General features: G+C 48.3%; 2 protein-coding genes across 11 annotated transcripts; both read right to left on the bottom strand.

Annotated features, from left to right (window-relative positions):
• Positions 1-18,683: 18,683 nt before the first annotated feature.
• WSCD2 (WSC domain containing 2) lies at positions 18,684-146,609 on the bottom strand. Of its 10 annotated transcripts, XM_043438185.1 has the most exons (11): positions 130,134-130,327; positions 75,675-75,886; positions 73,744-73,831; positions 71,444-72,376; positions 58,295-58,409; positions 53,643-53,827; positions 38,567-38,688; positions 35,023-35,197; positions 30,031-30,195; positions 27,537-27,737; positions 18,684-20,692 (listed from the first exon to the last, which is right to left on the bottom strand). In XM_043438185.1, exons 4-11 carry the CDS (start codon positions 71,820-71,822, stop codon positions 20,340-20,342), a joined length of 1,695 nt encoding a protein of 564 aa, XP_043294120.1. In that variant the 5' UTR covers positions 71,823-72,376; positions 73,744-73,831; positions 75,675-75,886; positions 130,134-130,327; the 3' UTR covers positions 18,684-20,339. The 10 variants fall into 10 exon arrangements, with proteins under 10 accessions (XP_043294120.1, XP_043294131.1, XP_043294113.1 ...); XM_043438196.1 differs by lacking the exons at positions 73,744-73,831; positions 75,675-75,886 and adding an exon at positions 129,993-130,048; XM_043438178.1 differs by lacking the exon at positions 73,744-73,831.
• A 36,490-nt stretch (positions 146,610-183,099) lies between these two features.
• On the bottom strand, positions 183,100-183,942 carry LOC122421989 (NADH dehydrogenase [ubiquinone] flavoprotein 2, mitochondrial-like). Its single transcript, XM_043438164.1, has one exon. It carries the CDS (start codon positions 183,904-183,906, stop codon positions 183,157-183,159), a length of 750 nt encoding a protein of 249 aa, XP_043294099.1. The 5' UTR covers positions 183,907-183,942; the 3' UTR covers positions 183,100-183,156.
• Between the last annotated feature and the right edge of the window lie 67,870 nt (positions 183,943-251,812).

The raw sequence follows: 251,812 nt of genomic DNA, 5'->3' as shown, positions 1-251,812 counted from the left end.
AGTGGGGAGGTGCTGGAGAGGGTGCTGCAGGAGGAGGAAATTGCAGTGATGTGGGAGGGAGCAGGGTGCCTTTGGAGGATTGAAACTCGGGTGGGGGATGCAGCCCAGTGAGTACATGAGCATCGGCCAGGTAGGACGGAGAGGAGGCAGGGCCAGACTGTGGGATGGGGAAGGGGAAGCCATGTGTAAAGGGGTGACTCAGATCTATTAAAAGGATGTCTGGGACCTCCCTGGGGGTCCGGTAGTTAAGACCTGGTGCTTCCAATGCAGGGGCGCGGGTTCTGTCCCTGGTGTGGGAACTAAGATCCCAATTGCCACATAATGCAGCAAAAAAAAAAAAAAAAGATGAGAGGAGGCCTGATGCCCAGGGCTGTTCTGGAGGACTAGTTAGAGAGGGGCGGGAGGGGAAGCCAGAGGCTGCTAGGGCATCCAGGTGAATGCCCTGGTGTTTGGACTGTGGGAGCCAAGGTGGAGCCTGAGAGACGCCGACTACTCCAGAGATAGTTAAAAGCTACCCAAGCTTTCTCGGGGGAGCGGTTAGTGGGAAACCAACCCAGAGCTCATTTCAGCTGCATAGAGGCCTTGGTGTGTTGCTTTATTGACGGAAATTAATTGTAAATATTATTCAAATTTGCCTCCCAATGCACAATTATATTTCTCAGGGGAGCGCTCTGAGCATATAATAAGGCCCTATAAATAATACATATATTAACCTAAGAGGAACGAAAGCATATTAATGTAGCAATTGTGGGTAGTGGCTGCGGGGAATTTAACAGACTAGATGCCAAGTGCTTGAACTTGGGGTTTCACCTCGGAAGTCACCTAGAATCCTCCAGGCACCCACCAAGCACTTTCCTCTCATCATTTCACTGAATCCTTAACAGAGATCTTTGTGGTAAGGGCCATTTCTATATCCATCTACAGATGAGGAAATTGAGGTTCAGAGAGGTGAAGTGACTTGCCCAGTGTCACTCAGCTAGTAAGTGATAGAGCTAGAATTCAAACCCCAGTCTCTTTGACCCTAAAGCAACTTGTAAATATAAATTGTCCTCTGAAGAGACTCCTCCCTGGAGAAGGACGGTAAGCATGTGCTCCTTCTCCAGTGTCAGATTTTGGGGAGATGAGAGTGAGGAATCTGAGCGGTTGCTTTTTCATTTGGTGGAAGAAAATGTTGTCAGGGTGGACTTGCCACTTCCTCCTGACCCTGAGAATCTTAGGGTTGTTGAGTTTGCAGGAAACTCGGCTTTATCAGGTTCATCCCTTCCCATCCCCCCATTTTGCAGATGATGAAACTGAGGCTTCTTTGTAATAAGACTGGAGACTTCCTGGCTTACCCACTGCTGAGAGATGAGAAATGCATGGAAATGATTACATGAGTCACTTTTAAATCACCATCTTTCTAGAGACCTGGGCCTTCACCAAGCCGCCCTCTTCACTTCCTGGTCTGTTGACAAGGGCTTTGGTGCTGCTCTGCCCTGAAGGACCCCTGCCTAGGATCTGGGAGTCACTTGGAGTTTCCAGTGAGTCTTCCTTCCTGGGGAGGTAGGAGATCTTGGAAAAACCTGGTACAGAGCAGAGACGTGCTATGCTTGAAGCATAAACTGTACCCTTCAGAATTGTCCTGGGTGTAGGTGAGAGGGCTTCCCAGGTGGCGCTAGTGGTAAAGAACCTGCCTGCCAATGCAGGAGACATAAGAGACGCAAGTTCGATCCCTGGGTTGGGAAGATCCCACAGGAAGGCATGGAAACCCACTCTCAGCACTCTTGCCTGGAGAATCCCATGGACAGAGGAGCCTGGCGGGCTACAGTCCACGAGGTCACAAAGAGTCAAACATGACTGAAGTGACTGAGCACACAGGCAGGTAGGTGAGAGATGCTCTCTTTCTTGATCCAGGTGGTGGTTCCATGGTTGTCTTCATATGGAAAACCCGTTAATCTGTACATGTAAGATTAACGCACTTCACAAGTGCACTGCACTGCATTAATTATCTCAATTAAAAGTTTTTAAAAATAAAAAATTCATGGCACCTGCAGAAATGACTTCCCACTTGCATTAGCACCCTGGGCAGACCCAGGTCTGGGGGCTTCCTTCTGATTCAAGGGAGCAACTCAGAGAGGGGTGGTTCTGAAGGGGTCCATCTGAAGAGGCAGCATCTCAGGAAGGACTGAGCCCTTCCCACTCTGCCCTCGGACTCAAAGGGCCTTTGATGGTTAAGACCCAGGATCACATGGGCTCGGGAGTCAGACTGCCTGGGCTGGAACCCCAGCTCCACCATTACATCAGCTAAGGTTAGGACTAGGGTTAAGGCTTTCTGACTGTGAGCAAGCTATTCAACATCTCCAGAGCCTCAGTTTTCTCTCCTGTACAATGGGTATAGTAAGGACCTGCAGCTCACGGGGTTGCCATGGAGACTAAAGGAGATGTGAAATTTAAGCATTCAGCAGGTGCTGGGCTCACACGCACTGCCCTCTTTTAGTAGACATGCATGTATCCCATCACTGGTCTCCCTATTTCCAGCCTTGCCCCCTGACAACTCACTCTCCATGAAGCAGCTAGAGTGAGCATCCATCCGGTACAGAGTACAGCAATCCAGAACTTTCACTGTGACTTACAAGGCTCTAGAGGACTGACATCACCTCTTCCATCTTTATCTCATGATGCTCCCCGGCCAGGCATTCTCTCTGTCTCCCCAGAACCACACGACATCAACAGCGGCAACAGCACTAACACATCTGAGCCCGTTCCCCGCTCAGGACTTCGAGTTTGCTGCTCTCGGGCCCCTGTTTGCATGACCGGCTCCTCCACTTCCTCCAGCTCTCAGTACGTGTCACCTAGTGTCACCTCCCAAGACCGGCCCTTCCCGACCCCTCCCCCACTTAAGGGAGCCTTCCCCTCCCCACTCACGGTCCAGCAGATCTCCCGTTTCTTTTTCACCATAGTACTTCCTGTCATCTGGAATAATTTGATTTATTTCTTTGTTTAGTTGCCTTAAGACTGTCTGTCCAGGGACTACCTCTTGCCCACCTGTGTACCTCCAGCACCCAGAAGTGCTTCGTACAGAAAAAGTTCTCACCGTATTATGTTGAATGAATGAGAAAAAAAAAAAAAATAACCATCGGCTGATGTTGTTTTTGTCATCATTATCATCTAATTCATTATGATGAATTAATCTAAATTTAATTCATCATCTAAATCGTGATTACATCATTTCCAAAGTATTTTCACATTTTTTTTCTCATCCTGATGGAAATTGGAAAGGGTAGGACTATCCCCCATTTCACAGACATGGAAACTGAGGCCCCAGGTAACATAGTTCGGAAGTGCAGTAGCCACAGTTCTTTTCCTTGTGCCTTTAGGAGTGGTCACAGTGAAGGAGGGAGGCTACTGTTAAGTGCGTCTACTACCCCTGGCCTTTTTGCTTCCCCTTTGTCTGATTAATTGCAGCCTGAAAATAAAGGATCCAGATGCCTCCCTCCTCCTCCTTCCCCTCCTTCTATTGTTTTATAGTTCTTTTCCGGTCCTGGACTCGGTTAAGGGTTTGGCTGGTGTGACCGTGGCCACAAACTTCCTGTGTTTATCCTGCCACTCAGAAATTGTGGATGGAGCGGTCAGCTGGGCTCCAGGTCTGTGTTGGGCATTGGGCGATGCTACAGCAGAAAGCACAGCGGCATGATTAGTCCCCGGCGCCCGAGGATCCCTGGAGTCCAGACGCCTAGCTTTGGGAGAGATGGATTCCAGATGATTTTTTCTCAGGCTTCCATCATACAGATGTGTGACATCTATGGAACAAACGTCCAGATAATCGAAGGAGTTTCCGGCTGACTCCCAGAGGCTGGTGCCACAGGGCAGGGACTCACTCCCGGAGGTGGGAAAGGGGGCCCTTGGCCGTGGCTGCTGGCTAGTGACAGCCTAGGAGCCCTGGTTCATGACAGGCAGTTTACGATGGTCAGGCCCCAGTGCTTTACTGGGGAGAACTGACTCACGATGGAATTTTAGGCAATTCCACATCCATCATCCCATGCAATCCTCATCAGAAGCCTGAAGCGTAAAAGCAGCTTAACTTTGGAGATGAAGAAGTTGAAACTCAAAGAGGTCAACTTTCCCAGAACCACAGGGTACTTATTGCCATCTGGAATAATTTTATTTATTTCTGTGTTTAACTGTCTTAAGGCTGTTCCCTGCCTGAGTGGTGAGCTCCATCAGGCCACAAATTGTGCTCATCTTGCTTACCTCCAGCACCCAGAGCAGTGCCTAGCACAGAAGAAGTGCTCATGATATTTAGTGGAATGAATGAAGAAATAAGCTTATGTTGATCATCGTCGTCAGTGAGTTTTATGACAACAATTATTACAATTCACCAGTTTCAATTTTATTTTACCTTTTTTTCTATATTGATTACATTGTTCAGCTGCATTGATTTTTATTGAGCGTCTCCACTGTGCTGGGCTTTGGAGATGTGAGAGCAGTCACTCTCTTCACTCTCCTGAATCTTACAACATGTTAGCATGGAGAAGGCTAGAGCTTGAACCCACATATGTACAGCTTGCTTTTTCATTAGGTAGGCTGTTTCTTGTGTTCAACAAAGGAGTGCTTTGTTGCTCAGTCATGTCTGGCTCTTTGCGACCCCATGGACTGTAGCCCACCAGGCTCCTCTTTCCATGGGGATTCTCCAGGCAAGAATACTGGAGTGGGTTGCCTTGCCCTCCTCCAGGGTATCTTCCCAACCCAGGGATCAAACCCAGGTCTCCCCGACTGAAGGCAGATTCTTTACCAACTGAGCCAGCAGGGAAGCCCCAGTAAAGGAGGGATGAAGAAATTAGTACAAAAGGGAGAGAAAGGCTTTCTGTTGTAAAGCTGTGACCCTCTCAGGGGTTAGAGAGAGAAGGCTCATGTCTTGGCTGGGGTTGCTGACCTGGGATTGATTCTGGGGGCCAGGATGCAGCTGTCAGTGACTGCTCCCCCATCTCTGACTCTTAAAAATGGGGGAGTGATCTGATCCAATATTCCTTCCCACCCTTGAAAGAGCAGCTGGGAGGTGGCACTGCTCAGCCCAAACGAGAAGTGTGCTAAAAGTGGAATTTCAGGAACCCTGAAGGTTGATGGAACAAGAAAGTGGGTATAGAGGTCCCCTGCTGCATTTGGGGTATCCCAAATGGGGGTTCCACACTCCCCTAGCAGGCTCACCGTTGGGGCGATGGGTTTTCAGCTTGTTGGAGTCTTAAATGTCACCCCTTTCTGGTTCCTAGATTTCCCACTTGTGTCGCTTATAAACCTCCTCCTGGTCCCCTGGCCACAGCATCTTCAAGGATGCAGATAGTTCTACGGAAATGGTTTGCTCAGACTTAACATGTCAAAGCTGACAAGGCCCAGGTGGTCAGTCAAGTTGAGTCGGTTCGCTGCATGCCTGATGGGAAATAAGTCCCACAGTTCATTGGAGGGGGGCTAGGGCAAGAACCCAGATGCCCCCACTCCCAGCTCCTCTGTTCTCTGCTCTTCAACGGGGGTATACATCCCCTTCAATGGCTCTGTCTTTCTTTCTCTAACATTTTCGCTCAGACATATCATTCTGTGTCAACCACATATTGCTCCTTAGGGCATTAATTGCTGAGTTGATTGTGTAGCAGACCTAATAGAAGAGCCACAATTTATTTAGCCAAGTCCTATTGAGAGACCTGTAGATTGTTTCCTCTTTACAAGTGTCCTTGTTGCCATTGTTTTTGTAACTCCCTGATGGGTTCTCCCCAGAGAAGCTAAGTACAGCCTAGCTTCTAAAGCCTGACCCTCAAGCCCAGGGAAGCCTACAGATCTGGCTGATCTGAGCCTTCTGCACACCAGTACCCTGCTTCGGGTCCCTGCCCCACCCCTTCCCTTGAGGGAGAGGGAAGCACTCTTTAAGGCTTTAGAAAGAGGTCACCCAGCTCAGGAAAACGAGGCGGGTACAGCGGGCAGTGTTCACACACACAGCCTTTGGAATCAGGCCAGGTTGACTGGGCAAATAACTTTTCCTCTCTGAAACTTGGTTTCCCCATCCCTAAGCCTGGGAGAGTAGGAAACACGTCTTGTAGGGTTGCATGAGGATTCAATAGAATCATCTGTGTCAAGAGCTTATCAGAGCATCTGGAAAATATTACACATCCCTAAAGTTGCTAGCTCTCGCTGTTGTAATGTTTTATTCCTTTTTTTTTTTTTTCCCTTTTACTGGAACAACAAGACTGCAACTTGCTTTGTTATCTCTGGGGGCCGTGCCTAATCCAAGCTATTGTTTCAGGAGGCTGCACAAATCTGCTTAAATTATGTATTGGGGTTGCACATTGAATGCTTGCTGCAATTTGAGTGTGTGAAGAAAATGTAATTGCTTTGTCTGTAGCTGATCTGGTCTTCCTTACCGACTTCCATTCCCACTTCTCCCACCCCCCCAGCACCGGCAGAAAACAAAACGAAAGAACAATTAAGCTTTACCCACGCTGTGGTTTTGGTGTGTCCCTCACACTCATGTGTTGAACTCCTGACCTCCAGTACTTTCAAATGTGACCCGCTTTGGGAACAGAGCTTTCTCAGAGGTGAGAAAGTTAAAATCAGGTCATCGGGGTGGGTCTTGATCCAGTTTGACTGGTGTCCTTATAGAAAGGGGAAGTTTGAACACAGACACATACAGAGAAAAGACAACATGGAGAGACACAGGGGGAAACGGCCACGTGCAAGCCAAGGAGAGAGGTGTGGGGTAGACCCTCCTGTCCGGGCTCTCGGCAGGAAACAGCCCCGCTGACACCTTGATCCTGGACTTCCAGCCCCCAGAATTGTGAGACAATGTTTTTTGATGTTTAAGCTGCCCGGTCTGTGGTACTTTGTTACAGAGGCTCTAGCAAATTAATCTAACTCTGTTTTGACATTTTAGTCCAAACGATCTTCATACAGGCTCCGGAGGCTAAGTGTCCTCTTGCTTGCCTCCAGGGTTCGTTTCAGACATGTGCAGGGTGGGGCTTGGTCTGATGGTCCCAGGGGGTCATGGGGGAGTCTGGAGTTCCTGAGGGCTCTGCCGCAGTGCATGTGAAGGAATGTCTCCACTCTCCCTGGTCCTGCACGTGTGAGTGTAAGACCAAGGAACAAGGGTCTTGCTCTGGGCTTGGCTGATCAGTTGCCCGCCCTGGCTCCCCTGAAAATAAACCCCGGCACCCCTTCTCTGCCCTCCTCCCAGCTGGGACTGAGATGAAGCATCCTAGCTGGTGAGAAGGTCACTGCCCCTGCTCCATATCCACAGCGCATGAGAACCTAGGGCGTTGAGAAAGCCAGCGAGACCAGGCTGTGATCTGGAGGCGACCCCCTGTCCTCTGTCCTGGGGCAAAGCTGCAAGGAGGACGCTAGCCAGTACCGGGGCAGTCCTCTCTCCCGCACGCCCCCCCACCCCCTTTCTTCTGCCTCCTGGTTCTATCCTTCTCCTCTCCCTGTTCTCTATTCTCCTATTATCCAGTGGTAAGCCTCAGAGTCCTTGCAGGAAGGGGGTCTACTCCTTGCCCTGGTAGAATCCAAGAGCTGGGCTTTCTTTTGTGCTAAAACGAGAGAATAAAGGGAGGTGGGAAATCCTCCCTCAAGACAGCAGCCCGCCTTTAGTCCAGAGCCCGGCTGCAAATCACATTGCACACATCAGAGCAGATATCACATCATTCTTCCTCTTATGTAACTGGTCCAACTCTCCTCCCATGTGCACAGACTCCTGGGGCCGACTGGACAAAGATCTTGCATTTGCAGCACTAATTAAAAAAGCTCTTTCATCATTTGCAGAAGAGCCATCTACTACCAACACTTCACCCCCCGCCCCCCGCCCCGCCCCGCCCCGCCCCGCCCCTCACCACACAGCATGGCATGCAGAATCTTAATTCCCCCACCAGGGATCGAACCCGTGCCCTGGAAGTCCTGCAGTGGCAGTGTGGAGTCCTAACCACTAGACTGCCAGGGAATTCCCCCTTCTTGACTTTATCTGCCGCTCCCAACAGGGTTTGGGTCTTAAGAATCGGGATGAAAAAGTCGTAATGATCACTATTAAGATCATGACTAACAACCTTCAACAGTTAATGACAATTATTCTACATTTCACATTTGAAGGATGTGTGCAGGCTCAGAAGGGCAAAGTCTCTTGCCCAAGATGACTGGGCTGGGAAGAGGATGTAGTGATTGGGAGCTGACCCCCCTTCCCCCCTACCCTGGTCTAACTTCCAGCTGTTTATCCTTGTACTATGAGGACTGCATCCTTGCAGCCCAGGAGGCTTTGGCATTGCTGTAATCAATGCACAGTTGTACATGACGTTTCTGCCCACTTAGGTGGAATTGCTTCCCAGATTTCTGAGACCTGGGAATCAGCCAGGGACAGGGCTGGAAAAGCTCTGTGGAGAGGACGGTGCTTCGTGAGGTCACCTAGGACTCCTAATGCATCTGTAACAGGATTAACGCTGCCTGGAACCCTGGGCGTCTGCTCCCCCTTCCTGCGCTGTGTCCCCTGGGTCTGAGGGCTGCCAGGAATTAGAAACCCAGCCTGGATCTTTGGAGACCACAAGAACAGATGCTCAAGACACCCCCCGCCCCCAGTGTCCCGTGTGCAGTGCTGTTTGCAGACAGTCATTCTGCCTTAAACGGGGCTTTCATCTGCCCGAACTCGCTGCACCCTAAACCTTTACTGGGATGGGGTGACGAGCCCTGCTTTTAATGAGGAGAAACTAGATGCTCAGAGAGGTTAAGACATGTATTCAATCAACACAGCTAAGCAATGGCGGCGCCAAGAGGCTGGGACACAGAGGCTGCCAAGCTCTTGTGCTTGGCAACAAAATTTTTTTTTTTTTAACCATTTTAAAAGTCTTTACTGAATTGATTACAATGCTGTTTCTGTTTTGGTTTTTTGGCCACGAGGCATGTGGGATCTTTGCTTCCCGACCAGGGATCGAACCCTCATCCCCTGCATTATTAGGCGAAGTCTTACCCATCGGACCACCAGGGAAGTTCCCACAGCCTCAAACTTGATGACCCTGGACACCAAGTGCCCTCTACACTTTATGCCTCAGTGTTTTGGGCTTTTCTTTCATGTGCAAAGTGGAGAGGCAGCGCGGTTCTGAAACGAAGTGCTAAATCAGAAGGCAAGAGGCTCATGCTGGAGTCCTACCGCTGTCACGGTCTTTGTGTAACTTTGACAGTCATGCTCCCTTTCTGGGTCTCAGCCTTCCTTTCTGAAAACACAAGGAAGGGGAAGGAGGTGGGTTTTGACAAGAGTGCACTTATCAGAAGTCAGCATATAACAAGCACCTACTATGTACCAGTTACTTAAGACACATATCACTTCATCGACTCCTCCCCAAACCCAGGGAGGCTAGCGTGCCTGTACACATTTTCTGCTCTGCACGTGTGCTCGGAGTCCGACTCTTTGCAACCCCATGGACTGTAGCCCACCAGGCCCCTCTGTCCATGGAATTTCCCCAAGAATATTGGAGTGGGTTGCCATTTCCTACTCCAGGGGGTCTCCCTGACTCAGTGATAGAACTCGAATCTTTGGGGTCTCCTGCATTGGTAGGTGGGTTCTTTATCACTAGCACCACCTGGTTAGGGATGTGTAAACTCAGGGTCTGTGTGTTTCCAGAGCCTTGCTCCTGGCCAGACAACCTGGAAGGACCCTTTAAGCTCTGACATTCCAAGATTCCAGGGAGAGGGCTTAGACAGATCAGGACACAAATTCTGCCTTTGTCACTTCCCAGTTGAGGGACATTCTGGACAACGTATTTCACCTCTCTGAGCCTCAGTTCCTTCATCTACAAAATGGGTCAACTGTGTCCACCCCGTGGACTTACTGAGATAACTGGATAGGGACGTTTGTCGTGCTGCAGTCCATGAGGTTGTGAACAGATGGACACGACTTAGCAACTGAACATACACACACACACATAATTAAATGATACAGTACACAAAAGTCCACCCTCCAGCACATGGTAGGTGGTGGATCTTTTGGCCCTTTTCCTACCCACACTCATGGAATGCTGGAGAGGCGTCTAAGTGGGGATGTTGGAAGGTCTCTTCTCTCCCCAGCAAAAATCCTTTCCCTCCCTCCTTCCCTTCTGTTCTGCTCTACCACACTCAAGTTCCAACAGCTGTGCTTAATTGGATTTAACTTAATAGTTTTATTGATGACTTTTGGTTCAGGGGGACGAAGAGGCCTCTGGGTAATTTGCACATTTTTAACAAACCCAATAAAGAGCTGATAAGCATAAACAAGTCCGTTTTAATTGGATTAAGGAGAGGCTTGGCTTGGGGACTGCAAACCTCAGAGGAGGTGGAGAAAAAGAGGGCTCTTGGAGATTTCAGATTTTCTGCTTCCTTGGACCTCCAAAGCACTCTGCACAAGGCGCTGGTTTCTTTCTGATCAACAGCATTCTGGAGTACACGTGTCCATGTCTTACTTGGCAAATGGGATGGCAGCATCTTTTCCCCCGCCTTCCTTCCCCACCTGTTGTCACTCTCCATGTGACAAGTGGTTCAGCCCTCTGGGCCTTTGTTCTTAGATCTGCCGAAGTTCAAGTCCTGGCCCTGACTCTTGCTTGCGTCTCTTGAACAATTAAGTGATCCCCTAAGCCTCCACTTGCTCATCTGTGAAAGGAGCTCATGGTGTTTTCTAAACCGTAGGGTTAGTGTGAGAATCACATGCTGGGAAGTTGCCTGCTTCTGAACAGGTCCAGCAAAATGGCGGCCACTCATAGCAGGGGGAAGGACCGCAGTCCTTGTTCTTTCGGGGGCTCACATGTCTGTGAGTCAGATGTTCTCACACTTTTTGTCCGAAGCAACCCCAGCTGATGGAGCAGGGGCGTGTTCTGTCGTGTGGATACTCTCACAAAACCTAAATATTCGAACAACTAAGCTCTCATACCAGCTTCCCCGGTGGCACAGCAGTAAAGAATCTGCCTGCCAATGCAGGAGATGTAAGAGGCACAGGCTGGACCCCTGGCTTGGGAAGATTCCCCTGGAGGAGGAGACGGCAACACACTCCAATATTCTTGCCTGGAGAATTCCATGGACAAGAGAAGCCTGGAGGACTTCAGGCCATGAGGTTGAAAAGAGTCAGATATGACTGAGCTCAAGCCCTAAAAACTCTCATATACTCCTGGAGGGAGTACATAATGATGTTGACTCTTTGGAAAAGTCTGGCAGTTTCTCTTATTAAACAGCTGTGTGTCTTGTGACCTGGCAGCAATTCCACTCCTAGGTATCTGGTCAAGAGATTGAGAATGTTATATTCACACAAAGACCCACATGTGAACATTTGTAGTACTGAATTGGCCAAAAAGCTCATTTAGGCTTTCTGTAACATCATATGGAAAAAAACCTGAGTGAACTTTTTGGCCAACCAAATAGCTTTATTGATAATAACCAAAAACTGGAAAGAAGTCAAATTGCTATCAGTTGGTGAATAGGTTAAAAAAAAAGAGAGATGTGGTATGTCCATACAATGGAGTACTACTCAGCAGTGAAAAGGAATGAACTATTTATATATGCAACAACCAGGATAAATCTCAAAAGTCTTACATTAGCTAAAAGAACAAGATGTATATGATTCCATTTACATGAAATTCTGGGAAAATTATGATAGAAAAAAGACTGGTGGTTGCTAGAGGCTATGGTGGTGGAGGAAAGGAATCAACTACAAAAGGCATCAAAGAATTTGGGGGGGAAATGATAATGTTCCAGGGCCTCCCAGGTGGCTCAGGAGACGCAGAAGATGCAGCTTCCATCCCTGGATCAGAAAGATCCCCTGGGGGAGGGCATGGCAACCCACTCTAGGACTCTTGCCTAGAGAATCCCATGGACAGAGGAGCCTGGCGGGCTACAGTCCCCAGGGTCACAAAGAGTCAGCCACGACTGACGTGCCTGAGCACACACACACCATATTGTTCCGTAGCAACGTGGTGATGGTGGTGATATGCCTGTATGTGGCGACAGTTAAAATCCATCATATGGTATAAGTGAAACGGGCAAATTTTGTTATATGCGAAATATACTTCAATAAAGCTGATCAAAAACCAAAACATTGAGTTTTCCACAGTGGAGGAAATACTGACATGGACAACAATAATAATTAAATCCCCTACAGTGGGTCAGGCACTCCATATACACAGGTCTCATTTTCTAGATCAGAAAACCGATGCTCAGGAGCACAGACCTTCATTTCTAAGGCCACCCTCCTGGGGAGTGGCAGAGCTCAGACTTGAACCCGGGAAGGTGAAGGTACTTCATGCCGGTTCCGAGACCCATGAGCTGGCCACCCTGTGGCTTGGGAATCTGGACATTTGCTTGGGAAAGATGCAGTCTTAACACCTGAGGGGCTCCTGGTTTCTCTTTGGGGATTAGCTAACCATTATCAAATCCATGCATCTAATGAGGTAGAAAGCAACCTCTGATAACAATAATTAGTACCAAAGCACTATCCTTCAACATTAGCGTGCTTTGAAGGCATGTTTAGTAATTAAACACTTCCCACAGCCCTACAAGGCAAGAGAAGGGAAAATGGCTGGCTTTCAAGGACAACAACCCGAGAAAGAGGGTGTGAATTTCCCTGGGCTGAGCTCCTGCCAGCCACCATCAGGACCCCATGGCCTTAGTCCATTTAGCCCATCAACACACAAAGAAAGGGCGTGTGGAGGATAACTGTTCTCAGAGCGGTAGGTTTGACATCAGGGAACATAGGGGTGAAACATGGTTTGGGGCCAGGCTCCTCCCTCTCCAGGCCTTGTTCCCCAGTGGGCTGGCTTGTATGATTCTAAGTTGTCCCGTCCCAGGGATGACTGGATCCTCAGGGGATCGCCCAGGGCAGCGATCCTGGTTTTACGGAGGGGGAGACTGGGAAGTCCAAGATCAAGGTGTCGGCAGGTTTGGTGGGACCTGTTGAGAACACAGTTCCTGGTCTGCCCTCACAGAGAAAGAGACCTACTGCCTCTTCCTTTCATAACGACACACAGTCCCACGGACAGAGGAGCCTGCAGGCTACAGTCCGAGCGTGCGTGCGTGCGTGCGTGCGTGCTCAGCCGCTTCAGTCGTGTCTGACTGTTTGTGATCACATGGACTCTTTGTGATCACCTGCCAGGCTCTCTGTCCATGGGATTTTCCTGGCAAGAATACTGGAGTGGGTTGCCATTTCCTTCTCCAGGTCATAGTGATGATAATAAAGATAATACCTTGGGGCTTTCCACGCCCCCCCCCCCATCCCCACAGTGTTTAGAGTACTGGGCCCAGTACTTATAGTCCATGATCATTTCCATTTTAGAGGTGAGGAAACTAAAGCTCGGAGATGTTTGGCAACTGGTCCCAAGTCACACAGCTGAGTTCAAACATAAGTCAGTTTAGTGTGATGCTGAAGGAACTCCCCACTCATTTCACTGAATGGGTCAATGAATGAGCAGAGCCCCTTTTATTGTATTACACCAGGGTCTGACAGCATTGGCACTATTGGATATTCTAGGTCAGATCATTCTTGGCTGTGGAGGTTGTTCCATGTTTTGCAGGATTTTGAGCTACGACCTTGGCTTCCACCCCCTAGGTGCAAGTAGCACCTCCCCCTCCCCAGACTGTGGAAACCAAGGACATCTCCAAATATTGCTAGATATCCCTAAGGGAAGATCCCTCCTGACTGAGAACCACTGTATTAGAGACTGGGATTTCACATCTGGTTTTGATTGAAGATAGGGTTCTGCTGCCCTAATTTGGAAGCCACTGGATTAGATGGTTTATTTATATCCTAGTTTAGGTCTCAAAGAGGCTAAATGTTCCTTGAAACTCTTTGCAAAACTCTGCCTGCGTGGGTGGATGTGCGGCTCACCTTTTCCTGGGGAGACAGTTCATGGCCTCCATGAGACTGATGAGTCCATCTGAAACCCCCTTCCCAGTCTGAGGAGTGGACCTGTGAGGTCCTAAGCTCCTCTTTGTTCTTTCTTCTGCCCACCCCACCCCCTCCGCCCACCAAACTTTGCTCCTCCATCGTGGAAGGATCTCAAAGCCATTTCTTCTCCTCCGGCACAGTCTGTCCTGAAGAAGAAGCTGTCTCCCTGCCTCTATTGGCTGAGAGGAATGGCAGGAAGAGAGTGGGGTGGACTTTACAGAGAACCACTGAGCTGTGGAGTAAGAGATTATTGCTTGGCAGTTGCCATGGGAACCCATAAACCACCTTGTCGCTAAGAAGCCAGAGTTGCTGGAGCATCAGCTCCCAGCCTTGTCTCTACCTCCTCTTTACCCCGTGGGTCCTTGGCCCCAGAAAGGCCAGTCCTTTGCCCAATTTGTTTTCATTCCTCATCTCCCACTGCAGCAATCTTCTCTGTGTTGACTTGCTAGGATCACCCTGACCTTCTGGGCTCTTGGATTGTTTCTCCTCACTGGGATACAGCATCGCGGCTAAACATATGGATTCCGGAGCTAGACTGCCTGAATTCAAAGCCCAGATCCAATCATTTCCCAGTTGTGTGACACTGGGCAAAGTACTTAACCTCTCTGAACCCCAGTTTCCCTCACTATAAAGTGGGGAGACTGTGTCCCTGACTCCCAGAGTTCTGGTGATGACTCAATGACGTTATACATATGAAGCTCCTAGCACAGTGCTCAGCATATAATTAGTACTCTGGGCTTCCCTGGTGGCTCAGTGATAATCCACCTGCCAATGTAAGAGATGTAAGTGTGATCCCTGGGTCAGGAAGATTCCCTGGAGAAGGAAATGGCAACCTATTCCAGTATTCTTGCCTGGGAAATCTCTTGGATAGAGGAGCCTGGCGGGCTACAGTCCATGGGGTTGCAAGAGAGTCAGACACAGCATAGCGTCTAAACAACAAAAAATATTAGCTACTATCATCACTGTGAGTGGTTTCTCATCCCCCTGTCTTCCGGGCCATTGTTTGGGCAGTGGCGGGGGTGGGGGTTCTTCTAGCTACTCACCCCAAAGTCTGTGATGACTGAGAGGCTGGTGGATGGTGTTAAATGTAACTGACATATCCATTCCTCCACTGGGTCAACATTTGCTCATCACCTAGTCTGGGCCAGGAAGTGCGTGGAAATCCAGAGGTAGAGTCAAGGTTCCTGCCCTAACAGAGCTCATGCCCTGAGGTCTGAGACTCATGCACCAGATTACTGAAGAGATCACAACAATGGCCATGTCCGGAGTTGTGATCAGTCAGGTTAGAGGAGGAGCTGGGATCAGGGGAGGCTGCCTGGAGGAGGAGGAGCCTGAGTTGCGTCTTAAGGAGGCTTTCCAGATAGAGGGGGACAGCACAAATCAAGGCATGGAAAAGACCAGAAGTACCACACGTGTGCCTCTGTGCCTTGGGCACTGGTGTGCTGGTAAACACCTAACAACTGGCTCTCGAAACAAAACCAAAAAGACCCTCACCCACCTGTAGTAGTGGCCAATTTCCATGGTGTAAATATTCTCACCATGGCCAATTTCAAGCTACCGATGTGATGTCACTGCATGTGAGTTTGAGACGCACACAATGGGCTTTTGAGAGCCAGTGTGAGTGGGCTGCACCACACCATCGGCTTTAGGGGCTCAGGCTGTGGGTGAGAGAACAGAAAATCAATTCCGTGTTACTGGAGAGAAAATTCAGGGCAGCTAAGGGCCTGCTCTGGCTGATGACTTGTGGTTTTTCTCTGAAGATCCTTTAACAGTCCTTGATTCACTCATTCAGAAAATCACCAAGCACTTCCATTGCACTTGTTGTGTGCCGGGCACTGTGCTGGTTTTGGGGTCATGCCTTGAGGTCAGTGGTTAAGGCCCTGCCCTCCACTGTAGGGGGCTTGAGTTCAATCCTTGATTGGGGAATTAAGATCCTGCATGTCACACTGCACGGTCAAAAAACAAAACAAAACAAAACAAAAAACAACTACTAAAGTGGCACATAGATCAGGGCCAGGAATTATCAACAAGACAACTGTAAATACAATTTTTCCTCCCAGTAAGCCCAACAGATCCTCTCATCCATACCTGGACTCTTATGTTTTGGGAAATTTGATCCTTATCCCATGTCTAGGATAAGGCATGGGCATTCCACGTTTTGGAAGCCCAGGGAACTCTATGGGTCGGGTGCTTAATGCAGGTATCAGAATAGAATCCGACCCCTAAATTGCCTCCCCCTCCCTCCCATCTCCCATTTTTCTAGGACACACACACACACACACTTGTCTCCACTAAGATCAACCCCCTCTCTCACATATGGCAGATGGTTCACTCCCCATAATTGTTTAGCAAAAGACTCCAGAACACACAAAAATCATTTTGTTGCCACACGTTCCGTCCTATAATGACTGTTCGTTTCAATTAGCTGTCAGAGACCAGAAATAGAGACGCATGGTCCTGCTCAGATATATCACCACCGTGGTTTGAAAGTGGATTTAAGGCAGCCTGGATGTGGGGGTGTGGATGGAGGGGATAAATATGCCATCATTTCTTCACTCCTTGATGTTCTGCGAGTTTGTTCTCATTTCCATGTCCCCCCCTGCCACCCTTGCCTGCTGGCAGATTGCAGACTGTAAATTTGAGGGGAAATAGTAAATGTGCAAACATGATAAATAAACATGTTGCTTTTGTGGGGACGGATATTATTATCATCCAGATTTATAGCTCTCCACGCCTGCACGCTTTATTGCATTTGGGGAAAAAATGGAGCGAGGTGTTGATGTTACATTGATCAACTTTCTGCCTTTCACCCCCGTCACCCTCTCTGACTCATTTAAATAGCAGCCTAGACTGGGGACACAGTCTGTGTCCCTGGGAGTGGATGTGTCTTGACAGGTGTTTTCTTTGGGGACAGTTATTTATAGCTGCAAAAGCTATCACCCTGTAGGGGGCTTCTGTTTCCTCCCTCCCCCTTTTCTTGTTTCTCTAAAATCGAACGTCTATTTTGTTTTCCCAGTAGGAAACATTGCCTGATCGATGATTTAAATCTCTCTTCCTGTTTTCTCTTTTCTCTCTCTTCCTGTCTCTTCCTCTCTGTCTCTTTATATTCTACCCCCTTCTGCCTTCCATCCTTGGGACAGGCTCTGGGTCCTTCCCAGGTTCCAATCCAAGAGTCACCACCAACTTTTGTGCCACAAGATCCAATGATGTGCCATCCCTGAACCTCTCAACCCACCCTCGGGGCTGTGCTTTTTCTCCCAGGCTCCTTGTTGCCAGTTTATAGGGCGAATTGCCTGAGATATTTCTGTGTCTGTTTCCACCTCCCTTCCCCCAATGTCACCCCAACTAGATGGTGAACTCTCGGGGACAAGGAGCTTACCATTCCCCCCTCTCCCACCCGCTCCTCTACCCTATGTTCTCCACCTCAAAAGCCCTCCTTCTAAAGATGCTCAGACAGAGTCTTGGTGTCCCTTTGCCTGTCCGCCCCCCCCGCCATGCATCCAGTCTGTCCCCAAGTCCTGTGGACTGCTTCCCTAGCTGTGTCCACTCTGCCTCTGACCCCACAGTCCCTCCACCTCTCATATTTTTGAATGTCCCTAAAGTGCTTATCTCTGACCACTGTCCCCTCTCAAGGGGATCCATACAGCCGTGTCTTTACTGACTTCCTCATCTCCAGGCTTGTCCCCCACCCTCTCGGTACTTACTGTCATAGCTAAGGGACGGGGCAGTGGAACGCGTGCCTGCAGATTCTGTTGCTAAGGAAACCACTTCCTTGGTTACCGGGCCGGGTAGCATTTGTCTCACTGTGTCTGGATCCCAATGAGTCGCCCCCACTCTCCAGGAAGATGAGGGGGAGGAGGGAGGAGAGGACAACAGAGGTGGAGAGGGAGAGAGAGAGCGAGCAAGAGACAGGCAAAGACAGAGACAGAGATAGAGAGAGACATGGAGAGACACATGGACAAAGAGAAGCAGAAATCAAGAAAGAGAGAACGCAGTCAGTGAGATTGGTTCAGGGATGGGGGCGGGGAGGAAGAGACAGAGAGGAGAAAGACGAGAAAGAAAAGAGGTTTAATGTGCATCTCGAGGAAATAAAAGAGACCACAAAGAGAGAAATTGAGAGCAGGAGGCAAGTGTAATAAGGAAAAACGGTGAGGGGGGTAGGGATGAAGAGAAACACCAGTGCAAGAGAGACGGGGGAAGGAAGGAAAGGAGCTGGTTCCTGAAGGACCTTGCCCCTGGCAACCCCTCCGCCTCCCCATCCTTTCCTCCTGCCCACGCTGTCTACCAGGGATGTTTGTAGCAGCCTCAGGGATCCTGGAGAAATCAGGAGGCAATCCCCGCTGTCAGCAGATGCAGGCCCTGATGCTTCTCCTTGGGTCCCGGAGTCACAACGCACTGGGGGAGACAGCGGGATGGGAGTCTGGGGGTCCCGGCTTGTAGGCCAGGCATGTCCCAGGCCCTGGGGACCGCTGGACCACCGATCTCTCCTTCCTCCTCGAGGGCCGGGGTTTGGAGGAGGGGCACACAGACACACCAGACATGGGGCGGTCATCACACCAGCTGGGGGGGGGTGAGTGCAGTGTCCCCACACAGAAGGGCGGCTGAACACGGAGGCAGAGACAGTTCTGCACACCAAGACACACAGTTCTTCACAGGCAGTTAGAGCCGCACAGACACAAAAGCAATGATGCACCCAGAACATTCCTGTCTCACACACACACACACACACAGCAGAAAAACATCCCCTGTGTAACCTTGCCTTACACGACACTCCATCACGTGGTAGAATTATCAACAAAACTTGCTTTTAATGATGGTGTTGACCTGAGGAGTCTTCAGACAGAGGCTGGTGGCCTGAAGAGACCACCGGCAAAGAAGTGGCCCAGGTCTTGGACCCAGAGTCTCCCAGAGAGAGAGCTGACCTCTTAGAGGGTGGGGAGGCCAAGCCCTCTGATGCTTTGAGAAAGAAGACTAGAAATTTGCCTGGGGGAAAGAAACATGGTACAAAATACATTCAGAGCCCCCTGGCTGGGCCCTGGGGCGGCCCAAATCCTAAAGATGAGGGGCTCAGGGACAAGGACAACAGGTCCGATCCCCCAGCCCTTCTCTTTGCGTGGCTGGGTTCCAAGGGGGTGGAATGTATGAGTCATATTCCTCTTAGAAAAATATATCTCTTTACACTCGCCTTCTCCGTAGTCTCTTGGCTATTTGGGAATGAGCATTTACCTGCACCCCAAGGCTTCAGAGGGGGCCACTTGGGGGGGGTTGTTCCAGACAGAACAGCGAAAGAGCTGTGACCTATGGCTTTTGCATCTACATGGTGGGGTGGGGGGTGCAGGTGCGCACGTGTGGGCCAGATGTGGAACCACGGGTACCCAAGGGGTGAGGGGAGAGAGGGAATCCTGGAACTTGATGCTTTCTAAGACAGATAATCAGCCACTGAGTCCTTTGGATGGACGTCTCAGCATTGAAAGAACTGTGTCTGTACGCATATGAGGAACCATCCCATTCACCCCTTTCCTTAAAGGGCCCCCCCCCTGGACTATGACCAAAGCGGGGGTCGCTGGTCTGGGAAGGTTGTGGGCATCTCTTTCGGTCATGGGTCCACCTGATTTGGTGCACACTTGTTCTCCCTCCTGGACAGGGGAGGACCCGCTTGTAGGGGTCGGAAGGGCAGTGTCAGATCAATGCGTGGGACCCCATGGTGGAGAGAGATGTCACCCCTGGAAACGGGTCACCTCCTGGATACAGCGGGGGAGGAAAGGGCAGAATCCCAGGTCCCGAAGTGGACACTCCACGTGGGGGCTCGGGATGCCAGCGACCCCACCCCGTGGCCCCAGTTAACCTACCCTGAGCACCACGGCCTCTCTGACCCACTCAGAATGTCAGAAACCTAAGGCCACGGAGAAACCTCCCAGCAATCTTCCTGCAGACAGAAGCAGCCCGGATAAACTGTCAGCGGAACTTCCTGGGTGGGGAAGGGACGGGGCGGCTATCAGCGCTCAGCCCAGCGCGGGGTTGAGTCTGGGGCCACTCTGTTCTACGCGTTCCCTTTAGCTCTTGCGCCAGGGTCCTCCACACCCGCGGTGGGGAACCCTGATCTCCGGGACACCCAGGAGCCCTCCTTCCCACAGGTGCGGGGGGCAGGGACACGGGAGGCAGAGCAGGGTCCAGGCGGCAGGAACTCCCCAAACCGGCAGCCCCTCATCTCCAAGGGCGGGGGGCGGGGGTGGTTGCGAGTCGGTGGGAGGTGCCTGCACTATCTCTTCCCTTGAGCCTCCTTCGTCATGCAGGAAACTCATCGGAGGCCAACGCTAGGCCAAGGGGATGGTCCCTACACGGGAGAGCGGACTGGCAGGTGGGGCTCCCCAGGGGGCCCGGAGCGCCCGGGGCCTGCTCGGTCTGGACGGCCCGCCCCCTGTCCCGGTCTGATCGTCCATCATCTGGGGTAGTAGTCGTCGGGCACGCCAGTGAGGTTCCTCCCTCGGAGCGCCGCGTCCACCGTCTTGATGTAGGCAGAGATGGTCCTCTGCATGTCCGCCGTGTAGGGGTTGTACTCCAGCTTGCGGAGCCCCGAGCGCTTGAAGTTGCCGTCCTTCTGGCTCTCCACGCAAAGCAGCCGGTCCTCCCTGACGGCCACACCCAGCAGGCCCACCATGCGGCCCAGCTGCACGAAGAGGTCGCGCTTCAGGTCCTCGAAGTGCACCACCAGCACCTTCTTGCCGAACCGGAGCCAGTCCAGCGTGTGCGTGGCCCACCACGGGGCGTAGTTCCTCACGAACTCCGGCCACTCTGCGTGGACAGAGAGGGGAGGCGTGGTCGGCCACTTGCGCGCTGCAGGCTGCGCCCCCGAGTCGGCCAGACTCGCCCCCCGCCTCCCGCCTCCCGCCTGCTGCTTCTGCCTGGGACAGTCTTGGTCCTTCCTGCTCTTTGCGGAGACCCAAGACACCTGTCTCGTGCTTACTCCACCCAGGCACAGGCTTATATATAAATCTTTGCTACTCTATTTTTATATTTTAACAGGCAAGCCTGCTCAGTCGCTCAGTTGTGTCCGACTCTTTTTGCGACCCTGTGGACTGTAGCCCACCAGGCTCTTCTGTCCCCGAGATTTCCAAGGCAAGAAGACTGCAGTGGGTTGCCATTTCCTTCTCCAGGGAATCTTCCCTACCCAGGGATTGAACCTGCATCTCTTGCATCGGCAGGCACATTCTTTACCACTGAGCCACCTGGGAATCCCGTATTTTAACATGCAGTGATCTTAATATATAATGAGATAAATATATTAATATAGCTATTGATTCACATATTCCTCACAACAACCCTGTGAGGCAGGCATCCTCATTATCTTCGTTTAACAGGAGGAACTGAGGCACAGAGAGGTTAGGGAACTCGCTCAAGGTCACACAGCAAAAAACTGGCTGAGCCGGGATTTGAAACCAAGTAGTCTGGCTTCAAAGTCTGGGCTTTTATCTACCAAGTTACCCCATGTAGGAATAGAAATCCTGTGTAGTAACAATTCTTCTCATGGGATAGTAACAGGGCCTTTGTATAGAGAGCTGGAAAAAGCATACAAACTTTTTAGCATGGCTCCCCGCACCCTGCAGATGCTCAGTAAACGTTGGCTATCATTACCACTGTGATTATTCTGTTCTCAGATGAGATGTCATCTTCCCTGACTCCCCAGGCTCAGGCAGGTGCCTCCTCTGTGCTGAGGGCATGATTTAAGGCGGATTATTTACAGCATCAACCCTAAATATTCATTGGAAGGACTGGTGCAGAGGCTGAAGCTCCAATACTTTGGCCACCTGATACGAAGAGTGACTCATTGGAAAAGACCCTGATGCTGGGAAAGATTGAGGGCAGGAGGAGAAGGGGGCGACAGAGGATGAGATGCTTGGATGGCATCACTGACTCAAAGGGCATGAGTTTGAGCAAACTCAGGGAGACAGTGAAGGACAGGCAAGCCTGGTGGGCTGCAGTCCATGGGTTCACAGAGTCAGACACAACTTAGTGACTGAACAACAACAAATTTATATTGTCATCTTGACACCTTTCTATTCGACTCTTTCTCTCTTTGCTCTTTATTGAAGCATCACACACTGTTCCTCTGTGCTGTTCATTTCCTTGCCATGGAAAAAGCACAGGATGGTTGTCACCAAAAGTGGGAACGTTTGTTTGGGATCTCCTGGCTCCAAAGAGAGGCTACAACAGAATGTAGGAAATTCCCTGGAGAAGACCTCAAAGAGCCAGCCAGCCAGCCCCTGGGGCTGCTGAAACTCTGATCAAGGGGAACCTAAGAGGGGGGTCATGAAAGATGCTGGGAACAGAGAAGGTGATTTGCAGCCTCAATTCTAAGCCCCAGCTGGATAGTAGTCACAGGACTGGTCCTCAGGAACCCAGAAAGGAACCCTCAGGAATCCATGACTTCTCACAGGGGCAGTGCCACCCTGCACCTCCCAGAGGAATCTCTTTATTGAATGAGAGCCCGCAAGTTTCCCAAGCTGGGCTGGGGAGCCCAGCTGGTCCTTCATAACTAAATTCTCACCCCTGTTGGATGATGGACACCCTTTATCTCATTTAATCATAGTGACTACCCAGAAAGGAAAAGACTACTGTTCATTTGTCACCAGTGAGGAAACGGAGGCTCAGAGAGGTGAAGTAATTTGCCCAAGGTCACACAGCTGGGAAGCACCATCCAGACCAGGCCTGCCTGATTCCAGGCCCCCATCTTTCCCAGGAACCGGCAGCCTCACCCCCAACTCCCTCCCACTGCCTTACACCCAGCAGGGGCTTAATAAATGGTTGTTGAACTAAATTGAAATTCCCAGCAGCCAAGTGGCGATGTGATTAAGGGCTCCTCTTTCTTTGCAGAGCACATCAGAATCCGTGGCGAGGCTCCTGCTCCCCCAGCACCTCCCTGGAACACCATGGCTGCTTGGAAAATATTTATGCTGATGACAGAGGTATTTTTTTTAGCCTTCAAATAGATTATTTACAATGTATCTAGCTAATTGGGCCCTTACTGTTATAATGGGTTAAAACCAGATGTATCTGTGTGATTAGGAAAAAATCTAGCATGTGTATAGTCTGCTTTCCTTATTTTGCGGAAGCATTTCCCCACTCCTGAGTCATCTCACAGCATCCCTGGGGATTCAGGACAACTGCTGCTCCCATGGCTGAAGCCCAGGTGGATGGGGATGACGATCAGTCACTCAGTAACTCACATATCTGGACTTCCAGGCTTGCGACCATCTCAAGAGGTCCCTGGAGAGTGGTCCTTAGGAAAAGGAAGGGTCTATCTGCATGATGGTCTGGGTCCCCCAGGGGATGGCTCTGGCTTTGGATGCAGGTGGGAGGGAGATGATATGGCATCTTTGTGGATTCCAAACCTCCCTGGGGTGGGAATGTACATTGCTTGAACACCTACTGTGAGCCGGGGGGCTGTGCCAGGCACTTTGCAGGCACTGTCTCAGGCAGTGCACACACGAAGCCTGGAGAGGAGGAATTCCCAGCTCCTTTTTACGCACGAGAACAAAGGAGGCTCAGAGACATGAAGCCACCTGCCCGAGGCCACACAGTGGGCGTCCGTGGCAGGATTTGAACTTGCATCTATCCCAGACTGAGCCTGGCTCCTGCCCTCCGGGCAAACCCTTTAAGAGCACCTGACTTGCCCATCTCCAGCATTCTTCTTGCCCCAGATCCTAGTCTACGATTGCTTTACCTCACCTTCAGGTATCGTCTAAGATCCGGGGTCTGTTCACAGATGACTTCCGAGTCAGATTGCCAGATTCAAAACCCAGCCCCTCTTTATATTGGCTGTGTGACCTTGGGATGCCAAGCACTGTCCTTGAGCCTCAGTTTACCCATCTTCACAATGGAAGCCTTGCTAAAACCTTCCCGCTCTACAAGCAGAACTGGAATAGGGCTTGCAGACCCTGCCACCAGGCCTGAGACACAGGAAGTGCTGGATAAATGTTGGCTACAATTATTGTTATCTTTCTGGCCGTATAGCATGGCATGTGGAATCCTAGATTCCCTGACCAGGGATCAGACTCAACCCCCCTGCAGTGAAAGTGTGAAGCCTTAACCACTGGACTGCCAGGGAAGTCCCATGGCTACAGTATTCCTGATGTTGGTACCCGACATCTCTGAGATGCCCCACGTGGCCCGTCCTTTGTGGGCAGCAGATATTTGCTCCCTCCATACCGCTTCCTACAGCAGAGATGCCTCACTTGAAGCTCCTGAATGACTTCAGGAAAGAAGAACAAAAATGAAAAACAAAAGCCCTCAATTAGCTCAGGATTCCCGGTAATTGATGGCTGCCTTCAAATTGGGTAATAAAGGCACGCTACGCCATGGCCCACCGGCAATGAGTACCGGTTCTGCCGGAACTGCTCCCCACGTGGGCCTGGCAGGACACGGGCTGACCACTCTCTGCTTCATCTTGTCGACGGGAGGAACCGGGGCCTGATTAATAGCTTAACTGTATTTAATTCCCCATGGAATCATTAAACACGGTCTCTGTTTCATTAAACAGATCCAGGACAATTCACCTTGTGTAATCATATCACATAAAACTTTGCTTTGGACTCACTCCAGGGAGATCGTAAAATTAACGTTATGGAACCAAAAGCTGGGGGTGGGTGGGTGGGGGGGTGACAGGAACCTCGACCCAGCTGTAACTGGGAGGGGGACACGGGCAGGGTGGGGTGGACACGCTCAGCAGGTGGCTGACCTCTGCTCTTAGGTGGGAGTGACCCTCACATTCTAGGCTGATGGCATCCTGAGGCAACGATTCTCAAACTCTAAAGTGGCCGTGAAGCTTCTGGAAGGAATCCCGTGGAAATGCGAGTTCTGATCCAGGAAGCCTGAGGTGGAATCTGAAAATCTGTGTTCCTAATTCCCAAGTGATACTGACGCTGATGGAGCAAGGACCCTAAAGCAAGGGTCTCAAACTCAAGTGCCTCCAGGGGTCAGATGTTAATGAAAATGGGAGGACTGTGAGGAGGGGGCCCTTTGGGGGAGGTTCTCAGGCAGAGCAACGTGAAGGCCTGGGTGCGGTCTGGAAGGAAGCACCATCCCAGACTAGAGCGGGGGCCCCAGGCCCGCAGTGCGAGATGTGTGTCCCCACACTTCCCATCCCCTGCAGTCTTTGGGTTCAGCCTCTCCTGATGTCTCCCTTATCTTTGGTTTTAAAGCTCCCAGTCATCTTGCATAGGGAAGAAGAGGCAAGGTGGCTCCTGGGAATTAGGAAATTGCCTGAACCTGAGAGGAGGGGTTATGCCAAAAGAGCGGAACCTTTGAATGCACCAGGTCAGAGATACCCCAGGGTAAGACAGGGCCTGGCAGCTAATGCCTGGGTTTGAATCTCAGCTCAGTCAACTCCTGGCGCCTGAGACACATGACTCGCTCCCTTCCTGGGACGGTTTTCTGCTACCAGTGGTGGTGGTGGCCCTTCTTACCTCCCCAGGGAATCAGAAGACTCAAATGAGGTAATGACTGCTAAGTGCCTGGTCACATGTGAGCTTCCCAAGTGAGTCCCCTGCTTTTTATTTGGAGCAGTCGGCTTCCCTGGTGGCTCAGATGGTAAAGAATCTGCCTGCAATGCAGGAAACCCAGGTTCGATCCCTGGGTCAGGGAGATCCCCTGGAGAAGGGAATGGCAACCTACTCTAGTGTTCTTGCCTGGAGAATTCCACAGACAGAGGAGCCTAGCGGGCTACAGTCCATGGGGTTGCAAAAGAGTCGGACAAGACTGAGCAACTAATTCTTTCACGTTCAGGATTACTGGGAGGTGGAGAGCTGAGTCTAGTTTTGCCATCATGTGCCTGAGTGACCCTGGCAGGCCCCTGTCTCTCTTTGGGCCTCATCTTCCCCATTAACAGAGAATGAATCAATTCGCCTGCCTGCAGACTGCTTTAAAAAATACCCGTGTCCAGGCTCCACCCCTGTAGCGGTCCAGTGTGCGGCCTGAGCACGGGGATTTTCCCACGCTCCTCCTGGGATTCAGATGTGCTGGCAGGGATGAGGACCCTTGGATACAGTGACCTCCTGGGTCCTTTCCCGCTCGACAGAGCATCTGCTGTTGGAGCAGGATCCTGCCGTTGGCGCCTGCAGGCTTCTCAGCCTGGCCACAAATAATGTTCATTTTTGATTGTTCTGCAAATAAATAATTCAGAGACCTCTTCACCCCCTGGGAACAAATGTCACCCACTGAGGGAGGGGGTCGGCAGGGGAAAGGATAGACAAACCCCCTGGGCAAACTGGGAAGCCAGGGCACACACAGTTGGTCAGGCAGGCCCAAGGGTTTTCATCGATGACATCAGTGCTGGGTGTGATTGGCTGCGTTAATGTCATCCTGGCTGCTCTGGTTTTCTCTGGAGAGGGGCTGGAATGTGGAGCAGCTGTCAGGGGGCGGGGGGCATGGGGAAGGTTTGGAGGGAGTGGGAAACACGCTCAGGGCTAGAGGCTGCAGCAGCCTGGTTCCTCGAGGCTGAATGAGGCGAGGAGGGCTCACGTTTACAGAGCACCTACTTGGCATCAGGGGCTCTGCGTAGGAGGATTTGGAGCCATGGGCGTTCTGATCAATTCATTATTGTAGCTCAGTGGTCCCTGGGTTCAAATCCCTGCTCCACCACTTCCGGGAACAGCGCCTTCAACCTCCCTGAACTTAGGTCGCCCCATCCACAGCACAGGGTTAACTGTGGGGGTTTACAAACACTCACGGAGGTGGCTGTCATTACAGTAATGGAGACATGGGTGATGACTGATACGGGGGTTTGAGGGGTTTTGACTTTGGAGTTCTCCCCCACTACGGTGGGGCCGCCGCTCTGCACCGAGACATTCTCCCATTCTGGAATCTACTGAGCACCAGAGGTGAACACCAAACTCAGGTCGTCTTAATGAAGTTCGGCGCTTGGAGACTGACGGTGTGACTTCCCAGCTGTGACCTAGGGCAAGTCACTTAACCTCTCCGAGTCTCTGCTGGGAGGGTTTACTGGAATGATGCTCATAGGAGCTCACAGATGACCTCATGGCCACTCTGCCACTGACCTGGGTTCAGGTCTCTTGATTCCCAGGAAAGGGTCTGGAACCTGCTTTGAATCAGTGTGGGAAAAAATGAAAGTCGCTCAGTCATGTCCGACTCTTTGCAACCTCATGGACTGGGGCCTCCCAGGCTCCTCTGTCTGAGGGATTCTCCAGGCAAGACTATTGGAGCGGGTTACCATTCCCTTCTCCAATAGATCCCATTATCAATTACATGAGGGCCTATTGACTGCTTCTAAAGGGTTGACTTCTTGAGTTTTATTACCTCCACTTTATAAAGTGGACAATCCAAGCTCATGGAGGCGGAGGAGCTTTTCCTGGAAGTGGTGGAGTTGGAATTTAAACTCAGGAAGTCTTGCTCCAGAGCCCAACCCCTAACCACTGTGTCATGATAGCAGCCTGGCTCACAGAGGGTGATGCTCGTGGGCTGGGTGTCATGTGGGACGCATATGTTCTCAGCTCTAAGTGGGACCTGGAACCTCACACACACACCCTCAAGGGTGCCCTCCTGGATCCCTGGCAGGAGCCAGCTCTGGCCCCTCGCACTGCCCTCGGCTCCCCGGGGCCCAGCCCCCACTCCGAAGTGGTACCTTTGCCCTTCCAGTGGGCGTGGGCAGCGAAGCCGATGTGTCCGCCGTACTTGCGGTTGAACTCTGCCATGAGGGCCTTGTAGGGGTTGCGGATGAGCAGGATGGCCGCGTCGAAGGCCTCGATCTCCTTCTGGCCGCTCTCGTGTGTCTTGATGCAGATGGTCCTCCCGCTGCGCCAGTGATCCCGCTCACCTTTGAACCCTTCCCGCAGCCGAGGAGGGGGCCGGGGGACACAGGAGTGAGCTGGGGGAGATAGGAGGCCTGCCCCACCCTGCCCCGGGCCACCCCCGGGATCCTCAGACGTTCACTCATCCACTCATTCAGTCACTTGCATGTTTATTGAGCACCTACTATGTGCCAGGCACTGCGCAGGGAGCTGGGGAGGAAATGACTTGCAAAAACACCCGTGGGTCACAGTTTTTGAAAGCCAGACAATTCGAACAGTGACATGAATGTAAAGTCACTGCCCTGGTTAGGACTGCAGGAGAGGAGTAGTCACGCCCAGGTGCTGTGATGGGGGGCCTGACGTGATGTGCCTGAGGGTTCCCCTTAGGGCAAAGTCCGCATTTCCACCCCACTGATGCTGGGAATGGCCTCATGGCTTGCTTTGGCCAGTGGACTGGGGGCGGAACCGGGTCTCACCAATGTCTCAGGACCCAGCATGTTTCTGTTCACTTGTGTGTGTTTTGGGGGCGTACCGGGTGGCTCAGTGGTAAAGAATCCCCCTGCCAAGGCAGGAGATGCAAGAGACACAGGTTCCATCCCTGGGTCGGGAAGATTCCCCGTAGAAAGAAACGACAACCCGCTGCAGTATCTCGCCTGGAGAATTCCATGGACAGAGGAGCCTGCAGGGCTACAGTCCACGGGGTCGCAGAAGTCAGACAACGACCAAGCATGCTGCACACAGCACGCACGTGTGTTTCTGCTGTCACTGTGAGAAGGGCATGCCCTGGAAAGCTGTTGGTCCCAGAGGGTGAGAGACCCACGGAATAGACATGGGTCCAACCTGCAGTCTGGAGCTGAGCGGCCCAGCCAGCCTGGGCAAGATCACTGACCCAGTCAGGCAGCATCCAGAAAGGCTTCCCAAGGCAGGAAGGTACTTAGGCTGAGAACTGAAGGATGAGGAAGAGTTTATCATCCCAGGTGAGAAGAGCCAGTGCAAAGGTCCTGTGGTGGATGGGAAGAAATGTGTCTCACATGAGCAATTGGTACAGGACAGCAGAGGACGAGAGGGGAGCATGAGGCCAGAGAGGGTTGTGGGGGTTGTGATGACGAGTTAAGTTTGTGCTGAATTGCTTCAGCCATGTCCAACTCTTTGCAACCCCATAGACTGTAGCCCTAACCCGCCAGGCTCCTCTGTCCGTGGGATTCTCCAGGCAAGACTACTGGGGTGAGTTGCCATGCCCTCCTCCAGGGGATCTTCTCAACTCAGGGGTTGGACCTGCTTCTCTTCTGTCTCCTGCACTGGCAGGAAGGTTCTTTACCACCAGCACCACCGCTAGACCAGAAAGACTACACGGTCCTTGGAAGGATTAAAGCAAAAGGAAGGAGGGGCCTGCTCAGGTTTTTGTTTCAAAAGCTGAGGAACTGAAAGAAGTTCTGGGTAGCTGGTGGTTGCTTCTAGAGCACCGACTCTGTGCCGGACACTGCTCTAAGTCCTTTACATGTCAGGGACAGCTTGATCCTGTCAATAATCCTTTGAGGGTTTTATTTGATTGATGAGGAAATTGAGTCCCAAAGACATGAAATAACTTGTCCAAGTTACAGAGCTAGCGAGAGGCAGAGCTAAGGTTCAAACCCAAGCCACAATGCCACCCAAGACTGTGCACTTCACCACTTCGGCCTCTCATGCCCGTGAGAGCCAGGGCATTTGGGTGGTCTCTTCAAAGCCAATTAGAATGCTAATGTACTAGGCTTTCAAGATGCTAGCTGTGTTTCCAACTCAGTGAGTGACTTGGGACATCCTGTTGCCTTTTGGGCCTCAGTTTCCCGCATGAGGTGCCCAGCATGCAGTAAGAGCTCAAGAAATGACTTAAATGGAGGGAAGGTCCCAGACACATAGTAGGTGCTTGATAAACGGATGCAGGTGAGATACCAATGACATGATACTCAGGAAATGTTCGTGGGATGTAAAGCGAAGGGAGGGTACTAAGCATGTGAAAGTGTCAGTCGCTCAGTCGTGTCCGACTCTTTGCGACCCCGTGGACTATAGCCCGCCAGGCTCCTTTGTCCATGGGATTCTCCAGGCAAGAACACTGGAGTGGGTAGCCATTCCCTTCTCCAGGGGATCTCCCTGACCCAAGGATCGATCCTGGGTCTCCAGCATTGCAGGCAGATTCTTTACCATCTGAACCATCAGGGAAGCTCACTAAGCACATAGTAGGTCTCAATCAACAGGCCCGGGAGAGCTGAGCAGCACACAGTAGGTGCTCAGGAAGGGGTACTCCCACGTCCTTCCAGGGGGTCCGGTCCCCATTCCCCTGTGCCTCCTCACCTTTGTTGTACAGAGAACCATCGAAGTAGTAGCTGCCAGTGTAGAAGCCTGTGGCCAGCTCGATGAGGTGGCGAGCCCACGTGTTGCCGGCTCCCGGGAAGCTGGCCAGAGCAATGAGCTGCTTGGACTTGGCTGGGAGGAACCGTCTGTCCATGCAGCGGTTGTCTGCAGAGGGCAGGGCACAACAGGGGTCAGGGTCAGGGGTCGATCAGAAGGAGCCTGGCCGGAAGGGACTAGGGTGTGAGTCTCAACCCTGCCGCTTCCCAGCTGTGAGAGCTGGTGCTTCCCGAGCCTGCCGTCTCCTTATCTGGAAATGGGAACAGGGTTATGAGATAATATATGAGAGAAGGATGCACACACGGTAGGGATTCAATAAGAGCCAGCCAGGAGGAACGAGCCTTCTCTCCAACCTCAGTTTCTCAGCTGAACAGTGAGGCTCTCTCTTATCACCCCCACGCTTTCCTCCAGGGTAAAACCCACAAATGGCGGCCATCGGCATGGGGCCCAGGCCAAGGTTTTCATCTGGACCTCCAAGCTCTGTGCGGCCTGGCCCTTGCATCCTGCTAGGCTCATGCCACCCCACCCCGCTCTCCCTTCCAACCTCCGCACCTGCCAGCACCGGGCCCATCTGCGCTCTGCTCCTGCCTGGGCAGTGTCAGGGGCTCTGGTCCCTCAGCCACGACCGTCAGAGCTGATGGAAAGTGTTATGTCTCGGCATCTCCCTCTGCAACCCCTCCTGAAGCTAAGAGGTCACAGTGGTGATTTTTTTTTTTCTCTCTACACGCACAGGTGATGGCCCAGCAAAGGAGATTTGGCAGTGGAAAAGGAAGAGGAAAGAATCCTGGATTTTTGGTCTTACCACTGCTTCTTCAGTCTGCACCGATGACCTCAGTCCTCACCATGAAGTCACGGCAGGCAAGCCTCCCTCCCTCCCCTGCCCTGGCTCTCCTGCCCCTTGAGCCCCAAGACTGCTCTCTCACCCTCTCTCCTCCCTTATGCCCCCACTTTCTGGGAAGAAGGGAGTGACCCCTGCTCTAGTGTCTCTGTTCCATCTCCTTTCTCCCCCCGCCAGCTCATAACTCCATCTATTTCCCCTATGTCTTCTCTCTCTCCCTCTCTTAGCTGACTTAATTATTAGCATTCAAACACGAACAAATAACTCCATCATTAAAAATAAAAGTCCCCCTCCAGTAAGCACTCTCTCTTTGCACCCCCGTGGCTCCCCGCGTGGCCCAAACATAAAGAATCTGCCTGCAACGCGGGACACCTGGATTCTACCCCTGGGATGGGGAAGATCCCCTGGAGGAGGGCATGGCAACCCACTCCAGTGTTCTTGCCTGGAGAATCCCATGGACAGAGGAGCCTGGTGGGCTACAGACCATGGGGTCTCAAAGAGTTGGACACGACTGGGCGACTAACACTTTCACTCCATACCCCATTCAGTCTCACTTTTGGCAGAGTTGTCCACACCCCTATCCCTTTTCCTCCTTCAACCATTTCCCAGAGCTCCTCCAGGCTCTGCCTGCTCACTGCACGGAATCAGCTTCTGCTAAAGTCACCAGTGACCACCCAGCATTCAATCCAGCCTCCCCTCACTTTGTTAACTTGGCAGCATCTGCTAACCCCCATCATCCTGCCCTTAGAATCCTTCCAAGATGGTACCCTGGTCTTTTCTGTTCTGTATTAGCTGCCATTATCAAAGTCTCACCATGAGCCACACTGCTTTCTCAAAAGAGCCCTTCAAGGGGAAAGGCTGAAGTCCTAAACTTAAATTCCAATTCTGCCACCTCCTTGCTGGGTAGGTAACCTTGGAAAATTGATGGATCTGAATAAACCTCAGTTTTCTCACCTGTAACATGGGACGCTGATAATGATGACATCCTGGGGTTCTCAGGAAGGTCAGAAGAGAGAACGGGTATTAAGTGTGAACACAGGGCTCACACACTGTGAGCTCTTAGTAATGATGCTACTAGCCAGAGACCAGCTCTCTTCCCCTGCCATGCACATTTAATCTGTTTGTTCAGAGGAGAGCAGACTTTGGGAAAACAAACAAACGGAAAAACATCTTTATCAAGCCAAGCAGGTGTCTGGGAATAGTTTTCATGGGAACACACTGCAGAAAAGGAGCTTAGATTCAAAACTTTCTGGAGCGTGGTTATGTTTTATAATTTTGACAGGGGTGTGGATTTGATAGGACCCAGTTGGCATTAAACAGTACACTCAAAATTTGTGCATTTTGCTCTATGTAAATGTTACTTTGAAAAACCATAAGCAAATATTGAATTACAATTAGTGATATGAGGACTGAAATGTAATCATGTTGCAACTACTTTGAAATGCATCCAGGAAGAAAAATTGAGGGATGGAGAAATGAAGAGATGCATGAGAAAGTAAACAGACCATAACACTGAGAAATGTAAAATCTGTAGGATAAGTCTAGCATGTTCACTGTGTAACTCATCCCATTTTTTTCTGGAGGTTTGACTTTTTTTTCATAATAAAATGTTGGGAGAAAGAACCAGGTCCCTCAATTTCCCCTGAAAACAGAATTCTCCATTTAACTACTGTCTGGGAGGCAAAATAAAGGTGCTTATTTTCAGCATTAAAAAGGAAGTTTATTTGGTTCTTAAGCTCCACAAATCAAAGCAGATGCTGGAGGCAGTGTAGTACATAGTTGGAATCAGACAGACCTGGCTTCAGTCCAGGATGATCATGGCCTAGTTGTGCGATGTTGAACAAGGCCTTTTACCTCCCCGAGCCTCAGTTTCCTCACTTCTAAAGTGGGGCTAACAAACCTTACAGGATCAGATGGACAATGCGCGGGAAGTATACACAGTATATGTTGAGAAGCTGAGATTAGGAGTGCAGGCCCAGGACCCAGATTGCCTCGGTCTGAATCCCAGCTCCGCTCTGTCCTAGCTGCATGACTCTGACCGAGCTATTCAGCCTCTCTTTGCGAGTTGCCATGTTTGTAAAATGGTTAATAATTGCAGTACCTATGTCATTGGACTGTTGTGAGGATTAGATGAGTTAATTCAGTCTAAAGAGCTCAGATAGTACCTGGCACACAGTAGGTGCTCAATAAATGGCAGTCATCGTGGACCATGCTCTTGGTGGCCTCATGAACCACGTGATTGTCAAGCCTCCCCAGGGTGGGGGGCCTGCAAGTGCAACATGGGAAACTGGAGAGCAGTCGTGGCCTGGTGATGAGCAAACCCATCAATCAGGGGCTACTGAATAGGCTCCGGTGTCCCGTTCGCATCAGAGCTGCTCTTGGTCGTGGGATAATTAAGCTGAGCGTGACCCTTCCCCCAACCTGTAGCTACACAGTTCTGCACAGACAAACCAACACTTCCTGGAAACTAACAAACACTCATCCTTCCTCACTGGAGTGTAAATAAAGCCAGAGGCCACCCTGGCTAAACACATTCCTGCTCACTGAGCTCTGAGCGGGACTCAGCTGCCAGGGAGGAAGCCGCAGTTGGCCACCACTACCCCACATCAGGCCACACAGGGGCGGGCTACTGGTGGGGCTGCCACTAGGTCTTACAGACCTCTGTGCAAATCAGATAAAGGTGCCCTCCGCTTCCCCTGAGCAGAGGCACGGTCGTCCAGGGGCACAGCACAAGAGGCAGAGCACGGGCTGGCTCTCAAGCGTCACTTTTCCTTCAGGTTGTGCCTGTGCACTGCTCAATCTGCCCAACCACACATAGGCTAGGGTCCTGGGAGAGGAAGAGGAAGTCTAGCCCAGGGGTGTTTTGTTAGTTCTCCAGGCTTCAGAGGGTGTGGGGAGTGTCCTTCACACTGTGGTCAGCGGTTTCTAGCATGGCCTTTGGAGTTAGAAACCTGAAAGCAAACCATTTCTGCAGATGTGTGATTACGGCCAGTTCATCTGTAAAATGGGGATGATACTGCCCTGATCATAGGCTTACTGTGGGCTTTCTATGATTAAATGAGATGAGGCTTGGCACAGGACTGGCACATATAGGGGGAGAGTGTTTTCAGAAGTTGGAGTACTCCTTCACAGGTTTTCTTTGGGCTGAGCATCCCAGCAAGTTACCTTTCCATGTGCCACCCACCCTTCATCATGCCTCCAGCAGGAGAAAAGATTTTCATCTAGAAATTTTGTAAACCCCATGATCTCAGGCAAGTCTGGTTCTGAGTCTCAGTGTCTCTACCTGTAAAGTAGGCATAATGACTGTTCCCGACTCATAGGAAAGCTGAGGGGAATCAATAAGAAAATGCACACCAAGGACTCAACACTGAGTCTGGAACAAGGAAAGTCCCTAAGTGCCATCACCACCACCACCAACACCATCATCATCACCATCATCACCATCACCATCACCACCATCATCCCCCATCACCATCATCCCCCATCCCCATCATCCCCATCCCCATCATCATCACAGTCTGGTACCCCCAAGAGATGGAAGAAGAGATAAACATCAAGTGTGGGTTCCACTGGCAAAGGGAGACAGATGAAAGTAGAAAGGATGAGTAAGATGGAGAAAGAGAACAAAAAGTTATACATTTGCAGACTCCTAGAACTGGAAGGCCAGCAATCTACAGCTTCATTTTACACATGGAGAAATTGAGGCCCAGAAAGGAGAAATGACTTGCCCAGGATCATGTGAGTGATCTGGTTGGAGGTCTGTGTTGAAGACCCAAGTTTCCCACTTCCAGCTCAGATGTCTTCTCGCTCAATCTCTCTACCCCCTTTACAGGAAGAGGCACCAAGGGGGTCCTCAGTGTGAGGGCTGGAGAGGAAGGTCTCCAGAACCATCCCCCTTGCCGAGGGCGCTCCCCAGGCTGCCCCTCCAGGATCTCTAAGCCTGAAGCCTGGCCACGCCCGCTAGCCCTGCCCTCTGCCCTCTGTCCCCTAGCCTGTACGATTCTCTTGCTGACCGGCTGGCTGGAGCACCTCTGGGTGGGAGGCAGCCGCTGGGAGAGCTTCTGGGGGCCTGCTGTGTGGGGCAGGGGCGGGCTTACCTTGGACCTGCGTCTGGTACACGATGAAGTAGCTGGGGGTCCCGCAGCTCTCGAACTCCTCCGCACTGCACTTCTGGGCACAGAGCTGCTCGTCCTCTCTCTCATGGAGGGGAAACCGTGTGGTGGGGAAGCCACAGTGGCAGGCGGTGCCCGCGAGGGCTGCCAGCGGGTACTCCTGGGGATGACGTGAGAGAGGAAGGGAAGAAAGTCACTGACTCCCCAGGCAGCCTGGACTCCGGATGCAAACAGGATTTGCGTTCCAACCACCACCTTCTCCATCACTCTCCCCAACTCGAGGGTCCCCAAGCTTCACTGGGAAGATTCTGTCTTGTCTGTCTCCCTCCTGTACTGTTATATTTTCTAGCTTTCTTGAGCTATAACTGACAGATAAAAATTGCATTTATTTAAGGTGTATGACTTGATGTTTTGATATATGCCTACATTGTGAAATAATCCCCACAACGAAGCTAATTAACACACCCGTCACCTCACATAGATTTACTTTTTGCCTTCCCAGCTGGTGAGAGTGGTAAAGAATCCTTCTGCCAACGCAGAAGCAGACGTGGGTTCGATCCCTGGGTTGGGAAGGTCCCCTAAAGGAGGAAATGGCAACCTGCTCCAATATTCTCACCTGAAAAAATCCCATGGACAGAGGAGCCTGGAGGGCTACAGTCCACAGGGTCGCGAAGAGTCGGACATGACTGAACATGTGTGCATGAGCATGCACAGGCACTATTTATTTGCTTCCTTTTGAGACACAAATTTCAAGTCACCCTTTGAGACTCAGATTTCAAGGGGAACTTTTTTTTTATCACCCCCAAAAGTAGTACTGGTTGAGAAGTAGCATTTTCATACCTTTTCATACTGTAGACCCTAATACAAAACCTAAACAAAACCATGTGATTAAATTCTAACTAGGTACTCTGCCTGCCAAGAACTCGAACCTGGGGTCAACTCCATTTTTCCTGCAAAAGGGAGATTAGTGTAGTGGAGAGAGGTGTTAAAGCCACTGCAGCACTGAGAAGTCACTTTCTCCTGGAGGACCTGAAAGAAAACTGAAAAAGGAAAAATTTTCTCATGGCCATGCATTACACCCCAGTCAATCCTCTGGGTCTGGCCATGGTATGAAGCCCATGCTTTGGGAAAAGCTGTCTGAAACTGTTCTTTTAAGCCAAAGAGGATGTCGTTACCCATGTGTAACCACTGTCTTTGCTGGGAGTTGTGGTTCAGTTGCTAAGTCGTGTCCGACCCTTGGTGAGAGGCTACTAATTGCTTTAATTGCTCTTTGGAAGAGCTAAGTGGGAGCAGGCTGGACCTGAGATTTAGAGGGCAACAGATTGTCCTTGGTCCAATTTGCTCAGACCCATGGAGCCGAATTCTCCCTGGTCCAGGAATAATCTGCTCACAAACCAAGGTCACACCTCTGGGGCTGGATCTGGTGAGCTTGGCCGTGGTAGGTTTGGTTTCTTTCTCAGATACTGAATCTGAGCTACAGCACCTAGCCTAAGATCAGAGAGATGCTGCTGGGAGGCAGGTGGCTGAGCCTGGGCCATGACGGAGGCTGTTTTCTAGCCTGTGACACATACTGAAGCCTCCTCTGACCCGCTAAGTCTCAGACCCGCCACCACTTGGCACAAGCGGCTTTGGACCCCTGTCCACCTAATCCCCTCCAGTTTTCTCTTGTGGCCCCTCTAAGGAGATTAGGGGGAAATAGAAGAGGGAGGCTTGCAGCAGGGCCTTCCTGTGCCCCACACACCCCACAACCTGCCCACACCTTCCCTTCCCTCCAGTTCTGTGTACAGAGGACACTTTCCACACTGGTTTGCCCTGTGACCTCACCATCTCCTGTTCGTCCCTCACCTCCAGCTGATCTGTAGTTCCCCTCGGGCCCTCAGGACAGATGGGTGTCCACCTGGAGGGGAGGCCATGGGAGGGGGATTCCTGCCCAAGAGAGAAAGCTGGACCAAAAGATGGTCAAACCTTCTTTAATCTTATGAACAGCACCCCTGACCTTCCAGGATGCCTCCAGGGAGCAGAGCAAGCACTCAGGAAATGCTTGGTGACCTGAAGTTACCTGGCTGCCCTTGAACGGCTCCTGGACCTTGAAGAGTTCCTGCAAGCCTCTCTCTGGGGGTCTCTGACTGCGTGCGTGCTAAGTCGTTTCAGTCGTGTCTGACTCTTTGTGACCCTATGGACCATAGCCCGCCAGGCTCCTCTGTTCATGGGATTCTCCAGGCAAGAATACTGGAGTGGGTTGCCAAGCCCTCCTCCAGGGGATCTTCCCAACTCAAGGACTGAACCTGTATCTCTCATGTCTCCTGCATTGGCAGGTGGGTTCTTTACCACTAGCGCACCTAGGAAGCCCATGGAGTCTCCAGGGGAGCTCAGAAGTCAAGACCATAGATTGGGTATCAGAACCCATTCTGCCACTTGCTTATGCTGTGAGCTTGGGAAGTGACTTCTGATCTGTCTGAGTCTTGGTTTTATCATCTGTGAAATGGGGATGAAAATTCCCAGTTCCTAGCCTTGTTGTGGGAGGTAAACTGTGTGACCCATGGGACAGAGGGGTGCATGGAGGGGCTCAGTAAGTGCGGTCTCTACGATGTTGCTGCCTCTTGATCTTTCTGAAAGGTGCTTCATGAATGAGGAGCCTTAATGAAAGAAACAGCCAAGCAGGATGACTCAGAACAGGTGGGAGCATTCAGGAGTTGGGGTGTGGGCTGAGCACCCAGGAGGAGCCACAAAGCGGCCCCCAGCCAATGCCAGCATCACTGAAGATAAAGACCACATCTTGTTGAATTTGCACTCCCAGCATTGAGCACAAGGGCCTGGCACAAAGGAGGTTCTCATCAAATATTAGCCGAGAGGATGAATGAAATGGGTAACCACTTTCTGGTAGTGGGGAACGGGGGTTTCTCCTGTGGACCCTCGTATAATTAGCTCACCTTGAATGAAGGAGGGAGCTTCTCAGATATCACTGGATGCCAGTGATGAGCTTAGCTCCGTGCTGGGTATCAAGAGTGGTCACAAAATGTTTCAGGCATAGCCTCTACTCTTGTGGAGTTCCCTGTCTGATTTGGGAAGAAGGATAAACAGTCGGCCATCCATCGGGGATCTTAGGCTGAGAAAGGACCATCCAATGGGACCATCCAGTCCAACTGCTGTCCAGTACCCGAAGTTCTGGATGCCACGCCTGCCCTGCCTGTTTGCATACCTCCGGCGATGGGGAACTCACTCTTGTCCAAAGTGGGATTGTCCTGGGCTTTACCTGGCAATCCTGGACGCCTGCTTCTAGGCCCAGTTCACACGTCACCCTCACTCCTGAGCAGTCCTCACTGATAGAACAGACACACTTCCTTGGAGGGGAAGAAATGGACCCTGCATAGCTCCCAGCCTTTGGATCCAAGTTCCCCTCCTGCGTCACACGTCACAGTCACAACCTTCCTCAGAGCTGCCGGGTGGCTGCTCCCCCAGCCAAGCCTCTCGCTTCTCCAGCTGGCCGGCACCGCCCTCCCCGGAATTCCGTGCGCGGAAGCAGGCTCACCTTCTCCGTGCAGAGGTCCACACACTTGTCCACGGACATGTTGGGCATGGCGGCCGTCACGGGCAAGGCCAGGGAGAGGTTGGCGGGCCTGCGGAAGCAGCCTCGGAAGACCGCACTTCCGTCTGGAGAGCCAAGGGGAAAAGGAGCAGTCAGGTACAGGCTGGGAGAACCACCTTCTGAAGGAAGCACTGATGAACTGACGCCCAGCGGAGGCAAGGACACGTGGTGGAGATTCGTGAGCTAGAAAATTCCAAGAATGTCCTCAACCCTAGCATCTCTGTCCACAACCCGGGTTGCTGAGATGTTCTTGCTGGGCCATACAATCCCCTTTTCTTTGCCACCATTCCTACATCTCACTTTCGCATCCTTGGTGGTGGCAACTTAGATGCCATGGAGGATTTCCGTGATCTCAGGAGAGGGTTAGGCATTTGAGATGGAGGGAAGCCAAAGGGTCCAGGGGTCTCCTGCTCCTTTTTCCAGCACCGGGGTGCTTCACCCCCTCATCTGGGCTTTAGGGGAGACACTCAGCACCTCAAGAGCGTCTGCCCCATGCAGTGCTACAAGAGGCTGATTTACTGGAGAGATTCCCTTTAATTCCCTAATCTGGAAGCATCCCAGCTACACAGTAGAATATTTGGAGGCCATTGCTACCTCTTTAATGAAAGTCATCCTCAAAACAATACTCAGCTGTTATGTTCAGCTGGGTTTTACCTGAAGCACATCCTGAGACAGTGTTTTATTGAGAGCTTGCTCTCAGGAGAATGGTAGGAGGGAAGCGGGCAGAGGAAGAGAGGAGCTAAGTAAGCATGTGACCTTGCTGGGTACCACCTTCAGCCTGGAGGGTAAGAGGAATCACAGGGTTGGTTCCACTTTAAGGAAAAGGGTCTGACCTTGGCCTTGTCTGCCCACCCCTCCTCAATGTCTGTCATTTGGGAAGCTGTTGGGTCAAGGATCATTTTTCAGGCAAGGGGACAGATGTGAGCCACTGGTGGTAAAGAGGATTTGGGTGGGTACCTTTTGCATCCACTACAGATGTACATAAAGATTTATCAGTAAGAATGCTCATTGCAGAAACGATTTAAATTAACACATGAAAGGTTGAAAACAACCTCAGTGTCCAACAATGAAGTGTTGGACAAATAATGTATGGAATGATGACACAGTGGGATTCTATGCCCCATACAAAATAATGAGGTTAAAGGCTACTTTATAGAGAGTTTCATCTCTCTAAAGATGTATTCAAGATAGGATGCCAAATAAAAACTGAAAAGATGACACTCCACCTATTATAAAATGTCAATTGTGTACACAAATTACCTCTCAATATAAATCCTAGAGGGTTATCTCTGAATGCTAGGTGTGATGGTTAAGTTTTGTGTCAACTTGTGAGGGTATGGCACCCAGTTGTTTGGTCAGACACTGTTCTAGGTGTTGTTGAGAAAGTTTTTCAGAGATGGATTAATATCTATAGTTAGCTGACTTTAAGGACACTTTCCCTCTGAAATGTGGGTGAGCTGCATCCAGTCAGTTGAAAGAATGAGAGAGAGAGAGAAAAAAAAGAGGTCTTCCAAAAGAAGTAATTCAGCTTCTGGATGTCAGGCCTGCCAACCTCCACAATTTCATGAACCACTTCCTTAAGCCAATCTCTTAATTTATACATTTCCACATATCCTGCTGGTTCTGTTTCTCTGGAGAACTCTGACTGACAGGATTGGATTATAGACAATTTTTATTTTCACCTCTTTTTCTGTGAACCTCTTTCCCAACCTTTTGACAGTGCACATTTATTTTTTAATATAATAAAGACAAATTTTAGCAATTAAAAGTGGCCCCTGTCAAATTTATCTAAAGGCTTATGGATGCCCATTTTAAATTGGGTTCCATGGTTCTCAAATTTGAATACACTTTTCTAGAAGCACAGCTTTCACAGAAAACAAAGGACACTGTGGACGAGTGAACCAAAGCCAGGAGCATACAGTAGGAGCCAGTTAGTGAGTGTCTGCTGTGTGCAGGTGACTACGATGTGTCATCCACCCTTCCGGGAACTTTGCAAATGCCATCTCATCTTACCTTCCTGAGACCTCTGCAGGGTCCATAGCAAACTCTTATGTCACAAATGAGAGAGACAGGACTTAGAAAGGGAGGTTGTATGACAGTGTTGAAGACCCACTGTCAGCAAAAACATGCTGAGGATTATCTCAGAAACATGATGCTAACCCTTGGGGCAAGTGAAGCAAGCTGCAAAAATCGAACATCTCCCTCTATGTCTGTATCTGGGTCTATCTACTGGTAAGCAACCCCCTCACCAACACCAACCCCCGCCTTTTTTTTTTTTTTTTAGCATACCTATATTTAAGTGCAGAGAAAAAGATATGAAATTACTCCTTGGGCAGAAGGATGGTGGAGGAGGGGGAGGGAGTCTAGGAATGAAAATTTTAAATCTCAGCTGTCAAAGGCACCCTAGTGATTATCCCTACCACCTGGCACCCTGGAGCCTGAAGTTGTTCATGGTGGAGGGAAATCTAGCAAGCTGAGACGACATCTGGAATTGGGTTAAATGACTATTATCTGGAGTATGCTTCAGACTCCTGCTATCCAGCGCCATCTCCTCCACTTCCCCACCTCTCACTCCGGGCGGGGAGAAGCGGTGGTGGTGGGTGTTGTGGTCCGGGCCTCAGTTTCTCCACATATAAATGATAAGGAGGAGGTTAGACTATGCAGATTCTCTTCTGTACAGGATGGCCCTCCACCCTCCAAATGAAGAATCGTCACACCCCCAAAAGCCACTGGTGTCCGTGGTGTCCCATCCCATGGCCCGGGGTGCACAGAGGTGAAGCCCCATTACATCGGGCACCCCAAGGAAGTTTTAATGACGCTCAGAGAATGTGCCATACAAGACAAGGACGGGCGGGAGAGTCAGGTGTTTGAGCGAAAGTGAAAGTGAAAGTCCATGGGATTCTCCAGGCCAGAATACTGGAGTGGGTAGCCTTTCCCTTCTCCAGGGGATCTTCCCAACCTAGGGATCAAACCCAGGTCTCCCGCGTTGCGGGCAGATTCTTCACCAGCTGAGCCACAAGGGAAGCCGGTTTGAGCTGAAGGTTTACAGCAATGAGATGGGAGGCCAGAAGTGGTGTGCGCAAACCTTCATTTAACCAAACAACTCAGCTGGATGCCAGCTCAGGTGTCAGGACAAAGAGATGCTGACCTTGTTCTCAGAAATAAGGGGGCTCCCCTTCTCTGTTTAGACTCTACTAGTGTTTATTGAGCCTCCACAGATGCCAGGCTCCTGGCTGGGTGCTTTGGATCCATTGAATCTTCGCAGTAGCCACGAGCAGTAGCTGCTATGGCTGGTTCAAGGAGGCACTCTGGCTTCCAGGATCACAAAATTGCTAAGGACAGAGTGAAATCAAAGCCAGATTGCTCAGTCTCCCAGTTCTATGCTTCTTCCAATAATAATAACACTACTGTGATGGTTAGATGCTTATGCTTGCTCTCAGTCATATCTGACTCTTTTGTGACCTCATGGACTGTAGCCCACCAGGCTCCTCTGTCCATGGAATCTTCCAGGCAAGAAGACTGCAGTGGGTTGCCATTTCTTCCTCCAGGGGATCTTCCTGGCCCAGGGATTGAACTTGCATTTCCTGGGTCTCCTGCATTGGAAGGTAGATTCTTTACCCTTGTGCCACCTGGGAAGCCCCTTTAGATAGTTATAGTCACACCAACACGCTATTAGCTGGGAACTAGGCTGAATATGGAAAAGGCAATGGCAACCCACTCCAGTACTCTTGCCTGGAAAATCCCAGGGACGGCGGAGCCTGGTGGGCTGCCGTCTATGGGGTCGCACAGAGTCGGACACGACTGAATCGACTTAGCAGCAGCAGCGGCAGCAGCAGGCTGAATACACATGGCCTCGTTGAACACTTGCATCGCCCTGGTGGTATAAGGAGCCCCATTTTTAAGACAGGGAAACTCAAGTCTCAGAGGACTGAAACAAATTGATACAAGTCACCCAGATTATGAGGCAGAGCTAAGACTGGCATCTAAGTCTGAGATCTTTCCACTTTTGATGGTCTTATCAAATACTCTTCATGTACCAGGCACTGTGTAAACACTTGATACACTTTATCCTCGTAATGACAAAGCAGGTCTCACTCTCCCCATTAAACAGAAGGGGAAACAGGCTCAGAGGGGCAAGTGATTCCCTAAGGCCACACAGCTGACACGTGTCTGGATACCAGTCTGGGAACATCTGAACTCTGAGTCCCTACACCCTGAGCTCTCCCTCTCTAAGAAACCAGCCCCAGACCCTGTTTGAGCATTTCCAAAACACTGTGACGTATATTCACTCCCCTTTGACCACTAACCATTCACAAAGTCAAGGCTGTCACTCTGGGGTCTCTTGACGTTGGAGTTTGATTCTTTGTGAAAAGTAAAAGTGTTGTTGTTCAGTCGTGTCCGACTCTTTGCTACCCCATGGACTGTAGCCCATCAGGCTCCTCTGTCCATGGGATTCTCCAGGCAAGAATACTGGAGTAGGTAGCCATTCCCTTCTCTAGGGGATCTTCCTGACCTAGGGATCAAACTCAGGTCTTCTGCATTTCAGGCAGATTCTTTACCATCTGAGCCCCCAAGGAAGAGGCAGGCAAAAGTCTGTGAATCTATCTCCTTAGAGGAAGTGGAATTCCTACCTGGCATCTCCCAGGTGGTCCTTGCCTGCCTTCCTGGATGCAGGGAGGCCAGACTGCAAGCTGGGAAGAAGGAAGACTCTGTAAGCCCAGCACAGCTCAGACAGGTCTCCCTTTGACATTTAAGCATCTGCTAATGAGTCCCTGAACCTCCCAGCTTAGAAAGCAGAGCTGAACTGAATGCCCTGAATACCAAGTGAGGTGAGGTTTTCCGAGGCCTTAAAGGGCCAGGGAGGGATCAGCAGCTGCTGTGCGGGTCTCTCTGGCCAAGGTGTCCACTGGGGTGGGGGTGGGGAGGCGCACAGTTTTGGGAGGTTAGTTCTAGGAGCTGTTAGCTTGCCGGATGTGGGGTGTTCCTACAGTCCGGCCCATTCTGCTTTTAGAGGGAAACCATGTGGATTCACAGAGAACCTTGTGATGTCCTTTGGGAAGGCTAGAATACCAGGGGTCTGGGGAACACTTTGGAGGGCACTTCTCTCTGCAGGTTGCTCTCCATTATGGCTTGGTGATCAGAACACTGAGACTGTGCGAGGTGGCCAAGATGCTGAATCGTCCTTCTAGCCTCATTTCTTCCACCTGTATAATGGTAGATGGCTTCCCTGGTAGATCAAATGGTAAAGAATCGGCCTAGAATGTAGGAGACCCATGTTTGATTCCTGGGTTGGGAAGATCCCCTGGGAAAGGGAATGGCTACCCGCTCCAGTATTCTTGCCTGGAGAATCCATGGATAGAGGAGCCTGGCAGGCTACAGTCCATGGGGTCATGACGAGTTGGACACAACTGAGTGACTAACACATTCAGAACGGGTCACTGGTTCTCCCTACCGCTGGCACGAGGCTCTCTTGTCTCATATCTGAAAACACAAGAGAAGTGGCCAGCCTGGATTCCTTAAATTTCCTAACACTCTCTGATGATACAAAGAATTTTGGACTTCCACAGCACTAGGTGGATGCCTTCCTGTTTGCAAAAGGTCTCTCATGCCCAGCAGAAAGGGTACTGGTTTTAAATTCAGACACACCTGGGTCAGTACCTTACTTAGCTGTGTGTCCTTGGCCTGAGCCTTGGTTTCCTCGTCTGTGCTCAGGGATCATTATCTCTCCTGCACAGTTGGGATGGAAGTTGATACAGTGGCATCTACAGGGCCTGAGACCTACCAGGATTAAGTCAATGTCTCTTCCTGCTCCTTCTCCATCACTTGATCATGATTAAAAGGTGGCCAGACCCTACATAGGAGACACTATCAGTGCCCCATTAATACACTCCTGGCACTCACCGTCCCAGTACAGGCTGCCAGTGATGTCCAGTGACGTCACACACCTAGGGTGTGTGAAGGACGGACTACCCTTCCAGGGAGTTAATCTCCCTGGGAGCCACCCTCAGCTGATGATGGGTGAACTTTGGAGGATATTTATTTGGAGGATGCAGTATTTAACTGCAGCTTCCTGCCCCTCTGATGGGACATCTTTGAAGAACTCTCTCCACTGCCTTCCCAACAGGATTAAGCTTCCTCAGTAGTGACCTGCTTCATAAAGGGTCTGTGTTGACTCCTTCCCTTCCCTGTCTTATGTCTTCACTCCCCTGGAGGTCCATTGTGGGGTCATCGTTCAAATAAACCGAAGCTCACAGCCTTGTCTCGGGGAATCCAACTTAAAGTATTTTGGATCTTTGTGCATTCTTAATTCCCAAGGGGAATCCTGCAGGAAGTTCAGAGCTGCTGCTCTTCACAGCCTGTAATCTGTGAGATTGGCGCCCCCTGGAGTTGTGCAGTACAGTTCCTGGACAGTAGCAGCAACCCTGAGTAATGTCTTCCTAATGAGCAACCCTTGCTGAAGTAAAGCAACAAAGGAAAATGATAACAGCTGTTAGCTGTATGTCATTGATGCCAAGTATGTTACATGTGTGTGTGTGTGTGTATTGCTCAGTCATGTCCGACTGTTTGCAACCCCACGGACTGTAGCCCACCAGGCTCCTCTGTCCATGAGATTCTACAGGCAAGAATACTGGAGTGCGTAGTTCTTCCCTTCTCCGGGGAATCTTCCTGATGCAGGGATTGAACCGAGGTCTCCTGCATCGCAGGCAGATTCCTTACCGTCCGAGCCACCAGGGAAGCGCCAATGTTGCTCATGTTACCTCAGTTAATCCTCCAAACAACCTACGCAGTAGATGATGCTATTATCCTGTTTTGCAGCTGGAGACCCTGAGACGTAACAAGATTTGATGGGTATTACAGCTCACACGGCTAGTGGGGCACAGGGTTGGGATCTGGCTCCAGTCTTACTTGACGTCACATCCTAGGTTCCCACCTCTCTGCTATTCTGCAGGAAGCCTATCAAATTCCAACCTGATTGGGCTCCAGAGACCCCATGCCAGCCACCTGAATTTCCCAGAAACCCTCTCAGGCTCCACAGGAGGGGTCCAAGGATCACAAAAGCCTGTGCCCCACATTCTGATAATGTCAGCTCTTCATTGTCAGGCCAGCTGGGATGGTGCGTGACCTCGGCAGCTTGGGGTTTTTTTACTAGCAAGAGGCGAGCAGAGCAACTGTTCATCAGCTCTCTTGACTGGGGACAGTGCAAGTCTCTCTGAAGTCCATCATCTCTTTGTTCTGGGGCTTCACAAAAATGAGGGAAATGCCACCAGGCATCAGCTTAAAGGCAGACGAGGAAGAGTTCTTCTTGGTTTGAAAGAGGCCACCACCCCCCAGGGTAATTAGGCCAAGCTCTACTGCATTAAAGATGCTGGTGAGGAGGAAAGGCAGTGAGCTGGGAGCTGTAAATGGCTACCTATAATCAGAGGGAGACTGAATTACACAAAGAACCTAACTGTCCGAAGAGAATTCAAAACCAGCTATTTTTAGGCATCACCAAAGGCTCCTGTGAGCTGTTGGAAATTCAAATAACTTGAGCTGGGTGCTGCTCGGAGTGAATTGAGGAGTTTTTATTTTAGGAAGGAAGGTGCATCACCACTACTCCAAACAGGCACTGTGCTTTCTCGATTTCATCTCACATGGCCGGCATAGCAAGCAATCTTTACGGTTGGAACTGTCCCCATTTTACAGATGAGGCACTTGGGGCTCAGAGAGAATGAGTGGCATGGTCAAAGTCAAAATAGCAAGTCAGTGAAAGAGCTGGGATAGAAACAATGTGTGCCTGATCTTGAAACCTACGTCCAGAGTCTTCTGTGGTGGTCCAGTGGCTAAGACACCATGTTTCCAATTCAGGGGGCCCAAGTTCAATCCCTGGTCGGGGAACTAGATCCCACATGCTGCAGCTAAGACCTGGCACAGCCAAGTAGATAAATGCAAAAAACCCCATGTCCATTGCTCCCATCGCCTTCCTGGAGTTTGGTTTCAGGAGGAGTGTAAACTACACTTCCCCCACCACACAGAAGGAGAACAATTTTCTAGCTATCATGCCTTGACTGTAGATGGCAGAACTCATGAAGACCCATCTGAATTATAAAATTCAGGGATCCCCGGCATATATCAAGGGAAAGGAGAGGCCCCCAGGCCTGGCAAAGAAGGAGCTAGACATGGTCCCTCCCTCCATCCAGTGTGACTTTCCATGGTCATCTGAGGCTACATGGAGAAGTAGTTAAAAAGAGTATAGTGAGCATAAAGGACATGCATTGCACCAAATTTCCCTTCTAACATTTAAGAGAAAAAAATTGCTAGAACTAAGCTGGAGAGGCAGTGGAGAAAAGGGAACCCTCTTACACCGTTGGTGGGAATGCAAACTAGTACAGCCACTATGGAGAACAGTGTGGAGATTCCTTAAAAAACTGGAAACAGAACTGCCATATGACCCAGCAATCCCACTCCTGGGCATACACACCGAGGAAACCAGATCTGAAAGAGATACGTGTACCCCAATGTTCATCGCAGCACTGTTTATAATAGCCAGGACATGGAAGCAACCTAGATGCCCATCAGCAGACGAATGGATAAGGAGGCTGTGGTACATATATACTATGGAATATTACTCAGCCATTAAAAAGAATTCATTTGAATCAGTTCTAATGAGATGGATAAAACTGGAGCCCATTATACAGAGTGAAGTAAGCCAGAAAGATAAAGACCAATACAGTATACTAACACATATATATGGAATTTAAAAAGATGGTAACGATAACCCTACATGCAAAACAGAAAAAGAGACACAGATGTACAGAACAGACTTTTGGACTCTGTGGGAGAAGGCGAGGGTGGGATGTTCAGAGAGAACAGCATTGAAACAAGTATACTATCAAGGGTGAAATAGACCACCAGCCCAGGTTGGATGCATGAGATGGGTGCTCAGGGCTGGTGCACTGGGAAGACCCAGAGGGATGGGATGGAGAGGGAGGCGGGAAGGGGGAGAGGGATGGGAATACATGTAAACCCATGGCTGATTCATGTCAATGTATGGCAAAGACCACTATAATATTGTAAAGTAATTAGCCTCCAACAAATAAAAATAAATGGAAAAAAAAAATAAAAAGAACACAATAAAAAAATTGCTAGAACTAAGAACAGTACACAAGAACAGTATACAATTTACACTATGTAAATTGCAAACCATAAGTCAAGATCTATTTTTTCGGTGATAACATAAGCTTCACAGAGCTTTCCTCGTGGCTCAGTGGTAAAGAATCCGCCTGCAATGCAGGAGCCGTAGGAGATGTGGGTTTGATCCCTGGGTCAGAAAGATTCCCTGGAGGAGGGCATGGCAACCCATTCCAGTGTTCTTGCCTGGAGAATTCCATGAACAGAGGGCTCTGGCGGGCTACAGTCCATGGAGCCGCAAAGAGTTGGACATGATTGAAAGACTAAGCACCCAGGCGTGAGACTCTTATTACACCAGGTGATCTTAACAGTGTGTGTGTCTGCGTGTGGTGGGGGGGGGGGGAGGGGAGGAGAGCAAGAGACAGAGACAACAGAGACAGGACAATGTTCATATTACCCAGCCACTCTGAACATTAACCAAAAGCAGGTCTGGCTAATAGTGGCTGATGACATAAACAGTCCAATTCTTGTTATCTAGCTCAGCATCATTCACCAGAATGTTCTAGTGGCTGCAGCTTTCCCTCTAAATACACATCACTTTAAGGTCATCTCTTCTTATGGTCAAAGCCGCCATCCAAATAATGTAAGTACCGGCATAAAGAGAATCCGTAGTCACAAAGAGTCGGATGTGACTGAAGCAACTTAGCATGCACACACAATGTAAGCTTCATAATACTTTCATCAAAGATAGAAAAAAAAAATAGGGAAAAGGGCTGAGTCCTGGGAGAGGCTGGTCTGCAGTCATGGGGGTTTTGTTGTTATTTAGTCAGTAAATTGTGTTTGAATCTTTTGTGACCCTGTGGACTGTAGCCCGCCAGGCTCCTCTGTTCATGAGATTCCCCAGGCAAGTATGCTGGAGGGGGTTGCCATTTCCTTCTCCAGGGGATCTTCCCTACCCAGGGATCAAGCCTGCATTGGCAGGTCTCCTGTATTGGCAGGTGGATTCTTTACCACTGAGCCACCATAAAGCCCATGGGGGTCTTAGGCAGCACCGAAGGATGGTCAGCACCATGGACAGCCACCCATGGGCCCCACATATAAATGCGTTCTGTGATTCTAGTGAACCTTGCAAAGCAAATCTTGCAAGAATCTTTCAGGCAAATGGAATTTCTTGCAACATCCTATAAAGTCATAATATTCTCAAATCGCCAGCAGGTCTCTGCCCCTGGGAGGACAAGCCGCACTTGCTGACACATTTAGCAAACCTCTGTGAAAAATGTAATCCAACCAAGAAGGAAGTCCATTCTTGGTCCTTTTGTAACAAGGGCAAAGAGTCCCCGTGCCCAAAAGTCTGTGTCAAGGAAGAATAGCAGGGTTCCTGCAGACATTTGCTCTGCCAACCTTTTAATGCTCTCGCTACTGTAGGAGCATTCCATCACCTCGGAGACATGGAGGCTGGCTCCCCACATGAGGCTGGCTCCCCACACAAGGCCGACACCCCATGCAAGGCCAACACCCCACCAGAGGGGTGCTCAGGAGGCAGTAAGCCTCCTTTGGATCTTCAAAATCGTTAAGAGTTCTGTGCCACTGCCCAGGGAAACACAATTAAGACACAGTGTTAATACAAACTAATGACTGCAAATGGAATCTGGTTTCCACCACACCTGTTTCCTGAAGCGTTTGCTCATTGCCCTGCCTAAAGCAATGCATGTCATGTCACGTGCTGGTGGAAGGCCTCCCTTCCTAACCTATTTGTGCATAAATCAGATCTCAGGAATGGGAAACCGAGCCTGTCACTGAGCCATAGCGAAGACCCTGGATATTCTGTGCTGTGTAGAGACAGGATGCAGGGCAGAAGCAGAGATTAGGGGTCAGGGGAGAAAGGAGGTAGATCAGGCTGAGGAGCGCTCCCAAGGCAGAGGCAACGGGGTCCAGAATCCAACACAAGAGGTCAGGGTGTTTGTAGCGCTATATCACATTAGCACCCAAACTAGGAGTCAGAGAGCTGGGTTCCAGCCTAAGTTCAGTCCCTAACAAGCACTGTGGCCTTGAAAACATCAGGCCTGCCCATTGTCCACTAAAATTAACTCTTGGCTTTTGCACACTCTGTTCCTTCTGCCCTGATTTCTCCCCCACCCTTTGGCAATGTGTCTCGAGTCTGAATATCCTCCTCTTTCACACCAGGCAAAATCCTGTGCATCTTTCAAGGCCCTAACCAGTCAGCCTTCTTCTGTGGAGCCACCCCCAGGGCTGTTCAATCTGACCACTTGTGCTTTTTAGGCCTCAGTTTCTAAAGCTGCAAAATGGAACATCAGCAAGGAAGGTGCTTCTAATGGGTCATTCAAAAATAACCTTTGCTGATCCTGGATTTTTGCTCTCAGCTGGATATGTGACTCTTCCTTTCACCTGGAAATCTTAGAATGAGATTCGGCTCAAATGTTGCTTTCTTGGCTCCTATATATACGTCACCACCGCCTCACCCACTTGAGCAGACCCCACTGGTCTTGGGTCTGCCCGTCCACTGGACGGTGACCTCCTTGAGAGCAGGGACTATGCTTGGTTCCTTGCCCATTCTCCTCTCCAAGCCTAAGCCACAGAGGAGCTCACCAAAGGTTTTGGTTCAACGAACAATCCTCATGCTCTCTCCCAATACCGTGTTGCCAACCGGGAGCCCACGAGGAATTCCAACTTGACCAGCCATCTGTCTCCTTATCCAAGCCACCTCCATGCTCATCTCAGACACAGTAGCAAGGTTAGCTAGGTTAGCACATTATCAAGGTCATTAGCTCTGAGGTTAGCAAGGCTTAGATTCCCTTCTGTAGTCTCCCAATGGAGGCGCCCAAGCTTCCAACCTTGCACAGCAACCATTCAGAACAACTGGGGTGGACTTAGACTCAAGGACTCCTCTCTTGGTAGAAATGAATGGGTTCCCCATCTTGAATGTAAATACAAAGACTACTTTCTCAGATGGAACAGAGTCTCACAGCGGAGGTGGGCAAGCCGAGGGGCACAGCAGCATCCCAGCAGCCTCAGGGGTCTCTCACCAGCAACCATCCAGGCAGCCTCCCCACTGCTACCAGGGCAAAACACACCCAACTGTAAGAGAATCTCATGGTCTGTGTGTGTTGAGGCTTTTACATTTCAGGTAATGGAAACAAAAAATCTCTGATGGTCCATGAGACTGCTATTGATTGGGCTTCTTAAGTGGCTCAGTGGTTAGAGGAATCCGCCTGCCAAGGCAGGAGATGCAGAAACGTTGGACTCGATCTCTGGGTTGGGAAGATCCCCTGGAGGAGGAAATGGCAACCCACTCCAGTATTCTTGCCTGGAGAATTCCATGGACAGAGGAGCCTGGCGGGCTACAGCCCATGGGGTTACAAAGAGTCAGACATGACCGAGAGACTAAGCACCCATGCGTGAGACTGCTGTTACACAAGGTGATCTTAACAGTGTGTGTGTCTGCGTGTGTGTGGGTGGTGGGGGGCAGGGTGGGGAGAGCAAGAGACAGAGATAGAGAGACAGGACAGTGTTCTTATTACCCAGCCACTCTGAACATTAACCAGAAGGTCTGGCTGAGAGCGGCTGCTGACATACACAGCCCAATTCTTGTTATCTAGCTCAGCATCACTCACCAGAATGTTCCAGTGGCTGCAGCTTTCCCTCTAAATGCACATCACTTTAAGGTCATCTCTTCTTATGGTCAAAGTCGCCATCCAAATGATGTAAATACTGGCATAAAGAGAATCAGTAGTGGATTCCCCTGGCGGTCCAGTGGTAAAGAATCCACCTGCCAATGTAGGGGGCATGGGTTCGATCCTTGGCCTGCGGGAAGATTCCACACGCCACAGAGCAACTAAGCCCGTGTGTCACAATGCCTGAGCTCTCCTTCTGGAGCCTACGCGCCACCACTACTGAGGCTGTGCACCCTAGAATCTGTGCTCCGAAACAAGAGTGGCCATGGCAGTGAGAAATCCATGCACTGCAATGGAGGGTAGCTGCCACTCACCGCAACTGGAGAAAATCCGCATGTGGCAAGGAAGACCCAGCACAGCCAAAAATAAATAACTAAATAAAGTGAAAGAAATCAGTATTGGGGATGATAAATCTGCCATCAAATCAAAACCTCACTACCCTAACAGTCAAACCAAAAACTCGCTGTGCAGACATTATCCAGCCTGGATTTCACACACCCTCCGTGTCCTCTGCCAGCCAGGCCCTCAGACCTGGGTGAACTGAGGCAACGATGGAGAGGGAGATGGTACCTCCGTTTCTAGAAATCAGCTGCTTTGCAAATTGGCGGCTCACTTGACCTTGCTGCAAGGCAAAGTGTGCACAGAGCTTCAAAAACATGGGGCTTGGAAAACAGGACACATTATCGAGCAAACCAGCAATGAATTTTTATCAACAATGACATTCACACGAAGAGGCCTTTTGCTGCGTGCACACAGGTGTTAAGGTTCTGCCAAGTCCACCAGAGTGCGCAGGCCTACATTCTGGGCGGACCTTGTCAGCTCCACTGAGGTCTAAGACCTTATTATTCAAGGTATGGTCCATGGACCAGCAGCCTACCATCACCTAGGACCTCCTTGGAAATGCAGAATCTCACCTGCTGAATCAGAGTCTGCATTTTAACAAGATCTCCCTGGGATTCCCCGGCACCTTCAAATTTGAGATTTGTAGTTCTGGATTCCTATTCCCGAGGCAGGACCTCATCAGAAGAGTACCCAGGACAAACCTCAGCCCTCTGTCTTTCGTCAAGGTCATTAGCTCTGCTTACAGGTCTGAACATCAGCTCTGAGGTCACAAGACTGTGTGACCTTGGGCAGGCTTACTTAAATTCATTAAGCCCCAGTTTCCTCACTGTAAAATGGAGATGATTAACCATGGCAACTGCCTGAAAAGTCTGTAGGGAAGGGAAACAAAATCAGGCTTGCAATGGACTTAGCACAGCCGATGCTTGAGAAACAAACATTAACCGCTACTAAACAGCCAAAGAAGGAACAGTGGGACAATATCCACAGCGGAGGGGGTGGCTACTGTCCTCACCTAATCACACCCTTCCCTCCCTCAGTCTGAAAACTGGAGAGTTTTTCTAATACAACCAAAACATTGCAAGTGACGGATAAACTGTCTCTGCATGCATGCGTGCTAAGTCGCTTCGGTTGTGTCCAACTCTTTGTGACCCCGTGGACTATAGCCCGCCAGGCTCCTCTGTCCACGGGATTCTCCAGGCAAGAACACTGGAGTGGGTTGCCATGCCCTCCTCCAGGGGATCTTCCCGACCCAGGGATTGAACCCTTGCCTCTTACATTTCCTGCACTGGCAGGCCGGTTCTTTACCACTAGTGCCATCTGGAAATTGTCTCTGTGGGAGCATTAAAGGCATAAGCTATGGGACTTCCCTGGTGGTCCAGTGGTTAACTCCACGCTTCAGTACAGACGGCCTGGGTTCAATCCCCAATCAGGGAATGAAAATCCCACGTGCTACATGGCACGGCAAAAAGAGAAAAATTAACAGATAAGCTCTGGAGTTGGCTTAAATCTTCTGCTGCTTGGGTGACACCAAGCCTCAGTCTCCTCATCCGTAAAGTGGGAGTGGGTGAATAACTGCGGTTTCAAGGGTCGTGGCGAGGATCAGGTGTGCTCTTCCAAAGAAGGCACTTCGGAAACGATGGAGCGTTTGCTGTTGTTACTGTCATCGTCACCATCGTTAGGGACAACCTGCTTTCAGCCAATCAGGAAGGACAGGCCAGGTCAGGCTCTCAGTGTCTGCTGAGGGGGAAGAGGGGTTCGGCTGGCGGCGAGGCTGGGGCAGGGTGGTGGCAGCCTGGGAGGGCGCCCGAGGGCTCAGGAGGGGTGGGGGGCGCAGGTGGGCGAGGGGCGGGGAGGGGAGGGGCTGACTCACGTACACCTGCGGGCGGACTCTTGGGCCAGCTGCAGCCGGTAGACGGACAGGCGGTTGGCTCCCCCGCACACGCTGCCCCGCTCGCCCTTGCAGTCCATGTCACACTCTGCCTCGCTCACGTTTGCCGCCTGGATCTTGTGGCCGCAGTAGCACTCGGCGCCGAACTCCAGCCCAGCGTACAGGTAGCCCCTGGGGGAGGCTGCTGTCAGGCCGGGGTGCCTGCCACCACGGAGACCCCCGAGGAGGGCAGGGCGTCAAGGCCAGTGAGGAGGCCCCAGGCAATGGGTCGGCTCTGGGGACTAGGAGGTCCCGGAGGGAGACGGGGATACAGATGCTGAAGGTGGGATGACAGAGAGACTCCCAGTGGGGAGAGAGGAGACCTCAGGGGACAGGAGACCCATCCACAGTGGAGAGTGGGTAGACAAGAGGCTTCAGGAGATGGGGAGACCCTAAGGAAAGGAGGAAACTGGGGTGGAGGGGGGAAAACGAGGAAGGCTGTGGGGTCAGGGAGACCTAAGGAGATCTGGGGGACAGGGATGCTCCAAGGGACATCAAGATCGAGACTAAGGAGACCCTGAGAAGGTCGTGGAGGCTGAGGAGTCTGGAATTCTTGCAGGTGCAATGGGCAAGAAGCCAAGAAGGATTACAGGGAGGTCCTGGAGGGGGGCAGGCAGGGAGACCACTGGCGTCCATCCCTGCCTGAGGTCTCACACCCCCTCTACACTTTGCCACACAGACACGCCACGTCACAGTCACACCCACCCACATATACCTTCAGCACCCTTGACACGCACCACACCCTTCCTGTGGTCCCTCTGTCCTCCCTACTCTCCTGTCTTCCCTGTCCATAGCCAGGAGCCAATCACAGAGTCCAGCCCCTTTATTCCAGCAACACCACCCAGGGATGGTACCTCTAGTTCCCCTGAGAGAAGTCTGGCCCAGGAGAAGGGGCAGGGGACTCTCACATCTCTCTGGAAAACCAAGGTCACATATCCAGCCAAGTGAAAAAAACTCCTTTCCTTAAAACAAAAAAGAAAGCCAGGCACTGCAAGATTTTCTTTTCTTTTCTTTTTTTTCACAGCTATGGAATCATTTCCTAAAAAGGACTCTTGGTAAGGATCCGTCTGTAAACAGATGAAAAGATAATTGCTTGTTCTGGCTCCAGGGGTGGGTATGAAGTGGTGGGGGGCGGGGAGGGGAGTAGGACAACTCCTGCTCAGCCCTCTTGCCCACTGTATTTTCTGAGGCACTTTCCCAAATTGAGAAAGGTTCCTGGGGGAGGGGGGCAGCCTGCAAAATACTGGTCCTGCAAGATGGTACTTATCAGAGGTGTCATTTCATGACTTCTGGGGGCTAGTTGGAGACACAGATCCACCCAGATTCACGTCTCCGAACACCCCAACTACTCGGGGTGGCGTGCAATCACAGGGTCACCTGGGCAGATGCAATTGTTGTTCAGTTGCTCAGTCGTGTCTGACTCTCTGCAATCCCATGGACTGCAGCACGCCAGGCTTGCCTGTCCTTCACTGTCTCCTGGAGTTTGCTCAAACTCATGTCCATTGAGTCAGTGATGCCATCCAGCCATCTCATCCTCTATCATCCCCTTCTCCTCCTGCCCTCAATCTTTCCCAGCATCAGGGTCTTTTCCAATGATTCAGCTCTTCACATCAGATGGCCAAACAATTGGAGCTTCAGCATTAGTCCTCCCAATAAATACTCAGGGTTGATTTCCTTTAGGACTGCCTGGTTTGACCTCCTTGCAGACGCAGTTCAGTTCAGTTGAGTCACTCAGTTGTGTCCAACTCTTTGCGATCCCATGGACTACAACACGCCAGGCTTCCCTGTCCTTCACCAACTCCTGGAGCTTGCTCAAATTCATGTCCATTGAGTCAATGATGCCATCCAACCGTCTCATCCTCTGTCATCCCCGTCTCCTCCCGCCTTCAATCTTTCCCAGAATCAGGGTCTTTTCCAATGAGTCAGCTCTTCGCATCAGGTGGCCAAAGTATTGGAACTACAGCTTCAGCATCAGTCCTTTCCATGAATATTCAGGACTGATTTCCTTTAGGATAGACTGGCTGGATCTCCTTGCAGTCCAAGGGACTTTCTAGAGTCTTCTCCAACACCACAGTTCAAAAGCATCAATTCTTCGGCACTCAGCTTTCTTTATAGTCCAACTCTCACATCCATATATGACTCCTGGAAAAACCATAGCTTTGACGAAATGGACCTTTGTTGTCAAATAATGTCTCTGCTTTTTAATATGCTGTCTAAGTTGGTCATAGCTTTTCTTCCGAGGAGCAAGTGTCTTTTAATTTCATGGCTGCAGTCACCATCTGCAGTGATTTTGGAGCCCCCCAGAAAAATTGCAGATGCAGTAGGAGCAGCTTAAACTATCTGGGCATCTTGGGGCTGGGTCAGCCTCCTTCCACCTCTCTGTCTCTCCGAAGCCTTGGTTCTCAGGTGTCCCTGGGGCCCGTCACATATAACTGGACCCACTGATGGAAGGACCACTACCGGACAGCAGGAGCTCTTAAAGTTTCCCAGCTGGATGTGAAATTCAGAGCAGCAGTGCTCCAACCGCGGTCCAGGGACCAGCAGCAGGTGGTATCATCTGGGAACTTGTTAAAAATTCTTGGACTCCACCTCAAACCCAACAAATCGAAAATTGGGGTGGGGTGGGGCCCAGCAATTTGTTTTGAAAGATCCCAAGTGAGCTTCCCTGATAGCTCAGTTGGTAAAGAATCCACCTGCAATGCAGGAGACCCCGGTTCGATTCAACGGTCAGGAAGATCCCCTGGAGAAGGGATCGGCTACCCACTCCAGTATTCTTGGACTTCCCTTGTGGCTCAGCTGGTAAAGAACCTGCCTGCAACGTGGGAGACCTGGGTGCGATCCCTGGGTTGGGAGGATCCCCTGGACAAGGGAAAGGCTACCCACTCCAGTATTCTGGCCTAGAGAATCCCACGGACTATATAGTCCATGGGGTCACAAATGTTGGACATCACAGCAACTTTCACATCCCAGTTGATGCTGACGTGCGTGTCCTGGAGCTCACAGCTTGGATGCAGAGACAAGCACGTAACTAGAAAAGGGCTGCACAGTGAGATGAGGGTGACACGGAATAAATCACAGATGGTGGAAATACAGGAGGCGCCCAACATGCCTGGGGTGTCAGGAGAGACTTCTCAGGAGGTGACAGCCAAGATTGAGCTTCAGAAGATGAGTCAGATCAACTTGCGTAGTTCAGTTTGGTTCCGCATGCGCTTGTTGGCTGCCCACATGTGCTTCCAGAGAGAGCCAGAGGTGTGTCAGCCAAGGCCCTGCCCCCAAGGGGCTCCCCAGCTAGTCGGGGAGACAGAAGCATCAGCAGCCTTGGGCCACAGAATAGCAAGAGCTTACATGTGCTGTCTGCCAGGTGCTGTTCTCAAACATTTGCTTTGCAAGTACTAACTCTTCAGCCCCCACAAGACCCCTCTGAGGGCATGGCCCCTGCGATTTACCTCTGTCTCCCCACAGTCCAATAGATAAATTAATCAATCAATATCCTAGAGAGCTGGGAGTCTCTCCTAAGCTGGAGGTGGTCCTGAGTTCAGGATTGATGGTGGACTGTTCTGGAAGCTGATTATAAAGCAGACAGTGTTTCCTAATCAGGGAGAGAAGGAAGGGTCCCTTGGCCCCCCACTTGCCCATTTCCACTCCAGCCACACAGCTGAGCTCTTTCAGAGCTCATGACCTTCAGAGGCAGCAGGCTTGAGTCTGAAGGTCAGCATGTTGGAGGCCTCCCGCAAACCACCATGGGTCAGGGACCCAGGGCACGGGGGAGGAGCAGGTCCGCTCACTGCTCCGTGCCTCCCGGGCAGAGTGCTGGTTCCCAGGCCTGGCCCCAGGGTCCCCACTCGCCAGTCCTCTGGGGCCTGTCTACTCTTGAAAAGTCAGCTCCCTCCCCTTAGGGCCTGTTCTCATTGAGAACATCATTTTCTCCTTAGATTGGAAAACATTGCCTGGACAGGTGAGTGTTTCTCCGTGGGACAGGAACGAATAGTTTCTGGGCTGGGCAAGCACTAAATATCCCTGATTGCAGGCTCCCACCTCAGCTTTCCCACAGGCATCTCACAAGCCTCATGCTCACAGACTCACACTTGCCTGCACGTAAACATCTACTTGTGCTTTCCCCACAATTCTGGACCCTTGCCAACGTATCCACAGAGACCTGGCACTCACAGCCAATATTATTTAAAGGCAATTCGGTGTTGGCATTAAGCTCACAAACATGTCACCCTGCAGAGTGTACACTGTAAACTCACACCTAGGCACAGCCTCACACAACTGCACAATCACAGATTCCAACAGACCAACTCCCTACTCTTGATCTCCAGCGTCCATGAGACAGGCTCCTCTGTCCATGGGATTTTTCAGGCAAGAGAATGTGCACACGCATGCACTCACACAGTCACACACTCACACACACACTCACACACACACACTCACACACACACACACTCACACACACACACACCCTTGCATCACCTTCCCTTACAGTGATATGTCCATCCTTCCTCATGCCCTCCCATGGGAAAACGAAAGACCACCGCAGGTAGGAAGCTGCGAAGGAAGGGGTCTGGATGCAGGGAGCCTGGGACGCTGGGGCCCTACCGTTCTGCACAGTTGTCCTGGCAACGGAAGACGGTCATCTTTTTGTAGTCGAAAAAGGACACGCCTCGGAGGGCCCGGCTCTGGGTGTCATCCAGGTAGCAGCCGATGTACTTAGCTTTGGGAAGATGAGAAAAGTCAGATCTGGGGTGGTGGGGGAGGGGGACAGAGCTGAAAGAGTTTCAGAAGTGACGAGTCCACCTCTGGCTATGACCTCTTGGTCCCAATTCCTTCCTCTGAGCAGTCAAGTGGAAACAAGAGAGACTGACACTCGTGTGCATTGGCAGAGCTTGGTCCACGGGGCAGTGCAGTCCCGTGGGTAAGGCTGTGGGCCCTGGAGGTCAACAGAGGGGAGGAAGCGACCTTCCATAGCCAGGGGTAAGGTCACACCCCTGGGCTCTACTGATGACGACTGGGCACCCAGCAACCCAAGCTCACCCCACTCCCTAAGCACCAAGACTCTTATTAAGACAGCTCTGAAGAGTTTGATAAGTTGACAGCCTGCTGTCATTTCTGCAAGATGACTTAAGGTTTTATTTATTTTTTCTTGGAAGGAACACTGGACTTGGACATCTTAAGATCCAAGTCACCATCTCACTTGGTGACATTCCAGTGCATTTAGGCCAGTTAATCTCTCTGAGGCCCAGTTTCCTTCATTGTGGGGATGAAAATATCAGCCCAGTGAGGTTAAAATGGACTTATTTGTATAAACATTTCTTCCACAGGGTCTTGCATATAATAGGCACAAACTTAAGGTGAGCTGAATAAGAAATGAGCCATTCACAGTGCTGTTTAAGTTCTTCACAGTTTTCCCACTTTGTGGGCCAAGGTAAATGCTTTCATCCAGAAGGAATTTTTTTTTTTTTAAGATTCTGTTTGATGTGGATCATTTTTAAAGTCTTTATTGAATTTGTTACAACATGGCTTCTGTTTTATGTTTTGGATTTTTGGCCGTGAGACACGTGGGATCTTAGCTTCTCCACCAGGGATTGAGTTCACACCCGCTGCATTGGAAGGTGAAGTCTTAACCACTGGACCACCAGGGGAGACCCCAAAAGGAAAATTTTAAACTATGTGAAACAACCATCCAATGATATACCATTCACTTAGTTTTCTTAGATTAGTACATGTGTTCCTATACTTGTTGGTAAATAGTACATGAAGATGGTACTTTACAGTTTATCAAGTCTTTTCCCATGTGTTCTTACAATCATTATTAACTTGGACATGCACTTTACTAAGTGCCTTACACATACTGTCTCAGTGAATCCTTAGAATGAGCCTGTAAGGGAAGTATTAATATTCCCAGTCAATGTATCAGAGGAAACTGAGGCCCAGAGAGGCTGAGTCACCTGCCCAAGGACACACAGCTTATACCGGTGGGGCTGGGTTTGGACACAAGCAATCTGGCTGCAGAGCCCATGTTCTGAACTACTGCACTGCTTGTTTCTCTTTGCTTTTTTTTTTAAAGATTTTTTCCCCTGCTGTGGACCATTTTAAAGTCTTTATTGAATTTGTGACAATACTGTTTCTGTTTTATGTTTTGGTTTCTGACTGGGAGGCATGTGGGATTTTACAGCTCCTGTCCCCGACTAGGGATCAAACCTGCGTCTCTCGCACTTGAAGGCAAAGTCTTAACCACCCCCAGGGAAGTCCCTCTTGTTTCCCTTTGGATCCGGGGACCTTTGCAATGACCCAGGTGCAGTGGCTCTTGGCATGCTGAAACTCTGTTCTTAGATGATTGAACAGGGGCCCAGAAAGGTGAAGTGAGCTGTCCCAGACCTGGAACTAATTGATGGAAGAATAAAGATTTAAATTTAGGTCTATGGGACCCCAAACCAGTGCTCTTGCATTTGGGAGTCACTGGAGGTGAGCCTGAGGACCCAGCCAGCCCTTGGAATTAAACGGCCCTCCTGGAGAATGATTGAGGAAAATGCTACATGCCACCTGATCTCGTTCAGGCCTAGGCTGCTGTCGATTTAAACTGTGGGCTCCTCGCCCCCCCACTCGTGGTGGAGAACAGGGTCTAGCAGAGGATACCGGCTTGTTAAGGAGCAATTGTGTCCCCTCAATGCCGCCCTGCGAAGTGCAGAATTTGTCAGCCTCGCTGGAGATGTGTCTCAACCCTGATCACCTTGAATTTCTTTCATAAGACAGAGGTGATTTGGTCGACTAAGAACAGTCCATCTTTAAAAGAAACATCGCCTCCCTGGAGCAGGGACATCAGATGGTGACAGCTCTGGGAAAGCCGGCATCTTGTCACTGCGCTTGTTCAACAGAGGATGACTCTCCTGTGTCACAGCAGGAAACATGGCCCGGGGAGGGGTGTGTGTGTGTGTGTGTGTGGCCCGGGGAGGGGTGTGTGTGTGTGTGTGTGTGTGTGTGTGTGTGCATGGCCCGGGGAGGGGTGTGTGTGTGTGTGAGTGAGACATTTACATCTGGGCGGGGAGAGAGAACTTCCATGGGCCATTGTTGGCAAGTAACCTTAGTTCAGTAGTTCACTAGAGGACAGAGTGTCTAAGGACGGGCAGGAGGAGAAAAAAAAAAAAAAAAGGAGGAAGGAGAGGAAGGGAAAGGGAAGGTGGGGAACGGTTGTTTATTTTGGCAGAATGAGGTCACTGTCATCAGATCAAAAGCTGTGTGTGTGAGACAGGGAGAATATGCATTGAGTACCTTCTATGTGCCATGCCTCATTTAAAAAAATTCAGTCCTCACACCCTTCTTATTAACCCATCTTATAGATGAAGAGACTGATCCTAATGACTGTTGTATCTGTCTGTCTTAGAAGTAAATCTTTGTATTTGGCCTACGGTATATGCTTTCTGACTGGTCCCCACTCATGTTACTCCATCTTACTTGTTTCTAAGTAGAATTCGAAACTATGCAATCTGCCTGTGTGCCCAGCGCTTGGAAGCATCTCCAAATCTTAAAATTTAAGCCCAGATCTGTCCTCCAGCCGTTGTATGTTTGGGGAGGCTTCGCTTCTATGTGGCCCACAGGCTTCGGGATCACAAGGTACCACACTGGGTCCTGACAGAGAGGAGTGCTCATGACCCAGAAATGCTGGGCTTGGAGCTGGATGTACTATGACCATGGGTGGCCTCGCCAGAGGGTGAGGGTAGGTGCCTTCGACTATAGGGGGGGATTGTGGATTGTGTTAGATGAGAGTTTTATAATCAGATTAATAGGAGTGTGAGCACATGTACACACACGTCCACTGTAGGGTAAGTGGGTGGACTGTCATGGTACTCTTTGCGCCTTCAAAGCAGCCTACCCTCGTATTTTTCTGTGCATGCTCAGTCACGTCCCACTCTTTGCAACCCCCATGGCTCCTCTGTCCATGGGATTTTCCAGGCAAGACTACTGGAGTGGGTTGCCATTTCCTTGTCCAGGGGACCTTCCTGAGCCAGAGATCGAACCTGCGCCTCCTTCATTGGCAGGCGGATTTGTTCCACTAGTGCCACCTGGGAAGCCCTTACCAGCTCTGATCTTGGGGAGACACTGACCCTGGAAGAGCCAGTCATATTGTACCTGCCACCAGCCAGTGCTTGATGGCTCCGGGGAAGGACACGTGACCTACTCTTTGGATTCTCATAGATTAAAGCTGGGAGAAAGAGATTCGTCTCCCTTGGGTTGTGACACTGGTATTCTTTAAGTCCAGAGCTACCAACAGCCAAGACCCCTGGCACAAAGTCAGTCTGTGCAGGAGAATCAAGCTAAGTCAGAAGCAAGCAGAGATGAGAGTTAGGAAGAGAATGGCACAATTCATTCATTTGACAACCTAGCCCCTTTGGTAGTTTGGTGACAAGACACACTACATTTTCTTCTTTGGCTTAAGCTGATTAAGGTGGGTTTTTTGGTCCCTGCCATCAAAGGAGCACTGACTAATATGCTGACTGCCAAGCTAAGCTGCCTGAGTCCACCCAGCTGGGAGAGTCTAGACTGTGTCCCTGTAGAAAGGTCTTGTGTACCACACTTAGTCTTGGCTTGGGAGGAAGGCTTCTCCATCCCACCAGAGAGACCTTCCTGGAGGGATGATGGGAGATGGAGGGTCTTCTGGAAGAGGAGTTAATACCTGACCGTAGGTCCATCTGCCCCAAAGCCTGGGCTTTTAAATGCTGCACCACCCCTTCCCTAAGCCTCCCACCAGGCCAGGCATCAGGTTGAGATGACCCACACAACAGCCGCTCAAAGGCTTATTGTGGGAACAGATGAACCTCCTTTTCTTCCTCTGTCCACGGGAGGGAAAAAGAGACTCAGGGTCCCCTTCTCTGATGCTCTGGAGAAGCGTGGGCATGCTATATACTGTGACCTGATGGATGCGCTGAGCTCTTTGGGTCAGGAAACGGATACTGAATCTGTTTCCTCCTTGCCCTGGGCCAGGAAGGGCTGGTGACTCCTTCCCTCCTGACCCTTCAGTTCGGGCTGTGGCCAGCACAACCGGCAACCCTCTCGCTGGAGCTCTATCACCCAGTTAGCGATAAGCTCGTGGGGGGGTGGGGGGGTGGGCTACCATCCAACCCACTTCCGATTTTCCTCAAGTTCTGCTGTACTGGCAGAATCTCCCGAAGACGAGGGGGAGGTCGGGTATGTAAAACAGGGACAAAATTCACAGGCCACTCGAGGGTGAATTAATGGCTGAGTTCATACAATCTATCAGCTCATCGGAGCAGCCATCTGAATATCGCTGAAACGGCAAAGTCCCGTCCCAGCCTGGCTATTTATCTCAGGCGCAGAAACCGGCGAGGGGTGAGCCCAGGAGAGCACAAGCATCTGGAAAAGAGCTCTCCTGACTGTTTTTTCCCCTTTTCCTTTCCTTTTTTTCCCTCTTTTGCTTCAATTAATCTTCCTTTTGAAGCAACTTTGCTCTCTTCAATAAAGGTAATTTGTTAAGAGGATAGCTAAACATGTGCTAATTTGTATTTCTCTTATTTATTGTTTGTGAGTAGATTTGCAGACAGGAGATATTACAGTGTCCTCAAGGGCCGGTTTCGGAGCCTACCAGATCTGGGTTTTAATCCTGACACTGTAGGTAGCCTGGGCAGTATTACTCAAGGTCCTGCCTGAAAAGTGGAAATAAAACATAAGGGAGTGGGATTTCCGTGGTGGTCCAGGGGTTAAGAATTCTCCTTGCAGTGCAGGGGACACAAGTTCAATCTCTGGTTGGGGAAATAAGATCCCGCGTGCCTCGGAGAGACCAAGTTCTTGCTTGCTGCAACCACTGAGCCCATGCCATAACTAGAGAGTCCGTGTGCCGTGACCAAAGATCCCACATGATGTAATGAAGATCCCGCGTGCCACAGCAAGACCAGACACAGTCAAATAAATGAAATAAAAATTGAAGGGAAAAAAAAAACAACATGAGGGTGTTTTGGGTTGAACTGTGCCCCTCATAAAAAAAGATCAGTTGAAGTCCTAAGCCCAGTACCTCGGAATGTGACCTTCTTTGGAAATAGGGTCACTTCTGATGTAATTAATTATCAGGTGATACTGGAGTAGGTGGGTCCCCATCCAACATGACTGGTGTCCTTATAAGAAAGCGGCAAGCAGCTCTCTGAAGTCCCAGAGACACAAGGAGAGGACCGTGTGAAAATAGAGGCAACAGCTGATGTTTTACAGCTGCAAGGAAGGCCAAGGGCTCCTGCTGATGCCGGAAGCTGGGGGAAAGGCTTGCAAGAGATCCCCTCTTAGGGGCTTTGACAGCCTGTCTTGATGTTGGACTTTTAGCCTCCTGAACTGCAAGGCAATACACCTCTATTGTTTCAAGCCACTCAGTTCATGGTACTTTGCTATAGCAGCCCTTGAACACCAATATGGGGGTATTTTAAAAAAATATTTATTTATTTGACTGCTCTGGGTCTTTAGTTGCAGCACATGAGACTTTTTCTTTTTTTTTTTGGAAAGACATTTATTTATTTATTTTTGGCTGTGATCGGTCTTCGTTGTTGGGCGGGCTTTCTTTCTAGTTGCAGTACTCGGGCTTTGCATCGTGGTAGCTTCTCTTGTTGGGACGCATGGTCTCCAGGCTGCTTGGGCTTCCGTAGTTGTGGCTCCCGAGCTCTAGATCACAGGCTCAGTAGCTGTGGCACACAGCCTTAGTTGCGCCATGGCATGTGGGGTCTTCCCGGACCAGGGATTGACCCCATGTCTCCTGCATTGGCAGGCAAATTCTTTACCACTGAGCCACCAGGGAAGCCCATCTTTAAGTTGAGGCAGGTTAATTCTTAGTTGCAGCAGGATCTAGTTCTCCCACCAGGGATCAGACCTGGCCCCTTGCATTGGGAGCATAGAGTTTTAGCCACTGGACCACTAGGGAAGTCCCTACAGGGGTATTTTTTAAATTGACTGTAAGAAAAAAAATTGACTGTAAAATCGATCTCTTATCAATCTTATAAGAGATTGGGAAAAGAGAAAGGGTTATTTTCCTGCTGGGGATTCTTCACTATCTTGGAAAGTTGTCCTTCAGGAGGATCACTCCAGTGCTTCTGGGCTTCCTTGTGCAGGAAATTCCATCCCTGGAATTCCTGCTCATATCTAGGCTCCCTTGGGGTAGAAGGGATGCATTTTTCAGTTTGGTCAGGGCCCAAGGATCCTACAGGCTCAGCTCAACTGTCTCCTCCCCCAGGAAGGCATGATAGAGCCCCATGACCCAACTGGATCCTTCCCTTGGGATCCCAGAGTCCCCTGGTTTATCCCACCTTAACACTTCACTAAACAACTTTCCAAGAATTGAGCATTATTTTTTCAGATTATGAAGAATTTAGGCCCACTGTGGAAGGGTTTTTAATAAAATGGAAAAGTGCTAAAGTGGGGGAAAGGACGACCTGATGCTATATATGTACACCATTCTATTGTTTAGGAGTCACCTACTCAACCGTGTGAGATGGTGACGCACGGGGAAGCCTCGAGCACTGCAGTCCATAAAATTGCCAAGAGTCAGACACGACTCAGTGACTGAACAACAGTTCCTTAGAAATAAACCCCTAAGGGAGGAAACAGGACGACAAAGGCGGAACCCAACAGCGTTGATTGTGACTGTTGGATGGGGGGACTCTGGGCTATTTTAACTTTTATCTCTTTTTGCTACGTGTTCTAATTTTTCTACAATAAGCATGTGTGACTTTGATAATCAAGAAAAAAGTTATATGTTAAAATATAATTCACCTTTTTACTCATCTTTCTTTTCCCCGGTGGGTGTGACTATTCTTCAGACCAAAAAAAAAAGGAAAGTGTGCTTGAATCATTCTTGCATCTCCACCTCCCAGCACAGGGCCAGGCAAACAGACATGCAATAAATACAGAATGAATGAGTGAATGAATGGAGTTGGGATTCTATTAAGAGTCGGACATGACTGAGTGACTGAATAACGAACAACATAGCTCAGTGGTTAAGAATAAGAGCTTTGGGGGCTTCCCCGGTGGCTCTGGATCTTTTTTAAGCAACAGTGAGAACTGGACATAGAACAACAGACTGGTTGCAAATCGGGAAAGGAGTACGTCAAGGCTGTACATTGTCACTGTGTTTATTTAACTTATATGCAGAATACATCATGCAAAATGCCAGGCTGGATGAAGCACAAGCTGGAATCAAGATTGCCAGGAGAAATATCAATAATCTCAAATATGCAGATGACGCCACACTTATGGCAGAAAGCAAAGGAGAACTGAAGAGCCTCTGATGAAAGTGAAAGAGGAGAGTGAAAAGTTGGCTTAAAGCTCAACATTCAGAAAACTAAGATCATGGCATCTGGTCCCATCACTTCATGGGAAACAGATGGGGAAACAATGGAAACAGTGAGAGACTTTATTTTTGGGGGCTCCAAAATCACTGTAGATGGTGACTACAGCCACTAAATTAAAAGATGTTTGCTCCTTGGAAGAAAAGCTATGACCAACCTAGACAGCATATTAAAAAAGTAGAGACATTACTTTGCCAACAAAGGTCCATCTAGTTTTTCCAGTGGTCATGTATGGATGTGAGAGTTGGACTGTAAAGAAAGCTGAGTGCCAAAGAATTGATGCTTTTGAACTCTGGTGTTAGAAAAGACTCTTGAGAGTCCCTTGGACTGCAAAGAGATCCAACCGGTCCATCCTAAAGGAAATTAGCCCTGAATATTCTTTGGAAGGGCTGATGCTGAAGATGAAACTCCAATACTTTGGCCATCTGATGCAAAGAGCTGACTCATTGGAAAAGACCCTGATGGTGGGAAAGATTGAAGGCAGGAGAAGGGGACAACAGAGGATGAGATGGTTGGAAGTCATCATCGATTCTATGGACATGAGTTTGAGTAAACTCCAGGAGTTGGTGATGGACAGGGAGGCCTGGCGTGCTGCAGTCCATGGGGTTGCAAAGGGTCGAACATGACTGAGCGACTGAACTGAACTGAACTCGTGGCTCAGTGGTAAAGAATCCACCTGCCAATGCAGGAGTCACGGTTTGACCCCTGCTCCGGGAAGACCCCACATGCCTCAGAGCAGCTAAGTCTGCACACCACAAAGCCCGCACCGTTGAAGCCTGCTCATCCTAGAGCCTGTGCTCTGCAACAAGAAGCCACTGCAATGAGAAGCCCATGCACCCTTACTAGAGAGTAGCTCCCGCTAGCTGCAACTAGAGAAAAGCCCATGCAGCAACAAAGACCCAGCACAACCAAAAACAAATAAAATTATTTTTTTAAAAAAAGAAGAAGAGCTTTGGATATAAACAAGAGTCGGGTTGGAGTCTGCTCTGCCAGTTGGCAGCTGTGTGACATGGGACAAGTCCTTTAACCTCTCTGAGCCTCCATTTCTTCATCTATGAAAAAGAGTTTAATACTTCCTACAGATGTGAGGCTGAGTATGAGCACAGTCTGACCCAGAACTGACTCTCCATAACCTGCATAGATCACATCTTCTGCTGGAGGAGGTGGGGAGTGGGAGCCCTGCGGTCGCTTCCAAAAATGCTGACTAAATCTCCCGTGTCCTTCTTCATGCCCAGCCCAACACCCTCTGTAAGCTGGGGTGGGGGAAACAGAAACAGCACAGACTTTGCAATCAAACTGGAGTCGGCTCCTGGTTGTGCTCCTGACAACGGGGTCACCTAAGGCAAGTCACAGCACCTCTGTTCTCTCCTACAGAATTACAATATTAATAATAATAGCCGGCACGCACGAAGTGCTTACTGGTTTCCAGGGTCTGTGCCAAACACCGTCTGTGCACTGAAAACTGAGACGATGTAGCGCGGAGGGTTCAAGTGTAAGATCCAAACCTCCTGGGTTCAAATGTTGATTTATCTTCTCCTCCTGCTGGTTAACCTCGGGCAGGTTACCTAACCTCTCTGTGCCTCTGTTTCCTCCCTGGAAGGGGGAGTTAATGACAGTGTCTACTTAGCTGGGCTGCCAAGAAGACTATGGGATGTAACAGCTGCAAAGTGTGCTGCAAGAGTGCCTGGCATTTAGAGAGCATGCCATCGATTTATCTTATATAGTCCTCACAACAGACATCTGATGTTAAGTACCTTTTACCTCCCAAAGGAAACTGAGGTGACCTGCCCAGAGCTGCGCAAGCCACCGCAGAACTGGGATTTGAACCCTCATGTGGCTGCTCAGAGCACAGGATCTCGAAAGCCTAGCAAGGTGACTGGCACGTTGCAGGTGGCAGCTCCACCCAGGAAGTCAGACTTCCTGCCCAGCCCCAGCCCAGCCAGGAAGCAGCTCCATCCTCCCCTCCTGCCCGTGATGAGCTCCAAATCCTTTACAGCTTAAGTCTTGCATCGCTGCATCAAGCAGAGCCCTTGCCAACTTCAGATAAAAACCAAATGTGTTTAGCATCAGGTCAAGGAAGCGTCTCGTTTTTATTAGCGCTAATCTAATATGTTGTCTTTCCTTGCTGAACTCTGAATAAGTTAATCAAGGACAGTCTGAATTTGTGTTTTCTTAATAAGACTGCCTGATTTCAAAGCTGCCTGCTGAGAGATCTGTGCTCCAGGCTTCTTTCTTATTTTCTCTTCCTTCTCTCTATTTTATAAAATATCTAAGATTTCCAGAAGCAAGGGGTGGGGTAGCATAGTGGACAAGAAGGCTCACAAACTTTGGAATTAAATGAACCTTGCTTCAAACCTCAGGTTTTCTATTCACCACCTGGTTAACCTGGGGTAAGTGACTTCTGAGTTTTAAATTTTCCCATTTGCAAAATAAGATAATAATAGTCTTTAGCTTGTTGAGTTGTTGTGATAATTACATAAGGCAATGACGGTCTAGCCTATAATAACCATTCAATATATATTTAGCTACTATTTCTACTACTATTAATACTAGTGGCAGCAACTATTAAGTGACCTATTAATAGAAACCAAGAGATCTGATAAGCATTTTACATATATCATTTCATTCAAATAACATATGAAAAGCAAATAGAACAGTGGCTGGCATGAAGTAGGTGCTCAAGAAATGGTAATAATTACTTGTAACAGTGGCAGTGGAATTTCACTCTCATAATAAATGGGGGTGGGTGTTTCTATTTTGTTGGATGTATCAGTTGTACCATTATGGAATCATATTCTATCAGAGGACCTCAACGAACACAGGAAATTACCATTCATGTAAGGGCCATGACAGGGAGTACAGAGAAGGAACATTTGATCAAGCCTAGAGGGGGTCAGGACAATTTTCTGGAGGTGAGCTAAGCTGAGGCCTGGAGGAAGAGTGGGGCTAACCCTGTGGAGACACCCCAGGCAGTAGGCTGGTCATGCCTTCATTTGTCCATTCAGTGACTCAGTTACACAACCAGCGGGTACTGAGCACCAGCTGTGTTTCTGGTGCTGTCCGAGGTGCTGACAGAATGAAGCAGTCGGGACAGGTACCATCTCTGCCTTCATGGAGCTGACAGTCTAGTAGTAGAGACAGACTATGAGGAAGCAAGGTGTTTCCCTGGTGGTCCAGTGGTGAAGAATCCACCTTGCAATGCCAGGGACACCGGTTCAATCCCTGGTCCAGGAAGATCTCACACGCTGTGGGGCAACTAAGCCTGTGTACCACAACTACTGAGTCTGCCTGCTGCAACTACTGAAGCCTGCATGCCTGGAGCCTGTGTTCCACAACAAGAGAAGCCACTGCAATGAGAAGCCTGTGCACTGCAGCTAGAGACTAGCCCCTGCTTTTCACAACTAGAGAAAGCCCACGCAGCAACCAAGACCAAGGGCAGCCAAAAATAAAATAAGTAAATAAAATTTCAAAAATTAAAAAATTAAGGAAGCAAATAAAAGCAAGATAATTTCAGATGGTAATAAGTACTGTGACAAAAATAGAATCGGGAAATGTGGTCCTGACCAGGCATAAAATGGGGCTACTTTAGGGCATTCCAGGAAGACCTCTAAGGGATGGCACGGTTTGACTGGAGACCTGATGGAAGGGAGGAAGGGAGCCGTGCAACGATATGGGGAAGAGCATCCCAGATGGAAGGGACTAACTATAAAAAGATCCTGAGGTAGGATCAGGATTGGTGTGTTTCATGAGTAGCAAGGAGCAAAGTGGAGAGAGACGTGTGGTGAAGTGGGTGGGAAGTGTTACATGTTAATATTACAACATGTAACACCAAGTGTTACAACATGGTGGGCCATGCTGGGGGCTCTGGAATTTATCCTAAGTTTGATGGGGCTTGCAAAGTAGCAGGAGTTTGGAGTGGCTGGGGTGAGATGAAGCTTGGTGATTGGAGAAGGTGGCGAGGGAATTTCTCCATCAAGGTAGCAACTCACACCTCAGCTATGCCTACAATATGGGGTCCCTGACCCAGGTGGATCCACAAGACCTTCTTGATCACCCCTAAGACTCTACTCTGTGCAGGCATCATGTCATAATCATGTCTCATCAAACTCTCGGAGAAGCCTGGCAGGAAGGAGGCCATTGTTCCCATTTTACAGATGATAAAACTGAGGCATGAAAAGGTCAAGACACTTGCTTGGACTGCGTGACTGGTTGGAGTGGAGTTGGACTATGAATCCAAGTCCCTTAAGCCATTCTGCTACTTCTCACCTTCTCCTTCACTGCCCTGTGAATTTTTTAAGGAAGTGGAATTCTAGGACATTCCTGAGGATAAGATGATGGGGTCTTCTGGATGGCTCCTGAGCCAGAAGCAGGTTGGGACTGAAGCAGGGAAATATGCTGCCCAGGATAAGTCCCCTCCAATAGCCCTGCTTCCTTCCACGGTGGGAGAAGGGTTTTTTCACAAGTTGAATCACAGCGGAAGTGTGACATGTGGCAGGGAACACAAGGGCTGTGGAGGTTTTCCTTCTGTCCTGATTGGTGGTAGATCCTCCCAAACCATCTGGCTGCGATTCTGGAAATGTCCATTCATGTTAATCTCATGAATTGCAGGAGATATGGGGTCCTCCACAGAATGCTGCCCCGATGAGGGGACATCAGTCGACCCTGGGAAGTAGTCATAGAGCCAGCATCCAGGCCAGAACTCGTCACTGACCAGCTATGTGGCCTTGGGGAAAGTTTTCACTTCTCCAAGCCTGTTTCCATGTGTGTTAACTGGGCATAGGATCACATTCCTTAAGTCCATGGAGTGTAGTGAAAATCAAGTGAGATGATGTACTTAGGAAGAAAAGCCCACTTTGACTGTGACAGGCTAAGAAAATGCAATGAAACGAAGTCCCCTAAGTGCCCTCACCAAGGGATCCAGCTAAGTGGATGGAGAGGCAGACTGCAGGGAACAGAAGCTCTGCCACTAGCTAACTGTGTGACCTTAGGCTCCCGGGGCCTCAGTTTCCTCATCTTTAAAATGGGAATAATAGCACCTATCACATGGAGTTGTGGCTGTAATTTGATGCCTGTCAAGTGCTTGGAAAAGTACCTGGCCCTTAGTAAATGCTCAGTAGATGCTCGGGGTTTTGATTTTCAGGTGTATGTAACAAGGGCTATAAAGGGCTGCATGGGAGGGTCAGATGTTGAACTCTGACAGATTCAGGGTTCAGCTCTAAGCGTGGATGTTTATAAGCTGTGTGACCCTAGGCAAGCTACCTAATGCCTCTGAGCTGTGAAACCTCCTGCATATATAATGGCTGGCTCCTATGAAACACTGAACCCTAGCAGCTGTTACTATACTATTATTAATATCATCACTCCCTTCCCTCGTCCTCAGCCGCCCTCCAGCCCAGAGGCTCACCCCTCTTACCTCGCTCCTCCTCCTTCTCTCGGACGACCCTCCCCTTGAGGGCCCGGCTCCAGGCTCCCCCGTAGTCCCCCAGCTTGGCTCTCTCATTCCCGTCCTTGCCCTTGAACCAGGGTCCGTACCTGCGGGCGATGCTTGAGACTTCACCTGTGTCCCGGAAGCCTCTGCCCAGATTTAAGTCACCCAGGAAGGTCAGCTCAGCGCCCTCCGCTGGGGCCCCCGCAGCGGGGTTGGCCTGGTTCTGGGAGACGGCAGGCTGACCCACAAAACCAGAGTGAAGGAAGACAAGGCTCCCAGCCGTCAGGTAGAGCACCAGGAAGGTAAAGAAGCGTACGGGTTTCCTGCGGAAGTACCGCTGGAATTTGAACCAGAGCTTGGCCATAGTGGGATCATTCCGGACTGGATCGCTGGGGCTCAGCTGGGGGTTGGGGGTGTGGTCCAGAGAGAGAATGGACGGGGGCTTTGTTTCTCAAGCTTCCCTTAGGGATGGAGCCCCGGGGGGTCTTCAGTCTTAATCCAGCTGTGAAGGTGACTGCCAAGTCCAGGGCAGGAGGGCAGGTCCAAAGCTTGGCTGATGCCAAGAGAAGAGAGGACAGGGTTCACCAATCCTCCTGAGGTCAAGGTGAGCTTCTTTGGGCCATGAAAGGGGTTCTGAGGCTCGGGGCACTCAGGAGTTGGTCCCATTTTCCTACATATTGTTCTCTGCCTCAGAATTCCCAAAGAACTTGGAAAATAGCAATCAGAGGAGGATTTTGTGAGGGTTCACAGGCAGCTGGAGTTCGCTTGCCCCTTCTCAGATGCTCAGGCCTATGGGAGCTGGATTAATTCACCGCGGGCCTCTTCCCCGGTTGGGGACCAAGCTCGGCCTGCCCCCCTGGTGGAAACAGAAGCGGGCACGCTTTCATCTGGTGAAGCATTAGGGCTCAGGGCTGCCACCTGCAAAAGAGCACAGGTACAGACATAAGAAACCTCCTGGCAGAGGCCAGAACGTGAAGCTTTCTTGCACATTCTCAAGGGAGGGGGAAATGCAGAGTCCAGAGAGGGAGGAAACCAGTGGCCCAAAGAACCCAGCAGTGCTGGGTGAAAGCGACTCCTACTGGGCCTCGTCTCGGGACAAGCTGTGTCTTGGACAGACTCAGGTTGTTAAGCCCCATTGCTCAGAACTCAGTCATGTTTGACTCTTTGCGACCCTTTGGACTGTAGCCCACCAGGCTCCTCTGTCCATGGGATCTTTCATGCACAAATACTGGAGTGGGTTCACATTCCCTTCTCCAAGGGATCTTCTCAACCCAGGGATCGGACCTGCAGCTCTTGCATCTCCTGCATTGCAGGCGGATTCTTTACTGCTGAGCCCTGGGGGAAGCCCTTCTTAAGCCCAATAGTCTGCATATTTGTCAAATATACGCTGATTCATGGGGGTGACTTTAAGTCCAAATGTACTTCCTAGGTCTTTGCCAGCCTGTCTGCTGGACCTGGCTGATACTGAACTAGATCAAATTTGTTCATTTTTTCCCCCCGAAACACATATTTATAGAAGACCTACTGTGTAGCAGACATTGTCCTGCATGCATGCTAAGTCGCTTCAGTCTGTCCGACTCTTTGGGATCCCATGTAGACTGTAGCCCGCCAGGCTCCTCTGTCCATGGGATTTTTCAGGCAGGAATACTGGAGTGGGTTGCCATGCCCTCCTCCAGGCTCTGTTCTAGGTGCTGGAAATAAAGCTGTGAACCCAAGAGACACAGTTCCTTCTCTCACCAGGATCACGTTGTGATGGAAGAGTTCAAATCCAGAGCCCCTCTCTTCTATCCAAGGAAGAAAAGGAGAAGGAAGGAAAGCAGAATTGTTTAGCAATATACGCATTCACTCAGTATTTATTTTATGGCGTGTATGGCACGCCCTGCTCTGTACTGAGCCTTCTATGTGTATTAATTACTCTTCCCCGTGTTCCCATGGGAAGTGCCTATTTCCCATTTTACAAATGAGGAAACTGAGGACACACAGCTGGTGAGTGGTGGAGGTGGGATTGGAACCTAAGATGGTCCGAACACAAAAGCACAGCTCCAAACCCCCGGCTTTTTGACTCTTTCTCCCACACGGTCTGGGCATCACTTGGGAGTTCCAAGACAGCCCCCGAAGCAACAGCCCATCTCCACCTGCTCCCAGTGACCAGTGGCAGCTCGTTCTATGAGGGCCCCTCAGAGTGTGGTCTGAGGAGCATCTGATTCAGCATCCCTTGGGAGCCTGGCTACCCATGAAGATCCTAATCTCTCCAACTGGAATTTCTGGGTGAGGAGGAAACCTACAGGTGTAAACAGCTGCTCCCAGGTGGTGGCCATGAACACAAAGGTTTGACAACCATGGTTTTTTCTGTAAACACTCAGGATCAGCAGTCTGGAAGAAAATAGACTGTAAATTAGAAAATGGAAAAAAACAAACTCCATTTGGCTTATGTAGTTTCATATCACCACCAGCAGGGGGCCTCATGACAATCTTGGCCACTGCAAAGGATTCAATTGTCATCCAATGGGTGATTTGAATGGTGACAGTCCCTACCGATCCAGACAACAGCAGGAGAGTTTAACTGTGGTTCAAGGTAGAGTCCAGTGTTCCTCCATATGCCATCCTATTCATTCAAGAAATAAGTACTGAGCACCTACACGCACTAGCTATCGTTGTAAGCACTTGGAACTAGTCAATGAACAAGACAGCCCTAAATGCACGCTCTTGTGGGGTCAAACTCTCTGTTCATCCATCCATCATTCTTTAATCTATTCAGCAGTCCACCTACCCATCCATCCATCCATTAAGTCACAATCTATTCACCCATCCATCATTCTTTCTTTAATCTATCCATCAATTCCCCTACCCCTCCAACTATTCATCATTAATCTATTCATTAATCCATCCACCCATCCATCCATCACCCATTCATTCATCTATCTATTCATCTGAATTGTAGCAGCCCACTCATTCATCCAGCTCTCCACCCACCCACTTATCCACCCATTCCTCCATTCATTTAGCAACATGTGTTATTGGCCTACCGTACGTGTGCTTGGAATGCAGAAATAAATAATTTGAAAAAAAGTAATTTGGAGTTGCTGCTTTCAAAGAATTCAGAGTTTACTGAGGGAGAGAGCAATTTAAACAATCACTACATTAAATCACTATACTAGAGAGACAATGATAAATCCAATAGTAGATGTATATATAAGATATAGAACACCAATTAATATTAACAGCTAATGTTTATCGAGCATGTATTATATGCCAGATACTGCTCTACAAACATAACACTCTGATTTAATCCTCATATCAATCCAACGAGGCAGATCTAGATCCATTTCAAAGAGGAGAGCAATGAGGCACAGGACGATAAAGTAACTTGTCCAGGGCCACACAGCTGGTAAGTGGCAGCTGGCTTGTGAGCCCAGGCTCATCTGACTTCACAGCTTGTGTTCCTAACCACGCATCTATTCCAGTCTTGTATTCCTCTGAGAATATGGCAAAAAAAACTACAGGCATATGCCCAGAGAAGAGCGCTTGCACAAAAGTTCCTAGATGTTGGCTTACAATGTCAAGGGGTTTCTGCATCCTGGGGTAAGAAGCCCCAGAATGTGGGAGCCCCAAGAAGAGAGGGTCTGAAGCTGCCCTGAGGGGAATCAGAGAGGGCTTCCCTCGGGAAGGGCTCTTTAAGCTGGAAGGTCTTGCAGGAGGAGTCGGCTTTCTGGGTGACGAAACAGCAGAAGGACACTGTAGGGAGGAGGAACAGCACATACTCAGGACAGGGCACGGGGGTGGAGGAAGCCGAGGAGCTTAGTGAGTGAAGTGAAGTTGCTCAGTCGTGTCTGGCTCTGTGACCCCAAGGACTATATATAGCCCACCAGGCTCCTCCGTCCATGGGATTCTCCAGGCAGGAGTACTGGAATGGGTTGCCATTTCCTTCTCCAGGGGATCTTCCCCACCCAGGGATCGAACCCGGGTCTCCCGCATTGCAGGCAGATGCTTTACCCTCTAAGCCACTAGAGGAGCTTAGGGCATGATAGGAAGGCAGTGAAGCGGTGGGTTGGGGTCAGACCCTGGGGAGCCTTGAATGCCAAGTTCAGAAGTCTGGACTATGCTCTAACTGAAGTTTCATGGTCACACTGACACTTTGGAAAAACCAGCCTCTTATCAGCTTAAAAACCTCCAGGCAGTGATGGGTGTCCCCTGGTATTCCACATGAATCACTCACATGGCAGAGATTTCCGCAGCTGGGCCAGGATGAAGAAAGACCAGCAGCCCTCATGGGAATAGGCGGTGGGGGGACACCAGCCCTTCCAGAGGCATGCAGGCAAGAGCATGGACTCTGCAGGCAGACGGACCTGGGCTCAAATCCCGCCTCTTCCATCCACCACCTGTGTGACTGGGGCAAGACACTTCTTCTCAGCGACTGAGGCTCCTGACCTGTGAAGTGGATATAAGAAGCTTGACACTCCCCCCAAAATATATTGCTTGGAGGATTGCCTTTAAAACTGCAGGAAGACACAGGGGCTCAGCTTGGGGCTCTGTGGTGACCTCGATGGGTGGGATGGGCGTGTAGGGTGGGTGGGAAGTCCAAGAGGGCGGGGATATGTGTACACATAGCTGATTCACTTCATAGTATACTAGAAAACCAACACAGCATTGTAAAGCAACTATACCCCAACTTAAAAGAAAAATTGTACTACGTGCGTCTGGCACATAGCAGAAAAGCCCACAGCCCCTGCCCATCCCGTGAGCACACATGAGCTGCCTTCAGAGCCCCTTGCCAACAGCAAGGAACACATCTGCTGTGGGTATGGAGACAGCAAAGATTTCCGCTGTTGTGCTCCCTGTGGCTCTGTCTCTCTGAGGATATTTCTGGGTTTAGTTCCTTTTTGTTGTTCCCTTCCCGTTCTTTTATATTTCAACACATCTTTTCTCTAAGTGGGTGCCAAATGGGTTTCAAGAGGATAATGAGCTCATTAGAAGCTGGCAGGGAACGGAGAGAGACTGAGGCAGTGGTGATGTCAGACGTGAGGTTGGGGGAGATGGGGGTGCGGATTATAAGGAAGGGGGCTCCTCCTGCGGAAGGTGGATGCTGACTCGAGTCGCCCACACCAAACTGCCAGTGCTGGGAGGGGGAGGAGGTCACCTGTAAGAAGAACGCCCTGGAATCCGAGCCCCTTGTAAGCGGGACCCTGTCTGTGCTCTCACTATGTCAGTCCCATCCTCTGGCACACGGTAAGTCCCCAGGGAACACTGGTGCAGAAAATAGGGAGAAGAATCAGAGGACTCAAACCTCCACCACGGTCCCTGCCGTGTGCCAAATCCCCGAGCGACAGCCGAAGGGAGTCGTAAACGCAGGGCTCCCTGCAGCAGCATCTTGCGTTTCTCAGCTTTGGGTGGTCCTGGGGTGCAGGGGCCCCTGCTGAGCCAATCCCACTTCCCCCAGGGAAACTTCTGTCTCTCCTGTCCATCCATCATCCTTCCTCTCCCTTCTCTCTCTTCTTTCCAAGTCTCTCTGGATCTCTCTTTGTCTGTGTCTCTCCAGACAGAACTGGGGAACTGAACTAACTGCCACTGGCTGAACGCCTACCAAAGACCGAACACTGCGTTTGAAGGTTTTACAAACCTCTCACCAACTCCTCCCTCCCCGGCAACCTACAAAGTAGGTGTGAAGCTACGGACTCCGTAGCTTATGTACGTCCCACCCTGGGCCAGGGGCATGCCTTGGCCTCCAGCTGCCCCTTCTCCTCTGTTTCCAGTTGTTCATTACAAGCTGGAAGCCAGAATCTCATTAACAAGACTCGACAGGTGTCTTCACCTCTCTGAGCTGCTGTTTTCTCAGCAAAGCGGGTAGGCCCTAGAAGTCTCCCTCGCAGGGTTTTGGGGAGGACTTGATGAGATCACCCACAGGGGCAGAGATGGCGTTCCCTAAGAGCTGACCGTCACTGCTTCATCCCTTTGCATTTCACAAAAGACCCGCTCTGAGCATCGGTTTCCCCATCTGCTGAAAGTGGCACAAAGCCACTATCCTGCCTCCCTCCCTGGGCTGGCGTGAGTTGCCGTGAAAGGGAGGCCGAGAGGCCCCCTTTGCAGGAATGACAGCGCTTGGTTACCGCAGTTCGTGTTTCCAGTCTGAGCCCCAGAGTGTCTAAACACAGCCTATTTTTAGCACCAGAATGAACTTCGGGTTCTGAGCTGCCAAGAATATGATGGGCAGGGCAGAGCTGCCCTGAGGGAAGGGAAAACAGGAGGTACAGTCTGTCCCGTGGCTCCCTCCCTGGGTGGGGCGTCACGCTTCCCCCTCCAGATCCTGGGGGGCAGGTATGTCTGGCTGGAAGCCCCTAAGGCTGGGCAGGGGCCTGGTTCTCTTTCCACAGCTCTCTGAACTTGACCTCAGGGCACAAGCCCAGACACCAGCTGATTCCCTGACCATCTAAACTTGTCAAGAAAAAGATGCTGAGAAATCAGGTTTGTGAAAGTTCAACTTCTTCACTGTTCTGGGTAGGAGATCCCCCTGGAGACTCCAAGAAACTGGGAGCCCAGGTCAGTGGTTACCTTTTGGTCTTGGCTGAATAGTAACAATATCAGAAACCACTGGCATTTGCTAATACCAAATACACAGGAATTCCAGCTGAGTGAGCTATTTCAAATCCTAAAATATGATGCTGTGAAAGTGTTGCACTCAATATACCAGCAAATTTGGAAAACTCAACAGGACTGGAAAAGGTCAGTTTTCATTCCAATTCCTAAGAAAGGCAATGCCAAAGAATGATCAAACTACTGCACAACTGCACTCATCTCACACGCTAGTAAAGTGATTGCTCAAAACTCTCCAAGCCAGGCTTCAGCAATACGTGAACCATGAACTTCCAGATGTTCAAGCTGGTTTTAGAAAAGGCAGAGGAACCAGAGATCAAATTGCCAGCATCTGCTGGATCATCAAAAAAGTAAGAGCGTTCCAGGAAAATCATATACATCTGCTTTACTGACTATGCCAAAGCCTTTGACTGTGTGGACAACAACAAACTGGAAAATTCTGGAAGAGGTGGGAATACCAGATCACCTGACCTGCCTCTTAAGAAATCTGTATGCAGGTCAGGAAGCAACAGTTAGAACTGGACAAGGAACAACAGACTGGTTCCAAATAGGAAAAGGAGTATGTCAAGGCTGTATATTGTCACCCTGCTTATTTAACTTATATGCAGAGTACATCATGAGAAACGCTGGGCTGGAGGAAGCACAAGCTGGAATCAAGATTGCCGGGAGAAATATCAATAATCTCAGATAAGCAAATGGTACAACCCTTATGGCAGAAATCGAAGAACTAAAGAGCCTCTTGATGAAAGTGAAAGAGGGGAGTGGAAAAGTTGACTACTATAGCCCAACACTCAGAAAACTAAGATCATGGGATCTGGTCCCATCACTTCATGGCAAATAGATGGGGAAACAGTGGAAACAGTGAGAGACTTTATATTTTTGGGCTCCAGAATCACTGCAGATTGTGACTGCAGCCACGAAATTAAAAGATGCTTACTGCTTGGAAGGAAAGTTATGACCAACCTAGACAGCATATTAAAAAGCAAAGACATTACTTTGCAACAAGGTCCATCTAGCCAAGGCTATGGTTTTTCCAATAGTCATGTACGGATGTGAGAGTTGGACTATAAAGAAAGCTGAGCGCAGAAGAATTGATGCTTTTGAATTGTGGTGTTAGAGAAGACTCTTGAGAGTCCCTTGGACTGCAAGGAGGTCCAACCAGTCCATCCTAAAGGAGATCAGTCCTGGGTGTTCATTGGAAGGACTGATGCTGAAGCTGAAACTCCAATACTTTGGCCACCTGATGCGAAGAGCTGACTCATTGAAAAAGACCCTGATGCTGGAAAAGATGGAAGGCAGGAGGAGAAGGGGACAACAGAGGATGAGATGGTTGGATGGCATCACTGACCCAATGGACATGAGTTTGAGTAAACTCTGGGAGTTGGTGATGGACAGAGAGGCCTGGTGTGCTGCAGTCCACGGGGCTGCAAAGAGTCGGACACGACCGAGCGACTGAACTGAACGGAAATGAAATACCCAGGCACTGTGTTAAGCATCTTATTGCCGTTGCACCATTCGACCCTCCCTAGAACGGTTTGGAGGTGGTTATTAACCCCTGTATACCTCAGTTTCCCTGTCTGTAAAATGGGGGAAATAACAGTACTTATCTCATAGCACTGGTGTAAGGACTAAATATTAAATTGAATCAATATGTGCAAGTGTCAGTGTTACCTCTTACTATGACTTACAGAGAATATATGTGGTTTTGCTTCTCAGTGCTCCTCTTTCCTGTTCCAAGGATCTCATTTTCCTTCACAGGGCTTCCTCATCATCAGGTCTCAGCTCACATGGCTTGGGCAGAACAGAATCTCCTCCTTAGTTGCTGCAAACACTATTATCTCTGTTTCCTGATACATGTGTCCAAGATAACATAGGGTGTGTATATACTAGGAGTGCAACTGCTGGGTCCTACTGTGAGAGCATCTTATGACTATCCCAGGAAATGATGATCTGTTCTCGAAAATGGCTGTAGCGACAATCCCCCACCACCACCTTCCCCAGTAACGTATGATGAGCATGCCTATGGCTACAAATCCCATCAACACTTAATGCTGTCACCCTCTTGTTTCTGCCAGTCTGGTAAATCTGTACTAGAGGAGGTCTGTGCCCTACCTACAGAACTGACTTCCAAATGCAATTTGGAAGCAGACTCAATCGATGACGGATGGGAGTCAGTGTATAAAAGCCCAGCTCCCTCACCCCACTGATGGAATAACTCCGGCTGTTTTGTACTGGCTCCCTGAGTTTCCCCAGCCTCAGCTGCCCTCAGTGGTAGCTGACTGAGAAGACCACCTTGTGTTGGCATTTTTTCCTTCCCTGTTTTTCTTCCCCACTCGGGGTGTGGCTCAGCTGGTAAAGAATCCACTTGCAATTTGGGAGACCTGGGTTCGATCCCTGGGTTGGGAAGATCCCCTGGAGAAGGGAAAGGCTACCCACTCCAGTGTTCTGGCCTGGAGAATTTCATGGACTGTATAGTCCATGGGGTCGCAAAGAGTCAGACACGACTGAGCAACTTTCACCAGGGAAGGAAAAGGATTAGCGTGCTCTTCACCTAAATAAACTACTTACCCATGGTATCCATTACTCGGAATATATCCTGACTTATTCAATCTTTTCCTTATCATTAGATGTGTAAAATATTTCATTTTCCTTCCTTGTACATAAATAGTGCTGTGCTACACCTCCTGAATGTAGATCTTCACCCAGATTCCTGGAAAGCAATACATGACCTCTCATGAATGTGAAGTGTGGGCACGATTACACCCATCTTACAGATGAGCAAGCTAAGGCTCACAGATTAAGTAACTTGTCCATGCATATGGCTAGCAAGAAGTGGGGCATGAATTCAAGTGCAGAACTTAGTCTCAATGTCAGGATGTAACGGCACGCATGCAGCAAACCACCAGGAGAGCAAGCCCTCTTTCTCACACATTGCATCTCTCAGTTGAACTCCAGCCTCAAAGGAAGGATCCTTCCTGAGCTTGGAGACATCCATCAGAAACTTCTTCTCCAGCTAGATGGACCCCAGACTCCTTTAATCAAAGTTCCTCTCATCCTTCCTGCTCCTGGACTACTCACTGGGCCGGTAAAAATAGTCTGAGAAATAACCATTATAAATCCCAGGCTTGTGGCTTTCACTCACAGTCTTCAGGAATGGGGAGTTTTACTCACCCAACTAACCCTGGGGAGGAATTTTACACCCTCACCTGGTGTGTGGACCCCCACTCTGGGACACACTCTCCTCTCTCACGGGTGTGCTAGAGTGTAAGCCCACAGTGCCCAGGATGGGCGTGCTGTATTCTTTTCTCCAGTTTCTGGCCACTGTGTGAAGCTGCAATGTGCACTTCTGTATATACAGATTTACTTCCTGGGTCCAAAAGTGGGGTTGCTTTCATCCAAGATTCCGCATATTTGAGCATGTGCACGCAGGTTGCGCTGCGGGATCACCCACCTCCCAGGAAGAGTCTCCAGAACCCCAACTCCCCACTCCCTCAGTTTCCAGGACAGAGACTCAGCCACCACCGCCCAGAGCTCACAGCTCACCATCAATGTCCCCTTTCATTCATCTTTCCCAAAACTCAAGAAAATAAATGAGAAGGCAAAGTGCCATTAGCTTAATGGCCTTTAACACCCAGCCATCTGCCATGATGTAATTAAATAAAAAAATCAGAGGGAACATATGGTGCCCGTTATAAATAAATATTAAAATTTTGTTTCCCCGGCTAATGACTCCGGCGTCTCTTGCTCCACAGGCGAACTTTATGGCCATCGTCGCTTGTGACAGGGAATCGGGCTGAGCCATAGTGAGAAACGTGTGGAATGGTGTCAGATCTGGGCTAAGATCTAGTTGTCAGAAGTTTCTGGCTTGAAACTGTCTCAGCCACAGGGTGGCTGTGTGACCTCAACAAGTGGTGTGAGACTCAGTTTCCTCATCTGTAAAATAGGAGCAATCCACCCTGCCTCATTGGGAGAGCATAAGGGTGACAGAAGCTAATGAGTTTAAAATACATAGCAGGGCTTCCCCGGTGGTCCAGGAGTTGAGAATCTGCATTGAAATGCAGGGGACGCTGGTTCGATCCTGGTCCAGGAAGGGCCCACGTGCTGTGATACAACTAAGCCTGTGAGCCACAACTACTGAGCCGGCCCTCTAGACCCAGAGAGCTGAAACTGCTGAAGCCTGTGTGCCCTAGAGCCTGTGCTCCGCAAACAAAAGAAGCCACTGCCATGAGAAGCCTGCATACCGCAGCTAGAGAGTAGCCCCTACCCTCCCCACTCGCCACAGCTAGAGAAAGGCTGCACGCAGCATCGAAGACCCGGCACAACCAAAAATAAATAAAAAAATAAAATACATAGCACATGTATGTGTGTATGCATACATACATGTGCTAATATTTATTGAGCACCTACTACGTCACAGAGTCGGACACGACTTAGCACACAGGCACGCACGCATGTGCAAGGCACTGTTCTACGTATCAGCTTGTTTAATCCTTCCAGCAATCCTATATGAAAGCTCTCATGCATTAGCCTCATTTTGCAGATGAGAAAACTGAGGTTCAGTGTTAAAAGGAAATGAGCTATCAAGCCATGAAAAGACATGAAGAAAACATCAATGTATATTCCTAAGTGGAAGAAGCCAATCTGAAAAGGCTACACACTGTGTGATTCCAACTATCAATATATGACATTCTAGAAAAGCAGAACTATGGAGACAGCAAAAAGATCAGTGGTCGCCAGGGGTTAGGAGGGGATGGATGCATAGGTGAACTGATAATTTTTAGGGTGAGGATGCTCTTCTATATGATGCTACAATGGTAAGTGTTAGTAAGTAAATGTTAGTTGCTCAGTCGTGTCCAACTCTTTGCAATCCCATGGACTATAGCCCTCCGGGCTCCTCTGTCCCTGGGATTCTCCAAGCAGGAATACTGGAGTAGGTTGCCATGCTCTTCTCCAGGGAATCTTCTCGACCCAGGGATCAAGCTCGGGTCTCCTGCACTGCAGGCAGACTCTTTACCATCTGAGCCGCCAGGGAAGCCCACTACAACGGTAGATACACATTACACATTTGCCAAAATCTAAAGAATGTACAACTCCAGTAATGAACCCTAAGGTAAACTATCAACTTTGGGCAAAAACAATGTGTCAAGGCAGGTTAATCGATCGTAACCAATGTCCCACTCTTCTGGGGGACGTCGATGGTGGGGGAGGCTGTCTGAGGTGGGGGGCAGGGGATACACGGGAAATCTCCCAACTTTCTGCCCAATCTTGATATGAAAGTACAACTTCTCTAAAAAGCAAAGTCAATTTTTTTTTTTTTTAAGGGGGAGGTAGTCACATGCTTGAAAAGGCATGGGCCCATTGGAGTAGATGTCAGTGAACCATTTAAACTCTGAGCTGGGGAGAAGGGAAAGAGTTGCAGGAAGGGACAAAGGTGTGGTGGGGAGATAAAGGTCATGATGAAATGACAGTTCTGGGCGCCCCTGGTGGCTCAGTGGTGAAGAATCCTCGGCCAATGCGAGAGACACAGGTTTGATTCTGGATCCGAAAGGATGCCACATGCCACAGGACAACTAAGCTTGTGCATCACAACTGCTGAGCCCAGGTCCTACGATTACTGCAGCCCGGGACCCTGGAGCCCCTGCCCCGGCTTCATTCCACAAGAGAAGCCACAGTGAGAAGCTCGTGCACCGCAACTAGAAAGTAGACCCTGCTCGCCACAACTAGAGAGAAGCCTGCAGTGCAACAAAGACCCAGCATGGTCAATCAATCAATCCATAATATATATGTATATAAGAAATGACAGTTCCCCTTTCCCAGTGGTTAGATGAAGTGCCACCCAGTCCACCGGTCTTCCCTGTGAGGCGGCTGGCAGCTCTCCTCTGAGCCCAGATCACTTTCTTTGCCAAGAAGGACTTGAAAGAAAGGCCCCAAATCCCTATCATTAAGCCATCTGGAGTCATCCTTCTCCCTCCAGGAGCTGCTGTGTGGTGGGTCAATTAGTGCTCATTTGCATAGAGGTCCTTAATAGGCTGCTAATTGTCTGGGGGAGAAAATAGATGGCCCTGCCTGTTCTGGGCAGAATGTTTACCCAGAGGGGCTGACCTCCAGGAGGTGGCAGAGAATGGAGAGGAAGGAGGGAGGGGAGCGGTGGGATGGGATGGAAGGGAGTGAACTGAGGGAATTATCACTGACTCAGGTGCAGTAAGGAGTAGGATTTTGTGAATCTTTTGCTTTAGTTTGTGTGTGTGTGTGAATACTGGCTCCTAAGGCAAAATGCATTTCTCCCTGTAGGTTCATAAAAATCATTTGAAGGAGAATAGCTAGGGAGAGCTTCTTTGGGTAGAGTGGTTGCAGAAGAATCTACCGAGCAGAAGGCGTTTGAGCTGAGACCTGAAAAAATGAGAAGGAGGTAGCCATAGACGATCTGGGGCAAGGCTCTCCCAGATGGAGAGCACGCGGTGAGACAGAGGTGGGAAGGGGCCCTGAACACCCCAGGGGCCTGCACTGGGGCGGGTCAGCGTGGAGAGAGCAGGCGCTGGGCGGCGCCCAGCACAATCCAGGGGATTCTGCTCAGGACTGTTTCTGAACTGCGGTGTGACGCATCCCTGTTTCCTCTGGTTTACAGCATGGGGATGGAGGTGAAGGAGTCCCCTAAGGACCCTCCCTGCCCCAGCGGGGGATGGCCGTGTCTCTGCGGCTCAGGGAGGCTGGAAGGGCTGCCCAGAGTCACACGGCCAGGCCAGGGCTGTGTTGGCTCCAGTTTCTTCCCCGTGTGCCCACGCCGCTCCCTGCCAGTCGCCATCATCCCCTGCCAGGCCATGACTAGTGACTTGATGTTTGCAGGCTCCACGCTGGCCGTGGAGGTTTAAGCTCTAATTTAGAAACAATGACGGCTCCCACTAGCAGCTCTTCTCAGAGGGGAATTTTCTGCCAAGGGTTTCCCCTGCAAGAACCACCGTCCCCACCCTCTAATCAAGCAAACCTAGCTTTTCTGTCTAAGCCTGTGTGCAGGCGTGTGTGTGTGTGTGTGTGTGTGTGTGTTGGAGGGAGGGGTCTCTGCCCACGGCCCACCTGTGTGGGTTCAAGTTCTCTTCCACTCCGTGCCCTTGGAGGGGCCAGCAGCCCCTGCAGCTGGCTCAGAGCAGGACTAATAGGTGGGTTCAGAGTCCATCAGAGCTGGAGGGAGGGCCCTTCACAAGCCCCAGGCCGGCTTCCTTATTGACAGATGGGGAAACTGAAGCTCAGAAGGGAAAGCGGAGGGACTCCCCAGAGTCATCCAGTGACTTACCCAGACCCAGACCTTAAGCCTTGGCACCTTCCCTGGGAAGGAAGGAAAGTGGATAGACTACTATTTATTGCAGGCCCCTCCATCTTAACCGCATCATTGACTCTCTCTAGGGGCTCTGCTCAGGAGGTTGGCTTTATTCTCACTGTACAGATGAGGCAGTAGAGGTGGGGAGGGTCAGCCCTCTCTCCAGAAGGCAGAGCCGGGGAGCGGCAGCGTGAGACTCGAACCCGGGCCCGCCCCATTCTGGCATGTCAATCATAACTTCCTGCAGCAGCGCCCGCCTCTGCCCTCGGCAGGGGGAGTGGCTTGATTTGGAAACCCTCACGGTCCAAGGGCCTTTCTCCAGGGAGTCTGCTCAGTCTGCTCAGACAATCCTTCCTGAGGCTCCTCAGCTGGGAATGAGGGAAGGGAGCCCCTTTTAGAAGGCCCAGGGGTCCCCAGCCCCCCGGGGTATCTTCACCACATCCTTCAGTGGCCCAAGGAGTTCTGGCGTCCCACGCAGAAAACTACTGCCTGAAACTGACCAATACTTCAGCCTCTTGAAGTCTTATTTTCACCTCTGAGAAGATGGCACACGGCCATACATGTGCAAGTGCCAATACAGACGTGCATGCGTGAACACGTGCATTCCCCACGCCCGACCCCCCCAGCATGTACACACACGTGCCCATCCCTGTCGGCCCATCCCATCCACAGCACAGGGCAGGCATCCTTCAACCCACTTCCCAAGTGAGACCCAGAGGGCGCTCAGTGACTTGCCCAAGAAATGGGTTCAGTGTTGCAGGTAAAACAAGAAACGGAAGCTTCCTGTTTAGCCCAAAGACAGTTTCTTAGCCCCTGGGATGGTCAAGAGCATAAACCAGCACATGCCTTCAAAAGTCTAAGCCAGAGTTTCTCAAGTTCAGCACCACCGACATTGTAGACAATTCCTTCTACAGGATGGAAGCCATCCTGTGTATTGTAGGGTGTTGGTGTCTCTGGCCTCCACCCATTAGATGCCAGCATTGTCCCCCCAACAGCTCCACCCCGCCCCTCCAAGTTATGACAATGGAGAATGTCTCAAGACGGTGTTCTAGATTTTGCCCGTGGGAGTAAAGAGAAGTGTGGATCAGAACACCACCCTTAGACCCATCTGACTCCAGCTTCACAAAGTTATCGTCTCCACTTCTAAGGCTTAATTCTAGATTTTATCCTATTGCTCTTTCATAAGACTCTATGAGAAGGCCCCATGCTAGGATCCCTGACCTCCAGCATTCTGTGCTGGGATTCCAGGGTCAGTTTCAATGCTGGCAGGTTCTCTGATTCCGAAATTCTTTTCTAAGCCCCTGAGATCCTGTCTCCTCCCGTGTCAAGGCTGAAACTCTCCCTGGGAGACGGCCATGCCTCGCTGCCTTCCAGAGACCAGGATGAAAGATGCGCCCATGAATTATATATTTCCTGTCATCCCTTAATTGCTTGGCAATTACAGACCACCAAGGGTCATGTGCCCGGAGCAAGAACCTCCCCTTCAGCAGAGGAAAAACAGCTGGGTGGAAACTCACCAATGTACATAAAGACGTTACCTCTCACAGGGTAGGCGGAGGAGTAGTTTTGTTTTGTTTTCTTCATTTTGTTTATCTGTATTTTCTTTCTCCACGGTCGGTTGGGGTTCAGAGAAAGAGATGGAGAATGCGTGCGCTTTGATTTCGGTAAATCCCATGGACAGAGGGGCTTGGCTGGCTACAGTCCATGGCATTGCAAAGAATCGGACATGACTGAGTCACACACACACACACACAGACGGGCTGTAATCTTGGCTTCATCACTTACTAGCACTGAGAAGGTGAAGAAGCCACTTACCTTTTCTAAGCTGTGGGTTCCTCACTCATAAAATGGTATGAGGATGACGGTATCCGCTACTGGAGTTGTTTAGGGGGTTAGTTCACGTAATGCATGTAAAACACTTAGCTGGGGGTCAGGTGCACCTGAGGGTGGATAGAACCCAGGTCTCCCACATTGTAGGCAGATTTGTTACTAGCTGAGAGACAAGGGAAGCCCAACACAATCACAGTGACTGCTAACTTCATTTTTGACCCAGCCCAGGCAGCTACGGCATGGGGGAAGGCACGTGGGTTCTGCACTATGTTAGTAGTTCTGCTCTGTCCCGAGGAGGGCACATCCCCTCTCCGAGCCCTCTTTACATGTCTCTTTTCCTGATGTGTAAGATGGACAGAAACATGCCACTCCTCAAGGTCTCTCTCAGGCATCTGGTGCCAACAGGCATGCCCGGCTATTAATACCCCATTCTGGAGGGCTGGCGGAGTGGGACAGAGCCAGGCGGGGTGGGACTGGGGCAGAAGCTGGAACTGGAGGCGGCATCTTATCTCAAACTTATTTCTGGTTCTTCCACAGCACATCCTCCCCTCCACCCCACCAGCCCCAACATTAATAGGTCGCTGCTGTCATGATGTCTTTAAATTTAGAACGCCCCCCCCCACACACACAAACACGCATCCACCCACACACCCCCAGGAATAAATCTGCCAGGGTGGGAGAGAGGAAGGTCTGTCTCATTACAGACCTTCCTCATTACAGGAGGAAGAAGGAGGCAGTTTGATGCTGGAGGCTGCAGCAGCCAGGGTCTCGGGGTAGGGAAGCTCCCCTCCTCCCTGCCCCGAGTGCTGGATGGGAGGTCAGGGTGCTCGGATGCTCACCTCATGGGGCCCACCAGCAAGGCCGGTCCAGGGAAGGAAGGGGTGGACTAGTTAGCCACTATGGTCTGTGGGCTTGAATCTGGACATCCCTGCAGGCAGGCTGGGTGCCCTGGGTGAGATGGGCAGCCTCTCTGAGCTGGAGTTTCCTCATCTATAAATTGTTTCCTCATCTATAAATCTAGAAATTATTGTGGGGTTGTCTTCAAGGGCAGGTGGCCTGTGTGGTCCCGCAGGGCTCTGCACTAGGTTTAACTGTCTGCTGTCACTGTCTTGAATTTTGTAATAATTTTGAACAAGAGACATTTTCATTTTGTACTGGGCTCTCTGCAAAGTATGTCGCTGATTTGGGGTGGTTGTTGAAGGAGACGCATGACTGAAATTCCTAGCCCAGTGCAGGGCACGGGTGGAGATGCAGGCCTGGTCTCTCCCTTCCCTTCATCTTCCTGCTCCATCTTCCAAGCTCATTCTATGACTGTGTGGCCCAGGGCAAGTGGCTTACCCTCTCTGCACCTTCAGTTTCTCCTTTGTAAAACACAAAAACAAAAACTGACTTAAATTTTCTCTGGCTCCACTTAGTGTTCCCCCAGCCCTCTCCCCTGGCCATTCATACTACAACAAACTCATTCATTCATGCATTCATTCAACAAACATTTGCTGCATGCCAACCACCTGCCAAACCAAGGTTTGCTACACGGATCTGTCCAAATCAGCAGATCTATCCATGGAGTGGGTTTATCCCACAAAAACTTCACAAATGCATCATCTCTGGGGGTAAATGTCTCTTTCTTCATCTCAAAACAACATTGCTCTGATCCACAGGAGCCCAGATTCTCCCCCAACTCCAGCCTGGCACATTTATACAAGGGAGTACTACTCAGTCATAAAAAGGAACAAACTATTGATAGACGTTTGGGACAGTACTGATGACTCTCCCAGACATTATGCTGAAAGCAAGAAGCCAGACTCAAAAGGATATATGGTTCACATACATGGCATTCTAGAAAAGGCCAAGGGAAAACACATTGGTGGTGACCAAGGGCTAGAATCAGGGAAGGAAATGACTACAAAGGGGCACAGAGGAATTTTTGAGGGTAACAGAAACTTGTATATCTTGACTCTGCCAGTGGCTGCATTGCTGAATGCATTTGCATGTTTGTTTTTGTTTGTTTGTTTGTTTGGTTTGGGGTTTTTTTGCCTCGCCGAGTGGCATATGAGATCTTAGTTTCCCAACCAGGGATTGAACCCAGGCCTCCTGCAGCGGAAGCACAGAGTCTTAACCCCTGGATCTCTAGGCAGGTCCTTGAATGCATTTGTTAAAAAGTCCCAGAGCTACAAACTACAATGGGTGAAGTTAACTGTAGGCAAAAGATACTCAATAAGAGACATTAGGGGGGAAAAATAACCAAGTCACTGAGCTTTTTCCTGCAATGCCAGTTGAACTCCGAAGGGAAGAGATGCTTCCCAGAGAATCAACACCTGCTCACTTCTCATCCTGGGCCCCTGGGATGCTCACCTGGAGGGAGGGGATAGCTCAGTCAGGGCAGGACAGCTCCCATGAGCACCTGGGCTCCCACGTGACCGTCATCCCATTGCCTGCTCTGCTCTGAGAGCAAGAACATTCGGGGTTATTTTTGCTCTGAGAAGTACCAGCCACAGGGTACTTTCTCTGCAGGCAGCCGCCACCCCCTGCTGTGTTTACATAAAAACACATTTGCACAGGGTTTTGTTTTTACATTTGCCTCAGCGGCCTGGAGTCTATTAAATGTAGGGAGGCCTGATGATCTGGCTGGAAGCAGCTGATGGGAGAGGGCATGCTGAAGGAGGATGCTCTAGGCCTGCATTTCCTCCCCGTCCCAGGGAGCCCTGGGTCTCTGCACAGAGGTGATAAAAAGGCTCACTGAACTCACTTGTGCATGCACCCGGCATTTCTCAACCTCAGCCCCACTGACATTTGGGGCTGGGTGATTTGTTGTTGAGGGGGGCTGCTCTGTACATCGCAGAATGCTCAGAAGCATCCCTGGCTTCTGCCTCCCAGCATCCTTCCGCCAGTTGAGATGATCAAAAACACCTCCAGTTCAGTCGCTCAGTCGTGTCTTTGCGACCCCATGAACAGCAGCACGCCAGGCTTCCCTGTCCATCACCAGCTCCCAGAGCTTGCCAAATGTCTCCTGCAGGGCAAAATCGCCCCCGCTTGAGAACCACTGGCATACACACGAAGATACACACGCAAGCTCAGCTCAGGAACTCTCTGCCTTTCAACACCCACCTAAAACGAGCGCTGACGCTGTCTCCCGCACCTCTGCATCCCTGGCACTTTCCCCAGCGCCTGGCATGAGACGTTTGAGAGGCTCAAAGGCGTTTTGTGGGATGAGCAAACCACGGCAGCACAATTGATACCGACGGCCACCGGCTTCCATGGCTTGGAGGACACTGTCCAGCATTCGGACTCTGGCCACCATGCAGGTTTGCACCACGTGTCAGGCTGTTCCCACATCACCTCACCTGGCCCAGAAATCGGGGGCCATGACTGTCTCCATTCTCCGTGTAAGGAAACTAAAACACTCAGCTAGCGTGTGGTAGAACTAGGAATTATGGGCTTCCCTGGTGGCTCAGTCAGTAAAGAATCCACCTGCAATGCAAGAGACCCAGGTTTGATCCGTGGATCAAGAAGATTCCCTGGAGAAGGAAATGACTACCCATTCCAGTATTCTTGCCTGGAGAACCCCATGGACAGAGGAGCCTGGCGGGCTACAGTCCATGAGATTGCAAGGAGTAGGACGTTACTGAGCAACAAAGCACGCATGCACGCTGAGCTGGGATTTAAGCCTAGAAATGTCTGTTGCCAGGCCCCACTCTCTTAATTATCACACTCCATTTAAGGCACTTGCAGCCTTAAATATTCTTTAAGGATGGGATGGGGAATAGTGACAATGATTCTCTCCTTAACCAAACTCTGCACAGGCTCCCCTGAACTCTTTTTCACATAGATGTCTCTTATTATTGTTGTTTAGTCGCTAATTCGTGTCTGACTCTTTGTGACTCCATGGACAACAGCACACCAGGCTCCTCTGTTCTCTGTTATCTCTGGGAGTTTGCTCAAATTCATATCCAATGAATTGGTGATGCTATCTAACCATCTCATCCTCTGCCACCCCCTTCTCCTTTTGCTTTCAATCTTTCCCCAGTGTCAGGGACTCTTCCAGTGAGTTGGCTCTTTGTATCAGGTGGCTGAAGTATTGGAGCTTCAGCTTCAGCAACAGCTCTTCCAACGAATATTCAGGGTTGATTTCCCTTAGGATTGACTGATTTGATCTTACAGCACAAGGGACTCTCAAGAGTCTTCTCCAGCACCACAGTTCAAAAGCATCAGTTCTTCAGTGTTCAGTCTTCTTTCTGGACCAACTCTCACATCCATCCAATTTACCTTGATTTATGGACCAAACATTCCAGGTTCCTAAGCAGTATTGTTCTCTACAACATCAGACTTTCCTTTCACCACCAGACACATCCACAGCTGAACATCATTTCTGCTTTGGCCCAGCCGCTTCATTCTTACAGGAGCTACTAGCAGTTGCCCTCTGTTCTTCCCCAGGAGCACACTGGATACCTTCCAATCCAGGGGGTGCTCATCTTCTGTTGTCATATCTTTTTGCCTTTTCATACTGTCTGTGGGGTTCTCCAGGCAAGAGTACTGGAGTGGGTTGCATTTCCTTCTCCAGTGGACCACATTTGATCCATGGAGGCTGATCACCCTGTGATCCATGAAGGGGAGGTATCTCTGCATTGACCAGTTCTAATGAGACTCCTGCAAATTCAGTTTAGCAGAATTCCCATCCTCCATATTTGCTGTCATTGGGTTTCTCACCCTCCACCATTCCCCAGGTAATATCAGATCACCTGACCTGCCTTCAGCACCAATCCTGTTAGGTTGGTTCAGTCATAATCCTCCCCAATTCTTTTCCTTTCTATAATCTTGTAATTTTCCATCCATTGACCATCTCCCTATGTCTGGCCAACCTTCTTGCTTAATTGTATATGCCCACTTGCCCACGCTGTATTTGGAATTGAGCTAGTTCTTTCCAGAGGCCTCTTTTCTCCTATTGCAATAGCCCTGAATAAAATCTGGTTTTTCCACTTCAGCTACTCTCCAGCTCCGATTTTTCTTTAACAATAGATCCAGACACATGTATCTACACACATGGGGGAGGGAATGTGGTTGAAAAGCATTGAGTCAGCCAAGATTAACATGGCAAGGAGTGTGGATTTAGGTGCAGGACCTACCAGCATCCAAATCCCGTTTGGCCACGTACCAGCTCTGTGAACCCAGGCAGGTGGCTGGGGTTCCCCAGCCAAATGGGGGTCCCCGTTTGTAAATGGGGACCATGACAATAATACAGGACAGGATCTTTGTAAAGGTTAAATGAGGTAATGCTGTAAGGCGCTTGCTGTCCTGCACGTGCTCAGGCATGTCCAGCTCTTAGGGACCCCATGGACTGCAGCTCGCCAGGCTCCTCTGTCCATGGGATTTTCCAGGCAAGAATACTGGAGTGGGTTGCCATTTGAGATCCCTCCAGGGGATCTTCTGGACCCAGGGATCGAACCCAAGTGTCCTGCGCCTCCTGAATTGGCAGGCAGATTCTTTACCACTAGCTTCACCTGGGAAGTCCATAGAAAATATCCCGAGCTCAATAAATATTGGTTGGATAGATACATTCAATAGGTTTTGGGGAGAAGCATCCCAGATAAGGTGGAAATCAGGAGAGGTGACTTTACATCAAATCACCCAGCAAAGCAAGCGTGTTTGAATCCCAGAGAGTCCCCATCACACACACACACATACACATAGAGTGAGACACAGCTGGTTACTCCTCAATGGCCTCCTGCCCTTCTGATTGGACCAAACCGAGGTCCACTGTGCGTGTGCTGGCCAGTGACAGGCTGCCTGGTTGGGTAAGAGGCCCATGCAGGTCCCTGGACCATAGGAGTCAGGAGGCTGCTGACCCCTGGAAACTGTGGAGCCTAATTCAGCATCCCTTGACCCCCTTCTCAGTAGACGTGCTGAACGCAGGCAACTCTGACCTGACCTCGACTGTGACTGACCTTGTGGGAGCTACCGAGAGGCACCACGGTCCCTCCCAGGTCTGACCGAGGGACAGGACAAAGGGGGGCTCTGGGCCATCAGCCATAGAAGGTTCTGCTCCTCCGTGTTAATTTAAGAGCATCCACGGCTCCTGCTGAGCGGCTGAAGAGCTCTCTGGAGCCTCTTTTCGACTGAAAACAGTCATTTGCAAGAGCTCACGATGCAAGGAGCAGACGGAAGGGCACAGTTGCAGCACAGCCGGCCTTTCTCACAGCCCAGAGCCTGTGGAACCACTTGGAGGAGCCGCAGCCCCGCGGGCCGGTGGGAGGGTCTGGGGACATGGAGGAGGGCCCATCTCCACGGCTCCCCGGGACAAGCCAGGGCTTTCACAGCGAAGGGGGAACAAGCATGTCATGCTTGGTGCGTTTGTTTCCTAGGGCGGCTATAACCAATTGCCAAAACTGGGGTGGGGGGTGCTTAAAACAATAGGAATTTAGGCTCTCAGAGTTCTGGAGACCAGACGGTCCAAATCAAGGAGTCAGCAGGAGGCAGGCTTAGTTCCTTGTGGAGGTTCTGAGGAAGAATGCATTCCATGCCTCTCTCCTAGCTCCTGGTGGTTGCTGGCCCTCTCTGGCATTCTTTATATGGTAGAGGCAATACTCCAATCTCTGTTGCCATCTTCAAATGCATTCATTCTCTGTGTGTGTGTGTCTGTATTTTCTTCTTCTTTTTTAAAAAAAAATATTATTATTATTATTTTATTTTTGGCTGTGCTGGGTCTTCGTTGCTGTACAGGTTTTTCTCTAGATGGGGCGAGCGGGGATCACTCTCCAGTTGTGGTGCAAGAGCTTCTCACTGCGGTGGCTTCTTTGCTGCTGAGCGCGGTGGGCTCTCGGCACGTGGGCTCCATAGCTGCAGCTCCTGAGCGCTCGAGCACAGACTCAGGGCCGTACGTGCAGCGCGGTGCGCGGGCTTAGCTGCTCCATGGCGTGTGGGATCTTCCTGGATCAGGGATCAAACCCGTGTCTCTTGCATTGGCAGGCAGATTCTTTACCACTGAGCCCTCAGGGAAGCCCAGTTCTCTCTTTTATAAGGACATTGGTTATCGAATTAGGGCCCCACTTGAATCCAGTGTGGCCTCATCTTAATCAATGACACATTTCCAAATGAGGTCCTGAGGTTCTAGATGGAGGTGAATTTGGGGGAGGACACTGTTCAGCTTAGCAGGTATTGAATTTCAGTTCTGCCACTTGCAGCTGTATGATGGTAGACAAGTGACTTAACCTCTCTGGCCCTCTTTCCTCATCTTTAAAAAGGGAATAATGACAGGATTATTGTGACGACTGGATCTGTTGATGCAGTAAAGCAAGTGGCTCCAGGCACAGACCCTGGAGCCAGATGACCTGCTACCTACTTGCTGTGTGACCCTGAATAGGTTGCCTAAACTCTCTGATCATCTGTCCCCCTGTCCACAAGGGTGAGGAGATTGAAAGATACTATGGTCCTTCTCTCCCTCTCATAGTTCTTAGAGCTCCCCAAGGGCACTACAGGGGTCCATGGGATCTCTTAGGATTTCCAAAGCCCCCAAATTATACTTTAATCCACAAAAAAATGGTACAACTCTGTGCTTTTTTTTGGACTGGAATTGGATTGACTCAATGTCAGAGTCCATTCATTCTCAAGACAAGTAAAATTTTTCATCAACAATTATTGCTCTAATACTTACTTTTAGTGAAAAAAATATTTAAAATCATGAAGCTTGTTCAAGAAACAAAACACAGACACAAATAACAAGAGAGTTCTTGGGTCTGGAGAGGTCTGGGCTCCATGGGGTTAGCTGATATCAGCTAAAACGGACAATGTTAACAGCTCTTAGTTATGTAATACTCACTTCATACCAGGCATTTTATTCACCGTTGTCCGCATCACCTCTCATTTACCCACACAACAACCCTATGAGGCAGGGACTCTTATTATCTTTACAGGTGAGGAAACTGAGGCTGAGAGAGGGGCAGTGACTTGCTGAAGGTCACACAGCTGCTCAGGGGCTAAGTGGGGGGTTGAATTCAGGTCTCTTTGACTCGAGGGCTGAAACTCTTAACCAAGCTGTTAAGTGGCCCTGGTTGACTACAAGCTCTAGAGCAGAGAAATACAATGTGAGCCGTATGCATAACTTAAAATGTTCTAGAAACCACAATAAAAAAGGTAAAAAGAAACAGGTGAAATTAGTTCCACAGAATACTTAATTTAACCCAATATGTCTAAAATATTGTCCTTTCAACATAAGTATAAAATAATTTATCAATGAGATATTTTATATTCTGGTTTGTTTTTTTTTTTTTTCACACGAAGACTTCAAAATCTGGTGTGCATTTTACACATACAGCACATCTCAGTTCAGTGGCCACCACAGCGGATGGTGTAGCTCAGGAGAGCTGAATATCTGCTGTGGATTTACAGAGCTGGAAAAACTATCGAGATTCATCCGTTTCCAAACCAAGAAGCATCACCACTGCAGTTCGGTGGCCTCCTCATGTGGGAGGGAAGAGAGGTGAACAGCTTGTTCCTCTGGCATCCAGACTAGTGTAGGTACCAGACGACTCATTCCATGGACCCAAGAGCTCCAGCCTCTTCATACGAACCCCACCCTGTGGGCAGTCCCAGGCCACCCCAACTGTGGCCTCACTGGGAGCTGACTGAGCCCGGCTTGTTCTGGAGGCAATCTGGGCTCCTGTGGGCCCCCGAGCCCAGCCTAAGCCTGGGAATCTGGTGGATCAGAAGCGGCCCTGCAGAAGCAACTAAAACAGGTTCTGCAGGCCAATGGGACTGAGAGTCTACGCCTGGCTTTGAACCCCAGCTCAGCCACTCCTAACTGGGAGAAGCTGCCCACTGTAACACTGATGTCATCGTAATAGCTCCTTCTTCACAGAGTTGGCAGGAGGGTCAAATTGATACAGAGAGAGCAAAGGGACAGAATAGGTGATTAAATAGTTAATCTCACTAGGGGATTGTAAGTAGAAAAAAAACATGGGAGACCCCTGTAAGTTAATGATTACTCAGGAAAACAGGTTTGCTTAACTGCAAAGCCAAGCAGGCTTGCTGAGTGACAAAACCTTGAGAAGCCCGAGACGTGCCCCCAGACGATAAAACAACGGTGGCATGAGACCCACCTCCTCCCAGTGAGCTCAGCAAGTTAGGACATGCTCTCTGCACATAGCAGCTGTTGCTGAGGTGCTAAGTTGTGTCTGACTCTTGTGACTCCATGGACTATAGCCTGCCAGGTTTCCCTGTCCATTGGATTTTCCAGGCAAGAATACTAGAGTGGGTTGCCATTGCCTCCTCCAGGGGATCTTCCCAACCCAGGGATCGAACCCATGTCTCTGGCATCTCCTGCATTGGCAGGCCGATTCTTTACCAGTGTGCTACCTGGGAAGTCCCTCAGGACACACATAAAAAACAATAATTAGATAGCCATTGTAGGGACAAGGAAACTCACCTCTTCAACCTGGAAGAGGAACTGGTGATGGAAGCATGACGTCTACTCAAGAAAGATAAAGCTCTTCTCTTCCTCCCCACTTTTCCTTTGACTACAAAACCATAGCCCAGTAAGTTCTTGGGGCATGGCACCCCATCACCCACCTGCTTGTAAGCCTCACAAGTGTCCTATTCTAATAAATCACTTCTTATCTATCACTTTGCCTCTCGCTGAATTCTTTCTGCACTGGGACATGAAGGACTGAGGTACCAGAGTTCATCAGAGTCCCTCAAAATGACACCCTGTGGTTTCAAAATGAGGAACCAAAAGAGTCATTTTTTATCTCCTATCTACTTATGTCAAACTACATTGACTACATTACAGAGAAATGCTATTTTTCTCCCCATTTTACAGATGCAGAAACTGAGGCTCTGAAAGATGAAATACCTTGCCCAGCATCACACAACTAGCCAATGATGATGGATTCAACGATTATAGACCCTTTCTCATAAGGAGGTTGTAAGGATGGCATGACTTAGTAAAATAAATGAAAGCACTTCAAAGAGGGCTGGGTACACAGACTCTTTGCTCCCATCACCATCACCATCACCACCATCCTCACCATCATGGTCATCATCACCAACATTTACATCATCATCATGATGGTGGCCATCATCTCTGTCATTATCCTATCGTCTATGTTATCACCATCAGCCTCATCTTCTGCCTCCCCACATGTGTTATGAGCACAGAGCACAGTGTTGGGCTCAGAGTTGCCAGGCCTACCCTGAACAAATTTCTTTTTTTTTTCCTGAGCAAGTTTTTAACCAGGTTAAGCGCGTGCGCGCGCGCACACACACACACACACACACCGCCCCCCCACCCCTTACTCCTAGGACATTTTCTTTGGCCAAAGAACGCTGTACCACACAACTTTGAGAATGTCTTTGGGGAGAGAAAAGTAAGTCACCCACCACAGGTCCTGTGGAATTTATTCTCTCCTCCTAGCACAAGAAGGCTCAAGGAGAACAGCCTCCATATTTGGCTTCTTGGCCACCCACGGGGGAAGCTGCCAAGTGAAATAACCCCCCTCGGGTCTTTGATGGGCCACTCAAACAGAAGGGGTCTTGTTTGGGGCATTTTATTTATTTATTGCTAGCACTACTGCCAACCCAGTTTATACAGAGTTGCTACAGGTCAGGGTCTGGGCAGAACCTAAGGTCTGGGCTGACTCTCCTCTCACCCAGGGAGGTCGCCTCTTGACAGCTTTTCCATTCCTTCATCCCCGACTCCACAAAGTCTATCAGCCCACTGTCGTGCTTCCCTCCCCAGACTGCTCTTCTAATTAATTCTTCAAAGCCAGTGACACCAGGGTGATAATGAATTTATGCACAGATATTTGCATGTTAGCGGAGGGTCTTCCGGAATTTCAAGGCTCTGGGTGGGTGGGAACTGGAGAGAGTAGAAAATGGAATTTCAAAGAAGGGAAGTAATTTTTAGCACTGCTCAAACTGTTGCACAAGGAAGCCTCCCACTCCCAGTTCACACTGGCCTTGCAAACTTGACATTTCTCTTTAGATCTGTGGATAACTTAATTGTGCAATTCTGGGCTCTCAACAGAACTAGGGGAATTCCCCAGAACACACTGAACAGGGACATTTATTCAACATAGTCTATTGAGCATTTCTGACTTAAGCCAGGCACACTTCTAGATGGTGAGGTAGAGGAGAGGATGAAATGAAACTCTGGTTCTGTGTATTTTAAATGATAGGGAGCAGAAGCTTGATTTTGCTAGCTTGATATTCTGTGTGATTTTCAGAACCATCATTCTTTAAGCTAGCATTTACTGAGGCTGGCCATGTGTTAAATGCTTACAAAAATTGTTGTTTCTCAGTTGCCAAGTTGTATCTGACTCTGTGACCCCATGGACTGTAGCACACCAGGCTCCTCTGTCCATGTGGATTTCCAGGCAAGAATACTGGAGTGGATTGGCATTTCTTTCTCCAGGGGATCTTTCTGGATCAAGGATTGAGCCTGTGTTTCCTGCATTGACCAGGTGGATTCTTTACCACTGAGCCACCAGGGAAGCTTCTTGCAAAAATTACCCCAGGTAATTACCACAACAACCCCATGAGACAGGCACTATTCACATCATCCCCATTTGACTAATGACAAAACTGAGGTGCAGTGAGGCTGACAAACTTGGCCCAAGTCATTCACAGGGCTACCGAAGTACGTGGAGGGACTTACAATCTAGTTTTGAAGTGAGAAATCAGGCTGTGACCTGGGAGATGTGTGGGGGGTGCCTGGTGAAGAAGATGGGGGCAGGAGGAAAGGACGCCTCATGGGGCATGGGGAGACAGTAGCCTGTGGCAGGGTGAGTGACCTACTTGAAGATTCCAGGTCGAAAGCGGTAGAGCCTGGTCTGGCCCCAGGACTTCTGCCTCCAGGCCTATGTTTCTGTTCCTTTTTATACCCTTGACCTCAGGAGCCCTGCTCTCTAACCAGCTAAGCTAAACCAGGGCTCAGCAGGAGCCCAAAATAGCTATGGCTTCCAGGCAAAATTAGTGCCGAGTCAATCCTGCCCCATTCATCACTCTGACTCCAACCTTGTTATTTTCAGGCAACACGGCACTAGGAACAAGTTACAGAGAGTGAGACAGGGAGAGAAGGAGACTCCTACAGTTCTGTTATATCGCCAGGTTTCTAATGGAAAATCTGTTGTTTCTTGAAGAAAGTTTTTAAGACATTGGTTCATGCAACTGTAGCATCCTTTGACCCCTGCCCACTTCCTCTGGCTTCAACACCCTGCAGAACCCACATCTCCTCCAGCCAGTGTGGTGTGAGTAGAGTTAACCCCACATTCAGCTCCAAAGACCAGTCCTGACTAGACTAAGCTGATCAGCATAGCTGTCTCCCTCGCCTACCACAGTGACTGGTTCAGGAGCAGGCAGATAATCTAATGAGAGGCAACGAGACTGGCTGGGAGAGGGAGGTCCTGGTTTCTTGTGGATTAGGACAAGTAGGAGAAATGAGACTGGGCTCTTGGAGAAGTCTTATTAACATCAGGCAGCCAAAGACAGGGTAAGGTAGAGACGCAGAGAAACTAAGAGCTGATACTTTTTGTTTCAGCCTGGATCAAACCACAACTGAAGCAAGTGCTTGCAGATTTAGACGGCTGTGAGCCAAAATAAAAGACTCTCTCTTTTGAAAGTCCGTTTGAGTTAGGCTGTTGCCACTTTCAATTCCCCAAATGGCTCAGTGGTAAAGAGTCCTCCTGCCAAGGACATGCAGGTTTGATCCTGAGGTCAGGAAGATCCCCTGGAGAAGGAAATGCAACCCATTCCCGTATTCTTGCCTGTGAAATCCCATGGACAGAGGAGCCTGGTGGGCTACAGTCCCTGGGGTCACAAGGAATAAGACATGACTTAATAACTAAATAACAACAATTTTCAATTTAAAAAAGTTTTACCTGTGTTAGAGCTATTGCAGGATTCCCACCCAGGTTTGTGAACACCTGTGGTCTGGGCTGTGGGGAAAGCAGATATCTGGGATGGAACTAAAGTTGGACAGTGAAAGGGCTTCTTTCTGAGATGAAGATTTGAGATGATTATAAGTCTCTAAGAGGAACAATCCGCTCTGCAGAAATTTAAATGCAGCCCATGGCTTCCCCAAGAAAGAAGAACCACAATAATGCTTTTTGTCTATTAAATATCTGCCTATTGTATTTTGTACATTATCTATTCTGATCAATCTCACCACCTGAGGAGGTCAGAGTGAGGACTCCTATTTACAGTTGAGCAAATTGAGACCCAAAGAGGAGAAGTCGGACACTCGAGGCACACAGTGAGCAGAGAGCTGAGCTTGGAACCCAGGTGGGTCCGCCGTGGAAAGCCCCAATCCCAACACATCATCACCTCCCTAACAGCAGCTGCCCTGGGGAGAGCCTGCTTACCCTCCGGGAGACAGGGTTTCACATCAGTGCCTGGAAGCAAATGACACAGCGAGTGAATTTCACCAGGACCATTTTCTCCACTTAACCTTGGCAGGATCCCAAGGGCAATAAACACTTCCCCAGAAAGTCTGAGGACTTTGCTGAACCTAACAGATGACTTCACTTAGGAGCGGAAGCTCCAGCAGAATCACAATGCAGGAATGTCCCTGTGGGTACCACCCATAAGATTCATGAGATGTCCCCGTTGCCATCATGCCAAGACCAGAGCCGTGGAATGGGTACCTTACAGGCATGGAGAGAGGCTCGGGCTCATAGTCCCTGGACATTAACTGTATCTGGCTGGAACTGATCAACTTTGGTTTGTTTGTTTTTTTTTAGTATTTATAGTCATCAACCTCTCTTTGCAGAGAGTCATATTGGTTTCAGAGGCTTACAATGGCTCAGAGGGTAAAGAATCCGCCTGCCAGTCAGCGCAGGGGACACAAGAGATTCAGGTTTGACCTCTGGGTAGGGAAGATCCCCTGGAGGAGGAAATGGCAACCCACTCCAGTATTCTTGCCTGGAGAATCCCATGGAAAGAGGAGTCTGGTGGGCTGGGGTTGCAAAGTTGGACACGACTGAGCACATGGCACATATTGACTTAGAGTCTCAGGTAAGTTACCTTCTTAAGTAAAGGGTTTTCATTTTTTTTTTAAAAAGCAATTCAATTCAAAGAAAAATAAGCAAATGTGGCAAAAATCACAAAGGTGGTATGCTGATGAGTTAAGTCTGGGAGACGTCTCCCCCACCCCCTCCAATGAACCCCAAAGTTTTGTCTCATTAACTTAGCAAATGGGAGAATCCAGCAGATAAAGACCAAGGCCTGAGTGAAAAGGAGAGTGGGTCCCCTTTCCTCTCCATCCTCTCCATGTCCCGCCTGTCCCAAATCTCAGAGTCAGAGGGTTAGGTGTCCTGAGCTAGGCTGTCTCATGATTCCTGTTACCCGTACAGTGTGGAGCTGGAAGATGGATCTTCTGGAGAGAAAGCTGATGTGGGCAGGGAAGGTGTTTCTAAGATGAGCTCCAGGTGGGAGGACCAGCAGGGTCTGTTAAAGCTTAGCATCCACCTAGCCCATGACCCTGCAATTCCACTCCCAGGCACACGCCTAAAAGCAATGAGTGTTCTGTCTACTGAGAGACTTGTACGAGGATGTTCCTAGCAGCTCTGTTCCCTATGGCCCCAAGCTGGAGAAACAACTCACGTGTCCTTCAACTGGACAGTGGGTGAAAATGAAACAAAAGGAAATGAACTGCTGTGGACTGAATAAATATAGAGAGGGTGAAAAAGAGGAAGGACTCGTGTATGATGACTTGGGCAGATGACAGATATTGGTGCTGTGTGGGGAGGAGCTACAGAGGACCCTATGGGACATGACAGGCCCATTTATTCTCCCGAGAGATAAGCATTATTACCGCCTTCATTGTGTGTGTGAGTCTACATGCCAGAGATGGAAATGAAGACTCAGAAGACAAAGCAAGTTGCCCAAGATCGCTCGGCACGGAAGGGGAGCTACTGGACTCTGCTTCTATTGCTGTCTTGACCACTCCTCAGTCTGTCCCAGATGCCCTAATCGGAAGGACCATTCAGGGGCTTGCTGTAGGCAGAAGGGAGGAGGCACTCTCACATCACTCTGGTTCGCATTTCATGGCTTAGAGACTCAGGTCCTTCCCTAAAGTGAAACCCTGAAGCCAAGTTAAAGGGCTGCCTTCATTTCTGCCTGTGTCTTGGCAAGTGATGCTCTGGCCTTGAACCTTCTCCTGTCTCTCTCTGCACTTGTCACCACCTACTCCATCTGCCCGCACCCCCACCCCTCCGCCTCCAGGGGCAATTTAATCTCTGGGTGTCCAGTTCCCTGACACGCTCCAGGAAGGAGGTCAGTAGGGTGAATTGCAGCATTAGCATAAATTATTGACCCAGCGCCGTGGCGGCCACTGAAGGACATTGTACGTAACCCATGCCGGGGCCCCCAGCCTCAGATCACTGGGAAGTTCAGGCTGTGCAGAGAAGGCAGAAGAAATCTGCCAAGTGTAGGATGTTGGCTGACCCCGTTCCGACCTCAGACATCCCTCCAGCTGGGTGTCTGCGGATCTCGGATGAGCCTCCCACAGGTGACAGGACAGTTTTCAGAGGATTTAATTTGGGCGTGATTTCCCTAACATGGTTCTCTCTTCCCCACCTCAAGCAGGTATCCGGTCTTGTTGTGACACCTGGTCTCAGGGATATATTTGCAGGGCGGGAAATAGAAGCAGCCCACGAGTCAAAGGCTGTTCTGATGTTTGTAGGAAGCCAGAGCGGGGCTGCAAACTCAAATGCCCACAGGGGCAAAGGAAGGGAGTCGGGGGCCACATGTAAGTTGATGTAGAAACAAGAATGAGAGACACCAGAGGCCTGGGAGAGGGCAGCTCTGGGTACTCAGCTCCAGGCCACGGTTACCTGTTTTTGTGTGCTTACTCACTCAGCCGTGCCCGACTCTTGGCGACCTTTTAGACTGTAGCCCACCAGGCTCCTCTGTCCATGGGGTTTTCCAGGCAAGAACACTGGAGTGGGTTATCATTTCCTTCTCCAGGAGATCTTTCTGACTCAGGGACTGAACCTGCATTTGGGCATTACCAATTTTCTCAGAGATACTAGACAGCTAGTGGCTTCCCGAACAGCTCAGTGGGTAAAGAATCCACCTGCAATGCAGGAGACACAGATGTGGGCTCCATCCCCTGGTCAGGAAGACCCCCTGGAGGAGGAAATGGCAACCTGTTCCAGTCTGGGTGCTCTAGTCACTCAGTCGTGTCCGATTCTTTGCGACCCCATGGCCTGTAGCCCGCCAGGCTTCTCTGTCCCTGGGATTCTCCAGGCAAGAATACTGGAGCGGGTTGCCATCCCCTTCTCCAGAGGATCTTCCACACCCAGGGATCGAACCCTGATCTCCTTCATTGCAGGTGGATTCTTAACCATTTGAGCTACGGGGAAGTCTGACTGTTCCAGTATTCTCACCTGAAATATCCCGTGGACAGAGGAGCCTGGCGGGCTACAGTCCATGGGGTCGCAAAGAGCCAGACACGACCGAGTGACTAAGCATGCATCGGACATCTGGATTTTTATACAAAATATTCCACTTCTTAAATCTTGGAAGCTAAATTATTCATTTGAAAAACACAGAAAAGTCAAAATTATGGAGACAGGAAGAAGGTCAGTGGTTAGCCAGGGGTTGGAGGGAGAGAGGGATGGAGCAGAGGGGGTTTTCTAGGGCAGTGACGTCATTCGGCGTGATTCAGTAACGGTGACTACATGTCATTATACACTTGTCAAAAGCCATAGGATGCACAGCACCTAGTGAACTCTGGCGTGAGCTATGGATTTTAGGTCATAATAATGTACCAGTATGGGCTCACCAGTTGTACAAATGAACCCCACTAACACAAGATGTTAATCACCAGGGCAACTGAGCGGAGGGGGTGTGGGGTGTGTTGAAAGGGTGTATAGAAACTGTTTGTACTTTCTGTTCAATCTTTCTGTAAGTTTAAAAGTGCTCCCCGCCCAGAGACTTTCCTGGGGGGCTCAGTGGCTGGGACTCCGTGCTCCCAGGTGCAGGGGGCCAGGGTTCCACCCCTGGTCAGGGAACTTGATCTTACGTGCCCCAGCTAAGGGTCCCACAAGCTGAAACTAAGACCCAGTACAGCCAAGTAAATAAAAATGTTCCCCCAATTAAGCCTATTAATTAAATAAACAAATATAGCAAGCCAGAGTGAAACATCTGGGAGCCTCATTCAATCTTAGAACTGCTTATTAGCAAACCCGGTTGAAAGCTCATTGATGGGCCTGCAGGGGGGTCTTGGAGAGGAGGTTGGGAGAGCGGAAACAATTTTTCTGTGACAGGGAACCAGACCAGAGATGGAAAACAGGTCCTGGCAGAGGCCCAAGAGGAGTGAGTGGATTCTTGATGCCAGAAATACTGACCTAGGCACACATTCCTAGCTTGGCCCAGAAGCAGCACATTTGCAGACTTGGAGGAGACAGACAAGATCGATGAATGGATTTTGATGGTGACTAGGTGGACCCAGTGATGATGAAAATTAAGTCTCCTGCAACCCAGTAGAGACTCCAAGTCTAATCTGAGTTCACTCAAAGAGATATAAGAAAGTGAATGCTTCTGGTACACCTGAATTTGTGGCCTTAAATAGATTCCTTGATACCCACCGCCCACAGCTGCCCGCTTCAAAGGAATTCAGCAATCTGTTGAACCAGATTCTTAAATGCGCTGGCTCCTCAAATAGACAGACAGGGCTGGATTTCAACCCATTCTTAGAAAGGCTCTGCTCAAATCCATCCATAATTCACCCACTGGTTCCTCTACTACTGAGTCCAGCTTATGGGAAAACTAACATCTGGGAAGGCCATTTCACAGATATCCTTTCAGACAGTTTTAACGGCTACCATTCATAGGCGCTGAGAGGTCCCGATTGGTTAACCTGTGAATAACGCATCGCTCAGGGGAGGAAGCATCTCTGAGATGCTGAGTGACCTTCTGAGGCTACCTGGGCGACCAGGGACAGTCAGGTGCGCACCCAGCACCTCCACCTCCTCTTTGGGGCGCACTGAATCAACTGCCTTCATTTTCTCTCCATCTGACAGTCTATTTCCACAATACAAAGCTGATGAACGATTTTATTTTTCGTTCACGTGGGACCGTGAAGAGTTTTGGCAAGCATTTAGGAAGCATCTTAAAAATAGTTTCAGAAATATTACATTTGAACAATATTTGAACGGCACAGATGGCTTGCTGATGCAGAATGATGGGGAAGGGAGTGCTGCATTGGGGAGGGTGCTCAGTGTCGATTTCAAAGAACCTAACATGCCTCCTCGTACACGGGGTCAACAACAGTTCCCTACATCCCCTGAATGGCCCAGGAAAGGTATGGGCTTTTACTGGATCATCTACATCTTCCCCCAGACAACCAGCATGGGAGGCAGAATGACAGCAATAAGAACAGTCGTACATGACCATCCCAAACTCCCTGACTATCCCTTCCCTCGGCAATCGTAAGTTTGTTTTATATGTCTGTGAGTCTCTTCCTGTTTTGTAAGTTCATTTGTATCGTTTTTATTTAGACACACTGCTATAGTTAAAATGGATAACCAACAAGGATCTATTGTATAGCACGGGGAACTCTTAATGTTACATGGCAGCCTGGGTGGGAGGCAGGGCTTGGGGGAGAATATATACATGTGTATGTAGGGCTGAGTCCCTTCTGTTCACCTGAAACTCATAACATTGTTAATCGGCTAGATTCCAATATAAAATAAAAAAATAAACCAGTTGTTGCTAATATTTATAGAGCACTAACTACGTGCCAGGCACTGGGCTGTGCCTTTTGCATAGATTGTTGTTGTTCAGCCACTAAGTGATGTCCAGCTCTTGTGACTTGATGAATTGGAGCCCGCCGGGCTCCTCTGTCCATGGGATTTTTCAGGCAAGGATACTGGAGCGGGTTGCCATTTCCTTCTCCAGGGAATCTTCCTGACCCAGGAATTGATCCTGTTTCTCCTGTGTCTCCTGCATTGGCAGGTGGACTCTTTACCACTGAGACACCAGGGACTTTCCTTTCAAACTTATGATTCAGTTCTGTTGTTATCCCCATTGTATGGATGAGAATGCTGAGGCTCAGACAGGGGACGTACCTTGCTCAAGGTCATGGAGCTCCTCCTATGCAGTGGCTCTAGGATTTACCCAGGTCTGTATACTCACCACTCATTTATGAGGGTTTCCAGTTCTGTGAGGGACCTTTCAGTGTATGTTGACTTCTTGGCATTATCTCACTCATGATGCTGACTTTTCTTCTACCAGTCAATTAGTTTTCAGCAACCAGGTAATATACCGAGTCCTTATTCCAGGCCTGGTGAGACGGCTACAAGACCGAATAAAACAATCTCCCTACTAACAGCCACAATCTATGTGTGCATACGGTGCCAGGTGAGGTCCAGGAAGAATGAGTCATGCTAGTCCTGGGGTTGGATAGAGTCCTCTGATGCCTCCGACTGTACCGCATACTCCAGGCATCCCTGTCAAAACTAGCCTGTCTCATCTTCCAGTGTCTGATCATTAACACACCAGCAGGCTAAGAGCAAAACCACATTATGTCTGAACTAGAGGGAACCTCGGGGATCATCCGCATCACACAGATTTGGAAACTGAGGCCCCAGGAAAGAATGAGTCTTGGCTAACGTCACACAGCAGGTCCAGAACCCAAACCTAGGTCTTTTCACTCCCCTCTCAGCCTTCTTTTCACAACATCAGTGTGATGGCTGATTTTGTGTGTCCACTTGACAGTGACTGGGTGCCCACACATTTGGTCAAACATGACTCTGGGTGTACCTGAAAGAGTGTCTCTGGATGAGATTAACATATGAATCCATAGCCGAGGAAAGCAGATTATGCTCCCCAATACTTGTGGCCCTCACTCTTGGGCATGGCAATGGGAAGATACTTTCCTTCTGAGAAGCTTTCTAGAACCACATTGTCGTGGGCAGAATAAAGAGCCCCCAAAGATGCCCATGTTCTAATCCCTAGAACCAGTGACTCTATCACCTTACAGGCAAAAGGGACTGTGCAGATATGATTAAGTTAAAGGTCTGGGCGTGGGGAGATTACCTGGGGTTAGCCAGTGGGCACAACATTATCACAAAGGTCCTTAGAAGAGGGAGGTGGGAGGGTCAGAGTCAGAGAAGGCGATGTGACATGAGAAGGTGGCCTAAGGGGGAAGTCACTCTCTGCTTGACTGTCCTCCAGCTAGGACACCATGTCTGTCTTCTGCCTTCAGCCTCAGACTGGACTGTATACCACCAGATCTCTTGGGTGTCCAGCTCGCTGACTGCAGACCTTGAGATTCAAAGCTACTGAATTAAGTCGATCCCTTATAGTACATCTGTCTCTCTCTTCGGTTCTGTTTCTCTGGAGAACCTTGACTAATGCAAGGACTCTGCAGGCAGCAGGCTGGGAATCGGGGCAAATTTGCCATCGAGGAAACCTAGTCGCCTTTTCCTGTGGCAATCCAGAGTCCTCTGCCGTGTGGTATACACACGCTTGTAGTATTCCACGAGGCACTTTTAGGTGCTTCACACATCAACTTCCCCGAAAATGTCAATAGTTACGTAATTATTTAAATGGGAATACTTAGAAAATTTATAAGTGCACATCGAACCTTGATTTTACATGTATTATCACTTAGGATGAAGCTGAATAAAATAGTGAGTTGATAGAAGAGCCACTTAAAGAGGAACATGCAGCTCTGGGGAGTTCTCGGAAGGTAGATCGAGAAATGCTGGAGTTTGGGGACATCATTCCTCTAAAAATGATACGTTAATGGAGGGGATTTTGAATTCCTGGGCATGGGGGTGGGAACATACCTCCCCTCTGAGAAGCTTCCTAGAACCCTTTTGTCGTGGGCACAATGAAGACCCCCCCAAAGATGTCCATATCCTAATCGCCGGAACCTACAACTCTGTTACTCTACATGCAAAAGGAACTTGGCAGTTAAGGGTCGTGAGATGGGGATTATCCAGTGGGCACAACACCATCACATGGGTCTTTAGTAGAGGGAGGCAAGAGGTCAGAAGTCAGACAAGGAAATGCAACATCAGAAGTTGAGACCAGAGTGATATGATTGCTGGCTTTGACAACAGAAAGGGGTCATGAGCCAAGGAATGTGGGCGATCTTCAGAAGCTGCAAAAGGCAAGGAAACAATTTCTTCTAGTGCCCCTAGAAGGAACACAGCACTGCCCATATCTTGGTTTTATCCTAAGGAGACCTGTTTTGGATATCTGAGCCTCAGAACTGTAAGAGAATAAATGTGTGCTGTTTTTAGCCACTGAGCTGGTGTTGTCACAACAGCAATGGGAAGCACACACACCCTTTATCATCTCTAAGGGGCCGACCACATACTCCTAGGACACACAGAGGGACTCTCCACGCTCCCTTCCAGCGCCCCTGCCTTCCCTCCTGCGAAAACAATGAGAATACCTTCAGCCTGTCACTACAACTGTGTGTTAGCATCACCTGTTAGCTGGCTAAGGAAACCCTTCCAGAATCCAGGAGGGTGGTAGCATCACCTGTCATTCATTTGCCCCCACCCCCATGTCGTCTCCTCCCCTTCGCCACCCCATTCTCTGCCTTAGTTAGGGTGGTCTTCATGGACCACACCCACAGGCTCTCCGGTTCTCTGGCTTCCACATTGAGTTTGGCCATTGTGAGGGCAGGCAGGGAGAAGGTGGGTATAAAATGGGCAGAGCATTCCTTCCCCCCAGCCCCTCTCTCTCTGTGGAGTTACCAGGGTTGGCTGAGCTCCTCCACCAAAGACCCGATCCCTCTCCACACACTCTGCTCTGGGCTTCTGCCACCTCTCTTGCGCTTTGCCTTTTCAGGACTAGAAGCAGTAACAGATCCTCTCGGGCACTAACCCTGGAGTGCCGCACCATCCACTATGATTTCCCCACTTCACACACTGTCCCCCTTCATAGACTTGCGTCTACTGCCCAATCTGAGTGAGTCATCGCTTCCTCCAGGCTCCTACTGATACCATAGATGTTGCAAATATGACACAGACAAGTAAAGCCACTTGTCCAGGGTCAAGAACCAGGCAGCGGGAGAGACAGCACTGGAGCCCAGGTCTGTCCAAAACCCCTGGCTAGAGGGTGCCAGGGCAGCCCGTGGTCTGTGGGCCGCAGAGAGCCAGGGGACAGGCTGTGCTTGTTCATTTTCCAATTTGAGTTCACGGCCAACAGTTAATGATTTGGTGCTTTGGAGTGCAAGCCCAGAGGTCCTGCTTCTCTTGAAAGATAAACCAGCATTGCTGGTTCTAAGTGCTTTTGCGTGGTATGTCACCCTTGCAATGACCTCAATGAGGTAAGTACTAGCACTGACTCAATTTCCTACATGGGTAAACTGAGGCATGAAGGTTAAAATCACTGGTCTTCGGTGACTCAGCTAAGCAAGCTGAAGAGAGGGAGCTGAACCTAGCTCAGTGATCAACCACGGTAAACGGAGCCCCATGGGGCCTGCGTCAGGCCACCTGCGTGGCCCCTGAGGACATCTGAGCTCACCACTCCTTCCCTGGGCTCTTCGATGTTTCCAGGGCAGGAGGATCCAGCCCTCCCCTCAGCCTCCTGGGTGGGCTTGGCTCATTCCTGGGAGTCCCATCTTCATCCCTGGCAGACTTGGCCACCAAGAGGGGGGATCTGTCATCATCCCAAATGCAGCTCACTTAAAAAAGCTCTGCTCACGGCTATCTCGATTACTCCGCACCGATGCCACCCAACCCAGTATTTCTCCAGCCTCGCGGATTTCTGAGGGCATCTGGCACCTGGCTGGGGCCTGTGGTTCCCATCCCATGCCCATGAACACACGGAGCCCTTGTTCTCCTGGCCCCTGCCCTTCCCAGCACAGGTTGGACCCTTGCCTCGCTTGTCTGAACGGAGCCTCTAACTTGGTCCTGCCTTGGGCACCGTCCCCTATCAGCCTGCCAGTGGAGAAAACACGCCATGCAGAGGCACTTTCTAAAAAAAAAAAAACCAACTCAGAAATCAGAGCTGGCCAGGCCTCCTTCTCCCACTGTGTCACCTTCGGAATGGGCAGTCTTTCTGGGTTTTGTTTCCCCCCTTTCTCTTACTCTCCCTGCAATTTCTGCTTCTGTGCATCCCGGAGGAGGAGGGTCTGGCTAAATGCTGTTGTTGTGAGGGTAACTGAAGCTCCCCAGACACCCTGAGACCGGTCCAGGAGGGCGGAAAGGGGATCGATGGCTCTCTTATCGCAGAGCAGCCGTCCCCGACGTCTGGTGTCCCAGTGTGGGCAGGGGAGGGTGCGGCGAGATTAAAGAGAGCTGTTGCAAAGCAGTGATCAGACCTTGGTGGTGGTGGGGGGCGAGGGTGGAAGGAATTTCTAGAAAAAAAAGATGTGTTATCTGGCCAAAGAAAGTAATTAATTGGCCATTAGCCTCTGGAGTAGGTTTTCATCTCCCAACCTCTCAAGATTAGAGAGGGAAGTGAATTAGCCCCAGGGAGCACCTCAGTGAAGTCCCCGGCCAGAATGGTCACTAAATATTTATGCGGCATCTTTGTGTGCAAGGCATTCTGGTCCCCCCTGCCTGGGGGTGGGGGTGGGGGTGGGAGGCGGCCACAAGGAAGGGGACCCTGGGCAGAGTGAGCCCTAGGTTCTAATCGTGACTTTGATTCTGACTGGTGATGTCTCCTGGCAAGTCCCTTCCCCACCCCGGGTGTCAATTTTCCCAGAAATAAACTGAGAGGGTGTGTCCAGGAGATCCTGGCTCTTCCACCTCTGGCCAAGTGACTTGAGAATTTCTCCAAAGATGCTGAAGCTGGACAACAGTGAGGGTAGCCCAAAGGTATGAGTGTACTGAATACACCGAAGCGTTAAGATGGCAGACCTTATGTCTATTCTACTGCGATTTAAAAATTGGGAGGAAAGGGTCAACAATTTTAAAAGAATGGATTTACTGTCTGTTGCACGGATCACACTCTACAAAGGAGGTGGTGAGCGCGGCAGTGCCTGCCTTACGAGGGGCCACTTTCCCTCAAGGAAGAGAGGCTTTTGGTTTCCTCTTGTGGTTGTCATCGTTTTAAAATAAATTCCAAGCATCTGTAAACTATATCCAAAGGGTCAAATGCCAGATCCGGCTGCCTGTGTTTGTAAATAACATACAGAACGTTTTGTTGGAATAAGAAAGAAAAAGGAAGGAAGAAGGAAGGAGGAAGAAAGAAGGAAGAAAAAGACAGAGGAAGGGAGGGACAGAGGGGCAGAGGGAGGGAGGAAGGAAAGGGAAAAACTCTCTACAGCAATAAGCATGGCACACACTATTACATATCTTGTGTGTATATATATCCTTCCCTCTACCTGGATAACAGAACCCCTATCTCTGGAAGGAGGTAGCGATTTGCCAATTCCCAAGGAACATGTTATGATTGATCTAAACCAGTGGTCTTAAATGGAGGCGATTTTGTCCCCCAGGGGGCATGTGGCAATGCCCAGAGACATTTGTGGTTGTCACAAGTGAAGGGGGCGGTGTTCCTGGCATTGGACGCAGCTCAACATCCTAAAGACACACAGGACAGCACCCCACAACCAAGAGTTGCCCAGCCCCAAACGCTCCTACTGTAGATGGCAGGTCAGTAGCCAGACCAGTAAACCAATCAGCAGGACCTCATCGGAGCAAGAACCCTAGGAGACAGCGTGTGATATGGTGAGGAACAGTCCGAGGAGCCTCGAAGCGTGACAACACCGGGCCCCCACAGGGCCGAGGCTGAGCCCCGGGGACGGGGTGGGGAGGACAGGCAGCCACAGAGGGGCCCGGAGCCCCATCTCGGGAGACAGACTCAGGTCAGAGGAGGCTTTATGAGGCACGGACCCAGGGCCAGACCAGTGGCTGCAGAGGGAGGCTGGTCCATGGCTCCAACAACAGGCTCTTTTTTATTAAGAGCCTCTCAAAGAGGTCTGCCCAGCGTGTCTGCTCAACCTGGCCATGGCGAGCCACAGTGGGCCTGGGGCCTGACTTCCGAGAGGGGGCTGTCTGTGTTGCTTCTGGATCCAGGGTCAGGACGGGATTGGCAGAGAGCCCGCCAAAGGGAAGGCCCAAGTGAGGACCGGGACCCACTCCCAAGCATGCACTACGGCATCTGGAGTCCGCCCATCTCTCTCTGCAGCACCTCCTCCCTCTTCTGCTTCTGAGCCGCAGCTGGACAAATGCACGATGCACCTCTGCAACACGCCATCTCCCTGAGCTGAGCTCCCCCCTGGCCCACAAATATTCTCTACCCAGTTCCTTTGCTCGGTCAATTCCCACCCATCCCTCTCACCCCTGTCTCCACATCCCTTCCTTGGAGAGCCCCTCTTGACCTCCTGAAATAAACTGAGTCTCCTTCCTATAGGTTCCCACAATGTGCCAGTCTTTCCCCTTGGATAAGCTCAAGACACATCCCTGAAATTATTTAAGATCTGTCTGATGGGAGGGGAAGGAGAGCAGAGTGGTTAAGAGCAACAGCCTTCCGCATCAGAGAAAGGAAGAGGTTTTCCATGGCCAGGGGGCCTTATGAAATTTACAGAATCTCCTTGCAGGACACTTCAAAATGCAGCCTTGAAAATTAACATGTCAGTGGGAATCCTTTGATCATTTCTCCTTTGCAGACTAGAGGGAAAGGAAAAGCACTTTGGGTGAAGCCATTACTAATAGGGGAAAGGGGAGTCAGCCTCAGATTCCTGAGGCAGACAGCTCTGTTCCACTCCTGGCTGTGTGACTCTGGGCAACTCTCTTCATCTCTCTGATCCTCACAGTCTCCACTTGTAAAAACGGGATGACAGTAGTAATCTCACAATGTCGTCAGAGGCTTTAACGAGGCGATCTATCCAAGGCACAGAACCTGGCATGTAACAAGAGCTCAATAAATAGTTGTTATTATATGACAGTATCTGACACCTGAAAAAAGAACTTGAACTTGGTTCCTAAAGATCTGGGTTCAAGCTTGATTCCACTACTCATTTCCTATTTTTTTTTTCCCTCACATCACTTAACCTCTCTGAACCTCCTCTGTCATATGATGAAAGGACCATGAGTCCCAGAAAGGATAATGAAGAGGGCTGCAATCACCACCATAATAAATACAAAGGTAGTTCTACTTATTGATCCAATCACTTTACTGTCTCCCAAACCCTTCACAGTTTTCCAAGCCCGTCCCCGACCCTATCATCTCACGCTCATTCATTCAACAAACACTCAGTGAGCACCACTATGAGTGAGCCCAGCTTCACACTGTAGGTGCCGGGGAAACAACGGTCAAAGACAAAAAAATCTCAGTCCTCACGGAACGTAAATCCTTGTGCGATAGGTCTTGACTCGGGGGCGATGTGGCCCCCTCGCCCCGCCAGGGACATTGGTCAAGGTATGAAGAGGTTTTTTCTAGGTCGTCTCCTCCCAGGAAGGGGATACAACTGGCATCTAGTGGGTGGAGAGGCTGGGGATGCTGCTGAAACATCCCAGAACGCCCAGGACAGCTCCCAGCAACAAACAATTACGTGGTCCAAAATGTCAATAGCTTCGAGGTTGAGGAAACCTTGTTCTTGAGGGAAGAGGCAGAGAGTAAACAAAATAAACATGCCAATCACGTGGTAGATTAGAAGATGATAAGAGCTGTGGAGGAAAAGGGTGTGGGATGCCAGGAACGGGGGTGGCAGTGGCGAGAAGGGGCTGGATTTACTCAGAGTTGCCTGTGGGGCGGCCAATGAAGCACGCGAGTCAAAGATGACGCTGAGGCTCTTGGCCTGAGCATGTGGACGCTTTAATGAAGATCCCTGCCCAATAGTCTCTTTTCAGCCATTCTCAACCCTTTCCCATCCCCACCTCCACAGTCAATTCCCCCTCCACGCTTTATACAGCAGCCCAGGCAATCTTGAAATAGAAATTTGGAGCCTTCACTTCCCTTCTCCCTTCCCTTCCCACCCAGGTTTCCCAAATGCCAGGTGAGTGCCCCCCTAACTCAAAAGGTCATCCATGACCTACCCCTCCCTTGGCCCTCTCCCCAGCCCTACTCTTCTCTACCATCAGCCACAGTCCACCTGATTCACCTCTGAAAACAAGCCTCTAGCTCTCTTTCCCATCAGGAATACTGTCTTTCTCCCTCACCCACTCTCCAGCCCTGCTTGGCCCTACTCCTCTTGAAGGGCTTGGTTCAGATGCCACCTCCTGCAGGAAGCCTTCCTGGAAACCCTCCACTGGTATGAGAGACCTCCTTTGGAGCCCACGCCTCCTCCACTGAAACCCTGACGCACTGGTTTGTATTTGCCCACCTCCTCCACTGGACTGAGAGCTCTACGAGGTTGGTCATCAGAAGCATCCTGCTCACCATGGGTCAACCGTCTAGGTTTGCAGGGGACTGAGGGGCTCCCGGGACACTTAGATGTTAAGTGCTTAAACTGGGAAAATCCCTGGCAAACCAAAACCAGCTAGTCACTCTCATCGTATCCCTGATGCTTAGCAGAGTCCAGCCCAAGGTAAGCGCAATTCATGCTTGCTGAATGAATGGTAAGTAGGAGATTTATGAATGTTTTCTAAATGGATGGATGAGTTCATCGTCAAGGGAGTTAATAACCCCAAACCATCAGCCAGGCTTCTGGAAGCATCTGGAAGACCTGATACATCCTGTGTTGAGCTCTAAAAGGGAAAGTCACTCAGTCATGTCCGACTCTTTATGACTGCATGGACTGTAGCCCACCCAGACTCCTCTGTCCGCGGAATCTTCCAGACAAGAGTGCTGGAGTGGGTTGCCATTCCCTTTTCTAGGGGATCTTCCCAAACCAGAGATTGAGCTGGGGTCTCCTGCACTGCAGGTGGGATCTTTACGATCTCAGCTACCAGGGGAGCCCCCTCAAGCTCCAAGGACAAACACAAATCACAGTATTTCTGCTCTCCAGCTAAGGTTCAGGTTCAAGAGCAGGGCCCAGGGCCCCCTCCTATCTGCACGGAAACGGAGGTCAGGGGGGCCGGAAAAGATCTGGGGCAGTAAGTCCGCTGACCTAGTTCTCCTGCCCCAGGGCCGGGCACTCACTGCCCCACCTCGGAGCCCTGGTCCTCACTCTGAGCGCCGGTCCTCATTCTGAGCCCCGCCCCAGCTGTGTTATCTGACCCTCAATCCAGGACAGCTGATGCCCTGTCTTTCGGTGGCCTGCAAAACTAGAAACTTGAAAATGCTTCTCAGGTTTTGTTTTTCTCTTTCTTTCCTAGTTTCTTTCTTTCTATTTTTTTTTTTTTTCTTCTGGGGCCATCAACCCTCACCCCTCGCTTATCATGGTCTGAGAAAAAGGGGATAATTGTGTTCTCTGGCCAGGTGGCCTCCGTGCCAAAACAGAAAGCTACTGGGTTGTTTTTACACATGTAAATTTGGAGTCCTGGGGGCTTATAGGATAGAGAGGCACACCCCACGCCACTGAAAGTAGAGGAACCTTTGCTTAAACAGGACGCCAGAGATGTTCTCTGTGTATAAACCAAGGCAGCGTGGTCTAGGTGGCATTTCCCACCCGAGAGGTAATTATCTGCGGTGGGTATAGGGGGTCTTTCCATGAGACCTGTGACTCACAGACAAATGAAAACACAAAACAAAGGTGTACAATTTGATGAGTTATTGCAAAGTGAACACACACCCATGTAACCACCTTCCAGGGCCAGAAACCAAAGCTCCCCAAAGCCCCCTCTGTGCGTCTTTCTAATCACCCCTCCCCCCTTCCTCACCCAAGGTCATGACCGTCCTGACGACTTCTTCCTTACTTTTCTTTATAATGTTTTCACCTAAGCATGCATGCATTCCTAAACTCTATAGCTTAGCTTCTATTTTGAGCTTTGTGTAATTAATATTGTATAGTATATGCCCTTTTGGGCTTCCCAGGTGGGGCAAGTGGTAAAGAATCTGCCTGCTAAGGCAGGAGATGTAAACGAAGTGAGTTCAATCCCTGGGTTGGGAAGATTCCCTGGAGGAGGGCACAGCAACCCACTCCAGTGTCTTGCCTGGTATATCCCATGGACAGAGGAGCCTGGCAGGCTACAGTTCATAGGGGTCACACACAGTCAGACACGACTGAGCAACTTAGCAGGCACATATACACATATGCCCTTTTGTGTCTGGATTTTTTTGTTAGGCATTATTTGTGGCACGAAGCTGTAGCCAATCCATTTTCACTGCTGTGTACTATTCCATGCTATGAGGGGACCTCATTTTACTTGTCTGTTCTACCATAATGGACACTTGTGTAGTTTCTGATTTCTCATGCTTACGACTCCTACATGTATAAAAAGAACATATATCCTCATTTCTATTGAGTCTATATCCCAAAGTAGAATAGCAGATTAGAGGATGTATCATGCCATGTAAGTAAATACAGTCCAGAAGTTTTTCAAAGCAGTTGTACTAATCCATACTCCTACCAGCAGCATCTGAGGACCCTAAGAGCTCTTTTTAAGTTTCAGTTGATAACCACAACCTCTCGCTGTAAATATGTGGCAGGCCTGGAGTGTGGGTGTGGCAAGAGTTCTAACTGACACCCCAATCCCCCTCAAGTGGGCGATTCTGGCAGAGGTGACACAGGTTAGTTAAATCATCACACAGCACTGGAATCGCAAACCCTGAAGGAAAGAGACAAATCCGGGGAAGCACACAGTGGGGGAGGTCTGATCTGGTCCAGGGGAGCTCCACAGGAATTCTCAGAAGCCATGCTTCACCCAAGACCCGAAGGTGGAGTTTCAGTTAACCAGATAAAGAAGGGTGGAGGCGGAGAGGGGCCCATGCCGGGCAGCTGGCACAGCATGTGCAAAGGCCCTGAGGTTGGAAGGGAGGAGCATGAGTCTAAGGAGCTGAGAAAACAAAGGCCCAGAGAGATCCAGAAACTCTCCTGAGGTGGCGCAGCAAGTTAGCAGCAGAGCTACCTAGAGCCCATTGCTAAGGGGTCCTTGGTGCCCAGGGGTCTCTGTGAGTGCAGCTGATCCCCTTAGAAGGTAGCACCCCTCTCAAGAGCCAGGGCTGCTGGATGCAGGCACGCTAGAGCTCAAGTCTCAGCTCTGGCAACCCCTAGCTTTGTGACCTTGGGTAGATCCCTTCTCCTCTCAGAGCCCCAGTTTCCTCATTTGTAAATAAGGAGAATGATATAAGGCCACAAACTTCAGGGCTGCTGTGAGCCAAAAAGGTCCATATAGTCAAAGCTATCATTTTTCCAGTAGTCATGTACGAATGTAACAGTTGCACCAGAAAGAAGGCTGAGTGCCAAAGAACTGATGCTTTCAGACTGTGGTGTTGGAGAAGACTCTTGAGAGTCCCTTGGACACAGCAAGGAGATCAAACCAGTCCATCCTAAAGGAAATCAACCCTGAATATTCATTGGAAGGACTGATGCTGCAGCTGAAGCTCCAATACTTTGGCCACATGATGCGAAGAGCCGACTCATTGGAAAAGACCCTGATGCTGGGAAAGACGGAAGGCAGGAGGAGAAGGGGGCGACTGAGGATTAGATGGTTGGATGGCATCACCAACTCAACAGACATTAGTTTGAGCAAACTCAGGGAGATAGTGAAGCACAGGGAAGCCTGAAGCACAGGAAGTGCTGCAGTCCATGGGGTTGCAAAGAGTGATACACCTGAGTAACTGAACCAATGCTTGGAAAGAGCCTTCCATAGAAAGGGTGTTAAATCTATACAAGAAGCATGAGCAGGTCTCTCCCTTTCCCCGGGTCACTGGGGCTGGAGTTTCACAGGAGAAGCTGAGGTTGGTGAGTACCTGCCGTGTGACCGACACCTCCTTAGGACGCGGGAGCTCTGAGGACCCCCCAGGCTGCAGAAGAGAAAATCAAAGCTCAGACAGGTGAAGTGATTTGCCCTCTGTCACACAGCAGGAAGTGGGATGGGAGAGCCAGGATCCAGCCCTCCCTCACATGGAGGGATGGCGGCTGAATTACCTTCACAGCCTCTGCAGAGAAAGTTTTATCCCAGGAAATCAATAGAGTGAAGCAGGAAATCAGAGAGAACATTAATAATCTCAGGCAGCAAAATGAACTGCTTCTAAGCGGCCGTTCGCACTGAAGCCATCCGCGGAGCCTGTTACAAGTGGTGCGGCTCAGAATGAAAAGGAACTCCTGTGGGGACATCCAGGGGGACGCTGAAGGCAGGCGGCACACGACCCGATTCTAGAACAATGGGCTGGCGCGTCTTCCGAGGGCATCCCCAACACCAGCTCTCTGTGGTTTGGACAGAACAGGCTCCATGTTCCCCGTGTCGGGGAGACCTGGCTTTACAACAGAGGTCCAGCTGAGCCCACAGACATGCCTGTTTGCTCCGTCTTGTGTTTCAAAATTGCCTGAACTGGGTGACCAACATTTACAACCAGGTAGAGGTTATGCATAACACCTTAAAGACCATTGAGAGATGTGGGGAGACAGCTGGGTGGGAGTGGGTGCTCCCTGTAGCTGGCTCCCCAGGTTTCTGGTTCATCACTGCCCCTCCTAGGGGACCCGCCTGCCCCTAGCAGCATCTGTCACCCCCCCTGCATCCTTTGAGCCATCACCAGCTTTTAGCTGGTGAGGCGATCCATGAGATGTGGTTTGTTAGGGAATGATGGCTTTTGGCAACCGAAACTGGACGGGCATGGACAGGTCCAAGACTCTCAGGGGCCAGCGGGGTACCCAGGCTGAGTCATCTGGTCATGGGCGTCTCCCATCACCCTCGGTACTCACAGAACCCCTCCCCGGCCTATATTATCACATGTCAATAATAGCATAGAAGCAGTAGGAACAGCATTTACCGTGTACAGTGCATGCGGGGCTCAGCGCTAAGCGCCTTGCATGATCAATATCATTTAATCTTCGCCTCACAACAACCCTCTGAGGTGACGACCGTAGAAAGGTCATTTTAGTGTGACCGGCATTTACTTCTGTGGCTCAGGTTAACTGGGTCCCGATTATCCTTCAGGGACCCGCTTCTGCTATTGGTCTTTGTGATTCAGGAAACCACAAGAGCTGATTCACACTCTCCCCACCCGAGGAGGGACCAAGGTGTCCATATGACCTCGATCTGACTGAACGGTATAGTCTATTTCTCTGATTTCAGGAAACCTGCTGCTGCTAAGTCGCTCAGTCGTGTCCGACTCTGTGCGACCCCATAGACGGCAGCCCACCAGGCTCCCCCGTCCCTGGGATTCTCCAGGCAAGAACACTGGAGTGGGCTGCCATTTCCTTCTCCAATGCATGAAAGTGAAAAGTGAAAGTGAAGTCGCTCAGCCGTGTCCGACTCTTAGCGACCCCATGGACTGCAGCCCACCAGGCTCCTCCGTCCATGGGATTTTCCAGGCAAGAGTACAGGAGTGGGGTGCCATTGCCATTGCCTACAAACTCTCAATTCCAGGACTAGTGGGAGGAGGGCTTGCAGCTGACACTATGAAATCATGGAGTTACTGGTAGGCATTTGTGCAGAGATGAAGATAGCCAGAGCCCACTGGCGAAGGAAAGCCCGCCACCGAGGAAAAGGAGAGCCAAGGGATTGGGAGGGAAAAATAAAGAGACACACTGGGAGCGAGGGAGAGAGAGAGAGAGTGAGAGAACGTCCTCTGATACTATCAAACTCCTGAATCAAGCCAAACCTGAAGCTAGTTGTCAGTCACACGAACCTACACAGTGCTTATTAGCCTGAGAATAAAAGAGTGTAATGATATTTAAGTTGGACTTTCTGTCAGTTACAACCAGAAGGCTCCAACGAATATAAATACTATCATTATTTCCATTTTACATATGAGTAGTGGGAAGCTAGGGCTTCCCAGCTGGTGCTAATGGTAAAGAACCCACCTTCCAATGCAGTAGTCATGAGAGACACAGGTTCAATCCCTGGGTCAGGAAGATCCCCTGGAGGAGGGCATGGTGACCCACTCCAGTATTCTTGCCTGGAGAATCCTATGGACAGAGGAGCCTGGTGGGCTACAGTCCAAGGGGTCCCAGAATCAGACACGACTGAAGCGACTTAGAATGCATGCACGCAGTTAGACACTACGGGGATTGAAATAAATTACCTGAGGTCACACAGCTGTGAATTGGCAGCACTTGGATTCCAGCAACTTTTGCCCTGAACCTGACGCTGTTAGGTCAGAACTCTCGGTCTTTTATCCGGAGAAGGCAACGGGAACCCACTCCAGTACTCTTGCCTGGAAAATTCCATGGACCATGGACGGAGGAGCCTGGTAGGCTGCAGTCCATTAGGTCGCAAAGAGTCAGACACAACGGAGCGACTTCACTTTCACTTTCCACTTTCATGCTTTGGAGAAGGAAATGGTAGCCCACTCCAGTGTTCTTGCCTGGAGAATCCCAGGGATGGGGGAGTCTGGTGGGCTGCTGTCTATGGGGTCGCACAGAGTCAGACATGACTGCAGCGACTTAGCAGCAGCAGCAGCTCGGTCCTCTATAGGGCTGTCTCTCCCTCTCTCTCTAGGGGCCAAGAGTTGGGAATTTTAGAAGCATCCTATGTTTGGAGCTGCTGGTACACGCTGGTGATTTGGGGGAGGCCAGGAAGGGCTGAGGAGAGGCTGCATCAAAATGAAACATAATTATTATTTAAATCAGTTCAGATGCAGAAGGAGAAAAGTCAGAGCTTTCTGTGGCATTCCCCCCACCCCCAATGCCCGTTTTTAATTCTATCTTATCAGAACACAGCTGGGATTTGTTTTTCAAAAGGAAAAACTCCTTTAATTAAAAAAAAAAAAATTCTCTGATAAAAGTGAAAATAGCCCACAGGCCATCAGGTGACAATGGAAGGGAGACAGGGCATTTTAGCAACTTAAAGCAGATTAAAAAACTAATTTGTTGACTCTTTTTTGCCAAGCCTACCTCTCCCCTGGAAAGCTGTGTGTTTTGCATAATGAAGCTGAAATCCTGAAATCGCTGCAGTCCGCCCAGCTCCCTCTTTGTGGGCATTTCAATGGGCTCCCACCTCACGTGGGGGTGCAGTTTCTTCTTACTGCTCTGGCTGGGGTTTAATAGCATCATTTCACTTCCTGTACTGAAAATCTGTATGAGGCCTCTCACTGCTGGAAGGATGAAGAGCAAAGCGCTCATGGGGCTGGTGAGGCCCTGAGATTTGTCCACTTCGTGTACCAGCTCTTTCCTAGTCTGGAAGTGTGTCCGTGTCTTTGATTCATGCCACTTTCCTCACCTCAGGGCCTTTGCACATGCTACTTCCCGGCCTTTTTCACCTGGTCAATCCTTTTCATCCTTCAGAGCTGGGCTCCTTTTTTTTTCCTCTCTCAAGGAAGTCTTCATTTCAGAGGCTCTAAATTCTGGCAGTTACTTCAAGTTGTAATTATATGAGGTTGGGGGTCTTGTTTTTCTCTTCACTTTCTCCACAGGGTCTGGCATACAGTAGGTGCTCAATAAAAATCTGTTGACTAGACCAGTGGGTGAGCCCTGATGAAAGGCAGTGCATGGTGCCAGCATGCCATGGGTTCCTCAGCGCCTCAGGTCTTCTTCTCTCTGCTGCGTCCAAAGCCCCAGTCCACATTCCCCCAGCTTGTTTTCATCTGCTTGCACACCCACTGGTGGGAGTGCATAGTGCTCGGAGGGTGAGACCATGTTGTATGGGGAAGAGAACATGGGCTCTAGGGTCAGATCTTGGTTTCAATCTTAGCCTCTCCAGACTTCAGAAAAAAATTTTTTTTAAAATTTATTTATTCATTTTTGGCTGCACTGGGTCCTCATTGCTACGCACAGGCCCCCTGTAGTCTCAGGGCATAGGCTGCTCCTTGCAGTGGCTTCTCCTGTTGTGAAGCATGGGCTTTAGAGTGCATGGACTCAGTAGCTGTGGCCCATGGGCTTAACTGCCCTCCTGCATGAGGAATCTTTCCAGACCAGGGACTGAACCCGTGTCCCCTGCATCGGCAGGTGGATTCCTAACCACTGGACCACCAGGGAAGTCCTGTCTAGACTTTTAACTTATTCACTTTGTTTTCATCCTGCCAAAATCTGTTGTTGTTCAGTTGCTTAGTTGTGTCTGACTCTTTGCCACCCCACAGACTGCAGCACGCCAGGCTTCCCTGTCCTTCACCGTCTCCCGGAGTTTGCTCAGACTCATATCCATTAAGTCGGTGACATCACACACAACATAAAATTTCCTACATTAACCATTTTTAAGCATACAGTTTAGTGGTGTTAAGTACATTCACATCGTCGTGCAACCATCACTACCGTCCATCTCTAGAACAGTCATGTTCCCAAACAGAAACTCGATCCCATTAAACACTAACTCCCCATTTCCCCCTCTCCCAGCCCCCGGAGACCACCATTCTATTTCCTGTCCCTATGAATCTGACTACTTTAAGAAAGTCAATTTTAGTATATGTGCTGCCGAAGCAAGCACTACTTTAAGAAAGTCAAAGTGGAACAATACATTATTTGTCCTGTTGTGTCTGGCTTATTTCACTTAGCCTAAGCATCCTTGAGGTTCTTCCTTATTGTAGCGTGTGTTAGAATTTTGCTCCTCTTTAAGGCTAAATACTATTCCACGGCATGGATGGAGCATACTTTATCCCAAGTCGATGGACACTTGGGTGGCTTCCACTTGTCTGCCATTGTGAATAAAGATGCTGTGAACATGGCTATCCTCCTTACCTGAGAAAGAGGGTAAAAGAGCATCTTCCTTGGAGGGATGTTGTAAGGATCAATGAGTGAAAACACAAGAAGAGCAGAGCACATTTCCTGGCACGTCAAAAGCACCCGTCTCGGTCAGGGACCAGCGGGTAGCAGACAGCCCACCCCAGTGGGGTGACCAAGGACAGTTACAACGGAGGGCAGAGTGTAGAGAAGCCACTAGAAGGGGGAAGTGCAGCACCCATGGCCTGGCAGCTGAGGAGGACCATGCCCACCCCCAGACCAGAGGGGTGGGGGAGGAAGCTTCCTTGACGCAGAGGGTCCCGACAGGGGCGGTTAGAAGACGCCACCTCCATCACCTGCTGTGCTTTCCTCACTGAACTCATCACTATTTACATTTAAGCTGTTCAGTTACTTATTTATGCATTTCTGTTCTGACTCGCATTCCTGGAATCACCCCCCAGGACACCAGGGCCTCTGTCTGCTCAACACTTCATCTTCAGGACCTAGACAGACCTAGGTGCATGGTAGACGCCCAGGAAATACTCAAGCCCCGTGTACTCAATAAATACTTGTTGAATCAATGCATGTGGAATGATTCATTTGTTTTTTTCCACTGTGGTAGCCAGATAAAGAAAAAGAAGTGAAAATGTTGGTTGCTCAGTTGTGGCTGACTCTTCGACCCCGTGGACTGTAGCCTGCCAGGTTCCTCTGTCCATGGGATTTTCCAGGCAAGAATGCTGGAGTGGGTCGCCATGCTCTCCTCCGGGGGATCTTCCTGACCCAGGGATCAAACCATGCAGGTTCTTTACCATCTGAGCCATCAGGGGGCCGGGTAGCCAAATAACTACTCTCCAAAGATATCCGTGTCCTAATTCCCTGAACCTATGGTGACGTTACCCTACATACTAAAAGAGGCTTTGCAGATACGAGTAAGGTGAGGATCTTGAGATGGGGAGATTATCTTGGATTATCTGAGGGGGCCCAATGCCATCTAATAAGGTGATAGTGGTGGTTTGGCCGCTAAGTCGTGTCCGACTCTTCGACCCCATGGACTGTAGCCCGCCGGGCTCCTCTGTCTGTGGGATTTTCCAGGCAAGAACACTGGAGTGGATTGCTATTTCCTTCTCCAGGGGAACTTCCTGACCCAGGAATCGAAGCCAGGTCTCCTGCATTGCAGGCAGATTCTTTACCGACTGAGCTACAAGGGAAGCCCATCTAATAAGGGAAGCAGGGAATTCAGAAGTCAGAGATGGAGATATGACCGTGGAGGCGGAGGTCAGAGTGACGTGGGGCTACCAGCCTCGGGACGTGGGCAGCCTCCAGGCCATAGAAAAGGCATGGAAATGTTCCTCCCCTTGAGAGTCCAGTAGGGACCCAGTCTAGATTTCTAATCCCTAGCAATGAGAATAAGTTTACATTGTTCTAAGTCCCTGTCCTTGTGGTCATTTGTTACAGCAGCAAGAAACTAATACACTCACATGTGAGAGCAGCGTGGGATCTAAGAGACTGCGGACCTGTCACCGGTCAGGATGCAGAAGGCCCAGGTTCTAACCTCAGCTCTATCACCAGCCCTCTGCACCCTCGGCCAAAGTCCCCTTTCACAGTGCCCAGGGGATGGGTGGGAGGGCTGACGGGCTGAGCTGACTTAGTAAACATGCCTAACGACTCTGGGAGAAGGCACTGTCATTATTGCCATATTACAGATGAGCAAACTGAGGCGCAAGCCTTCCTTCTGTTATTTCCTAAGGTGGTAAACTGAAGCTTCTGTCCTCAACCTGAGACTCAAGAAATGTGGGGCTCAGATAGTAACAGGGAAGCTGGGCTGGACTCCAGTCCTAATCTGCCTCCAGAACCCAGGGTCTCCTGCTTCCTCCCCAAACTGTAAGGTCCTCAAGGACAGAATTGGGGTCTGCTTTTTCTGTATCTTCAGGGCCCAGGACAAAGTACGACTCTTAGAAGACTCTGAGCAAATGCTGAGCATCAGCAAACCCTGACTTTTAATATAGAACAAATACGTGAATGAGAGAATGAACAAATCTCCCCTCAACCAAAGAGACACTTCCCATGCCTGTGACCTGGTTCATTCCTGCCTACCTGACCTCCAGGTGAGCCCACGTGAAGGTCAAACGTGCACTTGCTTCCCAAGAATGGCAAACATGCCTGCTAGCACTGGGGAGGCAAGACGACATCGTGGTTAAAGGCATGGTCTCTGACATCTGGTGATCTGAGTGCAAATCCCAGTGATGCCTCTCCTGAGTTGTCAATTCATCTCTCTGAGCCTCACAGGTTAAAACAGAAGTCATAACAGAAATATCTCAGAGAGTAGTTGTGAGTATGGGGAGTATGTATATAAACGCACCACAAGCATTAACTGTTATTATTATTATTAAAACTGCTGATGTTGGGATGAGCAGAGATCCAGGTAGGAACGGGGTATCCATGGTGAGAAGTACATGGTACATCTCTGAATGAGTACCAGGGGTCCCACAGGAGCAGGAAATACAGACCACTGGTAACTGCATCTGTTAGCTACAATCATGATAATGGTATGTAACAACCAACCACACAGCCCCAGTAACATGTAATAGAAGCATTTAATTACCTGACCTGTTTGTGGCCAGCTGGAGTGTGGCTGAGCTAGACTCTTCACTGAGGTCTGGGCTAAGGGTTGTTCAACATGTGTTTGTTCCCGGGGCCAGGCTGGGGGGAGAGGGGCAGTTACCTTGGTGGAGCCCTTCTCCCAGCCTTGGCAGAAACATGCAAGGCCCCTGGACACCCAGGCTTGGAAAGGACACACCATCACTCCCGCCAATGGCCAGAGGAAGACACAAGGCCAAACCCAAAGTGAAGGATGCGGAGCACAGACCCTGCCTGCCTCTTGAGTGGGAAGAACAGCCACGTCTCATGGCTAAGGGCGTGGATACAGGGAGGAATTGGGGCCCGTGATGTGTTTCCCCCAACAACCAAACACTAGGCCAACCTTAAAAAGGGTTCTCACGCTGCCCTGGCCTGCTCGCCTCACCAGCTTCTGCAGCCCCAGCCTCATCAACTCCTGGTCAAAATCTGGAAGACCCCAGCAGCAACATTGGCAGTCTGTGGGGACCCCCATCCTCACCTTCCCAACATCTGGACCTGCTCCGGGGAGCCATTAATCTCGGGCAATTTCTTTCCTCACTTGATTTGTTTATTTAAGGAAAACAAGTTGCTCTTAATTAGAAACACTGCTGTCGAAATGTTCAGTGCATCCTAGGCTGCCTATGTTCAGACCTTCTGCCTAAAATTATACCTGCGCTCTGAACATCTGTGAGTCTGTTCGGTGACTGGCCTACGTGCAGGCTTCTGGCGGGGGAGACGTGGGTTGTCGTGGGGGCTGAGGGAGCCGGGGGGCAGAGGGAGACACAGCCTCAGAGCAAAGGCACTCGGGAAAATGAACATCCGACACCCCAACACTCTGCTCCGAGCTGGCACCAGCGATCGCTGAGTCAACACTCGGAAGGTACACACACGAGCACACTGCAGACGTGCAGAGCAGACAGAAGAGGAGCTTTTAAAGGGTCAGAACTGTGCTCTGTTTGGACGCTCTCAGCCGTGTTTACAGCCCCCCGCCCGCCAACACCTCATCAGCCCTAGGGACACTGAGTCACACCCGCGCAGATGCATGTGCTCAGAAACACACACATACACAGGCGGCACACACAGAAGGTACTTTGCCCCGCAGACAGGCAAACACACGAAACACACATCATACACCCAGGGACACGCAAAAAGATGCAAGGCCCCATCCTCGGTACACACACCTGGAAACTCACGCACACACAGGAGACATGCACAAATGTCACACTGCAACATCCAGAAACACCTCACGTGCACACCGAGACACACTCAAATGGACACAGCAACCAACAGACCCAACAGCAACGCCAAGAAACACACACCTATACACAGAGATACAACCAGGCATGCAATGCTTCACACAGGTGCACACGCTCAGAAACACACATGTACACACACAGGTGACTAAGTTTGCCCTGCAAAACACACAGGCACACATCCACAGACACACACACATCCACAGAGACACAGCCAAATGTACCCTCTGTCACTCACAGACACACACGTTCAGAACCTCACACACACACATAGAGACACAGAGGCTGACCACAGCAAGCAGGCATATGCACACAAAGGATGAGCCGTGTGCAGCGCTGTACACACACATGCGTGCAGAGACACAAAAAAACATATAAGAGACACAACTGTAAGTTTACACTCGCATCACTGCACACAGGTGCGTACATGCACACACATGCAGGAGCCCACAGAGGCCCACACAGACAACACACACATGTGCCCTGGCCACCCCGCATAGCTCCTCAAACACAGAGATCGGCACACAGACCGTCACGACACATGTGTGCATCTGATCACACACACACCACTGCTTAACACTCACAATTGCTTGTGCATACCCACACTCACAGTGCCTCACACAGGCACGTGCACACGCACATATGCCTAAGTCCGTGGACAGGCAGTCTCATGAGTACACACTCATACTGACACTAGTCTCACATGTGCCCACACACACTTCAGGGTTTTATGTAACTCATACTCACATTAGCACACGTACGCATCCTACATGAGAGTGTATACATAGGCACACATTCACACACATGTGTCTACACAGACACACACGTCCTATTCTGCCAGGAAAGCAAACTGTTCGTTTTCTGAAAGTCAAGTACGCAGATAAGAGCTAACACACGGTGGAGCTGCTCCCACTCCAGGCCCGACTGCATGCCTGTTAACTCACTCCGTGTTGGCCGAGATGAGGACTGTCTTCCCTGCGGAGGTTTTAGCATGAACCCAGGGCTTCCCCGGTGGCTCAGACAGTGAAGAATCCGCCTGCAATACGGGTCGATCCCTAGGTTGGGAAGATCCTCTGGAGGAGGGCATGGCAACCCACTCCAGTATACTTGCCTGGAGAATCCCCATGGACAGAGAAGCCTGGCGGGCTACAGTCCAGGGGGTCGGACACGACTGAGCGACTAAGCAGAGCACAGGGGTTACCTAGTTCAGGGAAGGATGTAGACATCCCAAGCCTCGGAACCATTCAGAAAGAAATAAGACTGACTAATCGACAGCTTCCTCCACAATCTCAGCCACCTGCCCACACACACACACACACACGCGCAAGACGCTTTCCCGGCGTGGCTGTTCCTGCAGGGAACAGCAGCCTCGCCTGATCAGACAGCCTCAGCAGATGGGAGGCTGCCCAGACATACTGAACTTCTCTGCCCTGGATCCCTCCACAGCTGCAAAGTTGAAGCCATGGAGACAGCTTACCTCTACCTCCTGTTGTCATGGCGACACAGCAGCTGGATGCATCCAGTGCTCCCAGACCGCCTGGGGCTCCCCACTAGGAGCTGCTGGTCCAGAAGTGCTTTTATGAGGAAGGAGCGAGGGGCGGGGGGAGGAACTGCAGGTGTCAGATGATCCGAGAGAACAAGGGCCCTGCTCCCCAGCCAAGGAGCAATCACCTGGTGCTCAGGGCCAGCCTCCCCGGGGACAACAGCACCCAGATGCCCATGCACAAGACTCAAAACAGACAGCCTTGCTGCTGCATTCGGGCAGCTCCAGCCTCACCAGGTACACCAAGCACTTCCCACGCACTGTCTCCATTATCAGCTACTCATTTGACTGTGGAGGGACCGAGGTTCAGAGGGTGAAGTGATTGGTCAGACTCAGATGTGTCTCAGTCCTAGACCTCTTAACACACTATGTTACACCGCCTCCTGGGATTTGGAGGATTTCATCTCTGACAATCACTCAGGGCTATAAGAATATCTGAACAGGGACCTCTGAGGATACAGGAAATCTCTTCCTTTTTACAGAAGCAGCAACTGGAGCTCAGAGAGGTTGAGTGATTTGTCCAAACTCACACAGCAAATTGACAGCCGACTTGACATTCAACCTCTTGACCTGAAGACGGGGTTTCCCCAGGACATCAAATGCCAGCCTCTGACACCCTCGAAGCATCCCCGGGTCCTGGCAGCCTAGAGAAACAGTCCCTAAAGTAGCCTGCCTGGCCCCAGGTCAGAATCCCAAGCAATGGCAGGAGGTTCTCAGACTCCCACCTTGTGTCTCAAGCACTGTCCAGGAACTATGCAGCAATGTCGTTCCCTAGAGGCAGACATCAGGATTGACTATAGGGCCAGAGGAATATATCCGTTAGGTCACGAACAGAAGCACCTCCACTGCCTGCCTCATGGACCAACTAGTTCATGGAGATGACCCCGGCCCTAGGCTGGAACCCCAGAGAGGGAAGCAAGGCTCCATTTCGGGGGCTGTGACAACAGGGATGGCTCTAAAATGACCCCTGGAGACCAGGTGGCCTCTTTGGAGCATGTTTTTCCTTAAGAGGAAAAAAATGATCTGGCCAAACTCATGAGGCTCTGCAGAGCCTGGAGGGGCCTAGGGTGTGACAGACCACCCACAGCCTCAGAGCTGAGGATGACAGTGCCAAGAGTCCCCATCCAAATGTCCATTCCAACCTCTTTTCTACTGAAGTTTGCACCTCGCCAGGCTCCAATCTGAATGGTCTCATTGAGCAGCTCAGGAAACTTCTCCCAAATCTTTAGCTCATCTAAGGAGCTGCAAGGGACGGGAGCTAATCCCCACTGCTTCCAGCGTCTCTGCCAGTGAGGTGATTCGGCTCTGGCGATGACACTTGGGGCTGCTGGAAGGGCTTGGATAGGGGCGATCTGGCTGGAAGGGTCCCCCTGCTTCCCTCTACACACACACACACACACACACACACACACACACACACACACGCACGCACGCATGCACGCACGCACCAGAACGGACATAAGCAAGACTGCAAAGCACTCTACACAGAATCCATCACCCGGGCAGCCCTGGCTTCTTCTCCAGATGATGGGGAATCTCGTTTACCAGAGTATCACCCCCAACAAGAACCCTGTAAAGTCAACTTGAAAATACGTCCAACTCCTCCTCCCTCAGCACTCTAACTGGCCAAGAAGATGGGTGATTCATGAATCAAATGAAAGGGGCCCACTGCCTTCCCCCCTGGCCCAGGTCATCTGAGAAGCCCTGGACATCCTGCTTTGGGAACCCCAGGGGATGGCTGGAGGATGGACGCGGGATAAGCCAGCACGTCCAACCCTTTGCGGGAGGAGAGAAAGTTTGTCATCCACCCAGAACTGGGCTGTCACCACTCGGGGTTCTTTACTCACCTGGCTCTGGACACTGAACCCCAGGCTCCAGGCAGCATCTGGAATCGGCAGCCCAGCTGGGGGACAGATATCCTTTGCAGCAGCTCTGCGCCCTCTCCCTAAGGCCCCCCTGCTAGCAGGACCAGGCCCCTTAGCCCTTACCTGAGGGTCTCAGTCACTTGCAAACTCTGCCAACGGTGCCCAGCCAGCGCCCGGGGTCTCTCTCTCTGCGACTCCGGAGTCCCGGCTTGGCGCACCCGTTCTGTGGGCGCCTTCCCAGCTGCCAGCTGCTGCAGTGGCATCCAGGAAAGGGAGATTGGATTTTCTTTCTCGCCGCCCAGTCTCCTCCTGGCGGGCCCCGGGGGCTATTTCTCCGGATCTGGTGCAAGGGGCATCCTCCGCACCTCCAGCGGGAAAGTGGAAGAGTGTGCGTCCTGGATTGCAGCAGCCGCGACAGCGGTGGCCGGGGACAAGGAGGCGGTGGCGACGCCAGCCGGTGAGCCGGAGAGGCGGGCGGAGGCGAGAGGAAGTGCAAACCGGGCTCCTGCGAGCCTGGCGCTCGGGCGGGCTGGCGGGCGGGCGGCACTGCGGGTGCCCCGCGCCACGGCGAGGCCCCGCGCAGGCACCCGCCCCGGGATGCCCAGGCCCGCTGCGCGCCAGGCGCGGGCTGCGGCTGGGCGCGGGGCTCCGGCCGCCTCGCCTCCCTCTCTCTCGCTGCCTCCCTTCCTGCCTTGCTCGCTCCCCGGGACTTCACGTCTCTGAGCCCGAGCTCCCAGCGCCGCTGCCGCCGCCGCCGCCGCCGCCAGCAGCAGCACGCCTCAGCCCGGCGCGCTCCTCGCGCGGAGCCACAGCACTGCCTACCGCTTAACTCCTTGCATGCCACCTGGCCCTCCCGCAGCCTCCCGGGGAGCTGGGCAGACCCGGTGCCAGGCCTGCTGGGGCCCTGGGGAAGGACCTCGGCCTCTAAGCCTCAGTTTCCCCATCCGTAAAATGGGCTCGAAAGACGCACGTCATAGAATTGTCTGGAAAATTAACTGAGATGATTGTGGGAAGTGCCAAGATCCCTGGCATTGCGTAAGCACTGGTAAATGGCAGCGGATTTGTTGTTGCTGCTGCTGGTTTTGTTCAGGAGGCTTGCCACGGTGCCTCATTAATGGTAACCCCCCAATAAAGGGCACTCTGGGGTTTTGGGGGGTGGGGGAGGGTGTTTAGTTTGTTGTTTTACAAACTACGCAGGCAGCAAGTTTAAGCTGTGCGACCTTTGATCGCTCACCCTCTCTGAGCCTGTTTCAGAATTTCCCTTCAGAGCTCTGTGACCTTGGACAAGTTTCCACCCTGAACCTATGTATCCTCCTCTGTAAAGTGAGATGGTAGGTAATGCCCACCTTCAAAGGATCTCCAGTGAAACTCTGGGAAAGGAGCCCTCCTAATGGAAGGGTCACCACTGAGTGAGTGCCTCCTAAGTGCCAGAAACATGGCCATGTAGTTTCAAACATATCTTATCAAGTCCTTGAAAACAAGCCTTGAAGGCTGCTAGTTTCATTTTCATTTTTCAGATGAGAGAACTGGGGCCAACAGAGGTTAAGAGACTCAGCTAGCTTAGCACAGCTAGAAAGGAGCAGAGCTGGGGTTGGTACCCTGGAATTTCTGACTCCAAAACCATTGTCTGTTTAAGCTTGGAACTCAAGGAGAGGCTTTAAAGTGGCCCTTTGCAGACTCTTCTTCATTTAAACTAACAAGAAGAATTCGTATCTGCTTTTCTTCTTTATCAGAGCAATTATTTTCCCAACTATAAAATTAATTCTCATCTAATGTACGTAATTCAGAAAATACTAATTAAGAAGAAGAAAAGCAAATCAACACCATTCTTATCACCCAGAGATGATGATTTTTAACATCTTGATGTAGTTCCTTCCAGTCTTTTTTCTATACCTACATGTAAAAGCATGTAGAATCATCCATTCTGTATCAGGAGATGGGGGAGGGCTTGGCAAATGCAACTCATAAATCCTTTGCTAAGGCTGAGCCCCTAGTTTCACAAGAGAAAAAGACATGTAAATGCTCGATCAATGGCAGCTGCTGCTTTTTATTAGAAAGAAGTGATCTGAATAATACTAACACCGATTGCTGAGAATTGCTGAGTCCTTACTAAGCAACAGGCACCATTTCTGTTAATTCGTTACAAACACCTTAAGGGATACACCTTGGAGTTGGTTCATTTAAAGATGAAAGACTGGAAAGATGGTTCATTTAACAATGAAGACTCAGAAAACTGAGGCCCAGAAAGGTGAGGTCAATTGTTCAAAGGCACACAGCAAATTCATGGCAGAGCTGGAATTAGAACCCCAGCTCATCTGCCCATCCCACCCCAGTCTCCAGCATGATTACAAATGACAGACCCTCCATGCCTTTCCCAGGCCACCCTCTTCCCAACACAACTCACAGCCCTCTTGCTCTATCCCGGGGACAACTGTCCTCCAGGGAGCAATCCGGGGACTGACACCTAGTCAAGGAGCCCACTGCGGGGTCTGAGAAGTGTGCGACTGACTTCTAGCCATTTCCAGTCCACCTCCACCAAAGCCCACTTCTCCCTGCCCCTCGTCATGCCCTTTAGGAAGGAGCACTGGGCTTTTCACAAAGTGGAAGGAGCCACAGGCAAAGCTCAAGGGCTAGGCAAGTGTCCTTGGGTTGGTCACTCGTCCCTTGGAGTCACCGCCTCATCATCCATGAAAGGACTAATAATGTCTTCCCTGCCTGCTTCTTAGGGTTTGGGGAAAATAACAGATTGGAAAGCACTTTCAAGAGTGGCAAAATTGTAATATATAACGGTGATGTTGCAACCATCACTGCCATCATCATACAAGCGTATAAGAACAGAGTCCCCTGGCCTTGTGCAGTGTTGAAAAGTGGGAGCCCTGGAGACAAGTTTGTTTTTCCCCATATGGATGACCCCTCACAATGTATTGAAAGAACTGTCTTTCCCCCACTGCCCTGTGGGTCCAGAGTCACAAAACATATGTTCCCCACATGCGTGTCGGCTGGTTCAGGGCTTTTCATTTGGTTCCATTGGTCAATTTGGTTGTGTTTATGTCAGTATCACATAGTCTCAGTTACTATAGCTTTATAATAATCTTAATATCAATAAAATACATTCTTTTATCATTCTCTCTGCAATATTATCTTGGATATTCTTGGCCTTTTGAATTTACCTATCAATTTTAGAATTTGTTTATCAGGTCTCTCATATGACAATGACAAATACTTGCTGGGTTTGAACTGAGATGACATAGAGTCTACAGATCAATTTGAAGAGATTTGCCATCATTACAGTATTGAGTTTTCCAATCCCTCTACCTCACACCATATGCAGAAATAAATGCCAGTTGAGCTGTAGATCTAAATGTGAAAGGCAAAATAACAAAGCTTCCAGAAGCCTATAGCAACCTTTATAACCTTGGGGGTAGGAGAAGACTTCTTGTTTAAGAAGTCTTATTTAAGAAGCACTATTCAAAAAGGAAAATACTGATACATTTCATATATTAAAATCATAAGAGCTCCACTAATAAACACCATTTAAGTGCGTGAGTCAAGGTATAGAATGGGAGCAGATATTTCCAACACCCAGAACTATGGGCTCCTATCCAGAACTTATTAAAAATCTTCCCACAAATCAATAAGTAAGAGACAGACAGCCAAATCAAATGCTTAAGAAACTGGGACAGAGGCTTCACAAAAGAAAATGTTCAGAGAGCCAATAAACTCATTAAAAGGTGCTCAACCTAATTAGAAATCAGGGGCATGCCTATTAAAACTGCAAGGAGATACCATTACACCAAAATTACAAAAATTGACAATCCCAAGTGCTGGTGAGAATGTGGAGCAACTGGAAATTGAATGTGCTGCTGGTAGGAGGGTAAATTGGTATAAACATTTTGAAAAACTGCGTGGTATATCTACGCAATCTGAATATACATCCCTTTCTGGCTAGCATTTCCTTTTTTAGGTACATATGCAACAGAAATGAATGCTTGTGTCCACCAAGAGGCGTGCATGAGAATGTTCATAGCAGACATTCTTGTTGCTTATAAAGCACATTTTAACCACACAGATGAACATACCTGCAAAACACAAACAGACTCACAGACATAGAGAACAGACTTGTAGTTGCCAAGGCAGGTGGGGGGAGGGGAGGGTTGCGAGTTTGGGCTTAGCAGATGCAAACTATTATAAATAGAATGGATGAACAACAAGGTCCTATTGGACAGCACGGAGAACTATGTTCAATACCCTGTGATAAATTATAATGGAAAAAATATGAAAAAAAAATATATTATATATGTATAACTGAAACATTTTGCTGTACATCAGAAAATAACAGCATTGTAAATGGACTGTACTTCAATACAAAAAAAAAATCACATTTTAAACTAATCTCAAACAACGTAAAAGTTCACCAACAATAGGATGGGTTCACTATGTATAATCGGCTGGTGAAACACTATACAGCAATGAAAAGGACCAGATTCCAGATATACACCACCACAGGGTAAATCCAACAAGCACAGTGTTGAACGATAGAAATGAAACACCAGGAAGTACTTCCTGTAAAGATTTCACTTACATCACGTTCGGAGGCAGGCAAACTCAGCTGGAGGTTGGAGGCCAGAGTGACGGAATCTCTGAGGAGGAGGATGAGCATTGCAACTGGGAGGGAGCACATGGGACTTCTGGAGTGCTGGACATCTTTTCTTCTTGGACCTGGTTGGTATCTACACAGGTGTTTGCAACATGTCATTGAACCTTATGTTTATATAGTGAGCTCTTTTCCACATGTGTATTAACTCAACTTTTGAAAAGGCTGTTTCTTAAGTGATTATGCTTAGGCAAGACAGTAACAATTTCAAATCTGAGCTCTGGTACTTTCTGGCTGTGGACTGTGGTCAAGTTATTGCATCTCACTGAGACTCAGTTTCCTCATCCAGAATATGGATACAGTAACTGTACCCGTTGGATGGGGTGGTGTGAGGATGACAGGGTTTCAAGTGAAATAGGAGAGGCAAAGTACTGCTTTGGCATTGGCTGATGGTCATAATCACTTATATTCTGCTGTATTATATGTAAAAGTATAATATATATGAAGTATTATATATAAAGTAAAGGAGTATCTGAGAAATAATGGACAGAACTGTTTGAATCTCAACGACGGTTGCCAGGTATTAATAAAAGACAGGATGTCCAGTTAAATTTTTAGGATAAGTCTGTAATTTTACATGAGACAAACTTAAACTAAATCTTTTAAAATTGTTCATCTGGAATTAAGATTCAACTGGGTGTCCTGTATTTTTCTTTTCCAAATCTTGCCTTCCTAACCTTATAGTCATCAGCCGTGTGCCCTGCAAGTCATAAGTTGCTTGACCACTCTGGCCTCAGTTGCCTAATCTATAAAATGGGAATAAAGGCCTTTTCCAGTACGGACAAGAGGATGAAGCTGATTAAATCAGATTTTCTCCCGGGGTGCATCAAACACTCTGTATTTGTTCCTTTCCCTTCCCATCATCCCCATCCCTCTCCTGTTCTTTTCTTCCCTTGCCTAAGTCTTAGGGTTGCCAGAGCGCCCCACAAACATAGTGTAGCCTCCCTGCTGGTGGAATCTTCAAAACTAAGAGACTGTGATTAGCTATAAAAAGTAAGCAGTGAAGTTGTAGAGTTTCTGTCTAACATACACACATGGTCAGTTTTGGCAGGAAGGGCTTGTCTGCTGCCTGTAGGCTCAACCATTGGGCAAAGTCTACTTTGAGGACTTGCCCTGCTCTCTGCTTATCCCTGCCATCCTTTGTGCTCCAGGTTTCTGAGAAAAGTCTCATCCTCTCTCCACGCCATCTATTTCAGCTCAGAGTGTTTCTGGCCAAAGTCTGTTACAGGACTCACAGAGGAGCGGCAAGAAACAAAGCGACCTTTGAAATAAACTCTATTAAAGATCAAAACGGTGATGTAAGAGAGTTTCCAAGCATCAGATCAGGTAACACCTCTGAGATAGTTTCATAAAAACGAGCCACTAACCCATACATCACTGTCATTTGAACCCCAGCATCTAAAAATAGTATTTGCTCTAATTTCCTGAGTAGCTGATGCAAATAGAGAGAATGTGAGAATGGTGAGTGGGCTGAGTCAGGTGATAAGTAACTCCCCCACTTGATGGCATTTTTCTAAAGCAGAAAGGAGGAGAGCTTGCCTCCAGAAATGCTAGGCAAATCCTGGCAGAGGTCAGAGGGTTAGAATGAAGGATGAGGGGGTTAGCCTGACCTGGGGTGGAGGCCCGACTCTGCCACCTCCCAACTGGGTGGCCTTAGGTAAGTTAATTAACATCTCTGGGCTTCCTCTTTTAAACAACAGAGACTGAGGATTTTGTGCGGATTAAATGATGGGCGTATATAGACTGTTTCCCACAGTACATGCATTACGCACATGCGCCATGACCCATTATTACAATGATTCCATATGGAGAGGACAAATCGAAGGCGACGTGAGGGTGCCATTCATTTAGGGCTCTGAACAGAATTCCAATCCCAGAATTTAAGCACGTGTGGGTTTCCCAGAGTCAGATTAAGCAACTGACTCACACATCACTGTTAATGTGCAGAAAAAAGACTAAGGTTGAGAAGAGGGAACTGCAAAGGCCGCTGTGACTTTGTCCTGGTGCAGACACGCAATAGAGGAGGTCTTCTAACTGCAGGGATTTGGGGCATGATGCCCGGGGTGGACTGGCCACTCCCTCTAGCATTTCTTTCTTTTTTAAAAAAATTTTTACTTATTTTTTAAGTTTATTTTGAATTGGAGGATAATTGCTTTACAACATCATGTTGGCTTCTGCCATATAACAACGTGAATCAGCCACAAGTACGCATATGTCTTCTCCCTCCTGAAACTCTCCCCTATCCCCGACCCCATCCCAACCCTGTAGGTGCTATGCAGCAGGTTCCCACCGCCTATCCATTTTACACCTGGTGGTGTGCATATGTGGGGCTTCCCTGGGGGCTCAGATGGGGACGAATCTGCCTGCAACGCAGGAGACCTGGGTTCAGGCCCTGGGTTGGGAAGATCCCCTGGAGAAGGGAATGGCTATCCACTCCAGTATTCTTGCCTGGAGAACTCCATGGACAGAGCCAGGGAGGTTACAGTCCGTGGGGTGGCAAAGAGTCAGACATGATTGAACAGCACACACACGCACGCACACGCATACACGCACACGCACACACACACGTGTATATATGTCAGGCAGGGCTGCTCTCTCAATTTGTCCCTCCCTCTCCTTCCCCTGCTGTGTCCAAAATCTGCTCTCTATGTCTGTGTCTCTATTCCTGCCCTGAAAGCAGGTTCATCAGTATCATTTTTCTAGACTCCATATACACCCGTTAATATACAATATTTGTTTTTCTCTTTCTCACTTACTTCACTCTGTATAACAGGCTCTTGGTTCATCCAACTCAATAGAGATGACTCAAATGTGTTCCTTTTTATGGCTGAGTAATATTCCCATGCATATTGGTACCACAGCTGCTTTTTTCATTCATCTGGCTATGGACATCTAGGTTGCTTCCATGCCCTAGCTATTACAAACAGTGCCGCTATAAACATTGAGCACTGTACATTTCTGCTTCCTCTGTGGAGTCTCTCTCCACTCCCTGGACCCTCCATTCAGAGCCCTACTGTGAGTCCCCAGCCTCTCCTCTCCCATCTGATAGCAGTTGGTACTTGCTCAACCATGAAAACTCCCAGAGATCAAGAGCTGTGTCATTTAACTACTTCTCTTTGCCTAGCACCCAACACGGTGCTTGGCACATGGTAGCTATCTTAGTCATCGGGGCCTTTACAGTAAAAATATAGACTGGGTAGCTTATCAACAACAGAAATTTGTCACAGTTCTGGAGGTTGGGAAGTCCAACATCAAGGCACTGGCAGATTCAGTGTCTGACGAGAGCTCACGTCCTGGTTTATAGATGCTATCTTCTTGCTGTGTCCTCACATGATGGGAGGGGGCAAGGGGTTTTTTTTGGTGGGGGAGGGGGGATCTATTTGTTAAGGGCACTAATCTCATTCATGAGGGCTCAGTTCTCATAACCGAATCACCTTGCAAAGGGTCCTACCTCTTGATACTATTACACTGGAGATTAGCTTTCAACACATCAATTCTGGAGCGACAAAAACATTTTCAATCTATAGTATAGGTGCTCAGGAAAAAATAGATGACTGGATAAAACTGTCCAGTATTCCCACAAATATATACTGGTTACAAGAAAACCTGGTATGATTAAGAGAATCCGCCCATTAATATTTCATAATATTAATATTTCTATTAATTATTTAATATTTCATAATATTAATATTTCAGTAAAAGAGGGAAAGGGGCATAAATGTAGAGGAATGGATACTGGGGCACCTTTCAATGTCAGAGCAGTGGAAAGAATCTGAATGCCCATTAACAGGAGAATGGATGGATCGATTCTGGTATATTCTTGAAGCGGGGGGACTGTGCAGCAGTAAAAATTAATGAACTAGAACTCTATGTATCATCACGGATAAACTTCAAAAATTAGTGCTGAGCAAAAAGAAAAAGCTAGTTGCAAAAGGACACAGACAGAATAATACTATTTAATAAAGTTAAAAAATCTATAAAACAATCCAGAATATTTTTATGAGTACATACATGTAGAGTAAAAGCACACTACATTTCTATGCTTTTACTCATGTGTAGTGAAAGCAGAGAAACCTCTGTGGGGTGATGAACATCAAATCCAGGAGTTTGGGATGTCCCCAGTGGTCCAGGGGTTAGGACTCCGAGCTTCCAATGCAGGGGGCATGTGTTCAATCCCTGGTTGGGAACTAAGATCCCAATGCCTTGTGGCATGGCCCCAAAATACAAACCTCAAATACAATGGATAAGAAATAAGGATTTACTGTATAGCACAGAGAACTGCATTAAATATCTTTTTTTAAAAATTCAAGAGACAAGCTACCACTGCTGAGGGAGTGGGGCAGGGAAGGTTCCAGAGTGTTTTAATTGTGCTTTTAATGTTCTATTAAAATTTCTCAGGCTATTTGGTTCATGTGAAGAAGTCACATCGTTCTCTGCATTTTTTGGTGTGTCTGATATATTTCCTTAAAGAAAAGAAAAAAAAGAAAAACTGAAGCAGCAGTTGAACGTGAAGGCCAGACTAGAACTGGCTTACTTCCTACCCTCTGTTCTGATATTTGGTGTGTGTCTTGAGTAAGGGATGTAGCCTCTCTGGACTTCAGTTTCCTCAACATTACAATGAGGATAATGCCTCTTGGGAGTATTACATGAGATAATGTATATAAACCACTGAAAGCTGGGTAAGCACTCAGCAAGTAACTGTTCATATCATCATTGTCAACAGCAGTCAATTTCAAATCATTTGAGAACTGGAAGAATCTAACAAGATCACCCACTCCTAGCCTGTCTTTGAAGATATGATGGTTGAGACTGGAGAGGTTGAGCCAGTCACCTGAAGTGGTGGGGTGCTTGGGAGGCAGATTTGAGGACCTGGGGAGCATCTGTATGAGGAAGGCCCCCTCTGGGGTAGGTATGCAGCCTCTGCTCCAAAGCTCTTCCTGCAAACCCTGTAGAAACCCTCACTTCCTTCCAAGGGACCGATGATGATGACACGGGGAAACCTGCTAAAACTAAGACATAGACCCCAGAGGCAGCAGGACCCCTCCTAATGTGGCTTCACCCCTTCCTCTCCCAACCCCTAAGCATATTGATATCATCATGAAAAAGATTGTGAAGAATGTCTACAAGCTCATGCTTTCTAATATCTGTTTTTTAAAACAGTAAAAAATAGGATACCTAACACAAGCTTGCATCACCCTCCACAAAAACACACTTAAAACTGCACCTAGATCAGCTGTTTGTAACAGCTCTAAACTGGAAACGAGTCAAATGTCCTTCAATGAAGAATGGACAAATATTGTTGTCTTCATTCAAAGGAATATGATCCAGCAATGAGAATGAACAAACTATAGTTGCTATGGCCACACGGATGAATGTTACAAACATAAAGTGAGCAAAAGAAGCCAGAACCCAGGGATGTCATCTGCTGCCATTTATACAAAGTTCAAAAGCCGCAAAACTAACCAGGCTGCTAGAAGTCAGAATAGTGGTTACACTTGGGAGGGAGAGGCTGTTGGTGGAAGTGGGCTGAGAGGTGCTCTGGGGGGTGATCAATCCTTCGGTTGAGCTGGGTGCTGGTGACATGGGTGTTTTCCTTGTGAAAGCCGTGAGCTGTACACTTAATACTTGTACACTTCTGGACATATATTACACTTCAACTAAAATGCTCCTTACTGTAAAAACTTGCCAGTTCCAGCCTTGCAACCTTTATTAGTTACTGAAGACTATGTTCCGACATGGATCAGGTCACACAATAAAGCGGATAAACGTCGGCCTCTAAATTAGCATCCTCTCTTAAGCCTTGACCTTGATCATACCAGCTGAAACCAGCTTTCATTTCAGGCTCACTGAAAGGGGGATTGTCTACCTCAGACCTGGCCAGGTGGAGACGAGGGCCATTACTCAGGACACCCGATCCAGAGAGACAGGCAAACCACCCAAATTATCTGATTTGGCAGTGTCCTGGGCTCGAATGACCCAGATAATGGTCAGACTGCCAGGGTGACACCACACATCCCAGCCAAAACACCCACAAGGTAGACGCTTTCTCTGGGGCCATATTTGTGGGCAGAGTCCTATGCCACCCCGCCCCCACCGCCCAGGTCTAATTTCTGCAAGAGGAGCTATGGGGGCTCTTGAAGTCTGAGAGGCCACAGGAAGGTGGGGCAGTCTGGACCCTTGTGGGGCTCCAGGCAGGCCCCCTTTGTGGTCCTATACTGAGGCTCTCCCACGGCCTCCCCAGAACACGGCTCTGGGCCACTCAGCATGGATGAGCTCATTTAATCTGACAGCCCTAGGAAGGCGGTAATATCGCTATTATTATTTCCATTTTGCAAGGGATGAAACTGAGGCATAGGGAGGTGAAATGAGTCACCCCGTAGCGAACCCCAGAAAGGAACAGAATCACTTTTTTTTCTTTTTTACTGATTCTCTGACCAGCCACGCCTTCTCCCACCATTCCTTCCCCCAAGGATGCTCTGCCCTGCTTCTTGTCTTCTAACTGCTCATGCAGCAGGCCTCAGGGAGAACCCACTTCGGCAGGATGGTCAGTGAGTTCAAGTCCTCTGCGGAGCAGGCATGGAGATGGAAATGGACATACATGGGATTTGTTGGAGGAAACGTCCATAGAGTTTAAAGAGAGAGGGAACGGGATTAAGCAGAAAGAGGCTTCAGACTATGATGCAAGTTTGACACCAGGAAAGGAGAGAGGGAAGGAGAGGGGTTGTCCAGGAAGAATCTCAGACACAGCATAACTGTGAGAAAGGCTGGGGCAGCCCAACAGGAGCCCAGAGCAAAGACTACCCACTGGTGGAGTCCAGGTTGGGTAGGGATGTCTCAGGTCTTCAGAACAGCAGACCCTTGGGTCAGTCAGGACATTCTACAGAAGGCAAAACAAGCATCGGTATACTCAGTGTATTGGTTATAAGCCGGAGTACAGAGAATCTCTTGAGAGCATCCATTGTAACTATTTATTGGATGGCTGTCTTACCCACTGGGCTGTAAGCTCCACAAGAGCAGGAATTATCCTGTGCAGAGAGCAAGCCTGGCATGTCACAGATGCTCTGTTAATATCTGTGGACTGACAGGCCCTTCTGACTAGCTCCTCTGGGCTTGTTGATTGCCACACATTTCCAGAGGATGGTCCTTGCAGCATTTTGTGATAAAGATGAGGGATAAGAGATTGGATCTGGGTTTAAGTTTTAGAGCCAGATCTTCTGACCTATATGACCTCAGGCAAGTCATCTTTCTTTTTCATTCTTTAAGCTTATATTTATTCAACTATAGAGTGGGGAAAATAATATCTACACACTAGATTATTTGTCTGTTTCAAAGATCAAATGAGAATGAATGGATAAAGTAGTTGTGACACATATATACAATGGAATATTACTCAGTCATAAAAAGGAATGTATTTGAATCAGTTCTCATGAGGTGGATGAACTTAGACCTGTTATACAGAGTGAAGTAAGTCAGAAAGAGAAAAACAAATATCATATATTAGCACATATATATGGAATCTAGAAAGATGGGACCAATGAACCTATTTGCAGGGCAACAGATGAGATGATGCAGGGCAACAGATGAGATGCAGACATGGAGGACAGGCTTGTGGACACAGAGGGAGGAGAGGGGGGGACAAATTGATGGAGTAGCATTGAAACTTATGCGCCATCATATGTAGAATAGATAACCAGTAGGAATTTGCAGGGAGCTCAAACCTGGTGCTCTGTGACAACCTAGAGGGGTGGGATGGATGGGAGGTGGGAGGGAGATTCACGAGGAAGGAGACGTATGTATACCATGGCTGATTCATGTTGATGTGTGGCAGAAACCAACACAGTATTGTAAAGCAATTATCCTCCAATTAAAAATAAATTTTAAAAAAGATTAAATGAGATACTGCTATCACAGTATTTTTCACCATTATCGTTACTCCAAGGAGATGTTTATAGACAGTTACTTTTAGTGTCTATGCTTATTCAAATAAATTAGAGGGCTTCAGCTTCCAAGACATGAATATTATCTCAAAGTAGATCATTATTTGACATGAATTTGAGCAAGCTCTGAAAGTTGGTGATGGACAGGGAAGCCTGGTGTGCTGCAGTCCACGGGGTCGCAAAGAGTCGGACACAACTGAGACACTGAACTGACTGATATCATTATTTCCACGGAAAATCATATTCATCATACACTGACACATCTTTTATAGAGAGGAACAGTGCCAAACAGAGACTGTCATCATTTGTGGTCTGTTCACTTCTCTGTATCTCAAGCCTGCCCTTGCAGGCAGGATCCATGTCTTGCTTGTCTGTGTATTGCCAACACTTGGCAAGGAGCTTATATATCAAAGAGACTCAGTAAATGCACATTCCTGATTCCAACGTGGAGGCACAGCCATGGGACCACCACGCCACCCGTATCAGCTGATTTAACCCTCATAACAGTCCCATCCCCACTGGCCGTGGACAGTATTGTTCCCATCTTCTAAACAGAGAAACTTAAGTTCCAGGGAGGCAAAGCTACTTTCCTAAACTTGCAGAACTTCCAGGTTTCAGGCCTGGGATGGCCGGGCTCCACGCGGGGGTTTTTCCACTGGGACACATGGCAGTCAGCCTGGCAATCAGGTCAATCCAAGATGCGGTCTAAAGGGCAGCACGATGCCCTCACTGTCCCCAGAGACTCCAGCCTGGCCTCTAGGGAAGTGTTCTTGGAAGCCAGCCTCTCCGGCATCTTCCAGTTTAGACACATGAGTCTCCTGGGAAGACAGCGAGCCATGGGCTTGTGGGTTGGTGGATTTTTTTACCTTGGGGTTCAGGAGAAGCCAGTGTGACCTGGTTACAGAGTTGCCCTAAGAAGCTTCCGTAATTTGAAGGTTGTTTTTCTCCTGATGTCTTCACTGTTAGAACTTTTCCCATGCAAACACACTCAGGAACAACCATCCATTAATAACAATGGCAACATGTGCAGGGCTCCTGCTATGTGCAGGTCTGAGGTCTAATGGTCTGGGGCCAGCACATTCATTTAAAAAAAATACTTTGTTCTTATTTGTTTATTTGGCTGTGCCAGGTCTTATTTGCAGCACGTGGGATCTTTTAATTGCAGCACGTAGGATCTAGTTCCCTGAACCAGGGATCGAACCCTGGCCCCCTGCACTGGAGTCTTAACCGCTAGACCACTACGGAAGTCCCCCATCACATCCGTTTCAACTCTGCAACTTCTCAACTACCATACAAGGTGGGTATCCCCATTCCCATTGTCCAAATGGGGAAACTGAGGCTCAGGAAAAAGGTAAGCTGCCCAACGTCACAGAGCTGGGAAGTGGCATGGCTGGATCCAGCCTGGTCAAGGCCTGAACATGAGACAGGGAGAACAGACGCCAGCAGGCAGAGTAGAGCCTGGAGCTCTGCCGCCCGCCTCTGAGGCAGCGGCTCCTTACAGACACACTGGGGTGGCCTCGTCCTTGGCGCCCTGCCTTGCAGCACCAGCTTGTCCGTCTTCCAAACCCAGCCATGGCAATATCTTATCCCACACGCGGCTCTAACTACACCACTCCCCTGCTTAAGCCCTCCAAAGAGCTCCCCGTTTCCCACAGCCGAGAGCCCAGACTCCTTCACCCAGCACTCAAGGCCTCCGGCAGAATGGCCTCAGGTCCACTTGCCCAGCCCTTCCCTCTGCTTCCGTCCACCCCCCACCGCAGACTCTTCATCCCTCCCCCTAAAACCCTGCTCATTCCCCGCTTCACCTTTGTAAGTGCTGCTTCTCCTCCCCGAAGATGGATCTCCTTCCTTCCTCTTCTCCATCCAACAAACTTCTGGGTATCTTTCAATTTCAAAAGGTGCCTTTCCTTGCGATGCCTTCATTTCTCACTTATGTAGCATGGTCAGGGAGAGCAGAGGGCCACCAGTTTGGCTAACAGAATCTTATTATTCTCATTATGCCTTTTGCCAGGATTGAAGGAGGCAATTCCATTGCCTCAGTCTAGCTCAAAGAAATACCTTTCAACAACCATTTACGGAAGGTACAAATCCCTCCTCCACCCCCTCTCCCCACCTTCACTGTTCTATTTCCCCTTAAGTACTCTTGCCCAGAGAATTCCACGAACAGAGGAGCCTGGTGGGTTATAGGCCATGCGGTCACGAAGAGTAGTTATTGGGGCTTCCCTCAGTGGCTCAGACAGTAAAGAATTTGCCTGCAACGCAGTAGACCTGGGTTCCATCTCTGGGTCAGGAAGATCCCCTGGAGAAGGAATAGTATTCTTCTTGCCTGGAGAATTCCATGGACAGAGAAGCCTGGCAGGCTATAGTCCATGGGGTCGCAAAGAGTCAGACACAACTAGGTGACTAACACTAACACTTTGCCCATAAGACCATTCCCCATCTTTGTAAGGACTGCTTCTCCTCACTCCAACCTTATGTGTCTAGGAGAAACCATTCCTGGATGTGTAGGGGCATCTTTGAGTCTAGCTGGGCCAGTCTTAGAATCCCGTTGCCCGGGCCACAGCAATTAGCCCAGTAATTTACATGTGACCCAAGCTCAGCCAATCAGAAAACTTTCTTGGGAGTTTCTAATTGATATTGATGGGAAATAACTCTATTTCATGTGGTCAGAGGCTCTAACTTTAGAGGTCCAAAGCTACCGGTGAAATTGGTTTGAGCCCAGTGAGGATGACTACCTTGAAGGAGTGCACTAGCATGCAGACAAAAGGCTAGAGAAAAATATGATGTTAAATCAGTTCCTGGCTCTAATCCTCCCCCAAATCAGTCATTATGTCATAAGAGCCAATAAAGTCTTCAGTAGGTTCAAGTTCAAGGTGAGTTTTTGTCACTGAACAACTATAATGTTGTAACAAACATGGTCTAAAAATGCCTTCTCCACTTATGTCATAATGTAGCCAATAAGTATATATATAAGGTGTGGACCTGGCATTTCCCCTAAGTGATGAGGACACAAAAGTGAAATAAAAATATGGTCCCTGCTGATATAGAGTTCACTGTACTAGTCACCTGTGACTATTTAAATTTAAAATAATTAAAATTAAGTAAAATTTAAAATTGATTTTTTGAGTCCGACTTGCCATATTCCAAATACTCAGTAGCCACAGGTGGCTGTTGGCTACCATATTGGGCAGCACAGACAGAAAACATTGCCATTGGCCCAGAACATTCTATCACACAGTGCTGGTCCAGAGCCTTACTGGTAAAAGTGTTATTCCTAAAACCAACAGCATCAGCCTCACTGGGGGCTCCTTGGAAATGCAGAATCTCAAGTTCTATCCGAGACCTACTAAGTCATAATCTGCATTTCAATAAGACTTTGTTAAATTAACTTTTGTTCTGCATAGAACCCTGGGGGGTTGGATGTTGAGACACAGTTTAGGAAAAAAAAGAAAGGACCTCTAGGGAAATAGAGGCATTTGTTTCTCATAGGTCCTGGAGATCTTAGGCAGCCACTCAAGAGGCGATGAAGGGAGGTCTAGGCAGAGTGCAAGGGGCACATGACTTTATTAAGGACCACAGATAGAGTGCTTTGGGGTTCCCAGACTAAAGCCAGATTTGTCAATTCAAACCAGAAAGAGTGAGGTTTGGGTGAACCTCAGTGGTCCTGGGAGGCAGGGGAAAATGTTCATCATGAGGGCCTTTGGAGGAGTCATGTCAGAAACTTACACTGACTCATGACCCTAGAGATTGTTGTCTAGGACACGCACTTGTTGAAGGGGCTAGCGTGAGTTCAGTGTCCCTGCAGCTCACTTGGCCACGCAGAGTGGATGTTGAGGCAGTGATACTCCTAGTAGTTTACCTAAGCGTCAAAAATGTCCAAGTGCGCCTGATAGTTTGAGACCCTGTCCCGACAGATCCTCCTAATTCAGCCCCCCTCCGCCCAGCTCGGTCACAGCCCCCCTCCTGTGAACGGCAGAAAGGGTCCCAACCTCGAGAAGGACATGTAGGTTCTCCCGGCTGTCAGCTCACTGACCTCTTCCCAAGCCACGAAATGATCTCTATCCGTGTCTGTCTGCAGAGCGAAGGCTCGGAGGACTGGCGCCAACCTTCAGCTGAACAGACTCCACACCCCCCCGCCCCCCACCCCAACAACGCCCTTGCTGCGTGGATAAATAGGGTGCGAGTTAATAACCACCATCGGGCTGGGCTGGACCTTGGCGGCAGTACCACCCCAGAGACGATTGTACAATGATTTAATTCTTCAGGGTAAAACCCCTGCCGAGAGCTGGAGTGATCCAGGGTGTAGGCTGTTATGTTTTTCCTTTTCCAGCATGACTAAGAAAGCGCTCACTGTAAGTATGAGTCCCGCGTGTTCTCCTGTGGCAAAGGATTTGCCCACCCCTGTGTGGGCTCACGGCTTAGGGGCCGTCAACAACCCAGCCTGATTCCCAATGCGCTCTTTGAAAAACCTTTATACATGCACACTCATGCATGCCCACACACACACACACACACACATACACACACACACAACTTCAACTAATAGGTGGCACCCAACCATGACCAAGAAAAAAAGGCAACAAGCTGTCCATTTAAATTGCAGATTGTGACCTTTATGCTTGAAATGGTTTCAAACATCCTGTTTATAGCTTTGGGGTTCAGGCACTCAATAATCTCCAAATTATTTTCTCCATTTTTTTTTTCTTTTTGGAATGATTGTTACTATGCATTGTATTTTCCCCAATTTCTGGGCCTCCCCTCCAGCTGGTGTCTCCTGAGAGTCTAGGTAATCTGAAGATGCCTGGAGCGTGACTCCTTCTCTGTAAGGTCACCATTGAATTCTGTTGAGCTGAACCAGCTGCAGAAGCTGGATTGCCAAGCTTGGCCCCACCCACTCATAGATGGACGGAGGTTTTAAAAAGACTAGGAATGTGTAGGGTGTCCCGGGGAGAAACAAGGGGCCTTTTCTCCAGGCTGTAAATCTGCCCTGAAGATCTTAAATCCATGGGTCTAGGTTAGCATTCCCTAAAGTGTTAGTTACAAGTGAGGATGTTAGAAGGTGTCACAAGGTGACCCTGGGTCCATTGGAGATGAAAGGATTCTTTAACGTGAGACTTTGCAGGGCCATCCAATGCTAACATGCATGGTGGGGAACTCCCTTTGATATGAGGTGAGAAGTCAGGTCTACTGGGCCAAGCTTGTTTAATCAGAGTGCACCTATCTTCCAGGATAGTCTCATAAAAAGTGGTCCACAGCCCCCCTGAGAGCTGCTGCTTGTTCTGGTTACTACTTCAGCAAGGCTCCTTACAACCTAGGCCCCGGGTGGCCCAGGACATCACGTCTGCCACATTCTATTGGTCGAGAGACTCACCATGGCCCAGATTCACAGAACAGGAAATAGCCTCTGCCTCTTACTAAGATGCTCGGGAGGAGAAAACAGCAATCCACTCCAGTATTCTTGCCTGGAAAATTCCACGGACAGAGGAGCCTGGCTGGCTACAGTCCACGGGATCGCAAGGAGACGGACGTGACTGAGCACGCACGCTTACTAACATGTGTGGTTGCTCCAATCTGCCACCTTGCCAGAAAGAAAACCATGTGTGCTCTGCTTCTGGCGTCCTTAGCCCACCCATTTTAAGTACCAACTTATCTGCCACCCTGCCCACAACTGTACCCAAAGACTTAGAAGTCAGAGTGGACATTATTTTATCAGCATCATTCTTCTTCTTTCCCCTTCCTTCTGGAAACAATTCCCCCTTCCCCGAGAGGACATACAGAGACTTAGAATTAACCTCCTGAGGGTAATAGTGCATTTGATTCCTCTTTGAGAGCTGACGCCTGAAGCAGAATGGTTTGATGACTGATGAATAATTCTTGCAAAAATTAATAACAAATAATACAATAAATAAGCATCGTGTGCTGATGGTATACTTGGCATTGCATTATTCAATGAGTGATGCAGTTACTCATTTAACCCTCAAGGGCTTCCCTGGTGGCTCAGATGGTAAAGAATCTGCCTGCCAATGCGAATGGAGACCCAGGTTCCATCCTTGGGCCTCCCCTGGAGGAGGGCATGGCAACCCACTCCAGCATTCTTGCCTGGAGAGCCCCATGGACAGAGGAGCCTGGTGGGCTACAGTCCATGGGGTCACAAAGAGTCGGACACGACTAAAGCAACTGAGCATGCATGCGATAAGGAGTGAATCAGAGATTCCAGGCCAGATGTGTCTTCCTTCACATCTGGCATCCTGACACACAGTCTAAAATAGGACAAATGGCAGTGAAACCATTAGGTGATGTTTCAGGAGGGTGGGGGAGGGGTTCTAAAGAGCTCTAACCCTTCATGTCTTAGCACAGAAAAAATACAGAGAGATGCAAAGTGGTAGATTGGAAGTGATTTACCAGAATAGGATCCTTGTGAGACTTATAAACATGCATGCGGTGAGGGAGTGCCATGCCCTGAGAACTATTGGGCTACGGTTTTATAATCAAAGGAAAAGTGGGGAGGGGAGAACTTCTTTTATCTTTCCTGAGTAGGCATCACGCTCCCATCATCAGTTCTTCCTCCAGGTTGAGCCGGGGAGTTTTCTTGTCTCTGTGTAGTCAAGTTAGGTCCACAAATGACTGTTTTTTATGTGTGTAGAGAGCATGTCCTGACTTACTGAGTTCCCTGGGCAGGCTGTGGGTCTCACGCCACCATTGTTCTCACTGATTTGGGGGCATGTCTCGTGCTTCTGTCCCCTAGTTTGTTGCTAAGCAAGCCTGCTTGGTTCTGTGGTTAAGAAAGCCTGCTTTCCTGAATGAGCCTTAACTTACAGGGGTCTCCCAAGATGCTGAAGCTGAAGCTCCAATACTTTGGCTTGAGGGGCTCTGAAGGCCCCTGGCAGGCCCACCTGATGCAAAGAGCCGGCTCATTGGAAAAGACCCTGATGCTGGGAAAAATTGAGGGTAGGAGGAGAACGGGGTGACAGAGGATGAGATGGTTGGATGGCATCATCAACTCAATGCACCTGAGTTTGAGCACTGTCTCAGGGAGGTACTGAAGGACAAGGAAGCCCGGCGTGCTGCAGTCCATGGGGTCGCAAAAAGGTGGACACGACTGAGTGAGTGAGTAATAACAAACCTGCTTTCTTGAGTGATCCTTAACTTACCGGGTCTTCCGTACTTTGTCTACTTACTGTCCCCTGCTGGTGGTGGTTTAGTCGCTAAGTCATGCCTGACTCTTGTGACCCCGTGGACTGTAGCTCTCCAGGCTCCTCTGTTCATGGGATTCTCCAGGCAAGGATACTGGAGTGGGTTGCCATTTCCTTCTCCAGGGGATCTTCCCAACCCAGCAATCGAACCCGGGTCTTCTGCATTGCAGGCAGATTCTTTACTGACTGAGCTACAAGGGAAGCCTAGTGGTATTAACTATTTAATCACGTACTTTGGACCTTTACTCTGTCCCTATCGGAAGGAAAATCAGCCCATATCCATGATGGTTACTCTTCATGTATGGGATACCTTCGATATGTCAGGCCCATGGGTCACTGTTTATTGAGCACTTTCTGTATGCTAAGTTCTGTTCTAAGAACTGTGTCTACTCATTTAACCCTCAGAGCAACCTCAAAGCAACAGATTACTGATGAGAAAAACTCAGCTGAGGAAACTGAGGCACAGAAATGTTAAATAATCTGTCCAGTGCCCACACAGCTTGTTAGTGACCGAGTCAGGATTTGAACCCAGGACTCCAAGTCCAGAGCCTGGGTTCTTCCTCTCTCTGTTATCCTAGAAAAGGGCCTTTGTTCAGTGGCATATGGCGACAACTTGGATCAAAATGCCAAGTTTCCCAGTTGTGTTTAGCCCTTTCCGAACCTTTGAAAGCCAGAGCTTCAGCAAGGCTGCTGCGATGTCTTATGTCTCTCCTGCCTTGCTGTGGAGGACACCACCTTTCAGCTCCTCTCACCCTCCTTGGGCTGGGCCCCGCGTGAATCAAAGCATTCGGGCAGGCAAAGGAAAACTACAGTCGGGGCCAGGCGCCCAGACGCAGGGGTCCTGCTTGCCAGGCCTGGCTGTCTGAACAGCTCCCATTACGCCAGCCCACTGATCCGACAGCAGAGATGAGAAACTTCAGCTGAGGGGCTCTGAGGGCCCTGGGTAGGCCCACCCTGCATTCCCTACATTCCCCACCGCCTGGGGTGGAAGGAATTTCCGACCAAACTTGGCAGGCCGGGAAGGACTGTGGTTGAGCGGCTCTCTCTGGAAGGTGCTATGGAGCCCTGGCAGCTCAAAGGAACTTCCTCCTCCCCAGACTCACTGCTAAGAATAACCAGGCTCTCCCCCACTAAGCCTTCCACGCAGGCTGCAGCCTCTTCTGAGCTCCCCCTTTGCTCAGATTAAACCCTCTATGGTGGGAGAGGTAGAAGACAGTGAGCCCAAGAGCTGGCATTTAAATCCTGGTTTGGGTGAATCCAGAGCACATTCTCTTGTTGCTTTGGGGGATACCACCCATGTGGTACCTCCAGGGTGCCTTTCTGGAGATCAGCACTGTTTTCCACTAGGAATGCGTCCTTGAGGCAGGGAGGAGACACCCTCGGGCCCTCCAGGATGGGTGCTAACAGCACCCTGCTCACATTCACACACAATCATTATCTCCACGCAGGGCACAGCTTCTCAGCGTAAACCTGGAGGTTTCACTTCCTGAGGGTTTTCCCTGAGTCAGGCTGATTTTGCCCCCAGGAAACATTTGGCAATGTCTAGAGACGCTTTTTTTAAAAAAATGTCCATTTTATTGATGTATAGTTGATTTGCAATGCTGTGTTAATTTCTACTTTGAGATGGGTTAATGTCTACCATCTCAAAGTGGACTTGCCACATTTCAAATGCTCCTTAGACAGAAGTGTCTCGTGATTTGGGGCTTCTGCACTGCACAATGCTCATGTGAGGCTAAGACTTTTCCACCCCACAGATGCTTGGTGATGAACAGGTCTGATGCTTGGTGATGAACAGGTCTGACTGGGAGAGAAAGAAGACGAGAAACAGGAAGGGAATCTTCCAGAACATACAAGCATCTCCAAAAAAGGGTCTGGAGCCCTGTCCTCTGCTGGGAGGCAGGAGACAGCACCTGGATGCCGTCCATGTTCTCCAAGTTAATCTGGCTTCCAAGGAGGCTCAAGGGTGGTGGACGATGACCACCCAAGCTCGAGGAGCTTGCTCTCCACCGACTGCTTGCAGCGGGAACTCAAGGTCCTTGGGGAGGGCCACAACCACCCCCTTACCCCCCAGCCAAATCAAAGGGACGGTTTGTATAAGCCTCATCCAAGGCTGGCTCTCGCAATATTTTTAAATCACCTTTGGCTTAGGGAGGTTGAGTGCCTGCTCGTTTCATCAAGTGATGACTCCCTGGGCGAGACGAAGTCCGTTTCCACAGCTAATACGACAGAGCATTTGGAGAGTGCTGAATCCATTAGGGACCAAAGTGGCTTCCTACTGTCATCAGCTGAAATTCGGATGACAATACAGCTCAGGGCCCAGGATGGAGGCCCCGGGATCGGTGCGCAGATGCCCAGACGGATGGCTGAGTCAGGGCACATGAGGCCATCTGCGAAGTAGTGCAGGGGCCAGTGCTGAGGTCAGGTCGCCTGAGTCAAAAGAACCGGCCCAGGTCCCAGCTCTGTTCTGCGTGTGCTCAGCTGCTCAATCCTGTCGGCCTCTCTGTGACCCTATGGACTGCGGTCCACCAGGCTCCTCTGTCCCGGCAAGAATACTGGAGCGGGCTGCCATTTCCTCCTTCAGGGGATCTTCCCAACCCAGGGGCTGAACCCACGTCTCCTACGTTGGCAGGCGGATTCTTTACCATTGAGTCACCTGGGAAGCCCTAATTGTCATCTAACAGGCAAGAAATTGAATCTCTTCAAGTTCCTTTCTTCACCCATGAAGTGGATTCATAATTCTTATTCCGTCTGGACGAACTTCCCCCCCACATTCCCTTGACACTCACACTCATCTTTTTCAGGTCTTTGTTCAGATGCTGCCTCCTCCAAGAGACCTTCCTTCCCCATCTTGTTAGAAATCACATCTCCCATGACACTTTCCATTTTCATTCCTGGCTTTATCATGGATTTGTACATTCCGTTTGTTATCTCTCTCTCACCAGTGGAATTTCCATGCTCATGATGGCTGAGCAAGATTCCAATACAGAGAGCAGAAGTGGTCCAGTCCTCTTGACCCCCAAGTTGAAAACCATCACAGTCACCTCCACTATATTCTCTAGGCTGAAATGAGAGACAGGGCCAGCCCAGATTCAAGGGCTTTCAGGGAACGGCTGCAAAGTCCCACTGGAAGAGAGCAGATGGAGGGAAGGGCAGAGAGATGCAGTCATTTTGGCAGCCGTCTCTGATGCACAGCTCTGAAGTCAGGAGTTACGAATAATCCCTCAGCCTGTGCCCCCAGCCAGCAAACATCCAGGAAAGGCCCTGGCCCTCTCTCAAGGTGTCCGCCTCTTCCTCAGCTGTATATGCATAATGTGATTGGCTCCCCTACTTCTCTTCTGTCCCAGCAGGAAGTCTTTCTTGTCTCTGGCCCCTGGAGAATGATTAAAATCCCACACTCCCGTCCAGACCTTAATATGCGATTCCTGGAGGCGGAAACCTGACTTGCCCTAATTTTCCGTAATTAATTCATCAAGACACCTGGTGTGGCTGCTGCTGTCTGCAGGGACTCTCTGGCGTCCTCCCAAACAGCCCAGTGAGTCCCCGATTGCCTCATCTCACCGGGAAGGGAGGCTATGCTTGCGGAAGACCTACCGTGAATTCAAAACTGGAGCGGGTGTCTCAAACGTGCAAACCCCTTGTTCCTCTTAACAGCCCTGCCACGCGGATGGTGCGAGTCCCATGTTACAGATGAGCTGACTGAGGCTCTGAGAGGCGGTCACTCACCCAAAGACGCACCACTAGGAAGTTCCAGAACCCAGGGAATTGTTACTTGGTCCATACCTGTGCAGAGGCTTTGCAGGTGGCGCAGTGGTAAAGAATCCACCTGGCGATGCAGGAGACTCGGGTTTGATCCCTGGGTCAGGAGGATCCGCTGGAGTAGGAGATGGAGCTCACTGCAGTATTCTTGCCTGGGAAACCCCATGGACAGAGGAGCCTGGTGGGCCACAGTCCACGGAGTCCCAGAGAGACTGAATGCACACACGTGTGATGGGGCAGACAACAGAGAAATTCTGGCCGAAAGGTGGGATCATTACTCTGGTCAAGGCAGACTTCCTTGGGTGACGTGGTTTGTCTCCCCTACTGGTTGTCACAGTGCCTGGAACCCCTCCATTAAGGATTGCTTTCACTGATTATTTCCCTGAACTGGCAAAAGTCTAAAAGAGTTATAACACCTCCTGCTGGCAGAGATGAGGGGAAAGGGAACTCTCATGAATGGCTGGTGGATGACTAGAAACTGGTCCAGGAAGTGATATGCTTCCCTGGTTTAACCAAGGTCATTAATGTCAGAGTCATCATTAATGTCAGAGTCATCATTAAAGTCTGAGTATTTGAGCCCCAAAGCTTATGCTACCAACCAATGAATAAATGGAAGGAACTTAGTGATCTAATCTAGAGGCTTTCAAGCCATCTTTTTTTTTTTTTTTTTTTAATTAAAGGAGCAGAAACATCTCTTCCAAGAACATCTTACCAAAAACCCCAATCCCATGAAAGAAATAACAAAAAAGTTGCCATGCTTGGAGCTGGGGGCAAGGGTTCCAGTCCCTGATTCTGTCCCTTTCTCATTTCAGAGTCAGAACCTCTAGAGTTCCATGGAGCAGAGTCTGAAAACAGTTGGTCCCAGCCCAAACCCACCAATGTATAGATGGGGCATTTGAATGGTCCAGAGAGGGCAGGGATTGCTTGCAGTCACACAACTCATCCTGGCAGAGCTGGGACTAGGACCTGGGTCTTCTTGCCATCAGAACAGGGCTCTCTCAGCTATGTGACTCTCAAAAGTTCTTAACAATCCTGCCATCATCACCTTCTTCAGAGTTACCACTCTCTGAGCATCTCCTAAGTGTCAGCAATATGCATACATCATGGCCACTCCTCAACAGCCAACACAAGGTAACTGAGACAGGTCATACCCCATGTCACGTAGCGAGGACGAAGCAGGGACAAGATTTAAGCCCAGGCCTCTCTGAATTAAAAACAGGAGGGCTTTCCACCATGCCACACTGTCCCAGCCATTGATGGCTATGGAGAGTGTGGGGGGCGGGAGCGGGGGCGGGTTTAGCCTGCCACCAACATGGATGGTATCCCCTCTCTTCCCATCATGTTGTACTCCTCTGGCAGGATCTTTACCATCTTCTGTTTCTTTGGGTATCAGCTCCCTACCCTCTCAGCACCTACCACTGCACACAGTGGATATTCAACATCTGTTTGCTGACCACTCATTCTCAGAGGTCAGCTATAAGTCACCTTTGGGGAGAGGAGGCTGGGGGCAGAGAGCCTTAGGTTCCCAATCTAATTCAGATATTTCCTAGCTGTGTGACTCTAGACAAGTTAGCCCACTTCTCTGTGCCTGCTCCTTGATAGCTAAATCAAAGTGAAAGTGAAGTCGCTCAGTCGTGTCCGACTCTGCGACTCCATGGACTGTAGCCCACCAGGCTCCTTTGTCCATGGGATTCTCCAGGCAAGAGTACTGGAGTGGGTTGCCATTTCCTTCCCCAGGTGTACTTCCCAACCCAGGGATTGAACCCAGGTCTCCCGCATTGCAGGCAGACGCCTTACCGTCTAAGCCACCAGGGACTAATCAAGGTGCTACAGTAGCTAACTCAAGGTGCTATAATAATAATGCCACACTGACGAGGAAGCTTTGGGAGGCAGATAACAGAAACCTCTATCTACAGTGGCGAAAAGACTGAGGAAAGAGCTTATCCTCTGAACAGAAAGCCCAAGGGTAGAGTGGCCTTTGGGGTTAGAGACAGTGGCTCACGATGTCAGCGAGGAAGCAGTTCCTCTCATCTCCCATTGTCAGAGCTGCCTTCATCTTCTGTCCTCTGGAGCACAGCAAGACAGCCGTGAAACTGTCATCGTCACATCTGCGCAGATTACAGGTGACAGAGAAGAGCGTTCCATCCCTTCCGCTAGCTCCTTCTTAGTAAGGGCAGGGGGAAGCTTCCCAAGAGTCATAAACAGACTTTCTCATTTTTCACTGGGCAGACCTGGGTCCCATGCTAACCCCAGAGCAGTTAGCGACTGGGCGATAGTATTGCCGAGTTTCCCTTAAACCCGTCATCTGTAGTGCAGTGGCCGATGGGAAAGCAGCTGCTGACCTCAAAAAGATACATTAAATGAGGAGCTGGTGTACAGTGAGGATCTTCTGCTTCTTTCAGTGCTAATGTCCCCAGCACTCTGGACACGGCAGACACTCAGCAACTGGTGTGTGAGTGTAAGAGTGAGTGAGAGAATAAAAGAATGAGGCATTTCTTTCCTCTCTCTGCTTTCCCCATTGCTCAACTGGATTATCTCTTGACGATCTTAATGTCCAAATAAATGAAGTCACAAAAGATGGTGCAACTGGGACTGGATTAGGAAATAATTTGAACTCTCTCTGGAAGACACTACTGAAGCAATGAGTTGATCTGGGCCAAGTCCAAGTTTTCTTTATCCAGGAATATTCATCAACTCATCACCAGGCTCCCCTGAGTTAGGGTGGACACCATATGACACCATATTGACTTGATCTTTTTGGTATTGCTCCTATTGTTTTAAATTAATTCTTCCCGGCATGGAGGTGGCATTTTGGAAGCCTTGTTTATGAACATGATTAATAATAGACATTGGTGTCCGGAATAAATAGCCAACCTGGTTCTGGCAGTAGAACAACCAAAAATTTCAGCCAGAGGAAATCAAATGGGCAGTGTTGGCCACTGGTCATTGGAATTTCGGTGGTCACCGTGTAACAAGGAGGCTGTTTTCTTGTTTTCCCTCATGTTGGATGCACAGTGCCTTCATGTTCCAGTAGTAAGTCAGGCTTCCTCAGGGAATTCATGCTGGAGGCTGCCTATCAGAACGCCACTGGAAAAAGGCATTCAGTGACCTTCTTAGGACCTTCTTTGACCAGAGACAACTATAGGAAGAGCTTAAACCTTAGCTTCTTCATCGGTGAGGCTGAGAATTTGGAAGACGGGGCTCAACCTTGAGAAACACAGGAGGCAATGCTAGGTGGATTATGGGCTCATACGGCCCACAGTCCTGCTATGAGTTTTGGCAATTGTGGGAATGGTACAATTTGCTCAAAACCCTTTGTCCCTTTTCCACCCTCACTATACTTCCTGGTGGGTGGAGTGTATCTTTCTACCCCTTCCTACTGCCTTTGCTATTGGGCTGGACCAGGTGATGTGCTTTGGTCAATGGGATACGTTGAAGTAACTATGGCCAGTTCTAAGCTCAAGACTTAAGTGGTGCCTGTGTTTTCTAATCCTCCTCTTGAAATTTCTGCTCCCTGCCTTTAGAAGGGCATGTCCTGGCTGGCCACCAGGTCCCAAAATGAGAGACAAAGGGTGCAGGCTTAAAGCCAAGAGCCATCCCCATCTGATCTATGGAACTGTAAGAATAAAAAACTAAACACCTTTATAAATCACACAATGTGTTGGCATTATTGCATCATTATTACAGCAAAAGATGATTCATATACAAATATGATTATTATTAATAATAAAAATAGTTGCCAGTAATAGACATTGAGCATTTACCATATGACAGTTTACTTGCCATAATAACAACAGGAATCATCATCCCCATTTTATGGATGAGAATACTGAGGCTCTGAGAATTTAAGGAACTTGCCCAAGGTCACATAACGAGAAAGCTGCAGAGCTGGGATTTGAATGGCCCCAAAGGCTAGACGCTCCCCATCTTCTCTGCCCTCCTAAGTGAATGAGCAGCCAGGCAAGTGTAGTTCTTTCAGGGCACAAGACCACTGTTCTGCCATTTGAGCACAGGTGGGAAAATGGGAACCTTTTTTTGGAAAGGCCCTCTTCAGAGACCCACGGGACCTGACCCCAAACTTGAAACTCTTTGGAAGGTCAGAGCCATTCCAGGTGGATGCAACATCATCACCTGGACAGGTCTTGCTGCCACGTGAGCACCCTGCAGGGGCAGCTAAGAGCAGGCTTGCCCCCTAGGGCTGGGGTCAGCACTTAGTTCTCTGAAACATTTATTGAGCACCTACTGCCTATCAGATGGAAATGGGATGGCATGAAAAACCTGAGGATCTTTCTAGATAAAGGAAGGAAATACATTTTCAAAGCCCTAAGCGTCGTATCCCAAACTCTTCTCTGATTTCAAACAAACCCTATTGTATCTGTGGGCACCCTCCTCTCCTGTCAACGCTTCACTCATCCTAGACTCAGGCCCTTGGAAACTGCTTTAATCCAAGCCTTTGCTTAAGTTGTTCCTGCTTCCCAGGGAGCATTTATTTATCAAGTTTCTGTTCATCGTTAAAGACCCAACTCAGAGGTCACCTTCTCTGTGGCCCCTTCCCCTACTCCCTTCTCCAGGTCTTTATCTTCCATGGCAGCCTATCCTGATGGCTGATCTAGATAGAGGTCTGTCTTTCTCGCAAGCCCACAGGTTTCCCATGGACAAAGACTTGCTCTTTTTCTATCACTTCCTAGCCCAGCACGCAGCATGGTGCCAGGTGCTGAGATGGTTCCCACCTATTTGGAGATTATGCTTTTAATATTGTTCATTACTTATAAATAATAAAGCACTTTTCAGTTTATAAAGGGCTTGCCAGTCAGCCCCAGGGTTGAGCCTTAGACCCCCTCCTTTGCTGCGCTGTGACTGTGGGAAGTCGCTCACTTCTCTGAGAACCTGCCTAATAGAATTGTTGGAAGATTCCAGGAGATCGTCCACAGAAAGCAGCTAGGAGAGTGCCTGGGTCTTGCCCAGCACCCAAGAAACGCAATCTAGTCAGAGGACTGTTGCTCTCACCCTAGATTCTGGGGAAATAGATGATGATTAGTCCAGACACCAGGAGTCAGAAACCTTTTCCCTAAGGGCCAGAAAGTAACTACTATAGCCCGCGTGGGCCATGGTGTCTGTTGTACTACTTAACTGTGTTTTTGTAACGTGAAAGCAGCCATAGACAATATGCAAATGAGTGTGCGTGGTTTTATGTGAATAAAACTTTATTTGCACAAACTAGCAGTGGGCCAGATTTGGACTGTATGCTGTAGTTTGCTGACCTCTGCCCTACGAAAATGAGAGAGAATGTCCACCGAATGTGTTCAGGGCTACAGTTCTTCAGCTTGGATCTCAGACTGTATAATGAATTTTAGGTTTCTCACTGCAAAGGAAGACCTGGGAGCAATGACAGGAACATTCTTGACTCCACAAGTGGAGAAAGAAGTCATAATGCATCGAAGTCTGGGTTTTGGATGCAGATAGACATGAGTCCAGAACCAAGACTGATCATTTGCTGTGTGTGACTGGGCAACAGATTCCCTCTCTGTTCAAGCCTCAGTTTCCTCATCTATAAAATGGAAATCATAACAACCTTCATTTCACAGGCTTTGGGGAGGACTCATCACATCAAGTGCTTGCTCAGCTACCTTGCCAGAGTTTGTAAGAATGTCTTCAAAATGCCAAAGGGAGGTATTACCTAAACCCTGGGCAGCAGGAAGGGAAAAATCGAAATGGAAAATGCTGACCTTCTATTAGCTTCCAGTACATGGACTTTCTTAGCAAGACCTTGTAAACCGCTTAACTTTCAGCAAGGCTGACATTTGGGGAATGATAAGCTTAGGTGTTGTTTATAGCCAAGAAGCTTTTTTTAAAGAGGACACTCAGGGTCTCAGCGTGGCAACCCCACACCTGTAATCCCCTCCTAACAGAGGCAGGTGGAGGATGGGATGTGGCACCTCTGGGGCCCTAGGGTCCAGCCTTCACCAGGGTCTGGGCACCCCAACCCCCCTAGAGTGGTGGGAGAGGCAGGTAGAACGCTCACGGGTGGGTATTTTTCTTCTGATGATCCGAAGTGGAGGGAAATGTGGGGGGGAAAGTCCAGATTGACACTGGCAAGCAAGAGGATTAAAAAAGGATTTAAGAGGGTAAAGAGAAAAGAAGGCTGATCTATTGAATACTTCTGTACGCAGAGCACCAGGTTTTCCCCCCAGTTCCGATAAGCTCTTTAAAAAATTCATGAGGTTTTTGTTTCACTGCTTATTTATTTGGGTCCCCAGGATAAACTCATGAAAAGCTGCTTCTTGTCGTGGGTGAGTCCTGGGGGGAAGATATAATTTGTATAGTTCAGGCTAATAAATTACACAGTGTCAACATGCTCAGTCACTTATGCCCCATGGCAAGCCCAGGCACTATTAATAAGGGGTGGCCAGAATGGGAGAGAAAGCCTTTCTCCCACTTCATTCTTTCTTTGTTTCCTTCCTTTCCGTTTCTGAAGGGCTTCCCAGTGCCCGGCACTGGGGACATAGAGATGAAAAGGTCACTAGAAGGTCAAAGTCAGGTGGAAGAGAGGATGTTTTAATGGAGAGTTGTGAGGCAGCGGACAGTGGTGGTGTCCATTGAATGTCAGGCGGTGGGCACTCAAACAGGCGCAGAGAAGGCATCCTCAGGGAGCATCTGCTGTATCCTCACAGTGCACTGGATTCAGGAGACAAGCAGGGGGATGCTCCAGGACAAACCCTACCCTATGCCTTCCATGCCCCACTTCAACTGGGTCCATAAGCGCCTAGAAACAGCTGGCCCTAAAAAGTTGTGTGTGTGTGTGTGTGTGTGTGTGTGTGCACACACATGCTCAGTCACTCAGAGCTCAGGGTATGAACTCAGGGCAGGAACCTGGTCTTTGCCTCTGGATTTCCACGCAATTCCTGGCCCAGACTAGGTGACGAGCAAATGTTGACCCAATGGAATCATGAGTATACCAGTTACATTTAACACCATCCATCGACCTCTCAGCCATCACAGACTTTGGGGTAAGTAGACAGAAGGACACCCCTGCCCAGACAATGGCCCAGAGAACAAGGGAATGAGAAACTATTAACAGGGATGATAGTAGCTAATATTTGTTGTTTAGTCACTAAGTCATGTCCAACTCCTCTGCAACCCCATGGGCTTTAGCCTTCCAGGCTCCTCTGTCCATGAGATTTTCCAGTCAAGAATACTGCAGTGGATTGCTATATCCTCCTCCAGGGGATCTTCCCGACCCAGGGATTAAACTAACATTTCCTGCATTGGTAGGCAGATTCTTTATTGCTGAGCCACTGGAGAAGCCCCCAAAGTTCATACCTTTACCTATTAAGATGAAAAAAATTAGAAACTACCTGATATCCAATGATAGGGGGCCAGTTATGCAAATTTGGTTACTTAGTGGCAGATTACGCAGCCATTAAAGTAATAAGGATGAAGATTGCATAGCAACATGGGGAAAATGCTTACAAAATAACATCGGGAATGGAAGGTAAGGACCACATTTTACCAAATGAGAAGAGAAATCTCACAAGCACCTGGTTGCCCAGGAGAGCTGAATCTGGAGAGAGAGTATGCTGGTGATTGGCTTAAATGTCTACCTCTCTATTGGGTTTGGACACTTGAAGAGCAGGGACTATGATGTCTGTAACTACATGTCAATATCCATCCATCTATCTATCTCTCTATCTATCACCATCTCCTAGCCCCAGACTATGATGTCCATAACTACACGTCAGTATCTATCTATCTACTAGAGTGGGTTGCCATTTTCTTCTCCAGGGGATCTTCCCGACCTGGGGATTGAACCCGGGTCTCCCGCATTGCAGGCAGACGCTTTACCGGCTGAGCCACCAGGGAATCCCCTATCTATGCTGCTGCTGCTACTAAGTCGCTTCAGTCATGACCGACTCTGTGCGACCCCATAGACGGCAGCCCACCAGGCTCCCCCATCCCTGGGATTTTCCAGGCAAGAATACTGGAGTGGGTTGCCATTTCCTTCTCCAGTGCATGAAAATGAAAAGTGAAAATGAAGTCGCTCAGTCATATCTGACTCTTAGCGACCCCATGGACTTCAGCCTACCAGGCTCCTCTGTCCATGGGATTTTCCAGGCAAGCGCACTGGAGTGGGATGCCATTGCCTTCTCCGTATCTGTCTACACATCTATCTATCTATCACCATCTCCTAGCCCCAGACTATGATGTCCATAACTACATGTCAATATCTATTTGTCTATCTACCTATTTATCCACACATCTATCTATCTATCACCATCTCCTAGCCCCATGGGGGGACATAATAAATGTAAGAGAGAAGAAAGGATGTCCATGCCACCTCACCCCAGTATGCTGGACAAAGGATAGTATCCTGCACATAAAGGCTGAAAGATCAATACTGAAAGATGGAAGGAGGGCTGGATGAGCAAGGATGGAAAAGGGGGAGTGAAAGAGAAAAAAAAAAAGGAAGAATAATAGGTGAATGAGAGAAATAAGAGAAAGAATAAAGGAGGGTGAAAAGGAAAGGGAAGAAAGAAAAGGATGATTTTTGCCTCGGTTTAACTCAGCTGCATACATTTAAGAAGATGACCTTTGCTAGGATCCATCTGGAATCCGGCACTTCAGACAACTATTAAAAACGCCGTGGAAAAGCTGTTGTTCTTGGTGGACCCAGAGCCGGAGCTCCTGGAAGCCACAGCCTGTGGACCCCCTGGGACAGCCTTGCCCCCAAGGCAGCCTCCTGCCAACAAGCCTAGGGCAGAAGAATGGAGGTCTGGCCCCTCTCAGTGAGCCCCCAAGCTGTGCCCAGTCTCAGGCTGCCAGTTCCCGGAGCAAAGCTGGATCCACGTCTGGGAGGAGGAGTAGTGCTCAGTCGCTCAGTTGTGTCCTATTCTTTGTGACCCCACGAGCTGTAACCCGCCAGGCTCCTCTGTCCATGAGATTTCCCAGGCAAGAATACTGGAGTGGGTTACCGTTCCCGTCTCCAAGGGGATCTTCCAGACCCAGGGATCGAACCCCAGTCTCCTGAATTATTGGCAGATTCTTTACCATCTAAGTCACCAGGGAAGCCCATGTCTGGAGGCACGGACTGAAAGCAGGGATTTTACTGAAGGTTGAGTGAGGGTCAGAGGAAGGAGATTACAAAGTGTATCTGGGAATGGAACGTCCTAAAAAACCCCCTTCAAGCTAGTCTTCCCCAGATTTCCATTTCTTTCGGCAGCTGCCAATCCTCTCCCTTCTCCCTCTCTGCCAGCATTCTCCGGTCAAGCTCGTTTCTGTCTGCATCTTGCTTCTTCAAACCCCTTAGCTTGCACACCCAGCAGTAAACACCAAAGCCAGCTAGTAGCCGTGTCCACCCTTCCCCGGCTTCTCCAACCTGCTCCCCATTTCTTCCTCTGGAGCCTGAAGTTCCTCATGCGTTATTTCCATCAAGCATCACATTGGAACATAGTTAGTGACTCTCTGGTGAACAAGATGAGTTCTAAACTCCAACTTAATCTTTGCAAGCTGGGTGACTCCAGACAAGCCACTTCATCCATCTAGATCTGTTTCTCTATTGATAAAATGAGCTCAGTATGAGCACATGCCCACTAAGATTGCTGAATTTTAAAAGAGATGATGCAGGCGAAATGCTGGTCTGTAGAGCATGCAGTAATTGTCAGCCATCAGTATTAATTATCCACTGGGAATTTCTGTGAGGTCAGTAGGGCAAGGATGATGACTTCTGTTTTGAAACGAACATACCAAGGACCAGAGTGGTGAACTGACTTGCTGAAGGTTGTACAGGACGAGCAGCCAAGCCAGAGGTTATATTCTGTTCCTTGAGTCCGGAGCCTTGGGACTTCAGCCCCAGCTCCTTCAGGTCTAGAGCTAAGAAGGCCGGTACTGGTGAGTGCGGGCCCTCACAGCCTGGATGCTGTTTAAGCGTCTGAGGAGGAGAGATTCTCCTTCCTGGCTTCAGTTTCCAGAGCCTCCCCATTAAATTATGATAATGCATGACCCGGGGCTGTGCTGCCTGCTAGCCCCTGACAACTGAATTTCTTCCAGGCTCGATTCCAGGGAGCCCATTTTGCTGTTCTCAGCAGAGTCTGGAGTGACCTCTTCTGTATCCTCAGCTTGAGACAGGAAATTTGGTGTCTGCAGGAGCCATTTCTCACAGTGGCCACTCAGGGACTTCCCATGTCGTTTCCAGTTTGGTGTAGGCACCCGTCTTCCAAGTGTGGTCATCAATACCTTAAAGCACAGAATTCAGAGGCTGCCTGCTGCTGGACACCTAGCTAGCTGCCAGGATTCCCTCGCATCCCCTGTCATCGTCACACTTCGTGCTTCACAGTAGAGTGAATCAGACAGACGTTGGTTCAGAATCTAGGTGTGACACTTACTGAGTGAAGCTTCCTAAAAATCCCCTTCGAGCATCTCTGTCTTCCCTAGATTTCCATTTCCTTTGGCAGGTGCCACACCGCTTCCTTCTCCCTCTTGGCCAGCTTTCTTGGTCAAGCTTGTCTCTCTCTGCACCATGCTTTTCCAAACACCCTCAGCTTGCACACCCAGCAAAATAAACCCAGTGAATTTGAGAAAGTTAATTAGCCCCTCTGAGTCTCTATTTCTTCCTGTGTAAAATGGGTACATGGATAACGGAAAGCAGACCAATAATACTTCATAAGACTGTGGTAATTCAGTGATTTTGTATCGGTTAGCTACATCTGCAATTATGCTGTGTAACAAATCATAAAATTTTAGTGGCAAGGACAGTCAGCAATCCACAGAAGAAATAAAGTAGCCACCACATAGAAGAGAAAGCATTAGTAAACAAAGAAAGTCAAAGAAAAACCAAGATACCATTCTTCCCCTGCACCTAACTGGCAATTTTAAAACAAGATATACTTTATTTTGTAGAACAGTTTTTAGATCAAGAGACTGAGAAGAGAATACAAAGAATTACTGCTTTTAAGACCATCTTACCTTAATACGGTATATTTCTTATAACTGATGAGCTGATATCAGTACATTATTATTAACTAGAGTCTGTATTTTATTCAAATTTCTTTAGTTTTCCCCTCATGTCCTTTCTTGAGGGGTTTCAGAAGCCTATCCAAGACAGCACATTACATTTAGCCATTATGTCTCCTTTACACTTTCCTGCTTTTTGATGACCTTGACAGTTTTGAGGAGTATTGGGTCAGGTGTTTTATAGAATGTTTCTCTAAAATGATATTTTTTCCATGAATTGGCTGGGGATAGGGGTTTTGGGGAGGAGGACCAGAGGGATAAAATCAATTTTAATCACATCATATCAAGAGTACATAGCATTGGGACTTCTCTGGTGGTATAGTGATTAAGAATCTACTGCAATGCAGGGGACACGGGTTTAACCCCTGGTTGGGGAACTAAGATCCCACATATTGTGGAGCAACTGAGTCCTCACACCACAACTAGAGAGTCTGTGGGCTGTGAGGAAAGATTCCCATATGCTGCAATTAAGGCCTGACACAGCCAAATAATTTTTTTTTTTAGAAAAAGAATGCATACCATTAACGTGACATAGGAATGTCGATGCTGGCCTTGACCCCCTGGCTGAGACAGTGTTTGCCAGGTTTTTCCACCATCAGGTTACGTTTTTCCCCATTTCTATACTGCATACTTTGGAAGGAATTACATGCGTAGTCCTACTTGTATGAATTATTTGGAATTCTTCTGGAATTTGTCTCTTCTCCCTCATTTATTAAGCCACTCAATCATTTATCTATGCCAGTATGGACTCATAGCTATTTATTTTATACGTTGAGTTCTAATCCATTACTTCTTTATCTTGCTCAAATTGTTCCAGCGGTGGCTCTTTCCAGTTGGCCCCTGCACTCCTTTGATGAACTCCTATCAATTTTGTTTTTGAGCACATCCTTTCCATTAGGCAGTGTAAAATGCTGCAGACTCACTTTGGATATTTAATGCCTCAGACGCCAAGTCAGTTCTCTCTCAAATCACCCCTGGTTCTTTTTATTGAAGAATGATGTTATAAACCTAGATCCAGGTGGTACTCAGGGATCATTAATTATCTGCCCTCTCAGCAGGAAAATGTATGTGAGTAAACTAACCTATGTATATACATGCATGTAAACATATTTCTATATGGAACCATCTGTCTCTGTATTAAGATTCTTAATGTCTCCAGCTCCAATCCATTACTACATGCATCCCCTAGCCTCCTACTCTTGCTTATCTATAAACACCCCTTCTAACATTGACAAGCATGGATCCCACTGTGCTCCATCCATTCACATAATGCTTCAAATCTGGGAGACATGCGCAGAAGTGGTAGAATTGCTCACTCGTACCCCATGGAAAACAACTTTATCAACTGCAGCACAGGGCTCATGTGCAGCGTCTTTTGCCGTTAGTCTTACAGACTCTGGTCATTTCCAAAGTTCCTTAGGTCAGCGTTTTTTCCTCCCACCCGCTTCAGTGTGATTGTTTGATACCTTCCTAATACAGTTATATATTTCATCCCAGTCTCCATCCCTTCCTGGGAGCCCTAATCTCCTAAATGATTTTTTTAATTGCATTCATTAAGGTTCACTCTTTGCCTTGGAAAGTTCTATGCGTTTTGACAAAGGCATGCTCTCTTGGATCCATGGTCACAGAGGAATGCAGAACACTTTTACTGCTCTAACAATCCTCTGTGCTCTGCCCCTTCATCCCTCCCCCCTCTCCCTAAACCCCGAGCACCCACTGCTCATTTTGCCACTGCTATAGTTTTGCCTTTCCCAGGATGGGCAAAGACATTTTTAAGTGCTACTGCGGTCACATCTCATTTTATCACTTTCTTGCACCTCACAGATAGTGCTTTTTTTTTTTTTTTTAATTGAAGGTTTGTGGCAATCCTTTGTCCAACAAGTCTACTGGGGCCACTTTTTTCGACAGCATTTATTCACTTTATATTTCTGCATTGCAATTCTGGTAATTCTCGCAATATTTCAAACATTTTCATTACTGCGTTTGTTGTGACGATCTGTGATCACTGATCTTTGATGTTACCACTGTAGTTGTTTGGTACACCACAACCCGGGCCCATACATATGTCGTGTGTGTTTGGTCTGCTCCACCTTCCAGCCATTCTCCCGTCTCGTAGCCTCTCCTTGGGCCTCCCTGTCCCTTAAGACACAACAATACTGAAATCAGGCCAGTGAACAGTCCTACAATGGCCTCTAAGTGTTCAAGTGGAAGGAAGAGCTGAATGTCTCTCGCTTTAAATCAAAAGCTGGAAATGACTAAGTTTAGTGAAGGAGGCATATCAAAAGCCAGGAAGCTAGGCTCTTGCACCAAAAAGCTGAGATGTGAATGTAAAGAGAAAGTTCTTGAAGGAAATTAAGCATGATAAGAATGACAAAAGAGCGAAAAAGCCTTATTGCTGATATTTGGTGGTCTGGAAAGAAGAGCAAACAGATCACAACATTTCCTAAAGACAAAGCCTAATCCCAAAGCAAGGGACTTCCCAGGGGGTGCAGCTGGTAAAGAATCTGCCAGCCTACGCAGGGGACGCAGGGGACGCAGGGGACGCAGTCCGATCCCTGGGTCAGGAAGATCCCCTGGAGCCGGAAATGGCAACCCATTCCAGTATTTTTTCCTGGAAAAATTCCTTTGGACAGAGGAGCCTGGTGGGCTCCAGTCTACGTGGTCGTAAAGATTCGGATGTGGCTGAGCACAGCACATGCACGCAATCCAGATCAAGGCCCTAACTCTTGTCGGTTTTATGAAGGCTAGAGAGGGAAGCAAGCCACAGAAGAAAAGCTTGAAGCTAGCAAAGGTTGGCTCATGAGGTTTAAGGAAAGAAAGCCTTCTCTATAATATAAAAGTGCAAGGTCCAACTCAATACATGGCCACCCAACATTTGTAAATGCATTCATATAACACCTGTCTTCTCAGGACCTGGAGGCAGGTATCATGAAGCATTTAGCTTTCTGTCATCGGCTCTCCAGGTGGTGAAGTTGGTAAAGAATCTACCTGCCAATGCAGGAGACGCCCGTTCAATCCTTGGGTCAGGAAGATCCCCTAAAGAAGGAAATGGCAATCCTCTCCAGTATTCTTGCCTGAAAAAATCCCAAGAACAGAGGAGCCTGGTGGGTTACAGTCCATGGGGTAGCAAAGAATCAGCACAACTGAGCAAGTGAGCAAGCACCAATCCTAGCATATGGTCAGGCTTATGGTAATCATGAACTGTATTTGCTGAATGAATGAACTGCAAAAGAAGTAAGTCAGACAGAGAAGGAGAAATATCATATGATATTGCTTATATATGGAACAAAAAAAATCATACAAGTTAACTTATTTACAAAATAGAAACAGACTCATAGACTTAGAGAATGAACTTATGGCCAGGGGAAAGGGAGGGATAGATTGGGAGTTTGGGATGGACAAGTACACACTGCTATATTTAGAATGGATAACCAACAAGGACTGTATTGCACAGGGAACTCTGCTCAATGTTACATACTAACCTAATTGGGAAAAGAATTTGAAAAAGAATAGACACATATATATGAATAACTGAACCACTCTGCTGTATACCCCAAACTAACACAACATTGTTAATCAACTATACTCCAATATAGAATAATAAAAAAACACAATAATAATAAAAGTGCAAGGTGAAGCAGTGAATGTTGATGTAGAAGCTATAGCAAGTTATCCAGAAAATTTAGCTAAGATAATCAATGAAGGTAGCTATATTAAGCAACAGATTTTCACTCCCTGGGATCAAAGGCAAATCAGACATGGATCTGGCCAAGTTCAGGAAGGGATGTAATAAGGATGTCATAGGCATAGCTTGCCTTCATACCAGGCAGACAATAAAACACAGAGAGAAGTTCAGAAAGCAGAGCATCCATTTCTAGTGTGGCTTGGAGTCTGGGGAACATCTGGGAACTTGATGCCAACGTGGTGTCCAGGAAACAGAACAAAGAAGCTTCCCTGAGGGCAAAAACATGGGGATGGAGAAAAATAAGCAGCAGTCCTATGAATGTGAGGTTAGTTTTCTGACATCATTTTATTCTACTTTTCATAGTAGAATTAGCCTTATCATTTTTATGACTCAGAAAGGATGTCATGCTAGTAAAAAAAAAAAAAAAGAAAAGAAATAGCTACACATATTCCAGTGTGGGGTTGAAGTCTAATTTACTCAGCCAGTCTCACTGGCTGGATTTAGAGGTCATTTGCAAGTTTTCACTACTATAATGGGCAGTACAATGAATATATATATTTGTATTGGTCCAATTTTTGCCTTAGGATAAATTCCTAGGAGTGAAATAATTGGATCAAAGAGTATGTCCATTTCAAGGTTTTCCCTGTATATTGCAAGATTTTCCTATATGGACCAATTTATATACCAAGGCATGAGTGGTCATGAGTCCACAATAGTCTAATTACATATATAATTATGGTTCATCTGCTTGCTCCATGGGATGATGGCATAGATTATGTAAACTTGTTTGTTAGGATTCTCCTTCATCTCCCTGCCTCCACTGAGCTCAGGGTAAAAACTTCAAAAGTCCCCTGCATGCCACACATCTGGAAATGGCCCTGGGCTCTTGAGTCTTTCCCCATGACAGCTTGAAAGCAGACAGCTTATCAGTCCAGCCTAGAAGCAGCATTTTTGTCTCTTTCAGGTGAGGTATTGAAAACCTGTGCTGGGGGTGAGAGGGCCTGTGTTGTGATGGAGGGAAGTTCTGGCTGATAAGAAGAGCATTTTATCCATGCCTCTGGTGTGTACTGGCATTTCTGCAGCCAAGTCTGTGTCTTCCCTTCACCCAGATCACTTAGGGTCCCCCAAGATGGAGCTCTGTTCTGGGAGTCCTTGTCACTCTGCACACATACATCACACCCCAGCTATCTGTGAGCTGATATTTCCATAATTGGGGGCGGCAGGATAGTAGGAAACCCTGGGAGCTTGTGGGAAGAGGCTTGGGGTGGCATTTAGCAAAGAACGTGCATACAATTTCAAGTTCCAAGTTCCCTGTGCTTTCAGGAAGCCTTAAAGAGGAAAAGTGAAGCACAGAGAAGGGGAGACATGTGTCTGGGGGTCACACTGCAGATCACCCTGTTTAAAAGCCTTCCAACTGCAAGTCCCGTCAGACCTGGTTGCCTCCCCCACGGCAAAACCCTGGTTCTAAATCTCAGCACGCTATGCGTCTCATACAGAAGGTTGTTTATGATGTTTCATTACCGGACTTTTAAAAGTCCAGGTGGCTCCAGTTGTGGGGGTGGCCATAAAACCATCATCCTCCGAACTCAAGCCTCTCTCGTGGTAATGATGTAATCTGTTTGCAGAAAAAGTCCCCGGCCCCAGGCTGTCACCAGAGCAGTCACTCTCACGGAGGCCCAGCCAGGGTAGGGAGGATTCGCGGTGATTCTGTGCAGAGTAACTTTCCTTCCATCTGCTTTCTCCAGCAAAGAAAGGGCCTGATGCGTTCAAGGTACAGCGGGAGTCGGACCTCTGCACGCCTCCTTCCCAAGCAGAGCTGCAATCCACACCCTCCAGTCCCCTCCGAGCCCTGGCACAGGACGTTTACGCTGCCAGGAATACCTTCCCCTCCTTCCAGCCTCTACACCAGCTTAGGACTATGGGGGCAAATCTTGCCTCTGAAGTTTTCTAACTCTCTGACTCAGGACAAACCACTTCATCTGTCTGAGAATTTATTTCTTCATCTCGCAAATGGCGTCAGTAATCAGTCCAACATCCCAGGGTTGTTATAATACAACGATGAAGCAAAGTTATCCTCGTGGGCTGCAGTTGAGGACATTTTAGTTCTAAGAATAACCAACTGAGATCAGCCGAAGCTAAACCAAGGAGGATGAGGATTTACTCAAAATGGGCATAAATCCAATCTTAAACTTTGGGTGCAAAAAAGTCATGTTGTGTTTACACTTCCAGTTGATCCAAGAGCCCTCCAAACAGGAAATCCAACATCTTCCTCCTAAAAGTCCTACCTGCACTCACCCCACGATGACCCTGCTCTGGGGGTTCATGGATCCCAGGGGACGGGGCACCCACAGGGAGCAGCTTCCGCAGCAGTGAGTGAAAGCTGGAGTTCCTATGGGGCACTGCGGCTGGTGGACTTTGCTAACCGGGTGGAAGTGCAGATGATTCCGACACGGCAGCAATGCTATGGGTCCAGACTCTTGCACTGACCTGAGGCCCCCCTGCCCCAGGGATCGAGCCTGTCCCCAAATCACAGTGTCCCCAGTCACATTCCGCTTCCCAAGAACTCAACATGTTTGTCTTCTTTATCAATGTGTGGCCAGCAGCCAGAACATGGGCCTGGCACATAGTAGCCACTGTATGTTGAACAGATGGATGGATGGATGCAAAGGATGAATACAGGGAATAATGAATGAGTGGATGGATGGATGGTGAGGATGGCAGGGTGGGAAGAAGGAAAGCTAGGATGATGGAAAGAAAGCAGGAAGGGAGGAAGGGAAGATGAACAGATGGACAGATGTGTAAACAGATGGATATATGGATGAATAAATGGATGGAAGGATGGTGAGAATGGCAAGAAGAAAAGAAAAAAAAAGAAGGGATGATGGAATGAAGGAAGGGATAGAGGGAGATAAGAAGAATGGGTGGATGGATGAATAGATGGACAGACAAATCATGGGGTGAAATATCAGTCCCGCGCTCATGGTTAAGAAAATATTATAGGTGAGTATCTTTGGTAATATAGCGTTTTTAGAATAACTAGATATATCATCTTTTTAAGAGAAAAAGCAGATCAATATATTAAGATCAGAGTCTAAGAGCCTGCTGATTCTGCATGAATGCACCACCTTCACACTGCATCATGTCGCATTATGTAATGACCACAATTACACACGTAAATATCTTTTAAAAGAGACCTGTCTCTAACTATAGTGTTGTGATTTCTATTGATGCCCTGGGGAAAGAACGGGGTCCAAAGTCATTGGAAAGGGGGAGAGCAAACGTGTATACTGAGGGTCCACTCAGTGTCAAGGTGTTTTATGAAAACGTTTACCCTGTTGGATCCTTTCACCTCTGCACAGAGGGTAATTCCATGCCCGTGTTTCAAGGAAGAGAACTGAGAGGCAATGAGATTACAGGTCCCGCCTGAGACCACAAGGCTAGTGACCAGCAGAGCTGGCTTTGAATTCAGCTCTGATCAGCCCCAAACTCTTGCTGGTGCCACTTACTGCCATCCCCTTTCTGGGAAGAGGGCTTTATGGAAAGGAGGAAATGGGGTACCCACTGCTCAAGGCTTGTGCTTACCTATGTTAGCTCATTAATCTCCCAGCAATCCCTAAAGAAAGGGACTGTTATTATCCCCATCTGGCAAGTGAAAACAACTTGAATTTCACAGCTGAATGCTACTTCTGAGGTTGCTGACAATCCTTAGGAAGGCGTTTTTTTTCAAGGTCAACTGGATTTCATGGTAATATGGCCCCAGCAAAGGCAGACAATGGACTTGGGGTTTCACGGACTTGCTCAGTGCCCTAAATTCCTTCATTACACTCTCCATGGAGTCACAGCATTTTGACTCTGGTTAAAATGCAAATCATACCTGGAAGGGATAACACAGAAAGCCATTATCAGACTGGAATAAAGCCAGGCCACGTTTGTGTCCAAATTTCATTCTTAATACCTTTGGGTTTCTTTCTAATAACTCAAAAAAATATTTTGCTGGTAATCGGACACAACTGAGTAACTGAACTGAACTGAACTGTAGAAATTTAGGAAATGCAGAGGCAAAAAAAAAATTTTTATATATATAAAATTGCCCGAAATCTCCCTGAGGCAACCATTTCTTCTCGCTATATCCAGTAGCAGTTTTCACATTCTACTCTGGGAACCCATACATGCCTCTCACTCTCCACACAACTAATTAAGGGACTAACTCTATCCCCTGGCAGAATGGGAAGAGCACATGACCCAACAATGACCAATCAGATGTCAGCCCTGGTCACAGTGATTGGTTGGTGGAAAAGAACACAAACAAGTCCAGCCAATAGAGCACTGCCCAGAACTTTCCTAAGAATCATTACAAAGGAGGCTTTTTCCCCCTGGTCCTAAGCGGCAAAGCAGGCTGAGAGCAGAGTGGCTATTTTTGTCCCAGTCTGTGGAGAGCTTGCCTGAGAAAGAAGCCAGGGGAGAGGCTCTTGGAGGTATGTGGAGAGAGAAATTTCTAACATTGTCTGGGCACCTGGATCCAACTATACCTGAGACCAACACTTTCAGAGATTTTTTTTTTTCAGTTACTAAATTAAACCATATACAATTGCCAATATTTCACAATTTTTGACTTAAAAAGGACAATTTCATATCCTTTGACTTAATACATGAGACAACAAATTCCCTTTCCTGCTTAAATAAGTTTAATTGAGTTTCTGACTCCTGCAACTGGAAGAGTCCTGCCCAAAAAACCCATCATCCCAGAAATTCAACTTTCACATTTTGGTGTGTCCCCTTCCATATTTATTTCTCCCAGGGTATATGTTTGTATAATATAATATAAACATAATGCCATAAATTTATGATAGTTTAATTTAACTCATTATCTGTGTAATTGTTCAATATCTGCTTTCACCCTGGGGAATGTTTTAGGAGAACATGTTTTATTACAGCCAAACAGTGTCAGAACCATAAGTGCTCAATAAATATTTGTCGGCTACACCAATACATGTATATACTAAAAAGCAGAATCCAGTATGAGAGAACGATTTCAGGAAAAGACAGTCTGTAGCCAGGCCTTCGGCTACCCTATAAAAGTGAGATATACGGTCCCATTAGAGGAGGGCCCAGGTCCCCAGCAAACAATGAAAATCTAGCCCCTGCATTAAAATATAAATGGGAAGCGAGCTAAACCTGGCAGGTTAGATGGAAGACTGGCATTTGCTGAAGGAAATGTGTTCTTCAACTCATCAGCCTTTTAAAAAGCTGGCAGGGGTCCAGGATGAAGAGGAGCACAGAAAAGAAATCCAACAGCAAGATTCACGGTTTGAAATCCATAAGAAGAGGTTCGGCACTTTTTAAAAAATGAATCTTCTGAATGTGCATTGCTCAGACCGCAGGCCTCTGACTCTTCACTGCCTCCTTGAGGTGTTATGGCAAAATGCAGGGGCAGAAATGAAAGGCAATCTATTGAGTGACAATCATGCCGCTAAAATTACCACAGGCTTCCCTTGTGGCTCAGCTGGTAAAGAATCTGTCTGCAATGCGGGACACCTGGGTTCAATCCCTGGGTTGGGAGGATGCCCTGGAGAAGGGAAAGGCTACCCACTCCAGTATTCTGACCTAGAGAATTAGGATTATTATTCTAATTATAGAATAAGAATTAGAATAATTATTGAATACGGCCATAAGTTCTGTTGCTGCTGTTACTGGCACCATCATCAATATTCACATCAACAGCAGTAAGAATGGCTGGTAGGTATTACCAGGCAAGGCGTGAAGAGATCGTCATGCATTATCTCATTCTTATAACACCCTATGGGATAGGTGCCCATTTCACAGATGGGGAACTGAGGCTCAGAGAGGTGAAGCCACTTGCCCAAGGGCACGTAGTTGGTAAGGGCAGAGCTAGGACTCAAACTCAAGGTCTTCTGACTCTTTCTGCTCTATTGATTTTCTAGATGATCTAATCAACTCTCCTCATTGTACAAGAGAGGACAAAGAGGCACTGTAGATCTGAAGTGGGAGAAGATGCGAAATAGCTATCGGGAACTTTACACACGTGCGTGTGCGTGTGTGTGCTCAATCACTTCAGTCATGTCCGACCCTGCGACCCCATGGACCATAGCCATGGGCTAGTCTGTAGCCCTCTGTCCATGGGATTCCTCTGGCTCCTCTGTCCATGGGATTCTCCAGGCAAGAATACTGGACTGGGTTGCCATGCCCTCCTCCAGAGAATCTTCCTGACCCAGGGATTGAACCCAAGTCTCCTGCGTCTCTTGCATTGCAGGTGGATTCTTTACCCACTGAGTCACCCGGGAAGCCCGGAACCTAAATACTGAACATTTGGCTTTTCGGAAGTGAGCCTAGCAGAGGATGGGGAGGAGCCTGGTGCAGGAGCCAGGTGGGGTCAGTCAGAAGATACTTGCTGACGTTTGCATCACAATGAAGGTACTGGTTGGGAGGGCAGCCAGGGGCAGCCATTCTGGGGTTTGAGTCCATATGGCCCACGACCTGACAATCCACTGCAGAGAATTCCCACTGGGGGCCATACGAGGGCCCCCAGGAGGACAATCACCACCATGCTGTCTGCGAGGGCAGCAAGCTGAGGCCCTCGAGTGGATGAGTAAAACACGATGGACACACCAGGGAGGGCCACACAGCAATCCTAGGGGCAGGGACGGCCACACGGCTGGAGCTTCAGATCACAGCCATGAAGAAAACGACAGACAAGATGAAACCCACAGCACAGTGCCATTTAGGTAAGTGAACAATGCATTCACATGAAGCATGTTTTCCAGGAACAACCTCAAATAAAAAGATATCAGATTAGACTGCCAGCAAGGAGATCAAGCCAGTCAATCCTAAAGGAAATCAACCCTGAATATTTATTGGAAGGACTGATGCTGAAGCTGAAGCTCCAGTACTTTGGCCACCTGATGCGAAGAGCTGACTCATTGGAAAAGACTGATGCGGGGAAAGATTGAAGATGAAAAGAGAAGAGGGCGGCAGAAGATGAGACGGTTGGACGGCATCACCAACTCAATGGACATGAATTTGAGCAAACTCTGGGAGACCTAACCCTAACCCTAACTGAATAATAACTGGGGTGGGGGTGGGGGATAAGAGTGGGGCATGAGGATCAAAGGGAATGAATGAATGGATGGATGGATGTGTTGCAGGAAGGGGGACACCTTCCAGGGCCCGAAACTGGGCTCTTGTCTAACACTAGGAAATGAATTGTCCGAGGAGACACATGCTGACAAAGCAAGAGATTTTATTGGGAAAGGGCACCCGGGTGGAGAGCAGTAGGTAAGGGAACCCAGGAGAACTGCTCTGCTGCGTGGCTCTCAGTCTTGGGCTTAATGGTGATGGGATTCGTTTCCGGGTAGTCTTTGGCCAATCATTCTAATTCAGAGTCTTTCCTGGTGGCGCACACATCGCTCAGCCAAGATGGAAGCTAGCAAGAGGGATTCTGGGAAGTGGACAGACACGCGGTGTTTCCTTTTGACCTTTCCCCAACTCTTCGGGCTGGTGGTGGCTTATTAGTTCTGTATTCCTTATCAGGATCTCCTGTCATAAAACACCTCATGCAAATGGTTACTATGGTGCCTGGCCAGGGTGGGCGGTTTCAATCAGTGTGCTTCCCCTAACAGATGGATGGATGGATGAATGCAAAACACATGGGACACTTGCAGACAATAATAGGGATGCACCATGAGCCAAGCAGTATGAGTACTTCCAGACTCAGCACCCCAATTCAAAAAATAAACACAACCCAAAGCAAAATCCACTCTGCCAGGCTCTATTTTCTGGGAAGGGAGCAGAAAGTCTCATTAGATGATATTAAGAGAAAAATTGTGACAATTCTATAAAATGGCCTCATTAAAGAAAAAAAATGTTTGTCATGTAACTTTACATAGAAAAGTCTGGAAGCATCTGTGTCCATGTGCTCACAGAGAGAGGCTAGGAGCAAGTCTGTGCCAGTCAGCCTTGCCTGTGGCACATTCAGTCAGGTTGACCCGCAGGAGGACTCCATCACACTCACATCTGTGGGTCTCCAAAATGTGAGATACATACTTTTCTATACACCTTTCAATCATCTGCATGTTTTAGAAGAGCACAAATGTTTTATAATCAAAGAGGAACACTAAAACATTTTCTACCAGGAAGCTAAAAGTTTAGTAAGAATGAACAAAGGGATTCTGAGGCCAGTGATTCCTTTCTCCCCTGGCAACAACTGAGCATCTATTTTCAGGGATCCATGAGTATGTCTTTAGTGTCCATTCAGAGTACAGCTCAAGGCAGAAGGCTCCATGAGGAAAAGGGGAGTGGGAGGGGTGGGAGGGGTCATGATTTGCAGTAGAGCCTGTGGAGCCTGACTCCAGACTAGGGTGTGCTGCTGGGCAAGTTTTTGACTGTGATGAGCCTCTGTTTCCACACCTGTAAAATGGGCACAATACCAGCCATGGCATCAGGATTGAATGAAAGAATGTATGAATTGGTTTAGCACCAAGCCTAGCACAGAGCCGGTGCTCAGCATGTGACCATCCTGACTTTGTGGCTTCCTGGGGAAGCCTCTCGGCTGGCAGGAACCGAGGGGACAGAGGGACGGAGCACAGACTCGCTGGGCCCTGCAGGGCTCTTCAGGCTTCTGCTTTTCAGGAACCAGAGTTGGGGGGGCTCCCATGTCCTTCCCTGGCTTCCATCAGAGCTGTGCTGAGGAGTCTTAGTTCCTGGATAAAAAGGCAGAAAAGGATAATTTGGGCCAATTTCATCAGTGGAGCACTCTGTGCACTGGGGAAAAGACAAGGAATTACAGCACAACCCGTGGTTTCCAGGCTGTGGCCCCAGATCAGGGGATGAGAAATGAAGAGGTGGGATTCCAGATGCAGAAAGAGGAGGAGTTGCCTGAGGACATGAGCTAGCGCCGTCCAGACCAAAGCCCTGGGAATAAACAGACCCCACGCACACATATATGAGATTCTGGCAGAAGTATGGGCCCTGGCGGCATATGCACATACACACACGCATCAGTTCAGGGAGCTCTATTTAGAATTTTCTCCTTTCACCTAAATCAAATCAGAGTTGATGTGCCAGATTGCCCAACCACAATTCGTCATGTCTTTTTTGCTCTTGCCTTAGAAATAACACAAATATCCATAACATAGCGGTTACTACGAGCCAGGCACTGTGCTGACATCTTTACAGGAATTAGCTCATCTAATCCTACCAGCAGCAAGTGTCAATTAGGGTCTGAATGGGCTGCAAGGACACAAAACCAAAGTTCATTTCTTTAAGGAAGAAAGTTCAGAAAGTTGGTTCAGGGCATGTGCTAATGACTAGAATTCCTTCTTTCTCGAGTATGTGGTGCTTTCTCCTCATGGCCCAACACAGCTGCTCCGGTTTCTGCATCACAATCACATCCCAGCCAGCAGGAAACGGTAAGGGACAAAGACAAGCATTCATCTCTTTTAGGGTCCTTCCGGAAAGCTGCAGGTGACATCTATGCTTACATCATTCCAGTCAGAGTTAGTCAAATGACCACCCCTAGCAGCAGGGAACAATAGGAAATGAAGCTTTTACTCCAGCTGACCATGAATCCAACCACAAATCAGGGAAGGAAATGGGAGAACGGCTACTGGGTGGAAGGAGAACACTTGTGGGCTTGGACACAGAATGAATAATAATTCTGCATTTCAGATGGGGAAACTGAGGCTCAGAGAGAGGCACGGACTCATCCAAGGTCACCCTGATGGTATGTGACAGAGCGGGAGCCTGAATCAGTGACTGTCTGATGCTGAGCCACTGGGTCTTTTGAAACCTACATACGAAGATACAGATGGGAAATTCCATGAATAGGAGAAACCCACAGAGACCGGCCTCCAAAATCACCAGCTTCAGGGTTTAGATTTTATATGCTGAGTTTCAAACCTGAGCCATGTCGACAACTCAATCCAAAAAAAGAGTTGTTTCTAGTGGTGGCTGCGACAGACCTTAATTACAACAGCCTAAAGATTGCCACGTCTACAGGACTCAGGGAACAGGCTGTGAATTTTGTTTAGAATGTCCCTTCCTGGTCAGTTAAACCAGGGAGGTTCACGCCAGCCAGGGGACCACACCTGCAGGTCCCTCTGCAAGGTGGAGGCGGGAGGTGTTTTGTGGGGGCTATCTGGCTTCTGCCCTCTCTGTTTCTGATGTGCAAATCAGTTGTTCAATTGCCTCACAGAGCAGAGAGACCATGAAATCCTGCTGAGGAGCTGGAGAGAAGAGACCCCTCCAAGGTGACCCAGCTCCTGTTCGATGCCGACAGGACATCGTCCTGGGCCCAGGACAACCCGTCTGTGGAGCCGAGTCCTTGCCTCTTCCTCCCTCCACACCAACCACTGGTGCAAATCACCCCACAGGAGAGAAAATGCAAACAAGGATAATCCTGGCTAAGCCGCTCTGCTGCAGAGATCTCACTTCCTCGTCACAACACCTCCATGACAGAGGGATGCCAGTTATCCCCAGTTTACAGCAGAGAAAATGACTTGATGACTTAAAGCAAAACAGTACAATCACTTTGGAAAATCTGTTCGTCAGTTTCTAATGAAGCAACACACACTCTTGCCATAGGATCCAGCAATGTTACTCCGACGTGTCTACCTAAGAGAGATGAAAACAGAGAGACCTCAGTAGGAAACAACTCAGATGTCCACAGGCAAGAAAGTGAAAGTGAAGTCACTCAGTCATGTCTGACTCTTTGTGACCCCATGGACTGTAGCCTGCCAGGTTCCTCCATCCATGGGATTTTCTAAGCAAGGACATTGGAGTGGGTTGCCATTTCCTTCTGCAGGGGATCTTCCCAACCCAGCGATCAAACCCGGGGCTCCCACATTGCAGGCAGACTCTTTACTATCTGAGCCACCAGGAATCTAGAGAATGGATTAAAAAATAATAGTATGTATCCATACAATGGGCTTCCCCCGTGGCAAAAGAAACTGCCTGCAGTGCAGGAGATGTAGAGACTTGGGTTCAATCTCTTGGTCGGGAAGATCCCCTGGAGAAGGAAATGACAACCCACTCCAGTATTCTTGCCTGGGAAATCCCATGGATAGAGGAGCCCGGCGGGTCCCAGTCCCTGGGGTCTCAAAAGAGTCGGACACAACCTAGCAAAACTAAACAACAACCCATACAATGGAATACCACTCAGCAATAAAAAGGAAAGAACCACTGACGTCCACAACAGCATGCACGAATCTCAGAAACTACATTGGGTGAAAGCACACACACTATAGGCTTTCATGCATTTACAGTTCAACGGGGGAAGTTATTCTATGGTGATAGAAACCAGAATAGTGCTCACCTCTGGTAGAAAGGGTCCTGAGTATCAAATAGAAAGGGGCGCAGGGAAGTTTCTGGAGTTAAGTTGACCTGGGTGATTCAAGACTGTTGTATTTGGGAAAATTGATCAAGCCGTAAACTTAGGATTTGTGCCTTTTACTGTATGTAAATCAGTCCTAGACTGAGTACAGTGTGGGAGTGAAGTGGGATGGATATACAGAGAGGTGAAGGGACTCATCCTGCTACACAGCTAGAAATGACTGAGAATAGCCAGGCTGAACCAAGCAGTGGAAGAACAGCTCCCATCTTTATAAAAAAAAATCAATTAATATTTTTTTGGCTATGCTGGGTCTTCACTGCTGTGCAGGTTTTTCTCTAGCTGTGGTGAGTGGGGGCCTATTCTTGGCTGCTCATTGCAGAGGCTTCTCTGGTCGCAGAGCATGGGCTTGAGGGCACGTGGGCTTCAGTAGTTTTAGTACGTGGCCTCAGTGGTTGTGGCTCGTGGGCTCCAGAGCGCAGGCTCAGTAGCTGTGGGGCACGGGCTTCGTTGCTCCGTGATGCAGGGGATCTTCCCGGATCAGGGATTGAACCTGTGTCTTCTGCACTGGTAGGCAGATTCTTTACCACTGAGCCACCAGGGAAGCCCCATCTCCCACCTTTTTTTTTTTTTGCAATGATAATTGCAGGGATCTCTGTGTAGGTCATACATGTTTCCAGGCATTCTCTCAGAGCCAGGCCCTATGCGGGGGCCGGTGTGAAGATGGGCACGACAGCCATGGTCCTGTCCTGATGAAGCCTCTGCCCCAGGATGAGAGGATAAGCAGGCATCCCAGGGCCATGTAGGGAGGCAGGAGCAGGGGGCAGTGGACACCCCTGGAGGGAACTGAGTCTAGATTTCCCAGAGGAAGAGGCAGCAAAGCTAGAAAGGAGTAAGGGAAGGAGGGGATGTGATTCAGGAGAAGGAACAGGTTGGATAAAGACCCACGGTGCGGTCCGCCTGGGGAAGGAACCACTGGTGATATGGCCCTCCTTGAGCTTAGAGTGAGACCAGGCAGAGATGAAAAATGCTATTAATAAAAAGAATAGAAGCACCTACAACTTACCCTGTGCCAAGCACCCTTCATATATCAACTCGTTAAAGCATTACAAGAACCTTAGACAGTAGATTGCCCCCATGTCACAGATGATGAAATTGAAGCTCAGAGAGAGCAATAATTTGCCTAAGGTCACACAGCTGGGAAGTGACAGAGGTAAGATTTGATCCAGGTCAGCTGCTCAGAGGCACCCTGCCGCCCAGCTCTGGAGGTGGAGAGGGGCGGATTACAAAGGTTCTGACTAGCTATTTTAAGGTTTCATCCTCTGAGTAACGAGAGTTACCCTCAGCCCTCTCTCAGCTTCAGTTTCTGTGTAAGTAAAACAAAGATACTAATAGTTTCTACCCCAAAGTCTGGTGTGCACTAAGTCGCTTCAGTCATGTCTGGCTCTTTGCCACCCTGCCAGGCTCCTCTGTCCATGGGGATGCTCCAGGCAAGAATACTGGAGGGGATTCCATGATCTCTTACATTGCAGGCAGGTTCTTTATCATTTGTGCTACCTGGGAAGCCCCGAAGTACGGTACTGGGGCTTAAAGTCAGCAAAGAGTATAAAGCAATGAGCAAAAGGCCCGGCTTACATCACACCATCTATGTATCAGCTATTACTATACTACGGCAACAATCATTGAATAACATGACCATCGAATAACACACCAGGACCTACTGTGTGCATGTACATAGTGTGGGAATTATCTCACTTAATGCTCATGGCAACCTGTGAGTGAGAAGCTATCATCACAGAGCCCACAGACGAAGGAAGTGAAGGCAGAGAAATTCACAATTTATCCAAGATAATAACCCTAACAAAACACAGGGCTCCAGCCCCATGTGACAGCCATTCACAGTGAGTGAACCCCAAAATGGTCCAGGCCCAGTTAAGATGTGCTATGAGTGTAAAACGCACACCAGATTTTGAAATCTGCGTTTGAAACATCTCATAATAATGTTTTATATTGAATATATGTTGGCATAATATTTGGATGTGCAGGGTTAAATAAGAAGATTATTAAAATTAATTTCACTGGTTTTCTTTTACTTTTTTAAAACAACATGGCTACCAGAAAATTAAAAATTACCTAGGAAGCCTGCATTAAATTTCTCTGGGGCAGAGCTGCCCTCACCACTTTGCTTCGGTGTGTGGGGTGAACCATGATGCTTGCACTTGAACTTGAACTGGAATCCATGTGCTAATGAATTGACTCCCTTATCCCCCATGGCTCTGTGTGTGTGTGTGTGTGTGTGTGTGTGTGTACACATGCATGCATGTGTCCTCTTCAAAGACACTTCCTGCTCGGCTCTCTCTGCCAGTTTTAGCATCACACCAGCTTGCCGAGGGTGGGAGAAAGAAGGCTGAGGGGCCCCCACTCAGCTCGGCATCACCCCTCCACCCCGTCTCCTGCTGGCCGCTCCATCGGTTGGCGCATGAGCCCTGCAGTTCCAGTTTCTGGCCGCTGGCAAGGTTATTGAAGTTGAGATCGGCTGTCCTCCCTCTCCGAGGGAAAATAAAAATATTCTAATTAAAGCTGGGAAGGCCCTGGGAACAATAGTGCTGGCGCCAGGCTGATGGATGTAATTCAATTTGGAGCGTGAAGAGCAGGACTCTGGGCTCTCGCCATTACCAAGCCGACTGGAGGGCAAAAAACGATCCAGAAGTGGGCTTAATGAATGCAGGGCAGCCACGTGGGGGTGGAGGCGGGGACCCGAATGGACGGATGGAGAGACCTTTGTTCTATCTGCAACCAGGGAACAGGCGGGGTCGTGGGGTGTGGGGACCCACATACATCTGGCTTCTCTCATCCCCGGTTTCCACATCTGGCAACAGGAGCTCGTTTTGGTACCCCACCTCCTGGGTCCTGGGGAAGACTGAGCGAGATAATGCGGGGTCAGGGCTCTCTGGGGACATGGCCCAAGGGTATGCGCCCTGTTGGCTCAGTGGTAAAGAATCTGCCTGCCAATGCAGGAGACACGGGTTCTACCCTGGGTTGGGGACGATCCCACATACCTAGGAACAACTAAGCCCGCGTGCCACACTACGGATGCCCATGCACCCTAGAGGCCACGCTCCGCAACAAGAGAAGCCACTGCAGTAAGAAGCCTGCACACCACAACTAGAGCGTAGCCACGGCTCTCCATAACTAGAGGAAAGCCCCCTCAGCAACGAAGACCCAACACAGCCAAAAATAAAATTATATAAAAAAAACCATACAAGAGGAAGAAGGGATTCGACTAGTATTATCCAGTAGAAACAGTAACAGTCCCATATGTCACTTCAGATTTTCTTTTTTTTTTTTTTTTGAAATTTGACAGAATTTTTATTTCACAGTACCCTAATATTGGTAAGTGAACAGGCAGTTGAAAATGATGCTCTGAAGTTCTGACATGATACTTAACAGCTGTAAGTTGCTAGGTTACAAGCAAGGTATACACAGATGGAAATGAATAAGTAATATAAAAAGTTTAGGTAGATAGGAGATTCATATTTCTCCACTGACTTATTTACAGCTGGATATAAATTAAAGACCTGCTTGCACACCAAACCCAGGTCCTTTCGGTGGTTCAGTCAAAGAGGTAAGACCTCCAGCTGGCTCACAGGAGAAACGTCCACTCCTTGGCCCAGGTTTGGGGATTTTGCCAGCCTTGAGTTCATCAATAATTTCTTCAATATCTTTAGGTGTCAGATCCTCATAGTAGTTGTCATTTATTTGAACCATTGGTGCATTTACACAGGCCCCTAAACATTCCACTTCTATAAGAGTGAAAAGTTTGTCAGGTGTAGTCTCTCCAACCTTTATTCCAAGTTTTTTCTGAATGGCTTCCAGTATGCTGTCTGAGTTTCGGAGCATGCAAGGCGTAGTAGTGCAGACTTGAATGTGATACTTTCCAACAGGCTTTCGATTATACATTGTATAAAAAGTTGCTACTTCATACACTCTCATTGGAGGTACTTTTAAAATTTCTGCAACCTTGTTCATAGCAGAGATGGGCAGCCATCCATTCTGTCTCTGTGCTAAATCCAGAACTGGAAGCACAGCTGCTGCTTTATGCCCTTCCGGGTAGTTTTTCACAATGGCCTCTGTCCTCTTATAGTTTTCTGGTGTGAAATCAAATGGAGTTTCTGGGTTATTCTCAGGAGTATCTCTGTGCACAAATAAGGCTCCTCCAGCTCCATTCTGAACAGCTGTCTTATGCAGATTTCTTATATGTTTTCCCCAGTGGGCGGCGAGGCCGGCCGCGCGGGCTCGTAGCGCCGCGGAGAGGAACATGGCTGGCCAAACTGCGGGGCTCCGGGCCACACCAGGCACGGTACTTCAGATTTTCTTATAGCCACATTTTAAAAAGAAGTAAAAAGAAACAGGTGAAATTAATTTTAATATGCTAGTTCATCTGTCCCAATATATCCCCAATATTATCATTCCAGCAAGTGCTTAAGCATAGTAAAAAACTATGGAAATATTTTACATTCATTTTATCTAGTAGCCACATTTTAAAAATAAAAGTAAGCAGGTAAAATTAAGTTTGATGATATATATTATTTAATCCAATATATCCAAAATGTTATTACTTCAACATGTAACAGACAAGACAAAGCATTAATGAGATGTTTCCCATTCCTTTTACTATTATACTAAGTCTTCCAACCCGAGGGTGTTCGTTTATACTCATGACACATTTCAGTTCGGATCTGATGCATCTCAAAGGCTCAGCAGTGACGCGGCAGCGGCCACTGTGGACAGGGAGGGAGCTGTTGGTCGGCATCTCTGGCCCTGGGAGGTATTAACAGCCCCACTTTCCTAGATGCAGAAATGGTCCCTGCAAGGTTAAGAGACTTTCCCAAGGTCACACAGTTAGAAACAGCGGATCCGGGTTTGGGGCTGTGTGGCCTATGCTCTATGACCCCTCTGGTTATATCGGGTCCTCCCACCTCCTCTGGAGCCCCCACGACTGCCTCAGGGTTGTCCACCCCCAAGCCATCGATTACCATCATGATTTATGGCCTTCCTGCCAGGCAGTCCTGGAGACACAATTAATTTGTTTCTGCCAGTCGAGGCCTGCCTGGATGCCCTCACCTCCCGGCACCGCCTCTGCTTCCAGCCCAGAGTATCGATCGATTCCCCGCTCATCAATGGCGCCGTGGAGTAAACTACAGCTGCACTTAGATCCGCTTAATCAGGCACTTGCTCAGCGCAGACCCATCTGACAATTTTATTGGGCCGGGAGCATCATATTTCAGTGTCTGTTTCCACCCAGTGTTCCTGTTCCTAGATCAGCCTGGGTGGTTGTTGGAGCTGTTGCTTCATGTATTACAGCAGGGCCCGTGCTCCTTCCTAGTACCAGGAAACCCAGGCAACTGGAGTGTCATCGGTTGTCTGACATGGAAGGGGTCAGCTGTCAACCAACCAGCATTTATTGAACAAAATCTGTGAGCTCAGCTTTCAGTGGGATAGCATTACTGATAATAATGCCTGCACCTGTACAACAATGCTAAGCTAACATTTATTATTATCTAGTCCTTACTATGTTCCAGCAAGTAGCACATGCACAAACAATATTGCAGGGCAGGTTCTATTATTATTCCCATTTTACAGGAGAGGAAACTGAGGCTCAGGAAGGTGAAAGGGCTTTCTGAAGGTCACCCAGCTGAGGAGGGATAAATCTGGGATCTAATCCCAAGGAGTCTGGCTGCATTTAAGAGCTCGCTGCCTTATTAAAGAGGTGAGTGAAGTGAAGTGAAAGTCGCTCAGTCGTGTCTGACTCTCTGCGACCCCATGGACTATACAGGCCATGAAATTCTCCAGGCCAGAATACTGGAGTGTAGCCTTTCCCTTCCCCAGGGAAAGAGGTGAGATAGAGACTCAAAAGACTGATGAATAATAGAAGGGGAAAGCAACAAAGAAAATTGTTTCCGGACTAAGAAGAATAATAACATAGCAAATACTTATTAGAAAACTTACAATGCCCGAGGCTCTACATACTGTATCTCAATAAAGCTCTGCAAAACCCTAGAAGCATATGCTACTACCACCTATTTTACAGACGAGGAAACTGAGGCTCAGAGAGGTAAAATGGCCAGGCAGAGGTCATGACAATGTAATCCCAGGGAGTGGATGGATGATGTTGTGATGTTTACCTGTGTATTTGGTCTGTTTTTGATTCCCTACCATATACACCCCCAGGGACTTTAAGGTGAGGGTGCCACCCCAAGAGAAATGTCTGAGAAGACATTCAACTGACATCGAACTGGGCTTTCCTAACTGACCCAGCTGCAGCACTGATGGTATTTTATGTGCATTCAGAGAAGGTCCATGAGTTTCACTGGCTTCTCAAAAAATTCTAAGACCAGCTGCTTTAAAGTGGACTGTGTGGAGGAAGAAGAGGGGTTGCCTCTCAATGGAAAGAATTAAATAAAGCTGTGAAGAGGATGTGAAGAGGCTCTGGAACCAGACCTGGGTTTGAAGGCCGACACTGTCACCGAGTGATGATGTGAATTTGGGTGAGTTAGTTACCATCCCTCAGCTGGGCTTTCTCATCTCTCAGCTGGGGATCAAAATAGTACCGAGTTCAATACTTGAAGGGACATGCTCTGGGCTGGCTGTGCTCCCTCTTCCTGAAACTCATATACTAAAACCTTGCCCTCCAAGGTAATGGTATTTGGGGGTGGGGGCCTTTGGGATGTATGGAGGGTATCAGACTAGAGAAGGAGGCTTGCTTTCCCTCTCTCTTCGTCAAGTGAGGGTTCAGCAGGAGAGCAACCACCCACAAGATAGGAAGAGCGGGTCCTCTTGATCTTGGGCCTCCCGGCCTTCAGGGCTGCGAGAAATAAGTGGTTGCTGTTTAAACCACCCAGTCTCTGGTATTTGTTATAGCAGCGGGAGCTGACCAAGACAGGATGAAATGAGATACAGCGTGTAAAATTCTCAGAGGCCTGGCTCTGCCAGGCTCCTCTGTCCATGGGATTCTCCAGGCAAGAATACTGGAGTGGGTTGCTATTCCCTTCTCCGGAGGATCTTCGTGACCCAGGGATCGAACTCAGGTCTCCTGCATTATAGTTAGATTCATAGCAGGCCCTCAATAAATGTAAACTTCTTTAAGGGTGGTTTCTGTATTCTCCCACCCATCTTTTCCTAACCCCAAACTGGGATGTAAAGTTTTAAAACGTAAAATTAAAAAATCACTTATGCCTACTCTTCTTTTGCCTACTGACTGTTCTTTGCAAGTGTCATTTCTAACAAAGCCAGTTCAGAGCTAAGGAGACCCCGAAAGGTAGTTCTGGTTCTCATATAAAATGGACATTCTCTAGAATAGCTTAGAATCCTCCCTGTCACTGTCTCCCTGGCCCTTGACTGACATTTTCCAACCCCTATTGCTTCTCCAACCCAATGCATCTCTCCTTTCCCATCTGTAGCCAAATGGGAAGGAAGGGTATGCCCCATGGAGTGGTTACCTGGAAAACTTGTGGAAGAAACCTCAGGTTAAGACCCAAACACCCGTTCTTATGGGTACTTGTGCCGGCCACGCATTCCCCGTGCGAAGCACTTTCCACACACTTGCTCAGTCATCCTCGCAGCCCTTCTCTGTGGTGGATCACATCACTACCCTCATTGTCCAGTTGGAGAAACCAATACTCAGTGAAAGGAAGTGCGTGTGTGTGTGCCCGCGTGGTCAGCTGTGCTAACTCTTTGCCATCCCACAGACTGTAGCCCACCAGGCTCCTCTGTCCATGGGATTTCCCAGGCAGAAATACTGGAGCGGGTTGCCACTCCCTCCTCCAGGAGATCTTCCTGACTCAGGGATCGAAATCAGGTCTCCTGCATCGCAGGCAGATTTTTTTTTTTTTTAAATTTTTATTTATTTATTTATTTATTTTGTCATATATTGATATGAATCAGCCATAGATTTACACATATTCCCCATCCCCATCCCCCCTCCCACCTCCCTCTCCACCCGATTCCTCTGGGTCTTCCCAGTGCACCAGGCCCGAGCACTTGTCTCATGCATCCCACCTGGGCTGGTGATCTGTTTCACCATAAATAGTATACATGCTGTTCTTTTGAAATATCCCACCCTCACATTCTCCCACAGAGTTCAAAAGTCTGTTCTGTATTTCTGTGTCTCTTTTTCCATTTTGCATATAGGGTTATCGTTACCATCTTTCTAAATTCCATATATATGTGTTAGTATGCTGTAATGTTCTTTATCTTTCTGGCTTACTTCACTCTGTATAATGGGCTCCAGTTTCATCCATCTCATTAGGACTGGTTCAAATGAATTCTTTTTAATGGCTGAGTAATATTCCATGGTGTATATGTACCACAGCTTCCTTATCCATTCATCTGCTGATGGGCATCTAGGTTGCTTCCATGTCCTGGCTATTATAAACAGTGCTGTGATGAACATTGGGGTGCACGTGTCTCTTTCAGATCTGGTTTCCTCAGTGTGTATGCCCAGAAGTGGGATTGCTGGGTCATATGGCAGTTCTAGTTCCAGTTTTTTAAGAAATCTCCACACTGTTTCCATAGCGGCTGTACTAGTTTGCATTCCCACCAACAGGTAAGAGGGTTCCCTTTTCTCCACACCCTCTCCAGCATTTATTGCTTGTAGACTTTTGGATAGCAGCCATCCTGACTGGCGTGTAATGGTACCTCATTGTGGTTTTGATTTGCATTTCTCTGATAATGAGTGATGTTGAGCATCTTTTCATGTGTTTGTTAGCCATCTGTATGTCTTCTTTGGAGAAATGTCTGTTTAGTTCTTGGCCCATTTTTTGATTGGGTCATTTATTTTCTGGAATTGAGCTGCAGGAGTTGCTTGTATATTTTTGAGATTAATCCTTTGTCTGTTTCTTCATTTGCTATTATTTTCTCCCAATTCTGAGGGCTTCTTTTCACCTTACTTATAGTTTCCTTTGTAGTGCAAAAGCTTTTAAGTTTCATTAGGTCCCATTTGTTTAGTTTTGCTTTTATTTCCAATATTCTGGGAGGTGGGTCATAGAGGATCTTGCTGTGATTTATGTCGGAGAGTGTTTTGCCTATGTTCTCCTCTAGGAGTTTTATAGTTTCTGGTCTTACATTTAGATCTTTAATCCATTTTGAGTTTATTTTTGTGTATGAAAATGAAAACACAACAACCCAAAACCTATGGGACACTGTAAAAGCAGTGCTAAGGGGAAGGTTCATAGCATTACAGACTTACATCAAGAAACAAGAAAAAAACCAAATAAATAACCTAACTCTACACCTAAAGCAACTAGAGAAGGAAGAAATGAAGAACCCCAGGGTTAGCAGAAGGAAAGAAATCTTAAAAATCAGGGCAGAAATAAATGCAAAAGAAACTAAAGAGACCATAGCAAAAATCAACAAAGCTAAAAGCTGGTTTTTTGAAAAAATAAACAAAATTGACAAGCCATTAGCAAGACTCATTAAGAAACAAAGAGAGAAGAACCAAATTAACAAAATTAGAAATGAAAATGGAGAGATCACAACAGACAACGCTGAAATACAAAGGATCATAAGAGACTACTACCAGCAGCTCTATGCCAATAAAATGGACAACTTGGATGAAATGGACAAATTCTTAGAAAAGTATAACCTTCCAAAACTGAACCAGGAAGAAATAGAAGATCTTAACAGATTTTTTACCAAAAAGGAAACCACACAGCTAAGAAGAGGCGGAGACTGAACGAAGCCCCAGAATCTACATTCTTGACCGCGGTGTTCACCTGCCTCTTTCCCTGAAAGCAAGTGGTCTCTTTTTATTAATTCACACCCGTTCAGTGTGAATTTTAGGAAGAACCTGCAGCCAGGTGGATTTTTGTCTAACTCCCTGCCTACCATATAGAAAGAAACATCCAGTGGGGAGGGAACAACAAAGAAGCTGCTGCCGGGGACAAAGAGAACACCACACCAAAATGCAGAGGGCACAGCGGGATGTCTGTATAATGAGGACACATTATACACATTATAGCTGGAAGTAAGGAGGCACACGGAGATGAAACAATCCAAGAGTTTACAAAAATTTTTTAAAAGAGTCAGAACGCAGTCTTGTGCAGCAGCATCACGTTCTGGGGTGTTAACTGGAGTTGTTTTCCATGCTGCATTTCCTGTCCCCCATTTAGGCAGCAAGTGGCTGGCGGGGCCTCTTTCTGCCTAAGAGAGAATTGACACAGAAGAGTAGACATCATAAAGCAGTCAGGCTCCTGGCTCATGAGTTTCGAGGTCTTCAGCCTGAATCAGAGTCTCTGGGGATTTGACCTGTGCGACGCTGCAGTTCTATTAAGTTCCCCAGCTGGCTTTCATGTAGTGTAAGCGCCAATTTTGCAAATAAATATCCGGGAGAATGTTTAGTGAGAACAAGATGGCCTTCCTGTTACTCTTTTAATATCTAAAAAGAGACTTTTAAAATTAATTTTTATCGGGGTATCGTTGCTGTACAACATTGTTAGTTTCTGCTGTGGAGCAAAGTGAATCAGCCATGTGTTCACCTTTATCTCCTCTTCTTTGGATTTTCCGACACTCAGGTCACCACAGTGCATGGAGTAGAGTTCCCTGTGCTATACAGGAGGTTCTCACTAGTTATCTTATTTACACACAGTATCAACAGTGTACGCCTTTCAATTCCAGTCTCCCAATTCATCCCACCACCGCCCTCTCCCCCTCGGTATCCATACGTTTGTTCTCTGTGTCTGTATCTCTACTTCTGCTTTGTAAATAAGATCATCTAAGACGCTGGGAAAGATTGAAGGCAAAAGGAGAAGGGGACGGCAGAGGATGAGATGGTTAGATAGCATCACCAACTCAATACATATGAATTCGAACAAACTCTGGGAGTTGGTGATGGACAGGGAAGCCTGGCATGTGGAGTCCATGGGGTCACAAAGAGTCGGACATGACTTAGCAACTGAACAAGAAGAAGAAGATGGGGCTTCCCTGTGACTCAGTGGTGGAGAATCTGCCTGCCAATGCCAATGGAGGAGACATGGATTTGATCCCCGAGCCAGGAAGCTCACACACGCTGCTGAGCAACCAAGCCTGTGTGCCACAACTACCGAGTCTGCTCCACAGCCCGGGAGCCGCAACTCCTGAAGCCTACACGCCCTAGAACCCGCGCTCCACAGCAAGAGAAGCCGCCGCAGTGAGCAACACAGCTGGGCAACACAACGACAGAGTCTACCTCACTCGCCACAACTAGAGAAGAGCCTGCGCTTTTCGAAAACCCAGCACAGCCAAAAATAAACAAATAAATGAAATTACAAAGTCGGGTCATCTAAGATAGCTCATTCTTAGAAAAGCTGCCCGGGAATCGAGGCATCAGAGAGAAAGAATCCAAATGTTCACATATCATTAGGACTCCCAGGCTGATTCTAGGAAGCAACGAAGGCTCCCAGGTAGCCCGGGGTGTCCGAGGGCAGCAGACACCTGCAGCAGCCCTTCCCTTGGGTGTAACCTGGGGAGGGCAGACAGTAAGACCTCAGCGCTCTCATCGCCCCCAGCGTGGTCTCACCTGTGAGCCCGAGATCCATCCTTCCGAGGTTCCTGTGCCAAAGCGCAGCACGGGAGCAGGAGAATAGTCCAGGTGCTGAACTGGGTCCCAGGGATGGAATTTCCCCAAATCCCAGAATGGTGTGAAAGGGGCAGAAGGGCTCCTACAGGCTAAGCTGGGGGCCTGAAAGGACCTTTCGGTCAGAAATTCAGACTCAGCCTGCAGGGAGTTAGACGGGCAGAGGCATGAAGAGTGCTCAGGCCAGAGGGAACAGACTAGGACGGAGGGCTCTGATCCCTGTCTCTCTGCCACACTTTGCTACTGTGTGTCCCCAGGGAAACCCCCACAGACCTAATCCAGATTTCTGCTCCGAGGCAGATGGGATCTGTAGCTGATGCTATTAGCACCCACCCTACATCCCTCGAACCCTCTGCCATGTTCACACACACCGTCTGCCCACGTGCTTGGGCGCCCCATGGCCAGCACCTACCTCTCTTTTGTGGCACGGCTGCCCTCAGGCTGTGAAGAACTAAAGAGCCTCTTGTTGAAAGTGAAATAGGAGACTGAAAAAGTTGGCTTAAAGCTCAACATTCAGAAAACAAAGATCATGGCATCTGGTCCCACCACTTCATGGCAAATAGACGGAGAAACAGTGGAAACAGTGGCTGACTTTATTTTGGGGGGCTCCAAAATCACTGCAGATGGTGACTGCAGCCATGAAATTAAAAGACGCTTGCTCTTGGAAGAAAAGTTATGACCAACCTAGACAGCATATTAGAAAGCAGGGACATTACTTTGCCAGCAAAGGTCCGTCTAGTCAAGGCTATGGTTTTTCCAGTAATCATGTATGGATGTGAGAGTTGGACTATAAAGAAAGCTGAGTGCCAAAGAATTGATGCTTTTGAACTGTTGTGTTGGAGAAGACCCTTGAGAGTCCCTTGGACTGCAAGGAGATCCAACCAGACTATCCTAAAGGAAATTAGTACTGAATGTTCATTGGAAGGACTGATATTGAAGCTAAAACTCCAATACTTTGGCCACCTGATGCGAAGAGCTAACTCATTTGAAAACACCCTGATGCTGGGAAAGATTGAAGGCGAGAGGAGAAGGGTTGGATGGCATCACCAACTCAATGGACATGAGTTTGAGTAAACTCTGGGATTTGGTGATGGACAGGGAGGCCTGGCGTGCTGCAGTCCATGGGGTCACAAATAGTCGGACACGACTGAGCAACTGAACTGAACTGAACTGCCCTCAGGCTTCCAGAGCCCCATTGGCTCTGCCCCTCTGGAGAATCCAAAGTGCCCAGGCATTCGCATTCCCCAGGACAGCCCTGAACTGCTGCCGATGAGTATAGGGAACATGAGGGACACATTCTTCAGTTTCTGTGCCTCCAGTCTGGGACATCCTGGTGTGTGGCCATCACTGTGCCCAGCGCCCTGTGGTCCAGAGGGAAGTCCACCCTCCCTGGGACCTGGCTTCACCCTTTCCCTTGGGAGGCTCTCTAGTCTGCTCCTTGATCTTCCCGAGACCACTTCCTTATTTATCACTTCTACATACATCCTAATCTTACAGTCTCTTTCTGAGGAATCTGATGCAAAACAGGAGCTCCAAATAAAACTGAGTTTAGTTACAGGAAAAGAAATTAAGCTACGTTTTTATGGCCATCCAAGTTTATAGACTGAGAGGGATAAGGGTACACTTAGGAATGAATAACCAACATAAAAGCTACTTCTTTTCAGCACTTACACGTTTACATGAATCATCTTGAGAGGGTAATAGGCAGGAAGGCCAGGGGTCTCCAAATGGAGGAAATAGGCTGCAAGTGTCAGACATTTTTTATCTCTCCCTTAAGCGGCAGGAGGAAACAAACTACAAGTGTCAGATTTTTTTTTTTTCTTCTCCATAAAAAATTAAAAGGAGGTTTCTCTATGGAAATATTTTTCTCAAGCTATGTTAATGAAACTATGTATTTGCTTTGGAATTTGCCTTTCTTCAAAATGGTTCCACCTAAGACTAACTTTTTCTCTTCTCAAACCTTGGGCTAATAATAAGCTCAAAAAACCAGTATTCATATCAATTGTTTTCTGGCAGGGGGATGACGCACCTCATGCCATCCTATCTCAAAAATGCATATTGTGGGAGAGGGGCCTGGTGAAACTCCGTCAGCCTTGAGGTGTCTCTCCTATCTGATGAGTAACTTTCTAACAGGCATAAAACAGCTTGCTAAAACTAGCAAAGGGGGGCACTCTCTGTCCCCCTTCTGATGTCTTTGTCAGAAGCGTTCTCTGTCCCTTTTATACTTTAATAAAACTCTGCTGTACAAAAGTTCTTGAGTGATCAAGCCTGGTCCCTGGTCCTGAAGTTAAATCTTCTTTGAAGATCATGAATCTGACACCGTTCACTGTAAGCTATCAATCTCATCTAATTAATGAGTCAGAAACCATTGTTATGCACATTTTACAAATTTCAAAAGGCGCAATAACCTGTGGTTCAATGGCTACTAGCAAATATGAGGGCTTCCCACGTGGCGCCAGTGGTAAAGAATCCACCCGCCCATGCGGGAGGCATAAGAGACTCAGGTTTGATCCCTGGGTCCAGAAGATCCCCGGGAGGAGGGCATGGCAACCCACTCCAATATTCCTGCCTGGAGAATCCCATGGACAGAGGAGCCTGGCGGGCTGTAATTCATAGGGCCACAAAGAGTTGGACATGACTGAAGGGACTTAGCATGCATGCATGAGCAAAGACGGACCGTTTGTTCTGACCACAGGCTCTCTAACTTGGTCTGGCTGAAGTCCCAAGCTCTAAACAGAAATGCTGAGGAAAGTCAGAGACAAAGTCGCTGAGCCAGGGTACCCTGAGCTCCTCCTACGCCTCCTACACAGGCCATTCTGGGCCATAAGAAAGAGCAGACTTCACAGTCTTTGTAGCAGAACCGGCAAAGTACAGGCTCAGAATATAAAAGGCCCTGCATGAGTTTAAATCCCAGCTTCAGCACCTGCTTGTTGCGGCCTTGGACAGGCCCTGTCACCCAGCTTTGAGCTTCAGTTTTCCCTCTTGCAAAATGAGATTAAAATGATTAAAAGTGCAGATCTCCTGGATAATGATTCAGGGATCTAGTTGTGGGTCCCTGACAGCTGTGGTCTTAAAAAGCCCCTGCCAAAGTGGGCTGATGACTGCAACTTACTTTGAAATATATCAGAAAAATAAGAACGGTGGGTTGATCGACTGGTAAGTGATCAAGCAAGAAGAATAAAATGGTTAGTTGTAGATTAGTGGTAGAGTTTTTGTGATGGATAAAATTACTTCACCTTTGCTATAAATTTGAAAATTTCATAATAAAACATTGGGAAAAAAGCCTCCCAAGGTAGTTTCTTTTTTTCTTTTTCTGGTGCAAATGGCCCCTTTCAGCTTCTTTTATGAGTCACTCTGACGCTCAAAGCAAGAGAGGACAAGAACCAGAACTGCTTATCCTTCTAAGATTTCCCTCCTTAGGCATTTCAGTCTTCAAATGGCATTTTATTTTTGTTTGGGAGTTGTCAGGTCCAGAGAACGTGTCTCCAACAAGATTTTCAGCTGCAGAGGAATGCTGGATTTGATATCAAGATAGTGGGAGCAAGGCTGCAGATACCTGGAGAGACAGAGATGGATGTCATCGGGCCCAAGATGTATCTTGCAGCCACCAGATGTGACTTCGCTGTGGGGCCCACGATATTTCCCAGTGCTTTGGAAATCACTCCCATTCATCACCCTTTATGTTTCTGATTCATCTTGCAGGCAAGACAAGTCATTTTACGTGGAAGCAAGAAGGATTCCTTTTATAGGCCTCTGAGTCAGTGGGCTGTTTATTCTCTCTCTCCAAAGGCTTCTGTCAGCTCCTGCTGGACCCATCCAGGTTCATCTCAAAGTGCTCCCCTCCGGCAGACAAAACCACAAGCAGCTGCAAACCTCATTGATAATTCACCCAGGTTCAGAGAGATGACCACACCATAGTCAAAACAACAGGAGCCACGGTTAACAAGGCACCTTTTCATTGTCCGAGGTAGCCAGGAAATGACCAGAGGACAATGGGCACCAGTCAAGGGCTGAGAGGTGGAACCAGCATCTGTCCTGAAGCTTATTTATCCTCTTTTTATGACACAAAAATTAACTTGACCTCTTGGTAGCAGTTGAATGCCCAACACACCAAAGCTAGCTACTATCTTCAGCACAGAGCTGGACCCATAGTAAATACTCAGTAATTTTTTTTTCAATGAATAACTGAATAGAGAATATAGAAAAAAACATTTGCCTTCATGGCTTAATAATGTTATTATATCACCATGTGTTGAATGGCATGCATGCATGCCAAGTTGCTTCAGTTGTGTCCGACTCTTTGCAATCCCATGGACTATATGTAGCCGGCCAGGCTCCTCTGTCCATGGGATTCTCCAGGCAAGAATACTGGAATGGATTGCCATGCCCTCTTCCAGGGGATCTTCCCAACCCAGGGATTGAACCTGTCTCTCTTATGCCTCCTGCATTGGCAGGCAGGTTCTTTACCACTAGTGCCACCTGGGAAGCCCTGTGTTGAATGGACCGTGTGCCAAATTATGGTAGATTGCTTGCAAAAAGAAAAAAAGGCTCTATCTTCCTCCCTGTATCTGTACCTCTTGGCAATACAACTTGGTATCCCCTCCAATCAAGACACAGAGAATTGGAACTTCCCTGGTGGTCCAGTGATTAAGACTTCATCTTCTGGTGCAGGGGGTTTGGGTTCAATCCCTGGTTGGGGAGCTGGGATCCCACATTCATCACAGCCAAAAGGCAAAAATATAACTGTAATAAATTCAGTAAAGACTTTAAAAATTGTTGTTGTTTAGCCGCTCAGTCATTTATGACTCTTTGTGACCCCATGGATTGCAGCACACCAGGCCTCCCTGTCCATCACCATCTCCCGGAGTTTGTTCCATTGAGTCAGTGATGCCATCCAACCATCTCATCCTCTGTCACCCCCTTCTCCTCCCACCTTCAATTGTTCCCAGCATCAGGGTCTTTTCTAATGAGTCAATTCTTCTCATCAGGTGACCATAGTATTGGAGCTTCAGCTTCAGTCCTTCCAATGAATAGGCAGGGTAGATTTCCTTTAGGATTGACTGGTTTGATCTCCTTGCAGTCCAAGGGACTCTCAAGAGTCTTCTCCAGCACCACAGTTCAAAAGTATCAGTTCTTTGAAATGGTCCACATTAAAAAAAAGTCTTTAAAAAGAGAGTATATTTTCCTACTGCTGAATTTTGATTGGTCTTGAGACTTGTGAACACATTTTGGTCAACAAGATGTGGCTGAAATGACTGGCTGCCAGTTCCAATCCTAAGCCCCCAAAGGCAAGTTCCCGCACTGCCTTGCAACCCTGTCATTAACCAACTGCAGGGTAAGAAGCTGAGTAGAGCAGAGACAAGATGGTCCAGCTGGACCCATCCTACAACAGTCAGCTCTCTCTCACCAACCTAAACCACCCAGAAATGGACTGAAATGGCATGAATAAACTGAGATCAGCTGAGGCTAGAAACACTCAAGTGAACCTAGCCCAAATAGTGAGTGAAATTGGTGGTTCTGGAATCTAAGTGTTGTCCTGAGATATTAAATATAAGGGTTGTTTCCTTTCACAGCAAAAGCTGACAATCTTGCACAGTTGGTGGGAATGTAAATTGATGCAGCCACTACGGAGAACAGTATAGAGATTCCTTAAAAAAACTAGGAATAAAACTACCATATGACCTGGCAATCCCACTACTCGGCATATGCCCTGAGAAAATCATAATTCAAAATGACACATGTACTCTGGTGTTCATTGCAGCACTATTTACAATAGCCAGGACATGCAAGCAACCTAGATGTCCATTGACAGATGAAAGGATAAAGAAATTATGGTACATACCTACAATGGAATATTACTTAGCCATAAAAATGAACACATTTGAGTCAGTTGAACTGAGGTGGATGAACCTAGAGCCTGCTATACAGAGTGAAGGAAGTCAGAAAGAGAAAAACAAATATCATATACTAACATATATACATATGTATATATATATGGAATCTAGAAAAATGGTACTGATGAACGTATTTGCAGGGCGGGAATAGAGACACAGATGTAGAGAATGGACTTGTGGACACAGCGGGGGAAGCAGAGGGTAGGGCAGACTGAGAGTAGCATTGAGATGTGTACATTGCCATGTGTGAAATAGATAGCTAGTGGGCAGTTGCCGTATAACACAGGAGCTCACCTTGGTGCCCTGTGATGACCTGGGGGTGAGACGGGGGTGGGAGGTGGTGTGAGAGGGAGGGGACATATGTATACTCATAAGAAACCAACAGAGAAGGCAATGGCACCCCACTCCAGTACTCTCGCCTGGAAAATCCCATGGACGGAGGAGCCTGGTGGGCTGCAGTCCATGGGGTCGCTAAGAGTCGGACACAACTGAGCAACTTCACTTTCACTTTTCACTTTCATGCATTGGAGAAGGAAATGGCAACCCACTCCAGTGTTCTTGCCTGGAGAATCCCAGGGACGGCGGAGCCTGGTGGGCTGCCGTCTATGGGGTCGCACAGAGTCGGACACGACTGAAGCGACTTAGCAGCAGCAGCAAGAAACCAACACAACATTGTAAAGCAATTATCCTCCAATTAAAAAAAAAAGCAGACGGATACACAAGTACTGTGATACATACATAATATCATTTAACCCTTACAATATCGCTGCAAAGTGGGCACGCATGGGGATGAAGACAGTTATCTCTTTTCCAACGTGTGTTCTTTCCTTATCCCATAGCAAGAGAGTCTTAGCTGGGACACAGCTGCCTAGCTAGAGACTAAATTTCTCAGCTCTTCTTGCAGTTACGCTTGGCAAGGCAAGTGAGTTCTTACCAAGAATCACGAGAGTGGAAATGATGTTGCAACTTCTGCTTCAATTGCTTAAGATAAAATCCTTAGCCTTGGAATTGTGCTATTTTCCCTCTCCGGCTGACTGTGCTGGGGATAACCGGAGTGACTACGGGTGGGAGGTCAGAGAGTCCGTCGTCCTGAATTCCTGAATGTCCCTTGGAAGAGATTTATCACACAGGCAAGAAGTAATTGTCAGACCTTTTGAAGCCACTGCGCCATGGAGCCTGCTAGTTAAGGCAGCTAGTGCTGCAGCTATGCACTAGAGGTTATTATCTCCATTTATAGGGGAGCAAGTAGAGGCTCTGAGAGGTGGCAGGACTGATCTCTAAAACTGGGCTGATCGAGGGACTTCCCTGTGGTCCAGTGGTTGAGAATCCGCCTTCCAGTGCAGGGGACGTGGGTTCAGTACCTGGTAGGGGAACTAAGACCCCACGTGACATGGGGCAACTAAGCCCATGCGCCACAGGCTACAGCCCACGTGCCCTGGAGCCCACACACCACAACGAGAGAAGCCCGAAGATCTGAAATAACTATGGAAATACATATTTCTTAACATTAAAACAGGGCTTCCCTCATAGCTCAGCTGGTAAAGAATCCGCCAGCAATGAAGGAGACCCTGGATCGATTCCTGGGTTGGGAAGATCCGCTGGAGAAGGGATAGGCCACACAACCCAGCATTCTTGGGCTTCCCTTGTGGCTCAGCTGGTAAAGAATCTGCCTGCAATGTGGGAAACCTGGGTTCAATCCCCGAGTTGGGAAGACCCCTGGAGAAGGAAAAGGCTACCCACTCCAGTATTCTGGCCTGGAGAATTCCATGGAGTGTATAGTGTATACATAAATATATATATTAAATAAATTAATTAATATAATTTAACACAAGTAAATGTATAATTTAATTAAATATATAAATTAAATAAAATATAATTATTTATACAGTATATAAATAAATATTTTTAAACTAAAATAATAAAATTGCACTGATCGTGATATTTGCTACTTATCACTGTTGCGATGTAAATAAAATGAATTAAAAATCAGTTCCCCAGTTGCACTAGCCACATTTCAGGTACTCGGTCACCACCTGTGGCTAGCGGCTACCATGTTGGACAGCGCAGATATGGAACATCCCCATCCCTGCCCAGTGCTTTATCTGTCGGATGGCACTATTTGAGGAAGTGCAGAACTGTGATTCTAACCAGGGTCTGAGTGACTTCACTGCTTTTCCTCCCTGTCTGCCTCCTGCCACGCAGAGTTCTTTTCAAGAGTGGCCCCCCTGGTGCACGTACATGTTTATTTACAGATCATTATTATCTATTTGTCAGCAAGGCTGGGAGCAGGGAGGGGAGAGGAGACTTACAATTAAAGGGTGACAGCAGCTGGCAAGAGGATCAATGAGGAAAACAAGTAGTTATATCTGAAACGTTCACGCAAAGTCATTAAGAAAATATCACTTGGTTTGCTGACACTGGACACAAAACAATACAGATGTCTTTACCTCCACCCTAACCTTTAAAGCAAGATGACTCACCCTAGACAAGATTAACTGCTTTTTTTTTTTTTTGCAGCTACTAAGAAAGGGACCTTTATTGATCTGTCTAGGATGGCTCTGGCTGGAGAAAGCCTGGCCAGCTATCTGCAGCAGGGTGGTGGGCATTGCTGATAAGATGGTAGAAGGCAGGAGGGCAGGGTGACCAGCTGGAGAAGAGAAAACCTACAGGTGATGTCTCAGAGGAGAACTGGGTGCAGGGATGTAGCCACGTGGCAGTATCCCACCAGATCCAGCCACAGGCCAGCCTCAAGCTGAGCATATGGGTGGGTCTTCCTTCTTTTCCCCCTCACTTCATTCTAAGGCTGGCCAAGATGGCAAATACATTCACGGGCTTTACAAAGATTTGCTGAGTATTTACTGTGATCAGGCAGTGTCCTAAGCAATGTGGGGATATTCCAGTGGGGCAAACAATGGGTTCCTGCTCTCACAGACATACAGTTTAAAGAGAAAGAGAAATATCCAGGCCATCGCAGCAGAGTGTGATCATTTCTGAGCTGAAAGAAGGTGTGGAGATGAGAGCTGTGAAATTAAAGAGAAAGATAGCTGATGTAGGCTGAACTGTGTCCCCCTTACAGTCCTATGTTAATGCCCTAACTCCATCAGTACTCAGAATGTGACTGCGTTGGGAGATAACATCCTTAAAAAGGTGACTAAGGCAGAATGAGGTTACTAGGGTGGGCCCTAATCTGGGGTGTGTGTGTGTGTGTGTGTGTGTGTGTGTGTGTGTGTGTGTGTGCATGCACACCTGCGCTAAGTTGCTTCAGTAGTGTCCTACTCCTTGCAACCCCATGGACTGTAGCCCACCAGGCTCCTCTGTCCATGGGATTCTCCAGGCAAGAATACTGGAGTGGGTTGCCATGCCCTCCTCCAGGGGATCTTCCCCACCCAAGGATAGAGCCCGTGTATCTTATGTCTCCTGCCCTGACAGACGGGTTCTTCACCACTAGCACTACCTAGGAAGCCCAATCCAGTGTGACTGGTACCCTTATAAGAAGAAGAGATCAGGATACAGACAACATAGACCGAGGGGTGACCATGTAACGACTGAGCCAGAAGATGTTTTCCGCACGTCAAGTGGGGAGGCCTCAGGAAAGAACAGACTCGTCAGCTCTTTGATCTTGGACTTCCAGCCTCCAGAACTGTGAGGGAACCAATTTCTGTTATTTCAGCCACCAGTCTAACGTGTCCTGTAATGGCAGCCCGAGTCAGCTAAGCCATTCACCTAATTCAGGGGGCCGAAGGCAACATGCAGCCTGAAGAGGTCTGGAACCCCAGAACGGAGCCTTGAAGAGCACCCACCTCATTTGACAACCCAAAACTCCAGCCACGGGTCCTGTGCTCAGGTTGTTGAGACCATCTATTAATCTAGCTGGAGATAAAGAGTCTCAGGGCAAAGCAGGGGAAAGTGATTACTAAGAAGTCTCTGAATTAAGGAAATAATTCCCTAGCATTTTTTAATTAAAGCCTTCAACCCAAGAAGCTTGTTAATTTCAGCTTCAGCAAGTGGTTCTGCCACCACTCGGCGCCCTGCGGCCCGCGAACAGTCTGAAGTGGCTGCTCCTGATCTCCCTAATTTGTGAGGTGCTCATGCTGTGGGTGCCTGGCGGGTGATTCCAGCCAGATGGGAAGCCAGCCCCTGCAGAAGCAGATTCCTGCTGGATTTTTGCAGCCAGCAGGAGGCTGGAGGGAATCCTCAGATTAGATGCATTTGAAGGGCAAAAGAGAAAAATTCCAGTTGCAAGGTGGTTGACAAAGAGACTTTAATAAGACAGGCTGGTTGAGCACTCCTCACTGTGTGAATAAGTCATGTTCATTCCCAATTTGCTCCACAGACAGACTGATGAGAGTAGCGAGTATTTCCCAAGCTCTTTCCATGTGCCAAGCATTGTGCTCCTTGCCTGAACTATCTCATTTTATCCATATGATAGTTCTTTGTGTGTGTGCTCAGTCGCGTCCAACTGTTTGCAACCGCAGGGACTGTAGCCCACCAGTCTCCTGTGACCCTGGGATTCTCCAGGCAAGAATGCTGGAGTGGGTTGCCATTTCCTCCTCCAGGGGATCTTTCCGACCCAGGGATCCAACCTGAGTCTCCTACGTCTCCTGCACTGGCAGGCGGATTCTTTACCACTGAGGTTCCTGGGGAGCCCACGATAAGTCTCTCTAAGGTGGTATCATAGCCCCCTTTTGCAGATGACAAAACTGAGGACTGCAGTGACTTGCTAGTGGGTGTGTAGTGACACACAGCTAGCAAGTGGCAAAGCCAGCAAGCCAGATTCCAAACAGTGAATGAAAGAAACACTGCCAAGAACAAGCCAAAAAAAAACATGGCTTCTGGATTCAGAGAGACTAGTTTGGCCTCACTTGCCTGTATCCAGCTGTAAGTGGGGGTCAGAGAGGGCTGCTCTGGGAAGGGGCCGTAGGACTGAGACTTGACTGGGAAGAAGCCAACAACGAGGTCAGGGGAGGGCACTGCAGGCATGAGGAACGGCTGTGCAAAGGCCCTGGGGCAAGAACTGTGGAGGGACTGGGGACCTTTTGGCCTTTGTAGCTGGAACAGAGTGGGCGACAGGCACAGTGTGGGCAAGTCAAGGTGAGATCCGAGAGGTAGGTGGGGCCCAAAGTATCAGCCTTTAAGAGCCAAGTTCAGGAGATGGAATTTTATTCAAAGGCCTCCAGAAGGCTTTGTAAGATTTCCAGAGGGGGTGTCCTTAGTGACCTGTCATTATGTTTATTGAGCATTCCAATTATTGATTGACTTGCCGTAGCCTCACCCATGTTCTGTACACTCTGAGGGAGAAATTATGCCTGATCCATCTTTACAAGCTCCTCTCCTGGTCCTAAGAAACTGCTCTGGGCTCCTGCAAATATTTGTTGAATGAATAAAGAAATGAAGGAAAGATGGATGGACCTGTTTTCTTTGCATTTGTCTTAAACCTCCTCTTGGTTCTGCCTCATCGTCTCCTCGGGGAAAGAGTGTCAACTTGGCTCTCATTCTCTCGTCTCTGTGAGAGAAGCTCTGGGGCTGGTGCAGAGAGATGTTCCCTCCATGGGCAGGAGATGAATGGGCTGGATCTAACACACTCCCACGTGAGCCCCTCAGAGCGCGAGGGGCTGAGCAAGAGTGATGATCGGGAAGCAGGGCTGTTGGGGAAACAGTCGGCCATTCGTTCCTAGCCGGCAGCTCAGCACAAGATGAATCGGGCCCTTGGAATTCTAAATGAACCCGCCTCCCTGGATGAAATAGCCAGGGTTCGACCCCAGCTCTGATGCCTGGCCCTGGAAGGCACTCCAGAGAGACCTCTGGAACTCGAGCTCCAACCAACGCAGGATTCAGAGAGGAACCACGCGTTGGCTCAGACACGCTGACTCCAAGATGCAAGAAACACTCGGACAGGAAAAAGTCCCATCTCTGACTGGTCACTCTAACCCCCTGCGGACCTCTTCTCATGCTCTCTCTCATTCTCTCTCTCTCTCTCCCGTTTTTGGTCATTTTTTAGTAATGCCTCCTTGGGGTGTGACATCCGCCTTCTATCACACAGTGCTAAGGCACAGATGGCATGAACACTTCATCTGCTTGCCGCTGGAGACTGAGCAACTGCCCACATGAGAGGCCTCCTGAGTTTCATCAGGGCTCAGGTGAATAGAATCTGTGGTTGATCAGTGATGTCTGTCAGGACAGACGATGGGGCATAGGGTCTATGCCCACCACAACTTTTCCATTCTTTTCTACAGGCTTGAACATTTAGGCAAGTCTTGTCCCACAGAGAAAAAAAAAGGGGGGGGCAATATTTTTCTCCAGTGCTTGTGATTTTGGTTTTAATTCTGCCTCAATGGAATAATAATAATATCTGTCATAATTATGTAAAATATGCCACGTATTGAGTTAAGTGCTTAACATGTATTATCTCATTTAATCTGCATGGCTTCCCTAAGGTCAGAACTAACTTTCACAGGTGGAAATTTGGTCTTAGAAAGATAAAGTGACTTGCCCAAGGACTCTCAGCTGGTAAGTGGCAGTTCTTGGATTTGAACCCAGTTCTGTAGAATCCAGTGGCTTAACGATTCCACAGTCTCCCTCAGCAGCTGAATCTGCACCCCCTCCCTGCATCACACACATACACGAATCTCTCCTGTATTTGACTTTTGTCCCTCTTGCTGCAATAAAAGCACAGTCCATCTTAAAATCCCACGATCTAAATACATGATCCAAGAAGCCCTGCAGTTGCACTGCCCAGTAAGAGTGACCACTGGCCACATATGACTAATGACTAATGATACGAATGCATCAGTCCAAACTGAGATGTGCTGTAAGATGTAAAATGCATACTTGATTTTGAAAACTCAGTAGAAAAGGGAGAACATAACATGTCACACTAATAATCTTCTATGTTGATTCCATGTTGAAATTATAATACTTTTGATAGAATGAGTTACATAAAATATATTATTAAAATTAACCCAATGGTTTCCTCCCTCTCTTTTTTCCCTCTCTCTCTTTTTTAATATGGCTACGAGAAAATTTAAGATCACACTTGTGTCTTGTAAAATATTTCTAATGGACAGCACTACTCTTGAGATCTGCCACTTACTCCAACCCTTTAATTTTCCACAGGTAAGGAAACTGTCCAGTAGCATCATGTGTGTTGGACTAAGGCCAGATTTGAGCCCGGAAAGAACATTCTTTCCTACCCCTCCACTGCTCCATGTCCATCACTGTCCACACTGACCATGCGGTCCAGCATCACACAGCCAGCTCATGTCAGCCTAGGCAGTCTGACTTCAAAACCTGTCCCACCAACCTGTACCCCACACTGGGCAGGGCTGAGCCCTGCCCCCTTGGGGAGTGTAGTCTGGGGACCACTGTGAGCTACGCTCAGGAAGGCAGCAGTTTCTTCTTCTTGGAAAACTATATCACACGATGTATTTCTTGGCCAAATCTTCAAAAGAGAAATTCTGCTAGAATTAAAAATGACTGGGGTTTCCTTCGGGGAAGTGATATTTTTTATTCCATCAGAGAAGATACACAGTGTGGTTCTTGTTTCATTGTAGACTCCTATTTTGCTTGGCCCAGCCACACCTTCCACTCTGTCTCATTCATCCATTTGCAGATCATGACGGGGGACCTAACACACATCAGGCACTGTGTCAAAGCTCCAGTGACATCATAGCCAACATCTTGGCTACAGTTCTTCCTTCCGAAGTAGACAATACGCTGTATTTTCAGCTCCCTTTATAAAGCATCACTTTTTTTTTTCTTTTAAATCTGGGGACTGTGTTGAAGTGGGGAGAAGCAAGAAGTGCATGAGAAATACCCTCAGTGTATCGCTCAGAGTGGGGGTGGAGTAACTGAAATGGCCAGAGGACTGCAGTGGGGTCAGCCCAGAGGCAGATGGCGGGAACACAGCAAGTTCTGCAGCCAAAGCCATCCTCCTGCTTCACCTCTCTGAGGCAACCGGGTCTGCTGCAAACCGGTGGCGCAGTCAGGAATGGAGGCCTCTCTCTGCATGAGGCAGTTCTCCCAGCATCCCCAACACCTCCCCAAAAGGTTTTTCTCTGGGCTCAGCCATAAACCTTGCTGGTAGACAGCTAATACCCTGGCAGACTGCAGTTCCACCTTTTGGAGTTACAAATTTGGAGAGGAGGAGTTTCATTTTCAGAGGCTCCTGGACTGACTTTGGCTTCTGGGGCAAAGATGCAGCTCTGGATGGAACTGTCTGTGAATGGTCCCAAAAGGAGCAGCATCTTGCCAGGACCTGGAGCCTAGTCTCCCTGAGAATCTTAGGGGTTTATTCCTGTCAGGTTTTGAAGGATAGAGAAATGGAACTACTAACTAGCTCCCCATGGAGTTGCTGTGAAGACAAACTGTGATCTTGTGCATAGAGCATTTGGCTTGAATCCTAACCACAAGAAGTACCTGAGAATCACTTTTTACTTGGCACACTAGGTCCTTGAAGGAAGCCTGGGACCCACAAACCTTTGCTCTAGATCAGTTGACCACGCCCTCACCCTAGTCACAGCTGATTGGACAGAGATGGGCACATGACTTGCAGGTGACCAATCCTGAGGCTGCTGGCAACTGAACACTTGTGGAGATGGCTTCAAAGGGATGAGGAGCTAGGCCAGTGTTTCCAGGGGGACAGGATGTATGAAACTGATGGCAAGTATATGATTTAAAGTTTTTTTTAATTGTTATGCTTTTCTTTAGGTATGTCAGGAAAATGCTGGCTTTCCATTTATGGTACTGATTATAAGTTCCTTTGTGATACCTAATATTAAAAATCACAAAGAATTGATGTTTGTAAACATATGAAGTAAAATTTAGCCCGCTGGTAGGTCAATAATGGGAGAGTGGAAGCGGAATGACACCCAGCAAAGTCCAAAGGCCACACTCCTCCCCAGGGTTTGGAAATGAGCGAAACAGATGATTGAAGGTGATGGTGAGGGGCTGAAGGTAATGGAGGTGGAGTTGAGTCGGAAACAACAAAACCAAAGCCCTTGCAGGCTGCTCTGTGAGGGAGAGGGGAAAACACAGAGGGTGGGAAGCTGGTTGGTGGTAAGATAGGAGACTGTCTCTCTAAAAGAGGAGAGAGAGACGCACACTGAAGACAAAGGTAGAGATGGAGAGACAGAGGCAAAGAGAAAGACAGCCAGACAGAGAGAGAAATGGAGACAGGCAGAAATACCCGAGTTACCTACCTCCAGGCTTCTTGAGTCTGTTTCCGCTCCACACGTCCTTACAGGAAATCCACTAGTTTCCTGAGATACCTTGAGTGAATCTCTATTCACATCAGAAGCCCCAATATAAATGGATGGCTAGGAAGGAATTGTATTTTGAATATCCTTGGGCACCAGCCAACGTGTTTAAACCTACAGTGGCAGACAATGAGGAGCCATTGAGTGTTCTTGACAGAGAAACAGGAAGGGACTAGAGTGAGGCAGGTGAGGTGCCAGGGAGAACTTCAAGGAGATACTTTCAAGCTCAGATATCAAATCCCAACAGATGGCTCATTTATACAGTTCTTCTTGAAATTTCATGGAATGTACTGATCCAAAAGAGCACTGGCCTTTATGTGAGCTCCTACTCTGTCCAAACTATGGATGGCCATCACTATAACTCTGTTACTCTGGAAGCAAATTGAAAGAACCAGTTGGTATATAATTTAAATTTTGCTAATGTGTATTTACTATCTGCACCCAATTATCACCAATCAATATAACTGTTATTCCTTAATGGGTGAAAATTGCAATTCCGGTGCCCCAGATCAGCATGGGGTGTTGCGTCTAATTGGGACAGAAGTTATTCAGGAGCATAATGAAAATGTAAATTCCAGCACATTAATCAAATAATTATTTCTATAACCATAAGACAGCTGATCCTAAACTTAATTAGGAAATAAACAAAGTTAATCAGTGAGCAGACAACATTTACTAATCATATATGTGTCGCAAGAAAAGAGATATTAGGCAATAATTCATTAGTACATCCCAAATGCCAACCGCTCTACAATCCCCAAGATTAGTCTCCCAGCTTTAAGGAAGCAATACGCAAATTTTTATTAAAGCATTTTTCTGCTTTAGGGTCTAGGAGACACCAGTGAATGAAGAAATATATTACTGTGTATGATAAATAATAGCACCTCTTTAAATATCAGAACCAAGAACTAGAAGTGTACTTATGTGACATAGTGGACCATCCAGCTCAGTTCGAGCTTAACTATCAGAGTTTAGTTCTTTTCAAGTGAGAGAGAGGTGAAAAGGAAGCAAATTCCAATTCACATATAAAAATTGTAAGAAGACATAAACCAAAGCCGATTGTGTTTCTTTCTCCACTACTCATCCTTAGCTTCTTTTCAAAACTGCTGCTCGGTACAATTTTGTGCCCAAACGTGAATTCTTCTCAACTGACCTTGGCTTCTGATTGGTTCCTGGGGCTTTTACTGTCTTTGATGGCTCTGTGAGGTTCTCCCTGACCATCATGCTGTTCTAATGATGGTGCAAATCCATCCAGAAGTTTCCAAAGGTATCTTTGCTTTCTCCTCCTGGAAGTAGAAAAACACCCAAAATGAAGAAATTTGAGAGGCTGCTGGGAGAAGAATACCTAATAGGAAAATTTCCCAAGGAGGAATATGGATTTGGCCAAGATCAGGCTACACAGCTGAATGCAACAAACAGCTGACACATAGGGGGTTCTGTCGGTGAGCCTTGCTTGTGCTTCACATATTGCTGTGGTCTGAGTGTCCCCTCAGATTTCACATGTTGAAGTCTCAGTCCCCAAAGGTGATGGTTTAGAAGGTGGGGCCTTGGGGAAATGATCAAGTCACAAGAGTGAATAGAATGAGTGCACTTATAAGAGATTCCAGAGAGTTCCACAGCCAGTTCTGCCAATGTAAGGACACAGAGAGAAGTCTGCAACTCAGAAGAGAACCCTCACTCAACCGTGCTGGTACCCAGATCTCAGACTTCCAGCCTCCAGAACCGTGAGAAATACATTTCTGCTGTTCATAACCCATCCAGTCTATGGTATTTTGATTACGGCAGCCCAGACGGACTAAGACTAAGACTAATATTAATGTGTTTAACCGTCACAACAATCCTATGAAATAAGTACCATTATCATCATCCCAGTTTGTTCTGATGAGGAAACTGAGGCACAAAGAATTCAAGAAATGGGGCCTGTAACACAGCATGCAAGTCACAGAGTCAGGATTCATGCCTGCGAACCAGGAGCCAGAATTTATGGTTCACTGCTTACGTTCACTGGCTGAGTTTGGGTTTTTTTATATCTGTGCTCCCAGAGTCCTTTGTGCCTCCCCAATTGTATTATTTATCAGTTAGTGTCATTGGGAATTCTTTTTCAAAAGGTAATTTATTTTTAATTAATTAATTATTATTAATTTGTTTATTGTTGGCCGCAGTGGGTCTTTGTTGCTGCATGCAAGCTTTCTCAACTAGGCTCAGTAGTTATGGCACATGGGCTTAGTTGCCCTGTGGCATGAGGAATCTTCCTAGATCAGGGATTGAACCCGTGTCCCCTGCATTTGCTGGTGAATTCTTAACCGTTGGATCACCAGGGAAGTCCTCAATAGGTAATTTAAAATGTTAGGCATTTAAAAAGATGTCAAAGTTTCCATGATAAAAATCCCTCTTGCCACTCTTGCCCTCAGCTGCCCAGTTCCTCTCCCCAGAGGCTGCAGTGGTTCTACTTTCAACCTCTACATAAGCATTTACATTGTCTTAGTTTGTGTTTCCTCAAGAGCAGATCTCAAGGTAAATATTTGGGCTCAAGTAGTTTGGGAGATTATCCTAGGCAGCATGGTGAAAGAGTGAGGAAGTGAAACCGAAAGGGAAGGAAATCCAAATGTATGTGAGTGAGCAGGTTACCACCATGAGTAATTAAGGCTCACTCCTTCTGGGACTTCTGGGAGGCAGTGTAGATCATGTTTCTCAGTTGTTTCCACCGAGAGGGCTCCAAAATCACTGAGGATGGTGACTGAGCCATAATATTAAAAGACTCTTGCTCCTTGGAAGGAAAGCTATGACAAATCTAGACAGTGTATTAAAAAGCAAGAGACATCACTTTGCCAAAAAAAGTCCATATAGTCAAAGCTATGGTTTTTCCAGCAGTCATGTATGGATGTGAGAGTTGGACCATAAAGAAGGCTGAGGACTGATCCTAAAGGAAATCAACCCTGAATATTCATTGGAAGGTCTGTGCCTGAAGCTGAAGCTCCAATGCTATGACTACCTGATGTGAAGAGCTGACTCATCGGAAAAGACCCTGATGCTGGGAAAGATTGAAGGCAAAAGGAGAAGGGGGCAGCAGAAGACGAGATGGTTATATAGCATCACTGATTCAATGGACATGAATGTGAGCAAACTCCAGGAGATAGTGAAGGACAGGTGAGACTGGTGTGCTACAGTCCACGGGGCCTCAAAGAGTCAGATGTTACTCAGCAACTGAACAACAACAACAATCCCTTATTGGTTGAGGGTCACGTCAGGCGTTTATTTTCTAGAAAGAGCCTCCATGTGCATTGAAAGAGCCTGCAGACAAATGCTAAACACACACATGTTATTTTCTCTTCAGTACATGTGGCAAAATAATATGCACATTATTGTACATTCTTTAACCTAAGAATAAATCTTAGTAATCTTTCCATATTAGTGAATATAAGAATATACAAATTCTTACATAGATATATTATCATTTGTCTCATCGGTCTCCTACTCTTGGTCATTTGGGTGATGGAACTTTGGAAACTTTCATCATTACAAATAATGCTGAAATGAATAACTCAGTACACGAATCATTCTGTGCATGGCTGAGTATCTGTAGGTTAACTTTCAACAAGTGGAATTGCTGGGTCAAGGGTGTTAATGCTGCAGCGTTAATGTTGCCATGCTGCCCTGCATGGGGGTTGCACCTATTTAAACTTCATGTAATGAATGAGAATATCCTGCTTTGATGATTAGCAACTCATTTGCCTTTTGTTCTCTCTATATTTTGGGCTTCTTGGGGCAGCAACCATTTTGGATAACACCTAACACATTGTAAATGCTCCTTAAATCTTTGAACAGGTGGATGAGTGGAAGGATAAATAGATGGAAGGATGGATAGATGGATGGATGAGGGACAGATGGATAGGTGGATGGATGGATGAGTCGATGAATTACCCTGAAATTGTCTTTCTTGAGGAGACCAAGATGCAGTATAAAAAATAAATAAGTAATAAACCAGAAACTAGAAATTCATTACACCAGGTAGATCTCCATCATTATCTGCTCTCATAGCACATTTTGTGCTCCCAGGAGTGGCGGGAGGAAATTCAGCCATGGCTGGCCAGAGGCAGGCTGCTCACAGTGGCTGCCTGCAGAAGCCAAGGCAGGTCATTCCTGAAACTCAGTGGGCTGGCGGCGGTCAGCAGATCGGCAACCCTATCTCAAGAAGAGAGCTGCCACTCACTCCAAAGTTGGTAGTGACAGCATCAGGGTTTAGTCGGAGGCTTCAAGCACACTGTTCTTGTGTGTGTGCATGCATGCGTGCTTAGTCTCTTCAGTCGTGTCCGACTCTGCGACCCCATGGACTGTAGGCCGCTTGGCACCTCTGTCCATGGGATTCTCCAGGCAAGAATACTGGAGTGGTTTGCCATTTCCTTCTCCAGGGGATCTTCCTGACCTGGGGATCAAACCTGCAATTGGATTCTTTGCCCTCCTGAGCCACCTGGAAAGCCCACACTGTTCTTACTTCAATTTTAAATTATGGATCAATTAAAAGAGCCAAACTGTTTAAGGACACTTTCATCTGCACCCTACTTAAGGTGAAGAAAATATTCATTGCTCATATCAAAGAACAGTATTATAATTTAGGGTGTAGCTTTGACACAGCCCCCCACTCCAGCCTGTGTCAGCAAGTCCCCACACCCACACAGCCTCTCTGCTCAATTTTCTCTCCCCAGAGCCCTACATCCTTCCTTTCTCAAAGCTTTGCATCTTTATTCTTTCAAAGACACAGCTGGCCGAGGGACTGGATGAAGAATTTGGTTCTCCCCCTCACTTATTCCTGCACAGATCTCTTTAAGCTGCAGTTTGTTTATTTCCTGGAATTTCTGCCAGCCAAGCAGACCCCAGGGAGGGGCACGTGGGAACGTCAGGAAGAGAGTTGAGTCCCGTGCTTAGAGCCAAAGCATTTCCATTATTAAAATAGCATGCAAAATAACATTCACTTTTTCCAATGGAAATCTATAGTGTATACTTATTATGGCAACTTCAGAAAGAACCAAAAAACAAACAGAAGAAAGTCAAAGTCTACCCACGCCCTTAAGCAGAGATTATTACCCTTAGCATTTCAGTCAGAAATCTCATGGTCTTTTTTTTTTTTTTTTTCCCTTCTACCCACGTAGTCATTTTTCATCACAAAAATGGCACATATGGTGCAAACTCTCGTGGTCCAATTTTTCCGCTTGACGTTTCGTGAGAATCATCTCCTGTCTTTCAAACAGACTTCCATTATTCTTAACAACTGCATAATAGTCTGTTGGGTGGCTATAACTTAGCTGATTTAACCTTCTCCCCATGTTGGCTATTTAAGTTGCCCCCTTCGATTGTTATAAATTGTATTATTGGCAAGAATTATTGTTTTTTCAATAGGCTTTTCCCCCCCCCAAATATTTCTGAGGTTTCTCAAGGGTGACCACCCACAGGTGATGGCTCTCATGGAAAAGGGAACTTGACCTATTACATCAAGGGTGACATCTCATTGCAAGAAGGCAGGGGGTTTTTCTCTTTAAACACCAGTGAGGGTCGATCTCCTATTCCTGGGGGAGGAGATATAGGGCTTTATGCCACTGCCCTGATGCCTCCCAGCATTCCAGTCTTGTGCAGTTTTCACCCTGACCTCTACTTGGTCCTTTATTGATCTGTCTCCATCTGGGTGCAAACACTTATTTTTTACTCCCAGGGCATAGCCAAGATTAGACCATCAGGTTTGCCAAGAAGTTGCTGAACATCCAGGAGGGATTTACAACCAAATGTGTGATTTATTTCTGCTGCCGCTTGAGGTGGCTCCTCTCCGGATCATCAGGCTCCAAGCCCATCCTATCTGCCTTTCCTGGCTGCCCCTTGCCTGGCTGCCATCCTGCCTCCAAAATCCAGGGGTAGCAGATCCCACCCCACCGAGAGTGCCTTTGAGCACTCCTACATTCCTGGGGTGCAGATCTCCTTGTTTAAAATGCCACCTCCACTGTCCTCTTTTCCTGCCCATTCCTTTGGCAGTGGGAATGTGGAAATATATGAAGACCACCCAAATGAGAATAAGTGAAGGGCTGCAGGCATGAAATTAAAACACACTAGCTCCTTGGAAAACGAGCAAACCTAAAGAACATATTAAAAAGCAGAGACATCACTTTGCTAACAAAGGTCCATATAGTCAAAGCTGTGGTTTTCCCAGTAGTCATGTACAGATGTGAGAGTTGGACCACAAAGAAGGCTGAGTGATGAAGAATAGATGCTTTTGAATTGTGGGGCTGGAGAAGGCTCTTGAGAGTCCCTTGGATAGCAAGGAATCAACCCTGAATATTCATTGGAAAGACTGGGGGTGAAGCTGAAGCCCTAATACTTTGGTCACCTGATGCAAAGAGCCAGCTCATTGAAAAAGACCCTGATGCTGGGAAAGATTGAAACAAAAGGAGAAAGGGACAGCAGAGAATTAGCTGGTTAGATGGCATCACCGACTTAATGGACATGAATTTGAGTCAACTCCAGGAGATACTGAAGGACAAGGGGAGCCTGGCGTGCTGCAGTTCTTGGGATCACAAAGAGTTGGACACGACTCAGTGACTGAACAACCGCAGCAAATTTATTCAGAGGTGGCTATAAAGCAGAGGAGTGAGCCACAGTCACTTGCATTTGGCAGAAACTCAAAGGCCAGCAGAGAAGTGGGAGAGCTTGGAAGTGGGAAAAAGGGAAGGTATCGGAATGCCCTGGTTTTCAGCCAGGGAAGCTAGAGGCAGGCATCCTATATGCACTAGAAGAAGGTCTCCTAGGTATTGGCTAGGAGTGCATATTTTCCTTTTCCTGGTCAGTACTAAGTTGGAAGTGTGGACAAAATTGGGGAACCTGGCAGTTACTTTTCTTTTTTTGCTCACACTGCGTTGCATGTGGGATCTTGGTTCCCTGACCAGGCATGGAACCCGTGTCCCCTGCAATGAAGCGCCTTAACCACTGGACCACCAGGGAAGTCCCAAGAACCTGGCAATTATTGACCAAGCCCTTACCATTTGGATCTAATCGTTGCAGAGGCTGTGGGTCAGAGTTCTGTTCTTATATATGGTCTGGCTATCATCCATCCACTTGTATATTCCGTCTCGGAATTGTCAACTCCCTTTATGAGATGCCCCACTAGATAACCATAAAGGGGCGGCCTGCTTCTTTGGGCCCAATACAAGGTGATCGCATCAGAATAAAATCACCCAGTATCAGTTCCTTTCAGGAAGTCTGAGGAATTTAGTCTTCCCTGCATCAGCGCTTGCCTAGAAAACACCCAAGTTGTGTCTCATTGCAGGTGGTTGTAACCAGCAGAAGCTGGTAAAGGGTCACAAGCTCTTAGAGACGTTGAATGCCAGGCCTCACTGGAAGTAACTGAAGATACCCCTGAACAACGGGTCTGTGATCTGTGTACAGACCCATGGACTCATTGGTCCCGTCCACACAGCTGGCTCCCAACCCATAATTAGCATGGCACCATGAAAATTCCTTTCTAGCACTTATAACTCCTGACTTCATCACCTCTGTGTGTGATCTGCACAGTGAAATTCCTTGCTGGCTTAACAAATTAACAGACTTTGTTGTGTAAATTTTTTTTTAAAAGGTCTATGGCATTTGTGTATTTTTGACTACACCATCTATGTGACCTTCACCTGCCAAGTCCAGGTTGGGCTCCCCCAAGCTGGACCAGGCCGTTTTTGAAGCTGGACTTTCTCGTCCTTTTTTTTTTTTTAAATTAATTTTTTATTGGAGTACGGTTGCTTTACAATGTTGTCAGTTTCTACCGTACAGCAGAAGAATCAGCCGTACATGGACATACATCCTCCCGCTTTTGGACTTCCTTCGCATTCAGGTCGGCACAGGCATGGAGCAGAGTCCTCTGTCCTATCCAGCGGGTTCTCGTTAGTTATCTGTTTTATACAGAGGGCTTTCTCAACCCTTTTGTGGCCATCAAGACTTCTGCCCCAGCTCTCCATCAGCCATGCTCATCGTCCCAGCATAGCAATCCCTGAAGACAAGCCGTGTGAACCGCACCTCCTGCTCAGAGCCGGCTAAACCCACACAGGAAGACCACACCCACCCACCTCAAAAACAAACTCCCCAGACGATGAGGAAGAGCTGGGCCTGACCTCCTGCGTTCAGGGTAACAGGCGAATCCACAGCTTTTCCTGCAGCAATTGACATCCACTTGCATTGCCAAGGGACCCACATTCAGGTAGTTTTTCCAGAACAAAAGAACGGCATGTCCCCTCCAGGCATTTAAATCCCCACCACTTGCCAAGCCAAAGACCTCTTCCAGTTCTAAACGGAGAGTTTTTCCAGCCTCTGCTAGCCTCAGTGAGATTTTTATACCTTTGTGAAAATCAGATAGGGTGCCCTGTTACATCTGTGAAAGTAGAATGGTGCAATCCACCCACTATTTAATCTAAAGACTTTTCTAGTGCATTTAAAATGGGGTTTTAATTGGCCTAACAAACACAAAAGTTTTACATAATACGAGATTGTAAACTCCACAAAATCAGGAGATAGAATTATCCATCCCTAATTCTCACAGAATAATTTCCCTAGAACCATGATAGTGAAAGTGAAAGTCACTCAGATGTGTCTGACTCTTTGTGACCCCATGGACTATAGAGTCCACGGAATTCTCCAGGCCAGAATACTGGAGTGGGTAGCCTTTCTCTTCTTCAGGGGATCTTCCCAACCCAGGGATTGAACCCAGGTTTCTCGCATTGCAGGCAGATTCTTTACCAGCTGAGCCATAAGAGAAGCCCAAGAATACTGGAATGGGTAGCTTATCCCTTCTCCAGCAGATCTTCCCAACCCAGGAATCCAACAGGGGTCTCCTACACTGCAGGTGGATTCTTTACCAATTGAGCTATCAGGGAAGCCTCAGAACCATGATCACAGTAGATAAATAAACCTGTAAATATGTTTTGGTTGAGGAAATGGAAATTTCTCAGGAGTGTTATAAGTTGAGAGAGAGATTTGTGGACCAGATATTCAAGGGCTTCACAGGTGGCTCAGTGGTAAAGAATATGCCTGCCAATGCAGGAGATACAGAAGATGTGGGGGACTCGGGTTTGATCCCTGGGTGAGGAAGATCCCCTGGAGCAGGAAATGGCAACCCACTCCAGTATTCTTGCATGAAAAATCCCACAGAGGAGCCTGGTGGGCTACAGTCCATGGGGTCGCAAAGAGTCGACATGACTGAGTGAGCACTCTAGAATATCTGAAGTGTGCATGCATTTGTGGAAGGAGGGAGAAAGGCTGGGATGGAGAAAGAGTGAAAGAGAGAGAAAGAGAGAGACAGACAGGTCTTCACAGTAAACACTGATCTGATTTATTGAAAAACTGAACATTCAGAGAGAACAGACTAAAGACAGGTGAATTCAGGAATGACCACAAAGAGAAAGGTAAGGGCCTTTCCACTGCTGTGTGACCTTAGGCAAGTGTCTTTACCTTTCTGATCTTGGTTTTCTCATCTGAAAGAATGAGGATCTTCTACAGTCTTTCTGATGAGCTCATCCATGTAGAGCACTAATCACAGGATCTAGCACAGAATAAATCTATATAAGCATGAGCTGTTAAAAAAGACTGGTGGTTTAGTCGCTCAGTCATGTCCAGCTCTTGGGACCCCGCTAGGCTCCTCTGTTCATGGAATTCTCCAGGCAAGAATACTGGAGTGGGTTGCCATTTCCTTCTCCATAAGAAAAAAAAAAGACTGTATTTCACCAAAAATAAAATGCCATTGATTGTTAAGACCTTATTTCATGAGCCATGGGAGATGAGGAAATCGTGCCAATTACTCCATGACACAATGCCTTCATGTCAGTTGAAATCAGGATATTACCTGATTTCAGAGATGTTACCATGTAGGGAAAGTGTGCACCTTAGAACCAATGAGCCAGAGTATAAAGGTAAAATTCATCTTTTTCAATTACCCTCTTTAGGACAAGACCCCAACAGAACTCCACGATCTTCCTACCTTCAGAGAGAGCAAGGTCGCCTGGGGAGGTGAGGGGGCTGCCCTTCCCTCACTCAGGGAGGCAGATGCAGGAGAAGCAGGTTAGATGCACCTTCTCCTCTGGCCCAAGCTGGTATCATGCTCCACACACAGCACGTGTGGCTGGCTGGCTGAGCTCTTGTTATTCACTCCAGGGGATTCAGACTTGTCACAGTGAGGAGAAAATCCAGCTCGACAAGACACCCAGGACCTGACCCCACCCTGGGTCATCTCTGGCAACTGCCCCAGGGTCTGGAGTTTAACCTCCCTGGAAAGCCATGATTCATGTCCTCCTTCTCAACACTTGACAGGAACCTCTCAGAATCTGCTGAGGCCGCTCCGACGGGAAATCCAAGCGTGTGGGCATTTCAGAACTGTGTCCTTCTGCTGTCAGAAACTGGGGGCAGGGTGCCGTCTGGGCTCCCCAGCAAGGAGACACACAGGGAGGCATTCGAGCCCCTGAGTCTGAATGAACCACGAGTAAAATCCAAGAGTAATGGGTCTGGGGTAATGAATTCCAACTGCAAAAAGGATGATCATCAACCACTGCTACTGAAAATGTACTGGTTATGTGCCAGATAATTTTCAACATGCTTTTAATTTTAATTTTCAAGCCTTATGTACGTGTGTGTGCTCAGTCGTGTTCCACTGTTTGTGACCCCATGGACGGTAGCCCGCCAGGCTCCTCTGTCCATGGGATTTTTCAGGCAAGAATGCTGGAGTGAGTTGCCAGTGCCTTCTCCAGCGGTTCTTCCCCACCCAGGGATCAAACCTACATCTCTTATGTCTCCTATACTGACAGGAGGATTCTTTACCCCTGTGCCCCTTGGGGAACCCTTTGTAAGCATAACCTCATTTAAAACACACCTGTGTAGGTAGGTAATCGTAAGCTCCATTTTACAGATGAGGACACTGAGGCTCAAAGTTCCAAGGCTACAAAGAGTTGGAATGAGGATCCAAAGCCAGGTAGAAATGACTCTTACCCAAGATCCCTGAGGACAGGGTAGGGTCGTGAGATGAGGCTACAGAGGGCTCTGTTAGAGCCCAGGGTGGCCATCTGGGGAACAAATTTATGCTTAGCAGCAGGAAAGGGTTTTCAAAGTGTTTCAAGCATTTGTGTCTCAAAGATGGCAGAGTTCTCCATCCACCACCTAAGTGTTTATTTCTCATTCACACATCTCTGAGTCAACTGAATCTATATCTGGCTGGTCCAGGCTGGGCTCTGCTGTGTTTGGCCCTGGTCGGGCTGGATCCACATCTGCTCCATGCATTCCTCATCCTCCTTGGACTAGTGACCTGATTCAAGAGGCCTGCTCTCCCCAGGCTAAAGGCAGGAGGCTGAGGGGGCCAACTGGTCAGCACAGACACACTTCCAGTCTTTGGATGACATCCTTCAATGTCTTCTTGGCCAGAGCAAGTCACGTGGCCCACGTCACGGGGTAGGAGGCATGGTCCTTCTTGGAGATGCTTGAGGGAGTGAATTATTTGCTGAATCAAGACCTGCCATCCTACATCCTCCTTGTGGGGCTATTTTTCCTGAATACTTGGTGATCATCTGGCCATCATTAGGGCAGAAACCATTTCCCTGGCCATAGTGGGATCAGGGCAGCCAAATTATTGGTGCATAGTTTTCTTTTTCGCTCATAAACTTTGGCCTGTCACCTCCAGCTATAAGCTGAGTTCCTCCTCTGAATTCTATACCTCTAGCCCCCCGGTCTGAATGGGAAGGCCCTCGCTTTTAACTCAGGGCCCTCATTCCTAAGGAGGCAATGCCGCTCACCAGGTGTAGCCCCTGAGCCGTGTGCTATGTTCAGCTGTTCAGTCATGTCTGATTCTTTGTGGCCCCATGGACTGTAACCCACCAGGCTCCTCTGCCCAGAGAATTTTCCAGGCAAGCGTACTGGAGTGAGTTGTCCCTTCCTACTCCAGGGGACCTTCCTGACTCAGGGATTGAACCTGTATCTCTTGTGTCTCCTGCACTGGCAGGCGGGTTCTTTACCACCGGCATCACCTGAGGGCCAGGTGGTAATCATTGCCTCTGTCGTGTAACTGATAGACTCTCCTACCTGGAGCCGCTCCGCCGATGGCCATGGCGAGCCTGTCTCTTTCTCTCTGGCCTGTGGTCTGGGACAGCTTCCAGGAGAGACATTCACTGCTCAGTGGGCCTCGACTTGATGCCTTAAAAGCCCTCTCTTAATTGGCCACTCCCCGCAGGCCAGCGTTGTCACCTGGGCCTCCCTCAGGCCCTTTCATGTGCTTCTCTCTGGCTAGCCCTGTGGTCGCGTGACTGAGTGACCCATGCTGTTTCCTGATCTGCAAGCATGTATGCTTCCTTCAAAGAGCATCTTCATATTTTTTTTTCCTCTGAGCTTAGTTCAAATATCTAGGTCATTGGGCCTTCACACAGCCCCTCTCGGCCATCCTGCATGTCCCAAAGTCTGCCATTGGGCGTGGTGCTTCCCCCGGATGGCTCCACTGGGCAGAGTGGAGACCAGGCACTATTTCCCGTCTTCCACCAGCACCTTCGTCTCTCCCCCTGCCCCACCAGGAGCCCGTCCTAATGAGCGGAGCTTCCCCTGTGCCGATGGGGCTCATCAGACCGGGCTGAAGAGTAGGGTGTGAGCGGCTCTCTTCCCCTTGGGATGCCCCGTATCGGGGGGGCCTTAGTACCGCTGCCTAGCCATCAAGCTCCGAGAATCTGCTCCTCTGCTTCTCCCTATGACCCGCGTATCCAGGTGGCTGGCCTGGACGGGGGATGGATTTTACTTATTAATTTGCTTTACTTTTTGGCCACGCCATGCAGCATGTGGGATCTTAGTTCCCCGACCAGGGATTGACCTCGTGGTCCCTGAATTGGAAGCTCAGAGTCTTAACCACTGGACCCCTGGGGAAGTCCCAGGGGTGGAATCTAATCTTCTCACTGAGACTCCCCATTCCCCCATAACAACTCGGGCTCTTCTATTAGCAGTGTCACCATGCTAGACCGTGTCTCTTGGGGTGAATTCTCTCCCTGGGGCTCCCTGAGTGATGGCAGGGGTGGCATTCTAGCAGAGATCCCTACTTCTCAATCAAATGAAAGCCCACTTTCACATGAAATAATTTTGTTTACAGGAACGGGAGTCAAAAATCAGTCCAAAGCCTGACCAAGGAGAGTAGACTTCAGGGAATTTCACCTGGAAAGAGAAACACTTTTGCCCAAGCCAGATCCTTAGCACATCCCCCAATAGAGCTGGAAAGTCAGTCTTTCAATGTGTCATGATTAGATTTCCATTTGGAGTTAACATCTTCCCAACTGCTGAGATCTAAAAAGGCCTCTGGCCCAAGCAGCAGGAAGACAGGGGAACAATCAGCATTGTTATTAATAGTCTGCATGTAATTTCAAGGGAAAAAGACGGGGAATCGGGGCTGAGAAAGGAGGGGGCCACACAAGGCAAAATGCCCATGTTCTTTGCAAGTGGTTGATTGAGTTACACCCCTGGCTTGAAAGTGTCCTGAGTGGTCCCCTCTCTGGTGCAACCAATTATCTTCCTGTCTGTAGGACCCAGGGGGTGCATTAACAGGAAACCAAGGTGATTATCACAAAATTGAAATATCCCCTCTGGGACAAGAGCAAAAACTGCATCTCAACCTCACTAGGCTGACTCTGGCCAGAGGCCCATGGACTTTTCATTTGTCGCTGTCTGCTATGGAACATTCCGGCTCCATCTGGTCACTGAGCCATAAATATTCTTCTCTGCCACCTGACCAGAAGTCCTGGGGAAGGCATGGAGCTCCAGATGGAGGGCCCAGATGATGGACAGACTGTGTCCTTCTCAGGGTCCTCAGGGATGTGAGGACAGTCAAGGGAACCACAGCTGAAAGAATGCAACAGCCCACGATTGGACAGAATTTACAGGAAACCGTGGGTCACCTGAGCCGGCGTCTCTGAGTGTGGCACTCATAGCTAGGTGGTTCAGAAATAGGGCAGTAAATGACACTGACAGAAAGTCATTCTCTTTGGGGTCCTAAACAGTAGTGAGAAACTCATTCCTTCTCGATTCTCTCTCATCCTTCTGATTAACCCAAGGAGGAAGTCTCTCTTTGGCGATACTAAGTCTCTAATATCTAACACCTGCTAATGTGTCCTGATATGTCCAGGAGTCATCAAGCCCCAGAGAAGACCCTTAGGCAGGCAACAACCTCCAGCCAGAATTCAGCAACCCTACTCTGTTCAAGATTTACACTGGGAAATGGCATAGCATCCCTTCTGCCAGATGCTTTTGGTTAAAATCAATCCCAGGACCAGTCAGATTCAGTGGGAGGACAACAGCAAGATGTAAATATCAGAAGGCATTTAGTTTAATTTTTTCTCATTAAGTTGCGTCTGACTCTTTGCGACCCCGTGGACTATAACCCACCAGGCTCCTCTGTCCATGGGATTTTCCAGGCAAGAATACTGGAGTGGGTTGCCATTTTCTTCTCCAGGGGATCTTCCTGACCCAGGGATCGAACCCACATCTCCTGCATCTTCTGCAATGGCAGGCGGATTCTTTGTCATAGGGTTGGAGACCTCTTTTGTAATTTAAAAACACATATTTCATTCATTCCATACACTCTTCTAAGCTACACAGAGCAGCTCGGACCTAATTTGTGCTGGGGTCAGAAGTCATTAAGGGACAATCAAATAGAATTTTGTCAATGCCCTCGGCTTACTCTTAGGCTGGCTGGCACTGGGACCAACCCAGCCCCAGATGCAGAGCAAGTGTCATCGGCCACAAGTCCCGCCTCCAACGCCTACGGCACTGTGAATCACAGTTGTTCAGTTAACATGCTTCACTGCTTCATCCTCCATGTCACCATCTGCATAAGGAGAATGATGCTTCTTGGCCGGGTTCTTACAGGAACCAATACGATTAACAAATGGGAAGCGTTTAATACAAGTTGGTGGGGACTTCCTGGGGATCTAGTGGCTAAGACTCCACACTCCCAATGCGGAGGGCCCAGGTCCCATTCCTGGCCAGGGAACTAGATCCCATGTGCCATAACTAAGAGTCTGCATGCCACAACTAAGGATTCCACATGCCGCAACAAGAAAGATCTCTCACGCCACAGCAAAGATAGAAGATTCTGCATGCCTCGACTAAGATCTGACACAGCCAAATAAATAAATATTCTTAAAAAATACAAGTTGGTGAATGAATGTGTGTATGAGGAAGTAGATAAGGGAGTGAGTGAATGAAAGAACAGATCCAGAGTCTCTTCCATGCCAGACATGAGGCAGAGATCAAGGGAATATAGAGTTGAGGGGCTACATCCTTGAATTCTGAGGTCAAAGCATCTAGGTCTAAATTCCAGCTCTGCAGCTCAGTTGTTGCATGACCCTCTCTGGGTCTCAGTTTCCTCATCTGTACAATGGAAACAATGGGAAAACTGCCTACCTTACAGCCAGCACCAGCTGTCACTGGGGATCCAGAGACCACTAAATTCCACACAGGGCAGCGGGCAGAGGCCCTGAGTCCCTGTGTTCTTGCCTCCCAGGGTGCAGGCCTGTAGCTGTCTTGGCAGCTACTAATTCTGGACAGTCTCCAAGTGTAACTCAGACCCCACAGAGAGAATCTGTAAATGAGGCCTCCTGTAAATCACAGCTGACCACTCTTAATCGGGCCCCTTGTGCCACTTTCAGATCCAATAAAGCCAGGCCCTGTCACCCGACCCATGACACCACCCCCTCACCACGATCAGAAACCCTGGAAAGAAGGTGTCTCTGAGGCTCATGTTCTGAGACCCGTGTCCTGACTGCCTCCATCAATCAGGAACTCACAGGGCTCCACATGGCTGTGATTCCACCCTCTGCCTCCCCGTCCACTTAGGCCATCTGATTCATCTCTCCAATTTAATAAAAATAGTATCCTCCCAGGCTCCCGCCAAGGCCAGAGACAGGCAGGATCCCTCCAACGTTTAAACCAGGCCAGACCTTAATTAGTCGGCAACATCAATATCACTTTTCCCTGTGATTAGCATTTCAAAGTAAATTCCGCAGCTTGGGCTGTCAGCATCCAGGAGCCTGGCAGAAAGTTGTTAAAAAAAAAATCACACCACGGAGAAGGCCTGGGATTTCAGAAACTCAGCAGCTTTGCCCAGGCCCCTTCCTCTCACCTGCTGGCTCTGTCCCCAGCCAAGGTCCCCAACCGGCTCCATGCTTCCCATTCTGTCCGCGGGCCTGTCTGTGGACACGCTGAGGTCTGGGTCAACAGGAGATAGGTGGAACCAAGAGAGCTGTAAAATACGGCCCACAGGCGAATTGTGCCGTGTGGTGTGCTGTCTTTCTGAACAGGAATTCTCCAGGCAAGAATACTGGAGTGGGTTGCCATTTCCCTCTCCAAGGGATCTTCTCAACCCAGGGATTGAACCCAGGTCTCCTGTAGAGGAGGCAGATTCTTTACCATCTGAGCCATCAGGGAAGCCCCAGATTGTACACAAAAACTCCATTTCTGGCTTTTCCAGGAAAGTGCAAGATCTGGTCACACTGAACCCACCTTTCCTCCTGTGGCAGCATCGTAAGAGTTGAATAGCAGCTGCCACTTTTAGACGGTCTGCCACAGTCCCCACCACGCCCTATTGTCCTGTACCTGGCTCTCGCATCTGTTATGTTCAGGGCCTTGGTGAGAACTTGAGTTCTTGTCCCCTGATATAGGGGCTGGTTGGATGAGGCAGGACTGGTTATAAAAAATGTTGGAGGAAGGGGCAGGAAATTACTGATGGGTCCACAGATGATTCAGTGGTGAGACCAAGAGTCTGTCCCCTGGAGAAGAGGAGGGGAATGCAGGTGGGGACAGACAGGTCTCATCGGGTATGAAGGAAGAGCCTGACAGAGAGCATAGGGCCACTCAAGCTGAGCCTTACCCCATCACACTCCCAGCTTCTCTCTGTCTTTAACTCAAATCTCATGAAAACTCTGAGACGGAGCTTGGGGCGGGGGAGAGTAGGATGAGCGCCTGGACAAGGACAGGATAAATGGTCCCTGCCTGGATCTGTCGCCACCCTGATGGATCACCACGGCCATGCCTCTCTGTGCCCTGGTGTCCGCTCTGTAAAATGAAGTTGTTGCGTTGGCTCTCTGACTTCTGAGCTTCCTGCCAGCGCCCTGTCACCTGTCCCAAGGGAGAGGCTGAGAGACCAGAGGCTCTCTGAGCTCTGGAGAGGGTCGGAGTGACACTCCCCGGTGGGCTTAGACACCTCCCCCATGCTCGATCATCTCTACCACCTGCTCCCTTTGTTTAGATAAATGAACAGTTTCTGAATCTTAGGTAGAAGACTTTGCCTAATGTGCAAGTTCTAGGTCAGGTCCCCAGCCCATGGTTCCAGGAAAAGGGCACCCCTAAACACCACCCAGAGAGATATTGTGGCATTAATACTGAGGTCCACCAACCATTCTTAAATATTCACTCAACACAGGTCTTAAAAATTTGTCATAAGCCTCTTTCATGTGCCAGGAAGTGTGCAAGGACCTTGGGCTGTGGTGTCCAAGAGGGATGCACAGAGAATTCTGTTGCTGACCTGACTCCTATGGCTCTCTCTGAGAAAAAGAGAGGAGGGGGGTGGATGAAAAGATGGATGAATGGATGGATGGATGGATGGATGGATGGATGGATGAATGAAGAGAGGGAAGGACTTCACAGATCAAGTTCTTAACCATTCCCCTGACCTTATTCCCTCTTCTCTTGCTCTCAGTGTCTCTTGCATTCTACCCTCTGTTCCTACCTTCCCTATGCACTGCAGGTTGAGTGGGTAAAAGAGTTCAGATCAGAGACCTCTTCTCTGCCCCCTTGTTTGCATTTCTGGGTGTGGGGTCTGGTCCCACTGTCTGGGATTAGGGCCCACTCTTTCCTGACCCCCTCACTCTCCATGTGCCCACTCAGGACTTCCCAGGAGACCCTGCTGTTCTAGCCCCTGCCCTGTGGAGCAGAGACCCCAAGTGACAGGCTAGTGCCTCCCCCACTGAGAAGCTGGCTCCCCTGGGGGAACCTCTAGATTCAGAGGTGGGTGGGAGGGGGAGGAGAAGGGTAATGAAACTGAGAATGCTTCTGAGACCTCGGTGATGGCTGGGCTGTAACTGGAGATGGCATCTCTCCCCCTCCTCCCAGGCTCCAAGCACTCTTCTGAGCATATTTGCTTTGGCATCTGCAGGAAGCTGGCAGCATGAGAGCGGCTCCAGAGGCTGCTGGAAGGAAAGGCCAACAGGCGGCTTCTTCCCGAGTGAACCCGGCTCCTCCCTGCCATCAAAGAGTCTCCCGAGGGAGAGGCTTTGCTTGCTTTTGAAGGGAGGCAGAATATACTGAGGTCTTTCAGGGTCAGGAGACAGTGTCTGATGGAGACGTCTGTTCCCTGAGGCATCAGCCCACGTCTGGACCAGGACAGATAGTGCTGTGGGTCTGGAGGATCTACCCACGTGTCGTGTTCTGCCTCTTGTGTTCCTCCACTTGGACAAAACAAAACAAAAACAAAATGCTTTTCATGGATGGCCCCATGCTCCTAGGGTCCCATGCCACCTTCATTGACAACAACCACTTAATAATGACAGTAACAGTAGGAGCTGATTATTTCAGCAGTAGCTGGTACACACACTGGGTAACAGCCACGCTAGACTCTCCAGAGCCACTCAACTATTTTATAGTCTGTGCCTGCTGAGTCGCTTCAGTCGTGTCCGACTCTGAGATCCCATGGACTGTAGCCCGCCAGGCTCCCCTGTCCATGGGATTCTCCAGGGAAGAATACTAGAGTGGGTTGCCATGCTCTCCTCCAGGGGATCTTCCCAAGCCAGGGATCAAACCCGAGTCTCTTATGTCTCCTGCATTGGCAGGTGGATTCTTTACCACTAGTGCCACCTGGGAAGCCTATGTCATAGTCATTCAGATATTACAGTAATATCATCCAGATATTACTGTTCTATCAAATTCACACCATGTACTACTCCTTGTGTGATCTGGGCAATCTAGTTACTCTCTCTGTAACTGTAAAATGGGGATGGTGATAAACCTGCTTCGTGGGGCTGTTGAGGGAGTTTTCTATGCATGCCAAAGCCTGGGCCCAAATCCTGGCTCAACCAGAAACTGACTCTTCAGAGAGGTTAAGTGACTGTTTAGGGACACATAAGCCAGCGTTAGGGCCCAGGTTTTCCCGCCCCTAAAACAAGTATGCTCAGCCAGTACACTATGCTCAAAATCAGAGTTGTCTGCAGCTGAAAGCACCAAGGGAAAGTCTTTGCCTTCCCTCAATTAGATTAAAAGATCCAACACGAGGGTGTAGACTGTAATCCACGGATGTCGCTGCATTTTAAACTGAAATGGAGAGCTGGCAGTTCAGATGGGACTGAGCAGCTGGTGGCCATGCTGCTGCCCAGCAAATCATTCCTCTCTCGAAGGGATGTTCGCAGCAGAGTGGTCTGGGGGTGGGGCTGGAGACCGTCCAAAGTCTCCTCCAAGCAGATGGGTCCCTTTGGACATATGCGCAGACCACATCTCTCAGTGTTCACTCTGGCTTTGAAAGCAGGGAAGGAAGGATGAATTTCTCAGCTCCATGCCTCCCAAACTTGGCTAGGGATCACATCACCTGGGGACTTGAGAGGAACGTACAGTGGTTGGCCCCATCACCAGACCTGATGGTTCAGAACACTTTGGGATGGGGCCTGAAGAACTATATTTCAAGGGCATCATCATAGGACTTTTGGGGGGCAGCAGAAAACTATCACACTGCTTTCTTGAACTGTCACATTTCTGAGGTGTTAGGGTTTCTAAATCTATTTTGTTGAGGAGTTACTGAAGCTCAAAGAGATTAAGAAAATTCAATCAAGACCATACAACTAGTGTGTCAGGATTAATTCTACTCTGAGAAGGAGAAAACTCAAAATTTTAAAGATGCTTTTAACAGAAATCGTAGAGATGCTAGTTTTTTTTTCTGTCACAGAATCAAAAACTGCAGTTAAGGAGTTTAGAGACCCAGGCCTCTTCTAGCTTGTTGCTCTGCTGGCTAAACACACGTCTTCTCCCTCATGACCCAAAATGGGTGCTTCAGCTCCAGTCATTATGCCCACCTTCTAGGCTCCGTGAAGAAAGAAAATCAGGTGGTTTCTGGAAGTTTTAGATACCACTACCTTTTAACTGTCATGACCAGCTGAAAGGGAGATTGGGAAATATAGTCCTTATTCCCAATTTCAAGACTGAGAGCAAGAATTTAAACTACCAAGTGGCATGTAGTTTATATTTCTCATCTTAACCTTAACATCCAGTGAAACAGATGCTATTATCATCTCTACATGACAGATGAAGAAATTGAGGCCCAGAACAAGTATCTTGCTCAAATCAGATGTGGGGTTAGGGTTTAAACCCAGGAGGCTGCTTACTCTGAATTCTATGATTTCCCATTCTTTACACAATGCCATGACACCAGCAGAAGATAGGAGGGAAAATCCTCTGTTTAGCAAAGTTTCATCTTGGCAAAGATACTCCAATTAAAATAAATAAATTGAAATTAAAAAAAAATAACAATCCAAAAAAATAATAATAAAGTTTATGACAACTTTCCTTGCAAAAAAAAAAAAAAAAAGATACTTTCTATCCAGTTTTAAAGTCAGGCACTTGGGGGAAAATATCACAGCTTCCCTAACACCCAGGATCAGGAAGTACAGAAGTAGGCTGGCTTTTGGTTCTGTAATGTGAAACCATCCCTGACAATAGCTGGGGAAATGGCATGGTGCCATGTGTGTCCTGCACATGCGGGGACCCACAGACTTGGCCGCCGCTGTAGGAGACACCCTCTAGCTTTCTCCACCCAAGACCTGTTTCTCGTCTGGTATGATCTGGAGCTGCCATCCCTGCCTCCTGTGCAACAGAGATAATCCCAGGGGCCTAAGAATCAAATGCTTCTCCCCGGATCTCAATACCTTCTGCTCACTTGAAAGGGACACACCTTTCCTTAAACACCACCCGTTGCCCACTTACAAAATAAATGTTCAGACCTCCCAACTCTGGAGGCGGGCATGGCAACCCACTCCAGCATTCTTGCCTGGAGAATCGCCATGGACAGAGGAGCCTGGTGGGTTACAGCACATGGGTTGCAAAGAGTCAGACACGACTGAGCGACTGACGCACAGCAGGACCCCTCCTTCTCCTCCCCCTCCCCCACGCCATCCACCACCTCCTCCTCCCTCTTTGATCCTCACAATGGACCAGATGATGTACGTTCCCAGGAGCCTTATGACTGCTGCCTGCTCCTGCAAAGGGCAAAGGGAAAGAGAGAAGAGAGGCGTAGCTGTCTACACAGGGTTGTGCAAACTATACCTGTAAACGGCCAGACAGAAAATACTCTAGGGTTTCCAGGCCAAGAGGTTTCTGTTATGGCCACTCAGTTCTGGCAATGGAGCATGAAGCAGCCATAGATGATATGTAAATGAATATCTGCATTCTGATAAAACTTTTTTTTAACAAAAACTGATGATGACTTGATTGGACCCTCAGGCCTTAGTTTGCTGACCCCTGGCCTAGTGGTTATAGATATAGACGGGCATCCATCAACACTTCTTGCAAATCTCATCTTCTAGAATAGGTGGAAATTATCTACCTAATCTTCTTGGGCCTCAGTTTTCTCATCTCTCCAGTGGGAATAAATACAGCTACTGCTCTACGATTATGGTAATAAATTCTCTGTTCCCCGAACAGGCCAACCTTGCTCTGACCCCAGGGCCTTTGCACTTGCCTTGCTATCCTTTCCACCCATAAATACCCTTCCTTCCAGCTCTTGCATGTTGGCTTTATCTTATCATGCAGTCTCTTAAGCCACCTTCTCAGAGGACATCCCTGATGCCCCTGTCCAGAGTCCTGAAGCTCTCCAGCCTGCACATAGCAGATGCAGAAGCCAACCTGTTTAAAAAGACATTGATCCTTTTCTAGATGAGGAAGGACATGATTTCTGCAGCCCAGGAATTCCACGCACTGGAAGTGCTACCTTCTTGCCTTTTCCTGAAGCTTCAGAGCCAGTCACAGGCGGGATTTAAAACTGAAGGCAAGGAAAATCAATGCACATTTCTCCAGCCTGTACTTTTCAACTCTGGGTACTTCCTCCTTCAATCAAGTGGCTGGCGGGGCTGGCAGACAAAAGTAAATGATGGGGTGACCTTCAAGGCCCTTCAACCAAGCTGAGAGTGCAGAGTTTCACTGTCTGGTGACCCATCCTCACCCTGTTGATGGGCCTTCCGTGAGTCACCCAGAATTTTCCACCTAGATTTATGAAATCCATTTTCTCTGAGACAGACTAAGCAGTTTATAGAGAACCAATATCATTAGGTTAATGATTCCCCATAAATTATTCCCCAAACAGCCCAGTTAATCCCACAAATGGAGCATTAATGGTGGCGGGTCAATTGCTGGTTCTTTGCTATTCCCTGGGACGACCATGGCTTAGGCAGATGGTGCTGTCTAGTGAGGTCTTGCTTATCGGGGCTGAATTCCCACTCCATTATAATCCTCCATCAGCCACTTTGGGGTTCCCACCGCAGCCTGTGTGTGATACCCTAAGTGAATATCATGGCTGGGAATTATTTTCTGTCGCGTTTCATCCTTGGCCATGACTTCTCATCTTCCACTGATGTCTGATTTATTTATCTGTTTATGTAGCAACCCATCTGGCTTGAAGCGACAGCGATAGGCATTTGATCAAATCGAGTCGCAAATCTCATCTTCTATCATCCTGAATTTTTATTCCATCATTACTTAACAAAACAGAATTAAGCTGGGGAGAAAGCAGGGCTCCTGCATTATGCATTGGCCTCATTTCAGTGGTCTTTATGCTCTCTCTTGAGGTTGCAGCTTTTCCGCACGACCAAGTGTTCTCAGAGAAAAGCAGTTGCATCTCTTAACGCCTGAGGAATTTTGTTCTCCACTCTGATTTGCCTGGGTTCAGAAAGCTGGCAGAGCGATCCAAGGATCAGACTGACTTTAGCCAAGGTGGTTCCCGCGGGACAACGTCCTAGAAGGGTTTTTCAGAGACTGTCAGAGCTGCCCAAGCTCTAACCGCCTTAAAATCAAGGTGTGTTTTCAGTTTGGTCTGTCAGCCCTGCTGTTCCTCACCCAAGCAGGCATGGAGTGGCACAGAGCACCTAAAGTTAGTATCGTCATCATCACCAAAAGTACCGGAAACTGTCAAAGCTTTTGTCAGGACTTCCCTGATGGTCCAGTGGTTGAGAGACCGTCTGCCGGGGCAGGGGACACAAGTTCAAACCCCGGTCAGGAGGATTCCACATGCCAAGGGGCGACGGGCCTGTGTACCCCCACTCCTGAGCCTGCACGCTAGAGCCTGTGCTCTGCAATAAGAGACGCCACCACAGTGAGGAGCCCCCATACCGCAGCCTGAGAGCAGTCCCCGCTCGCTGCAGCCAGAGAAAGCTTGCGTGCGGCAACAGAGACCCAGCGCGGCCATAAACGAATACATTCATACACATAAAAGAAGTTCTTACTGGGTGCCAGGCCCTCTGCTAAGTGTTTTAACATATTTATCCCCATTCTATAGATGAGGAAATTGAGTAAGGGACAAAACTAGAATTCAGTTCTCATCTACCCACCACCCAGAGCCAGGTTCTTAACAACTCTTGATTCTGCCTCCCAAGGAGATACTTCATTTCTTGCCCAATGAGAAAGGGGAAGTAATAAATACTGACTGAACACCTATGTGTTTAACATTAGCCACAGTACCTAGTTTTATTCTTAAAGTCCCCTGTGATACATACATTAGCCAATCTCACAGGCAGGAAAGCTGGGGCTTAAAGATACTCAAATGATCTGCCTTTAAATCCAGGATAACAATAATATCAGCCAAATGATGAGGCTTTAGACTAAAGGTACCCTGTGATGCAGCTTCTGGGCCTATTCCTGGTACAGGGCCCTGAGACGGCCCTCAGGGCATTCATGAGCTTTTTTATGTACTACACGGTATGCATGTGTGCATGGAGATATTTTGTAAGGAAAGCCTCATAGCTCTGATAAGACATTAGATGGGGTTCTAAACCCAAATTAGATTAAGAGATACTGGTCTAGGGAACAGCTTATAAATCCTTGTTGACTTCAGGCAGTCAGCCATCAACACACATATTTTCAGCACTTGCTCTGCATGGGATACAATAGAAAAATAAAAAGATTGATATCCACCCATGTCTTCAAGGAGACAAGTAAGAGGAGGAACAAGATCAAGTCTTGTTATTTCCCTGCTTAAGGAAATGCTTCCACTGGTTTTCCAGCCCACTGAGAATAAAATCCAGACTTCCCACTGTGACCTACCAACAAGGCTCAACCTATCCCCTACCCTCCCGACACTTCACATATTGGGTGTTTTCTTATCCTCAGGACTCAGAACAAAATTCATTTCAGAAAGACCCTCCTCAAACTATGTGGTTCTAGCGTATATTGATTTCCTCTTAGCTACTATCACAGTCTGTGATAGTGCACTAACTCCCCGTCTGTCTCCCTGCTAGAATAAAAGCTCAGGAGGGCAGACTAGTCCATCTTGCTCCCCATCCCCAGCACCCGATATTGTGCCTGCCATAGACTCACTGGTCAACAACATTGAGTGGATGAATGGGCATGTCACTTACTCCCTCTGAGTCTCAGTTTCCTCATCTATAAAGTGAAGGCTTAGATGATGGGTGGTTTCCAAGTCATGCTCCCCAGGTCCCAAGTGCCTCCCTAAAGAAGGCAGGCAGACCCCATAGGGAAAAAGAGGTACAGATAGTGATTTTCTTGGCCTTCTCACCCTACCCCATCTATGTATTCTAAGCATTGTCACTTGGAATAGGATTTCATCTGAATGAAAAACACTTCATCAATTTAAAGGTGAGGTTTTAAACTGTTGGGACTCTGAGCACCTTTGCAGCTCTAAACTCTATTACCTGTAACTGACAATCACAAAGAGTGATATAGAGGAGAAGGGGACACTCACAAGTGTCAGGACGGGAGGAAGAGATGCCACCAAGATGGCTAGTCCCAAAGACCTGATGAAGGGAGAACATGAAGGACAAGTCAGGAAAACAAGAATGAGGAGGCATGGAGTTCTGAATCATGGTAACGAACAGAGTCTAGAGGAAACATTCAAAGAACAAGACAAGCCCTAAGACAGTGGTCTTGAAGGATGGTCCTTGGAGCGGCAGCATCAGCACTGCCTAGAACTGGTTAGAAATGCAAACTCTTGGGCTCCATCCCAGATCTACTACATCAGAAACTATGGAGGGGGTGGAGCCCAGAACTTGGCGTTTTAATAAGGCCTCCTTATGACTGGATGCATATTCAAGTTGTAAGGTTAAGGGTAAGGCAAGAAGGCTGAGATATCATCCAGAATCCAATGAGAAGGCAGTCATGAAAGAATCCTGGGAGATAACTTGCTTCATCTTCATGGTTCTCAACACTGGCTGCACATTAGCGTCACCTAGAGAGCTTTTCCAATTCCTAATGCCCAGGTCACATGCAGAGCAGTTAAACTGGAATCACTAGGGATGGGAGAAAGGAGTCTGTATCTCTTTAGACCTCCCCATCCAATTGCATTGTACAGACATGGTTGAATAGCATGGTGTGTTTGGCAAGGGGAGCCAGGACCCAGGACACCTGGAAATTAATAATGTACCCTGCTGGGGTTCACCCAGCTGCTGCAGAGAGGTTGATGGTGGTACTGCTCAGGAGGGAGAATTAATTTATTACAGAGGGGAGAATGCATTTACTTAATTAAGGATGGTGAATGTGCCTCCTAAGTAGTTCTGTAAGAGGGTGGAGGGAGAAGGACATGAGAGGTATAATCATGTGGTTGTTTGAGTTACTCTTGCTGCTAGAAACAGAATGTACTGGATCAGTAGAATTAGGTGAAAAGACTAAATGATGAAGAGACTGAACACCGAGGACATCTCAAGAGAAAGATTTCAGAGTGGAGTTTGGGAGGACATTATGCCGAGGAAGGGCTTTCCCTGGTGGCTCAGATGGTAAAGAATCCACCTGCAATTTAGGAGACCTGGGTTCAATCCCTGGGTCAGGAATATCCCCTGAAGAAGGAAATGGCAACCCACTCCAGTATTCATGGCTGGAGAATCCCATGGACAGAGCTTGGTGGGCTACAGTCCATGGGGTCGCAAAGAGTCGGACACGACTGAGCGACTAACACACTCTGCTGAGGAAAAGGACAGATCATGCCTGCGTCATCGTGGTCAGGACTAAGAGATCTGGAGTTGAACTGTCTGGGCTCAAATCCCATCTCTGCCATTTCGCAGCTATGTGACCTCAGGCATGTTGCTCAGCTTCTCTGGGCCAGTCTCTTCCTTTGTAAAATGGGAGATAATAAAAATTTCTATCTCGTTGGGGTTTTGTGAGGATAAAATGGGTTAGTCTATGCAGCGTGTTTATTATAGCAGTGCCTGGCACTCTGAGGTGGGTTGCTATATTCATTGTTTTTGTTTTAGGGTTGTGTGAATAACAAGGGATGTTCGGAACCAGGACTTCAACGATTTCTTGGCATGGTGCATGCTTCTTTTCTTCCCCCAATAACATGACTATGACTTGTAAATAACCCATGTGTTCATGAGTCCATGTAGTCTCAAGGATTCTACCTGTGTTGACTTCACCACAATTGCAGAGATTGTTGCTTCAACTGCTCTCCTGCCTCTGGCCACCATCCAAGAGTGTCAAATCAGCCCTCAGGGCAGAGGAAGAGCTCAGCGACCTCCATCCAATGCAGTAGCTGAGCTGACATCACAGCCCTCTTAACACTCGAAAAACAGAGCGATGCTGGATGCAATGTAACATCCAAAGCTTCACATACACAGCTTGGATCAAAAATAAAGGAAAAGAGAACCCCAGGTGTCAGAAAGGACCAGCAAACTAAACGAGCCGAAAGGTCCATGTGGTGTCAGAACTGCTTATACCTAGAGAGTCATACAACCAATGCCCCGAGACCAGAGCTACAGCCACAGGAAGGGAGCTGATAAAGCCCAAAGCAGAGAACATAAAGTGCTTTCTATCCTTGAAAGGGGCACTAAAAAGCTCTACGTAGTGGCTTAAGCACACAGCTTTCAGTTGAGTTGGCCACCCCAAATCACAAGTAAAAGACTCACTGAGAGAAATTTAAATATCAAAGAGGTTTCCCTGGGAAGTCCAAAGGGAAAAAAATCGCCACTGAAGATGAGCTCACAGTTAAAAATTATAAAGCACACAAAAAAACCCAAGCCCCCGCAAGAATCAGAAGACGCAACTAATGAAGGAATTCACACCATGGAAACGAAACGTACAGGGCCTCTTTAAAATTCTCTTTGAGGTTATTCGAGTAGTAGCAAAACAAAGGAAAGAAAATAGAGTCAGTCACAGCTACAGATCATTAGCTGTGGACACAAAGCCTGCGTGAAGAAGACTGTTGCATGTTCAGCTTCTGCTTGTTAATTTTAAGAATGTGATGCAGGAGAATGAAAAAAAAAAGGACACTCACACCTGTGTTGGTTAATATGGTCTTTTAGAAAAGCCAAGTTATCATGAATCAGAAGCCTTCATTTTTTATTTTTGGCACACACTTTGGAGTCTTAGGAAATTCCACTTTTAGGAATTTATTTTAAAGAAATAATGATGGATATGAGTAAAGACTAGCTGCAAGGATTTTTCTTCAGTGCTGAACAATTAGAAACATCCTAAATGTCCAGCAGCAAGGGATTTATCAAATAAATGATGATATATCCAGATGTTGGGATTCTAGGCAGGCCTTGAAATGGATGCTGCAGAAGAACGTTTAATGACGTAGAAAGACGTCCATAACATTGTAAGTAACAACAACAACAAAAGACTTTTTTTAAAATAATTGCACAGGCCATATAATTCCATTTTTACAAATGTAGGATAAATAGTGTGGTTTAATATTTATCTGTGGAAATTCAATTCTGAAAAAAATAGATGTAATACTGGAAACAAAAGTCACAAACAGGATTATCTTTGAGCGGTAATACATTATGTCATTGATGGAAACACATCACGGGCCCAGTTGAAAAATGAAAATTACCTTTAATGGGAAAGGATATGGAAAGTTCTGGAAAGCATTATGTGAACAGAAAACAACACAGCTCTTCACAGGCAGGTGTAGATTTCCAGTTCTCCTGGAGCTCAGCATGAGGAAGACAGCTGTCAGCAATGTGATTGCATGGAGTGGAGGTTCTCCTCAAGCATTGCTCTCCAAGCTTCTCCTCTCATCTGCCATTCTGAAGCTCCCAGCTGCCTGGCTGCTTGAATTCAGGTGAAAGTCACTGAGGCAAAAGAGCCTAGAACATTCCTGAGAGCTCAGCACAACTCTGGAAGACCGTGGAGTTTTCTCCAGCGCCATCTCATGGAGCGTCACGGCTGTCTGAGTTCTAATCCCTGCATTACAGGAGATTTTCTTCTCTGTCCTTCTTTGGACCAGATGCCATGATCTTAGATTTTTATTTGTTAAATATTGAGTTTTAAGCTGGCTTTTTCACCCTCATCAAGAGGCTCTTTAGTTCCTCTTCACTTTCTGCCATTAAAGTGGTGTCATCTGCATATCTGAGGTTGTTGATATTCTTTGTGCTTGCTTATAGTTCTCAAATACACTATTCTGTGTATCAGTCACCATAAGCTATAGGTCACAAAATGACCCCTAAATCAGTAGCTTAGCACAAGAACTTTTTTTTTTTCTAACTAAAAGTATGATACTAAAACTATATTGCCTAGGATACACAGCTCTGAAGGTTGAGGCAGGAGGAGAAGAGACAGCATAGGTGTGGCACACGGGCCCCTAAATACCTTAGGACAGAAGAGACACGTCATTTCTGTTTACACCTCATTGGCTAGAATTCCCAGTGCCCTCGTGGCAAGGTACTGGAAGCATATTCATTTGTACCAGAAAGTCTACCATGCGAGGTAGAGGCGACACTGGTAATCCTGACGATCTCTTTAATAAATACTACTTTTTCTTTAACACACTTCCTAGAGTGTGGAATACTGTCCTATTACACTTAATCTAAGAAGTAAATCTCTGTGTTGTCTCTACAGGGAACCCATTCACACAGATCACTGGGTTTTGTTAAAATAAGTGGATGAATGTCCACGTCTTGAGAAGCTCTAAACAAACTATTGTTCAGCCCCCTGCCATGGATATCTAAAAACCCCCCTCCTAAGGAGAGACCAAAGTCAGAGAACAATCGTCTAAATTATGGTGGGTCCAGGCTGGTTACAGAACAGCCTGGAACACGTCATCATGGCCCCAGGTGTTCTCCATCCTTTCACACTGCTTCCCTCTGCATGCCCTCGGGATAGATGGTCCTGCTTGAGACATCACCAAGATGCCCTGGAGAAGGAAATGACAACCCACTCTGGTATTCTTGCCCGGATAATCCACGGACAGAGGAGCCTGATAGGCGACAGTCCACTAGGTCGCAAAAGAGTTGGACACGACCTAGCGACTAAACCACAAAAAACATCTTGGCCTCCTTGAATTTCATCTGAAGAGGAAGAGGAGAGCCGCCTGGTAAAACAACTTTTATCAAGAAAGGAACCTTTTTCACCAGTCAGAATGATCATCATCAAAAAGTCTATAAACAATAAATGCTGGAGAGGGCGTGGAGAAAAGGGAACCCTCCTACACTGTTGCTGGGAATATAAATTGGTGCGGTCACTATGGAGAACAGCACAGAGGTTCCTTGAAAAACTAAAAATAGATCTACCATATGATCCTGCAGTTCCACTCTTGGGCGTATATCTGGAGAAAACGATAATTATAAAAGATAAACACACACACCAATGTTCACTGCAGCACTATTTACAATTGCCAAGACATGGAAGTGACCTATATGTCCATCAACAATTGAATGGATATAGAACATGTGGTGAATATATATATATGAATATTAGCCATCAAAAAGAATAAAATAATGCCATTTGCAGCAACATGGATGGACCTAGTGATTATTATACCAAGCGAAGTAAGTCAGAGAGAGAAAGACAAACATAATGTTGCTTATAAGTAGACTCTTTAAAAAATTATAAAAACAAACTTATACAAAAACAGAAACAGACCCATAGACATAGAAAACAAACTTATGCTTCCCAAAGGGGAAAGGAGGAAGAGGGATAAATTAGGAGCTTGGGACTAACATATACACACTACTTACTATATATAAAACAGATAACCAACAAAGACCTACTGTCTAGCACAGGGAACTAAACTCAATGTTTTGCAATAGCTGTAAGGGAAAGGAATCTGAAAAAGCAATAAATGTGTATATATGTATATTGAATCACTTTGATGTACACCAGAAATGCACAACATTGTAAATCAACTGAAGAAGGAATTCATAGGGCCTGAACTCCATCTCAGGCCTGTCCGTGCTGGCTGTGCTCGACTGCCTCTCCAGTGGACTCTGAACTCTCTGCTTAGTGCCTGTGAGGACGACAATGGAAGGATAAGACCCCCTCCAGACAGAGGAATCCTGAAGATCACATCCAGGCTACTCATTGCCTAAGAGGAAGCATACCGTAATCACACCTGTCTCCGGACAGGTCATAAACTTTTTTTTCGTATCTGTCAAGATGTAATCACAGGCTTATCGATTATTAACTGGTTGGAATGTAACTGCGGGCTTATTGACTATTGACTGTTTAAGACACGTACACATGGGGCAAGTGGTGGGTTAAGACACGTACACATGGGGCAAGTGGTGGGTTTAGACACGTACACATGGGATAGGAGGTGGGTTTAGACACGTAGGCATGGGGTATAAAAGATTTTCACAAATGCTGGACAGGGTCCTTGGCTAAGAGGAGACTCTGCCTTGGGCCCGCCGGCGTAATAAACTGCACTCCACTATCTGCATTGTCCTTCTGAGTGAGTCTGTTTCCCGGAAAGCGTGGCTATAACACAACTATACTTCAATTTTTAAAAAATAGAGGAAGAAAGGAACCTTTTCCCAGAATCCCCCCACCAGGCACACTTGCCTTACACCTCATTGGCCAGGATTGCACACACCCACATACCTAAACCAGTCACTGGCTGGAGTTGTGAGACGACCATAATTGTATTTAAATAACCGACGTACACCACCCTGGAGCTGGGAAAGAGGCCATGAGGCACATAAAAGCCTATTATTTAGTCCAAATTGAGTTCTGTTAGCAAGAGAGAAAAGAGAAGGGACTTGCCTGGTGGTCCAGTGGTTAAGGATCTGCCTGCCAATGTAAGGGACCTGGGTGCCAGCCCGGGTCCTGGAATGTCTCACATGCTGTGGGGAGGCTACGCCTGTGCCCCACAACCACTGAACCCGGTGGGCACAGAGCCTGTGCTCCACAGTAAGAGGCCACCACAGCAAGAAGCCTGGTCACTGCCTCTGGAGAGCAGCCCACAGCTGCTGCAAGTAGAGAAAGCCCGTCTAGTGCAACAAACACCCAGGATAGCCAAAATAAATTACAAAAGGAGAAGTGGGACATCCAACAGATGTAATAGGCAATACTTGTAGATCAGTATTCGTCTACATATTCCCTCAATAAATGTTTCTTCAGGGACCACTTAGTGCCAAGTGTCATGGTGGGCATTATGGAACCAGAAAGAGACTAGACACATTCCCTAGCCTCAGTGCATTTTCAGCCCAGTAGAAATGGCCAGGCATTAATTAAACAACCATAACTGACAGTGGTAGATGCACAGATCTACTATGCTACATATGGAAGCATGAAAGAGAGACTTAAGTGCAATCATGGAAGGCTTCTCAGAGGAGGTGACATTCAAGCCGGCCCTTGAAGGCTGAAGAGGAGCTCGCCAATTACACAGTGTGGGGAGAGCAGTACAAGGAAAAGCAGAAGTGAATGAATGCATGATTGTTTGAATGAATGAAGAACACAGTATGAGGAAATACTTCAAAAAAAAAAAAAAAACATGCCTACAAAGAGAGGGCTGGTGCACTGGGAAGACCCAGGGGAATCGGGTGGAGAGGGAGGTGGGAGGGGGGATCAGGATGGGGAATACATGTAAATCCATGGCTGATTCATGTCAATGTATGACAAAAACCACTACAATATTGTAAAGTAATTAGCCTCCAACTAATAAAAATAAACGAAAAAAAAATAAAATAAAATAAAAAAAAAAGAGAGAGGGCAGTGTGAGCTTTGTAAGGCCTTTGAAAACATCGGGAGGAGTCTATGGGTCGTAGTACCTGAGATTATATGCACTACTGACTGTAACTTCAGAGTAACTGCAGGGAAAGAAAATGAAGTGCATTTAAGTACAGGGAGACACCTTCACCAAAAGTAATAAATCCAAAAACTCTTTCAGACACAGGCCTTTACAGCTGTGAAATATCTTAGGAACAGTCAAAACCAAGCACCACGAACAGAGCAGTGCATCCCAATGCAGGGGAACCCAGGAATCACGTTCCCTCCCGCCTTGAGTCGGTCTCCAAAGTTAACTCTTTGTTGGCCAGTCCTCTTGCTGGCTAGGGGGGAGATTCGAGCAGTCTAGTCAAAGCAAATGGGGAGACCTAGACGAGAAAGGTGGCCAGTCCCTACTGCTGTGTCTCCCTGGGAAGCTGGAAAGGCACCGCCACCTGGACTGGCTGGAGACTCTTCCAGACTGTGTTATTTTGTTGTCATTTTTTTTCTGAAAATGATAATCAGTTGTCTTCAATGATTAAAATATAGGCTCACCTGGAAGCCGAAGGATGGACCGTTTGACCTCTCAAGAACTTCTTTAGCGTTATACTGCAGGAGAGAGCATGGCAGAGGGAATGTGATACAGTAAAGACTCTGTCTGCTTTGTTTCTCTTCCTGTTCATAATAAGCCCCTCTGTGGGGGCCGTACTGCAGGGAACGGGGCTAGACAGCTTTAGGGTGGGAGCTAGTGGCCAAGGGGATCAATGATGTGATTAGAGGGTTGGACTTTCTGGGGAAGAGAGTGGAGATGGAGACTGTGTTCAATCACATGGTTTAAATTAAATCAATAATTTAATCAATCATGCTGAAACTATCAATCATAGTCAAACCTGGATAAAAACTCTTGGACATCAAGGCTTTGGGAAACTTTCAAATTCATGAACACATCTTTGTGCTGGGAGGGTGGTATGCCCTGATCCTGTGGGGAGAGAATTTTGGAAGCTGAGCCTCCTCCCCCATCTTGCCTTATGCATCTCTTCCAATTAGCTATGCTTGAGTTGTATGTTTCACAATAAAAACAATGAGTTCTGTGTACTAGGTGAGTTCCTTGAGTTGTTTTAGTGAATTACCAAACCTCAAAGGGATTTATGGGAAACCCTAAATGTGCAGTAGAATTGTGAGAGGCTAGGGGACATCTGTGGAGAAGGCACTGGCGACCCACTCCAGTACTCTTGCCTGGACACGACTGAGCGACTTCACTTTCACTTTTCACTTTCATGTATTGGAGAAGGAAATGGCAACCCACTCCAGTGTTCTTGCCTGGAGAATCCCAGGGATGGGGGAGCCTGGTGGGCTGCAGTCCACGGGGCTGCAAAGAGTCGGACACGACTGAAGCGACTTAGCAGCAGCAGCAGCAGGGGACATCTGGGACTTGTGGTCTGTGTCTGAAGTAGGGGCAGTCTAACGGAGCTAAGGCCCTCAGTCTGTGGAATCTGCACTCAGTCCAGGGAGTTGGTGTCAGAATTGAACTGACTTGAATGGAATGGGATGGAATTGAATTGATGACACCCAGCTGGTATTGGGGCTTAGGGAATGATGATGATGGGTGACGCTTACTGAGCACTTATTATGTGCCATATGCATGTGTAACACACATGTTTCATGTGTATTTTCTCAGATAAGAACCCAGACCCCCACTGTGGTCTCACTATTGATGGTCGCAGTTTACCACACGGGAAGATCCCTCAGTACACTGTATGTAGCTTCACATCAAGCCGTAGATCCCTTAGGATGTCCTGCACCTGGCCAGGGATGGTACACCTTTGGTTTCTGGTGTCCCTCCCCATCTCCAGGGAGCAGTTACAGATCTGTAAACATTCCAAGGGCTGCTATTTAAAGACAGGCCTTTGTAAATCAGAGTGCTTCTGAAACACAAATGGATGTAATCACGCCCTAATTTCCTTGGTTTGTGGGTTTGGATTTACTTGCTTGCTTTATTTAGACTGTTTTGAATCCTGTTGTGGGCTGAAAATCCACAGCTTCAGCCGTAAGTGCTCTGACTCTATTATGTTTTGTTTTGTGCAACACCAGGTGTGATGCCAGACGAACAATGTTATTTTTTTTCCAATGCTATACCTTATGCATCCAAGCGAGCATTGTCCTTCACAGTCTCACCTTGAGAAGGCAAACGCTTTCCCCACCACTCTGTCCTTCGTACCTGGAGCTCTCCTGTGGCATCCTTTCTGCCACTCCCCTCCCTAGGGCCTGAGGGTTCTTTCAGAACAAGAATTGTGTTGCTTGATTTTATATCTAATGTAGCTTCCCAAGTGGTGCTGTTGTAGCCATGCGTTCTGGGAAACAAACTCACTCAGAAGGACAATGCAGATAGTGGGGTGCAGGTTATTACACCGGCGGGCCCAAGGCAGAGTCTCCTCTTAGCCAAGGACCCCAACCAGTTTTTGTGAAAACCTTATACACCCTAAGTGTACTTGCTCAAACCCACCTCCCCAAATTCCTTGAAACTAGTCTGGACAAGGTAAATGAGAGATACGATCAAAGTTAACCCATGATTCATGTGTCACAAGACTAGATAAACAGTGGACATTTATCAATAGGACTGTGGTCATATTCCGATAAACATAATGGAATTTACGACTTTGGTCTGTTACAGAGATAATTAGCATATTATTTTAGGCAATGGAGAGTCCAAGTACAAGTCCTGAGGCTCTTTTATCCGGGGGGTCTGGTTTTCCATTGGTACGCCACTTCTATAGACCCCGAGCACAAAGTTCAGAGTCCATGGGGAGGGTGACCATGCGTGTAGCCTAATGTTCACAGCCTGGCCTAAGACAGAGTCCAGCTCTGTCTGTTTCCTCCTTCAGCGCTAGTGGTAAAGAACCAGCCTGCCAGTGCAGGAGACGTTAAGAGACGCAGGTTCAATCCCTGGGTTGGGAAGATCCCCTGGAGGAGGGCATGGCAACCCACTCCAGCATTCTTGCCTGGAGAATCCCATGGACAGAGGAGCCTGGTGGGCTACAGTCCACGGGGTCACAGAGTCAGACATGACTGGAGCAACTAGGCATGGCACTCAGCACGTGGCCTGGGCTCAATCCCTGCTCGAGGAACTAAGATCCCACAAACCATGAGATGCAGTCACCAAAAAAAAGGTACTACACACCGCCACCTCTTCTCAACATTTCAGTCAATGGGAAAGAATGGAAGCAAAGAGACGAGGGCTGCAGGGAGGGGTTCAGGCACAAATGGGTTTCGGGATTAAGAGCTTGGATGAGGATGGTGGCAGAGGGGATCGGAAGAGGTGAACTATTCTTGGAGTCCACCACTCACTGGATGTATGGGATGTGGCAGTGAAGATAAAACAGGTCAGTTCTATCTCTCACCAAAATTCTCAGTGACCCCTCAGAGCCCTTGTCATACTCGGTAATCAGAATTATTTGTGACTGTTTTTTGTGACTGTTTTTCTATTGTCCACCTCCTAGGGTGTGCACCAGGAGGGCACTGGGTAGCAGAGGGCTTCGCACCCCCAGAGGACTCAATATTTTCACAATGAATAAATGAATGAACATCTTATCCTCCTCATAGAAACCCATGCACAAACACAAACTCGCTGCATCCAGTGACTGAGCTTGTTTGGCTCCAAAGCTTGAAAGGTTGGTGGTCATGGACACATTTGAGAATCTGATGGAAGCTACAGAGCACATCCCCTGCCCCAAATGTGAACAGAATTTTCCACAGTACTTCAGAGATTTCATGAACCGCAGAGTTCAAGGTTAAGAACTTTTGATCTCTAATCCAAAGCTCTAGTTTTACAAATGTGCCCAGAGAGAAGTGACTTACCCAAGATCACATAGCTGGAAAAAAAAAAAAAAGAAGAAGAAGGGAAGGAAACCTTTTTTGAGCTGTAAATGATCAAGACTTTCTCATTTTTCCAGATTCCTCATTCGCTCTGGGCAGAGACAGCCAGCACAAATCATCTAGAGCTGGATTTTCTACTTCAAAGTCCTTTGTTTAGGCACAGAAATGCATCTTCAGAAATTTCTTTTGGACCAAAACCTCCCCAGACTAGGTTTGAGGTTTGGGGAAGAGAAGAGCCGCATACTGATCTACGTGTGTGTTGGGAGAGTTCGGGGACAGTGGTTTCTGTTGTTAGTTAGGGGAAAGTATTTTCCTCTTTCATTCTCTTTTTACTGTTTTCCCAAGTGTTTTTCTGACTCAGAGGTGAAGCAGAGCTCAGTTCTGCTCGATAGGATTAGTTAACAATCTTTGACAGTACTGCATTCTCAGTGGAAGTTAGAACCCCTGCAAAACACTGAATTATTCACACCAAACAGGCCACATCTGCTGATGGAGCAAGTAGAATTTTGTGTGTCATGGAAAGACTCATTAAACTGAGTGCTTCGGTAAAGCAAGCATCACTGGGGTCTAATTTGTTGCTGTTGCTTGACATCTGCCTCCCAAAAGTGACTTGTGTGTGTGTGTGGTGGAGGCTGCATCTACCTAATGGGCAGAGCGAGAGAGCCCATTCCTGGTCGTGGTCCTGCCCCAGGCCCTGCCCTTCATCTATGTACCAGCATTTGGATCGTGGAGCCTTCCAAGCTCAAAGCTCTATGGAAGGCTGAGAGACAAAACCAGTCACGTTTTGGATGAGGATTCCAAATCCAGTGATGCTGTCTTTATCAAGAATCACTTGGGGGCTTCCCTGGTGGTCCAGTGGCTAAGACTCTGCACTCCCAAGGCAGGGGGCCCAGGTTGGATCCCTGGTCAGGGAATTAGATCCCATATGCTGCAGCTAAGAGTTCACATGCTGCAATTAAAGATCCTGTATGCTGCAAGTAAGACCCAGCACAGCCAAAATAAATAAATATAAATATATATTTTAAAGAATCATTTGGTTCCAAGGAACAGGAACCTCCTTAGACTGACTCAAGTGAAAGGAGGTTGATTTTAATGGATACAGGGTAATCTTGTGGATCTCAGTGATGGAGCAAACCATTGGACCTTTTGAGAATAAGAACTCCCTAGATTACTATATGTTCTCTCTTCTCCTCCTCCCCCATCCCTTTTTTTCTCTTACCACATGATGGGATGAATGATTACATTGTAGTAAATGGATGCATAAGAATCCAAGTGCGTTGATCATGGCAAGGAGCCCCACAACTGTTTAAATATGGCCCCTGACAAACTGGATATCACCTAATCTCATTGCTGTGGTGAGTGTGTGCTAAGTCGCTTCCACTGTGTCTGACTCTTTGCCACCCCCATGGACTGCAGCCCGCCAGGCTCCTCTGTCCATGGCATTCTCCAGGCAAGAATACTGGAGTGGGTTGCCTTGCCCACCTCCAGGGGATCTTCCTGACCCAGGGATCAAACCCCCATCTCTTATGTCTCCTGTATTGGTAGGCAGGTTCTTTACCATTAAACCTCATTACTGGGGTATATTTATAAATATATACTGCCGTCTGTGGTCTTAAACAACACTGAGCACAATTCTTTTTTCCCCTAGCACTGGGATCCAAACTGGCGCAGGAAATCTTGATCATATTTTGAAAGAGGTATGAGGATGGAGAATGAATAAAGGAAGAATGAAAGGAAATGACAGCCCATTAGAAGTAAGCATGTGGGACCACAGTCTGCTACAGGTGACAGGAGCTAAGGGTGACCATGGGCTAGGTTATACCAATGCCCTCACGGGTTATGTTGTTGTTAGGTTGTTTTACCTTCTATACTGATGAATAATCAAGGTGTTTTTTTTTTTTTTTTTTTCACAGTTGCAGGACAAATAGAATTACCTGTCTTGATCCATTCTGATGCCATACTCAAAAGTGTCAGGGAGCTTACCACTTTGCAATATCATCTAATCCCAGGGATGTTTGTTTTTTAAATTTTTCTTTTTTGTCAGACTCAATCTGCTCTGTCGGCCTCTATTCACGGTTCTCGCCCACATGCTAGCCCTTCAGACAATTAAAGCCCACTTTCATTTGCCCCCCAAGTCATCCCTCCTCAATTGACCCTGGGATTCCTGTGTTGCAACAGCTCATCCTGACTGAGCATCAGGTGGAAGCCAGAGGTTAAAGTGAAACTTCTGAGATGAGAGTCTGCGCTAATAACAGCATCAGTTCCAAGCAGTCCTAAGTCCTGTCCAGGCTTTTAAAAAGAACTGTATTTATTTACTCATTTATTCGGGTGTGCCATGTCTTAGCCACAGCACGTGGGGTCTTTCGTTGTGGCATGTGGGACCTAATCGCCTGACCAGGGATCAAACCTGGGGGCTACTGTGTTAAGAGCTTGGAGTCTTAGCCGCTGGATCACCAGAGAAGAGAGCTGCCCAGGTTCTGGTCAAAGATCCCCACACTGTCTGCCGAGAGCAGCATGTCATCTGTTCCTGGGTGTGGGCCATTAACATCAGCTCCGGCCCCCTCATCCTCCCCGTGTGTGTGCATGCTCAGTCACTCATTCATGTCCGACTCTTTGAGGCCCTGTGGACTATAGCCCACCATGGAAATTTCCAGGCAAGAATACTGGAATGGGTTGCCACTTCCTACTCTGGGGGAATCTTCCCGACCCAGGGATGGAAACTGTGTCTCTTGTGTCTCCTGCATTGGCAGGTGGATTCTTTACCTCTAGCACCACCTGGGAAGCCCCTAAATTAGACAAAGTAGGAAATGCCATCCTGACAGCAAAGAGGAGGCGAAACTGATGGTCTTCCTCTCAGTTCTCCTTCTGTGTCCCACATCCTATCCTGTTGTCTCCATGAATTAAAAAATACAACCATCTTGATGGTATCCACTAATCTGTGGTCCCAGCTCTAACATGTAGTCTTTTATCCATACAGTGAACATTTCTGGGCTGCCACTGTGGGCCAGACACGGTTGGTTCAAAGATTTCTAACACCTAGACCCTGCCCCAAAGAACTTGTTTCTAGCCACTGAAACATGTCAAAAACAAATGACTACAATGAGACAGTCTCTGGGATAAGGACCAAACTTGACGTCTAAGCAAGGTGCTTAGAGGCATTATGGAGAGAGGATAGGTTCTACTCAGCAGATCAGAAGAGGTTTTGCAGAAGAGAGAACACGTATCTGGATACTGATGGGTGAGTAAGAGTTTTCCAGGGTGTGAAAAGGTGAGAAGAAGATTCCAGATGGTATTCAAAGCACACAGGTGTGAGAACACAGGGACAGTTTGGAAAAGGACTGATGGTGCCTTGGGGTGAGAATGGTAGGTTCACACCGCTAAGTCCGCCACCAGTAGGAACGCACCCCCAGTGAGGGCCAGGCACCGAGGGTATAGTAGTGAATGTGCCATGCGTGACCTCCAATTTCCTGGACCCTCTATTGCGTGACAGGAAAACTTCAGGAGCTGATGGTAGCACCCATTGCTCTTAGAGCTACTGTCTGTGAATCTATCAAGCTCTCTGATTAGACTGTGAGTTGCTTAAGAACCGAACGTTGTGCCATTTACCTCTTCTGCCTCCCCTACACCCAGCAGTTTCTGGGATACAGTGGCCACTCAATAGATGTGCGATGAAAGAGTAAATGATTGAAAAGCTGGTAGCGCCAGTTAGTGACTGGCCTGTCCTGCCTCCTAAGCCTCTTGAGAGGGGACTATTATTGGTGCTTGTATTCAACGCAACAAGGCAGGGATTTTTTTTAAGCAGTGATAATTGCATTTCCTTAACCCAGGATTGAATTAGGCACGACCTTTAACACGGGTTATTAAAAATGTTGTATTTCTCCCACTGGCACTTCGAAGTCAGCTCTCTTCCTCAGCCATTCTCTCCCTTCATTTACTTCTTATCAGGGACGTCAAGACCATTGGCATTTAAAAAGCACATTATGTCGGCTCTTTTCTTTCCAAACACTGCACAAGAAGTGATCTGACCTTTCGTGAGGAAGACGGAACCCCGAGCTTCCCCTACATGGCAGCGATGTCGGGGATTTCTTATCTCCATGTGGTGAGACCTTCTCTCCAGCCTGGCGGGAGTGGGGCTGGGAGATAGATGGAGCCTATCTGATACCATCCCCTTGAGAGAAAATGCTGAGGGGAAGGTTTATTAACGGTGCAGACCAGCCCTGCCATAGGCGACTGTCAGGAGGAGATGGGAGAGCGAGGGGGAGAACTTTGGCTCCAGGGTCACAGTGAACTCTGCTGACATTTCATTTCTTTGACATCTGTGCAGAGAATCCTAGGCTATTGTCCTGGGGGATGAAAAGGAGAGGATGGCCATAGTCAGAAAACTAAAATGGAAAAAAAAAACTGACCCAGGAGACCAAAGGGACAGAATGAATTCCCCCATGGGAAAGGGCAGGTCTCAGTGAGTCTCCTGTTTGGGTTGGAAAGATAAGAAAGAGATCTATTTACCATCCTCGGCTCATTTGAGCTCCCTATTGTGGTGACTTTTACAGGCAGCAAGAATTAGGAGTGCATGAGTTCAAAGAGCATAATGTTAAAATTATGACAATTCTTCTTACTGTGCCCTGTGCTCTCTGCAATGAGACTCTGTTGCTTCTCCTATCTAGCTGCAGAGCCTTCCCCCCACTCCTGGAATCTGCACCGGACCTGTCACTAGAATTGGCCAGTACAACATGGTGGAAGTGATACTTTGTCCATTCTAAGCCTGGGTCTCTAGAGACTGTGCACACTTCCATTCTCTCTGGGAAACATTCCTGGATTCCACATGAACAATCTGGGCTACCCCATGGGCTTTCCTGATAGCTCAGCCAGCAAAGAATCTGCCTGCAATTCCGGAGATCTGGGTTAGATCCCTGGGTTGGGAAGATCCCCTGGAGAAGGGATAGGCTACCCACTCCAGTATTCTGGCCTGGAGAATCCCATGGACTGTATAGTCCATGGGGTCGCAAAAAGTTGGACATGACTGAGCTACTTTCACTTTCATGGGAGGATGAGGGACCAGAGCCATTCAAAAACATTCATCCCAGCTGAGGTCTCAAACATGTGAGAGTCCAGCAAGGGTCAATAAAGCTGCCTATTCAACCTGTAGCTTGAATGTCAATGCAAGAATGTATCCAGCTAAGTTCAGAGGAACCATCCAGCTGAGCCTGGCCTAAATTGCAAGTGGTAGAATTTTAAGCTAAATAAATGGGTTGCTATTTTGAGCCACTGGCTTTGGAGGGCATTTTGTTATATAGCAATAGCTAGCTAATACACTTGCATGCTTACTCAAGCACTCTTAGGGGACAGTAGGATTTAGCACTTAAACGAGAAGATACCAGACCTCTAAGCTAGAATGTAAGTCCCATGAAGGCAGGAACCATGCTTTCCTGGTTCAATCCAATGGACACAGCAAGCGACACAAAGCAAGTGATGAATAAATCCTATTGTATTGAGTTTGAAGATTGTGCAGAAAATTGGGCATTTCCAAGAAGATGCCCTCCTGAGAATTTTCCCATCTTGCTTCCTGGAGTACTTATCATCCTGGTTCAAGCTTCAGTAACAATGGCTGGCAAGATCAGTTGAGCTTCTTTAATCTGAAGAATTGTGTGCCCTGTTTAAGAAGCAGCAGCTAAGAGTTAAACATCTCTAACACATATAGTTTCTGCTCCATCCATTACCTTCCCAGTCATCTAAGCCTGGTGCCATTCTTGACATCCCACCTCCTCTTCTCCTTCATTGAGTCTCTATGTCCTGTTGCTTATGCCGCTCACATACATCTCAATCTAGTCGCTTCTTGCCACCAGCATCACTTAGACTTGAATGATCATATCAGCCTCTTAAACTAGTCTCTTAATTAGTTACATAACCCCTCCCCACCCCCGCCCCCAGAGCAGCAATTATGGTCTTTCCAAAGTACCAGACTGGTCGTCCCTCCCCTGCTAGACTTCAGTGGCTCCTCACTTTCCCCAACATGGTTTCTTAGTGTGTGTGTGCCCACTGCTGACTTTCCTCTCTCCCTTTCCCCTTGGTTCTCTGTTTCCACCCAAACACATGCCTTTCTTGCGATACTTATCTATTTGTAGTTCTCCTGGGACATTCTTGGGCTGGGAAAGTCTCCCCACACCCATCCTACTGCCCAGTTATTTCCTTCCTTCTTTTAAGGACTTTCCTTGGATGTCATAGTTTCCTTCCCCGACCCCCAGGCTGAGTAAGATGAAAGGATCTCCTCTGTTGTTCTCCCGCTTCCTGTCTACCTCCCATATCTCACTGAAGTGCCAGTGCCTGTTTTTCTCTTCCCACCCCTTCAACTAGGCTACGAGCTCTGTGAGGCTGGGGCTGCTTCTTAGATCATCTCTCTGTCTAGCAAAGGTCCTGACTTACAGTAAGTGGTTGGTTGAATGAGTGAATGAATGAACCTAAAATAAGAGGGACTTTTGGCAACCCCTCCCGAGAATCAATCAGACTTGAGAATCTTCTAGAGAGAACTGGAAGAACCAGTTCCTACTTCCAGGCTGTTCCATGATCTTCTGAGAAGCAGATTTAAGAGAAAGGATGATCGGGATGGGGAATATGTGTAAATCTATTGCTGATTCATGTCAATGTATGACAAAACCCACTGAAAAAATAAATAAATAAATTTAAAAAAAAAAAAAAAAGAGAAAGGATGGGGCTTCCCTGGTAGCCCAGTGGTAAAGAATCCGCCTGCCAATGCAGGAGACAAGGGTTCGACCCCTGATCTGGGGAGATCCCATATGCATTGGAGGAACGGGCCCTGCACTCCACAGCTATTGAGCTTGTCCTCCAGAGCCAGGGGGCTGCAGCTACTGAGCCTGTGCGCCCGGAGCCTGTGTCCACAACACGAGAAGCTCCCGCAGTGAGAAGCCCGAGCACTGCGATGACGAGTAGGCCCCCGTCGCCACAACTCGAGAAAAGCCCACGCAGCAATGAAGACTTAGCACAGTCAAGAACAAACTCTTAAAAAGAAAAAAAAATAGGAAGGATGAGCAGTAACGAATGTCTGCATCAGGCATAAACATGGAGCAAATTCACAAATTGGTAGCTCTCATTAGACTTCAGCTGTCAAAGGTGAGATTTGCGAGGAATCAATAAGCGCTGGTGTTTATCAAATGACTTGTATCAGCCACCTTGCTAAGAGCGTTACGAGTCTCATTTCACTTACTCAACTCCGTCTCGCCGTAAAGTAGGTTTTATCACCATCTCCCCTTTTCAAGTGAGACTCCGGAAGCCCAGAGAGGTTAAGTAACTTGCCCAGGGTCACTCAGCCCATGAACTAGGTTAAGCAAAGTCATTTCGCTTGAGTGTAGGCGATCCAGTCATTACCTGATAGTCTGCGATGAAATATAGGATATGGGAAATTTAATACAATTACACCTTTTTAAACATATTTTGCTCATTTATGGACACAGATAAAACTAAAGCATCACATTTAAATATTCAATCTAGCTAACATGAAAGTAAACAGGCTCCCAATTAATATACTTAGTTGTTTTTTTTTGTTTGTTTGTTTTCTGAGATTATTAGTGCACTTTTTAAAAAAACTGAAGTATCCAGTGGCTAAGACTCTATGCTCCCAATGCAGGGGCCCGTGGTTCGATCCCTGGGCTCAGGGAACTAGATCCCACACGCTGCAACTGGGACCTTGTATGCTGCAACTAACGCCTGGCACAGCCAAACAAACAAACACAATGTGTACACATGTGTATAATCCATATAAAAACTGAAGTATAGTTGATTTACAATGTTATGCTAGTTTCATGTGTGCGTCAGTGCACTTTTTTTGCCAAGACGTAAGCATTCTATTTCTGACCTAAATAAAGTGAAAATTACACATGCATTTAATGTGCCCAGTTCACATGGGTGCATGTGTGCTAAGTCACTTCAGTCATGTCTGATTCTTGTGAACCCACGGACTGTAGCCCACCAGGCTCCTCTCTCCATGGGATTCTCCAGGCAAGAATATTGGCACGGGTTGTCATGCCCTCCTCCAGGGGATCTTTCCTCCCCAGGGATGGAATCCGTGGTAAAGATGGGTTCTTTACCACTAGCGCCACCTGGGGAGCCCGAGAGTGCTCTTAGTGACATTTAACGGGGCTTCCCTCGTGGCTCAACAGTAGAGTCGACCTGCCAATGCAGGAAGTGCAGGAGAGGTGGGTTCGATCCCTGGGCTGGGAAAATCCCCTGGAGAAGGAAATGGCAACCCACTCCAGTACTCTTGCTTGGGAAATCCCATGGACAGAGGGGACCTGTGGGCTATAGTCCATGACGTTGCAAAGAGTCAGACACAACTGAGCAACTAATCAGCAACAGTAACTTAATATTGGCACGTAATATTGAAATTGGGTCCTTGCTAGGATTTGGATTCTTGTGCTCCTCTTAAGGAGAAGGCAATGGCACCCCCATTCCAGTACTCTTGCCTGGAAAATCCCATGGACGGAGGAGCCTGGTGGGCTGCAGTCCATGGGGTCGCTAAGAGTCGGACACGACTGAGTGACTTCACTTTCACTTTTCACTTTCATGCATTGGAGAAGGAAATGGCAACCCAATCCAGTGTTCTTGCCTGGAGAATCCCATGGATGGAGGAGCCTGGTGGGCTGCCGTCTATGGGGTCGCACAGAGTCGGACACGACTGAAGCGATGCAGCAGCAGCTCCTCTTAAAATATTTGGATTCATTGGTCTAGGGTGGGGAGAAAGAATCTACATTTTCATTATGGATTTCAGGTGATTCTGATGTGAGTGATTGATGGATCTCATCTTGTGTTTCAAGCTCTGTATTTTAAAGGAAGTAGCTTGTTGGGTAAAGTGTGTGTGTGTGTGTGTGTGTGTGTGTGTGTGTAATCCATATAAACACCTGTGATCAGCTGAATTTAATTGGGCCACAGCTGGTGTTGATTGTATATTTTTTAATGTGGCTTTTGAATACTCTCTCCCCTAAAACGGCCTTTATGACTTAACGTCGGCATACAGCCCAACCTTGGCTGTCGATTTTAAGGTTTATTTAAAGGCACATGACAGCCGGAGCTTCTCATTCTTTACCTAAATGATGCTACATATGGATTTGAGAGTTTTAGGTGCAGCATGTTGAAAGGAGAATTTCTATCATGGCTGGGCAGCTGCTGGGTGGTTTTAAAGACTGTAAGTTGTTTGCTTTCAGAGTCAGGTTGGGCAGATTATGTCACAACCCCAGGCCACCAGAAGGTCGGCTATGCTGAAAAATAGTCATCAAGGCTGCTGTAAGCCTAGCTGGGTTTCTATATGTGAATTGGAAAAAGGTGCCTCTTTCCTCGGGCAGAAAGGGCTTCTCCCAGCCTTAGTGAGTGGTATGAAGGCTGAAGAGTGAAGGAAGGAGGCTCCTAAAACAAAACAAGACACAACCAGGGCATTGTTA

This window comes from Cervus canadensis, chromosome 1, assembly GCF_019320065.1.
Source record: "Cervus canadensis isolate Bull #8, Minnesota chromosome 1, ASM1932006v1, whole genome shotgun sequence".
Lineage (NCBI taxonomy): Eukaryota > Metazoa > Chordata > Mammalia > Artiodactyla > Cervidae > Cervus > Cervus canadensis.
Note: the sequence above shows the minus strand (reverse complement) of the source record. Positions and strands in the feature narration are given on the sequence as shown.

Excerpts from the sequence above, each read along its gene's own strand:
- WSCD2 (XM_043438219.1), bottom strand. The coding sequence starts at position 71,822 with ATGGCCAAGCTCTGGTTCAAATTCCAGCGGTACTTCCGCAGGAAACCC. Across the intron at positions 35,198-38,566 it reads TGGACCTCTGCACGGAGAAG|GAGTACCCGCTGGCAGCCCT; the intron begins GTGAGCCTGCTT and ends CGTCATCCCCAG. Across the intron at positions 30,196-35,022 it reads GTACCAGACGCAGGTCCAAG|ACAACCGCTGCATGGACAGA; the intron begins GTAAGCCCGCCC and ends TGCCCTCTGCAG.
- LOC122421989 (XM_043438164.1), bottom strand. The coding sequence starts at position 183,906 with ATGTTCCTCTCCGCGGCGCTACGAGCCCGCGCGGCCGGCCTCGCCGCC.